This window comes from Fistularia commersonii, chromosome 9 (assembly GCF_037954325.1).
Source record: "Fistularia commersonii isolate RoL2024-O1a breed Wild chromosome 9, RoL_Fcom_v1.0, whole genome shotgun sequence".
NCBI classification, from domain to species: domain Eukaryota; kingdom Metazoa; phylum Chordata; class Actinopteri; order Syngnathiformes; family Fistulariidae; genus Fistularia; species Fistularia commersonii.
Window position 1 is genome coordinate 18230259 of NC_141292.1, and position 248195 is coordinate 18478453.

General features: G+C 48.0%; 20 protein-coding genes across 26 annotated transcripts; 11 read left to right on the forward strand and 9 right to left on the reverse strand.

Moving 5' to 3' along the window:
• The first annotated feature begins 1410 nt into the window (after positions 1 to 1410).
• On the forward strand, positions 1411 to 21808 carry arnt2 (aryl-hydrocarbon receptor nuclear translocator 2). 2 transcript variants are annotated; one of them, XM_086152953.1, is made up of 20 exons: positions 1453 to 1711; positions 6869 to 6980; positions 7851 to 7898; positions 8986 to 9033; positions 10640 to 10853; positions 10933 to 11146; positions 13126 to 13228; positions 14716 to 14781; positions 14876 to 14961; positions 15187 to 15263; positions 15816 to 15950; positions 16729 to 16803; positions 17019 to 17170; positions 18186 to 18261; positions 18336 to 18462; positions 18840 to 18942; positions 19037 to 19175; positions 19774 to 19921; positions 20130 to 20275; positions 20566 to 21808. In XM_086152953.1, the coding sequence occupies exons 1-20, from the start codon at positions 1681 to 1683 to the stop codon at positions 20662 to 20664; spliced, it is 2199 nt and encodes a 732-aa protein (XP_086009079.1). In that variant the 5' UTR covers positions 1453 to 1680; the 3' UTR covers positions 20665 to 21808. The 2 variants fall into 2 exon arrangements, with proteins under 2 accessions (XP_086009080.1, XP_086009079.1); XM_086152954.1 differs by lacking the exon at positions 8986 to 9033 and having other exon boundaries at positions 1411 to 1711.
• A 3674-nt stretch (positions 21809 to 25482) lies between these two features.
• abhd17c (abhydrolase domain containing 17C, depalmitoylase) lies at positions 25483 to 29820 on the forward strand. The gene is made up of 3 exons (XM_086152955.1): positions 25483 to 26392; positions 27567 to 27746; positions 28758 to 29820. The coding sequence occupies exons 1-3, from the start codon at positions 25908 to 25910 to the stop codon at positions 28975 to 28977; spliced, it is 885 nt and encodes a 294-aa protein (XP_086009081.1). The 5' UTR covers positions 25483 to 25907; the 3' UTR covers positions 28978 to 29820.
• Positions 29821 to 44169: 14349 nt separating this feature from the next.
• On the forward strand, positions 44170 to 66993 carry cemip (cell migration inducing hyaluronidase 1). The gene is made up of 27 exons (XM_086152957.1): positions 44170 to 44289; positions 44506 to 44643; positions 45365 to 45503; positions 45577 to 45813; positions 46346 to 46525; positions 47230 to 47300; positions 47395 to 47490; positions 48272 to 48393; positions 49678 to 49825; positions 49964 to 50155; positions 50754 to 50923; positions 51014 to 51429; positions 51650 to 51719; positions 51911 to 52039; positions 53437 to 53522; positions 53620 to 53751; positions 53947 to 53982; positions 54287 to 54442; positions 54525 to 54705; positions 60875 to 61090; positions 61168 to 61379; positions 62595 to 62780; positions 63875 to 64079; positions 64295 to 64381; positions 65002 to 65159; positions 65228 to 65328; positions 66658 to 66993. Exons 1-27 carry the CDS (start codon positions 44238 to 44240, stop codon positions 66783 to 66785), a joined length of 4044 nt encoding a protein of 1347 aa, XP_086009083.1. The 5' UTR covers positions 44170 to 44237; the 3' UTR covers positions 66786 to 66993.
• Positions 66994 to 71698: 4705 nt separating this feature from the next.
• tlnrd1 (talin rod domain containing 1) lies at positions 71699 to 73669 on the reverse strand. The gene has a single exon (XM_086152958.1). The coding sequence runs from the start codon at positions 73563 to 73565 to the stop codon at positions 72495 to 72497; it is 1071 nt and encodes a 356-aa protein (XP_086009084.1). The 5' UTR covers positions 73566 to 73669; the 3' UTR covers positions 71699 to 72494.
• Positions 73670 to 78797: 5128 nt separating this feature from the next.
• mesd (mesoderm development LRP chaperone) lies at positions 78798 to 80564 on the forward strand. The gene is made up of 3 exons (XM_086153143.1): positions 78798 to 78987; positions 79293 to 79525; positions 80067 to 80564. The coding sequence occupies exons 1-3, from the start codon at positions 78829 to 78831 to the stop codon at positions 80329 to 80331; spliced, it is 657 nt and encodes a 218-aa protein (XP_086009269.1). The 5' UTR covers positions 78798 to 78828; the 3' UTR covers positions 80332 to 80564.
• Positions 80565 to 81996: 1432 nt separating this feature from the next.
• On the forward strand, positions 81997 to 113665 carry il16 (interleukin 16). Of its 2 annotated transcripts, XM_086152959.1 has the most exons (26): positions 81997 to 82115; positions 83286 to 83472; positions 84352 to 84469; positions 87444 to 87559; positions 88310 to 88406; positions 92271 to 92369; positions 92483 to 92573; positions 95635 to 95780; positions 95871 to 95981; positions 96076 to 96190; positions 96529 to 96602; positions 98479 to 98692; positions 98783 to 98900; positions 98987 to 99119; positions 101397 to 101517; positions 102555 to 102727; positions 102833 to 102970; positions 103072 to 103218; positions 106142 to 106202; positions 106516 to 107306; positions 107433 to 107554; positions 107669 to 107795; positions 110592 to 110693; positions 112087 to 112294; positions 113014 to 113139; positions 113415 to 113665. In XM_086152959.1, exons 1-26 carry the CDS (start codon positions 82109 to 82111, stop codon positions 113579 to 113581), a joined length of 3909 nt encoding a protein of 1302 aa, XP_086009085.1. In that variant the 5' UTR covers positions 81997 to 82108; the 3' UTR covers positions 113582 to 113665. The 2 variants fall into 2 exon arrangements, with proteins under 2 accessions (XP_086009085.1, XP_086009086.1); XM_086152960.1 differs by lacking the exons at positions 81997 to 82115; positions 83286 to 83472; positions 84352 to 84469 and adding an exon at positions 86539 to 86598.
• Positions 113666 to 114403: 738 nt separating this feature from the next.
• On the reverse strand, positions 114404 to 121020 carry stard5 (StAR related lipid transfer domain containing 5). The gene is made up of 6 exons (XM_086152961.1): positions 120646 to 121020; positions 119819 to 119868; positions 119084 to 119216; positions 115498 to 115615; positions 115269 to 115362; positions 114404 to 115040 (listed from the first exon to the last, which is right to left on the reverse strand). The coding sequence occupies exons 1-6, from the start codon at positions 120733 to 120735 to the stop codon at positions 114890 to 114892; spliced, it is 636 nt and encodes a 211-aa protein (XP_086009087.1). The 5' UTR covers positions 120736 to 121020; the 3' UTR covers positions 114404 to 114889.
• A 462-nt stretch (positions 121021 to 121482) lies between these two features.
• On the reverse strand, positions 121483 to 134963 carry tmc3 (transmembrane channel like 3). Its single transcript, XM_086153144.1, has 22 exons — positions 134831 to 134963; positions 133857 to 134000; positions 131381 to 131456; positions 130740 to 130821; positions 130357 to 130463; positions 130158 to 130256; positions 129927 to 130069; positions 128211 to 128358; positions 128040 to 128083; positions 127766 to 127913; positions 127374 to 127483; positions 127181 to 127259; positions 126663 to 126905; positions 126429 to 126557; positions 125711 to 125778; positions 124255 to 124383; positions 124062 to 124172; positions 123628 to 123753; positions 123266 to 123344; positions 123037 to 123079; positions 122705 to 122948; positions 121483 to 122632 (listed from the first exon to the last, which is right to left on the reverse strand). The coding sequence occupies exons 1-22, from the start codon at positions 134950 to 134952 to the stop codon at positions 121699 to 121701; spliced, it is 3408 nt and encodes a 1135-aa protein (XP_086009270.1). The 5' UTR covers positions 134953 to 134963; the 3' UTR covers positions 121483 to 121698.
• A 3917-nt stretch (positions 134964 to 138880) lies between these two features.
• Positions 138881 to 147004, reverse strand: plekho2 (pleckstrin homology domain containing O2). Of its 3 annotated transcripts, none has more exons than XM_086152964.1 (8): positions 146858 to 147004; positions 143153 to 143257; positions 142932 to 143054; positions 142756 to 142860; positions 142591 to 142689; positions 142245 to 142517; positions 142061 to 142150; positions 138881 to 141730 (listed from the first exon to the last, which is right to left on the reverse strand). In XM_086152964.1, the coding sequence occupies exons 1-8, from the start codon at positions 146864 to 146866 to the stop codon at positions 140996 to 140998; spliced, it is 1539 nt and encodes a 512-aa protein (XP_086009090.1). In that variant the 5' UTR covers positions 146867 to 147004; the 3' UTR covers positions 138881 to 140995. The 3 variants fall into 3 exon arrangements, with proteins under 3 accessions (XP_086009090.1, XP_086009089.1, XP_086009088.1); XM_086152963.1 differs by having other exon boundaries at positions 141821 to 142150; XM_086152962.1 differs by having other exon boundaries at positions 138881 to 142150.
• A 2820-nt stretch (positions 147005 to 149824) lies between these two features.
• Positions 149825 to 151724, forward strand: rwdd3 (RWD domain containing 3). Of its 2 annotated transcripts, none has more exons than XM_086152967.1 (5): positions 149825 to 150016; positions 150094 to 150329; positions 151010 to 151219; positions 151286 to 151404; positions 151478 to 151724. In XM_086152967.1, the coding sequence occupies exons 1-5, from the start codon at positions 149887 to 149889 to the stop codon at positions 151488 to 151490; spliced, it is 708 nt and encodes a 235-aa protein (XP_086009093.1). In that variant the 5' UTR covers positions 149825 to 149886; the 3' UTR covers positions 151491 to 151724. The 2 variants fall into 2 exon arrangements, with proteins under 2 accessions (XP_086009093.1, XP_086009092.1); XM_086152966.1 differs by having other exon boundaries at positions 149826 to 150016; positions 151471 to 151724.
• A 1567-nt stretch (positions 151725 to 153291) lies between these two features.
• LOC147231533 (zinc finger protein 414-like) lies at positions 153292 to 155282 on the forward strand. Of its 2 annotated transcripts, none has more exons than XM_086152969.1 (5): positions 153292 to 153378; positions 154284 to 154397; positions 154465 to 154570; positions 154641 to 154996; positions 155062 to 155282. In XM_086152969.1, exons 1-5 carry the CDS (start codon positions 153330 to 153332, stop codon positions 155226 to 155228), a joined length of 792 nt encoding a protein of 263 aa, XP_086009095.1. In that variant the 5' UTR covers positions 153292 to 153329; the 3' UTR covers positions 155229 to 155282. The 2 variants fall into 2 exon arrangements, with proteins under 2 accessions (XP_086009095.1, XP_086009096.1); XM_086152970.1 differs by having other exon boundaries at positions 153313 to 153378; positions 154287 to 154397.
• Positions 155283 to 155790: 508 nt separating this feature from the next.
• On the reverse strand, positions 155791 to 160346 carry mtch2 (mitochondrial carrier homolog 2). The gene is made up of 13 exons (XM_086152965.1): positions 160215 to 160346; positions 159275 to 159359; positions 158253 to 158359; positions 158069 to 158095; positions 157932 to 157988; positions 157595 to 157652; positions 157163 to 157214; positions 157034 to 157093; positions 156866 to 156959; positions 156706 to 156753; positions 156566 to 156633; positions 156410 to 156485; positions 155791 to 156322 (listed from the first exon to the last, which is right to left on the reverse strand). The coding sequence occupies exons 1-13, from the start codon at positions 160299 to 160301 to the stop codon at positions 156236 to 156238; spliced, it is 906 nt and encodes a 301-aa protein (XP_086009091.1). The 5' UTR covers positions 160302 to 160346; the 3' UTR covers positions 155791 to 156235.
• Positions 160347 to 164441: 4095 nt separating this feature from the next.
• On the reverse strand, positions 164442 to 166943 carry LOC147231535 (hatching enzyme 1.2-like). Its single transcript, XM_086153019.1, has 7 exons — positions 166684 to 166943; positions 165803 to 165868; positions 165559 to 165714; positions 165330 to 165450; positions 164813 to 164991; positions 164656 to 164737; positions 164442 to 164568 (listed from the first exon to the last, which is right to left on the reverse strand). Exons 1-7 carry the CDS (start codon positions 166796 to 166798, stop codon positions 164442 to 164444), a joined length of 846 nt encoding a protein of 281 aa, XP_086009145.1. The 5' UTR covers positions 166799 to 166943.
• A 4499-nt stretch (positions 166944 to 171442) lies between these two features.
• On the reverse strand, positions 171443 to 180108 carry LOC147231536 (low choriolytic enzyme-like). The gene is made up of 10 exons (XM_086152971.1): positions 180008 to 180108; positions 175356 to 175496; positions 175243 to 175270; positions 175097 to 175162; positions 174871 to 175023; positions 173487 to 173604; positions 172210 to 172388; positions 172046 to 172127; positions 171848 to 171972; positions 171443 to 171657 (listed from the first exon to the last, which is right to left on the reverse strand). Exons 1-10 carry the CDS (start codon positions 180071 to 180073, stop codon positions 171596 to 171598), a joined length of 1020 nt encoding a protein of 339 aa, XP_086009097.1. The 5' UTR covers positions 180074 to 180108; the 3' UTR covers positions 171443 to 171595.
• Positions 180109 to 180125: 17 nt separating this feature from the next.
• On the forward strand, positions 180126 to 183141 carry LOC147231537 (hatching enzyme 1.2-like; the record flags this gene model as incomplete). Its single annotated transcript, XM_086153020.1, has 6 exons — positions 180126 to 180198; positions 180468 to 180623; positions 180720 to 180840; positions 180934 to 181112; positions 181186 to 181267; positions 183000 to 183141. Coding segments are annotated over 6 exons (753 nt in total), but the record flags the coding sequence as incomplete, so codon positions are not given.
• A 1189-nt stretch (positions 183142 to 184330) lies between these two features.
• On the reverse strand, positions 184331 to 186038 carry fadd (Fas (tnfrsf6)-associated via death domain). Its single transcript, XM_086152972.1, has 2 exons — positions 185621 to 186038; positions 184331 to 184684 (listed from the first exon to the last, which is right to left on the reverse strand). Exons 1-2 carry the CDS (start codon positions 185925 to 185927, stop codon positions 184404 to 184406), a joined length of 588 nt encoding a protein of 195 aa, XP_086009098.1. The 5' UTR covers positions 185928 to 186038; the 3' UTR covers positions 184331 to 184403.
• Positions 186039 to 205849: 19811 nt separating this feature from the next.
• fgf3 (fibroblast growth factor 3) lies at positions 205850 to 214531 on the forward strand. Its single transcript, XM_086153022.1, has 8 exons — positions 205850 to 206084; positions 206962 to 207065; positions 208976 to 209270; positions 209771 to 209894; positions 210046 to 210099; positions 212710 to 212758; positions 213036 to 213167; positions 214481 to 214531. The coding sequence occupies exons 1-8, from the start codon at positions 205856 to 205858 to the stop codon at positions 214529 to 214531; spliced, it is 1038 nt and encodes a 345-aa protein (XP_086009148.1). The 5' UTR covers positions 205850 to 205855.
• Positions 214532 to 214754: 223 nt separating this feature from the next.
• Positions 214755 to 218865, forward strand: fgf4 (fibroblast growth factor 4). Its single transcript, XM_086151650.1, has 3 exons — positions 214755 to 215090; positions 216819 to 216922; positions 218689 to 218865. The coding sequence occupies exons 1-3, from the start codon at positions 214835 to 214837 to the stop codon at positions 218863 to 218865; spliced, it is 537 nt and encodes a 178-aa protein (XP_086007776.1). The 5' UTR covers positions 214755 to 214834.
• A 6010-nt stretch (positions 218866 to 224875) lies between these two features.
• fgf19 (fibroblast growth factor 19) lies at positions 224876 to 227543 on the forward strand. Its single transcript, XM_086152973.1, has 3 exons — positions 224876 to 225065; positions 225144 to 225247; positions 226010 to 227543. Exons 1-3 carry the CDS (start codon positions 224876 to 224878, stop codon positions 226322 to 226324), a joined length of 609 nt encoding a protein of 202 aa, XP_086009099.1. The 3' UTR covers positions 226325 to 227543.
• Positions 227544 to 229219: 1676 nt separating this feature from the next.
• On the reverse strand, positions 229220 to 236325 carry LOC147231542 (apoptosis regulator BAX). Its single transcript, XM_086152974.1, has 6 exons — positions 236106 to 236325; positions 235487 to 235535; positions 235123 to 235284; positions 231091 to 231223; positions 230899 to 231003; positions 229220 to 230819 (listed from the first exon to the last, which is right to left on the reverse strand). Exons 1-6 carry the CDS (start codon positions 236173 to 236175, stop codon positions 230721 to 230723), a joined length of 618 nt encoding a protein of 205 aa, XP_086009100.1. The 5' UTR covers positions 236176 to 236325; the 3' UTR covers positions 229220 to 230720.
• Between the last annotated feature and the right edge of the window lie 11870 nt (positions 236326 to 248195).

The following is a 248195-nucleotide window of genomic DNA, read 5'->3' on the forward strand; positions in this document are numbered from 1 at the left end:
TCTTCTCAAAGGAGAACATCTCGGTTGTCCATCCAGCTGCTCGGACTCTACTGGAGAACCCCACAATGCTAAGCTAACTGTAGGTAGTTCTAAGCAGGAATGCTAATACCCACAGAGCAACTGCAAGAGTTAGCAGCGCGACTCTCCGTTGGAGTCCGGCATGGTGGCGATGTGTTGTTTGCCCGCGCCAGTTTTTTCAAAAGAAAAGCAACAATTACACTAAATATTTGAGATCAATTTCCTTTAAACGCTTTTCAAAATAAAAAAAGCATAATTAACACTTGTGATCACTTCCATTCAAAGCCCTTTCACAAAAAATATCACACAAAAATTGAGAGCTTTCCCCAAAAAGCTTTTCAAAATAAAAGACCCAGTTACCCATAGCTTTTTTGATCATTTTACTACAATATCGTGTATTTTCAAAATAAAAGCACTAATTACATTTTAATATTTGCAATCATGCTCATCCAGGTCCTTCCAAAATAAAAGAGCCAATTACGATCAAAATTTGATTTTCATTTCCCATTAAACGCTTTTCAAAATAAAAGAACCGAATCAAAACAACTATTAGCCAAAAGTTCTTTCAAAATAAAAGCTCACTTTTTAAGCACTTGTTTTGAGATGAGATGAGATGAGAACAACTTTATTAATCCCGAAAGGAAATTGTTGTGCCAGAGTTTCAAGTAAAAACATAACAGTAATAGATAATAGTGGAAAGGAGGAAGAATAAAAGAGGTCCTCTGGCGTTCCTGTCATTTCCTCCCATTCATCTGCCGGGATGAGAGGATGGAGAACCAGGAACATCAGGCAGGACCTCCATGTCACGTGACCTGCCCTCCATGGATACTCTCAAAGGTCAAAGGTCAGTCAGCCTGCTGACCTCCTCCGTATCCAACCTGCCACCTGTCAACAGGTAGTAGATGTTCTGGACCTCCTTTGTGTTTAGGATGAACAGATGGTCCAGGTTTAGGCTCTGGATACACAAAACCTCAAGGAGGAGCTGTGTCCCCTCCACATTCTCCTGCCTGGATTCCCTCCATGTTCTCCCCACGTTCTCCCAGGTTCTCCCCATGTTCTCCCAGATTCCCTCCACGTTCTCCCCACGTTCTCCCAGCTTCCCCCCATGTTCCCTCCACGTTCTCCTGGATTCTCTCCATGTTCCCCCCATGTCCTCCCCACTTTGTCCTGGGTTCTCCTCACGTTCTGCCGGGTTCCCCCGGGTTCCCCCGATGGTCGGTGCGGTCGAAGCCCCGCCCCCTCCCGGCTCGCACCAGCCGTTCCTCCCCATAACGGTCCCGTTCAGAGGAACCGAAGATTCGTGGATTCGAAGATCCGAACCGCCAGTCTCGCCCCCCCCGCCCCCCGCCCCCGGTCCCGTTAATGTATTCGAGCGCCGGGAAGTCTCGCGGTGCTTCCGTTCGGACATCTTGGCTCCGAGGTCCGCCGTCTAACGGGGGCCGTTCTTCCTCCCTCCTGTGTAAACAACCGACACGGGCGGCAGTGCCGTCCTCCTCCTCCCCCCCCCGCCGGACCCCCAGCGCTGTTTGGCCCCCGTGGCCGTGAGGCGGCGACCCCCGTCCTCCCCCCCCCGGAGCCCCCGCGGTGTTCGCTCGCTGCTCCGGCCGCCTTGTGCGTCACCGCCGCCGCTGTTTTTGTTGTCCTGCCCGCCGAGGAAGCGACATGGCGACTCCCGCCGCGGTCAACCCGTCCGGTAAGTGCTCCGCGGCCGCTGCGATGGCGGATGCTGGACGGAGGGGGCGGGGGGGGGTTAGGGTTTTTTTTCACCCCGAGAGTATGAAAGGAAAAGGGGGTCGAAGAGGCACCGCCAGGCCAGAGATCCGGCCCCTTCCCCCCGCCGGTCCCCGCCGGTCCCCGCCGGCCTCCGCGCCGCGGCTCATCCGTGTTCGAGCCCCGGACCCCGGTGGCTAACGGGCCCCGTTACGGGCTAGCCAGAGGGCTAGCTCACGCTGCTAGCTTAACCCGCGTCCGCGTCCCCCCATCCCCCATCGAGACCGTACAAAGGCTCCGGAGATTCTCTGCGGTTGACTGGGGCCACCGTGCCGGGATGCGTCCCCACTCGGGCGGGGCGCAGCGCCGCGGACACCCGCTTCTGTGGAACCGGAGACACCTGGATGTCCTGCTGGGGGAGGGGGTGCGCTACCGAAGCCCGTTGAAAAAGAGCGGGATTTTGCTAACCTCCAGGTTAAAATACAATAAAATTTCAAAAAAACACGGGTTAAGCGGTTTTTCTGCGCATATCCCGGGCCGTCCGGAGTCCCTCTGCGGTTCGACAATTGGAAACCCGGTCGACGACGGCTTTTCCTCATTAAATAACAAAAAAACATCCGAAACTCTTCTTGCCGGGGTCCAACCCGGAGACGCCGTGGAGCGACGACAAAAGTTAGGATGAATGGGCTGGAGGGGGTCGCCGGTGTCCATTCCCTGCGCCGATGTGTCGGGCTCGGGTGAGAATATGGACCAGGACCTGCTGAGAAGCTCCTGGTCAACTCCCCGGACAAGAAGGGACTCTAACCCAGAACCGTGACAATTCTCGAGGGAGTCTGGTATGAGTGGAGCCCTGGTGGAGGACTCTCCTCTGGTGTGGTGGACACTCTGAGAGAACCCTGAGGAGACTGAGGTTTTTGGGTTCTTCTGAGGTGGACATCCTCACCTGTGGAACCCAACATATGAATATTGATGGGCAGACTCCTTGCTGCTGCCGATCGATCAGACTTTTATCATTGCGACAGGAAGTGGGTGGAGGCAGAACAGGAAGTGGATGGAGGCCGGTCATTGCTGTGTTAATCAAAAGGGGCAACAACCGTGGAACCAGAGGGTTCTATTAGCGCCCTGACTGCGTGCAGGATGGAACGCCACTCTGAATAACAATTAGCTAACCAGAGGGGAATGTCCAATCAGAGGGCGGGACGGAGGAGAGACATCACCCTGCGAGAACGTCCTCCATCGAGGGCGCTAGGGTCTCCTGTTGGGGTTCTCCCTGGGTTCTCCTGTCAGGGTTCTCCATCTACAGTCCCAAAATACGCATCGAGTTCATTGACCATTGAATGAGAGGGTGCACGGTTTGACAGCTGACGCATGCAGGTTAAGCCCCGCCCCTTGGTTGTGTTTTGCTCCGCCTCTCTTGTCCCAGTGAACCGGAAAATGAATGAATAGATGATCCTCAGGAAGTGTCTAATCAACGCGGCGAATCATCGATCAGTATTGATCTCCGTCTATGCCGATCGATCGGGTTTTGGTTTCAACATGTAGCCTCATTGGAAACTCATTTTGTGTACTTCTACGACAAAGCAAAGGATGGGAGTACCTATAATTCTAGGAGCTCTGGTGGTTCTTTAATGCTAGTATTTCAGAGGGACTGCAGTCATCTGGAGGCACTTTACAGATAAATATATATATCCCATGACGATAATGGTTGGACTGGGGGTATTTATCACATCAGACTGGTAGAAGTGGAGATTCTATTGGTAATCAGTAACATTCTACTGATTATGGTACTTGTACTTGTGATAGTTGTAGTACTTGTGGTACTACCAGTACTTGTCCTGCTGGTATTAACCCTAGTTGCAGTACTACTAGTAACAGTTATTGTTCTGGTATTGTGGTAATTGCTGCTGGTTTCAGTCTTAGTTTTGGTACTGTTTTGGCAGTGTTAGTAGTTTTGATACCAGTTATAGTCGTGGTACTAGTGGTAACAGCTGTAGCCCTCGAACCGGTGGTAGTTGTAATACTTGTGATATCAGCTCCAGTCACAGCGGTATCAGTTGTAGTTTTGGTACTTGTGGTAGTCTCGGTAGTGTAGGTAATTGGAGTCCAGGTACCAATTGTAGTCCTGGCATCAGTGGATGCTCTGATACTGGTAGTAGTTGTAGTCCTAGAACCATTTGCAGCTCAGGTGGTACCAGTTGTTGTCCGGACACTGGTGGTCGTCGCAGTCCTGCTACCAATTGAAGTCCTCGGCGCTCTCGGTAGTTGTAGTCCCTTAACAGGGTGGTGCGACCCATGAGCTACGTGCAGCTCCTCCATCAGCTCATGACTCCTGGTGAGAGTTCAGGCGGGTCAGCTGACCCCCCCCCCCCCCACAGGATTAAGTCCAGCTGGCCGGCACCCAGATCCAGATCCAGATCCAATTGGTGTAAGAGGTTGAGACATGACGTGTGAATGATCTGATGAGGGTTTCGTGTTGTGACACACAAACCTGTCAGGCCCACGTGACCTCAACCCTCCCCCCCCTTAGGGGGAGAAGGTTTTTTTGGAGTTTGTTCTCCCTCTGAAAAGGCGGCATAATTAGCCCCCACCACCACCGCTGTGATGTCACGGTCCGGCGGCGCCGGCGGCGGCGGGCCTCACCTCACGCTCCGCTGCCCGCTGGAAAATGTCCCCGGGCCGGAGGTCCTGGATGGATGCCGGCAGGGTCCCAAACACCTCCGCCTTCCACCCGCCTGCTCACCAGCAATACATTTGGCAGCTGTTCCATTCCAGGTGTGTGCTGATCACCTCCTGCAGCATTTTTAAGGTGATATCAGTTCCTTCACAGTGGAACGGGTTATCCCACTTTTATCACATTCAGCTAGTTATGACATGTAACCAGTTCATTACATGTTTATTACATGGAAGCAGTATTACATGTTTATTACTTCCATTCATTTCTTAGCTTATTACATTTAAGTAGTTTATACATTTACTGTGATAGGTTCCTTACATGTGCATTACATTAATTGGTTCATAACATGTTTATTACATTTAAGTTATTATTACATGTATCACTTTAAAATGTTTATTAGTTTTTTGACCTTAAGTTTATTACATGTGAATTACACTTAGTTTATATGACCTGAATTAATTTCTTAGTTTATTACATTTAAGTAGTTAATTAGTTGACCATAATTATTTTATTGCATGTTTATTACATCAACTTGGTTTCGTCACTGTTTTTTTTTACAATTTGCTTAATTTCTTATCTCTTCTTAGTTGCAGTTTATGACATTTCATTTCCGCTTATTACAGTTGAATATAATTTATTACACATTTATTACCGTTTTGCTAACATTACATCCATGTATTTCATATTTATTGTAGTTAGTTAGTTTTATTGTTGCATTATTTATTGATTATTACACTTCATGAGATGTTTCATCACGTATTTGTTAATTACATGAAATAAGTCTATAACGTGTGTTACGTTTAATTAGTTTATCATTAGTGTTTTACATTTATTACATTTATTATCGTTAACTGCATTCAATTGGAAAATTACCTTTAATCAGTTTGTTACATAGTCGTTACATTTGTATTTGTTTACAATGTTTTTCTTAATTCATTTTATTTTGTGACATTTTTATTCATGTATTACGCATTAGTTATCTCATGTAGTCAGTCCATTCCATATGTTTTATCGTAAATTATATTCAAATACTGATTAAATATTTGTATCCATTTCTTTCCTGTGATGAGTTATGGCCACGCTCTTTTTCCGAGGACCACGGGAACCTCCCTCAGGTCCGCAATGTGTTCTCCATGGGTTCTCCACGCGGCAGGAAACCCGGAAATTGTCCACATCCCGGTGTAGAAACAGGAAACGGGGCTCTGCATTTTCATGTGTGTGTGCATGTGTGCGTCCGTCCGTACGTGCGTGCGTGTGTGTGTGTGTGTGTGTGTCTAGTGAGAACGTCCTGGACCACACCTTCGGACCTCCAGACCTCATTCTGGAATCCAATGAGGGGATGAATCTTTAATGCTGGAGGTTTCCGTGTGTGTGTGTGCATTTGCACAAGTGTGACACCACGTGACCAAGAAGCGGGTGTCCTGGCGTCTTTAACGTCGGACGGACTTGGGCTGTCGCCTCGGAAACCAACACGGAAGACGGAACCAATCGGAACCAATGAGAAGTGATTGATCGGCAATGTATTGATCAGTGATCGGGTATAGGGATGTCACCGATCCACGGAGAGCCGCGTTGTGGACTACATTATTCATTTACTGTGCAGCACGTGTGTGTGCATGTGTGTGTCAGAATGAATGACTGCACTGATTGCTAGATGGTCGTCTCATCCTCACCTCATCAATGAATGATGGTGTGTGTGAGAGTGTGTGTGTATAGAGGAGGCGATAATGGAAGAGAACAGGGGCTTCATTGAGCTCATTACGAAGGAAACATGTCCTCCATCCTGCTGCAGCTCCATCAGAGAGAGGGTGGAGGAACATGCAACGGGCTAAGGCCTGAACTGGAGGTCTGCAGGTCCACCTGCTTGTCTGAGGGTCCACCAATAGGGCCGAAGGTCTACATGTCCCCTAGTTAGTCTAAAGGTCTGCAGGTCCACTTTCAGGCCTGGTGGACCACTAGGTGGCATAGAAGTCTGCAGGTCCACCTGCTGGTCTGAAGGTCCATCTTCAAGCCTGGAGGTCTGAAGGTCCATTTGCTGGCCTGGTGGTCCACCAGCAGGGCTTAAGGTTTGGAGGTCCACCATCTTGTTTAAAGGTCTGCAGGGACCACCTGCAGGCCTGAAGGTCTCCATGCGGGCCTTGCTGATCACCATCTGGTCTGGTTACTTCTGCTGACCTGGTGGTCCACTAACAAGCCTGTTAGTGGACCCCTAGACCTCTATCTTTAAAAGACCACTAACAAGCCTGTTAGTGGACCCCTAGACCTCTATCTTTAAAAGACCACTAACAAGCCTGTTAGTGGACCCCTAGACCTCTATCTTTAAAAGAAGACACTTCATCACCGCCTCTTTTGGTCTAGACAGCAGCTCCTGAACCCGTCAGGGGCTCAGTGGGGTCTGCTCCACCCGAGGTGCAAATGTTCCCAGTCTTAACCAGGAGGTTAACCTCGGACCCTTTTGTCTTCCAGAGATGGGCAGCGAGCTCCCGGGGACGGTGGCGATGGCGGGGGCCGTGGGCCCCGGCCCTGTCAGGATGGGAGGGACTGTCCAGGGCCGCGGCGGCAAGAGGCGGTCCGGAGGGTGAGTGGGTCCAACATCACCCTCAGTAGGTCCTGCAGGATCTCCTGCTGGATCTCAAGGTCAAAGTTCCATCCGGTGTTTGTCCGGGCTTTCATTCTGAAAATACCGCCTCCCCTTCGGTCGGAGGTCCGAAGTTTGCCTGATGCTGTCTGGTGGGAAGGTCCTGGACCAGACATTCAGACCTCCAGATCTCATTTTGCTGCCCATTGAGGGCCTGCATTGTTCCTGCTGGAGGCTTCCTTGTTTATGTGTATCCTCCAGTTGTAGAACCCAAGAACCTCTGTGTCAATTCTACGTTCTAAAGAGGCTGGGAACCAACGTCAGATACGGATTTTAACGTCACACTTCGGTTTAAATCACTAAAAGCACATCCGGCGTCTGTTTGACGTTTAATCGCATCCGACTTTAATTCCATGTTTAGTCCATGTCCGTTTAGTCCATTTAAATTGTCCAACGTTCAAGCGACAACTGATTTCAGATCGGTGTTAAACCTTTAATGTTAGTCTGATGTTGGTCTTTGATTTTTAAATCAAAGTCCAACTCTAACTTAGCATCCGACATTATGTTGGCATCTGACAATATGTCGACGTCTACTTGACGCACTTGACGTTTAACTGACCACTAACATTTACTGGCCATCCAACTTTAAATCAAAGTCCAACTTAACTGAGACGTTAAATCGACGTTCGACTTCAAATCCAAGTCAGTTTAGACATTGTACTGCTCGGCTTGTGTTCTTCCTTCGAGAACCCCGACTGGCCGATCACTGGTTCCCCTCCTCCCTTGGAGAACCCCCCCCCTCCGGGTTCCCCTAGCCCTCACGCTAACAGTGCCGCTTACGTTCTCCTCTCTCCCATGGTCCCCCTCCAGAATGGACTTTGACGATGAGGACGGCGAGGGACCAAGCAAGTTCTCAAGGTGAGAACCTGAGGGAGCCCAGGGCCTTGAAGGGTGGCTGTAAAGGGTACCGTCAAGGGGGCCATTCCATGCTCACTTCTATTCTCCATCCGACTCTTCATCACTGCATCTGACAGCCCTCCTCCTCCTCCACCTCGACGAACTGCTGCCTCCTGCTGGCTGCAGGAGGAGCTGCATCTCCAGCACCAACGCCTCCACCACCTGCTGCTCCTCCACCTCCTGTGTACTCTGAGCCCAGGGGGTAGTACTCGTCTGCTGGGATACTGAGTCCAGGGTAGTACTTGTCTGCTTGGATACTGCTCTGAGCCCACAGTAGTACTCTGAGTCCAGGGCAGTACTCGTCTGCTGGGAGCACTATTCTGAGCCCAGCAGTACTCTGAGCCCAGGGTGGTACTACACCGCTGGGAGTACTGTTTGAGCCTAGGATAGTACCCCTCTGGCGGGAGTACAACTCTGAGCCCAGAGTGGATCTCTGAGTCTAGGGTAGTACTCCTCTGTCTGGAGTACTTGCAATACTCTGGATACCCCTGCCTGTGGTGTGACGTGGTGATTCCAGGTGGAGTCCACGCAGACATAGGTTCCACCACAGAAGAAGAGACCACGCGGTTCTTTGGGTTCTGTCTGTCAGGATCCTGGGTAGGGGTTCTACCTGTAGGTAGATCCACTCTGGGCTCAGAGTTGTACTCCCGCCAGAGGGGTACTACCCTGGGCTCAAACAGTACTCCCAGCGGTGTAGTACCACCCTGGGCTCAGAGTACTGCTCTGAGGATCCTGGGTAGGAGTTCTACCTGTAGGTAGAACCCCCCCCCCCCCCCCCCCCCCCCCCGCATTCATGTCAGGAGGGGGGCGGGTTCTAGGTTAGTGGTGGGAACAGGGATCTGTGCGCTAGCATAGGGAGCAGGTTGGGAGGGGGATTCGGCAGGGTTCCCCAGGAGTTGCTGCCCGATGTGGATGCTGGACGTTCACCACCCTGGGTACCCCCGCCCACGCCATCAGTTTTCCACCATCTTGTCCATCACACGCCATCTCACCTCTCCGTGTGTGTATGTGTGTGTGTGAAACTCACTGCTGCTTCCTGTGTGTGCAGGTATGATGATGATCAGACCCCTGGTGGAGATAAGGAGAGATATGCCAGGTAGGCGGAGTCTCCTGGCCCCCCGCTGCCGCTGAAGACCAGGAGGGTTGGCCCTCTAATCCAGACCGTCCTCATGGATTATAATCTGGGGGAGGCTTGGCGCATGCTCAGATTCAATTTCAAAGCATTACTGTCACATTAATTACACTGTGATTACACTATTATATACATCAATGTACAAATCAGTACTTTTACACTGTTAGTACATATTTATCTGTTATTTTATACATATATATGTATGTGTGTGTGTGTATATGTATATTGTTGTAATTACACTTATTGTATACATTCATATTTAAATACACATATTGCAATTACACTCATTATATACATTTATAAACACATATCAATGTATGGCACTGTTATTTTAGGCAAACACACACACACACAAACACAAAAATATATGCAGTGGACCCTCGCTTACTTCTCAGATTTTTTTGGTAGTCAGCGTTGTCGTTCTTTCGCGTTTTTTTGCAGTATTTGAGTTTTTTTCCTCAATGAAATAGCCATATTCTAGCCTAAGAAAAAAAATTTGTATAATTAAACTAAATTAATTTTATAAAATAAATAATTTTCGAGATCTCATTTGCTGGCACCGCATTCACTGAGGAGACGGCTTCTCCTTCATGTCGCAAGATTGGAACAACACTATGGTTTAGTTGGTCCACTTTTGTAACTTGATCACGGGGACATGAGATTTTGAAAAACTATTTTCAACCAGCAAAAAAACAGGCAGCAACTGCCTATCATGATGTTTCTGAAGAAAAAATCGCCAGCGGGGAGATTTGTAAAAGGTTGAGTGAGGTTCGGTCAGGTTAGTATATTGGCATAAACCACCAAAATGATCACTTCTATGTTTGCAGAAATTCACTTTTTGTGTGGTCTTGGAACGTAACCCCCGCGAAAAGTGAGGGTTCTCTGTGTATCTATATATACATGTCGCTGTAATTACATTGCTGTGCTCATTCACATACATATATGCATATCAGTGTAATTACACTATCATACATACACTTAATACATGACAGTGTAATTACACTATTATATTCATGTATATACATATTTTTGTAGTTACATTGTTATTAATGTGATGGTTGTTACGTTACACTTAATAATGTAATAACAGTGTAATTACACCATTAGTAGTCTTAGTGGTGTAATTATACTATTAACATTATCAGGTTATTACACTGTTATAACAGTGTATTGACATTGTTATTACATGAATCAAACAGTACATAAACAGCGTACGTATTTTGTTATCACATTTGTTAGTGTATCACACGATTGCATTCATTACAGTGTTATTACATTAATGTCATTGTAATTACAGCGTTATTACATAATCACCCTATTACTTCAGAGCAATGTTACTCCAGTGCTATTACATTAATTACTGTAATTACACATTTATAACAGTGTAATTACACAGTTATTACCGTTATCTGCTCACAATGCAGCGTTGTTTGTCGTGAAAGCGACCAGAATAGAACGAATTATTGGCCAATGTTTCATCCCCCCCGTCTCGGGCGTCACTGTAGTAACGCCTCCAGCCGGGGCAGGGGGCCGGGGCCTAACGCTTCCTGTTGTCGTGTGCGGCGTCCAGAGAGAACCACAGCGAGATCGAGCGCCGACGGCGCAACAAGATGACGCAGTATATCACGGAGCTGTCAGATATGGTGCCCACCTGCAGCGCCCTGGCGCGCAAACCCGACAAGCTGACCATCCTGCGCATGGCCGTGTCCCACATGAAGTCCATGAGGGGGACGGGAAACACCTCCACCGACGGGGCCTATAAACCCTCCTTCCTTACCGAGCAGGTGCGTGCGGCCGCCCGTCCGACGCCGCCCCCCTCAAAGCCCCGCCCCCTCATTACCTCGCCCCTCTCTTACCGCGCAGGAGCTGAAGCACCTGATCCTGGAGGCGGCGGACGGCTTTCTGTTCGTGGTGGCGGCCGAGTCGGGCCGGGTCATCTACGTGTCGGACTCTGTAACGCCGGTGCTCAACCAGCCGCAGGCCGAGTGGTTCGGCAGCACGCTGTATGAGCAGGTGCACCCCGATGATGTGGACAAGCTGCGGGAGCAGCTCAGCACCTCCGAGAACTCCATGACAGGTGAGGAGCGCCGGGAAGCCGCAGTTCCTGCAGCAGCCACTAGGGGGCAGTCACTCAGCGAGTGTCTTGTTTGTGTATGTGTGAGTATGCGTATATGTGTGTGTGCGTGTTTATGTGTCTGTGATTATGGATATATATGAGTGTGTTTGAGTATCAATGTGGGTTTTATGTATGTGTGAGAAGGGTTATCTATGTGTGTTTATGCCTGTCTATGTGCATGAGTGTGTGTGAGGATTCGTGTTGTTTGCGTGAAATCAGAGTGTGTGTTAGGGGGATAAAGTGAATTGTTTTTACCAGTGTGTGTGTGCCTGTACCCATGTGCTTCATGGCTTGTATCTCTGTTGTTTATGCCAGTCTGTGTGTGTGTGTGTGTGTGTGTGTGTGTGTGTGTGTGGGGAATTCAGATGTTGAGGTCAGAGAGTGTGTGTGTGTGTGTGTGTGTGTGTGGAGATGCTCGACATTCCTGCTGCATCTGGATAGAATCAGTGTGTTTTCATGAGCTGCCTGCTGAGACACACACACACACACACACACACACACAGAGGGTCGGTGTGTGTGTGTGTGTGTGTGGGAGTGTTTGTGTGAAGGCCTCGTGACTTCCTTGAAGGTTCTGAACAGACTGGAAACCAATGATCACATTGGAGCACCTGAAGTGATGGCAGGTCATTGAACGCACCGCACACACACACACACACACCTGCAGAGCAGTGAGAGGGAGAACATGGGAGGAGAACCGAAGGTTCCGTGGCTCAGCAGTAGTTTGTTGTCAGGCATATTCTGCTCCTCACTGTCCCATCGGAGAACCTCGGCGGGTTCGCTCACTGGCCACCAGGCGGCGCCGACCTCGTGTCCAACCGGAGGAACGGAACCTGTATGAACTCCAGCAGAAGGTTTACTTTGGTTCCGCATGAAGTTGTTCTTTCTCCTCTCCCCGCTGATGGAGTTGAAGGTCACCAAGAAGCGATGGGGGTTCCTCTGATGTTCTCCTTCTGTATTATTCTACTCCCGAGCTCCGGTTCATCCGCCCTTTACTTTGGTGCCGGTCCATTCGTCCTCTCTGACTGCCTGCGACCAAATCTTTCTTCCTCCTCGGACTGCAGCCCTTTCAAACTTGACACAGGAGTTAGCCTGGATTAGGTAATCCCAGATTAGCAACCCGATGGGGGAGAGAAGTTCCTCCCCATTGGAAGAAGGTCAGTTTAGACCTTTCTACTTCAAAACTTCAGGTGTAGGCCTCATTACTGCACTGTTATTACACTGTTTCTACACTGTTCCTACATGTATATGGCACTAGTTCACACTTCTACTGTGTTATTACACTATTATTACATGCTAGTATTGTTTTATTGCTCTAATAGTGCACATTAGTTCTGTGTTATTGCACCGTTGTTACACTATTACGACATGCCTACACTATTCATACACACTTGTAGTGTGTTATTACAGTATTATTAAACATGAATACTGCATTATTACACTTGTTACACACTAGTAATAACAAATTCCCCCACAAGGGATTGATAAAGTGTACATTTTTATTATTAATGTGTACGTACACCGTTGTTATGCTATTACTACATGTATACGCAATTATTTCACACCACCACTGTGTCATTACATTGTTGTTACACATTACTACTGTGTTATTCCACTGTTACTACATTATTACAGTGTTATTATACTCATTAAACACTGCTTCTCCTATTAGTGTTGACACAGTACTCTTACAGTCTTACTAAAGTGTTATCACACAGGTGTTAACGTTATCACATCAAAATCAAATGCGTCATTAAACACTGAGGTGTCTTATTACAGTGTTATCACATTGTCACTAGTACCGTGACAGTGCTATTACACTGTAATAACACATTATCAGTGTTGATACATGTCATTACATGCTGTAAATTTTATAACAGTGTTGTTACAGTGTTATTACACTGTTATTACCCCCTTACTGAGCTGTTGTGGTTGTGTCCCAGGCCGGATCCTGGACCTGAAAACAGGGACTGTGAAGAAGGAGGGCCAGCAGTCGTCAATGAGGATGTGCATGGGCTCCCGCCGCTCCTTCATTTGCCGCATGAGGTGAGATAACTTCCTGTCGACGCAGGAAGCACACGTGACAAGATAAATGAGGGTATGTGCAGATGACGTGTTAGCGGCTCCTTCTGCAGCAGAACCTCGGGTACGTGGTTCTCCAAACATATTTATCAGAGAACTTTTAGTGTGCCAACTACCTTCAAATGTGCTATTTCTTCCCTGGTGTGCTAACTAGCCTTAGATGTCCCAATTTGCCACTGGTGCACAAACTGTCCTCGGGTGTGCAAACTAGCCTGAAGTGTGGTATCCACCCTCGGGTGTGCTAATTGGGCTCAGGTATGGTAACTAGCCACCGATGAGCAAACCAGCCATTGGTGTGCAAATGGGTTTCAGATGTGCAAACTAGTCTTATATGTGCTATCTTACTACACATGTGCCAACTAGCCATAGCTGTGGTAGCTCGACTCAAAAAATGCAAAGTAGCCGTTGGTGTGCTAACTAGCCACAGATGTTCTAACCTGGTTCAAGTGTACAAACAAGCTTCAAGTGTGCTTACTGGCCTTAGCTTTGCAAACTAGCCTCAATTGTGCCAATTTACTTCAAATGTGCTCGTTCGCTAACTAGCCTCAGATATGCAAATTCTGATAACTAATCAGACTTGAGGGTAATTTGCATATCTGAGGCGAGTTAGCGAAAAGTGGTCAAAAGTGGTGACTTGTCTCTGGTTTTCTAACTAGCAGCAGGTGTGCGAACTAGCTTTTAAATTGCTGACTTGTCTCTTTTGTGCTAACTAGCATCAGTTGTGTAAACTAGCCTCAAGTGTGCTACCTAGCTTTTAAAGTGCTGACTTGTCACCGGTATGCTAACTAGCTGCATGAGTTCCAACTTACTACTGGTGTGTCAATAAGGCTCAAGTGTGATATCGAGCCTCAACTGTGCTATCCAGCTTCAGGTGTGCTAACTAGCCTCAGGAAGTCTCCAGTGATCAATCCAAAGGGAAACTGACCAGACCATTAGGAATAGATATTGATCTATATTTATTGACCTGAGATCATTAATGGGATTGAAGTTACCACACATGTTCTAGTGCTCCTGTTCTGGCAAAGTTTGGTTCCTGGGCATGGAGTCCTGAGGTTCTTCCCTGCATTCTGGTCAAATCTTCCTCTGGTTCCGGCCCATTCCAAAGGAACACATGTTTGGTGGACCTGCTCTGGGCTGTTCTCCCAAAGAACCCAGCCGGAGACTGAACCCTGTGTTCTGATCCTCTGCTGAACCCTCAAGAACAAACCCGGAGATTCGGCGTCCAGGAGAACCCAAACAAAGCCTGAGCCTGTTCGGCTCCCGGGAAGAACATGAAAGGAACGTCTGGGAAAACAGAGACCCAGCAGGAGAACCCGCCATCTGGAGTCCTTCCACGCCTCAGAACCCAAGGAACCCGCCCACCAGGAACCCTGCCAGAACCTGAGGCCCACACATTCTGACCACTATGTTTGTGTGTGTGTGTGTGTGTGTGTGTGTGTGTGTGTGTCCAGGTGTGGCAGTGCACCTCTGGATCACATCTCCCTGAACCGTCTGTCCAACATGAGGAAGAGATACAGGTACATCTGTGGAACATCTCGTCACCCTGCTCTACAAACACACCACTGCTCATCAGTGTGTGTGTGTGTGCGTGTGTGTGTGTGTGTGTGACAGGAATGGACTGGGACCATCCAAAGAAGGCGAGGCCCAATACTCTGTGGTCCACTGCACCGGATACATCAAGGCCTGGCCTCCTGCAGGTACAGACACCTACACACACACACAAACACACACACACACACACGCAGACGCCCTGAAGTGACCTGCCCTTCATCAAGGACCAAAGACCAGGAGTCCGAGGACAGGTCATCCTTGGACAGGAACAAAAACTGAAGAACCCTAGCATTATAACCAGACCCCCTGTAGAGGAGTTCTGGCTCCACCGTGGTGATCCTAGCGTCACCCCATTTTTCTTCTGTCCTCAGGAATGACCGTCCCTGATGAAGACTCTGAGGCAGGGCAGACCGGGAAGTACTGCCTGGTGGCCATCGGACGCCTGCAGGTACCAGAACCCCACCCCTTCTCTGAGAGTTCCAGGTGGACCAGAAGTACACCTTCTTAGGAAGGTAGTGCCTGAGGGTTTTACATAGACCAGAACCACATTTCCTTTGGAGGGTTCTGTCTGAGGGTTCCAGGCGGAGCAAAATCCTGGAAATATTCAACCAATCAAGGCACCTGTGGTCTGGAGGTCCTCAATTAGGGAAGATATGAGGGGGATATAAGGATATAAGTAGGTAACTGGGTGTCGGATACCTTGGAATCAGGTGGAGTTGATGGAACCACCGCCAAATTCTACCGAGAAATAAACTTTATCTGAACTTCTCGGGTTTGTTCTGTGTGTGTGTGTGTGTGTGTGTGTGTGTGTGTGTGTGTGTGTGTGTGTCTGCTTGCGTGTTTGGCTGAGATTTTATTAATGTTTAATAACAGCAGATCCTGAGTCCAGGAGGCCCCCCAAACATGTACACTCAACCCTCCTTAGTTGTGAAAGCACTGGAGTTGGAGTACTCCGAGTAACGAGTACCCTGACTGAAGTACTGAAGTACTCCCCCCTCAGGTGACCAGCTCCCCCGTGTCCATGGACATGAACGGCCTGTCCGTCCCCACCGAGTTCCTGTCGCGCCACAACTCCGATGGCGTGGTGACCTTCGTGGATCCACGCTGCATCAACGTCATTGGCTACCAGCCCCAGGTGCGCTAACCCCACATTCCCTACCAGTGTTCCACCACTGTAGTCCCCTCTGTTTATGTGATAACTTGTTCTTACCGTATACCAAACATGGGAGGTCTCCAGATTCCTGTAAGTTCTAGAGTTTCTTAGATAGCCTTTCAATCCCTGAGGACCCTCCTCCCTCTTCACACACACGCTCACACACATACTCCGACCCCCCGAGGACAGATTCCGAGCTCTTGACGTCCAGCGGCTGGTTCTCATCAGATGGTGGACAGACTCCAGTCAGGGTCACATGGCCGGACCATTATGAAAGAATTTGTGTATGTGTGTGGGGAGGTGTCATCCTGCCACAGCAGGGATCGATGGTTAGATTAGACACGGTACTCTAATTAAACTCCTCCAACCGCTGCACTTTAACACATTCAAATATTCACATGTTAACCCGGATGAGGTAATCCCAGATTATCAAATAGATTAGGGTTTGGGGAAAAAGATTGTCTTCTTCAAGTTCCTCTTCATCATCATCAGAAGGCCAGGATAGACCTTTCTTCTCAACATCAGATCAGACTTAGACCATTCAAATGTCCATAAAAATAAAGATAGATTAGATCATCCCAGATTAGCAACTAATGGTTCAGGTTTGGGGAAAAAGATCAACATAAACACCCCACCAAGCTGCCAACATCTTTTCTGAATGAGTGGGTGGAGCTTCGGCGCTGTCTGTTCTCCAGACACTTTTATTTTGGAACTTTCTGCTTGTCTCAGCCTTCCTTCCTGTCTGGGTTGTGTCCTGTAGGACCTTCTGGGGAAGGACATCCTGGAGTTCTGCCACCCTGAGGACCAGAGCCACCTGAGGGAGAGCTTCCAGCAGGTGAGGCTCAGAGCACCTCTTCCCTTTAGAACGGGAGCACGAACATCTCGAACCAAAGCAAGGGGAGACACCAGGAAGTTCAGCCCCAGGAGAGGGTCCCTCAGAATACTTGGAAAGTCAGCAAAGACCCTGAGAAGGAACTGCTCTCTTCCCCTCCTGAGGAACCACCTTGGGATGTGATGTTTGAAGGCCCTACCCTGTCTGTGTGTCTGCAGGTGGTGAAGTTGAAGGGGCAGGTCCTCTCTGTTATGTACCGCTTTCGCATGAAAAACCGCGAGTGGATGCTGATCAGAACCAGCAGCTTTACCTTCCAGAACCCTTACTCCGATGAGATCGAGTACATCATCTGCACCAACACCAACGTCAAGTAGGTTCCAACCGGGGTGTGCGTAGAAGATGGTAGGCCCGCAGCTAATGCTAACAGTGAATCAGCCAGCATTTGGATTGTGCAAGCCAAAATAAATGCTAGCATATGTGAAGACTGATGAGGAGGTCAAACTCCAAGGGAGGAAGTGCATGTTCTGGATTAAAAACTGTGGCAACAGCAAATAGCTAAATTAGCATTACTTGCTAGCAAGCAAGCAGATCAGGCAGAAATGATGTACAAGTCAGAAACCCAGTGAGTGTTGACTTGGTGAGGAGTTCCAGGAGGAACCTGGATGGAACGCGCTTAATAACACCTTTAGCAATGGTTATTTGGCTGTCTTGCATCTAAAAAGCACAGCTGTGCTCAGGAATGTTCTCCGTCTGGTGTTTGTTTCTTCATCCGGAGCAAGGACCCCAGAGGTCCTAACTCTTTAAGTAAAGGTCCTGTCATTTGAGCTGCGATTGGCTACCAGCGAGAGATGCCCCGCCTCCTTGCAGGGGGCACCAGCCTCATCGTTTGTTCGGATCTTTTGTTGTTTCCTCAGTTTCAGAAGAATGACCTTCTCGGGCCAGCATGTTACTGGACTGGTGTTCCACCTGAGGGGGAACCTGTTAGGAACCGGCGCCGTCTTGACGGTTTGACCTCGTTCCAGGGGGAGGATTCTGCCTGGCGAGGTCGCAGGGACCAGTCTGGTGTCCGAATGAAGACTGAAATGAGCTGGTGTTGGTTGATGTCACCTTATGGTCCTAAAGACCCAAGATGTTAGTTGGGTGTTGTGTAGATATTGCCAGGTAGTCAGGGGTTTTATAGTCTTCAAGCTGATGGTCAGGTGTTTTGTAGTCCTCAGCCGATAGACGGGCGTTTTATCGTTGTCACCTGATGTTTTAGATGTTTTGTCGTCGTGACGGACGGATCAGTTAAAGACAAAGAGCTAGTCTTCCTGTGGAGTGAAGGTTTCCTGGTGGGACAGCGCAGTATATTGCACATATATTCAAACGTACACTCTCTGTTCCAGGCAGCTGCAGCAGCAGCAGCAGGCCGAGCTGGAGGTGCACCAGAGGGACGGACTCACCGCCTATGACCTTTCCCAGGTAGAACCACAAGGAACCTGGTGGAACCCATTGGGCCTCCGAACCATCTCTGACCCCTGACCTCTGACCCCTAGGTCCCCGTGGCCAGCGTCAGCGGGGGTGGAGTCCACGAGGCCTCCAAGAACATCGACAAGAACGAGGCCCTGTTTTCCCAGGAGAGAGACCCTCGCTTCGCTGAGATGTACACCAACATCTCCGGATGTATGGCACACACACACACACAGTCATACACAAGCAGAGAAACACACACACACATAGAGTACACATATACAGAGACGTACGCACATTTGTGGAAAATATATGCCCACACACACACATACATACATACATATATAGAGAAAACACCCACACATACGAAATAGAAACAAACACAGAGACACACACATCCATATACAGAGAAAACGCACACACACTCACACAGACATACACACACGCATACACACTCAGACAGAAACACACACACCAACACATTAATAATTGAAAAAAATTGTAAGGGAGGAGGAAGCAGCAGCTTGTCTGTGTGTGTGTGTGTGTGTGTGTGTGTGTGTGTGTGTGTGTGTGTGTGTGTGTGTGTTTAGCGGGCGAAAAGAAGATGATGGTTCCTTCCTCCACCTCTGGGGGGCAGCAGCTCTATTCCCAGAGCTCCCCCTTCCAGCAGGGACACTCCGGGAAGACCTTCAGGTGAAGGAGCCTCCTTATCTTCACTCTGCTCTCTGGAGGACCACAACCAACCTCCTGTGTGTGTGTGTGTGTGTGTGTGTGTGTGTGTCCCCAGCTCCTCAGTGATCCACGTGCCCAGTGTGAACGACATCCAGCCCTCTAACTCGTCCAATCAGAACCTGGCTCAGATCTCTAGGCAGATCAACCCGGGACAGGTGGGCTGGACCGGGACACGCCCCCCCTTCTCTGGACAGGTGACGCACACACACATGCAATTCCAAACACACACACACTAGCAGACACAAATACCCAAACATACACTCATATATTCCTACACAAATACACACAAACGCACAAAAAAGTCACCTACATACACTAACTGCAGCTATCACACACACACTCAGTCTCAGTGGTTTCTTTTGTTCCCAGTGTCTCCTCAATGTTTTCTGCTAACAGATGGCGTGTGGTTGCCGTGTGTGTGTGTGTGTGTGTGTGTGTGTGTGTGTTTTATTGTTGTTCCTGTTGTTGGGCAGAAATGCATTTACAGAGTCCACAATGAGGACTCATCATGTAGTGATTAGATGTCCTGGTGAGGATGGTGAAGGTGAAGGTGAGGTCAGGGAGATGTGTGTGTGTGTGTGTGTGTGTGTGTGTGTGTGTGGACCATGTGTTTTGTAGCAGGCTCATCTGTCTCTGATTCCACCAGCAGAAATGGTGGATGTGGAACCCAAGGAGAAGGGGTTCTCCAGGACCCATCCCCCTGTTTGCCTGTGTGTGTGTGTGTGTGTGTGTGTGTGTGTGTGTGTGTCCTGGTAGAATCGAGTTTCTGAGCAGATGTTCTCCCTTCTCCAGCCCAGCAAAGCCCAGTCCAGCCCGTTCTCCATCGGAAGCGGTCACAGCTACCAGAACGATCCTCCGTCCTACAGCCCGCTGGCCTCGCCTGCCACCTCGTCTCCTAGCAACGCCTACTCTGGACTGGCCAATCGCAGCGCAGCCTTCGGTCAGTGACCCTGCATCTGCTGAACACTTATCCATGTTCTCCTACACGGTTCTCCTGCTTGGTTCTCCATGTGTGTTCCCTCCATGGTCTACTGCATATGTTCTCCATGTTCTCCTGTCTGGTTCTCCATGTTCTCCCTTGAGTTCCCTCCATGTTCTCCTGTACGGTTCTCCATGTTTTCCTGCCTGTGTTCAACCTCCGTGTCCAGATGTTTCCACGGACAGCGGCCAGAGTGGCGCCCAGTTCCAGGGCCGGCCAGGAGAGGTGTGGACCCAGTGGCAGAACCAGCACCACTCCCAGCAGGGGGGGGAGCAGCACACACACCCCAACCCGGGCCAGAGCGAGGTCTTCCAGGTAAACACGCACACACACACACATCTGTGACTCAACCACTAGCCTGCTGAACATGACTGACCAGGTGACATCACCATAACCTGTGTGACCTCATTATGACCTCTGTGATTTCATTATGACCTCTATGTGACCTCTGTATGACCTCAATATGACCCCTATGACCCCATTTCAACCCATGTGTGACCTCTGTGTGAACTTGGTGACCTGAATATGACCTCATTATGACCCATATATGAACTGTGTGACCTCGTTATGATCTTTGTGACCTCTGAATGACCTCTGTTCCCCAGGACATGCTTCCCATGGGTGGAGATCCCACCCAGGGGACGGCCAACTACAACATCGAGGACTTTGCCGACCTGGGCATGTTCCCGCCGTTCTCCGAGTAGAACCCTGGAGGAGGAGGTTGACCGGCATCATCTCATCATCTCCTGCAGCTCAAACTGAATGTCTGGTTGAACACACACACACACACACTCACACACTCATACCTCATCCCAGGGAGGTTGGATGGAGGTTGTCTGTCGCCACGGTGACAGGACGGACAGGCGCGAAGGTGGATTTCGACGAAGGCCGATCAATATATCGGCCGCCGATTGGGCGGGTCGCTAATGCGCTATTACACTCTATAACAGTGTAATTACACTTTTTATTTAAGTATTTAAATGTTTGTTCTGGAAGCCAATCAGCAGCGTCCCCTTCACCTTGCCGCCGCCCACTTCCTGTTCCCCGTTTCCTGGTCAGCCGCCCTACTTCCTGGACTTTTATTCCTTTTTAATTTCTAGCTTTTTCTTTGATTTTTTTTTTTTTTCATTGTTTTGTTTTTGTCTCTTGAGCTAATTAAAAAAAAGAAGATAAAAAAGGGATAAATTATTAATTTCCTCGTGATGTTCTCATGATTTTCAAAATAAAGTGAATTTGTTTAAAAAAAACAAAAAATAAAAATAAAAAAATACTTAGTGTTGAGCAGGATTTTCAAAACAAGAGCACGTCAGCAGTTGACGTTCACGATATCGGATCTATTACGACGTTTTTTCCGAACGACCCTCCCCCGCGGGCGCAGCAGAGCAACCCTATCAGGATAAGGCCTCTCTGCGTGAAAATTAGCGCGGTCGCTAAAGCTACGCAAAAGTGCACTTGACCGAGCTAATGGGCTAACGGCTAACGTGCCGGCCTGCTCTCATAAAGGGAAGGCGCCGCCGCTCCGTCCGACAAACGCCGCGTTGCTCTCGCCTTGTGACCATTCACCCCTTCACTCCCCATCTTTTTGGGTGGGGTGACAGGGGTGGGGTTGGGGGGCTTTTGCTAATCCTGGGTTTGTTCTGTACATACTGATGTTCTCTGTGGACCAGTGTTCTACCCCCTCCCCACCCCCCCCCCACCCCAACCTGACACGGTACGTGTTCTTGTGTAGGTCCTAGCGGTGTCGTGCGACGTGTGCTAACTGTTAGCCTCCGGCTCTAGGATTGTGAACAACGTGACGCTTTATTTTTGTGTAACAGACTGTGCTCGTGACAATAAACTCCTACTGGTCGAAGCGCCTCGGCTCACTCCTTCGTCACCCTGGCTTCCGCCTGCTTGCTAGAACGCAAGCATTTACCCCTTCATTCAAGGGTTGCAACGGCTAAGCTACTTTTTTTCCACTCCAGTGTCAGTTGCTCACGATGGTGTTATTAGTGTTAGCAGCTAGCCAACGCTAATGTGCTCACCAGTGTGACAGCATGAGGGATTTTAGAAACAAGAGGTCTATCCAAGAAGTATAACAGTTAAGCTGTAGGTATCTGTTGCAGGACAGTTTCTTCGACCTGGCCATGGATGGTGTTCTCCTACAATAAATAATCATTTCCTTTCTTTTCTAAATGTTAGTTTCCAGTGCGTAAAGTTCTTTCCCAACGCAGTCACAGTCATCTGTAAACTTGATCATTTGCCTGGAAGGTAGAGGCACACCTGAAACCCTATTTTCCCTTTTTATTTATTTGCCATGAGAGATCATCAAGTGTGCTGTGGAGAAATGCCCACTTTCACCTGGTTGGTCCAAAATGATTTATTATTTATGAAAACTTTTAATTTGTTTTTGTACATCTATCTATGTGGTCGGTATGCATTGACAGGCAGATGGCAAAAGTTAGCGAATTAACCTGTGTAACTACCCGCTGTTGCTCAAACAGCAGAGTAATTAGCGATGCTTCTAGTGAGATGCCGGCAGGATACATGATGGATAAATATTTAAAAAGTGAGTACTCAATCGGGACCCTCTGGTCCTGAAGAACATTCTGACCCAGATGAAGACCCACGTATGAGTAGTGGTCAGAAGAAAGTAAAGAAGATGAGCTCAAGACAATACCATAAAAGTTATATTGTGTTTCCTCCGTTCCTGTAAGAATGTCAGTAAGTAAGTAAATTCAAACTACAGTTTCATTCTATTTCATTTTTGAGATTTATTTAGTGGTGTGCCGTGTGATTTTTTCTCATGTGAAATATGTGCCGTGGCTCAAAAAATGTTCTGGTCTATTAGTCGATGCCCACTAGCCAGTGCTCAAGACCCTGGTTAAATGTGCTAAAATCTCCTTTTGGCTGTTCCCTCCAGGGGCTCCTCAGCAAGCCCACCTCCTCCATCTAACCCTCTATATACTCTCCTCATACACCAACTACATGTCCTCTTTCTCTACATCCATTAATCTCTGGTTTTCCTCTACACCCTCACCTGGCAGCTCCAACCCCTCGTATCCCTCTACCAATATGTTCACTAATTCACTATCCCCCTCTCTTTACATGACCCCATACACAACATACAAGTCAGGTGTACAAGTCACTGACTTGTACACCTTGATACTCTTTTATCACCCTGACACTTCTCCAGCCATTCCAACCTGCTTGAACCCATTCCTCCACCTCTGCTCCACCCTCTTCGCACCTCCGGACTGTTGACAACAAGTAGTTCAAATTGGATTTGCCAGAATTACTGGATTTGAGCACTACCTCAAGGTGCCCCAGAACCAAGGAAATCGGGTGTTGAATGCATGACAGGCACCTTCTGCTTCTCTGCTGGCAAGAAGGACTGGGTCCAAGCTACTTTGGGTTGTACCCGAGATGAAGGTGAGCGCGATGGGCCCAAAGTCCTTTGGGGACTCGGGTGTAATGATGGAGTGCCTCCTGTGAGAGGTACCCTTAGGAGCTGGAGAGGACCACTGGAAGGAGGAAGGACGATACCAGCCACCTGCTCCACCTGGACTGTCAGGGTGAATGTGATGTTTGGATGAGAGGGTGAATGCTTGTATGTCTCTAAACGTGGTGATTGGTACAGGGTGATCCATGCCTCTCGGCCAATCACAGCTGGAATATTCTGCAGGATAGAGAATGAATGAATGAACGCTTGAATTTCCTGGTAGTCTGCAGAAGAAGGCCTGGATGGACCTTCTACCCCCCGCAGTCAGAGGTACACAGCCAATGGAGCCAAAGGTCTTCCCAAAGCACCTGGAGAAGCTGGTGGGAGGCATCAAAATTTGGAACCTTGGAGAATGTTCAACCACCATATTAGTAGTTTCATTGTTGACACCAGCTTCTCCACTGAAGTGGAGGATGGAACGTACCGAAGAACATAGATCCAGACCAGAATGGTGCTCCGGAAGTTCCAGGAGGGCAATGTTCTCTCCATGTGCTGGTGTGAGGCTGCGCAGAAGATGGCAAACATCTGGAGGAGAAAAGAGAGCGGCTTGGATCTCCAGCTGAGGAGCCTGGACCATCAGCAAGAGGAGGGTGAAGCTCCTGAGATGTGGACACCAGGGACTGGTGCTGAAAGATGGACCAAAATCTGACCCTCTGGAGCCCCCTGTGAGTGTGTGTCTGTGTGTGTGTGTGTGTTTGTGACGGTAAGTACGTCTGTGGTGTGTGTATGTTACAGCACGTGTATATGTGAAAGTGTGTGTGTCTTTGATAGTGTGTAGAGTTGTGAGTCTGGTATGTGCGTGAGGGAGTGTTTGTGTGTGTATGAGTCTGTGTGACAGTGTGTGTATATGTGAAAGTGTGTGTCTTGGTGTGAGTGGGTGACAATATATGTGTGAGTCTGTGCCAGTGTGTGTATGCCACACTCACACACTCATACATGTATGCATGTGTGTGTGTCTGTGTCTATGTTGTGTATGGTGTGTTTGACAGTTTGTGTGTGTCTGTTTGTGTCCGAGTGTGTATATATGTGTTTGTGTGAAAGTGCGAGTGTGTGCCTTTGTGTGCTGTGCGTGTTTCAGAATGTCCGTGTGCGTGTGGGAGTGTGCGTGTGTGTCCCGGTCCTTCCAACTGCACGTTTGCCGTTGACACGAGCGAGGAGAAACTCGCACCTGCATGATGGGATGTGGCGGCGGGTATCACAACCGTGCGCGCGGACGCGTGTGCGTGCACGCTGGACGGGCTCAGTCGGTAGTGTTTTGAAGCGGCGTGATTTAAGATCAGACCTGTCAGCGCCACACACACACACACACATGCGCGCGCTGAGTGGAGATAAGCACGCATCAACGCGCACACGTACGCACCCAAACACGCACGCCAACCCCGCGGCTTATGCAAATTGCGCGCTATCTGAAGCGCACACGCTCTTAATACACGGAGAGCGTGACGGCGGGTCTCCGTGATGCGTTCAGGGCCCGGGGCGAGGCTCAGGAGACACACACACACACACACGCACGCACACATGCACACGCGTGCGCATCAGCCGACGAGGAACGCGATGTTCCCGCGTCTCTTGCGACGTGTCGAGTCAGTGGAGGAATGCGGCGTGTGCGTGTGCATGTGTGATATCTCCATGGAAGGTTCTGGCAGGTCGTCGAGGATCCACGTCACACCTGCCGCTGTGCGTTTAACCCGCAGCCTTCAGAAGAAAAAGAGGAGGAGGAGTGGAGATGAGCCCCGACAAAATAAGAGCTGCAGATCAGGTTCTGTCCTTCAGGCTCTGGGAGAAGGTCCATGAGTCTGCAGGAGATATCTGATACACATAGATGGATGACTGAATAAACTGACTGATGAATGAATGGGTGCATAAAAGAAAGAATGAGATTTTTTTTTTCGCTTTCACCGTCTCCTCCTCTGCTGTCCACTTTTCTCCGTCCTTCCTCCTGCCCTGTCCACGTTCAAGAATCCATAATCATATTACATTTGAAACCCCCTGCACAGTACTTGACCGAAGACAAACCGGATATCCGGTCTGACCGGAAGCTCGGTTGATTTCCCGGATGGAGAAATGGCTCCCTGCGTGCCCGCTCGGCTCCGCTAGCAGCGAACCTTCCGGGCCGGGAGTCTCACGTTCTGAGCCCGGGGTTCCTTCACCGCGACACCGCTGTAACGACGCGGGGAGCGGCTGCGTGTCCGCCCGGAGCCTCCGCGGGTCCCGGTTCGATTGGCGTCTGGTTGTTAGCCATTCGCTAGCCGGCCACTCGTTAGCCATATCTTTAGCCGGGCATTACTTCGCGGGTACTTGTTAGCTCGTTAGCCGGCCATTCGTTTTGCCGGCTACTTGCTTGTTAGCAGGCTTGCTAGTGAGCCAGCAGCCGGGACACCTGCCGCCGCCGCCTTCTCTCCATGGGCCGCCGGTAGGGGCTCCACGCAGACACACCGAGGGGAACCAGCGAGCGGAGCTGGGCCGATGCCCGAGTCGGGCCCGAGGATGAACGGCTTCTCCCTGGGCGAGCTGTGCTGGCTCTTTTGCTGCCCGCCATGCCCAGGCCGCATCGCTGCGAAGCTAGCCTTCCTCCCGCCGGAGCCCACCTACTCGGTCCGCACCGACGCCAGCGGCCGCGGCCGGCTGCAGCTAAGCGAGCGGGCCGATTGGCAGTACTCGCAGCGGGAGCTGGACGCCGTGGAGGTGTTCAGCACCCGGAGTCGCCGCGGCAATCGAGTGGGCTGCATGTTCGTCCGCTGCGCCCCCGGTGGCCGCTACACGCTGCTCTTCTCCCACGGCAACGCCGTGGACCTCGGCCAGATGTGCAGCTTCTACATCGGCCTCGGCTCCCGCGTCAACTGCAACGTTTTCTCCTACGACTACTCCGGTTACGGCGTGAGCTCCGGTCGGCCCTCCGAGAAGAACCTCTACGCTGACATCGATGCCGCCTGGCAGGCGCTAAGGAGCAGGTGAGCGCCCCCACACATACAAACACGGGTGTAGCTCCGGTGGGGGCCGCCGGGAACAGCCTACCGGAAGTAGCAGGGGAAGTGCTTCCCGGAAGTGAAAGGAGTGGCGGGGAGGCCTACCGGAAGTAGAGGGGGCATTGGGAGCCTATATGAAGTAAGTGGGAGGGGGGGGCTCCAAAAAGGGGAAGTACCCATTAATCCATTAATCCCCAATAGAATCCTAACTAAACTCAGTACTGCACCTGTGTACAAGTACTTGTTAAAAAGCACACAGGTCATCATGGTACTGCTCAGGGTTCTACCAGTTGTTCCCTTTAGAACCGAGAGCTGCTATGTGGGCCTGATTGGAGGAGGCCGCCGTGGTTACCATGGTTGTCAGCAGACGGTGGCCGTGACTGTCAGCCGGTCGGCGCCCCATAAAGGACCAGTGTTCAGAGAGGGGTTGGCGGAGTCTGGAAGGGGTTGGGCCTCCTGGGGGGAGGGGGGGCACAATGATGGTCATGTTCTCATGATTGGGGGAGAACCTCCATCTTCTGTTCCGTCTTGGTGCTGCTTCTCCTCTCCTGGATCTCCTCTTCCTCTACTTGGCTGTCTTCTCGTCAAAGGTCAATCTATCATCTTCATCCTCCACCTCCATCCTCTCGATTAAATGTCATCCCGCCTGAAAGAAGCCATTAGAGCTAATGGCTCTCCGGCTGACTCATCCTCCTCCTCACCTTCATCCTCCTCATTTTGGTCTTCCTCTGTAATTTTATCCTCCTCATCCTCCTCCTGCTGGTTCATATCTGCCCCCCCCATCTCACCTGTCCTCCACTTTCAGTAAATGGTGGTGATATTGTGCAAAAAAATAGCCGTTGAGAATCTGGAGTTGATCCTGGTCTCCTAGATAGATCCCAGTCGTCCGGATGGATCCAGGTCTCCTTGGAGGATCCTGATCATCTGGGTGATAGACTATGATCTGATCATAGTCTACCCAACAAATTGCAATCCACCCAGGACATTGGGATCTATCCAGGAGATCATGGTCTACCCAGGTTGACCCTGGTCTCCTTGGAAGATCCTGGTTACCTTGGCGGACCCTTGTCTCCTGGGTGGACCTTGGCCTCCTTTGAAGACCCCACACCCCCACCCAATGGCCCCTTGTCGGTCCCCCTGACCCCCTGGTGTCCTCCAGGTACGGCGTGGGCCCGGAGAGCGTGATCCTGTACGGCCAGAGCATCGGCACCGTCCCCACCGTGGACCTGGCCTCCCGCTACGAGGTGGCCGCCGTCATCCTGCATTCACCGCTCATGTCCGGCCTGCGGGTGGCGTTCCCCGACACCCGCAAGACCTACTGCTTCGATGCCTTCCCCAGGTGAGGTCCCGCCCCTCTGACCATGGTTGCCCCGATGACCCGAGCTTGCTTATTACATTGGTATTACACTATCATGACGATGTAGTGACCGCACTGACCAGTGGCTCCGGAATACACGTACCGATCGGCAAATACTTAATCAATACTCTCCTCATTGATTGTTGCTGTCGGTGGAAAAGCATCGCGTAGCAAACACCCGTACGATTAGTAATCAATTGGTGATAAATGGAGTTGAAGGAAATTACCTGACCTGAACCCAGAGGAGGTGTGAGAGTGAGACTGAGGGAGAGTTATGAGATTAGTCAGCGCCTCAGTGTTTATCTGTGGTCGCAGTCAGTCGGCGTGTGTGTGTGTGTGCGTGTGTGTGTGTGTGTGTGTGTGTGCGCGCGCGTGGGTGCATGTGTGTTTGTGTGTATGTCAACAGGCAGCTGAACACTGGAGGAAATTAATGTGACGATATTGTAGATCCAGGGCTTTAATGAAATCTGTGTGTGTGTGGGTGGTTGTATGTGTGTGTGTGTGTGTGTGTGTGTGTGCGACAGACTTATCGACTCCAGATGCAATTATTTTCCCGGAATTTCTGAAGAAATGTGAACTTTAGCGAATTGTGGACGAGGGGAGTTAATCCCAGATTAACTTCGGGATTAATCTGGGGTTAAATCTGGAGAAGCGACTGTCTACTTCCTGTTGTCGTCTTTATCCATCTCCTGTCATCTACCGCTTGTCATGTACTTCCTTTGGTGGTCGACTGTTTCTGTGTCCTATCATCTACTTCCTGTTGTAGTCTGACTGTCATGACTTTCCCACGGTGTTCTGACCGTGTATTTCTATTGTAGTTTGTCTGCTTCCTGTCATCTGACAGTCTACTTCCTGTCCTCTACTTCCTGGTTGGGTCTGACTCTCCACTAAGTGTACTTACAGTAGTTGTCCAATGGTTCACATAGTGCAGGTGTACTTCTTCAGGTGTGTTCTGACTGTACTTTACTGATCATCCCCACTTCCTGTATGCAGCATTGACAAGGTGTCCAAGGTGGCGTCCCCGGTGCTGGTAATCCACGGCACGGAGGATGAGGTCATCGACTTTTCCCACGGCTTGGCTATGTACGAGCGCTGCCCGCGGCCTGTGGAGCCGCTGTGGGTGGAGGGTGCCGGCCACAACGACATCGAGCTCTACGCCCAGTACCTGGAGCGCCTCAAGCACTTCATCTCCTACGAGCTGCCCTCGTCCTGAGGGACAGCCGTGACCTCACATCCTGTCCCGCCCCCTCCCCCCGCGTTTACATACCGCCTCGGCGGTCATCTTGGTTCCTTGTTTGGACATTCCACCCCCCTTTAGCCTTGACCCCCATTGGTCAGCACCACCGTCTACCTAGGGTCTGATCAAATGGCGGCTCGAGCGGCGAACCCATTCTGTTTCTGAAGGGGACCTCTGGTACTCTGGAGTACTCAGTATTAAGTACTCAGTATGCAGTACTCACTAGTATGCAGTGCTCACGAGTATGCTGTACGCAGTGCTCACTTGTATGCTGTACTCACTACTCAGTATGCAGTACTCTGTACTGTTTTCTGTATTTTCTAGACCCCACCCCTCCAGGGGTCATGTGAACTCTGACCCCCATGACTTTACTTACTGTAATGGGTGGGTGGGGCTTCTTTGTCAGGCTCCGCCCCCATCGCCCAACCCCCGAACGAAGCCCTACGGCCAAAGGGCTGATCGCTGCTGTTGCTACTGTGAGCCTCTCCGAAGGGGCGAGCCGCCACCCCGCTGTCACGGCGACCCCATATGCGGACGACGCCGTTGGCCCGGCGGCCCGAACATTTGCAAAGATGAGCCACGGAATGGGGGCGGGGCTTCTGGAGAGGGGGCGTGGCCTCTTTTAAAAAAAAACTTTTTTTTTTTTTTTTTTTTTTATACCAACTTTTCTACTGTTTTCAACTTGAAGCCGTTTGCCCCCACCCACCTACGACTGAACACTGGAACCACTGAAGAACCACTGGAGGAACCTCAGGAGAAGCCCAAGGTGTTTGTAGATGTTTTTAACTCTGATGGAATAAAGACTGCATGAAAACCCCAGACCGTCGTCCTCACTGACCCCACATCCCAGGTGACATCTTGGGGAACGGATGGGGATAATCAGTTAGCTGGTTGTTGTGAGCGACCACTATATGTATATATATATATATATATATATACACACTGCTCAAAAAAATAAAGGGAACACTTAAAAAACACATCCTAGACCGAAATGAATGAAATATTCTTATGAAATACTTTGCTCTTTACACAGTTGAATGTGCTGACAACAAAATCACACCAAAATGATCAATGGAAATCAATTGTATCAACCCATGGAGGTCTGGATTAGGAATCACACTCCAAATTAAAGTGTAAAAACAAACTCCAGGCTGATCCAACTTTGATGTAATGTCCTTAAAACAAGTCAAAATGAATCTGTGTTGCTTCCTGAGTGGACACTATGATTTCACACAAGTGTGATTAACTTGGAGTTACATTGTGTTGTTCAAGTGTTCCCTTTATTTTTTTGAGCAGTTTCTATATTGATGAGAGACTCAATATTAGAACATGCAAAAGCTCTGTGTGAGTGTGTGAAGGATCAGTGTGTTCCTGTGGAGATACAGAGGGTTTAGTGAAGGATCCTGGTCCACATCTCAGGCTTTTATTTTGACGGGGAACATCTAGAGGTCCTTTTGAGGGACCTCACGAACAGGAAATGGAACCTGAAGAATGAAGAAGCAGCCTTGAAAAAGTGATGCTGTTATTGTGAAAGGGAGACATGACACGTCCTGTCTGGAGTAATCAGACTACTGGTTACTGGATTACAGGTGGTCCACACTGAGGAGGAGGCAGGGATGCACACACACACACACACACACACACACACACACACACACACAAACAATACACGCATAGTAAGACATAAACACAAGCACATACACAAAGACAGAATGTACAGATACACACACAATGAGACAGACACAAAAGACACACACATATAGATACACACACACATACATAGAAAGAAACAAAGGCACGGGGATACACACACAAAGACACACGGAATGACACGTAAAAAGACGCACAATCATGGACACACAAACATGCAAACACATATGAAAACAGTCGGATATAAAAATGAATTGAGACACAAAGACACACACACACACAGTGACATACATAGATAAAGAAGCACACACACACACACAGATGTAGAGACACGCACGGACAGTTAGACACACTTGATAAAGACACACACACAAACTGATACACACACAAACACGAATAGAGGATACACATTAATATGGATACAAACACACACTAAGAGACGAACGCGCAGACACACACACACACACGAACACGAACAGATACAAATACGTTGAGACATAAAGGCGCACACGCACACACACACACGGACACGGACACTAGCAAACGCTAGAGTGACGCACGCACGGACAGGCACGCATAGATAAAGACACGCAAACGCGGACCTGGTGGAACTGACGCGCAGACACACACACGAACACGGAGACATACAGACGAACACGCGCACGCAGAGCCACGCACGCACGCCTCTGTGGGCGTGTCCTGCGCGCGGCGGGAGTAAATAGAGGCGGCGCGCGCCCCGGACGCCAGGATGGCATCCGGTCTGCTCTCCGGTACCGGCCGACACTCACGGAGCCGCCCGCCGTCGCTGCCCGGTAGGTCCGCTCCTCATCCGGCGCATGTGCATGTGCGTGTGCGTGTGTGCACGGCGTCCGCCGGGAGCCGCAGGTGCGCCGGGAGCCATGGACGCGCGCCGGGAACCGGGGCACCGGCGAGAGGCGCCGCCGGTCCCGGCGGCTGGGGTTGGGGGACGCGCGTCTGCAGAGGGGAGAACCGGTGGCGCACCGGGAACTGTTTGTGACGTCACAAACGGTCCGGACGGGGAAAGTTTCCAGACACCGGAGGGGGACCGGAAGTTGCTCCGGTAAACGCCGGCGGGTGGATGGAGGCTCCTATGGGGGACGAAACCGGGGACTTCGGCTGGAGAGTCTCTCGGAACCTGTGGAACACAAACACACACGCACACGCACGCGCGCGCCCACGGATTTACACACACACACACACACACGTACACACTAACACAGATGATTCCTCCGGTTCGAACCGATGTTATTCACCTGGATGTCATTCTAAGTTCGGCCACGAGAGGGCACGCGGCCGATCCAGACGGTGTGTTTGTGTGCGTGCGCGTTTGCGTGCGTGCGTGTGATAGTCGGGGATACTGGTGCCTCAGGTTACGTTCAATAGGATTAATAAGATGATCCGGTGTGTGTATGTGTGTGTGTTTTGCAGCTCACCAAAACTTTCATCCAGTCACGCAGTCACGTCACTTCTTCAGGCATCAACAGACACACACACACACACACACACACACACACACACACACATTCATGCACATACACATACACACATCCACAGACACTGATACACACACATGCAGACAGAAACAGGCAGACAGACAGACAGACACACACACACACACAAACACACACACATATATATAAACACACATACACAGATATGCATTCACACACTGATGCACACGTCCATGTGTACACACAAATATGGACACACATCCATGCATACACATAAACAGATACACACATGCACAGAAACAGATATACACTCACCCACAGATTCACATTAATACACACACACAGATACATGCACAAAATATATGCACAGACAGACACATGAACAGATACACACTCAAAGACACTGATGCACACATGCACACACACAGACATAGAAAAGACACACACACACACACACAGATTCAAATTTGACCACTTTCACTTTCACTTTGAAGAACCTCAGGGTTCCTGAACTTCACAAATGTATTCATCATTTCCTTTTGTTTTTTTGATATTTATTGTTAATTTCTAAAGGTTTGCAATTTGTTTATATTCAAGGTAGTTTTTCCTGATATTTACAGTATTTATTTTTTTAAATAACTGGAATTTTTTTAAAATATTTACAGTAATTTCCTAAATGTTTCCTAAATGCTCATTTTTTCTGATACATATGGTAATCTGTGAATATGTGGGTCATTTTTCTGATCTTTACAATATATTTATGATATTTACAATATATATTTTTAAAATGGCTCATTATTATATTTGTGGTATTTTTTAAATATTTGTGGTGTCTTTTGAAAGGTTGCTCTTTTTTACATTCGATGTAATTTTTTGAAGGTTGCTTATTTTTTTGGGAAGTTTACAGTTTTTTTCTCAAAGTTAAGTTAATTTTCTTGGGGTTGCTCATTTTTTGATAATATTTACAATCATTTTTATAAGTCGGTAACAAAGATTTATGCTGTTTTTTTAAAGATCGCTCGTTTTTTGATTCGTTATCTAATCTTTGCTTTTTTCTGTATTTTTTGTGATTACGTCTCGATAGTTACGGAATTATTTTGAAATATTGCCGTCTTAGTCTTTTCAGGTTGCTCACTTTCAAACATTAATGATACATTTTTTAACGGTTGCCATATTTAGTGACACTTACGGTGATTTTTGTCAAAAATGGGCCAGTCTTTTCTCATATTTACGGTGATTTTAAAAAGTTTCTTTTTTTTTTGATACTTACGGTAACATTTTAAGCATGTGCTCATTTTCTTTCCTGTTTACGGTAATTTGAACTCGGTTCCTTTTCCGATGCCATTCTGACATCTGTATTTGGGCGCTTTGGCCCCGCCCACTCACCACGCTGACTCCGCCCACCCATCGTGTTGACCACGCCCCTTCCTGGCCTGGGATCGGGGTCAAACCCTGGTCGATGGAGGCTCTGCTTCTGTGTGTATGTGTGTGTGTGTGTGTGTGTGTGTCTATGTGTCTGTGTTATTATAAATGAGTGTGTCTGTATGTGTGCTTTTGCCTATGTGTCTGTTTTTCCTGTGTGTTACTGTGTCTATGTGTGTGTATGTTTGTCTATTAGTATGTGCATGTGTATATGTATGCCTGTGTGCATTTTATGTACATTTTATGAGTGTGTGTGTTTTATTTTGTGCATGTGTGACTGTGTGTGTGTGGCTACACAATTACAGTTTTTGTGTGTGTATATGTGTGTCTGCATATATCTCTGTGTGTGAGTCACTGTATCTGTGTGTGCATTAGTGTGTTTTTTCAGCTTTTGCCTATGTGTGTGTGTCTGTGTTAGTTTAAATGTATGTGTTTTCCTCTTTGCATGTGTGGCGATGTGTGCATGTGTTTCTTTCTGTGTGTGTTTCTCTACGTGGCTGTGTGTTATTACAGTTTGTGTGTGTATTTTGTGCATGTATATTATTCTTGTTGACTTCTGGCTTCCTGGACGTTGATGTCCAGGTTTCCAGTTGTTGTGGTTCCTCCTCCCCCCTCTTGGACCTTCTCCCCTTCCTCTCATGGTTCTGGAATCTGTGGGTTCTGGTGAGGAACATTCCGGACTGAGGAGTCAGATGTTTTTCCAGATCGGGTGGAAGGAGCTGCTCTTCTGTCTCCGGCTCTTATTTTGGAGGGGGAGGTGCCACTTCCTGCCCATCCTCCTGACCTTCCTCTTGGTTCCTGGAGAATCAAAGTAAAAGCCCAGAGGCCTTTTCTGGTTTCCTGCTCTGTACATATCCATGGCGATGGGAACCAAGGGGGAAAAGTGTGTGTGTGTGTGGGTGTGTGTGCAGACATTGTTTTGAAAGATGAAACAGGAATCAAATGAAACATGTTAGCCTCTGTTAGCATCTATTCTCCTTTATGATCCCCTGTTAGCCTTCGTTAGCATCGGTTAGCCTGTGTTAGCCTTTATGAACTTCTATCAGCCTGTGCTAGTCTCCTTTATCTTCTTTAGCCTCGCTGAGATAATTTTGGCCTCTGGTTGCCTGTGTTAGCCTTCATTAGCTAGTGTTAGCCTTTATGAGCGTTTTTTTTATAAAAAAAAAATGCCTGTATTAGCCTCCATCCCCCTCTTTTAGCCTTCATTAGCTTCTCTGAGACTGTTTTGGCCTCTTGTAGCACACGCTCCCTGTTTAGGCTCTGTTAGCCTTTATTAGCTTCTATCAGCCTCTATGAGCTTCTATTAGCCTATGTTAGCCTATGGAGCTTATTCAGAAAGCAGCAGCCCGCCTGGTGGTCAACCGTCCCAAATTCTCCCACACAACCCCCCTTCTTATGTCCCTACTCGGGCTCCCGGTAGCCGCCGCCATCAAGTTCGAGACCCTGGTGCTCACCTACCGGGCAGTGAATGGAACTTATCTCCAGGATATGGTCAAGCCACATGTCCCTACCCATCCCCTCCTATCTACCACCTCTCGGCGACCGTCCACCCCATCAACTCAGTGCCCCCGGCTGCCGATCGAACCGGTCTTAGCTCTTCTCGGTATTGGCTCCTCAGTGGCAAACTCCCGAAAAACATCAGAACAGTGGCGTCGCTGCCCATTTTTCGCTGTGAGCCGAAACCATACCTCTTCGCCAAGCACTACCCCACTAATCGCATTTAGCCCCCAGTCCCCCCCGAAGAGAAAAAAACAACAAAAAAAAAAACCGTAGAAGAAAGGAATGTATGTATGTATATGGTATTGAGATGGCTATTTGGAAGTGGTCACTTCTGATTTTCGACTACTGGTACTTCGGATCTTCAATGACTGAATTGCACTTTTTGTAAGTCCCTTTGGATACAAGCGTCTGCCAAATGACTGTAATGTAATGTAATGTAATGTAATTAGCCTCTATGAGACTGTTTTGGTCCATGGTAGCCTGTGTAGCCCTGTCATTAGCCTCTGTTAGCTGTTTTAGCCTTCATTAGCCCGTGTTAGCATTTATGAGCTTCTATTAGCCTGTGTTAGCCTCCCTTGAGCTTCTGTGAGCTTCCATCATGTTGGCCTCTGTTAGCCTGCAGTAACCTTCCTGTTGAATCCCCTTGATCATCTTGCCACCATGTTGGACCACCCACCCCCCAGGCCTGGAGCGCTCAACCCCAACCATCCCATAATTCACTGTGATGTCCAATCAATGGTGGTAACGGTGTGTTGGTTCTCCTGAAGCAATCACATGACCACATGCATCTGATCGCTGATCGATACGCCCTATCAGCATAACTGAGCCAGACCCCACCTGGAGATGAAACACCTGGATGGACATCAAATACCTGCACATCAAACACCTGGATGGACATCAAACATCTGGTTGGACATCAAACATCTGGTTGGACATCTAACACCTGGGTGTACATCAAACATCTGGATAGATATCAAACATCTGAATGGACGTCATAGACCTGGATGGACATCCAACACCTGGATGGACATCCAACACCTGGGTGAAAATCAAACATCTGGATGGACGGCATAGACCCAGATGGACATCCTACACCTGGGTGAACATCAAACACCTCGATGGACGTCAAACATCTGGATAGGCATCAAACATTTGGATGGACGTCATAGATCCAGATGGACATCCAACACCTGGATGGACATCAAGTACCAGGACATGAAACACCTGGATGGACCTTGAACACCTGGATGGACATCAGAGACCCAGGCATGAAAGATCTGGTTGGACATTAAACATCAGGAGATCGAACACCTGCACGGACACCATAGATGGACATCGTACATCTTGATATCACACACACCTGCGTGGACATCAGAGAGCTTCCCAGGTATTTGCATCAAACCCCTGCTGGAATCTCCTCAGACATCAGAGGCTTTCTGTTTCTTTGAAGAAACAATCAAATGAATCAAGTCCACACACACACACACACACCGGTGGAGAAGGACACGATGGCGCCTTGAAGAAATCGAGGTCTGAAATGGGAATGTTCTGTGATGGGGTTCCCGCAGAACGCCCAACCGAACGTTCCGGAAGAACGTTCAAGCGAACATTGAGTAAATGTCCTATCAGAATTTGCAGTCAAGCGTTCCTTCTCAAGTGTCCCTCAGCTGGGAGCAGATGTTCCCTCAGAACCCACGTTGAACAGAAACCAGGCTACAAGGAGATTCCAGAGCAGAGAAGGAACCTCCAGGTCATCAGCCTGGAGTTCCACTGTAATTACAGGCCTTGGACACTGTAGCTATTTAGAGACCTTTTTGAGAGGAGGAGGAGGATGTGTGGAGAAGAAGTAGAAGAAGGAGAAGAAGAAGGAGGAGGAAAAGGAAGAGGAGAAGAAGAAGGGGGAGAAGAAAAAGACCAAGAAGAGGTGAGGAGCTCCCAGTAGCAGACAGGAAGAGGAGACACTGGATGTAATGAGAAGCTGCAGCAGGGTGGAGCTCAGGAGGCTATTTGGGGCTGCAGATGGAGAGCAGCTGTGTGTGTGCGCACACACACACACACACACACACACACACACACACACACACACACACGCACACACAGACAGACACCTGAAGATATCCAGAAGTGCCAGCTTTCTCCTCAGAGTTCATCTGCTGTCATCACAGTGAGGTTTACCCCTCGCAGGTGATCGATAGGTGATTGATCAGGTGATCGATCAGGTGATCGCTGATCAATTGTCGGAGGAGAACAGCCGAAACCCTTTGATCCAAAGGACAGGTCAGCCTTTGATTTGAAATCTCAACTACTTGGATGTCTATGTGTGTGTGTGTGTGTGTGTGTGTGTGTGTGTGTGTGTGTGTGTGTGTGTGTGTGTGTGTGTGCATGCCGTGTGTTGCACAGTGGGGGGGGGGGGATTATTACATCCTCTGATCTTTACTGCGATTGGCTGATGTGATCGATCAGGTGTCAGAGAATCATTATCACATCAGCAATGAGGGATAGACCCGCCCCTCCCATCCCCTGTCAATCAGAATTAAGCCCCGCCCCCTCCAGCTGCAGACACCTGTCAGTCATCTTCTCTAGCCGGGTTAGGCTCCGCCCACTGCAAGTCTGGACAGGAACATGCGTGCCGGGGGAGGGGCGATTGTGTGTTTGTGCATTTGTGTGTGTGTGTGTGTGTGTTTGTTTGAATGTGTCTTTATGTTTGTGCATTTGAGTGTGAGTGTTCTTCCTATATGTTTTTCTATGTGTGTATTTGTGTATGTGCATTTGTGTGCGTGTGCTTGTATGTTTTACTATCTGTGTGTGTGTGTGTGTGTACTAGTATGTTTTACTGTATCTCTGTGTGTGTCTGTGTGCTTGTGTATGTTTGTATGTTTTACTGTCTTTGTCTGTGTGTGTGTGTGTGTGTGGGGGGGGGGGGGGGGTCTAGGAGAAGCTCCAGGTGTTTGCTGTGCAGCTGTGATTGCTCCCTCCAGGTCTTCCAGGACCAGGTTGTTCTGTGTGGATGTAGATCAGCAGATGTTCCTCCTGGTCCATTATCTCCCCCCTGGCCTGTGGTTCTCCATCAGACCTTTGGCTCTGAAGATACCAGGCCTGCAGGGCATTCTCCGTGGAGGTGCTCAGGAGGAACCATCAGCTTCCACTGTTGTCCATCGTCCTGAAACCTCTGGTTCCTCATTGTATCAGAGCTTCCAGGCAGGTTTTCCTGACAGGTTCTCAGGAGGGTTCTCTCACTGGAGGAACGGGAACCTGAACCTTGAAGTATCATGTTCTTGATGGGGGTGACGTTCTCACAGTTTGTTCTCCTGGTCTTCAGGAACCTCCTGGTCCAGGTTCCACCTTCTCTTAGAACATGTAACACCTGTTGAGCCTCCAGGGATTATCCACTGCCACCTTCAGCCCCTAGACACCTTCAAGGGCCTGTTTCAGGTTCTTGGGCGGGAACCCGTGTGCGTGTGTGTGTGTGTGTGTGTGTGTGTGTGAGACCTCCTGGAGTGACAGCGAACATAAATCAGAGCGGAGCTTCACCTAATGAGGGCGGTTTGTTTTCCTCTCCAGGATTTTATGTGGGTCAGTGAGAGCAGGGAAAACACACACACACGCTCTCACGCACACACACACACACACACACACACACACACACACACACACACACACCTGACATCATCTATGCGCTGGTATTTAATGGCTCATTGCTGAATTTGAAAAAAAGGAAATGAGCGTGTCATCAGCGTGTGTGTGTGTGTGTGTGTGCCTGAACCACTTGCCATATTTCTTTGCCCCTCATTGGCTGATGATGTCCATGTGACTCCATCAGAGCTCTGAGCTGCTTGAAGACGAAGGTTTCATTCAGGTACTGTTGGACATCCAGGCTGTTGTTGTTCCCCCTCAAACATGGAGGTGGATTGGTTCCCTTGGCTCAGACCCCCTCTGGTGCTGAGCTGCCCATCGCTTAGCAACCATGTGATTCATCCTCGGGTTCTCCAGATGGATGTTCTCCCCGGGTCCATATTTCCTCCTCAATGTTCTCACTGTTTCTTCCAGGTTCTGCTTGAAAGCTGAAGACAACTTCCTGTGCCTCCAGCCGCCGGACGGTGGAACATCAGGAATCCAGGTGAGTCTCTCACACACACACACACACACACACACACACACACATACACACAATGCTGCCCTCTGATTGGCTGGTCCTCGTCCTTCAGCCCTTCGAGGTTCCTCCTTCATGTGGAGGTGCAGGCTACTTTTCTTTTCTGGAGAGTCTGGATCTTCAGTCTCAGGTTTCTCCTCTGTCAGAGTTTATGCTCTGTAAACTATAATCTATCTTTCATATTTCCATTTTCAGTCATCTATAATGTAATTACATATAAGATTACAGATTACAGATAATGCATTATCTGTAATCTATCACTGATATTCTATTATCCGTAATCTGCAATATGAAATGTATCTTATATAATGTGCTATGTATAATTTATAATCTTTAATCTACAATTTGTAATATATAATCAATGATCTATATTCTGTCATCCAAAACCAGTAATCTATAATCAACAATAAAGATATGTAATCTAAATATAATATATAATCTATAGCCCATAATCTTCATTATTCTATACCATATAATCTGGAATCCATAATCTGTGAATCTATCATACATAATATGCAACTATTATTTTCCATCTATAATCTCAATTTAATATTCTATGTAATCTATGATCTGTTTTTAATGATCTGGATAATCAGTAATCCATATAATTTACAATCCGTGACTAATCTTTATCTATAATCTATAATCCATCTAATCCAGGATCTGTAAACCTATCAATCAATAATCTGCAATCATTTTATTTACAATTTTGAACCTGAAAAATTTAGTATGTCATCTTTGGTCAATATGATATCGAATCTGTAATTTGTAATCCATCATCAATATTCCGAATTTTCCGCTCCAAACCTGTGGTGTGTGCATCCGCGCGCGTGTGCGTGTGTGTGTGTCTGTGTGTGTGGGTGCACACAGGTCTAGTCGCCTTCCACAGAACCGCCCCCCCCCCTTACCCGCGTTGCCATGGCAACGGGACACTGGACGTGGCAAGGGTGGGATCGACGGACCGACCGTGGCCGCGCATGCGCACAATTACGTAACCGGGAGTCGAGTCGGAGGTAGAAGCCGCGAGTTTGGACGGCGACGGAGCTGAAGCCTAGGAAGGTGTAGGAAGGTGGTAGACTTATAATATAATATAACACAACACAACACAATATAATATAAAAGAGTTAATCACAACTTTAATCAATTAACTGATTTAAATGATTGGTTACTTATTCTAATACTTGATACAAAAATTTGACTGGAGCACTTTTATCATTTTTGGTTTTTATATTCAATTAAATTGATATCTGAGATGCCTTTTGTGTGTGTGTGTATGTGTGTGTGTGTGTGTGTGTGTGTGTGTGTGTCTGCGCACTAAAACATACACAGACGAAAAAGGTTTTCTCACTTCAGGGTTTGATCTTATCTGCTGGCGGGTCAGACAACCTTCATGTTCCAATAACACACACACACGCACACGCACACACACACACAACACACACATACGTGACGTTAATGGCAGGATGATGAGTGAGCGCTGACAGAGTGAAGGCTTCATAAAGATCCTTGTCGTTCCTGATTTTATCACAGCGATTTACGGCAGCAGACGAGTGGAGTCTGAACACGTCTGCATGACCCACGCATGAACACACACACACACACACACACACCTCTGCGGTACATGTCTGTAAAGGTAAAGACATGCTGCTTTTTACGGCTGGTGTTTCTATAAAAGTCCTGTGAACCGCCCTGCAGCTGCTGACACACACACACACACACACACACACATACAGAATCGCAGAGAATCCAAACACAACTGAATCAACATGTCTGTGATCTTAAAGCTGTGAAATAACACTATTGTAAGCGGCGTGGAGTGTTTGTTTGTGTATGTGAGCCATGTGCTGAATATTGTATTTGGAGTGTATTACACTTAATGCACTGTTGATAACAGTGTAACAACAATGTAACAATACTTCAGTACCATGCAGTAGCAGTGGAGTGACACCTCAACAGTCTAGTAACAAACAAACAAAAGTGTTATCGTGTATTTACGGTATAGAAACAGTGTAACTGTGCAACACTTTAGTAAACGTAGCATCACTGTAGTAACAAAAATGTGACAACAGTGCAGTAATAGTGTAACAACAGTATGGTAACAGTGCAGTAACAGTGTAAGAACAGCTTAACAACGTCATAATAGTGTAGTAACTTGTGGAGTTGTGTAACAACAGAATGCAAAATGTGTAGAAATAATGTAGTAAAGGTGGAACAACAGTGTAGTAATAGTGTAACAAACGTCTATGAGTGTGAACACAATATAGAAACTGTAGGAACAATGTAGTAAACTTCGTAGCATCAGTGTAGCAACAAAAATGTAACAATGTAACAACAGTGAAGTGTAATAGCTAGTGTAACACCAGTATGGTAAACGTGTAATAGCAGTGTAATAACAGCATTGTAACATTATAGTAACAAATGTGTAGCTGTGTAAACAGTATGCAAAATGTGTAGCAACAACGTGTTAAGAGTCTAGTAATGATGTAACAACAGTGTAGTAACAATGTCGTAATAGTGTCGTGATTGTGTAAAAAACAGTGTAGTAACACTTTAGTAACAATGTAATAACAGGTCAACAGTGTAGTAATAACAGGTCTCAGGCTGACTTTAGCCTTCTTCTGGACTCTGCTTCTTCTTCCATCGTGTCAAACATGGTGTTTCATCACACCCCCCAGCAGATCCTTCCCTCAACTGGGTTCTCAGGAAGAACCCAGGGGTTCCATTCTCCATCCATCCACTTCTCTCCATGGTTCTCCATGGTTCTCCTGCCTGCGTTCTCTCCATGTTCTCCACGTTCTTCACATTCTCCTGTCTGGGTTCTTCATCCATCAGTCCATCAAAGACTGTAGGTGTGAATGTCTGGATGATTGACAGCTGTGAAGCCCCGCCTCCCCGTACTCATCAATAATCCCAGGTGTCCTGCATCGTTATGGAGGAATCCAGAGGGTGGGGGTTCTAATCCCTGCAGTCAAAGCGTCAGTCATCACACACACACACACACACACACACACACACACACAGGTCCAATCAGGAGATGTTTTCTTAAATGTAATTATGTCAAAATAAATCACCAGGAGACACAAACACACATACACACATACACACACACATTCCTGCCTGACACCCCCAGGCGTGTGTGTGTGTCTGCATGCATGCATGCGTGCGTGCGTGTGTGTGTGCATGCATTCCTGGGTGACAGCGTCTCGGTGGCTGGAAGCCTGGTTCAGATGAAGGACGGCATGTTCTGATTCCTGCAACCAGATCCAGACTCTTCAGGAACACACACACACACACACACACACTGAGACATCCTGTGATTCATTCAGACCAGTAAACAATGTCATTGATCCTGGTTTCCATCAATTTCCTGATAACACTTAGAGTCAACCAGGGGTTGGAGGTTCCTGGGGTTCATTGGCTTGTCGTGTCCCAGCTCCGTCACCATGTCTGCTCCTGGAAATGTGCTTGGATGGCAGAACCTTGATCTTCATCTCCATCATCTTCATCTCCGGAGATGATGATGGTTGGATGGTTTCTCCATCTGGTTCAGAGTCTAGGTCAAAGGAACACAGATTCTCCAGGACCGGCTGTTTTGGAGAGAACCTGCCCCTGGTAGTCCTGGAGAACATTGGAACTACAAACACGGTGCCTTTTCAAAGGCGAAATGCTTTTTTTTCTCTGTCGGAGAACCCGAGGTCAGGAGGTTCTGGAGGTCTTGTTGTGTGCAACTGGAGAGCAGGTTCTGGTAGAACTGAGCCGTGGAACTTTCCTAAATGTCCTTTGGCTCTGTGATGGATGGGGTGTGTTTTCCTCCATGGACAGCCCCAGCTGGTACCCCTGGTCGTCCACCATGATAGATGGTGTAATGCGTCAGAACGCTGCGGGGGGGCTCTTTATCTCTGAAAAATACACAAGGACAGGGAAGTTCTCGGGTTCCCCACAGGCATAACCCTTTACTCCAATTGGTATGTGATAACACAGTAAAAAACAACATTAGACAGTTATTACACGGTAATATGTAACATCACAATGTACTCACACAGTAATTAACAACCCTTACATTGCGATAACACAGTAATAAACAACATTACACTGCTATTACTCAGTAATATGTAACAATAGCATGTAATTACACAGTAATTAACAGCGTTACTTCGCAATAACACAGTAATACACAACATACTCTCTTATTAGCGTAATAAACAAAATTATTGTGTAACAACACAGCAGTAAAAATGCATTGGATTGTTATTATACAATACAACATTGGTCTGTAACAACACAGGACTAAACATTACTTTGCAATATCACTGTAATACACAGCATGACTTGTTTTTACACAGTAATATGCAACAATATTATGTTATTACATAGTTATAAACATTACCATGTTGCACAGTAAAAGATTACTTTGCAATTACAGGGTAATAACAACATTACTATGTAATTACAAAGTAATAAACAGCATTACGGTGTAATTACACAGTAGTAGACAACATTACTTTGAGATAACACAGTAATACACAGTTTTACTATGTCTTTTACGCAGGAAAATACAACATCACTTTGTAAAAATGCACTAATATACAACATTATGTGTTATTACAAAAAAAAAATACAACATCACTTTGTAAAACTGGAGTGATATAACACATTGTTATGCTATTACACAGTAATAAACACCATTTCCTTTGTAATAACACAGTAATAACCTCAGAAATACACAGCAGGTTAGGATCTGCGGTGATGAGAGACATAATGGTTTCTCACTAACATCATTATCTGCTTAGGTCTCAACACACACACACACACAAACACACGCACGCACATACACATACAAATCCAAACACACACCGGCATGCGGAAGCACATGCATGTTATCTCCCACTCATCCCAAAGGTCACATGTCTTCTTCTTCTGCTTCTCTTCCTCCAGCCTCCGGAGGACACCCCGCCGAGAGGCCCCGCCCCCCTCGCAGAGACCCCGCCCCCCTACTCTGACACCTGACCCCTGCCAAGAGGCCCCGCCCCCCCAACTGCGAGATGACGGCGTGCTGGCTGCTGGTCGCGCTGCTGCTCCCCTCTGCACGAGCAGGTGGGCTCCTTCCCATTGGACCCCGTCAGATCAAAGGTTGCTTAGCCCCGCCCCCTTTGCGAGAACGCCCCCAGGACCTTAGCGGGACAATCCAGAGGACTTGGGGAGTATATCCATAAAAGGATCTCGAAATTAGGGACAGGAAGTGAAGTGTGGAGAACCTGAAAGAACCTTGGGTCTGACCCGTGTGTGTGTGTGTGTGTGTGTGTGTGTCAGTGTGTCCGGACCAGGAGGCGGGTCTCCGGCCTTGGATGCCAGGTCACCATGAGGACCACCGCGTGGTGATTGGACGTGGCCAGAAGGTGCTGCTGTCGTCATCGGCAACGGTCCACTCCATCCACATCTTGAATGGAGGTGACGTCCCTGTTTCCATGGGCAACCAGACACAACATTTTCTAGATTTTTCCAACATCTTGGGAAGAACTGATTGATTGATCTATAATTGTTTTTTTTCCGTAATACACTAAATATAGTGGGTTTGGTTTATTGTTTGTGTTTCTGTCTGTGTATCACTGTTATATGTGTGTGTGTGTGAATCTATTTGTGAGTGTATCTGTGAGTGTGAATGTATCAGTGTTTGTTTATGTGTGTGCGTGTGTGTGTTTGTGTGTATATCTGTGTTTTTTTGAGTGTGTGTGTAACACGGTGTGTTACAGTGTGTCGTGTCTGTATATATAAGTGTGTGTGTGTATGAATGTATATCAGTATGTGTGCGTGTTTGTGCGTACATCCGTATTTGTGTATCTGTGTGTGTGTTTATACCAGTGTGTGTGTATCTATTTGTGTGTGCATCAGTACGTTTGTGTATGTATGTAATTGTATATAAGTGTGTGCGTTTGCATCAATGTGTTTGTGTGTGTGTGAGTGTATATCAGTGTGTTTGTGTGTGTTTTGAGGGCTGTGTGTGTGTGAATCTATATGTGAGTGTAGCTGCCTGTGTGAGTGTATGTATCAGTGTTTGTGAATGTGTGTGTGTGTGTTTGTGTGTATATCTGTCTGTATGTATGTGTGTGTGTTGGTGTGTTTCTACTGAGCACGGTGAGGTGTGTGAAGGTCTTATGTCCTCCTGGTTCAGGGAAGCTGGTGGTAGCAGACAGTGGACGTTCCATCCTGCTGAGGACCAGGCACCTTTTGATCAGCAAAGGTGGTGAATTCCATGCCGGCAGCCCTGACTGCCCCTTCAGGGGGAACTTGACCATCTCGCTCTTTGGACGGTAGGAGGAGCTCCTCCACTGGGTTCTCCACCCGTTTCCCCGGCGTCCTGACCCGCCGACTCGGTGTCTCCAGGCTAGACGACGGTGAGCAGGATCACCCCTACTTCGGCAGGAAGTTCATCGGCGTGGGTAGCGGCGGCACGCTGGAGGTCCATGGGCGCAGGAAGCTCTCCTGGACGTTCCTCAACAAGACGCTGGTCCCCGGGGAGAACAACCAGAGCAGCTACCACTTCAGCAGGAGCTGGGGCAGCAGGGGCATCATCGTCCACCTGATCTGTCCCCGCACCGGGCAGGTCCTACAGGACCACAGGTAGGTCCAGGTCCATCTACAGGGGGCTTCCATCCTGGTGGACGTTAGATGTCCCAACCCAGGTCCATGGATCCTTGAAGAGACATCTACCAGGGCTTTGGTCATGATAAAGGTCCCAGTCCAGGCCTATCGAGGGCTTCAATGTAATGTTCTTATACATGGGCACTTACCAGGGCTTTGGTCATTGTAGAGGTCCCCGCCCAGGTCCATCTACCTGGGCCTTGGTCTGAGCAGATGTTCTTACCTTTGATCCTAGGAGATGTCCCAGTCCAGGGGCATCTAACAGGGCTTCTGTCCCGGTAGATGACTCTGCCCAGTTCCTTCCACAAAGGGTCTGGGATCTGACCATCTTTCCCAGATGGAGCAGGTGGTTTGGAATCTCAGATGCTCCCCTCAGTTCCTCAGCTCTCAGGGTGAAGGTTCCTTCGCCTATTCCTTCCTCACATCTCATCTTGTCTGGGGCACCGAGGAACATCAGAAGAACCTCCGACCCGGCATAGGCGCTCACTTCCCTGTGGCTCCGCCCCCTCAGGTTTGACACCTACCGCAGCAAAGAGGAGAGCCGGCGCCTAGCGGTCTACCTGGACGGCGTGGAGGCAGGGCTCATCCTGGCAATGATGGTCAACGACGAGGCCTCCAACAACCTGGAGCAGGACGCCAGGAGCAGGCTGGAGGAGCTGGGGGGCGGGGCCATCAACACCCTAGGCTTCAGGTGAGGTTGAGGGGGCGGAGCCATTGGCTACCAGGGTTTCAGGTGAGAGGGTGAGGGGGCAGAGCCATTGGCTACTTTGGCCTCAGGTGAGAGTGTGAGGGGGCGGAGCCATTGGGTACTTTGGCCTCAGGTGACAGTGTGAGGGGGCGGAGCCATTGGCTACTTTGGCCTCAGGTGAGAGTGTTAGGGGGCAGAGCCATTGGCTACTTTGGCCTCAGGTGAGAGGGTGAGGGGGCGGAGCCATTGGGTACTTTGGCCTCAGGTGACAGTGTGAGGGGGCGGAGCCATTGGCTACTTTGGCCTCAGATGAGAGTGTCAGGGGGCGGAGCCATTGGATACATTGGCCTCAGGTGAGAGGGTGAGGGGGTGGAGCCATTGGCTACTTTGGCCTCAGGTGAGAGGGTGAGGGGGTGGAACCATTGGCTACATTGGCCTCAGGTGAGAGGGTGAGGGGGCGGAGCCATTGGCTACATTGGCCTCAGGTGAGAGGGTGAGGGGGCGGAGCCATTGGGTACTTTGGCCTCAGGTGAGAGGGTGAGGGGGCAGAGCCATTGGGTACTTTGGCCTCAGGTGACAGTGTGAGGGGGCGGAGCCTACACTGTAGGCTGTTGGATCTTCAAAGTTCTGGATCAGAACTTCTGTTCTCTGTGTGAAGGTTCCCCATGGTCCATCTGATATTTTGCTCTTCTTTCCTGCCCCCTAAGACACCCGTGGACGTTGATCACAGTTAAAGGAGACCCTTCTTCTGCGGTGGAGGATCACGCCATCTACCAAGGTGGAACATTTGATTCTTACCTTCACACACACAACCTGTGGAGGAACCTCTCTGACACTGTGTGTGTGTTTTGTGTATGTGTGTGTGTTCCCAGGGACAAAAGCCTCCTCCGAAGCACAAAGTTCTCGCACCTTTCAGTCCAGCGATGGAGAAACGCTCACTGTCACCGTCAGCAGCCAATGGGTGCAAGGTAACACACACACACACACACACACACACACACACACACATTCCTCCTGATCTCCACTGTTATTGGATATGACGGTTCGACACCTGGAATGAGCTGGAGGCGGGGCTTCACCTGTCAGGTGAGCTGTCAATCAAAGATAGTCCTTTTCTTGGGAGGCAGGGCTTCATCTACCAAATATTACACTTTGTGTGCAAGTAATAACCGCGTACTTCTATCTGGTAATAAGTTGTAATAAGTACAAAAGAAGAAGATATTCCATTGACAGACAAAACAGAAATCGAGAATAGAAATAACCAACACAAGAGAAATAATGAAACAAAAATAAGAATTAATAATAGTGTTATAACAATATTATACTAATATCATATCAACATTTTACCAATATTGGATCAATATTATACAAATATAATACCAATATTGAATTGATATAGAGTATTAATCTCTTGAGGTTAATTTTTCTTTTTTTTATTGAAATCGAGAGGTACACTAATAACAATAAAAAGGCCCAGAGAACCACAACAAAAAATTTTAAACTCAATATTTTCATGGCTAAGGAAGCCTAACAAGGTAACCAAGAGATGAGAAAAAGAATTGGAATTTAAGTTTTTATTTTTAGTGTATTTTAAAGCTGATTTAAGACGCGGGTCGAAACCGACCCGTTAACACCTGGGATGCTACCAGAAAACTAACACAGGAGGAAGGTTAATAAAAGATTGTTATTATATTACACTAATCTAGTGTGTGTGTGTGTGTGTGTGTGTGTGTGTGTGTGTGTAATTAGAGTCGGAGTGGACTGAGTGGTTCAACAGAGACGATGAAAGAGGTTCGGGTGACTGGGAGAAGCTCTCAGACCTTCAGAAGGCCTATCCAGATCGTCTGTGTAGCAACCCTGTGGACATCCAGGTACACACACACACACACACACACACACACACACACACACACACACACACACACGATCAGAACCAGGCTGTGGATCAACGGCCGAGGGCTGTGGATAAGCGAGACGTGGACCTCTTGGTCTTGGACTTTGTCTCCGCCTGCTGGTCATGATGAACCAGCCAGTACTCGTAGAAGTCAGATGTTCAGGACAACTTGGCGAGGTCCTCCCCGAGGACCTCCAGACTGAAGCTCCATCTCTTCCAGGAGGCCAGGAACCTCCTTGAGGTCCTCCTCAGGTCGTTTTGAAAGGTTGATGTCGGCCATCTTTAATTCTGTTGCTGTAATTGACGTGTAATATACATGACATAATATACATATAATAAAGTTGTTCTCATCTCATCATCATCATCTCATGACATTTCAATGCAATCGATGAGTAAGAAAAAAATAATTACTGTTTATTATAATTTAATTCATGGGCACTTGAGATGCCAATTATTTAACTAATTGACAAATAATTAAAACATAATTAGAGGAAATCAACATTGGATTTATGAATAAGTAATATGCAATTACATGCCATTAGTAAATATGAAAACGTGAGTAAATATGTTGTAATATGTAAATATGTCCTTACATGTAATACTACTATACTTACTACAATAGAAATTTGATAAACAGGTAATACATATGTTATTATTTCAATCACTTGTTTTATATTTGTCAAAATGTAACTAATGGGCAATAACATGATGTAATCAGCACTCTACATGTAATTTGTGGACAATTACATTAACATGAAATTAATTAGCAATTTACATGTAACCAATTGGCAATTGCATATTTTTAATTGGTGATTAACAGGTAATCAATGGGTGATTAACATGTAATTAATGAGTGATGAATATAAAACCAATGGGCAATTACATGTTATTAGTTCACGATTAACATGTAATCATTGGGCAATTAAGTTATTGATGGGGAATTGACATTAGATTAAAAGACTTTTACATGTCACTAATGGTGAATAAACATGTTATTAATGAACCATTAAATAATTAACATGAAATGAATGGTACTAAACATTAATCGATGAGCTATTAAAATGTGATTAACTATTAATGGCCGATGAAGATGCGACTGGGGCGATTAAAACTTAATTAACGTGCAGACACATGTTCATTGATGAGACCCATTAATGGGTACTTAACATGTAACCAATGGGTGATTAACAGATAGTAACGTGTTATTAATGGGTAATTTATATGCTATTAATCATTCAATTTTGATTATTTGTTACTTTAGGCAGAGGCGGTGGACGGAACCCCATCCAGCCAGACGGGGGATGTTATCCGGCGCCTGGACCGGAGCTTCGGCCTGGTGTGCCTCAACCAGGACCAGCCCAGAGGAACCTGCTGCAACTACAGGGTCCGCTTCCGCTGCGGGAAGCTGGGTGGGTTCCTCCAGGAGGAACACCTGCCGGAGCAGATGTGGACCTGCGTCTGCTCCGGCAGGGCGGTACCTCCCGTCACCCTCAACGAGAGTTCCGCCACCTCCCTTCGGGCTTTGACGTTCTCCGCATGTCCTCCAGTGTTCCCCCGGGCCTGGATCACCGTCCGCCTGCTCTCCAACACCACTGTCCTGGACCTGGCTGACCCCCCTGAGGGCTGGGGGCCCGGGGACCACGTTGTGGTGGCCAGCACTGACTACTCCATGAACCAGGCCGAGGAACTCACCCTGCTACCCTGCCCCGCCTGCGGAACCCACCAGGTCAAAGTCCAAGGTGAGAACCTGGAGAACTGGAGAATCTCAAACAATCTCAGAGGAACATAAGAGAACCTCTGTGAACCTTGCAGAACCTAAGAGAAGCTCAGAGAACCAGAGGAAAGCTCCTCAGAGAGGCTCCTCAAACACACTGATCTTCAGCTTGAAGGGGGCTTTAAATCCTGTGTGTGTGTGTGTGTGTGTGTGTATTACAGGGAGAATGTGTGTGTCTGTGTGCACACTGTAAGAAGCTGTGTGTATGTGTATATATTAAGAAGGTAGATGTGTGTGTTTGTCTTGTGTGTGTGGGTCATATGTATGTGTGTATGTCTGTGTGTAAGCGGGTATACGTGTGTGTGTGTTTGTCTTGTGTGTGTGTGTGTTTGTTCCTGTGTGTGTGGGTCGTGTGTGTGCAGGTGTATGTATGAGTGTGTGTATGTGTTTGTGTGTGTGTGTGTGTGTTTGCACAGTCTCAAATGCAGGAGCAGGAAGTCTCAGGCTCCATCCTAGACCAGGGGTTTCTCAAAGGGCCCATTCAACCTCGACACCTTGAACACACACACACACACACGCACACACACACACACACACACGCTGGTGTTCTCTGGTGTCTTCAGGGCGTGTGCGGTTCCTCCATGTGGGGGAGAATGTTGACGGCGTGGACATGAGGGCGGAGGTGGGTCTGCTCACAAGAAACATCCTCATCCGCGGAGAGATGGAACCCCGTTGCTACGGCAACGAGGCCTGCAAGTTCTTTGACTTTGACACCTTCGGGGGACACCTGAAGGTCAGAGGTCAACTACCCCAAGCACTCTCCATGACCTTCTCCTCCGACCAACTTCTTCAACCCTCTCCTCCTCCCACACTTCTCCTCCAGGTGGGCCGTGGTTTCCACTCGGTGCACATGTCTGGCGTGGAGCTTCTCCACATGGGCCAGCAGAAGTTGGGCCACTACCCCGTCCATTTCCACTTGGCCGGAGACGTGGACGCGGCGGGCGGCTACCATCCCCCCACCTGGCTACGCGGCCTGTCGGTTCACGGCTCACGCTCGCGCTGCGTGACGGTGCACGGCACCAACGGGCTGCTGGTGCAGGACGTGGTGGGCTTCGACGTGGTTGGCCACTGCTTCTTCACCGAGGATGGCCCGGAGGAGAGGAACACCTTCAAGCACTGCCTGGGGCTGAAGGTCCGCGCCGGGACACTGCTCCCCTCCGACAGGGACACGCGCATGTGTGAGGCCATCACGGCCGGGGCTTGGCCTGGTTACCATGCCAACCCCCGCCAGGACTGCAGGTGAGCATGTTGGAAGGGTCTGCAGAACCTTCATGCTGGATCTAATGTACTATCCTATCTCTCCTCATCATGATCTTCATCCCCCGCCTTGTCGTCATCCTCCTCATCTTCTTCTTCATCCTCTTCTCCATCCCAATTGTCTTCATCTTCTTCATCCTCCTTCCCTCGACCCATCTGCATGGTTGTCTTCATCTCCATCCACCTCCTGTTCTTCCTGCAGTGCCACCTCCACGTTCTGGATTGCCAACCCCAATAACAATGTCATTGACTGTGCAGCTGCAGGGTCTGAGGTCAGTCAAACACACACACACACACACACACACACACATTACAAGTGAAGTCGTTTCATGGAATCATGTGACCCGGTGTGTGTGTGATTATCTATCTCCACATCTCTGTGTATCTATGTGTGTGTGTGTGTGTGTGTATCTATGGGTGTGTGTGTGTGTGTGTGTGTGTATCTATGGGTGTGTGTCTCCAGGAGACTGGGTTCTGGTTCCTTTTCCACCACGTTCCCACAGGTCCTTCAGAAGGTCTTTACTCTCCCGGACAGACAGAACACACTCCTCTGGGGATCTTTGTCAACAACAGGGCACACTCCAACTACAGGGTAACGCACAACTACTACACAACATCTACACACTCCACTCCATATATAGAGTGGTGCACAACTGCTACACAACATTGACACTCCAACTACAGGGTGATGTACAACATCTACACACACGCCACTCCAACTACAAGGTGCGCACACAGCTACTACCGTATTTTTCGGACTACACGTCGCTCCGGATTATACGTCGCACCAGCCAAAAATGCATAATAAAGAACGAAAAAAAACATACATAAGGCGCACTGGAGTATAAGTCGCATTTTTTTTTTTTTTTTGGGGGGGGGGGATTTATTTAATAAAATACAACAACAAGAACAGACATGTCATTTAAAATTTTAATGACGAACAATTTAAAATAAAAATAGAATAGAGGCAACAACAGGCTGAACGATATGCTTACGTTACATGACACAACTGAGAAAGTGCGTGGTATGTTAATATAACATACTAACAGTTATTCCGATAACTCTCGCATAAACAACATGATAAGAAGTTTACCAGAACCATCCGTGTCACCCCAAACACCCGGTAACTAAAATCCCATGAAATCTTCATCCTCGGTGTCACTTCTCATCAACTCCGCTAACTCCGGAGGTAGAAGATGCGGCGCTTCCTCTTCTACGTCACTTCCGTCAGACTATCGTCACTTCCGGTTCCAACTATTCCAGCCTTCCTGAATCCCGCCAGAACGGTTTCGGTCGTCACCGAAGCCCATGCTTTTTCCATCCATTTAATAACTTCCGCGAAAGTCGCACGGCGCATTCGTTCCTCTAGCTGTGGCCACCTAGCTTTTAGCCTGCGATTAGCTTTTAGCCTGCGATTAGCTTTTAGCCCGCGATTAGCTTTTAGCCTGCGATTAGCTTTTTTTGTTGTCTTCATTTCAGTTAGAGTTACCTCCGCTTTTCGCCAGTCTCTTACAAGCTTCTCGCTAACTCCAAACTTTCTCTCTGCAGCTCGATTACTGTTTTCGGCTGCATGTTTTACTACTTGCAGCTTCTAATCAGCAGAATACGATTTCCTTTTCGGTGCCGTTTTTGTTAAGTTCTTCGCTAATGTTGAAATTATTATCACATGCCTATAGCGCCCTCTTGCGGTTCAATGTGAAAATAACATGTGAAATGATACACCGGTACCGGTAATAATGTGTTAAAAATTTCACACGTAAGTCGCTCCAGAGTATAAGTCGCACCCCCCACTAAACTATGAAAAAAAACGCGACTTATAGTCCGGAAAATACGGTACACTGCAATTAATCTGTAGTTAATTTACAGTTAATCTGATGTTACGCAACAATTACACCCTAATTAACTTGACAGACCAATTATGACTGCCTACAAATGACGAACATTCTGTGAAGAGAGGGAGGAAGGGAATGATGTTCTCTGACATGTTAGGCAGGGGTGATCCTGGACAATGGTGTGAAGACCACACCGGCTAACGACAAGGACAAGAGGCCCTTCCTGTCCCTGGTGGGGGCCAGGTGAGAGAACATCACGGGATCTTCTGAGGAACACTGTGCCCATGCGCACATAGAAAGATACACACACACACACACTTATGGGTCATGTGACCTGCAGGTTCGGCCCCCATCAGGATGCTGACCCCTTCAAGCCCAGAGTCCCAGCCCTGATCCGTCACCTGGTGGTCTTCAAAAACCAGGACCACGGAGCCTGGCTGAGGGGAGGGGATGTCTGGCTGGACCACTGCCAGTGAGTTGACCTCTTCTCCTACATTCTCTTGTCTCCAAGGCTGATCTTGAGGTGCAGAACCTGGACCAGGACCTCCACCTCCACATCGGTATAGAGAGATGCAGATGTTTCAGAACTTGTTCTATAAGGCTCCTTTCATTTGAATGTGCCGGGATTTTGGAGAACCTTCTCATGGATCTTGTTCCTCCCACCCAGGTTTGCTGACAATGGGGTTGGACTCACACTGGCCAGGTAACACACACACACACACACTTTGCATATTGGGTAACACACAACTAAACTCACACACTCACATACTGTCACATCAGTGTAGTGATGTCCAGTAGATGACATCACTGTGGTAACGTTTGGATCATTGGCTGACGACACCATGACCTCCTCAGGTGACACCATAAGGTTCTAACCGATGACACCATGACTTCCTGATGGACGACATCATGACCTTCTAACCCATGACACTGTGACCTCTTGACTGATGACACCGTTACCTCCTCAGATGACACCATGAAACCTTAACCCCTGCTGTTCTCCCCAGCGGGGGAACGTTCCCCGACGACGACGGTTCCCGGCAGCAGGTGAAGAACTCCCTGTTCGTGGGCGAGAGCTCCAACCATGGAATGCCCCTCCCTGACCACACGGCCTGGGGGGTGGGAGGGGCCGACCTCGCCGCCAGGACGCTCCCCCGCGCTGTGTAAGCCCGCCCGCCTCTGTTCAGTTGGTGAGGAGCGTCATTTGGACGCCTGGGATTTACTTCTGACCTCCTGACCCCCAAGGGACTTCCCTATCCGGGGGGTCCAAATCTATGATGGGCCCATCAACGTCCACAACTGCACGTTCCGGAAGTTCTCGCCCCTGGGGGGGCGGCACAGCAGTGCCCTCGGCTTCCGCCTCAACAACTCCTGGCAGAGCTGCCCCAACAACAACGTCAGCGGGGTCACCTTCGACCGCGTACCCGTGAGTATGGAGCGACTCCTTGGGGGTGGGTCACCTGACTAGAGCAGGGCTAACTTGTAGGTCACCTGACTCAGGGGGACAGGGCCTGAAGGTTAGCTGACCAATGGAACAGGGCCTGGAGGTCACCTGATTGTGGCCGGGGCTTATGGGTAACCTGACTCTGACAGGGAGCTTGGAAGTTAACTAACTGATGGGGAAGGGCCTCCAAGGTCACCTGGTGAGGCTAAGAGGTCACCTGACTCTGACAGGAGTGGGACTTGGGGGCACCTGATGAGGGGGTGGGGCTCGTAGGTCAGCTGATCCCAACAAAAGGCGGGGCTTGGGGGGGGGTCACCTGAGTCTTGGTGGAGGCGGGGCTTGGAGGTCACCTGACAATGAAGGAGGCAGGGTCTGGAGGTTAGTTGACCAATGGAACAGGGCCTGGAGGTCACCTGATTGTGGCCGGGGCTTCTGGGTAACCTGACTCTGACAGGGAGCTTGGAAGTTAACCGACCGGGGTAGGGTGGGGCCTGGAGGTCACATGATTTCTGCCAGGCTGGGACTTGGAGGTCAACTAACTGATGGGGTGGGGCTTGTAGGTCAGCTGATCCCAACAAAGGCGGGGCTTGGGGGGGGGTCACCTGAGTCTTGATGGAGGCGGGGCTTGGAGGTCACCTGACAATGAAGGAGGCGGGGTCTGGAGGTCCCCTGACTTTTTTTTTTTTTTTGGAGCTGTCGCCAATCCCAGCAGACATTGGGGTGAGGGGCGGGGCTTAACTAGTCTGGGTCACCTGTCAATCACAGGGCCACGTACGTTAAACCATTTAACCATTCACCCTGTCATTCACACCTAGAGAGAGAGCGACTTTTTTTTTAATTTCATTTATTTATTTTTATTGAACATAAATAGTATAAACAGATATACATATGTACAAACAAACATGGCAAGGTAGAATCGGATGTCAATGAATCAACCGGGGATGAGGAAGCAGAGGACATAAGGACATTCGTTCTGTATGTAATCACTTAACTGTACAAGTTAACAGTATTAAAGGTTTGTGAGAAATGTTTGCTCAAAGAAAAAGAAAATAAAGGAAAACAGATAAATAAATAAATAAATAGGTAAATAAATTAAAAAAAAAAACATGAATAAATTGCAAGGGGAATACAATATGTATTTAACTTGGTGGTTCACAAGGAATCTCAGACATCAAACTATTTTTTGGTTTTGGGATTTTTCCATAAGTTTTAAGGCTTTTTTTGTGTAATTCAAAATCGTTTATAATGAACGTAAGATAGGGAGAACACTTTTGCATTCTATTTTTGTGAATGAAGAACTTGGCCAGGTCTAAAATAACATTGACACAGAGTTCCTCTCTTTTGTTGCTTAATAGTAAACCAAATGTTATATCATCTCTTGAGAAGGAAATTGGTGATGATGGAAATTTGTCTTTAACCCATTTTTGAGTTTTTGCCCAAAAGCCCTGTACTTTTTGGCATGAGAAAAATATATGGTCCGTGGTTTCAATGTTGTCCTCACAAAAGGTACAAATATTATCTTCAAAATTAAAGCGTACCCTCAATAATTCCCTAGATGGGTCGATGTCATTCATAATTTTGAAGTGAGTCAGATACATAGTTCATAGCCTGGCAATGGATTCCTTATCAACTTTATCTAAAATATTATTTTTGTTTTGACATCCAGGGAATAAGTTTTCTGTAAAACATTTCCTAAGAAAAGGAGTTGCTGAATTTTCTATTCAGAATTGAGATTCCCTGGAGTAACTGTGGTTGTATGGTTTGGTGCGTCTTTATATTTTTGGTCAGGAATACAAATTGTCGAGGTAGTGCGTTACGTAACTTTATGAACTTTAATACGGGAGGGTTAAAGCCGAATTGTTCATAGTCTAAAAGACCGCCATTGTCATCCATCAAGTCAATTATCGACCGTATACCTTTCTCAAACGATTCCTTGTAAAATAGAGATTTGTTGCGATGCAGCACATATATTATTGTATGTATTATGTATTATTGTACCATGTGGTGAGAAATTGTCTACATATATCATTTTCCAGTACAATAATATTTGTTTATGGAACTCTGAAAATTTGACAGGAATCTTGTTGATATCAAAGTCAGAGAAAAGCGACTCTGACTAGAGTCCTTTAAAAAGGAAAATACCCAAGTATTTTTTATTTCTGATTTAAAAGGAACATAGCAGATTTGTTTTAGTGGCGAGTCATGAAGTGCAAAAAATTCACATATCTTTAAGTTTAATGATAATCCTGAAGCCTCGGAGAATTTTTTTTATTTTTTCAACGCTTATTTGGGACTTGATATTCATTTTTGAAAAATAAAGTTGTGTCATCTGCCAGTTGGCAAGTAATAATTTCTGTACCCAACACGTCTAACTTTTGGATATTGTTGCAATTTTTAAAATAAATGGCTAATTAATATTCTCATAGAGCCCACGGATCACATTCCTAAATTTTAAACCAAATCCAAAATGCTCGAGCATTGCTAAGCATTGCTAAATAGATGTTCGACCGAGTCAGAGGCTTTATAAAAGTCCAAGAAGAGCATGAATGAGGTCTCTATATTCTATGATGTCCATGACAAGCCTTATATTATTGTGAATTGACCTTACTTTCAGAAAGCCAGATTGCGTCTCTGCAATAATGTCTGAGATTCTTGATTGGAGACGGGAAACTAGGATGTAGGTAAACAATTTACAGTACAGTCCAAATTTCTGAGAGTGATGGGTCTTCTGTTTTCAATAAGACGAGGATCTTTCGTGGGCTCTGGGATGGAAATGATAACTCTGTGTCTCGTTGTCATCGGAAGCGACCAAGTTTCAAAGATTTCCAAGAAAACCTGATAGAGAAGTTCCCTTATATCCACCCAGAAGTGTCTATAGACGTCTCCTGTGAGGCTTTGTTGGGAGATAGTCGACCTACTGCAGTGTCGAGTTCAGCAATAGTCAGATGCTTATCACAGGTTTGCTTGTAGTTGTTGTTTATTTTTGGGATATATTGAGCAATATCTGTTAGAAAGGAGTCACAATCACTTTTTGAGAATTTAGATGTGTATAGATGGCTATAGAATTTAAAGATTTCAGAGGATATTATAGCCTCATCTGTAATTTCCTTGTTGTTGATTAAATGAGTTTTTTTTCTCTTGTCTTCTTTCCGAGCAACATAAATATGCCGAGTTTTTCTCTGTTTCTTCGATCCATTTTACTCTGGATCTAACAAGTGCACCACGGGCTCTATGAGTAAATATGTTATCCAGACTTGATTGTAATTGAATTATTTTTTGTTTGTCACCCTCATCCAAGCTAGTTTTGTTGTCATAATGTCCAATTCTCTCTTGTCAAGACCTTTTTTAAGTTTTGCACTATAGAAAACAGAGTGTTGTCGAATTTTAAATTTCAGGAACTCCCATTCTTTGACCGGAGATGCAAGTTCCTCAGATGACTTAATTGCTTTAATTAAGGATCTAATTTTTTTGACAATACTCATCGTTCTTCAGCAAGTTAGAATTGAATTTCCGGTATTTGTTTGATGAATTCCTTCTTGGTTTTGGATGTAATACCTAGATATATAACGCGATAGTTCATAATTCATCCAGATCGAAATCCCCACCTATTATTATATTGTCAGTTGGGTGAGAACGTTGAAGTTTGTCTTTGAGTTCGAAGCACACAGCAAATATTTTGGCATCAGTGTTTATTAAGAATAATTGGTCGCCAATTCTTAATATTCAATTTATTTTTCATTTATCTTTTCATTTCATCTTTCATTTAGGAATCACTTTAATAAGGCCTTGACGAAGGGTTGGTAGTAAATCTTCTTTGCCTACGGCTTCTTCAAATACAGCGACCAGTGGCCCTTAAATTCTTCATAAAAGCTTTATAAAATTCATTTTTCAGACTGTCGTTACACTTTTCTATACACTTTTCAACTTTGTCTAAATCAATGTTTTGATCGCAAAATAATTAAGTCTATCGATACTTTCAATATCCTTTTCAATCACTTTCAAAAATATAACAATATTATCCCCATGATCACTATCAGTATATAACGCTAAAATAAAAGTCAGCCACGTGCTGGGAGACAAGTTCTGGGTTTTCGAGTATCTGTTCATTCGTTTAAGTTTACAAAGGGAGGTTAACTTATAGTTCCTTTTTTCTAAATGAAAATAACATTTAGAGCATTTTTCCCCATGTTCAAATTAATTTCCTTAAAAACCTTAAAGGCACCTCTGGCTTTTTATTTATACAGTATATTTTGTCCAATTTGAGTTGTAAAGCTCCCAATTCCAAGTCAGAAGGATATACATGTTCTGATAGTCTCATTATTTTTAAGAATTATTTGAGATTCATTTTCTCTCTTTGCTTGATATTCTCTTTCCATAAATTATAGCCAATTCCTAATTTTGAATTCCATTCATTCCTAGCAATTTCCAAAATTGTTTGTCAGGTTAGCTTGTCTCCAATATTTCTCAATAATATGTTTGGTTTCTTTTTGAAGTTGTTTATTTTGTAATAGAATTTTGTTTTATTTCCAATATTCTCTATTGGAGAAAACCATTTTGAGCTTAATCTTACCATCTTGGTGATCTGTAAACACCACAGGCTGGATTAGGACTGATTCTACTCTTTTGTTAATGTCTGAGGAGATCAACCACAATTCTAACCAAGATTGCTAAGATCTATTTGACCAGCTATATATTTTTTGGCTTGGCGTTTTATATCTCCAGATAGCGATGAGGTCCATTCTACTACAGATGTTATTTAATTAACTCACTACTTTGTTTTTTGTGAAAATACAGTTTTGTTGTTTTGTTTATTATTGGAGGCATATATGTTACTGAATTCCCACGAGAAGAATTATCCATCTACCAGTCTTGTCTGAGACATGTTTAATTATTTTCCCTTAAAATTTTCTTAGCGATATGTCTATTCCTGCTACACTTTGTTTTACACGTTGCCCTGGCATTTACAGAAAGAACAGAAATTGACATTAATCACTAACTATGAACTTTGGACCGTCTTAGGCATCCTTTATTGGCAAGAGTTACTGCACTAATCCATATCACTCCAGTGCATATTGTATAAACCTGTATTATCGCGGGTGGCTCGGTCCGATACTCATTACATTACATAACATTACATTACATTGCATTTGGCGGACGCTTTTATCCAAAGCGACTTACAATAGAGGACATAGGGACTGCAAATACACTTGCAAATACACGATGCATCTCTGATGGTTGTTCTTCAGATACATCCATTGCCTTTGCGCCTTTCCACAGAACATCTCTGGCTGTTCTAGATAAGAACCCGATGAATACCGGACCCTTGTTCTGCCGATTCTGTGAGCCGTATCGATCGCAGCTACGACCCGTGACGGGAAACGCAGCTCGATAGATACTCTGAACTCGTGCCTCGGTGTTGGGAACATCTTTTTCCGGAAGGCGGAGTTCACGCAGATCGCGTCGGCAGCTATCGGGATCACGTTCGATCACTTCTTGACGACAAAAGTCCGGTGAATTTTTCAGACCTTCAATCATCTGAGCCATGTTATACTTGAACTGCTTTGTCGGTTTCGTCCTCTCTTTCATTTATTTTTCCAATGACAGCGGAGATGACGGTGTTCTTCAGCTCATATGGAGTCGGCTGCTCTTGCTGTTTTGTCACGTAGCTTCTGCTTCTTTTAACCATCTGCTTCTTCGGTGAATTCAGAGAAGAACTACATTCCCTCCTATTGTCAGCCCAGCGGTATGTAAGAATCTTAGATGTTTCTTTTATCTTTGAAATAACTCCCTCCACACTTTCCATGCGGGACTCTTCCAACTCCTCCGAGATCTCCATTGCCAGTTTGGAGGTTGATTAGATATCATCTCCGACATGTCCACGGGCAGTCTTCTTATATAACTGATTCTTGATGGGGGCTGGACTTGGAGGTCAGCTGACTCGGGCGGGGGGCTTGGAGGTCACATAACTCTTGACAGGGTGGGACTCGGAGGTCATCTGAGTGAGGGGGGCGGTACTTGGAGGTCCCTGACTCAGCTTGGGGTGGGACTTGGACGTTCCCTTGACCCTGATGAAGGTGGGGCCTGGAAGTCACCTGGTTCCAATGGCTGTGCGGCCCGGAGTTCACCTGACGGAGGGCGGGGTCGTCCCCAGATCACGTCACGGGTGTTCTTCGGAGAGCCTGGGCCCTGGTTTAGCCGCATGCAGATGGATGGAGACAAGACCACCATCTTCCACGATGTGGACGGTTCCGTCAGCCAGTACCCTGGCTGCTTCCTGGTCAAGGAGGACAACTGGCTCTTGCGCCACCCCGCCTGCATCGACGTGCCCGACTGGAGGGCTGCCATCTGCAGTGGACGCTACGCCCAGGTGGGCAGAACCTCGCGCTCTACTACCCCCCTCCGTCGCTAACCTACTATCCCGCTAACCTGCCTCCTGCCGCTCAGATCTACATCCAGATCAGGAACCCGGCCAACCTGACCCTGCACATAGTCCGGGACGAGTACCCCGATCGGCCCCTCACCCTGGAGGGCGCCCTGGGCAAAAAGAAGCACTACCAGCAGTTCCAGCCGGTGGTGGCCCTCGCCAAGAGCTACACCCTCCACTGGGACCAGCCTGCACCTGCAGAGGTCACCATCTGGATCATCAACTTCAACAAGTGGGTCCCATTACAGCATATGCTTTTCAGATTTTCAGAATGAAACAGAAAACAGCGGAAGCGAATGATATAAGACAGGAAGTAGGCATACCCGTCTCAAAATTGAACACAGTGGCCCTGAATGAAAAACAAAGGCAGGAAGTGAAGTTGTCCTGTGTTTGCTTTGCAAAATAGAATAGAATTTAGTGGCATCAAATATACAAACGTCAGGACGTAGGCGTGTTCGGTTTTCAAAATAAAACACCGTGGAATCGAATGAGATATGAAGGCGGGAAGCGGATGTTCACCACGCTAGATTTTCAAAATTATGTAGAATAAAGTGGCATCAAATACACAAGTACAGGAAGTGGACATATCCTGCTTTTGACTTTTAAAATTAAATATAACTGAGTGGCAGGAAGTGGATGTGCCCTATGTTTCAATTCAAAAAACTTTCATTGCGCCCTGGGGGCAATTACAAAAATGTTTGATTTTGTCAGTCATCCAGGTCATGGTGAATCCTTTTAAAACATTTCTTGTATATACCGGTACATTTCAAACCCCACAACACCCTGAGGCGAAAACTGGTGCTCACCAAGGCCAAAACACAAGATCGAGAATGTGGTGGATGCTGTGACTTGCACTGAGGATTGTGAGAACTGAAGAAGCCTCTCGGATGAGAAAAGTGTTCAAGTGAAGAAGTTCAAGTCCGGTTGCCAATACATAGATTTTAACAAGACGGGCAGAGAATGTTAGATTTGATTTTTCAAAATAAAGCAGCATTTAGTGGCATCGAATACTCAAGGCAGTGAGCGGACATGCGCCGTGTTTTTATTAATGAACAAAATATCAATTTATTAATTAATTGATTGTGCTGGAATCATGTGAAACCTTAAAACAGGAATTGGATTGGGTTTGATTTTTAAAATAAAATGAAAAATAGGGCTCAAATGGATGACAAGCACAGGTAGCCGCAGATGACCCTGCACCGCCCTCTAGTGGCCAAACTTACACTGTCGCCTCATGAGCGCTCACCCATGGGGATCAATAACCATCAATCAATCGACAATCAATAATAGTGTTTATCACAATCCATACCCAATTCAAAGGTGGCTCGATTAGCAAGCCGATCTGATTGATCCAACCCATCAGATCTGTTGGTTTCAGATGCAGAAAACTGCTGTGTGTGTGTGTGTGTGTGTGTGTGTGTGTGTGTGTGTGTGTGTGTGTGTGCAGGGGGGACTGGATCAGTGTGGGCTTGTGTTACCCCTCGGGAACATCCCTGACAATCATCTCTGACGTTCACAACCGTCTGACCAAGAAGACGCACAAGACTGGGGTCTTCATGAGAACCTTCCAGAAGGACCAGGTGCAGCAGGAGGGGACCTCCAAGAGGTTCTACTACTGGGAAGAGGACACCGGGTACACACAAACACACACACACACACACACACACACACACACACACAGATAAAAACAAACAAACACGTAGATACAAACAGGCACACACACACACACACCGATATACTCACAAATATATATACAGTGCATACACACAGATAAAAACATTCAAACACCCACACACACACACACACAGTTAAAAGCACATACACAAACACACACACACACACACACACACACACACACACATGGATAAGAACATACAAACACTCAGATACAGAAACACACACACACACACACACACATATGAAAACATACAAACACTCAGATACAAAAACACACACACACACACACAGATAAAAACAAACAAGCACGTAGATACAAACAGGCACACACACACACGATATACTCACAAATATATATACAGTACATACACACTGATAAAAACATTCAAACACCCACACACACACACACACACACAGTTAAAAGCACATACACAGGCACACACACACACACACACACATAGATAAGAACATACAAACACTCAGATACAAAAACACACACACACACACACACACACATATGAAAACATACAAACACTCAGATACAAAAACACACACACACACACACACACACACACACACACACACATATGAAAACATACAAACACTCAGATACAAAAACACACACACACACACACACATATGAAAACATACAAACACTCAGATACAAAAACACACACACACACACACACACACACACACACACACACATATGAAAACATACAAACACTCAGATACAAACACATACATACTCAGATACAAACTAACACACACACAGATATACTCACAAATATACATACATACGCACAGATAAAAGCATAAAAACACTCAGATGTGCCCGTGCGCACACACACACACACACACACACACACACATAGATATACTCACAAATATATATACACACGTGGACACAAACGCACAGATTAACACATAAAGATACACAGCAACTTTCTATCAAACACCCCCACACTTGCGCAGATACCCACAGCCAGGAAAAATGTGATGTATTTGTGTGTGTGTGTGTGTGTGTGTGTGTGTGTGTGTTTGTGCCAGCCTCCTCTTCCTGAAGATCCAGGCCCAAACCCCCAGAGATGCCTTCTCCTTCTGCTCGCTCCAGGGCTGTGAGCGGGTGAAGATCTCGGCCTTGGTCCCCCCCGGGAGCCCCCCCAGCGACTGCAGAGGCTCCGCCTACCCGCGCCACGCACGCACACCCACCGTGCACGTGCCGATGCCCCCCAAGATACCCGACGCACAGCTGGTGTGTGTGTATGTGTGTGTGTGAAAGAGAGAGACAGCGAATCTGTGTTTGTGTGAGAAAGTGTGTGTATGTATATATGTATGGGTGTGTTATTCTGATTTCTTTGAGTGTGTGTGTGTGTGTGTGATGTCTCAGGTTCCTGTATGTAACGTTCAGATTGTTCACCTGGATTACATTAGTGTGTGTGTGTGTGTGTGTGTGTGTGTGTGGTCCAGCACTGGTCGGAGCACTTCCTGGAGGTTCGCCTGGAGTCATACAATGCCCGCTTCTTCCACATCAAGGAGGACTTCGCCTTCACTGAGGTCAGTGCTGTCCTCACCTGAACTCACCTTGGCTTCACACCAGGACATTTAGTCCAGGAACACCTGTCTGGTCCTCGTCCAGGGACGCTGCCCTGACCTGAGGACATAAGGGCCAGGGAAAGTCGTTCCTCATTTGAGGACATCCAATTCAGGGACACTTGGGGGAGTGTAAGTGAAGGGGCGCTGTGTCTTCGTACTCTGAGTCCAAGGACAATTAGAGGCCGGGACAGAAAATCACTGGACTGTGTTTTCTCACTTGAGAACATTCAAGACGACGTAGGAGGACACGCAGTTCAGAGACACCGGGCCGGTTGTTGTCCAGGGCCAAGACATCTGGGGGGTTGAAGTCCAAAGACATTGTGTCTTTAGAGGACATTCAGTCCTGTGACAGTGTCCTCATATGAGGACACTGTCAGGATACCCTGACCTTATACAAGGACAATCAGTTCAAGGACAACGCTGAGTCCAAGGAGACCTGAAGGGTGTAAGTCCAGGTATACTCTGTCCTCATAAGAGGATGGACCACAGTGAGACTCAGCCTGGTCCTCCAGAACCAGGTACAGGGGCCAATAGAAGGCGCCACTCTCAGAATCTCCTTCCTGCTGTATGATTGGCTGCAGGTGAATGGCAGGAAGTCGTACCAGGTGAGCGACGGCGTGCACCTAACAGTAATTGATGGCCAGGACGGGCGCCTGCTGGAGACCAAGAGCTTCAGGAGCTCCGTCCTGCAGGGCGTCCCCACCCAGATCAGCAGCTACGTGGGCGGCCTCGGAGACGGGTGGGGTCACCATTACTTCCTGTTTGCTAGTAGATCCACTTCCTGGTCTGACAGCGGGTTCTCCGCAGGTCTGTGGTCCTGCTGACGTCCAAGGGGCGCCTGCCCACAAGAGGGGGTTGGACAAAAGTCCTAGAGCTTCTGGGAACAGACGGGAGCATTAAGCTGAAAGGTAGGAACTGCCGGGCAACCTCCCTCCTGCAGCTAGTACCCCTCGAGGGAGGACTATCTTTGGCCTGCGGGATAATATTTGATTACTATTAGAGCTAGCCTGCAGGTACCATTAATACCACAAGTCCCATAATGCACTCTGATGCTGTGGCTCATCAATCCAGTGCTGGCAAATGCTGGCCTTGCTGAGTCACCTGGTGTCAACTCAGCTACCCCTCTCCCAAAAATGGCTAAATGAAAGGTAGACTCTGAATCAGGGGATTTCAAGAGGCAAGGGAGGCAGAGTATGTCTTCGTGGAGAGAGCGGTGACACTTCGCATTTCTCCACTGATGCAACATCCGACAAGAAAGTGGATGTGACGCATGGGGAATGTGTTGTCAAATCAGGAAAAAATTAAGACGCTTCTCCAGGTCCGTTGAAAAATGCCAAAAAATGGTATGTGACGTTGAGGGAAGCTAGACCATTCATCAGGTAGTTGACACCTCGGGATGAGAATGTTATTTATAGAACCGTAAGAAATAAATGAAACAGATTTTTCTTGTATTTTAAGTTTAATATTGTTTATAGGCAAGAACGTGTAAGCTTTGTCAGTTCAAGTTTCTGGATTAGACTAGAGAGCGTCAGAGAGCAGAAAACTTTCTTGCTACACATTTCTTGCATGTTGGATTTCCTTTTTCCACTGTGGAAAAATATTTTCAATAGAAATTACCCTGGAAATACTGCAAATTGTCGCAACTGATTTTTAATTTATTTAATGTTTGATATTGTTTTAATAGGCAATCATTTAAAAGCTTTGTTAGTTTCAGGGTCAATATGTACAACAAGTTCATCTCAATAAGTTTTTTGATAAACATTGAACCAAATCCGGCCCTGTACCGATTTCTAAATAGGGGTTAGGACAGAACCGTCCCCAAATGACTGACTGCATTCAGAACATTTGGATTTACTGGTTCCTTAGCAAAGTCAGGTGCTCTCTGAAAAACATCAACCAGTATGTTTACCTTTCAGCTCTGCTTTCCACCTGAACTTCCAGGTATTCTCATTTCGTGGAACCAATTAGTTCCCAAAGGTTCCTTGCTTGAAGTTTGTCGCAGAACCTGCTGAACAGTCCTTCAAAAATCAGGAACCAGATGGGCGCTTCTTTGGCCTCCACAAGCAGACCCGCTTGGACCTTCAGGTTCTCCAGGACCTCAGTGTCTCTTCTAAAAAGGACTCACTGAGGAGTCCTCAGGGTCTAGCATTGGGGCCTCTGAGGTTCCTGCAAGTGTTCTCGCGGTGCCCCCTGCTGTCCAGGAGTGTGACACTAGTCTGTGTTGTTCAACCCCTCAGACAAGGTGACCTTCGTGGGCTTCAAGGGTTCCTTCCGGCCCGACTGGATCCGCCTGGAGGTGGACTCGGAGCAGGCCCGCATCCACCAGGTCCTGCCCATCCCTGTGATCCACAAGATGGAGCTATAGGTTCTGGAGTGCCGGTGGGGAGGGGGATCCTACAGAACCCCCTCCTCAGGACTTTGCATCTCTGAGCTTCTGGTCCACCATCTTTTCTCTCTGAGACTTGGCAAGGAGAACCGACTATGACCTTCAGTGTGTTCTTGAGGGGGAACCACCCCTTCCATCCCATCTGTGAGCTGTATCTACCCCCCCCACTCCCACCATGCCCCCTTCAGTATCACATCTCACCTGGAAGTTCCTGGAGACCAAGGAGTTTCTTCCGCAGAACGTCCTGGATGAGAACCTTGAAAGTGGTCTCCACCCTCAGAACCAGAATGTTCTGGATAAAAAAAATGCACAACCTGTTTGCTTCTTCGGGACAGGACGGTTCCAGGATCTGATCCTTCAGGTTGCTGCAGAACCAGGAGTAGCATTCTGTGGACCACGCTTCCAGGACCATGTTCGAGTGTGTGGAATCCTCTTATCGGGTTTGAGATCTTCTCGTGAAGAACGTTGTGGGCACCACCCAGTGGCCGAGCCAAAGGTCCTGGAACCTTTGGGGCTCGACAACTACAAACCATAATATCCCGGATTTCAGCGGGAATCTTTTGCGAAACATGCTAAAAATGCTAATATACACAAATGTATGTAATTATATACATTTATATTTACAGATTGCATATACCTTGAAATATCTCCAGAGCAAGGGTCCCGGACACGTGGTCCTGAAGCTGCTCAAAAACAACAAACCCAAAACATGCGAGAAATGCTAAGATACAAAAATACGAATATATATATACTTGTGAAATGTCAAAAACAAGGGTCCTGGAATCGCCCTCCTGCCCTCAGCTGATTGGATGCCGGTGGCGACCTGGTGTGGTTGCCATGGGGATGGGGCTCCCGCAGGGAACCTAGGAGTTCCCCAGTTGGGAACCAGGTCGAGAAGAAACACCTCCATCAGACCCTCCTCGCCCCCCCACCCCTTCTTCTTGCCCCCCCCCCACTTACCCCCCGAATGAGCTGGTCCTTTTTCGGAGGCTGCGGTTTGTTCCAACCCGCAGATCAGATTTATATTTTATATCTATTTATTTAGTTATTACTCCCCCCGCTGCTCCCCCCTTCACCAGCAACACCTCAACCTGCCCCCCCCCCTCCACTCCTTCCCATCCTTCCTCCATCACTGTGCACCAACTCCCCCTGCTTTCCCTCCACCTGCTCCCCCTTCCATCTACTCCCCCCCCCTGCTCCCCTCTGTCCCAAAATGTCTTTTGTACTGATCAATAAACAAAGGTGTTGAAATCTGCCTCTTGTCTGACGACTTATTATTGATTGGTTATTGATTGATTACTGATTAATGATGGGTTTGGATCTCCGGGGCTAAAGGAAAGTACAGGACTCCAGGGGGAAGTAGAGGGCTCGAAGGGAAGCGAAGGGAAGCAGGGCTCCCAAGGGGAAACAGGGGTCTCGAGGGGGGAGAAGGGCTCCCCAGGGGGGAAAGCAGGGGTCCCCAGGGGGGGGAAAGCGGGGGTCTCCAGGGGGAAGCAGGGGTCTCCAGGGGGAGACAGGGGTCCCCAGGGGGGGAAGCAGGGGTCTCTGGGGGGAAGCCAGGGGAAACCAGGGGTCTCCGGGGGGGAAACAGGGGTCTCCAGGGGGAAGCAGGGGTCTCCAGGGGGAAGTAGGGCTCCCCGGGGGGAAACAGGGGTCTCCGGGGGAAGCAGGGTACCCAGAGTGGAAAAAAGGGGTCTCCGGGGGGAAGCAGGGCTCCCAAGGGGAAACAGGGGTCTCGAGGGGGAAGAAGGGCTCCCCAGGGGGAAAGCAGGGGTCTCCAGGGGGAAGCAGGGGTCTCCAGGTGGAGACAGGGGTCCCCAGGGGGGGGAGCATGGGTCTCCAGGGGGAAGCAGGGGTCTCCAGGGGGAAGTAGGGCTCCCCGGGGGGAAACAGGGGTCTCCGGGGGAAGCAGGGGTCTCCAGGGGGAAGTAGGGCTCCCCAGGGGGAAACAGGGGTCTCCGGGGGAAGCAGGGTACCCAGAGTGGAAAAAAGGGGTCTCCGGGGGGAAGCAGGGGTCTCCAGGGGGAGACAGGGGTCCCTAGGGGGGGAAGCATGGGTCTCTGGGGGGAAGCAGGGGTCCTCAGGGTGAACCAGGGGTCTCCGGGGGGGAAACAGGGGTCTCCAGGGGGAAGCAGGAGTCTCCAGGGGGAAGTAGGGCTTCCCAGGGGGAAGCAGGGGTCTCCGGGGGAAGCAGGGTACCCAGAGTGGAAAAAAGGGGTCTCTGGGGGGAAGCAGGGGTCCCCAGGGGGATGTAGGGGTCTCCTGGGGAAGCAGGTCTCCCTTGGGAGAAGCAGGGTCTCCTCCATGGCCTTGGTCTGGGTTATATTTGCAGGAGGGGGAAGCAGGGACACCAAGTGCTCATTATGGGATGTTGATGAGGTCACGCACACCTCCTGCCCTGTCGATGCTCTTATTCTGAAACTCAGTCTGACTTCCTGTTTCACTCTTTGTTTCTCTAGGAATTTACATAGTGTGTGGGTGTGTGTGTGTGTGTGTGTGTGTGTGTGTGTGTGTGTGTGTGTGTGTGTGTGTGCCCTCAGGGTGTGTCCTGGACCAGGATGTGATGTGTTTCCTCTGAGGTGAACAATGAGGAGGCAGGAAACGACAACCTGTGTTGTCAGAGGTCAGTATGTGTGTTTACGTGTGTGTGAGTGGGTCAGAGGGTGTGTGTTTGTGTGTGCACATGACACTATGTGTTGGTCTATGTGTATATGTGTGTATGAGTGTGTCTGTATAAATGTATGTTTTTCTGCTGTTTGCACGTGGGTATGCTTGTGAGCTAGTGTGCGTCTGTGTGCCTGTATTTGTGTGTGTGTGTGTGTGTGTGTGTGTGTGTGTGTGTATGTGTGTGTGACCAGTTAGTCAGGTCTCCAACCCCTCCAGAACCCTGAGCTGGACCAGATCTGCGGATGGATGGATGAAAGGATGAGTGTTAAAGTGGAGGAAACAAACAAACACACTCCTGATTAATAATCAAAGATCACCTGATCATCCTGTCAATTATTGAGAGGAGATCAGCTATCAGTGATCACATTACACACACACACACACACACATAAAGAGACACATACAGAAACAGGTACACACATACACACACTGACACACACACATGCAGGCATGCAAGCACACACACACAAACCCACATACCTACAGACACACACACACACACACACACGCAAACACATACAGACACACAAACACACACACACACACACACACACATAAAGAGACACATACAGAAACAGGTACACACACTGACACACACACATGCAGGCATGCAAGCACACACACAAACCCACATACCTACAGACACACACACACACACACACACACACACGCAAACACATACAGACACACAAACACACAGCTATAAACAAAGACAGACACACACACATACAGGCACACAAGCACACACACCCATAGAGACAAACACATAGACACAGATACACACACGCGCAAATACAGACACACAAACACGGAAACACACAATTAAGAGATAGACAGAAGTACACACACACATATACAGGCATGCAAGCGCAAACACACACACACAGACACACATACAAACATACAGAAAAACACACACACACAAACATGCACATATATACAAACACACACATGCACATACATACAGGCATTAATACACTTGCACACATACACAGAGACACACATATAAAAAGCAGCACGCGTACATAGACACACACATAGAGACAAACACACATAGACACAGATACACACACACATATAGACACACACACATACACATACACAAAAACCCACACACACACTCAGGAGTGTGACCTCATGAAGACGTGATCTCCTCGTGCAGGAAGTGGGCGGGTCCTCCTACAGCAGGAAGCCACGCCTGATAGCAGCCAAACTCACTTCCTGTTTGGGGGGCAGATACCCCCCCCCCCCACACACACACACACACACACACACACTACATAACTGATCGGGGTCAGCAGGACTGCCACACCTGGTCACCATGGCAACAAACACATCATATCCCTCAGTGTTTGTCAGCTATGTGTGATTTTCTTGGTGTGGAATTTTGTGTACATGTACCTGTGTGTATGTGTGTGTGTCCCTATGTGTGTGAATGTGCCCCACTGTATGTGTGTGTGTGTCCCTGTGTTTTAGTGTGTGTTACTGTGTCCCTCTGTGTGTTATCGTGTGACCCCTGTGCGTGTGTGTGTAATTGAACGTATGTATTTGTCTCCCTCTGTGTGTCCCTGTTTTAGTGTGTGTGTGTCCCTATGTGTGTTAATGTGTCTCTGTGTGTGTGTTATTGAGCAAGTCACTGTGTGAGTTTTGTCCATGCCCCCTCTGCGTACGTGTGTGTGTGTAATTTTGTGTATGCGTTCCTGTGTTTTATTATGCGTGTCCCCTGTGTGTGTGTGTGTGTGTGTGTGTGTGTTAGCGGATGTGGATTCATGTCTTTGTGTGTTGCGTTGTGCGAGTTGTGTGTCCCTCTATGTATATTAGTGAGCATGTCCCATGTATGTGTGTGTTTTGTCAATGCCCCCTCTATGTGTGTGTGTGTGTTTCCAGGTGCCCCCCATCAGGATGTCAGTGAGATCAGTCTGTTGCTAGGCAACACCCCAGGTCATTAACGAACAACGCACTACACACTAACTACTGTAAACTACATAGTACTGTGAGCTGTTGGTTGTATACTAGTACAGTAGTACTACCTCCACTACTACTACATCCTAATAAGTACAAATTGAAGCAATAAACTGTGTAAAGGGAGTGTAATAACAGCATAATAACACAATTATTACTCAAAGGAATCCTTTTGAAATCAAACTGTTATTAATGTTTGGACATTCCCCGTCACGTTTCCCATCGGGTTCCACGGCGGGACCCGGGAAGAAGCAGGCTGTGTGTGAGAAACATCCGTTTAATGGAGTAATAAATACTGCGTTTACATGCAGGTCCAACATGGAAATACTATGGAGGCACTAGATAGGAGTGCCGCGCACACACACACACACGCACACACACGCACACACACATTGGATACACAATAAGCCCCCCCACAAACACACCGTGACGGAGGCGTGAGGCTGAGGTAAACCTGAGCGGTCGCATCCAGCGCGACAGCCCTGCAGGATTCCCGCGATCAATAATCAGCCATGGATTCTCCAGCAGGGCTTTTATTTGGAAATGGAGATTCGGGCGATCAATGAGTGAGATTGATTTTCGCGTCCCCGGTCACGACGCTCGATCCCAACCTTTCATTAGGGGAGCGATCCATCAATTCGGACCCTGACCCTTGGGATCGATTGAGCGATCCCGACCCGTCTGTTCAGGAAGCGATCACTTGATTGGTCGGGACCCCTTCCCCCTGGGAAGCGATCGATCGATCTCGAAGTAATCGATCGTCCCCTCTCCTCAAGTAACGACCAATTGATCTGAACCCTCAGAAGCGATTGATCGCTCCCGACCCCTCAGGGCATGACCAATTGACATCAACCCCTCCCCTCAGGATCGATTGATTGATTTTAATACCTTAGGAAGTGACTGATTGATCCCGACCCCTCAGAACTGATCGATTGATCTCAACCCCTCAGAATTGATGGATCAATCCTTACACCCCTTCCCGGAGTGGCAACGGATCGATCCCACCCTCTCTCTCTTTTTGTGTCCGACCGCCATCCGCCACCCCCAAAAACGGCGTGGCTAATTCACAGGATGCGAGTTGACGGGCGGCAGCGTCCGCGGCGAGGAGCGCTGGCGGAGCGCCTGCGTGAGCAACGTGCAGCCGTCGGACACGGCGCACGCCGAGCTGCGCAGCCGCTCGCGGTAGTCGGCCATTTTGGCGCCGCCCTCAGGGTGCTGCGCCACATCGCGGAGCCCCTGCGTGAGCAGCACGCACGCCGACACCACGCTCATGGCGCCGCCCAGCACCGCCGTCTGCACGCTCTTGCCCTCGGGCGACACGCTGGCCGCGCGGCCCAAGAATTGTGGCTCGGTGGCAAACCCCACCAGCGCTGCCACGGCCTGCAGCAGGGCGGCGCCGAAGAGCACGCAGCGCGACCGCGTCAGCTCGCTGGGCGCCGTTTTCACCTCCTTGACGCACGCGAGAAACGCCGTGCCGCTGGTGCTCATGCTCTTCACGCTCAGCTTGAATTGCTCGCGGGCGAAGCGGTCACGTGAACGCTCGCTTGCGAGCGACGACGCCTCGGTGAGCGCGCGCAGGCTCGCCGAGATGTTCTGTGACAGCTCCAACAGAAGGGGCGGAGTCAGCTCGGCGAGCGGCGTCTGCCTCAGCACGCCGCAGCTCTGCTCCACCTCGTGCCGGCACCGCGTCACCTTGTAGCGGTCGACCAAACCCGGCTGGCATGGAGCTGAGCCCGCTGTCTCGACGGCCGCCAGGTAAGCGGCGTGGGCGGAGCACTCTGTGAGGGACACCACCAGACGCGCCATCTCTTGCAGACGATCGCCGACCTCGGCGAAGCGGCCCATATTGAGCTGGCTCTGGATGTCATGGGTGAGGATGTTCAGCTCCTTGGTGCGGCCGATGGCCGTGTCGCGACACTGCTCGAAGGTGTCGGCCACCGCCGCGCCGCCGCCGTCCGCTGCCATGACGGGCCGCGTCTCGCTGGACAGCAGCAGCAGGTCGGCCACCAGCTGCATCTTGCTCTTGCAGGCGTCACAAACGGACGACAGGCGCTTCCTCTGCTGCAGGCCGCCGCCGCCGGGGCTCCCCGAGCCGTCGCCGGACTTCCCGGAGCCGCCGCTCGCCATCATGACCTTCTCCGTGCTTACTTCCTGTCAGGTATCATGGCTCCTTCCGGGGAAACAGACAAAAAATATCCACCAAAAAAAAAAAACAAAAAAAAAAAAAAAAAAAAAACAATCCACTAGTAAAGTCTGGATTATAATACCAGTATCCAATCAGAGTCCTGCGCCGGTGGTGCGTTCATGGGTCGCCGGAAGTGGCGCCGCGAGGCCACGGCGGACCAGCCCCCCAACGCCGGCATCGCCCCCACCCCCGTCCCTCCACGTCGAGTGGAGGCCGCCGGAAGTGGCGGCGGCGGCGGCGGCGGTTTCCGGCGAGCGCGCGCCGCTGCTGGAGGTCTCCGGTCGCCGTCTCAGGACGCCGGAACCCAGCGAGTGCACGCCGGAAGGGGCATCCCGCGATCTCGGTGGGGGGTCGGAGGGAGAGGGGGGGCCGGGGCGCCTCGTCCAGGAGGGTGTGGCCGCCGACGGCGGCGAGACGAGCCGCCGGAAGACGCTCGGAGAACCGGAGAACCGAAGAGGTTGAGGAAGAGCGGCGGCTGAGGAGGGGGGGGGGTCCGCGGCGTGGGGTCCCGGGTCACGGGAAAAGTTCACGGCGGGATTTCGCGCTCCGAACGGGAAGCCGCTGCCATGAGACCCCCGGTGCGTCAAGTTGCGTGACGTGAGCCGGAGGCAAACCGGATGTGGGTCCTTTCACAATAAAACCAACCAATCGCGCGTTCTCTCCCGACCCAAACACGGACTTACATACAAATACATATTTTCGTGTATGTTAAACTTTTAAAACAACAAAATTGGTAAATTTTTCAATCGAATTTACAGGTTTGTTTAACGGACAAAAAAAAAGCACATTCTCAGATAATGAATCAAAATCACAGCAACGTAACGACCGGATGTGTAACCACGCGAGGATTTAAAACTTTACCCCCGTCTTGTCGTTTCCGCTTCGAAACGGAAATACGCAAATTCCGTCTGTTTCCTTTGGATTTCAAAATAAGAGCTGTAACCCGACACACCTGTAGAGGAAAATATATATGTTTATATATCTATATATGTTAATTCAAACAGATTTGTTGTGCACATTGTAGTGTTTTAGTTGATGTGTGTTTTGGTTGATGATAAGAATAAGAATAAGAATAAGAACAACTTTATTAATCCCGAAGGAAATTGCAGTGCCAGAGTTACAGAAAATATAACAGTAATAAATAATAAAAGAGAGGCAGAATTAGAAATAAAAATAAACTATAAACTATAAAGTGTTTCAGTGAAACTATAAAGTGTCTTAGTAAGCAGTGATAAAACTATAAGTGTCTTAGTAACAAGTGAGCAATAGCTGTTTTTGGCCACAGCCAGGCCACGTTACACGAACCTGTAATATAACTAACTGTTCCAATTCAATTACAGGTTAAAAAAAAAAAAAACAGAATTCATTGAACCCCAAACCACACCCACACCATTCCCAGCAACCCCAAAATCACACAGAAAACAAGCATCAACATCCATGACCTGCTACGACATATTTGTTAATAAAAACGGAAGACCAATTCCCTGGGGGTGACACGTCACTTCCCGTTATCGGAATCCAAGCAGAAAAAAACAGTTCAAATGACGCTGATGCCTTACCTTTTTTTCTTTTCAATGACTCAATGCATGTTGTTGAGTGGTCATCGCCTGATGACAGCTGGGATAGGCTCCAGCATCCCCCGTTAACTGAGGAGGCGCGTTCATACGCTCGCTTGGGGGGGAATGTTGCTCCTCTCCAACTACAACAAAGAAGGACACGAAGTGAGGTTAACGGGAACTAACAGATGAACAGCCAACCTTATATGAACTGCAGAACATGATCATCTTTGCTGTCAAAGGGAAGATAAATGAAAGAGTGGACAAGATGGACGGTGCGGTTCAGTAGAGCACAGCGGAGATTGAGAGTTTGAAAACGTCTCTAGACTTTTGTCGACTTGAAAAAAAAAAATGTTATTCTGAGGGACACTTGTGATAAGCTTCAAAAGAAGCTGAGTGCGATGGAGCTGCAGTTCAACGGGTTTGATCGCTGAGGCACAGGTTCAGGATGTCTGTTGAGCTGTGCTTCCTGCCACTGAAGCTGATCAGGTGGTGGTAACAGTTCAAGGTAACAGTCGAACGTACAGTAAGACTGTTATTAGTTAATATTTTTGGATTGTTTGGTTATTTCTATTCTCAATTTCTGTTTTGTCTGTCGATGCCAGGAGTATCGGGAATTTCTTTTTCTTTTTTTTCAGCTTTTCCCTTCAGGGGGCGCTACAGCAAATCAACCACCTCCATCTAACCCTATTCTCTGTATCATCCTCTCTCACGCAAACTACCTTCATGTCCTCTCTCACTACTTCCATAAATCTTCTTTTTGGTCTTCCTCGAGACTTCCTCCCTGGCAGCTCCAATTCCAGCATCCATCTACCAATATATTCGCTATCCCTCCTTTGTACATAACCCAACCATCTCAGTCTGGCTTCTCTGACCTTCTCTCCAAATTGTCTAACATGTGCTGTTCCTCTGATAGACTCATTCCTGATCCTATCCATCCTGGTCACTCCCAAAGAGAACCTTAGTATATTCACATTATTTCCATTTATTCCTGTTATTTCGTCATTGTAACAGTTTCTAGTCCATACAGCATCGCTGGTCTCACCACCTTTCCTTTCATTCTGGCTGATAGTCTTCTGTCACTTAGTACCCCTGACACTTTTCTGCACACATTCCAACCTGCTTGAACCCGTCTCTTCATCTCTTTTCCACACTCCATTGCTCTGGACTGTTGACCCCAAGTACCTGAAATCCTCCAACTTCTTGATCTCCACTTCCTGTAGCCTCACCGTTCCAGCTGAGTTCCTCTCATTTACACACATATACTCTGTCTTACTGCAACTAACCTTCATTCCTTTACTTTCCAGCGCATACCTCCACCTCTCGAGATTTTCCTCAACCTCTTCTCTGCTCTCATTACAGATCACAATGTCATCTGCAAACGTGGGCTATGGCGATTCCTGTCGAATCTCGTCTGTCTGCTTGTCCATCACCACAGCAAACAAGAGGGGACTCAGTGCTGATTCCTGATGGAGTCCCACCTCCACCTTGAACTTCTCTGTTACCCCTCCAGCACACCGCACCACCGTCTTACAGCTAGCATACATGTCCTGCACCAGTATAACATACTTCTCGGCCACTCCAGATTTCCTCATACAATACGAGAGTTCCTCTCTTGGCACCTTGTCACATGCCTTTTCTAGGTGTACAGAAACAAAAACCAGCTCCCTCTGGCCTTCTCTGTACTTCTCTATTTGTTCGTTCTTCACCTGGGCATCGACTGATCTGGTATGATCTGGTCATCACACCTATGCCTTCAGTAGTGCTCCATTTATCAACACACCTTTCAATAACTCTTTTATGCCTATAAAAAACATAATGCAGAAATGCAGTACAGAGAGCTGTTACAGTGCAGAGATAACTCGTGTAGCCACAATAATTGCTAGGGAAACAAACCCAGAGTGCACATGTGCTACAACTGCAACACACAAACCAGCAACAATTATTTCAGAAAAAAAAACACTTTACTTACCAAAATTGTGGATTATATGTGCACAAATTCCATCCTCCTTTCTTTCCCCAAAAAGAGTTTGATTACCCTGTGGTAAAGATTATCCGTGCGCTTCAGCTCCATCAAGAAGACTTTTTCTATCGCCATCAAAGCTAATGCTGAAAGTCAAACCTGCCCTGTTGTATTTCTGGCATAAGCTTTAATTTGCTTCAGGGCTGTAAATGTTCGCTTGACAGAAGTAGCGGAGACGGGGAAGGTCAGTGCAAATGGGTCCAGTTGCTGTCTCTTTAATTTTAGCTTGCGCTCCGTTTAATCCAGAGGACATGACCACTGTGCCGTCAAAATACCGCCTCAGCTTTGCCAAGACGTTCATTTTCCACCAAAATTTGGATAACAAGACCTGCAATGTCATCGGCTCGTTTCCCACTGGTAATATCTTCCGATCCGATAAACCGCTCCTTGACACCTGTGCCCGTTACATAACGCAGGGCCAGCGCGAGCTGTGCTGCGTTGCTTGCTCAGCTGTAGTTTCACTCTGGTTTCCCCCAAAGTTTTGGATTGCACCGTTGCTTTTAAGTGTCCGGCGGTGCTCTGGTGTCTCCTTGCTGTCTTCGTTAGGCAAGTTAAACCCAGTTTGGCTCCAAACACCATGTTGATCAGTGGCAAATAACAAGCACTCCCAGCAATACAATTTGCAGTGTACCTCGAAGCCTGTGAGCCGGGGGTACCGCTCGTAGTTCGTGGCTTGAAAATATAGGACAGATCCTTTTCCTGGTTGTGACAGGTTTGCTAGTTTAGGAGTTAACTGACCTTTCTTTACTATGTCCAGCTTTTCTTCAAAACTTTCTTCAAAACAGAAATCCAAAAAATAGCTTTAACAATGTATTAGCAACTAAATCCGTTTCTTCTCCTCCTGCAGCCATTGTGGGTTGACAAAACCGATATTGAACAAACATAACTATATTTCTCTTCGCAGCTCGCTAGTACGCTTCTCCTCATTAGTACACTATTCCACTCTCTGACTATCCAATCAGAGGGTGTGAATACACTGAAGTTGCTGCAGCCAGCCAGAAGGCTTTGGATGTCGCCAACTCAAAATCTGATTGGTTGAAGCAACAGTGTCATCAACACTAATTTTTTGCGTTAAGGGCTAGCAGAACTGATTGTGCAGCCCCCCCAGGCAGAAATCTTTGATTTTGACCCTGCCTGGCAACAGATGATGGCTGAAATGTGATTGGTTTAAATGTTTCAATATGAAAATGTCTGGAAGCGGCACAACCAGGGTAAAAGCTATGAAAGGAAGTGAACAGACCATTTGGAATTAATTAATAACTATTCATGGACAAAATATAATTAACATCTGTGATTCAAATATTTTCTTAGGCCAGCAGAGAAGGCCTTGCAGGCCCTGACGGCCCACCACTGCTGGTTATTAGGTTTGATTCGCATGTTTGTTTTACGCTGAATGCCCTTCCTGATGCAACCCTCTGCGTTTATCTGTGCTTAGGATCGGCTCAGGGAGACACTGGCCCGTGAGGCTGCATTAAATCATACACTTGATAATAGATAATTCTGAGGAGACGCCTTCGACGTGAGTTTTCTTGCGAAAGTCTCTTGCGACTTGCGTCACTTCCGCTCCGTCTCGCTGGATCTCGTGACCGGTAGGCGTCATCAGCCAATCGGAACGCGGCACCTACGAAGATGGCGCCCGGCAGCGGCTGGAAGTGTGCGGCTTTACTCCTCTGCGTCCTCCTGCTCCGTTCGGCGGCGGCGGAGGGCAAAGACAAGCCGCAGAAGAAGAAAAAGGATATCCGGGACTACAACGACGCGGACATGGCGCGGCTCCTGGAGCAGTGGGAGGTTCGTTTCCGGCCCACGGACAGCTGTGTTTAGCTAGCTGCTAGCTGCTAGTTGCTAGCTTCGCCGCTAGACCTACCTTTACCCACATCAATGGTTCAACCACAAGTTTAATGACCGGAAATCCGCGTTTTAAACATTTGTCAGTTCAACCGAAACCGAGTGTTTTTGTTTTCTATTATTTGAGCGGTAGGTTTCTGGTAGAAAATGATTGCACAAATATAAAGACGAGGTCCTGTAGATTAGCAGTGAAGGAGAACCCTGGAAAGAACCTTAATGCTGACCTTTGACCCCCCCCCACCCTGCAGGAGGATGACGACATTGAGGAGGGTGACCTCCCCGAGCACCGGCGCCCTCCCCCGCCCATCGACATGTCCAAAGTGGATACGACTCGGCCTGAGGAGCTGCTGAAGATGTCCAAGAAGGGCCGCACCCTCATGGTGTTCGCCACGGTGTCGGGGTCCCCTGACGAAAAGGAGACGGAAGAAATCACCGGACTCTGGCAGGGCAGCCTCTTCAACGCCAACTATGACATCCAGAGGTACCATCCTGTGACCCCTGACCTCCTGGGCTACCTGAGCGGGACCCTGAAGGAGCAGGAATGCTAAGAGAACCTGACTCATCCTTGAAGGCATGGTTAAAACCCGACAGTTGGACGATAGGCCGTCTGCTGTCACACTGTCAGCTGTCAATTAAATGGTTAGCCGTGAAATCATCAGCTTTCAACTAAATGATAGTCTGTCACTCATCGTCAGCTCTCAATTATATGGTCAGTCGTCAATCAAAAACCTGCCGGTCAAACCGTCATTTATCAATCAGATGGTAGACTGTCAATCGAACCATCAGCTTTAACTCCAAATGTCAGCTGTCTCTCAAAAAGTTAGATGGTTGTCAATCAGGCGGTCAGCTGTCAGTCACTGTCAGTTGTCAATTAGTCAGCTGTTATTCAGATGTAGACGGTAAGATACCGATCAAACCATCAGCTTTCAGGCCAGCCAATCAGATGGCCAATTGTCAATCACATAAACAGTTGTCAGTTAGATGGTCAGCTGTCAATCAAACCCATGCCCCATCCCCCACAGGTTCGTGGTGGGCTCCAACCGGGTCATCTTCATGCTGAGGGACGGCAGCATGGCCTGGGAGGTGAAGGACTTCCTGGTGAGCCAGGAGCGTTGCCTGGATGTAACCGTGGAGGGGCAGGTGTTCCCCGGGAAGGCCGCCCCCGCCAAGGACCAGGAGCAGGCCCAGAAGAAGAAGACGACGACGACAAAGAAGAAGAAGACGACGGAGGACAGGAAGCCTGACCTGGAAGGGAACCGGGCAGCACCCCTGAAGCAGGAGCTTTGAAGGTCACCTGACAGTCATGTGACCTTTTGAGAACGAATGACCCGCTGGGTCGTGCCCCCGTCCACCGACCACCAATCAGCACTTTGTCCGTCAGGGCTAGGATTGGACTCGGGCCCGGAGGAGCCCCGAATGGTGCGGGGTCAGAAATGGGACCCGGGTTTCTGGGACCAGGTCCCACTATGGATCTGCCTTGTCTTTGTTTTTCAATAAAGCTGTGTGATTTTCTAGATCAAGATGGTTCTGGGGCTTCGATTGGTCCTCATGTATTCACCTGAAGGGTTACCCGGGGGACTCCCATGAGAAGTCTTCCGTAAGGGTCTTGTAAGGGTCAACCGGGGAGTCTCCTTAGGTGTCGCTTGAGGAGTGTCCTAAGGAGTCATCTGAAGGTCCTTCAGAACTGAAGGTCTCCTGAGGCGTAACTGGAAGGGTCTTCTGTTCAGTCATTCAAAAGGTGTCCTGAAGAGTCACCTCAAGTCACCAGAGGAGTCACCTGTACAGTCTTCTTGAGTGAGACTTCAGGTGACAAAGACAAGCTGGAGGCCAAACTGTCTACTCTGTAACCCTGAGTGACAGCCAGCGGGGTGAGGCTTCCCCCCGCTGATGTCATCACAGATGGCAGCTGGTGATTGGAACTCAGAAATTTTCTCAGAAATCAAATGAGGAAGAGCAGAGGCTGTGTTGTAATCTCAGCTATATTTGGTTCTGACAAACTGCTCCCTGGAGAACCAGGGTTAAGTCGCTTTTTGACCCTTGTGGAACCAGGGTCCACCAGCCTAGTGTTCCTTGGAGAACCAGGGTACAGTTCTCTTGAGGAACCAGCATCTGAATCCTGGTCTTTACAAAACCACAAGACTTGAGTAGATCATCGCTTTCAGCACTTCCACCCCCACTGGCCGACACCTCACCACCGGGAGGAAGACATTTGCTAGATATCAAGAGACACCAGACCAGGATGGGGTGTCACCCTCCTGTCTGACTAGCTGCCCCCCCTGTCTTCACACGGATCTTCAACAGTTCACAGGACCTGCATGGAGTTCTTTCCTGTGTCACAATAATCCTGTCCCGAAGAAGTCCTCCATCTTTGGGAAGACATCTGAGCAGCTGGTGTTGTCCCACCTGAAGACATCTGGTCCTGCCCCCAGACTGTGTGGAGATGTTGGCGGATTTCAGGAGGAGCTCACTGACTACTGTAGAATCTTCTCGGATCCATCATCTTCCAGGACCTGAAGGGGTCATCCAAAGCAGATCGTGTCCTTTAAAAGTTCTAACATAGGATGTATATTTTGCGCCAGCTCAGGAGATTCAACCTGCCCCAAAGGCTGTTGGTCCAATTCTACGCATCCACCATCCAGTCTGTTGGTCTCCTTGGTCATTCTGCAGTTCTGCTGATGGCCACCAGGGGCAGCACCCTCAAAGTCAGGTCCAGCTCCTGTGTGTGTGTGTGTGTGTGTGTGTGTGTGTGTATGTGTGAGAACTCATTCATACCTTATTTGCTGTTCTTCCATGAGCTGATGTTTCTCCTCAGACACACACACAGGGGGAGGGGGGGGGGGGGGGCACAGTGAGGTTATTCACACACACACACAAGAGCAGCACAGAGGAGTGTGTGTCTGCTGTCTCCTCCCACTGGAAAGGGGGCAGAGCTTCAGGCCTTACTGGAGCCCAGTGTTCCTCCATGAAGAAGAGGAGAAGAAGGAGGCGAAGAAGAGGAGGAGCTCGGGTTAAGTCCTCGTGGTGGATCTCAGTGAGGACGAAGATCTGACGGTTGAAGGAGCTTATGATCGGTGAGTGATCACTGCTGGGGGGGAACCTCCAGGACAGACCTCATTGGATGATTTCAGCTCTTCATCATGTTCATCCTCCTCTTCAAGTTCTTCATGTTCATCTTCGTCATGGTCCTCTTCTCCATCTTCTCCCCCCGCTTCATCTTAATCTGTATATTCCTCTCATATTCTTATCTTCATCATGTTTCTCTTCCTGTGTTGTTGTTGCCATGAATGAGATGTTTTGATTGGCTGTTGCTCCAGGGTGCCCCCTGGTGTCAGAGGGAGAAGCAGTAGAGTTTGTGTGTGTGTGTGTGTGTGTGTGTGTGTAAACACAGGTTCTGTGACCATAGAACCAGAGACAACCTGCAGAACCTTTACCAACACATACTTACATATACATGGATAGATACACACATACAGACACACACACATGCATAAACAGACTCATATACACACACAGAAACGCAAAATGACACATACAAATATCCACTTATGCATGCATAGAAACACACTCACAGACACACACACAGGGAAACACATACACGACCACAACCACATACACTCATGAATACACACACCCACAGATGCAAATAAACACAGACACATAGACACACACAAACACACACACGGAGTTGTTCCACAGAGTCCCTTTGTGTGTCTGTCACTTTCACCTTCCCGCCCACATCGCCGCTGCCCAAAATAGAGTGCTCTGTGTGTGTGTGTGTATATGTTTGTGTCTGTGTGTGTGTCCGCGCATCAGCTTCCCGGGGGGTGTGTCAGCACCCCCCTCAGGCTGTCCCAGCAGCTGCAGCTGGACTTCAACCTTCCACCCCTGGACATGGTTGTCGTGGAAACCAGTTTCCCAAGTCCCGCTGGTGTTGGACGCGGGTCAGGTGCCGTGTTGCTGCAGAGACACCCGGTGCCATGACATCATTCGGGGAGTTGTTTTCCCCCTGTGCGGCCCGTAATGCCTTAGCTGGCCACGCTAACGCTATTAGCCCAGCGGGTGGTGGGGCGGGCTAAGATGACCTTCGGCGAACTGGAGCAGCGGCACGAACACCGTCTGAACAACGGCATGATTTAACTGCAGTCATGAGGTGGGAGGGTGGGGTGGAGGGGGGAGCGACGGAGGAAGAGTGCTTTTATCAGCTCGCCGTCGACTAACTGGATCTTCTAATTGGCCTCCAGAGCCAACGCCTCCATTAGGCCCAGGGCCCGGTGGGGAGGGGGCAGACGCTACCGCCGCCACGCCCCGCCGCCGCCGCTACCGTTGCTCCCAACGTAGAAGAAGAGCTGGGATGGAGAGGAGACACCGTGACCAGAGGAGCGGCGGCCGGCAGGACCGCCGTCCTAGGAAGATATCCACCCTCTCCAGGTACCAAAATGCCGGCGTGATGTAATCAACTGCCGGAGCTCGCTCGGGGTTACGTGACCCACCAGCATCGCTCTGGAGCCTGGGATCATTTGACTGTCACATGACCAGAGAGGAACACCAGAGAAGATAAGCCCCCCAATCTTGGTTTAGCCTTGTCATGCTGTGTTAAAGTTGTATTCCAGGATAATGCTTCTAAACCAGGATTTCCTTTCTAATCCTGGATTAACCCTCTGATTCTGTCTTCACATTGTACACCCGGGTTATGCTTGTAAAACATGGATTTTCCTTCTCATCCTGGATTAATGATCTGATCCTGGATTTCCCTTCTAATCCTGTATTAAAGTCTTCAGTGTTCCGACTAGTCCTGGATTAACCCTCTGATTCAGGATTGGTCGTCTGATCCTGGATTTCCCTTCTAATCCTGTATTAAAGTCTTCAGTGTTCCGACTAGTCCTGGATTAACCCTCTGATTCAGGATTGGTCGTCTGATCCTGGATTTACCTTCTAAACCTGGATTAACTCCCTGATCATGGAATAACCTTCTTGTCCTGAATTAAATTACTGATCCTGGATTTTCATCTGAATCTGAGGTTTTTCTTCTAATCTTGGATTAAATCCTGGATTCAACTTCTGAACTCAGATTAACATTCTACACTCATATTAATTTTCTATCTTGGATTTTCCTTCTAGTCCTGGATCTTCCTTTTAAACCTGGATTAACCCTCTAATTCCAATGAATCCCCTGAAAATCATTTAATTATCTCATAGAATAAAACCTGCTTCTCTTAGAACATCTGAGATGAACCTCTGAGGGCCACCTCCTAGCTTCTCGCCCAGTCAATATCTGAGGAGGTCTGATGTCACCTGTGATGTCACCAGGTCACTGATCTTCTGCCGCTCGAAGACTGCCGATGACTGTCCCGGTCCGGAGGAGGGGGCGGGGCCAGAGGCTGGGGATGCCAGGGGGAGGAACAGCAGGAGAACCTTCAGCCTCAAGGTGAGGACTTCCGGGACCTGCATGCTGCTGCATACCGTGAGGCGTGATGGTCCGCATCCAAAGCAAGTTCCGGGTGTGATCCAGATCCAGAATCAGTTCTCATTCGAGACCTGGTACATTTCTGGAACCGTCAGAACCAGGGTTCTCATCTGTGGCCTCCACATCCTTGTCCTGGTCCTGTTTCTAGCCCTGGTGCTTGTCCAGCACTAATGTTCACACCTGTCGCTCATGAGGCTCTGTCTGATCTGGGCCTTGGTCCACTTCTACTGGTCTGGAGCAGGTTCGGAACAGAGTGAAGTTGTCAAATGTGTCTTTCTGACCCAAAGCTGAACCAGAACGGTTTTGAGCCATGAAATTCCTCTCCGGGTGGTTTCTCCTGCTTCTAGAACAGTCAGAACGGTCTGGATATCTTGTCCTGGAGTCCATATTTGCAAAGAAGACCTGGTTTGGTTCAGTTCTCTGGCCCAGCCTCCATCTGGAGAACATTCAGGGATCCAAATCTGTGACCTTACCCAATAAACTCAGAACCGTGCTGCTGCTTGAATATGAACCAGAACCTGTCCTCCTACCTACAGTTGCCACTGTGGACCACATTGGATCAGTGAAGGTTCTGTCCTGATCCATGATGTTCTACCAGTGATTTCTAAATGTGACATGAGAACGTGCGGAGGTCATCAGTGTGACCCCGGATCTATGGTTGGAGAACCTAAGTGGTCTGCAGGTTCTAGAGCCTTCTTAGCCGAGACCTTCTCCTGGTCACGTCTGTTTTTCGTCCACCTTAATTGGATTTCCTTGGTTCTCCACTGGCGGTGTTCCAAGCTTGTTGAGGCTCCACGTGAATCTGTCCTAATCAGGTTACCTTCCTCACACCCACCTCCCGTGGTCCTCTGAAGGGGAAGCAGTTCTAAGCTGGTTCACCATCTCCTGAACCCAGATGAAGCCCTTGCGCTAGGCTGAACGGAGCTTCTCTGAACCATAGAACCTCCTTTAGCTGAGAGTTCCGTCACATGCTGGCCGTCGCAGGTCCCAGCTGGGTGGAACGTCAGAAGCCCAGACAAGGACAGGATTGTTCTGCAGCGCAAGCCCGTGGGGTTGACATCTCAGGAACGTTGCACCGCCTACCTACCGCCTCCTGCTCAGAGGTTACACAGCTGGTTCTCCAACGTTCTGTTCAGAGCACAAGTTAGCTTTTACACGGAACATGCCCGGGCACCCTTTGAAGGCTAACAAGGCTCGCACGCCTTCTAGTTAGCACTCCAACAACAAGCTAGTGCACTTTCTAGTTAACACACTGGAATAACAAACCAGTAGACCTTCTAGTCAGTACTCTTACAACAAGCCAGTGCACCTTCTACTTAACAACAAATTAGTAGACCTTCTAGTTAGCACACTGTAGCACGCTGCAACAACAAACACAAAACAACAAAGTGGACCACTAGTTAGCAAATGACTAACTAAAGGCTTGCACCCTTTTATGTTAGCATTTCAACAACAAGTTACAATTATTTATACTTCACTGATCCCTCATGGGATTCGTTCTCTACAATTAACCCATGATGGATGAACCATGAGCAGTTTGTCTGCTGACCATTAGCGCTAGGAGAGCAGTTAGGGGTTCAGTGTCTTGCTCAACAACACTTTGACACACTTGGAGGACCAGGAATGCTCGGTTCCGAAGATGATTGCTCTACCTCTTGCGCCACGCCGCCACTTGTGCCACTGGTTAGCTCACTTTGACAACAAATTAATGGACCTTCTCCTTCGCACACCATAACATCAAGTCAGTGCAGCTTCTAGTTAGCACACTGTAGCAGCAAGCGAGTGCACCTTCTAGATAGCGCATGTCAAACTAAATGATAGCACATCTACTAGTTAGCACATTCAAACTACAAGCTAGCGCAAATTCGATGCCTATTTAGGTTGCTATGGGCTAAGGTGTTTTTTCCTCATCCAAAACTGTCCCCCCCTGTAGGAGCCTAGTATAAGAGCGTCTGTTTTCCTACTCCTTTCCCTTTGTTCTTCTTTATTTCCTCTAAGATGGTGCAGGAAGACGGGCAGCCTGTTGCAGCAGCTCAACTGCTCCTGTGACACAAGAATTTCCCCTTGGGGATCAATAAAGTATTCATTCAGTCAGTCAAGCTTATGTACCTTTTAGTAGGCACACTAAGGACTAGCGTGTGTACCTTCTCCTTATCACACTGACAAAAAGCTTTTTTTGCACCTTCTAATTAGCACACTAACAACAAGCTTGTGTACCTTTTAGTAGGCACACTAACAACAAGCATGTGTCCCTTCTAGTTAGTACACTCTTACAACAAACTTTTGCACCTTTTAATTAGCAAACTATAACAACAAGCTTGTGTATCTTTCAGTGAGCACTCTAACTACAAGTTATGTACCTTCTAGTTAGCACACAATAACAACAAGCAAGTGTACCTTCCAGTTAGCACACTGAAACAAGCGCATCTTCTAGTTTGCACACATAAAACTAATTAACGCACTTCTAATTAACACACTCATAACAACAACCCAGTGAACCTTCTTGTCACAACAATCAACTTCTAGTTACAATGCTGTTACAACATAGTGCACCTTCTAGTTAGCACACCGTTACAACAAGCTAACTCATCTTCTACCAAGCATACTTAAACAACAACCAAGCTCACCTTCTAGTAAGCACTCTCTTAACTACAAGGTACCTCAAGAGGCTTGAGTCTGGGTTTCTAAAACCTGCTGAAGGGCTCTAACACCAGCTAGCACCACCACTTTTTACCCAAAGTGTTCCCATGCACGCAGAAAAAGATGGAAGATTTAAGATGGTTGTGGGCGGGGCCCACCGGCTCCTGGTCCAATAGGCCGAGAGCAGAGACAACATTTGTTGTGCTCTGGTAGTTTGCTGGTTATGGTGAATGTCTGGTAACCTGGTGTGTGTGTGTGTGTGTGTGTGTGTGTGTGTGTGTCTGTGTTGTAACAGGAGAGCAGCATCTGGAGGATGTGTGTGACCACAGGGCCTGTGGATGAGGGGATGGGGCCACAGATGTCCGACCACTGTGTCCAGACAGACGAGGACACCGGCATTGACCCCAACAGGTAGAACCTCCAGGACATGCCGGACCTTCTGGAAGGTTCTGGACCATCCTGACGGATATTCAGGCCTTTTTCAAAAGAAATCCAGGTGAACCTTCTAATGTCTAATTACCACATTCCAACAACTAGCTAGCAGGTCCTTTATTTAGCACATCTCTAACTGAAGGCCAGCATATCGTCGAGTTAGCACACTCCAACAATAAGCTAGTGCAGTCTTTAGGTAGCAAACTGTGACAACAAGCTAGCACACTTCAAGTTAGCACATGTCCAACTGAAAGCTAGCACAAGTTCTAGTTTACACGTCTAACTGAAGGCCAGCATCCCTTCTTGTTAGCACACTCCAACAGTAAGCTAGTGCAGCCTATTGGTAGCACACCCTGACATCAAGCGAGCACACTTTCTAGTCAGCATGGGATTCAAACAAGCTATGACACCTTCTTATTTGCAGACTCCAACAAGAAAGCACACCTAGTTAGCACGTCTCATTTAAGGTCAGCACATCTTCTTGTTAGCAAAGTACAACAGCAACCTAGTACCCCCTCTAGGTAACACCGGCTAAAATCAAGCTAGCCCACCTTGTTGTTCGCAGTCTGGCTGGATTCTAACATTCTCATGTGTTAACTCTCACAACTGATGTGGGGCTCTAAAACTTGAGGGAACTTCCAGAGCCTTCCAGACAATCAGACCATAAAAATGTGGTGCATGTTTTCACTTGATTTTATTTTGATGGTCTTGCTGCATTTTCCTGTCCAGAGGCTGCAGTTTCCTGCATCCAGTGCCACCATCAACAACCTCCTTCAACAGCGGCGTGTGGCTGGAGGGGGATGAGAGACGGAGTCTGTATGGCCAGGTGACTGCAGCTTGTTCCAGCTTCATGATCACAGGTCCTGTCTGACTGCAGACCCCAGACCTGTCAACCCTGACCTCTAGACCTTGACCTCTGACTCAAGGTTTATGACCGTTGATGCTTGACTCCAGACCTCTGGACACTGATATCTGACACCTGAGCTCTGACTCCAAACCTTTAGACCAGGGGTCATCAACCTTTTTGAGACTGAGGGCTACTTCCTGGGAACTGATTAAGGCAAAGAGCTACCGGTTTTATACACACTTCCAAACAGCCAATTTGCTCAATTTAGCTTTAATTATATGTTATTATGTTATTACTAATCTTCTTCTTCTTCTTCTTCTTCTTCCTCTTCTTCTTCCTCTTCTTCTTCCTCTTCTTCTTCCTCTTCTTCTTCTTCTTCTTCTACTTCTTCTTTCAGCTTTTCCCTTCAGGGGTCACCAGAGCGAATCAACCTTCTCCATCTAACCCTATTCTTTGTATCCTCCTCTCTCACACCAGCTATCTTCATATGCTCTCCCACTACGTCCATAAATCTTCTCTTTGGTCTTCCCTGAGACCTTCTACCTGTCAGCTCCAATTCCAGCATCCGTCTACCAATATATTCACTATCCCTCTGTACATGAACGAACCATCTCAGTCTGGCTTCTCTGACCTTCTCTCCTAAATATCTAACATGTGGTGTTCCTCTGATAGACTAATTTCTGATCCTATCCATCCTGGTCACTCCCAAAGAGAACCGTAGCATCTTCATCTCTACAACCTCTAGTTCTGCCTCCTGTCTTTTCGTCATTATAACAGTTTCTAAGCCATTCAGCATCGCTAGTCCACCACTGTCTTGTACACCTTTCCTTTCATTCTGGCTGATAGTATTCTATCGCATAGTACCCCTGACACTTTTCTCCACCCATTCCAGTCTGCTTGAACCCGTCTCTTCATCTTTTTTCCGCACTCTCTGGACGGTTGACCCCAAGTACCTGAAATCCTCCAACTTCTGAATCTCCACTCCCTGGAGCCTCACCGTTCCAGCCGAGTTCCTCTCATTCACACCCATATTCTCTGTCTTACTGCGACTAACCTTCATTCCTTTCCTTTCCAGTGCATATCTCCACCTCTCTAGATTTTCCTCAACCTGTTCTCTGCTCTCACTGCAGATCACAATGTCATGTGCAAACATCATGGTCCATGGCGATTCCTGTCTAATCTCATCTGTCAGCCTGTCCATCACCATTACAAACAAAAAGGGGCTCAGAGCTGATCCCTGATGGAGTCCCACCTCCACCTTGAACTCCTCTGTTACCCCTACAGCACACCGCACCACTGTCTCATAGCTAGTCTACATGTCCTGCACCAGTCAAACATACATCTTGGCCACTCCAGATTTCCTCATACAATACCAGAGTTCCTCTCTTGGCACCCTGTCATATGCTTTTTCTAGGTCTACAAAAACACAAAGCAGCTTCTTCTGGCTTTCTTAGTACTTCTCTATTTGTTCGTTCTTCACCTGGGCCTCGACTGATCTGGTATGATCTGGTTATTAGTGGCGGGCTGTTCATTTCACACCTATGCCGTCAGTAGTGCTCCATTTATCAATACACCGTTCAATAACTCTTTTATGCCTATAAAAAACATAATGCAGAAATGACTTCTGCGCTCAGTCTAGTTTCCACTACTCTTGCCCATAACTTCATTGTATGGCTCATCAACTTTATCCCTCTATAGTTGCTGCAATTCCTCACAACCCCCCTTGTTCTTAAAAATGGGCACCATCATAATTTATGTCCATTCTTCAGGCATCTTCTTACTCTCCAAGATCCTGCTGAACAATTTAGTCAGAACTCTACCACTACGTCTCCTAGACACTTCCACACCTCCACAAGTATATCATTAGGACCAACTGCTTTTCCACTCTTCATCCTCTTCAATGCCTTCCTCACCTCACTTTTACTGTATTAATGATGATAACAAGATAGGAAATAAATTAATATCAACATGCAACACTTTATTTCTATGTTTTCATGTTTCAGTGTTTTTCAAATTGAACATTTTCAAATGACTTCTACAACAGCACTAGGAAATCATGTTGTATCTCTGCAGCATTGTTAACATTTATAACACTATACAAGGCTAAGAAAAAATGTATTTAACAGTTGTGCTATTAAATGTTACATTTTACAAACATTTAACAAATCACGAATTACACATTTTGAACAGGACACCAAATACGGTATCTGTTTCTTTGTCAGTTAGTGGGCAGCCTTACATTGCATGCTCTCCACCAGTGTATTGTTCTCTGGTGTGTAACTTGACACTGCAACTCTGAGTGAGTCTTGCAGATGTGCATCAGTGAGGCGTGTTCTGTGTTCGTTCCTGATGGAATTCATGTCAGAAAAGGCTGATTCACAAAGATAGGTTGAACCAAATCGGCTTGCAACCTTCCGAGCTGCTGTGCACACACCACTGTATTTTTCTGTGTCAACAAGGGCCCAAAAGCTTTGTGTACCCTGGTAGGCTTTGAGGTGGAGGTCATTTTGCAATGTTACAATTTCAAGCTCCATCTGCCCAGCATCAAGAGTGAACGTTGCACTTAAATTCTCACCCACGTTTGATACGGCCACGTTCAGTAAAGGATTAGAAATGAAGGACACACATGGTTCAGCTGGACTCCAGCTGGTCAGCCAAGTTCACCGACTTGGCCGACATTATTCTTACCATTGTAAATGTGGAGTGGAGATAACATCGGTTCCATACTTCTCATCTTCAAGCACAGTTTTTGCAGTTATCATCATTGCTTCTTTGATAACCGGCCCATCTGAAAATGCTTTCTTTTGCCTAATCAAGAATTGCGTAGCTCTTAATGAACCTTCGCTTGCTTTTTTGGAGCTTTCCATGGGTCATATGAAATAAGATAGTTAGCATGTCGGGTAGTTAGCATGGTAGCATTTGTGACAAGTTGTAAAATCTCTCTCCACATTGTGTCGTTTTCCGTCGCGACAGAGGCCCTGCAAATGACACACGCAGGCTCCTTTCACAGTCGTAAAAAAAAAACTCTACCTCCCATTCATCGTAAAAATGATAGGTTTTCTGTCTTTTTTCTGCCATCTTTTTGCCATCATTGTTTTTTTGCTGCTCCATAAACGCTACATTTTGAGCATATGCACAATTCTGAACTTTGAACTATTGTAGGTCAGAGTTCATATATTATAAATGAACTCTGACCTACTATAAGGACAGTTTTTTTTCGATTTTTTTTTTTTTTAATAAATGCGTTTTTTTTTTTTTCACTTGTTTTAACAAGCAAGACAAAAAAAATAAAAATTAAATGAATAGATGCAGCTCACTGATAAGTGCAGTTATTTAAAATGATTTTAGAACAGGCCTGCGGGCAACTCACATGGCCCTTATGGACGACCTGGTGCCCACAGGCATTATGTTGGCGACCCCTGCTCTAGACCTTGACCTTTGGTCTCTCTACCCTCTGACCCCTGACCAGGGCCACCTTGATGAAATGACTACATATGACCCAGACCAAGCACTAACACATGAGGCTGGATGAACCTGTGAGCATCTGATTTTCAGGAGAACCTTCCTGTGGTTCTAAACATGTTCTGTGTGGCTTAAGTGTGGTTCTCAGGCTCCGTCAGTCCCATATGTTCAGTAGAGCCTAAAGGTTTGGTTGGTTCTACAGGTCCTGCAGGCACTTTTAGCAGATTTAGCAGATTTAACAGCACTTTTCCTTAGATCCTGAAGTATTTATTGGTTCTTACTTGATCTGTGGGTTCTCTTGGTCCTTGTAAGTTCTTTAGGGCTCAGTAGCCCTCCTCGTCCAGAGGTCAAAGGTCACAGCTCTGGCTCCTTATGGTGCAGGTTCCTTCATGTGAAGACCCTCCTCATCCTCACAGTGTGTGGTCCTCTGGTGCTGCACCGCCTGATCAGGACCTTCTGACCAACAACAACCACATCAAGGTCCGAGTACACACTGTACTGCGTTACTCATTACCCCACTGTACTACCAGAACTGCAATCTCCCAGTACTTCCCTTTTCATATGTGTGTATGTGTATGTGTGTGTGTGTGTAGCTGCCCGTCCCAGAGGTAAATACAGACGGGTGTTTGGACTCAGAGAAGACCGACCCAACGTCCTGCAGCAGAAGCAGATCAAACTCCACCAGTGAGTGTGTGTGTGTGTGTGTCTGTGTGTATAAACACACAGACACATGTACACACAAAAATACATACGCAACATTTATATATAAACACATAGAGGACATTTATATATATTTTTACAGAGCATTTATATATTATTTAATACATTTATAAATACTATATATTCCATACTACATGTAAATTTGCATGTACTCATATTCATCCATCCATCCATCCATCCATCCATCCATCCATCCATCCATCTTCTCTTGCTTATCTGGAGTCGGGTCGCAGAAGCAGCAGCCAAAGCAGTGAGGCCCAGACTTCCCTCTCCCCAGCCACATGGTCCAGCTCATCTGGGGGGACCCCAAGGCGTTCCCAAGCCAGCCTAGGGAGATTGTCTCTCCAGCGTGTCCTGGGCCATCCCCGATCATACCGGATCGGTCAAGGCCCGGGTCGACAATGACCGCCATTGGTACAGATGACCGACAGGGAACCAATGGAAACTGGGTTACTGAAGGTCAAAGAAGGAGAAGGGGAGGGCATGTTCGGAAGCAGAGAGAGAAGAGAAAAGGCAAGGATCCGGGACTGAGAGTAGGGACTTTGAATATTGGGACGATGACAGGAAAAGGTAGAGTTGGTCGACATGATGCAGAGTAGGAAAGTGGATATACTGTGTGTCCAGGAGACCAGGTGGAAAGGTAATAAGGTTAGAAGCTTAGGAGCAGGCTTTATGTTGTACTATCATGGTACTGACAGGAAGATAAATGGAGTAGGAGTTATCTTGAAGTAGGAGTTTGTTAGAAATGTTCTGGAGGTGAAAATAATGTCAAATAGACTATGAGTCTGAAACTGGAAATTGAAGGTGTGATGCTCAATGTTGTTAGTGGCTATGCCCCACAGGTGGGATAAAAGTTTGAGGAGAAGGAGAAGTTCTGGAAGGAGTTTGATGAATTGATACAGAATATCCCAAGAGGTGAGAGAGTGGCAATTGGTACAGACTTAGAAGGGTACAGACAATAGAGGGGATGGAGAAGTGATGGGCAGATTTGGTATACAGGACAAGAACACAGAGACACCGATGGTGGTAGACTTTGCAAAAAGGATGATAATGGCTATAGTGAACACTTTTTTCCAGAAAAGACAGGAACATAGGGTAACAACTAAGAGCGGAGGTAGGAGCACGCAGGTAGACTACATCTTGTATAGACAAGGTAACCTGAAAGAGATCAGTGACTGCAAAGTAGTTGTCGGTGAGAGCGTAGCCAGAAAGCATAGGATGCTGGTTTGAAGAATTACTCTGGTGACGAGAAAGATCAGAAGGACAAAGGCAGAGCAGAAGACAAAGTGTTTGAAGCTGAAAAGGGAGGAGTGTTGTATGGTTTTCAGAGAGGAGTTGAGAAAGGCTCTGGGTGGTCATGGAGAGCTTCCAGATGATTGGACAACAACAGCTAGTGTTATCAGGGCTGCAGTGTGGGGTAGGGGTAACAGAGAAGTTAAAGGTGGAGGTGGGACTCCACCAGGGATCAGCTCTGAGCCCCTTCTTGTTGGCAATGGTGACGGACAGGCTGACAGATGAGGTTAGACAGGAATCTCCATGGACCATGATGTTTGCAGATGACATTGTGATCTGTAGAGAGAGCAGACAACAGGTTGAGGAAAATCTAGAGAGATGGAGGTATGAGGAATGAAAGTTAGTCACAGCAAGACAGAGTAAATGTGTGTAAATAAGAGGAACTCAACTGGAACGGTGAGGCTACAGGGAGTGGAGATTAAGAAGTTGGAGGATCTCAGGTACTTGGGGTCAGCCGTTCAGAGCAACGGAGAGCGTGAAAAAGAGGTGAAGAGACGGGTCCAAGCAGGTTGGAATGGGTGGAGAAAAGTGTCAGGGGTACTATATGATAGAAGACTGTCAGCCAGAATGAAAGGAAAGGTGTACAAGACAGTGGTGAGACTAGCGATGCTCTATGGCCTAGAAACGGTTACAATGACAAAATGACAGGAGGCAGAGCTAGTGGTTGCAGAGATGAAGATGTTGAGGTGTTCTTTGGGAGTGACCTGGAAGGATAGGATCAGGAATGAGTCCATCAGAGGAACAGCACATGTTAGATGTTTTGCAGAGAAGGTAAGAGAAGCCAGACGGAGATGGTTGGGTCATGTACAGAGGAGGGATATTGAACATATTGGTAGATGGATGCTGGAATTGGAGCTGCAAGGCAAGAGGTCTCGAGGAAGACCAAAGAGAAGATTTATGGACGTAGTGAGAGAGGATATGAAGGTAGTTGGTGTGAGAGAGGAGGATACAGAGAATAGGGTTAGATGGAGAAGGTTGATTCGCTCTGGCGACCCCTGAAGGGAAAAGCCGAAAGGAGAAGAAGAATAAGAGGAAGAAGATACTGAACATTTATATCCTGGTCAAAAAATAAAGGGAACACTTGAACAACACAACATAACTCCAAGTTAATCACACTTCGGTGAAATCAAACTGTCCACTCAGACAGCAACGATGATTCCTTTTGACTTGTTTTAAGGACATTACATAGAAGTTGGATCAGCCCTTCTTGTGTTTTTCCACTTTCATTTTGAGTGTGACTCCAAATCCAGACCTCCATGGGTTCATACATTTGATTTCCATTGATAATTTTTGTTGTCAGCACTTTCAACTATGTAAAGAACAAGGTATTTAATAAGAATATTTCATTCATACGGATCTAGGATGTGTTATTTTAGTATTCCCTTTATTTATTTTTTGAGAAGTGTATCTGGATAAACACAGTGCACATATATATATATATGTCTAAAACATTTCAATACAAAACGAGACCATTTTTAGATTTAATATATATCCGCACAACATTTATAAATATGCATACATCACATACATATATACTGAACACTTATATGTAGACTGAACATTTACATGTATGTGCAGAACAGTTGTATACACATATATTATATCATACTATATATGTACTGATCATTTATATGCAAGTATGTCATGTGTGTGTGTGTGTGTATGTTTGTATATGTGTATGTGTACCTGTATTCTTGAGTGTTTATGTACACGTGTGTATTTGTGTGTGCAGGTGTGCACCCGTACTGGATCGGGGACTTGGACAGCATCATCCTGAAGACACCCGACCTGTTTGCAGGCCACCCCCCCTCCAGTGGGGGTTTCTATGGCAACAGGAAGTCCCTCTCCCAGCAGCTGGAGTGGACCAACACCACGCAGGTCCTGGATCCACCAGGGGGCCCCGTTTTCCTGGGGCCGGAGCACTTACCTCTGTTCGTTGTGTGTGTGTGTGTGTGTGTGTTTATACAGGCAGTGCAGCGTCCATCACGCTCACTAAGCTCCGCCCACCTCCTGCGCTCCTGCAGTAGCACCCAGGCCTTCCTCATCTGCAACATTGTCCTCATGAAGGGACACGGGAAGGTGCGGCTCCTAACCTGACCTTCCCGTGACCATCACGTGAGCTTCGCGTGACTTTTCTTTAGCCTTCACGTGTTCCCTGCGACTCTGCCTCCAGGGTCTGGGCTTCAGCATTGTGGGTGGCGGCGACAGCATTTACGGTCCAATGGGAATCTACGTCAAGACCATCTTCCCTGGGGGGGCAGCTGCTGCCGACGGGAGACTACAGGAAGGTCCGAGGGCTTCATCTTCATCAGGAGCATCGTTTTTTTAATTTTTGTTTATATTATCATCATCATCATCATCGTCAGCATCATTATTATTGTCATCAGCGTTATTATTATTAGCATTATTAACATAATCATTATCATTATTAGTCATATTATTATTATTACATCATTATCATCATCATTGTTACTATTTTTACCATAATAATTATTATTATTTGTAGTTGTAGTGGTAGGAGCAGGAATAATAGTAGTAGTATTTTCGGCATCTGCAGTTCCAGGTGCAGCCAGCAGGGTGTCCCGCTGAGCTGATCCGTGGTTGTGGTTCTGCTGGTTGTCTATAGGAGACGAGATCCTGGAGCTAAACGGGGAGTCTCTGCATGGCCTAAGCCACAGCCAGGCCCTGCACAAGTTCAAGGTGAGGTTGCCATGGCAATATGGGGGGTGGGGGATGAGGGGGGACTGTGGATTCCTGTCACAGGAACCCAGAGGAACCCAATCGAAACCAATGTGGTGCTTCAAGAAGCCAAACTGGACCTGGAATCCAACCCAGAACTGGACCCAAAGAATGGAACCCCTCGCCCCAAACGAACCAGGAGACAGGAAACAGGACGACCAGAGGCAAACCCTCAGAACCACAAACCTGAATTGAGGGATCCTGACGTGAGATCAAGAGTCATGGGATCAGAGAAGGATTTGGAACCAGGAACCCAAAGGAAAAGCAGCCAACGCAGAGGCAGAACCCAACCTTTGTGAGAACCTAGGGGGACTGCTATGAAACTCAATGCGCAAGAAGCAAAAACCATTGTTCTGAAAGACCTGCAGAGAACAGGTTCCAAAGGACCTGCTGGGAAACCTGCATCCTGTGGGTTTCAAACCACTTCCCCGTGGGACCTATAGAACCCGTTCCCTTTAGGTCCTTTATAGCCCATACCCTGCGGATCCTTTAGAAGCTGTGCTCTACGGGTCCTCTATGACCCTGATCCCTGCAGATCCTTTAGAATCCCTTCCCTGCTGGTCCATTAGAACCAGTTCCCTGTGGGTCATTCAGAAACCCTTCCTTGTGGATCCTTAAAGCACCACTACCTTGCAGGACCTTCCACACCTTTACCCTGCGGTTCCTTCAGAGCAGGGGTGTCAAACTCATTTGGAAGTTTTGCGGGCTACATATGGCCGAGGTAGATGTCAAATGGGCCGTACCATTAAAATGATAGCGCACGCAGCTTTTAAATAACCAAAATATCATGTCTTTCCTTTCTTTTGGTGTGAAGAAGTACAAGAACATTAGGAAAATCTCGAAACTTAATGAACAATCCTTTTACAAAACATTTCATGAAACACCTCATATTTCCTTAGGCAAACGTACAATTAACTTTTATCATTCACATGTATGCAACGACACAGCTGAAAATGTCCTCGGCCATTGTGGTGTCCATCATAGGCACCTCATAGTTTATAGGTTATCATAGGTCAAGAAAATCTTCAGTAACAGTCAGTGTCTCATCAACTCCACGAATAAATATGGCTATTGAGCCACGTCTGTGATATCAGCGCTATTATCAATTGCAATTGAAAATACAATAAATGACTCTACTCTCGGTTTCAATTGGCTGTCTAAATCAGTTGTCCTTGGAAGCTGTCATATTTTTCATTGTAATGAGTCTCGTGGTGGCGCCGAATATTATATTCCTTAAATACCAAAACTTGTTCCAAACACACCAAGCGCAAAGGTTTTCAGTTGGTCTCTGTAAATAAATTGGTAAATAAATAGTCCATTTTTTTTTTTTTTAAATTCTACACTTTTTCGGTTTTGATAATGACATTTTGGCTCATGGGGCTGTAGCGGGGTGGTAGAGAACAGGGTAGAAACAACGTCGTAACAAACAAGCTGCTGTTTGGTCGGTCTCAGCGATGCGGCTTGTCTTCTACTCTGACCAAAACAGTGCGCCCCGAGCGGATAATTTTTGAATTCCATTTAATAAAAAAAATTAAATCAATGTCTTTTATACATTTTTTCACTTTCAAATTATTCTGCGGGCCTGATCGAACTTCCTTGCAGGCGGGTTCCAGCCCGCGGGCCGTACGTTTGACAACCCCGGTTTAGAGCCTGTTCCCTGCTGATCCTTTAGAACACCTTTCATGTGGGACCTTTAGCACCGCTACTCTGCAGGCTCTTTTAGAATCCATTCTTTGTGGGTCCACTGCAACCCAGTCCCTGCTGGTCCATTAGAACTTGTACCCCGCTGCTTCATTAGAAACACATTGTTGACCCCCTCCGTTCTACCTGTCTGCAGCAAATCCGAAAGGGTCTCCTGACACTGGTGGTCCGGACCATCTTGCGTGGGGGTTCCACACCAGGTTTCACGCCCACGCCCCCCCCCCTCTGTAGGTCCCGCTCCCTCAGCTCCGCCGCCATCAGCGCCCCCCAACCAGACCTGGGGGACTACGGGTACCCAGCCCCTGCCCGGCCCCAGGACCGGGTCATGATAGAGATGGTTCTCCTCAAAGGTGAGCAAGTTTCCCCTGCAGAGGACGTCCCAAGAGTTAGGTCATCACACGTCTGTGTGTGTGTTTGTGTGTGTGTGTGTGTCTGACCAGAGTTAGGAGTGGGCCTGGGCATCGGGCTCTGCTGCATTCCCTCTGCTGACGGATCTCCTGGGATCTTCATCCACACCCTGTCTCCTGGCTCTGTAGCCCAAATGGACGGCAGGCTACGGTGAGACCACACAGGACCTCCGGGCGGACCTTTAAGAGGTTCCTCCGGATGGTGCTGTAGAGGAACATCTTCTGTGTGTATGCCAGGTGTGGAGATGAGATTGTGGAGATCAACGACACGGTGGTCTACAACATGACGCTAAATGACGTCTACGCCGTCCTGAGCCAGTGTCCTCCTGGTCCCGTTCACATCATCGTCAGCCGACACCCCGATCCCAAGGTCTGGCCCCCACCCTGGTGTCACTGACATGCTAGCTTGCTAATGTGCTAACATGCTTGCAAGATGGAAGTGCACCTGAGCCTAGCTCGGATCTCTCTCCTTTGGAAAACATGCTAACATACTACCACAGTTACATAGTGTGATGCTAACATGCAAATAAACTAAAATTGATAGATCTCAACATGCTATCACACTAATACAGCGGCATTGTGAGATGCTAACATTATAACACACTAATAGGTGCATAGTAAGATGCTGATACAGAGTAAGATGTTAATATATTAATTCATTGACAGAGCAACATGGTGATGAGCTAACACGCTAATATGTAGTAAATATAAAATGTATAATGTAGTAAGATGCTAACATGCTGACACACTATATAACATATAACAACATACTGTCATGCTAACATGATAAACCAGTTACATAGTCACATAGTTAGGTGCAAATATGCTAATATACGAGCACAGTCATATAGTAAAATGCTAACATTCTAACTCATTCACACGGTTATGTCCTAAGATGATAGTATACCGACACTCTCAGACTGTCACATATTAAGACGCTAACAAGCCAACTCATTAATTCAGTGAAATTGTAAGACGTTAACACTAAAATACAATTACATAGTTAGATCAATGAAAATAACTGAAAAGGAAATATCAATATGCTAATAAGCTGACACACTAAGACAGTTTCATAGCAAGATGCTAATACACTAGTTCACTAACATGGTGATATAGTAAGATAACATTAAGCTGCTAACACGTTAACACGGTCATGTTACAGTCGAGTGACATGCTAACATTCAAACTCACTAAGACAGGTACATTGTAAGAGGCAATCATGCTAAAATACTTACACTGTTGCATAGTAAGATGAACGGAAATAAATAAAAACGGAATATTAAGATGTTAACCTGCTGGCAAACTAAGACAGGTGCGTATTAAAATACTAGCATGCTAAAATATCAAGACATTCACTTATCAGAATGCCAACATACTAACACAGAATCATAGTAAGATGCTACCTTACAAACATATATCTTCTTCTTCTTCTCCATTCGGCTTTTCCCTCAATCAACCTTCTCCATCTAACCCTATTCTTGGTATCCTCCTCTCTCACACCAACTACCTTCATATCCTCTCTCACTACGTCCATAAATCTTCTCTTTGGTCTTCCCCGAGACCTTCTGCCTGTCAGCTCCTACCTCCGCTCTAATAGGTTACCCTATGTTACCTTTCCACCTGGTCTCCTTGACACTCGGTATATCCACATTCTCTACATCGTGGCGACCAACTCTTACCTTTTCTGGTCATAGTCCCACTCTTCAAAGTTCCTACTCTCAGTCCCAGACTCTTGCTTTTCCTCTTCTCTTTCTGCTTCCGAACACCCCTTCCAACTCTCCTTCTTCGACCAACAGTAGCCCAATTTTTACTGGTACCCTGCAGGTTATTGGCACCAATGGCGATTGTTGTTAACCCAGGCCTCGACTGATCCGGTATTAGATTATTATGTTTGATACTTATGTTTGGTTCTAACAAAAATTTTACATGGATGCCATTCCTGACGCAGCCCTCTCCATTTATTCGGGCGTGGGACCGGCTCAGGGAGACACCGGCCCGTGCTGCCCTGAGGCTGCATTAACATGGAAACATACATTAACTGTTAAATAGAAAAATGAATGAAAATTTATGGAAAGGAAATGTTAAGATGCTACTGATAGTAGTGTCATAAGACGCTAACATACTAACACGGTAACGCAGTTAGATGCTAACCTGTGAGCACACAATACAGTTAACATCCTGACTGTATTATGGTTACATGGTTAGAACTTAACACGCTGACACACATATAGAGCTACCTAGTGAAATGCTAACATGCTAATGCATTAACTTATCAGGTTACTAACAAACAAACACAGTAATAGTGTAAGATGCTACCATGCTAAAAGACATAAACAGTTAAATAGTAAGATGAATGAAAATAACTGAAAATTAAATGTTAAAATGCTACAAATAGTAATGTAGTAAGATGCTAGCATGCTAACACATCAACACAGTTACTTATTAAGATGCCAACACAATAAGACAGTGGGATATACCAACATGCAAGCACACCTGTACAGTTAAAATACTGACTGTAACACAGTTATATAGTGAAAACTTAACATGCTGACACAGAGTTACATAGTAAATGTTAACATGCTAACACTCCGACCTGCAACTGTGGCGTTGGGGGATGGCCTCAGTCACTTGACCTCTGGGCTCACAGGTCTCAGAGCAGCAGCTGAAGGAGGCCATCAGCCGAGCTGTTGGAAACAGCAAGCTGAAGAGGGACAGGAGCCAGTGGAGCTTCGTCGGCGAGCGTCCTCTTCACCGCACAGAGTCGCCAGGTAGGGGCTCAGAGGGTGGAGTTGATTGCCAGGGTAACCAATGCAAGGGAGCCTGCCAGCAACGTGCTATAGCAATTGATGCTATCTATGTAATGGGGATGAGTCCCCATACTAACTGATGGTATGGATCTTGCAAGGTTCATGCAGCCATAGCAAATGATGCTGTGGGCCATGCAAGGGACATGATACCATAGTAACCGATGACGGGGACCATAAAAAGGGACGTTACTGTGGTAACTAATAGTGGGCACCATGCCAGGGATAACAGATACTATGGATCTAACAGGGATGTGTTGCCATGGTAATTTATACTGTAGACCCAGCCAGGGATATGCTTCCATAGTAACTGATTCTGTAAACTCAGTGAGGTGTGTGCTGGCATGACAACTGAACGGCGACATGTCACTATGGTCGCTGATGCTCTGGATATAAAAGGGATGCGTTGTCATAGCAGCTGATGCTGTGGCTCTAACAGGAATGTATTTCCATGGTAACTGATGCTATGGACCATGCCAGAGTCATGTTACCAAAGTAACTGATAGTGTGGATCTAGAGGGAATGTGTTGCTTGGGTGACACATGCTGTGAGCCAAGCCAGGAACACATTACCATAGTAACTGATGCTGTAACCCAGTGAGGGGCCTACTGGCATGATGACTGATTGGGGGAAATGTCACCATGCTAACAGATGCTGTGGTCCATGCGTTTACACGTTACCATAGAAACTGATGCTGTGGATCTAACAGTATTGTGTTGCCATGGACAACTTATGCTGCAGACCTTGTGGGGGATATGCTGGCGTGGAGACTGATAGGGAAGATGTGTTGCCATGGTAGCCAATGTTGTGGATAGTAACTGATGATGTGGCTGTAACAGTGAGGCATTGCCATGGTAACAGACGGTCCAGATTAGCTACCGTAGACTCTGTGAGGGTCATGGCTCTGCTGCCAGGGTAGTACTGTGTGTACTGTGTCATGTCACCATGGTAACTGATGCTCTTACTGTGTGTGTGTGTGTGTGTGTGTGTGTGTGCGTCAGGGCACAGGCTGGACCCCCTGAGGCGGTATGAGTGTGTGGGCAGCAAGGTGGCGGCGCTGCCGGGCCCGAGGGTCATGGGCCGCCCGGGCCACGCCCACTTCCTCACCCTGCACAACCTCAGCAACACACACCACCACCCGCCCTCCCGTGTACACAGCCTGGACACGCCCAAGGTGATCACACCACCACACACACACACACACACACAAAGACTCCAACATTACACATCTCCAGTGTGTGTGTGTGCGTGTGTGTGTTTGTGTGCGTGCGGTCCACAGGCGCCAACAGAATCTTGGTCCGAAAACAGGCTCTCCGTTCCTGTTTACCCCGACGACGACTACAATGTTCCCTACAACTGCCCCGCCCCTCCCTGCTGTGCTCAGCAGGCCCGGGATCGTCACCTCAGGGTTGCCATGGTAACCCAAACGCGCCCCCCCCCCTGCAGATTTCAATATTAAAGAAAAAATGTTGAAGTTCATCTGAGGGGGAGGAGGTCACTCCTGTTGTGTTTTTGCAGTCCTCCAGGGTGTCAGTGGTTCCTCGCTGGTACCGCTGGCCGGAGGGTGTCCCCAGTGAGGAGGGCTATAATGGGGGCTCCAGCGGTTCCAGCAGAGGATCCCCTGTGAGGGACAGGGACGCGGACCCCGCCTCACCCAACTGCCAGGTACGAAGGGGGTACGGCGTCTCTGCGGACCAGTCGGATAACGCTTTCCTCCCATGTCCCGCCTCTGATCAGCTACTGTTGGCTTCTCATTTTCTCTACTATCTGTTTCCTGTTAGCTGACAACTGCTAGTCTTTAACTACCAGCCATCAGCCGCAACCATTATCTGTTGCCTTTTAGCCCACAGCTAATGGTCATTAGCTGCTAACTGTTATCTGTTACCTAGAAGCCAATAGCTGCTAACCTCTCGTTACTAGCCGTTATCTACAAGCACTTTTGCTGTTATCAGCTAGCTACCAGCCATTAGCTGCCAACTATTATGTGCTTCATGTCAGCCCAGAGCTACTAGCCTTTACCTGTTACCAAGAAGTCAATAGCTGCTAACTTTTAGCCACTAGCTGTTATCTGTGAACACTTTTACTTTTATCGGCTAGCTGCCAGCCATTCGCTACTAACCATTATCTGTTTCATATTAGCCTAGAACTATGAGCCATTATATGTAGCCTAGAAGCCAATAGCTGCAAACCCCTAGCTATTAGGCGTTATTTGCAAGCACTTTTGCTGTTATTGGCTAGCTACCAGCCATTAGCTGTTACATTATCTGTTTCATGTAAGTCCAGAGCTACTACCTATTTCCTCTTACCTATATGCCACTGGTAATAACCTTTTACTACTTGCCATCATATGCTCGCCACTTTTGCTGTCAATGGCTAGCCATTAACTCTGAGCCACTCCCAAGCCTGGACAGATGCAGAGAGTTGCGTCAGGAAGGGCATCTTGTGTCAAACTTTTGCCAAAACCATATATGGTTGTCGAACACACAAACTTCATACAGGATAAATGAATGCCCGGGTTACCGATGACGTCATCGGTGCCAGTAACCTAACGGGTACTTGCGGAAATTGGCCAACTGTGGATGGAAGGAGAGAATGAAGGCGTATTTAGAAGCAGATGGACAAGAGGAAAGGCAAGAGTCTGGGACTGAGAGGGCGGGACTTTTACTGTTGGGATGATGACAAGAAAAGATTTGGTTGACATGATGCAGAAAAGGAACATGGAGATACTGTGGGTCCAGGAGACCAGGTGGAAAGGTAGCAAGGTTAGAAGCAGGTCTTAGGTTGTACTATCATGGTACTGACAGAGGAAAAATGGAGAGGGAGTCATATCTTGTTTAGGCGATGTAATCTGAAGGAGATCCTTGACTGCAGTGACTCTGACAGAAGAAGATGCAGAGGAGAGGGTTAGATGGAGGAGGTGGATTAACTGTGGAGAAGCCTGGAGGGAGCAGCCCAAAGGAGAAGAGGGTAACCTTTAGCTACTAGCTGTTAGCTTTTAACCAGCTGCACTTTTGCAGTTAACTGCTTGCCACCAGCAATTATCTGCTGACAATCATCAGTCACCTGCTAGCCAGCAGCTGCTAACCGTTCGCTACTAGGTATTAGCTCCTAAACATTACTTGTTACCTGTTAGCCATTAGCTAGTAACCTTTAGCGAAATTCCATTAGCTGCCTAACATTACCTATTACATTTTATCTAACATCTGTTAACATTTAACTACAAGCTGTTAGCTGCTTGTACTTTTGCTGTTAATCGCATGCTACCAGCCATTATCTACTAACCATTATCTCTTAACTATTAGCAAACAATTTCTAACCTTTTAGCTACTAGCCATTAGCTTCTACCCATTATCTGTAACCCGTTAGCCAATACCTGCTAAGGTAGCCAATACCTGCTAAGGTATTGGCTAATGGGCTATGGGCTAATGGGTTCTTAGTGCTTGTGCTTCAAGCCAGTGGATTATAACCACGAGCAGCCAGATGTGTTCTGTCGGTGATTGTCTGCTAACCTTTAGGTACTATCCATTATCTGCTCACCATTATATGTTACCCATGGATAGTATCAGCTCATTTTTTACTACCAGCCATTAGCTGCCAACTATCTTATGTTACCTATAAGCCAATACCTGCTAACCTTTATCTATTAGCCATTACCTGCTAACTGTTAGCATCTAGGTTTTTGCTCTCTGTGCTCAGCTACTAACAGTAGCATGCTAATCCCCGTAGATCTTCAGCAGGATCCACAAGGTCCTGTCTAAGATCCCAAGGTTCCTCTTCAGGAACATAGGTGCTGCTGCCTGTTCTGCTTGGGTTCCACGCCTGTGCTCTCAGGGTTCTCCTTGGCTCCTTAGTATCTGTTAGCGTTTAGCTTTTAGTCGCTTTGCCTCAGGAAGCGTGTGCTTTATTTTGAAAATCAGCTTTTCCTGCCAAATTGAGAAGGAAACAGAAGCCCTTCATTTGCACTGCAGTTGAATTACGTTTGCACGACACACACACATGCAAACTCACAAACACACCACAACTTCCTGTTTGAAAGCACAATCAGTGCATCCTGCTTCAGTGCTGAATTCTGTGTGTGTTCATATCATGATCAGTTTCTTGGACTTGTGTTCCTGTTGTGTTCACTTTGTTCATACGTTGTGTTCACACAGGTTATGTTGTATTCACGTTACTTCCGCATAATGTCCAGTTGTTTGTGTTGTATCTACATTGTGTTAATATTGTGTCTATGTTGTGTTCATATTGCTCGCACATTACGTTCATTTTGTATCAAAGATGTGCTGATATTTTCATGTTGTGTCTGTGTTGTGTTCACTTTGTTTGAATGTTGTGCTGATTTCATGCTGTTTCATGTTGTTCATAAGTTATGCTCACGTTGTATCTGAATTGTGTTAATGTTGTGTCCACATTGTATCTGGTTTGTGTCCACGTCATATCTATGGTGTGTTGTCGTGGTTTACACGTCGTTTGAACGTCGTGTCGGTGTTGTGTTCAGTAGTCGACCTGTTGTGCGTCACGTTGTGCGTCTCTGTGAGCGCGCCGTGCAGCCGTGGCTGCTTATTGAATCTACTTCCTGTTGTTCATCCAGGAAGGCGGTGAAGCGACACGGTGCGCAGACGACCCGACCTCGTCCAGCTGTGAGGACTCAGGTAGGACACACCTTGGGACACAGTTGTGCGCTTGCACACACACACACACACACATCGATTACCTTAGACACACAGGGAGTGTGTTTGAACAGCAGGAGTCCATTTCCTGTTTCTCTGTGTGTGTGTGTGTGTATGTGTGAGAGTCTGCAAGTTTTATGTGTGTGTCTGTATGGATCATGTGTGAGTCTGTGTGGCTCTAGGGTGGTCATGTGTGTTTGTGTGTATGTCCTCATCGCTGTCTCTGATTGGCTGCCTGTGTTGCGGAGCAGGAAGTGGGTTTGAGCTGGTTCCTCCATGTTGTCCCCGTTTTCAGGTGTTCTGTTGTGGAGGAGGCCCTGTCTGAGGAGGCAGACCCCTGTGAACCCCTCGGATCTCCTGTCAGATTCTTCCTGCAGCCCACACCCCACCATGAGTCTCGACCAGGACCGGGACAAGGACCAGGACCAGAAGGTCCCGGATCCCGAGTGCTCCCGTGTTCCTCCGGTTCCTCAGATAAACCCTGCTAGTGGAGGTGGGCCCACGGGTTCTAAGCAGGGCCCTGCTGTGGCTCCTAAGCCCACCTGGTTCCGCCAGAGCCTGAGGAGGATTCAGCAGGAGCAGAAGAAGACCTGGAGGCCTCTGGCCCGCTCAGCCTCCTCCTCCACCAACATCTCCATCAAGCAGAAGATAAACTCTTTTGAGATCTTCTCCAGTCCAGAAGGTCCAGAGAAGGGGGACGGGCGCAGACCGGCAGCCCCCAGCACCTCTCTGCCCCTGGTGGAGTCCAGGAGGCCTCCACCCCTGAAGGTCCAGCAGGACCAGGACCTGCAGCCCCACCAGGTCAGTCCACACCAGGAGGTCCAGCATGACCAGGACCTCCAGCTCCATCAGGTCGGTCCACCTCTGGCTCAAAATGAGGCTCAGCCCCTAGAAGAACCCGAGACACCAGCGAGAAGAAGCTCTGTTGGGTCTAATGGTCCATCTGGAACCCGGCTGGCCGGAGAGGACATTCCTGCAGAGGAGGTACCTAGACCGGCCCCAGGTTCAGAACCAACCTCAGATCCAGGGTCCTGGAGAACCCTGGAGGACCAGGCTTTGCTGGCCGTCCTGAACTTCAGCAACCAGGTAACCTAGTAACCAGTTCCTCAGCTCTGAAGGAGTGCGAAGGACCAAGATGTTCTCCTGGTTCCTTCTGGTAAAGACCTGGTTTCTGACATGGACCTTCATCTTCTGTGACCTGTTTTGCTCCAGGTGTCTCAGGCAATGATGTGCTCCCTGTCCGGTTGCCACAGCGACCCCACCCCTCCTGACCTGCCACCCCCCCAGGAGGTCTCCCCCGGCGCCGAAACCCCAGGGGGAAGCTTCTGTGTCAGGTGGGTCATCCGTCGTCGCGGATATGACAGAATATTGGTTACTGGTGGAAACCATGCTGCTTCCAGTCTCGCATGCGTCGCTGATGACATCCCTTCCTGTCTCCTCCCCCGCAGCCTGGCCGGCCTGAGAGAGGGGGGTGCGGAGGGGGCGGAGGCCCAGGCCATCCTGGCTGCTGTCCCGCCACAAGAAGTGGACAGGATGAGGCAGGCTGTCAGCGCGCTCAAACAGGAAAGTCCTCAGGTACTGAGAACAACCAGATGTATCTTCTTCTTCTGCGTCTTCTTCTTCTACCTGGTGGCACCTGAAAGATCAAAGCAAATGAAAAGGACACATGTAACAAATGTACAGTGTAATTACACAGTTATTACACTGTTATTACACTATTATTACACAGTTATTACAATTGTTAAGGATAGTTGCACAGTTGTCCATCCATCCATCCATCCATCCATCCATCTACCCATTGTCCACCTCTTATCCCGGATGGGGTCTTGGGGGCAGCAGCCAGACCTTCCACTCCAAAGACACCTGGTCCAGCTCTTCTGGGGGATCCCCAGGCATTCCCACATAGTCCCTCCAGCGTGTCCTGGTCTTTGCGGGGGCTCCCTCTGGTTGGACATGCCCTGAACATCTTACCAGGGAGATGTTTAGGAGGCATCCTAACCAGGTGGCACCTCATCTGACTTGTCTCCACGTAGAGGAGCAATGACCCTACTCAGAGCCCCTCCCCGATGGCTGGGCTGAGCTTTTCACTCCATCCACCCCATCCGGTCACCTTGAGGAGAAAACTCGTCTCAACTGCTTGGGTCCACGCACTTGTTCTTTTGGTCCACATGCAGGGTTGGCGGTGATGAGCCCAAGGGACAACACGGTTATTACACTGTTATTACACCATTGTTAACAATTGTTGCTGTTATTACAAATTTATTCACTGTTTCTACAAAGGTATTACACGGTACTACATTAATTACACAGTTTACTCACAGTTATTACAATATTATCTCACACTTTTTTACACTATTAGTACTTACACCAGGGGTGTCAAACTCATTTCTCATGACGGGCGACATTCGGCCCAGGTAGATGTCAAGTGGGCTGGACCATTAAAATAATAGCATACTCAGCAATAAATAACCAAAATATCATGTCTTTCCTCTGTTTTGGTGTAAAGAAGTACAAGGACATAAGGAAAATCTTGGAATTTAATGAACAATCCTTTTACTAAACATTTCATGAAACACCTCATATTTCCTCAGACAAAAGTGCAGTTTACTTCTATCATTCACATGTTTACATTGCAATCATGTGATCATGCGATCCCACTGATCGTACAAAGACACAAAACTTTAACAAGTAATTGGTATTGAAAAATATAGAAATGCACTTTAAGATTAAATGAGACTTATAAAGAAAGGGATTTTTAAACCACTTCCACATGTGCATATAAAATCTAAATTGAATCCCTACACCTTACAAACTAAAGAGAGTGCTATGAAATGTGTAAGGATGAGAGTATTTACCTGTCCTGTAAATGTGTAAACTTCATCCATGAAACATGCAAACACATAGAGTACATACTGAAATGTATGGAGTTGCATGAACAGTAGAATTCCGCCATACTAGTTTGTAGTGAAGCTGTTGACTAACATTAAATAGGACGTAGTCCATTTTCCTTTGAAATTCTACACTCTTGATCTACTTTTCTCTGTTTTGATAACGACATTTTGGCTAATGAAGGAGTAGCAGGGAGGTAGAGAACAGGGTGGAATCAATGTCATAACAAGCAGCAGGTGGCGCATTGATAACGTCTGCTGATTGGTCCGTCTCAGAGATGCGGATTGTCTTCTACTCTGACCAAAATAGTGCGCCCCCTAGCGGAAAATTCTTGAATTGCATTTAATTTAAAAAAATAAATCCTTGTCTTTTATGCATTTTTTCACTTTCAAATTATCCTGCGGGCTTGGTCGAACCCCTTTGCGGGCCGTATGTTTGACACCCCTGACTTACACAGTCACATTGACAAAACACACCTTACTACACTATTATTACACTGTTACTACACTGTAACCATGTAGCCATTCCCCCGGCCTGTTGAGCTGTCGAATTGGAGAACAGCTGCAGAACGTGGAACCTCCTTCACCCAACAGGAAGTGAGGCGGTGTGTCGCCACAGTGTCTGTTACCGCGGCGACCGCCTTCACGGATGGAAGGGCTTGTCGTGTGATGAGGGTCACTAATTACTTCCAGACTTCATCTGTGTGTGTTTGTGTTGTCACATCTGGTGTGTGTTTTAAGTGCATGTTACAGTATGTGTGTGTGTGTGAGTGTGTGTGTGTGTGTGTATGATTGCATAAACCCATATCCTTGTGTGTGATGGAGCATTTGGTGTGTCTGTTAGAGATTGTGTTCAACTATGTGTGTGTGGTCCAGATTGTGTGCTTCGGCACGTGTGTGTATTTTACGTATGTTGTTGCATCTAGTGTGTGTGTTTCAACATTTAGTTAGAGTCTTAGAGTGAATGTGTATGTGTGTGTTTGGGTGTGTGTTATAGCATCTGATGTGTGTGTATGTGCGTGTGTAAGATTGTGTGTGTGTGTTTTGTATCATCTAGTGTGTTTCCAGGGATCCATATGTTTTCTCCTCCTGTTTGTCAGTCAAGTTGGGGATCTCTGACCCTGAGGTTGGCAGGTGTCATTGATCAGATATTGATTATCGATTATTGGCCCTTGAATATCACAGGGGTTTAATCTGAAAGTGTTTCTTGTTTCCCCCCACTGGCATGAAGCAGGACTGGGAGGTCATCCTCATCTTCATCATCCCCATCATCTTCATCCTCCTCTTCACACAGACACCTCAAGGGTGATGGAGGGCAAGGCAGGTCTGAGGAGGAGGATGATGAAGATGATGACGATCCGTGACGTCTTCTGGTTCACCGTGTTTCTGATCACCTCTGTATTTTTTCTGTAAACACCTTGAGAACCTCCCGATGTTCCTTACAGTCCAACGGGAACCCCTAAACCCTGCTGTTCTCCTGCAGAACCTGCTAGACATCCACCTGCTGGTTCTTCACAAAGACCCTGGAGCTGGTCTGGGCTTCAGCCTCGCCGGGGGTTCTGACCTGGAGAACAAAGTTCTGACCGTGAGTCCGCATGCCATTCCATCAGTGGAGGGATCAAAATGACAGAAACCGGCAGGTCCATATTAACTCAGTCCACCTTAATCCTGAGACTGCATTAAATTTCAGTCCACCTTAAATTTCTGTCCACCTTAAATTTCAGTCAAGTTAACCTTAGTCCACCTTAAATCTCAGTACCCCTTTAACATCAGTCCACCTTAAATCTGAGGACACCATTAACCTCGCTCCACCTTAAATTTCAGTCCACCTTAAATTTCAGTCCGCCTTATATTTCAGTCCGCCTTATATTTCAGTCCTCTTTAAACCTCAGTCCTCCTTAAATTTATGTCCACCTTAAATTTCAGCCCAGCTTAAACCTCAGTCCACCTGACATCTCAGTCCACCTTAAATTTCAGTCAGGTTAACCTTAGTCCACCTTAAATCTCAGTACCCCTTTAACATCAGTCCACCTTAAATCTGAGGACACCATTAACCTCACTCCACCTTAAATTTCAGTCCGCCTTATATTTCAGTCCTCTTTAAACCTCAGTCCACCTTAAATTTATGTCCACCTTAAATTTCAGTCAAGTTAACCTTAGTCCACCTTAAATCTCAGTACCCCTTTAACATCAGTCCACCTTAAATCTGAGGACACCACTAACCTCACTCCACCTTAAATTTCAGTCCACCTTAAATTTCAGTCCGCCTTAAATTTCAGTCCTCTTTAAACCTTAGCCCACCTTACATTTCTGTCCACCTTAAATTTCAACCCACCTTAAACATCAGTCCACCCTAAATTTCAGCCAACTTAAACCTCAGTCCACCTTAAAACTCAGTACACCTTTAACATCAGTCCACCCTAAATCTGAGGACACCTTCTTACCACATTCCACCTTAAATCTCTAAGTCAGTTTCATTCCATCTTAAATCTCAGTCCCCTTAAACATCAGTCCCACCCTAAATTTCAGTCCAATTTCTGTCTGCCTTAATTCTATGTCAACTTCATCCCCCTTAAACAGCAGTCATAAGCCTCAGTCCACTTTTGACATCATTCCACTTAACATCAGTCCACTTTAAATCCTAGACAGCTTGAAGTTCATTCCAACTTATATTTGAGTAAACACGCTGCGAACATTAGTCACCCTAAACATGAATCCACCTTAAACCTCAGTCACATTTGACCTCAGTCCAACTTAACCCTCTGACAACTTGAACCTCAATCCATCTTAAATGCCATTGCCCTTAAATCTCATTCCACCTTAAATCTCAGGCATCTTGAACTCTCTTCCACCTTGTGAGTCCCCTGAAATATCAGTCCACCTTTAAAAGTAAATCCACATTAAATCTCGGGACAATATGAGCCTTTACATGTCAGTCGCCTAACATGTGATTCCACCTTAAATGTGTGTGTCCCCAGGTCCACAGGGTGTTCCCTGGGGGTCTGGTGTCCCGGGAGGGAACTCTCCAGAAGGGAGACGAGATTCTGTCTGTCAACGGTTGCTCTCTGCTCCAGGTTCCCCACAGTGATGCCACCTCCACCCTTCGCGGGCCTCGTCCCCTCAGGACCGCTGTCATCCTCCTCAGGAGGGGAGGGCACGGGAGGGGACACACACACACAAGTGAATGTATGTGTGTGTGTATGTGTTTGACTGAGTGTGTGTTTCTGTGTCTGTAAATGTAAGTATGTCAGTGTACAGTGGGGTAAAAAAGTATTTTGTCAGCAACCAATTGTGCCAGTTGTCCCACTTACAAAAAAATGATAGAGGCCTGTAATTTTTATCATAGGGATGCTTCAACTATGAGACAGAATATGAAAAAAAAAATCCAGAAAATCACATTATCTGATTTTTAATGAATTTATTTGCAAATTATGGTGGAAAGCAAGTATTTGGTCACCTACAAACAAGCAAGATTTTTCCGGCTCTCAAAGACCTGTTACTTCTTTTGTAAAAGGCGCCTTAGCCCTCCAGATGTTACCTGTGTTTATAACACCTGTTTGAACTGGTTATTAGAATAAAAGACACCTGTCCACAACCTCAAACAGTCACACTCCAAACTCCACTATGGCCAAGACCAACGGGCGGTCAAAGGACACCAGACCTGAACTTTAGACACCAGATAGAACTTTTTGGTAAAAACTCAACTTGTTTGGAGGAGAAAGAATGCTGGGTTGCATCCATGTAACACCATACCTACTGTGAAGCACGGCGGTGGAAACTAAATTCTTTAAAAAAATTTTTTACACATTCTGTCTGTCATAGTTTCAAGTGTACCTATGATGAAAAAAAACAGGCCTCTATTATCTCTGACCTCACAACTCCACAATGTGTGTGTCCATTCCCAGCCCAGCAGGAGGGTCTCCTTTCAGTCGTTTTGGTCAAAGGACCTTCAGGCGTGGGCTTCAGCTTGGAGGGAGGAAGAGGCTCCGCCCATGGAGATCGGCCTCTCCTCATTGGCTGGGTCTCCACAGGTGGGTGCTGATGTCATTCATCGATCATCATTGAGCACTGATCAGTTCCTACCTGGAGGCTCCACATCTGCTGGGAAGAAGCCTTAACTTGACCTTGGAGAATCATTAAAGAACCCTCAAAGAGCGCTGGGCCTCTCAGTGGAGACCTGAGACCTTCCCACATCCTGGGCGAGAACCCTTAACAGACCTTTGAAAGACCCTTCGAGGAACTTTGAAAAAACCCTGATGGAACCTCTGTGTGTGTGTGTGTGTGTGTGTGTGTGTGTGTGTCGCAGGTGGGGCTGCAGCTGCGTTGGGTCTCCAACGGGGGGACGAGGTCCTCCAGGTGCAGGACTCAAACCTTCAGGGTTGGAGCCGCTTCGAGGCCTGGAACCTGATCAAAGCTTTGCCTGAGGGACCCGTTGCCATGGTGATCCGACGGCCTCCAGGAAACCCCGAGTGACACGCTCTTATTCTGAAGGCACACCTTAGAACTTCCTGTGCCCCGACCCTCTGGAGATGAAAGGAATAAAGTCTTTGATGTCCACGCCGGGTCGTTCTTGTCCTCCATATCAAGCAAGATATCAAAGGATGGGGTCATTAGACGGTCTTTCATCTTCTCGAACCTCAGGTTCCTGAACGTAGCTCGTCTGTTTCAACATTGGACAGTCGAGCTGTCAGTCAATCAATGTGACAGCCTTTGATCTCTTAAATGAATGATTTTCAAAATATATTCAATTTAATCCGTTGCTTTCTTACATTCAATTATTTACTTTTTATTCAAACCTAATTCAGCAAAATTAATTTCTATTATCTAATAGATTTATTCCTAATTTTATTACATTTTTAGATTATTTTTTTGATTGAACATTTTAACGATTTAAATATCAGTAAATTAATTTTTATTTAAAAACATTTCTAGTATTTTTGACTTGATACTATTTTTAAATTTCATATTTTTATAGCTCACTGAGGTTGATCTTCATCGCTCTCCTCCTCGTAGTCCCATCCAAAGGCAGAAGAACGTCACCATGCAGAAACAGGAAGCGACTGCTGCCAATACACGAAGTAGAAATCACCTTGTGTCGTTTCGCGGGTCCCACGTTCCAACCAATGAGACACGAGGGCATAGCCACAGCGACCAATGGGGGGGTTCCAAGGTTATTCAAAGGCCTTTGACTGGAGCACCTCCACCCAATGGAAGGTTATTGTATCAAAGGCTAATTTGGACCAACAGTGAAGGCATTGTCCAGTCAGGCTGGAGAGTGACATATGACATCACTGGTTAAAGATGAAAGGGCTTCGGTTCCTTTATTTGCCTAGTCTACGATGTGCGGTTGGGTGTTATTACAACATTATTACCATGTAATTACAATGTTAATACCGTGTTATTACAACGTTAGTACACCGTTACCACTGTGCCCTAGACAGACAAAACCACAGAGAGGGAAAGTGTAACCAAGTACAAGTACAAGTAGGAGTACTGGGTACTTTAACCACGCTCTTGGAGTAACTGAGGTGAGAAGGTTGACTGGAAACTTCTCGCTTCCCTTAAAATACGAGTACACCGGATATCCCGGGTACTCAGGAGTACTCGGTAATGAGATTACTCCGGCTTCAGGTCCAGGCTGGCCGACCCTGGGGTCAAAGGTCAAACCGAGATCCACATAAGACATGCATGGGGCCGTGCACGTGAAGGTGTGCACGTGAGTCAGGGAGGAGGTTGGGTTGGCCCGGGTTGCCAGTTCCAGAGGGAAGGTATCTCCTCCGGTCAGAGGTCCTTCAGGGACCTCACCGCCTTAGACAGGTTGACGTAGAAGTCGCTCATGCTGGACGGAAAGAAGGAGTCCACCACCGATCGAGGCAGAAGGCCGCCCAGGTCTGTCTGGAAGAAGCTCACCACCTGGGTGCGGTTGGGGTCCCTGGACAGGAGGACAGGAGAACGGGTTCTGAGGGTTGGAGGAACCCAGATAACATGGAGAAACCCCTAACCTGCGAGTTACCATTCATGACCAAGGGTCTCCAGGGAACCTCCATGAGTTTGGACAGTTAGGACTGACCAAGAGAACATGGAGACTCCACTTCTCCTGTGAGAAGGAAGCATGTGTCTGGTGTCTGTGTGTGTGTGTGTGTGTGTGTGTGTGTCTCACCCAGCCACTGGGATGCAGATGCAGCCACACGGGTGGTTGAAACCCCTCACATATCCAGGCTGGGGGGGGCAGGAGGGATGGAGCACGTTGGTGGCTGCAGATACACACACACACAGTTCTCTATCTGTTAATCTGTGACACACACTAATCAATAATCTATATCAATTGAACAACTGGTGACTTCTGAAATAACATGTCTACACACACACACACACACACACAGACCCACCATTGGAGGACACGGCTCCGTCCTCATGTCTCTGCACCAGGATGACGTCCACGAAGTCCCGTGGTGAGATGATGCCCATGGCTGCAGACGGGGTCACCGTCCTGCACACTGACACGTCCTGGGGTGCATTTGCGCACAAACACACACACACAAACACACACACCTAAACACACAAGGCCAAGAGGGGGCAGAGTACACCTGAGCCTGTCACTGAGGGGGCTGTGGCTCTATTAGTTGTAAGTTAGGGGGCGTGGCTTATTAGTTGTCCCTGGGGATTTGGAGCCAATCATCTGTCACTCAGGGCGGAGCCTGCCAGCTCTCACTGAGGGGGTGGAGCCTAACCCCATTCACAGAGGGGGAGGAGCCAATCAGCTGACACTAGGGGGTGGCGCATACCAGATGTCACTGAGGAGCGGGGGTTGATCTGACAGGACAGCTGTCAATCGTCCAACTATCCACCGCTACCGAGTCATCGGTGGGCTGTGGGAGGAGAACGGACACCCTCGAGAACACAGGCAAGAGAACATGCAGAGAAATAAAAATTAAAATAATTAAAAAATTTTAAGTGCAGCGTCCGGGCGAAACGGGCTAGTGTCTCCCTGATGACTGGTACCGATGACCTACAGGGTACCAATGGAAACTGGGCTCCTGTAGGTCAAAGAAGGAGAGGAGGAAAGTGGGTTAGGAAGCAGAGAAAGAAGAGGATAGACAAGAGTATGGGACTGAGAGTCGTCTTCTTCTTCTTCTTCTTCTTCTTTTTTCGGCTTTTCCTGTCAGGGGTCGCCACCGCGAGTCAACTTTCTCCATCTAACCCTATTCTCTGTATCCTCCTCTCTCACACCAACTACCTTCATATCCTCTCTCACTACGTCCATAAATCTTCTCTTTGGCCTTCCTCGAGACCTCTTGCCTGGCAGCTCCAATTCCAGCATCCGTCTACCAATATATTCCCTATCCCTCCTCTGTACATGACCAACCATCTCAGTCTGGCTTCTCTTACCTTCTCTGCAAAACATCTAACATGTGCTGTTCCTCTGATGGACTCATTCCTGATCCTCTCCATCCTGGTCACTCCCAAAGAGAACCTCAACATCTTCATCTCTGCAACCTCTAGTTCTGCCTGCTGTCTTTTGGTCATTGTAACAGTTTCTAGTCCATACATCATCGCTGGTCTCACCACTGTCTTGTACACCTTTCCTTTTATTCTGGCTGAAAGTCCTCTATCACATAGTACCCCTGACACTTTTCTCCACCCATTCCAACCTGCTTGGACCCGTCTCTTCACCTCTTTTCCACAGTCTCCGTTGCTCTGGACTGTTGACCCTAAGTACCTGAAATCCTTGCTCCACACCCTGTAGCCTCACCGTTCCACCTGAGTTCCCCTCAATCACACGCATATATTCTGTCTTGCTGAGACTAACTTTCATTCCTCTCCTTTCCATAGCATACCTCCACCTCTCTAGATTTTCCTCCACCTGTTGTCTGCTCTCACTACAGATCACAATGTCATCCGCAAACATCATGGTCCATGGGGATTCCTGTCTAACCTCATCTGTCAGCTTGTCCATCACCATTGTGAACAAGAAGGGGCTCAGAGCTGATCCCAGATGGAGTCCCACCTCCACCTTGAACTTCTCTGTTACCCCTACAGCACACCGTACCAGTGTCTCACAGCTAGCATACATGTCCTGCACCAGTCTAACATACTTTTCTGCCACTCCAGACTTCCTCATACAACACCAGAGCTCCTCTCTTGGCACCCTGTCATATGCTTTTTCTAGGTCTACAAAAACACAATGCAGCTCCCTCTGGCCTTCTCTGTACTTTTCTATTAGCATTCTCAACGCAAATACTGCATTTGTAGTACTCTTCCTAGGCATGAAGCCATACTGCTGTTCACAAATGCTGACTTCTGCTCTCAGTCTAGTTTCCACTACTCTTTCCCATAACTTCATTGTATGGCTCATCAACTTTATTCCTCTATAGTCGCCACAATTCTGCACATCCCCTTTATTCTTGAAAGTAGGCACCATCACACTTTGTCTCGATTCTTCAGGCATCTTCTCACTCTCTAAGATCCTGTTGAATAATCTAGTCAGTAAATCTACCGCTGCCTCTCCTAGACACTTCCACACCTCCACAGGTATATCATCAGGACCAACTGCTTTTCCACTCTTCATCCTCTTCAATGCCTTCCTCACTTCACTTTTACTAATTTGTGCTACTTTGTGGTCTACAATAGTCCCCTCTTCTACCCTTGCCTCTCTTTCATTTTCCACATTCATCAGCTCTTCAAAGTACTCTTTCCATCTTCCCATCACTCTTCTAGCATCTGTCAATACATTTCCCTCTCTGTCCTTAATCACCCGGACCTGTTGTACATCCTGTCCATCTTTATCTCTCTGTTTCGCCAACCTGTATAGATCATTCTCACCCTCCTTACTATCCAACCGAGCATACAAGTCATCGTACGCCCTTTGTTTTGCCTTTGCTACCTCAATCTTTACCTTATGTTGTATCTCCCTGTACTCCTGGCTGTTCAGTCCTTTCAGTATCCCACTTCTTCTTTGCTAACCGTTTTCTCTGTATAAACTCTATTCACTTCCTCATTCCACCACCAAGTCTCCTTATCTACTTTCCTTCCAGATGATACACCAAGTACTCCCCTACCTGTCACCCTGATAACATTAGCTTTTGTAGTCCAATCATCTGGAAGCTGTTCCTGACCACCCAGAGCCTTTGTCAACTCCCTCTTGAAAACCATACAACACTCCTCCCTTTTCAGCTTCCACCACTTTGTCGAGGCAGAGCTAGAGGTTGCAGAGATGAAGATGTTGAGGTTCTCTTCGGGAGTGATGAAGATGGATAGGATCAGGAATGAGTCTATCAGAGGAAACAGCACATGTTAGATGTTTTGGAGAGAAGGTCAGAGAAGCCAGACTGAGATGGTTTGTTCATATTGGTAGATGGATGCTGCAATTGGAGCTGACAGGGAGGAGGTCTCGAGGAAGACCAAAAAGAAGATTTATGGGCGTAGTGAGAGAGGATATGATGTTGTTGGTATGACAGAGGAGGATACAGAGAATAGGGTTAGATGGAGAAGGTTGATGCGCAACCCCTGAAGGGAAAACCCAAAAGGAAAGGAAGAAGAAATAAAAAAAGTTTTAAAGATTAACTAAAACAAACAAAAAAAAAAAACGAAAATACATAAATATAAAAAAGAGAGGGGAAAAAGAAAAAGATGGGTTGGTTTGGCTCTGGGGTCGGAACGGTTGTCCTTGGGACCAAACATTCCTGGTCGGATTCCCGGCCTCCCAAAGCCTGTTGTTGAGCAAGACAATGAACCCCTCGCTGCTCCCCTGAAGTTGCTCAGCAGCTACCTTCTGCTCAGGTGATGGTTCAGTGCGGCAAACATAAGCTGCTGCATAGAGAACTGACCGTGGTCTACGTTCTCCAGCCAGAGTTCTCATTTAAGGGTTTATGTCACGGAGAGAACCCGATTGGGACGGCCCCAAAAAAAACCTTCCTACTGAAGAGGTTTTCTGCCCCTCCCCCAGTGGCAGTGGAGAGGCATAGGCGGTCTCACCTGGGTGATCTGCTCCAGCAGCTGGAACTTCCTGACGTTGTTGTCCCACCGGACCCTTAGGCCGTCGGGCACTGGGCTCAAACACTCCCACACCCGTGCTGGGCTGCCAGTCACCACGCCCTCACCACGGTACCTGAGGGGGCGGAACCACAGTCAGGGGGCGGGGCCTCAAAGGACGGGGGCTCACCAAGGACGACCACACATGGACAAGAACCGCACAAACACACACAACCTGGTCCGGCCCTGTCAGAGGTCGGTAATCTCTGCCGTTTGTGTGTGTGTGTGTGTATATAAGTGCATGAGTTTCAGTGGGTGTTTGCATGTCAAAGTGTGTGTGTATATGTCTTAGTACATGTTAGTACATGTTTGAAGGTGTGTGTATGTGCATGAGGGTCTGTATAAGTGTGTCTTAGTATGTTTGAGACAAACACACACACACACACACACACACACACACACACGGGTTAGCACGTGAGACCCTGACGTACACACACAAATACTGTACATATACACACTGTGTCTAAGTATGAGTGTGAGCCTGAATATGTGTGTGTGCATGTCTGTCTTAGTATGTGTCTGTATCAGTGTGTGTGTGTGTGTGTGTGTATCAGTGTGAGTGTGTCTCAGTCTGGAATAGTGAGTCTAGGTGTCCGTATGTGTGAGTGTGTGTTTCTTGGTTGAGGGATCTGTGTGTGTGTGTGCGACTGCAAGCAGAAGACAGCAGCGGTTCCTCACACGTTCCCAGGAAACTCTGAAGATGGACGCCAGGACACAACCACGTCCCCCTGGAGACGACAAGCATCCGCCATGACATTATCCACCTGCTAGTTGGTACAACCCACTTTTACAAGTTAGGTAAATATTCTATACCTGTGGAAGAGTTCATTTTACCCTGATATATTGCCACAGTTACAGTAAATACTCTACAACAGTAACTTCTAAAAATATAATAACTTATACTTTAATTAATACCTCATGGGGATATTCGTTCTCTGCAATTAACCCATCATGGAAGAACCATGAGCAGTAGGCTGCCATCCATCAGCGCCAGGGGAGCAGTTAGGGGTTCAGTGTCTTGCTCAGCAACACTTCGACACACTAGGAGGAGCTGGGAACCAAACCCGGAATGTTCCGTTTCCGAAGATGACTGCTCTACCTCCTGCCCCACACCGCCACCAACTTATGGAAGAGGCCATTTTACACAATGTATTTCTAGAGTAACTGTATTTTACCGGGTGTATTACAAGAGTTATGGTAAAGTCAAGTTTCTCAATTCGACTCGAGATTTACAGGAGTTACGGTAAATCCAGTTCCCTCCAAACCATCATGTGTATTACAAGCGTTACGGTAAATTCGTCCATCCCCTCTTTCGATGTGGTGTTTTATTTTATAGCAGTTACGGTAAACGCGGTTATACCCAATAAATACCCGATAATCGATTGGATTTATGGCAATCACGTCCGGACTTGTGCCACGTCACATGATCCCGTGGCCCCGCGTGAGGGGGTTCCCCGGGGAACGGCGTGTTCCCGGTTCTCCCTCCACCCCCACCTCCGCCTTACCGACTTCTTGCAGACCCTCCAGCCGGACTCGTCCCTCCGGTAGCTCTGCATCCGCTCCGCCGCTGCCTCTGCCCGCCGCTCGTACTCCATCGTCCGTGGTGACGTAGTGGCCGGACCGGACCGGGACGGGAAGATGGGGTTTACCGGGACTCAGGTGCGGAGTTAGCGGCTAGCAGCTAACGGCTAGGTACAATGAATGGGCTGCAAGCATCGTCGTACAAGCTAACAAGACGGTGAGGAGCGGAGTAGGGGGGGGGGCACCGGTCAGCCAGAAACCGGGAACCGACTTCTGTCGTTACACATCTGTCCGGTGCGGGAGGGGGGACACCGGGGAAACGGGGCGCATCTGTCAAAGGAGCCGGTGGGGAGGCTACTTCCGGGGACAGCCTTTTCACAGTGGGAACCGGAAGCACGGGGGGCTCGTGGATGGGGGCGTCAGACTCAGCGGCTTCACGTAGTGGCATGTCGCGCGCTCTCCACCGCCGCACTTGGGTTTTATTCTGAAGGCGTCCCCGCCGGCGGCGCCAATTGGCTTCCTTGCGCCGCCAATCACCGCCCCTGTGATGACGTCACGTCGACCCACATTTTGATCAATCAGTGCCGAGTCAAACGTACGCCCTCCCTCGAAGCTGATTGGCTCGTTGGACTTCCGGTATGTCAGCTGATAATTGGTTTGTTTACAGTCCTATGGTTACATACAGCTGTAATCAGCTGGATTTCCTTCAAGACATTCATGAGAAAAATTAAAAGTCATCATACAAGGAAGAGAGTCTATGAAATGGAAATTCATGAAAGAATGAACAGTGAAAACAAAGTGTCATGCAAGGCTTTTATTGTGAAGGAATGGTGCAACTGGGGGATCTGGCTGGAGGGATTTTATTTAAATGAGGACTTGGGTCACAGGAACAAAAGGAAGGCGCATGAGTGTGTGTGTGTATGAGTGTGGGGGGCTGATATGGTATGACATCTCACGGCACTGATGATGTCACATGGCGCTGCTGATGTCACAAGTTCCAATAACATCACCAGCTGCTTATGACATCACTGCAGAGGTCACACATTGGAGCAGAAGAGGTCACCTCCCCCTGGGGGCCCGGGGGTTCTGGCCTTCCTGCGGGTCTGTCGGGCCGGGGTCTTCAGGTAGCGCTCCTTGTGCTGGATCACCTGGATGTACTGGTCGGTGCTGCTGTTCTGCTGGTCACTGCTGGATGCCAGTGAGGCAGAGTCAGACTCGGTGGGCGGCGGCTCCGCCCTGTTCCTGGTCTTTGGCCCACCCCGGCCTGGGGAGCCAGCATGGCGCCTGGTCCGTACCAGGAACTGGTCTGGCAACTTGGCGACACCGTGCCAGCGGGGATGGGGCTTCGGCTCCTTCCAAACTCCATTGCCCCCGTCCTCGTCTTCTTCGTCGTCTTCGTCGTCGTCGTCCTCCTCCTCGTCCTCCTCGTCCTCGTCCTCCTCGGGCGGGCCATAGCGCCCCCGGGCCAGAATGCTGTCTTTGTCGGCACGGTCGCCGATGTAGAAGTGTGGAGGGCGGTGGAGGTCAGACAGCGAGTGTGGGCGGTGTGCCGGCGTCCTACGGCAGGACCTCCTCTCCTCCTCCTCATTGAGAAGCGGGCGGGTGGTGTGGGCCAGGCTGCGGGCGGCGGCATGAGCGGGGCCACGGGTGGCGGCGTAGCGCTTGACGTTGCAGGGGTACAGCTCCAGGATCTGGGCGGGCTCCTCCATCAGGAAGTGGCGAGGAACCCGCGTGGCTGAGCGCAGCAGCTTCTTGTGCTGCTCGTGCTCGTTGACAATGACGTAACGGGCGGGGCGTCCACGGCGCCCGCCGACGAGCCCCGCCTCCACCGGGTGGACGGAGCACACTGTCTTCCTGTACAGCGGGTCTGAGTGGATGCTGTCCAAGTGGCGGGCAGGGGGGTTGCACGCCACATGGTGGTAAGACCTGGACCTGCACGGCCCGCTGGGACCCCCAAGGAAAGGCGGTGGCCTGGTGGAGAACATTGAAACATCAGCAGAACATCAACAGAACCAGAGTCATGCGGCCAATGAGAATGTCGACCTGCTGTGTTTGGGCACGGCGGGGCTCCGAGAGGTAGAGGCTCCGCCCCCTCGACTCAGGTCCACCCTGGAAGCTGATTGGCTGATGGTGCGGATGCTGTTGCCGCGGCGAGCCAGAGATTGGAAGGTAGCAATGCTACCGTTCCTCTGAGGGGATGGGGTGCAGAGCGAGGCTTCCTGGCTTGTGGCCTCATCCTCCTGGTGGAATGTCTTCTTCTCTGCCACCTCAGGGGCCTGCAACCTCGCTGGCAGGGGTGAGAGGTGGTCAAAGGTCAGGATGAGGATGGGAGGGGGGGCAGACAGACAGACAGGTGGACAGATAGACAGATGTACCTGCTGCCATCTGGATCACCTTCTTCTTGTCTTCTGTTCTTTCCTTCATAGACAGAAAATGAAAGAAGTGAAGTTTTTCCTCCCTCTCTCCTCAGGAGCGTCCTGCAGCAGGTTTTCTTCCTCAACCCCCCCTCCCCATGAATCCCCTCTAGATCCCCGTGGACCCTCTCCTTAGCCCCAGTCCCACCCCTCTCGGCCAATCAGAGAACTAACTGGTCAGCTGACCCACCGTTTGTAGCTGCATCCTGAGCTGGTTGTTGGTGAACTTCAGGGAGCGGGCGATAGCCTGCAGGTAGTAGATCAGCATGCTGACACACACACACACACACACACACACACACACACACACACACACACACACACACACACACACACAGTGTTCATGTGCACTTCTGTCTGCAGCCACAAGGGGAAGGGAGTGAGTGACTCATTCATAGACACAGGGGGTTTGTTTGTGTGTTTGTCAGTGTGTATATGTGTGCATGTGTGTCTCTATATATATGCATATGTTTGTGTGTCTCTTTGGTGTGTAATACATGTGTGTGATGTGTGCCCCTCTCCCTCTCTACTGTCTGTGTGTGTGTGTCTTACAAAAGTAGCAGCAGAGCAGGCAGCACTACCACAGGGCTGCTGATGTATCCCATGACATTGCTGAACCAGCGCGGGAACTCGGAGGACACCGTCTCTGAGATGATGTCATAGATCTTCTCCTGGCCACTGCAAGCACACGCACACACACACACACACACACTGATGAGTGCAAAGTGGACCCTCAGCCGTGGACACCAAAGCAAACATCTCCAGAGGGTAGGGGCCGGAGCCTAGCACTGCTGACAGTGGGGCGAGGGGCAGGACTTGGCTAAAATGTCAGTCATCCCAGCAGTTACCCTCTCACCCACACACATGCACAGTTGTAAGTCTTTAATTGGAGGACATGGAGAGGTCTCTGAGCCTATGAGAGGAGCCAGATTATGCCTTTCCCTCCCTCAGCCAATGAGAGAGGCTGGATTAGGTCCCTCCCCCACCTGAAGGGCCCACAGTGCTGCGAGGGCCGGTATCTGACGATGGCAAAGATGGTGGGCAGCATGCAGAGGAAGAGCATGAAGAGCAGCATGGCCAGGTAGAAGTTGTTGGACCTGCAGGGACAACAGGAGGAACATCTCAGCACAAACTCTCTGGAGAACAGCTGTGTGTGTGTGTGTGTGTGTGTGTGTCCACCTGGAAGCCCTGAAGACCTGCTGGTGGGGCACGTTGCAGGTGAGCACTGCCCAGCTCCTCAGGTACATCAGACCTATGAGCTTCAGCACGTTGAAGGCCGGAAGGCACGGGGAGAAGAATGCTCCCATCCTGGCGACACACATTCAGAGAGAAACATACACACACACACACACATTCAGAGAGAAACATACACACACACACAACCCTAACCCTAACACACACATAGGCATAGGCATATACACACAAGTATGGATACATACACACATTCAGCGAGGCACACGCACACACATAGACACACGGGAAGACACACACATGCAGACACATACACACAGAGATACACACACAGACACACTCGGGTTGATGGTGATTGGTTGCCGTGGTGACAGGGTGAAATGAAGCAGCAGCAGACTGAGACTCCGGTGGAACAGAGATGTTCCACAAGGTCAGAGGTCACGGAGGCCTGGCATGCCATTATCTATGAATCATTGGCGCGCACATACACACACACACACACACAGACACACACGCAGAGAAGGACATTCCTGGATCCAACCAGCGGTCAGGAGAAAGCTACAGCGTCAATAGGTGTTACATTAAACATCAATCAATTATCAACTAATAATACATTAATAGGTAATCGTTGTAGTAATAATAATATTAATGATCAATACTTTATATAATTGATTTTAATAATTGGATTTTTTTTACATGTTCCACAAGGTAAGAGGTCACGGAGGCCTGGCATGCCATTATCTATGAATCATTTGCACGCACACACACACACACACACACACACACACACACACACACACACACACACACACACACACACACAGACACACACGCGGAGAAGGACATTCCTGGATCCAACCAGCGGTCAGGAGCAAGCTACAGCGTCAATAGGTGTTACATTAAACATCAATCAATTATCAACTAATAATACATTAATAGGTAATCGTTGTAGTAATAATAATAATAATGATCAATACTTTATATAATTGATTTTAATAATTGGATTTTTTTTACATGTTCCACAAGGTAAGAGGTCACGGAGGCCTGGCATGCCATTATCTATGAATCATTTGCACGCACACACACACACACACACACACACACACACATGGAGAAGGACATTCCTGGATCCAACCAGCGGTCAGGAGCAAGCTACAGCGTCAATAGGTGTTACATTAAACATCAATCAATTATCAATTAATAATACATTAATAGGTAATCGCTGTAGTAATAATAATAATAATGATCAATACTTTATATAATTGATTTTAATAATTGGAATTTTTTTACCAGGATAGAATACGATCAGTCCTCCCTGTAAATGGAGAACCCCATTAGTATCCCCCCCCTTCCCAGCAGAATGGTTCCACCCATGGACATGAAGATGGACTACAGGAAGTGTTGGGGAAAACTACAGGAAATGTGGAAGAGGGAGGCGTCTCACCAGATCATCCCCTGGTTGTAGATCAGATGCAGGACGTTCTCTGCTATCTTGAACTCTCCATATTCAGGCTGCAGGAGAAGGAGGAGGAGGTAGAATGTTTTATTTCCTGTTAACTCCCAACTTCCTTCACTTAAATAAACCCAATGGAGGTGAAGAAGGGATGAAAGAGGTCTAAAGAAGAGGGAGGTGTGGGAAGCGGAGAAGGAGGCTCCTCCAGTGAAAACATCCAGGCAAAGAGAAGGAGGGATGATGGAGATGGAGAAGGACTTGGAAGTTCCTATGGTGCCCAGATCCTCTGAATGAGAAGAAGGAGGAGAAGGAGATGAAGTAGGTTCCTATAGTAACAAAATCCGTGGAAGGAGAAGGAGGAGGAGAAGAGGATTCCTACAAGGGCCAGATCTTCTGAAGGAGAAAAGGTAGGAGGAGGAGAAGGAGGTGGATTAGGAGGTTACTATAGTGCCCAAATCCTGGGAAGGAAACGGTGGAATAAAGAAGGAGTGGGAGGTTCCAACAGTGATCACATCCCTTGAAGGAGAAGGAGAAGGAGAAGGAGAACGAGGTTCCTGCAGTGCCAGATCCTCTGAAGGAGAAAGAGAAGTGAAGGGGTGTCAGAAGGAGGAGTTGGAGGTTCCTAAATTGGCCACACAATCTGCTTGTTTATCATCATGTGGGTTCTTTAAGGTTGTCTGGGGAACTGGGATTTCACATGGGGACATACAAACTTGCTCTCCAGGTCCCAGCAGCAGCAGTCGCTGAGGTAGCGGACCACCAGGCCGCGGATGAAGTCAATGAGGAGGATACTGGCCACGGTGAAGATCATGTCTATGATGGACAGCTTAAGCATCTCCTGGAGACACACACACACACACACACACACACACAATGATTATTAGAAGCTCCATGGCCAGTCAGTCTTCCCAGAAGGTTCCAGTGTGTTTCTGGTGGATCGAACCTGGCCCACGTAGGTCTCCCAGCACTGGTCCTGCTGGTTCCTTGTGTTCTTCTCAAACAGCGCCGTCTGGTTGAAGGCAGCCCTCACACCAAGCTCCAGCACAGTGGTGAAGGTTGCCGTGGTGACGTTGCGCTGGGATACAGAGGTGTCTGACACCAGGGTGGATGGACCGTCGGCGCCAGGCTGCGAGATGGTGGCCAGGAAAGAACTGGACTCGGACCAGTTACCTGGACTGGATGGAACCTGCGGGGACCGGGACCTGGATCAAGGCTTCTCTTGGAGAACCTCTGACACCCAAGGGTTCCTCAGAGAACCTGTGAGGAACCTCTAGAAAAGAACCCCCTTTCATCCTGTCACCAGGATGTACATCTAATCCCTGCCCCAAAGGTATGCTTAGGGACTAAATACCCATTAATAAGCTATTATGAATGGTTGAATGTATTAATGAATCATTAATAAATCCCAATGACAGAGCGAATAGATGATTAATAAATGAACGATGGATAAATTGTTCTCACCGCAGAACTCATACTGTTGACTTTGTCCAGCAGGGCGATGATGAGGCTGTAGAGGTTCCCCAGATACAGAACCAGAACCCTAAGGGGAAACATGCAGAAAAGCACACACCATCATATATTTGGGAATATGAAGTATTGAGGCAGAGTTCAAGTGTACTGCAAGGTAGTACTCCGGGGTACTATGAGGCAGTACCTGGCCAGCTGGAACCTGAGCGAGGTGCGGGGGTGGTACATCTCCAGCTGAGCCACGAGCTCGAAGGCTGATGGAGCGATCATCGTGATCAGTGACACCACCACGCTCACCTGCAGGGGGCAGCAAGACAAGGGTCAGTCAGAGTACTGCAGCATGAAGGTACTGCAGCATCCAGGTACTATAGTATCTGGATACTACAACACCCAGGTACTGCAGCATCCAGGTACTGCAGCATCCAGGTACTACAGTATCTGGGTACTACAGCACCCAGCTTCTGTGGCATACAGGTATTGCAGCACTCAGGTACTGCATCAACCAATCTACATTCTAGGTGGTAGATCTAAGTTCTCAGAGCAGCTCCTGCTTGAATGGTGGAACCAGAGGAGGAGAACCTCGTTCTTCTCCCACAGCGTCAGCTCAGGCTTCTCCTGCTCCAGCCTCTGGGAGCGGTCAACCACGAAGTAGATGATGTAGATGCTGCCGGCCAGAGACATGAGGACCAGGAGGTTGGCCAGGAGACGCAGGCTGACCAGCACCGCCCTGACACACACACACACACACACACATTCTATTAACTTATTATTGCAGCATCATTAATGTTGTAACTGAGTTATTAACGAGTTATTAACACGTTATGCACGCATTAACATGCAAAGACAGACTCACAGACTGGTGTCCTTTTTCTTCTCCTGCTCCTCCACAATGGCCTCCTGCACACACACACACACACACACACACACATCTTCAGTATGAAATACATGCTGATCTTTCTGAAAGGTCAGCCATAAATGATGGGCGTGGTCCTGGTCCAGGTCCCCCCCCTCCCCGGTTTCTGACCCGGATGTTGTTGACGATGGCGGCTCCCTTGCTCTCGGCGGCCTCGGGGTTCCCAATGAGGTAGTCCCAGGCGCAGAAGACCCTCCAGCAGAAGGTAAAGTTCTCGTCCGAAGCACTGGCCAGACTCAGACGGGAGTTCTTGGCCATTCTGACGGAACACGGAAGCGTTCTTCAGCTGGACCAGAATCTGGCGGGTTCCACCCCTGCAGTACCTCAGCCACACCACTGGATGGTGGGACACCAAGGAGGAACTGGCAGGAAGTCACTTTGAGAATCAACAATCAATGGGTAGTGCTCATCTAGCGCTCATCTGTTACTCATCTATAACTGATCTATAACTCATCTGTCATTCGTCTATGAATCATCTATAATTCATCTATTACTCATCTTTTACTCATTGATAGGTCATGTTACTCATCATGTTACTATAGCTCATCTGTTCATATATTACTCATGAGCTATGCCGTGTATTACTCATGTATTACTCAAGTGTCATCTATTACTCATCTGTTACTCATTGAAAAACTGATGTATTACTCAGATATTCAATGAATGACTCATCCATTACTCATGTACTATTCTGTGCATGTATTACTCTTGTGTTACCGTTGTGTAACTTATCTATACCTCATCTGGTACTCATGGATTACGCGTCTATTACTCATACGGTACTTTTCTATTACTCAAATATTCTATGACTAAAGTGTTACTCATCTATAACTCGTGTATTATTATAAATGTATTATCTGTTTCTCCCATAGTACTCGTGTTACATATTATTCTATGTAATACTCATGTGTTACTCATGTATTACTCATCTTTTACTCACATGTATTATTCGTGTTGCTCAAATATTACTGTGTGTATTACTCTTTGTAACGGGTGTATTACTCATGTATTACTCCAACTTTTAATCGTGTATCACTCATGGGTTTATACATGTATTTCTTGTGTACTACGATGTAGTCCAGGGGTCCCAGACCTTCGGAAAAGTATTTTGTGCCCCCCCCCCCGCCTGAAATCAAATCTTTGTGTTAGTGCGGTTCGGTCATTTTTTTCTCACATGCATCTGGGGTTTTATACAGTGGTTTTAGAAAAAAAAACCTGCAAGGAAAAAATGACAAGGTAACATGCAATGTGTTTTTTGCTTCAAAATTTGAAAACAAAATGATTTTTTTGATGAAAAAATGTCAAGTGACATTGTTGAAACTATCTTTTCTTTTCTTATTTTGATTAAAAAAAACACAAAAAAAAAAACAAAAAAACTTGCAAAATTTAAAAGATTGATTTAATAACCAGAATAGCCACCATTAGCCTTTTAAACAATATATCTCCTCTTGTGCAATTTCTCTGTGCCAAATTTTCCCACAGTGACAAGATCTCTTCTTTTAACTCGACAATATTTTTAGGGTGTAATTTCATGATTTTTTTTTTTTTTTTTTACTGTTCATTTTTAATATTAATTCATCATGCATTTTTTTGAGGAAAAGTTCATTACATATAAAGATTTTTATAATATACCTGTTTACCTCCTTTACACTAAAACCAAGGGAAATTTGGACTTGGTGTTACTTCTAGGTAATGATTTTACTGGTCCGGCCCTCTTGACATCAAATTAGGCTGTATGTATCCCTTGGACTAAAATGAGTTTGAAACCCCTGATCTAGTCTGTCTGGGGTCGAGTGAAGGGTTGAGGAGGTGAAGTTGTGAGCCTACTTGCGCAGCAGGATGATGAAGCTATAGGCAAAGACAGCCATCCCGACCAGGAAGTAGGCCAAAGGGAGGCGATACCCGGCACTGCCGATCTTCCTGACCCGACCATAGTACCCGTAGAACAACACTGAGTATTGCAGATAGCCCTGCACACACACACATATACACACACAAATAAACATATACACACAAAATGGCGTCATCTGTGTGTGTGTGTGTGTAGGGCCTCCTCACCCCCAGAGACCAGATGGTGTCCAGGTCCTGGGCTGAGGACAGGTGCTCTTTGGGGATGGTCTTGCTCCTGGTGGTCCCGAATGGAGCTCCTGCCAGCAGCTGGACACACACACACACATGCACACACACACACACACACATGCACACAATCAGAAAATCACAATGGCGGAGGCCGGTTGCCATGGGAAGATGCCGGGACCTCGGGCAGGACGATGAAGGCCCCTGTCATTATGGTGAGGACGATGTTGATCCCAAAAAGCCAGCGGAGGAAGATGAAGTAGGAGGCCACACCTGACCCGAAGTGACCTTCAGTACACACACACACACACACACACACACACACACATACACCATCAGACTGGAGCTCCTCCCATCTTTGCCATCAAACCATCTAGATCGCAGACTGATCAGCTGTCCAGGTGACCTGGGACAGCTGAAGGTTCTCCTGTGTTCTCCTCATCCGGATCCACCCGCTGAAGGAGGTCTGAGCGGGGGGGGGGGGACCAGGAGAACATCAGAGGAGATCCAGGGACAGGAGATCCTTAGCCCACTGATCTAGCAGACCTTCAGAGACCAGCTCACTCTCGATCTTCTTGATTCGGACTTCCCAGGGGATGAAGACCACCAGCATATTGTAGAGCAAGCGAGACAGCTTCTTCAGCAGCTGCAGGACACACACACACATACACACAGATTAAAACTATTGACATAGATTGACAACCACCGACAGCGGATGTATTTGTGTGCGTGTCTGAAAAATGTGTGTGTGTGTGTGTGTGTGTGACACACTGAATCCATGGATGTTTTCCCTGCATTTTGGTTCTGGAGCTGCTCCCAAAAGAAAAAGGGGAGAAGATTCTTCTCTAGAATAGTATGTACACACATACTATTTAGATACACACCTAAACGTTTTTCTCTCTCACACACATATACACACTTCCACAACCATTTCCATAAAAACACACACACACACACATATATATCAGCCGTGGACTGAGGCTATTGCTAGATTAATAATTCATGTTGATCACTGACACTCCATTTATTCTAATGGGACCAAGCAGTAATTAAACCGGGCCAACACACACACACACACAAACACACACACACACACAGATAAGGAGATCTGCTCCACGTTCCAGTTGCTGATCCTTCATCTGCCCGCCTCCTCCAGCATCATCCTCATCTTCACCTCATCTGAACATGTGAGCAGATGAACTCACGTCTGCTCCAGCCGTCTGGTAGCCCCTGGTCCTGGTCAGTCGGCCTTCGTACTTCAGGACGATCTCCCGTGCCTGCCTGGAGACAAGCACACACACACACACACACACACGTACACACACATACACCGTAAATAAAGCCGTGGTGTAGCACGGCAGCTGATACACGTTTATTACTATGTAGTAATGAAGTGGCACAAGGTGCCTTCAGGGACATCGGGACATCTGAGGCTCGGGGGGCCGGCAGGTGGAGATAAAAGATGTGGAGGAAATAAAAAGAGCACATTCAAAGACCGATCATCAATCAATACTGATCAATAGAGGAGGAGGAGGAGGACAACGACGACGAGCTCCTCTGTTGCTGTTAAACGGATCGACGTGAGTGTGTGTGTGTGTCAGGTGTGTGTATGTGTTAAACACAGACTCTTTAGGGCCGTCGCTGTGGTTTATGGACCCCCCTTGCCATAAAACCAACCACATCTGACTGGACCCATTAAGATAAACCAGCTGGGCTGAGGCGGGGGTGGAGGGGGAAGGAGGGTTAAAGGGCGGGAGGGGAGCTGGAATACCAAAGGAACCCAAATTGAACAATAATCCCTGATAATCCCCGATGATCCCCAATAACATCCAATTATCCCTGATCATTCCCCCCAAAAAATCAATAATCCCTGATAAAACCCCAATAAACCCCAAATATTTCAAATTACCCACCATAAACCCCCCAAAACGCCCGGTAATCCCTGATAATACCCCCAAATCCCAGGTAATTCTCCAATAATCACAGGTAATCTCTGATAAACCCTGATCAGGGATATTCTAGAAACATGGGCCTGAGAGGAGCGAGCTGCAGATAAGGAGGAGCTGAGGAGAAGGTGGAGGAGGAAGAAAGGATTCAAAATGGGCCCCAGGATTAATACATAGTTATTACACTCGGTGATTATAACACACTTATTACACATTTATTACACCAGGTGTTTGGCAAGTACTCATTACATAGCTATTCCACTTGGTGATTGTAAAATGCTTATTACACAGTTATTAAGCCAGGTAATTATAAGACAGGTAATTATCTTGGTATTTGTGAAGTACACACCGGTTGCTTATTACATAGTTATTACCGTAGTAAATGTTTACATTGGGTGCTTATTGGGTGCCTAGTTATCCCACACTTTAAACACAGGAAGTTGCAGAGGAAACAGGCGCGGGTGTAAATGAAGCATGGTATTGATTAATGAGCTCCACCTGATGACACGTGTCTAATCAGCAGTGGTAGGGGGGTGGCGGGGAGCTTTTTGGGGGGGGGGTGGGGGGGTAATGGTGCGAGTCTAGGCGCAGATGAAGGGCAGTAAAGCGTGGAGCTGCATCTCGCGCCTGTTGAAGGCAGTAAAACGCGAGCACCGATAACAAACGGGCCGTAAAGACGCGACTCAGCACTTCCACCTCTTCGTCTTCATCTTCGCCGGCAACCCATTATTACCGTGTTATTACAACAACCCCCCCACACACACACACACACACACACGGGCCCCCTCGCTCGCCTGCAGGGACAGGGGAAGCTCTCTGAATCCACAGAGAAGATCCTCAACTCCTGAACCCCCAAAAGAACCAGAGGCTTTCTGTTTGGAGTTTGTAACCTATTTATTACACACTTACTGTTTTTAACACACTGGGTTTTTATTACACAGTTATTACAATAGGTATTTGTAATTATCAATGTAATTATTATATTGTTACTAATTATGTGTTTGTATAGTACTTATCGGATGGTTATCAGCCAGAATTTGTATTATTATATGGTAACTACACCAGGTATTTTTAATGCACTTATTACATGGAATTTGCACTAATTATACAAGGGGTATTTATTACATACTTAATACACTACATATTTGTGAAGTACCTTGTATATAGTTATTACACCAGGAATTTATACTTATTTATTTACATGTATACTTAAGTACTTATTTTGAAATTATGACACAAGGTATTTGTGAAGTTTTTATTAGTTTGTTATCACACCAGTTAATTATACAGTAGGTATTTGAAAAGGACTCAATTTGAAATAATCACAGCAGGTATTTGTAAAGTACTTATAATGTAGTTATTACACTTGGTATTTGAAGAGTACGTATTACAATGTTATGACACCAGAATATAATATGTAAAGTGCTTATTACATGGTTATAATATTTGTAAAGAATCCATTTTATAATTATTAGACTCACACAATAATTACTGAACTTAATTTTACACTACATATTTATAACATTGCATTTCATGAGGAAATTTGTAAAGTACTTATTACAGAGTTATTACACTAGGAAATAATTACCAGGTACTTATTACCAGGTTATTACAACAGGTTATTCCAAAATAGTTAGAACACTGAGTATTTCTCAACTTGGGCTTTGTTAAGGGCTTATTACATAGCTATTATCACCCCACCTCCCTCCCCAGCCCAGACAGGAAGTGGACCTACTTGAGGACCTTAAGCTTGCGTCTCATTGGCCAGGGCCGGGTGCGGATGTTGGCGATGATCTCCTTCTGATACTGGATGTTCTGGAACATCTCCTCAGGGTCGTTACTGTCCACGCGCTCTTCATCCTTGTCCTCATCGTCCGAGCTGCTGCGTGATATCCCACACACACACACACACACACACATCGTCACAGGGGTCTTCGGGGGGGGGGGTGCCTGGGTCCCTGGAGCCCCTTCCAGAACCCCCCTCAAACGCGTGTGTGCGTGTGTGTGTGTGTGTGTGCGTGTGTGTGTGTGTGTGTGGTGCCAGTGCAGAGTGTGTTAGTGGATGGTGTGTATGTGACGGTGTCGGGTGTGTGTGTGAATGTGTGTGAGAAAGAGAGAATAGGGTGTGTGAGTGCAGGTTGTGACGATGTGTTTCATTGCGGTATGTGTGCGTGTAGGGTGTGTGTCGATGGATGATGTGTGGTGTGTGTGTGAAACTGGATGGTGTGTGTGAGTGCATGGTGTGTGTTTCAATGTAGGGTTTGTCTCAGTACAGGTTATGTCAGTTGAAGGTGTGAGTGGGTGTCAAGTGTGTATGTCTGTACAGTGTGTGTGAGCATAGGTGGTGAGTGGATTGTGTGTGTATCATAGCAGTTTGTGTGTCGGTGTGAATGTCATGTGGGTGTGTGTCACTGCAGTGTGTGTGAGTGTTGTGTCGCGGCCCCACACACACACACACACACACCCTATACTCAAACATACAACTTATGCTCACACGCACTGCACTAACACACACACACACACACACACACACACACACACAGAAACACACTTCCTTCTACTTCAACATAAACTCCAACGGATTATTTCCCAGCTGTAAATCAAACACTGACTGATTACCAATCACTGATTGGTAATCAGTGATTGATTGATCAGTGATCAATCAATGATTGAATCAGTGACCCCCCCCCCCCCCCCCAGGTGACCCACCTGTGCCGGGGGTCCTGGAAGGATGAGAAGATTCTCCTGGAGTTCTTGCGGACACTCTTGTGCCTCTTGGCCGCCGAGCGGCTGCTGCCCTCCGCCGCCACCGCCGCCACCTCCGCACTCATCCTTGCACGGAGTGTGTGTGCCCGTGTGTGTGTGTTTGAGAGAGAGTGTGTGAGAGACAGAGAGAGAGAGAGAGAGGGAGAGGGTGGTCCAGACCCTCACACACACACACACACACACACATATACATACACACACACACACACCAGGCCAATCAGACAAACCCAGCTCTTAAAGGGCCGGCGTCGCCTGTGACCCCCCCCCAGGCTGCACACCCTCTCATTCATGGATTCACTCACTCATCGGGGGTGTGGTATCATCATCAGCATCAATAATATAAACAACATTATAATGATAATAATAATAATAGTAATAATAATAATTATAGTAATAATGATAATAATTGTTTGTGAGGGTGAATGGCTGAGTATCTGTTCGAGATGTGAATGAACGAATGAATAGTTGTGTTACTTCCTGTGCTGTGTGTGTGTGTGTGTGTTGTATGTTGTGTGTGTCTGTGTCTGTGTATCTGTGTGTGTGTGTCCAGAGGTGGACCCTCCCCCAGCCGATGGAGTCCAAGGCAGCAGAAGGAGGAGCTCAGGAGGTCGGGAAAAGACCGGGCCTCGGCGCCATTATTGCGGTCATGTGACTCCAGGAGCTTCCAACCTGGCCACTGCTGACAGATGGACTCCAACCACCAATGTTTAGGGTTCCACAGGGAACTTTGTGAAGTTCTACCAGGAAGGAACTGTCTCCTTTTAGCAGATGAAGGACAAATCATCCAGATTAAAGATTCAATCATCTAAATCTACATGGCATTATCTAGATTTTTTCAGATGATGCTGACATCTTTCAGATTAAAGTTGGTTAAAAGCTCAATCATGTAGATGAATGTGACATCATCCAGATCAAATCCAGATTAAGGGGATGTCATCCAGGTTAAAGTGGCGCCATCAACATTGTCATAAAATCATCCAGATTAAATCCAGATTACACCAACATCAATGACAGATGAGAGTGGCGCTGTCCAGGTGATGGAGACCCCATACAGACTCATAAATCATCCAGATTAAAGGGATATCATATCCAGATTATGCCCAGATGATGGTAACATGATCCTGATTACAGGTTAACGCATCAGTGTGACATGACTCACATTCAATCTAGATTATCGTGACTGTGATCGTGAATGCTCCCCATGGTGGTCATGGTTGGAACCACAGGTGGAGGTCAGATTACCAGGAAGGTCTGGACCAATTAGAGCCATGGACTGTTGACGAGATCGGGGATCAGGAATACGACATATCGTAGCATGAGTCCCTCTGAGTACTAGGGACGAGAAAAGACGCTGTGACATCACTTCCTGTCAGGAAGAAGTTTCTGTTTCAAAAATAAAAGTCTCTGGCCGCTGGTCCCGTGGGAGGGTTCTCCAGGAACCGTTCCCTCAGGGGAGAACCTGATGACGGAGAGGACGCACACACGCACACACACACACACACACACACACAGACATGGGGTGTGTTTGTCTGTCTTATTTATATCTGTGTGTGTGTGTGTTTGTGCGTTTGTGTCTGTGTCCTCAAGCACTCAGAAGCTAAAATGAATCCATAAATCACAGATTTAATCAAATAAATTTAATCAGATCAATAAACTTTAACCTCAGCAGTCACATGTTTGTCTGCGCCTGCGAGTGTGTGTGTTTGTGGCCGAGGCTACGTGTGTTCATAACCTACCATAAGAAGGTAGCTGCGTGTGCACACAGTACATGCATTTGTTCGTTTACTTGTGTGTGTGTTTGTGTGTCAGACCATGGGTGTGTGTGTATACATTAAGATGATAGAAGTCTGCATGTATGTTTATATACATATAACATGAAATGTAATATCATATATAATTCAATATAATACAATATAATAAAAGATAATATGATAATATTATATAATTTGATAAGATGTTATGTTATTGCATGGTGGCGCTGTTGTTAGCGCTTCGGCCTCACAGCTCGGGAGACCTTGATTTTAATTCCGACAAGGGGACATTTCTGTGTGGAGTTTGCATGTTCTCCCTGTGTCTGCTTGGGTTTTTCCCCCCACAGTAGGTTAATTGGAAAAAAAATTGGGAAAAAGTGCCCCAATTGAGTGAGTGAATGTCGTCTGTCTTTGTATGTTGCGGCTGGGATTAGCGGCTGCGGATAATATAGGGCAGGGGCGTCAAACTCATTTTGGTCCGAGGGGCACATACGTCTTAATTTCAATGTCCAGTAAAATCCTTACCTAGAAGCAACATTAAGTCCCAATTTTTCCTTGTTTTTGTGTAAAGGAGGTAAACTGATTATTATAAAAATCTTTATATGTAATGAACTGTTCCTCTATAAAATAAATGATGAATTAACATAAAAAATGAATATTAAACAAGAATTGATGAAATTACACCCTATTTTTGAGTTAAAAGAGAAAATCTTGTTACTGTGGGAAAATTTGCTACTAGAATTGCTACTAGATTTAGAAAATTGATTGGTAGCATGTACTGTATGAGAGGAGGTATAATGTTTACAAGGCTATTGGTGGGCTATTCTGGTTATTAAATAAATCTTTTTAATTTTGCCCATGTTTTTGCGATCATTTTTGTGTTTTTTATAGAACTAAGAAAAGAAAAGATCCTTTTAACAATGCCAATAGATGTCATCAAAAAGGTCATTTAGTTTTCAAATTTTGATGCAAATAATACATTGCAAAGTTACTTTTTCATTCTTTCCACCCCCAGATGCATGTGAGAAAAAAATGCACGGGCCGCACTAACCCAAAGATTTGATTTCAGGCAGAGGGCCACAAAAAATTGTTCCGAGAGCCGCAATCGGTCCGCGGACTGCGAGTCTGAGACCCCTGAGGGCTCATGGTGGAGGAGGGCGGAGCTCTTTGTAGAAAGGGGCGGGGCTTCAGTTGGGAGGAGGGGCTTCACTCCCTGCACCTGACGACATTTCTGTCAATCAAATCTAACCAGTCAGTTACACACTGGGGTCAGGCTCAGTGGGCCGGGCTCGGACTCAGCCAGACAGACACATTAATGATACTGTTAAATGTGTGTATTTGTGTGTGTGTGTGTGTGTGTGTGTATCCAGTTACCCAAGAGGGTTTTATTGATTCTGTGCAGGAAAAATAAACTTAATGTAATTTTTAGAAACAGAAGCAGCAGCAATGACCACATGCACGTGGACATGTTTGTCGTGCACATGTGCAGGTATAACATGCATACAAACAGGTGTGTCGTGCATGTTTTTTTTGGGGTGCAGGTAGGTCGTGCAAGTCTAGGGGGGCTGTGCACGTGTCCAGGTGTTTAGTGTACATGTCTAGGTGAGCCATACATGGTGGTCATGTGTCTAGGTGAGCTGAGCGAGAGTCCAGGTGTTTAGTGCACCTGTCTAGGTGACCCGTGCACGTAGCCAATTGTTAGTCCACATGTCTAAGTGAGCTGTGCACGTGTGCAGATATTTAGCGTATGTGTCTAGGTGAGCCATGTAGGGTTTGCATGTGTCTAGGTGAGCCATGCACTTATCCAGATGTTTAGTGCATATGTCTAGATGAGCCATGCAAGGTGTGTACGTGGCTAGGTGAGCTGTGGATGTGTCCAGGTGTTTAGTGCACGTGTCTTGGTGAGCCGTGCACATGTCTAGGTGAGCCATGCATATGTCGAGGTGACGTGCAAATGTCCGGGTACAACACGCATGTGCCCAGGTGCGTGGACACGCGTGTAGTGCATGTGTCCAGTGAAATGTGCATGTGGAGAGGTGTCCTGGTTTCCTCAGGGCGCCACAAACCAGTGATATACTCACACAAGTAGTCATCTGCACCTTCTTCTTCTTCTTCTCTACCTCCTCTTACTCAGCAGCCCTCGTGTCTCTCCGTGGACGGGCGATGGAAGCGTGTGAAGGTCCTGATACTTCCTGTAGGTCCTCTCAGAATAACACCGGCTAACAATGAAGAACCACGTCAGAAGCAGTTTCCCTTTTTATTCAGGCAGAAGCTCACAGGACACCATCAGCCGCACAACTCCATCTTCCTCGTCCACACCTCCAAACCTTCATCCAGGAGATGAGAACCTGACACTGTCATCATAAAATAACCCAAGTATAACTTCCCAGAGATCTTCCTTTGCTGGGTGTGGATTCATTCATTCACTCGTTCATCCAAAGATTCTCCCCATCATCCATCCATCCATCATTCATCCATCTATACATCTACCCAGCCATCCATCTATTCATTCACTCACTCTCAGCATCCACTGATACATCTGTACATTCACCCATCCATCCATTTATTCAATCATTTACTTGTTCACTCATCCATTCATTTATTCACTTTCATTCATCCATCCATCAACTTGTTCATCTATCTATCCATTTATTTACATTTGTCCATTGTTCACTTGTTCATTCATTTACTCACTGCACGACTCATCCCGCTGTCATTGGGTTAAGGAGCAGGGTTTAACCTGGACTGGTTACCTGTCAATCACAGGTAGCTCATTTTCTACCAGATCTTCTACAGGGGGACGTGGCAATATCAGTGTCTTTGTTGAAAGCCACCGGGTTCTCCTACCAGTGTTCTACATGGTCTCCCTGTTCCTCCTGCAGTTCATTGGAGACTAAATAGTCCGTGGGTGTTAATGAGAGGGTGAATGCTTTGGTGATAGACAGCTGACTGTCCGGGTTAAGCCTCAACCTTGTCACGATTGGCTTCAGTATACGCAAAGCAGGGAATAAATGGAAGTGCGAACCTTGCAAGAGGGAACATTCACTGTAGTCAACTGTCAGTGACAAACCTTGAGGAGAAGAAGAAGAAGAGGAGGGGGAGGTGGGGAACCGCGTGGAACCTTAGCACTACATGTCACCCGGGTCTCCTAGGGTCCTCAGATCACTACTGGCATTGAATAGGAACATAGCAGAACATAGAACCCAACAGAAGGTCTGAACGTTCCAATGTCCATTGGACGTTCACCTGGAGAACATCTGATGGGTTCCCTAACCTATGTGAGTAAGTACAGTGTGATAGCAATGGCTTGTTGACTGAGATTGTGAACTACATGGGGGAGCCATAACAGCAGAGTTGTCCTTCTGGACCTCTGGGAGCAGGTCAAGCCAGTTCTCCTCAGACATTCTGCACGTCAGACACCGTAGGCATCATGGAGTCAAACGGATCATGTACCTTGGTCCCAAAGTGGAGAACCCAGCTTGCTTGGGAGGACAGTTCTGTCTACACAAAAAGGTACCTTCATGAATCTTTGTTTCTAGATCTGCGTCTCAACCGTCGGTTCTCCATCTGGGAGCTCCTGTCACTCATCGGACCTCCACCCCCTTCTTCATTCCCATCTGGAGAACCCTTCGCTTTACCCCGTCTAGGTTTTTTTGCTCACACAAAACATACAAAGAGTACCAACTAGGTGACATCTCCTGGGCGACTCCTCAGAGGAGGAGAGGAGAAGGGTGGAGAACATCGTGGCTGAGGGATGCTTCCAGGTGATCATTATGAAGATACAGGGCAACATCAAAAAGGGTAATAAAGGGGTAATTATATGTTTGTTCGCTCTGGCGGCAGGAGGAGTCCAAAGTGTATCGGGTACTTCTCGACCACAGGAAACTTACCAGGAACCTTGAGAAAAACTCCAGTGTAACTACAGTTCTGGGTTCAGCGGCAGTTCTTTCCAAAGGGGGCTTAAGGGGTGGGGCCTAAAGTGCTGGAGGAGGACCTGCAACCAGGACCTGTTCTTAATTGTCCTCGTCGCTGGGGGGCGGAGACAGATGCAGCAGAGGGAGGGGCTTGTCTGGGACGGTTGCTGAGGAGGAGACCCGGCAAGATCTCCGCAAAACACAGATTAGAAAATACGGACAGACTTGTGAGATCTTCCTGGGTCTTCAGGCTGCGGTGAAAACCACTGGACAGGAACCCTTGAAGACCCTCAAGACAAATTCTTTGAAGTCCTGGGTTGCTGTTGGTCAAAATGCACCTTCTACTTGTCACAGCATCCTGCTGTCCGGACGCCGCCAAAGATGGACAGTTAGTAAGAGGCCATAAGCCCAAGACCTAAATCCTGCCAACTCCAGCTAGACCCTCACAAGCTGTTCCTGGTGGTGTTCTTCAACAAGCTCAGCTTCTTCACCTCCCTGAGGACACAGTCTGCCTTCTTCAGCTTCTCCATGGCCTCAGCTAGCAGGTCCTCTGGCGAGTCGTCTGCGCCCTGAGGTCTGGACGCTCTGCTCAGGAGGTAGTTGGTCTTCTCCATCTCCAGGCACACCTCGGTCTCCAGCTTCATCACATCCTTGGTCAAGGTGCTGGTGTGGCGCCTCTGAATGCCATGCGAAGAACTGGATAGTAGGTTGTCAGAGGAGGCCGACCGGATCTTGGTCCACTGTCTGAGATTCAAACTCAACCGCTGGGCCTTGGACCTGTCAGTGACACCTTCTGCTCCTGACCTTCTGCTGCCCTGAGCGTCGTCGTCGCTGTTGTCCAGCACGTCCAGCAGGGCGTTGCTCCCTCTCAGCGCGGCGGTGGATGCCGCCAGCGTGTCTTCAGCCGTCGACACTTCGCTGTCTGAGTCGGAGTGCTGGCCGCTGTCGAGCGACTTCTCTTCCACCCCGGTGCTCTCCTCGCCCAGCTGGTTGCTCAGCAGCTGACTGTCGGGATCCTCTGGAGAGATCACCACCTCCGGAACGTCACAGTCCGGTCGGGTCTGGTCTGCCTTGAGGGGGGCGTCCAAGGAGGACTCAACGTCTGGACCGGGATCATTGTGCTCAGTTGTGTCCTCCTCCATGTCCCGCATCTTGGGCTCAGGTATTCCTGAAGACTCCTGTTCAGGACGCAGAGGACATGGACTCTTTCTGACTGGCTCTGGCACATGTGGTTGAAGGCAGGGTTCTTCATCTGCGTCTTTGTGCACCTTTACTTCTTCTTCTTCATCACCCCTATGTGGACCTTCGTGTTCTTCTGCAGAGGTCCCCCCCTCCCCCTCCTCCTCCTCCTCCTCCTCCTCCTCCAGGGTGTCCTGGACTTGGTGCTTGGTTTCGGCAGGAGGACTGGTGGGCTTCTTCTCCTTGGACGGAGGGGTGGGAGGGTGACCGCTGGAGCTGGTGGCGGGTCTGCTCAGGGGCACTGGGGGCGGACGAGTCTTTTTACTCACATCGGGACTCTTTTCTGGTTTGTCCCCTGTAGATTCCTCAAGTACGGAGAGCTTTGGTTCTTCGGACACGGCCACCGGGGGCTTCTGGGCCTGGAGAACATAAGAAGACACGTAACGGCTTACATTGCTGCTTCATTATCTGCTCGGGTAGAAAGACCTTTGCAGTCCAAGTTTTCCCACTGACCTCCTCTCCTCTGTCCTCCACCTCCACTGCCTTCTCTGGCACGGCCATGGGTTTGACCTTGTTTGGTGGCATAGGGGGTTTGAGAACCTTCTTCTTCTGAGGAGCGCCCCCCTCCTCGTCACCGGGCTGCAGCTGCTTCTGCCCATTGTATGGAATTCCTGCGGGGTTTCTGGCGACTTCGACGTTAATGTACTCCCGGCTCCCGTTGGGCATCATGGCGTCAACCAAATCCAGGTCAAGGCGCAGGATCCCGTCGGATGACAGGTTGGCCACCTAGAGAGAGGACAGAAATTAGGGGATCGGGTCGGGTTTAAATGGCGACAATGGGACACACACACACACCAACCTCCTTCATGTGGATCCGGGTCGGTGGCCGGCGGTTCCGATTCCCCTTGGGCCGGGTCCTGGTGATGTGCTCCAGGTTGCTGCTGCTGTCTACGGTCACCTGGGGAGACAGCCAGCTCAGCGAGTACTTCCGGGGAAGAGCCTGAGGCGCCAGAAGGTTCCTTACCTGGTCCAGGACTTTGTTCTTGGCCCGGTTGATGGCCTCGCTCAGGGCCTGGATCCAGGCCTCCTTCTCCTCGCTGCTCCCCACCTGGAGCTTCACGTCCTGGACCTGCAACACCGCAGCATTTGAGCTCAGTCGGGCGCCTTCCAGAAAAGGACCTTGATCCGTGGGTCCCTCACCTTCTGACTGGCCTTGGGGCAGTGGACCAGAATCAGACGTTGCTTCTTGGTGAACTGGCTCCTGAGCTCCTGGCATCGGTCGAAGTTCTCTAGATCCAGCTTCTCCAGGCAGGTCCTAAGCTCCTGGAGGACGGGGGGGGGGGGGGTCACCGGGCGTCTTTGTGAGTGAGTGATAGAGTGAAAGAGAGAGTGTGTGAGAGAGAGAGTGTGTGTGTCCCTACCTGGCTGTCGTAGAGCAGCAGGTGTGTACTCTCCAGGAGAATGTATCTGTCCTTGTAGGAGGCCAGAAGGCGTCCAGGAGCCTTCTTCACCCAGCCCGCCTTCCCCTGCAGGAGACACCTTATCAATAACATTGAGCGCACCGAGAAGATCGATCGGCAACCAGAGAACCGGACGGAAGGCGGATCAATAATCAATGAAACAGACAGACAGGTAGAGAGACAGACAGCTCCGGGTGTCTGCCTGCTTCCTCTATACTAGCAGTGGTTGACTCCTGGAGTCATGTGATCTCTGACATCATACAATACACACACTTCTGCTTCTGTTCCCCAGCAAGCGCTCACTTCCTGTTGCACATTTACATGTGTGTGTTTCACTTCCTGACTCACACAGGTCCACTTCACACCTCCGGGAGGGGGTGGGGGGGCTCTCTGAGGGACACACACAAGCACATACACAACATGACACACACACACAGACTGACACAAACACACACGCCGAAACACACACACACACACACTCCCTAACACACACACAAACACACGCAAGCATTAAAACACTCAGTGACAAATATTGACAGACATGATGACAAACCAAAACACAGTGATCTCATGATAAGAGGTCCTGCATGGGAAATATAGAGGTTTTATAAATGTCCTCTGGAGGCCCTCTAAAGGTTGTTTAGAGGTTCTATTGAGGTTCTATAGAAGCTCTGAAGATGTTCTCCAGATGTTCTCTGGCCTCGGTGCTCCAGAGGTTCTCCCTGTGATCCTCCGCCATTCCATTTTCCCTGCAGCTGCAGCCGCTGGACACACTCCACCCACCCTGGAAAACAACCTCCACCCCCCAACTGACACGGACGCACTTTCCATGAGTCAGGGCTCAGCTGACGGTCCGCACACACACACACACACACACACACACACACACACACACAGACAAAAGTTATGACTGAAAAGTGGTGATGACTGTTCTTAATCACGAAGGTCTGCTTCACACTCTGGCCTCTGAGCTCTCTGCCCCCCCCACCCCCCCCACCCCACCCCACACACACACACACACGCAAACACACACACAAATGTCTGGACTTTCAAATGACAAGAAGTGAATTCATGTTGATGAGAGTCACTGTCACGTCCACGAACCCCAGTGAGGTCACTGGGCATGCACGATGATGTCTCACGCCCAGACCGGCCAATCAACTGTGACATCTGGTCAACTACAATAATGGAGGATGTGTGTGTGGAGCCTCAGGACAACGTACCCTGCTGGAGGAATGTTCTGAAAACATTGGGACAACGCCATATGTGACTTAGACGGAATGAGGAGACACACCTTCATCCTTGCATCTGGAATGAACATCTGGCCAAACTAACCCCCCCCCCCCCGAGGAAGAGGGGGAGGCATGAAAGTCCAGGCAGTGATATAACACACACACGCACACAAAATCACCAGTGTTGTAAGAAAAAGGCATGTTAGCATCAGGGACAGATGCACTTGCTAGCATCAGTGAGAGATCCATGCTGACGTCAACGTAGGATGCACTCATTAGCATAAGTGATATACATTAACGTCAGTGAAAGAGTAACATGTTAGCGACAGTGACAGGTTCACTCTTTGCATCAGTGACACAAGATGCATGTTAACATCAAGGACAGATGCACTCGTTAGCATCAGTTAGAGATCCATGTTAGCATCAATCACAGATGCACTCACTAGCATCAGTGATAAACATGTTAGCGTCACTGGCATATGCACTTGATAGCATCTGTGATAGAGATGTGTTGAGCGTCAATAATAGAGATATATGCTGGAATCACGTACAAATGCATGTTAGCATCAGTAATAAAGAGGCGCATGAGCATCGATGATAGAGATGCAGGTTAGCATAAGGGACAGATGCACTTGATAGCATCAGTGAGAGACCCATGTTAGCATCAATAACGGATGCACTTATTAGCATCAGTGAGAGACCCATGTTAGCATCAATAACGGATGCACTTATTAGCATCAGTGGGTTTCAGGGAGCCAGTAATAAAGAGGCGCATGAGCATCAATGATAGAGATGCAGGTTAGCATAAGGGACAGATGCACTTGTTAGCATCAGTGAGAGACCCATGTTAGCATCGATAACGGATGCACTTATTAGCATCAGTGAAAGAGAAACATGTTAGCGACAGTAGCCAAGCATAAATGCATTTTAGCATTTCTGTGAGATACATGTTCGCATCAGTGATTGACATTTGACTTTGACTTTCTACATCATTGACAGATGAACCCACACACACACACACACACACACACACACACATACTTTGAGAACACACATTTTCTGATGACAAGCTTGAATCCACCCTGTGATCACACACTCAAACACACACACTGAGAACAGAAACAGATTGAAGACACACTCACACACACACACACACACACACACACACACACACACAGATATTCTCTGAAGACAATGAGGACCCGCACACACACTGACGACACACACATACTGACGATGGCATACGATGAAGGGCTCGGTTGTGTTCTGATGCTGGTAGAATGTAGGGGTCTGGAGGGTCTATCTCTCTCTCTCTCGCTCTCTCTCTCTCTCACACACACACACACACACACACACACACACACACACAGTGCAGACATTGGGGTCTCTGACTGAATGAGTCATGGGTCATCTGACCTGGACACCAGTGACGTTTTGTGTGTGTGTGTGTGTGTGTGTGTGTTTGCGCGCGCGTGCGTGCGTGTGTGTGTGTGTGTGTGTGTGTGAATAGGAGTCAGAGTATGTGTCTGTTTTGGTATGAGTGTGTCTGGTAGTCAGGGTGTGTTGTGGTGTGTGTGTGTGTGTGTTTGTGTGAGAGAGAGATGGGTTTCAGGGAGCCTGTTGTAGTGTGTGCCGAAGTTGAAGTCAGGGTGTGTGTCATAGTGTGTGTAGCAGTGTGTGTTGTGTTGTTTGTGTGGGTGGGGGGGTCAGCGGGCGCGGCTGGGCCTCTCCTCACTTCCTCTTGTCTCAAAGAGCGCCCGTCTCTCTCTCTCTCTCTCCCTCACACACACACACACACACACACACACACACACACACACACACACACACACACACACACACACACACACGTAAACTTTACTTCCGGGTCCGGTTCGTGATCCCGCTGTCACACCGGAGTCGAACCCTCAGCGGCCTCACGTAGATCCCCGTTCACGTACCGGCGGTTTTGCCCGCCGCCCTGTCAGAGACGGATCGGGCCTTCCTCACCGGGGTTCCACTGGGGCTTTCGGTGCTGTGACGGAATCCGGTTCGGCACCGAAATAACCGGAAACGGACTTTCATCGACCCCATGATCCCAGTGACACCGGAAAAGTCCGTGCCCTCACGTTTAACGGTCTACCCGTTACATGCAAGGATGTGGCCCGGTGATGGAGCCGAACGAAACCGGGGGCTCCGGTGTTTCCGGGGGAGGGGTTCTGGCCCGCAGCACCAGCCCTAGGCGGCAACAAGTAGATGCTGCTGATAGACAGGTGAACAGGTGCTCGGATCCGGTACCGGGAACCGAAACGACACCGGGCGACCCTCCGCCACCGCACCGGAGTTCACCGGGGGAACTTCCAGGGGGGAAGGCGCACCCGGTTCCCTCTGTGTCTGTCCCGTTACTTTTTCCATCACACACACACACACACACGCACACACACTCACGGCTCACCTCTTCCATGATGAAGCACCGGCAGCCGCTCCGTTCCCGCCGTGATCGTCCGCGGACACCGGGCGGAGGCGGAACTATCGTATAACGGAACCGAGACTGGGCCTTCCTCCTCCTCCTCCTCCTCCCCCTCCCCCTTCTGCTTCCGCCTTCAGCGAAGTGGAAAAAAAAGTTCGACGTGAAAAAAGTTTTGGTTTCCGGTTTGAAGGCGCGCTGCAAGGAGGAGACTGCGCAGGCGCGCAGTCGCCGTGTCACGACGATGGAGATTGATCTTCATCTTCATCTTTGACTCAGTCGGACCCCAGGAGGACGCGTGGGTCCCCGCGCAGGGCCATTGCGGCACGGGGGGAGGACCGGGGGGCCTCCGCCCGCCCCGTCTGGAAGAGAAGGAGGTCCTCTGGAGATGGAGATGGAAACCAGGAGGAGGAGGAGGAACCCTGGAAAAGGAGATGATCCTCCCAGATGTGCAACCCTGGAGGGGGAGGTGGTAACCTGAAGGTGGTCCTGTAGAGGTGGAAGTGGTCGCTTGGAGGAGTAAGATGTCCTCTGGAGGTGGTCCATTGGGAGTGGAGGTGACCCCTTAGAGGTGGAGATGGTCCCCTGGAGGTGGGGGTGGTCCACTGGAGGTGGAAACCAGGTGGGGGAGATGGCCCCCTAGAGGTTGAGATGGTCTCCTGGAGGTGAAGGTGACAACCTAGAGGTGGAGGTGGGCCCTTGGAGGTGGAAGTAGTCCCTTGGAGGAGAAAGAGTTGGAGATGGTCCCCTGGAGGTTGAGGTGGTCCATTGGTGATGGAGATGGTGCCCTGGAGGTTGAAGTGGTCCATTGGATGTGGAGGTGGTACCCTGGAGGTAGAGGTGGAAACCAGGAGGAGAAGGAACCCTGGGAGAGGAGATGCCCCCCTAGAGGTGCCACCCTAGAGGTGGGGGTGGTAACCTGGAAGTAGCAGTAGTCCTTTAGAGGTGGAAGTGGTCCCTTGGAGGATAAAAATGACCTCTGGAGGTGGTCCACTGGAAGTGAAGATGACTCCCTAGAGGTGAAGATGGTCCCCTGGAGATTGTGCCCTAGATGTGGAGGTGGTACCCTAGAGGTAGAGGTGGAAACCAGGAGGAGAAGGAACCCTGGGAGAGGAGATGCCCCCCTAGAGGTGCCACCCTAGAGGTGGGGGTGGTAACCTGGAAGTAGCGGTAGTCCTTTAGAGGTGGAAGTGGTCCCTTGGAGGTGGAAGTGGTCCCTTGGAGGTGGAAGTGGTCCCTTGGAGGATAAAAATGTCCTCTGGAGGTGGTCCACTGGAAGTGAAGATGACTCCCTAGAGGTGAAGATGGTCCCCTGGAGATCGTGCCCTGGATGTGGAGGTGGTACCCTAGAGGTAGAGGTGGAAACCAGGAGGAGAAGGAACCCTGGGAGAGGAGATGCCCCCCTAGAGGTGCCACTCTAGAGGTGGGGGTGGTAACCTGGAAGTAGCGGTAGTCCTTTAGAGGTGGAAGTGGTCCCTTGGAGGTGGAAGTGGTCCCTTGGAGGATAAAAATGTCCTCTGGAGGTGGTCCACTGGAAGTGAAGATGACTCCCTAGAGGTGGAGATGGTCCCCTGGAGATTGTCCACTGGAGGTGGAGGTGGAAACCAGGAGGAGGAGAGGGAATCCTGGAGTATGAGATGGCCCCCTAGAGGTGCCACCCTAGAGGTGGAGATGGTCCCCTGGAGGTAGGCGTGGTCCATTGGAGGTGGAGATGGTTTCCTGGATGTGGAGGTGGTTGCCTGTTTGACTTTTTGAATACTTTAAAAGAGCTTTGAAAACATTTTTAAAACTTTCCAAAAACTTGTATACACTTTTCAACAGATTTAAAAAAAACATTCACATACTTACAAAGACTTTTCAACGTTTTTAACAAGTTTGTGAAAGATTTGGGATTTTTTTTTTTAAGTTTGCGAATGTTTTCCTAAATATTTTTTTTATTTTGATACTTGATTTTTTACATTTTATTTTAACGTCTTAAGGCCTTTTTTTTAGAGTTTTCAAAAGGTGTTGAAAGTTTGTGAACATTGTTTAATTCCCATGACCAACTTTCAAAAACCATTCCATAAGGTTTCAAACACTGGAATATGTTCACAAACTTTTGATAACGTTCAAATCCTTTTTTTTAAACAAATTTTTATTGAAAACAAATAGTATAAACAGATAATACATATGTACAAACAAACATGGCCTAATAGAATCAAATGTCAATGATACGGACAATGAGGAAACAAAAGGACTTCAATTTTGTATGCAATTAACTACTGTATTTGCAAATAGTGAACAAGATTTAAAGATTGTGAGAAATGTTTAATTCTAGAAAAATAAATAAATAAATCTAATTAAAATAAAAAAAAAGAAAATATGTAGATAAATTAAAAAAAATGTAATGATAAAAAATGGCAAGGGGAATACAATATGTATTGTACTTTCAAATACTTACACAACCTTCCAGCCCCCGGACTTTTTTTTTTTCCTTTACAAATTTTCATTGAACATAAATAGTATAAACAGATTTACATATGTACAAACAAACATAGCAAAATAGAATTGAATGATATAAATGGAAATGAGGAACTATAAGGACGAAAGGACTTTCGTTTTGTATGCAATCACTTAACCATACGAGTTAACGGGATTAAAGGTGTGTAAGAAATGTTTAATTCTATAAGAAAAAAATAAAATAAAAACAAATAAAACAAAATAAAATAAAACAAATAAATAAAAATAAATAAAATAATAATTATTAAAAATAAATAAATGGCAAGGGGACTATAGTATGTATTTAACTCGGTGGTTCAAAAGGACGTTCAGTCATAAAACTGTATTTTTTTTCTGGTTTTTGTATTTTTCCATAAGTTTTAAGGATTTTTATATAATATAAATACTTAAACAACCTTCCAGGCTCCTCCCACCAGTATGTAGGCGTCCGCGAGGGGGGCGGAACCAAACATTCACTCGTGTTTCCACACGGACGGGGAGGAGGAGGACCGCAATGCCGGACAGATGGAGAGCCTGTCATGGCGGCGGCGGCGGCGGAGGAGGATGAGGAGATGGAGGCCGTCATGACGGAGGCCGCCCTGGAGGAAGTGTCCGCCATGGCGGCCATCTACTGCAGGGACGGAGAGTTCCAGGTCCTCCGCCGCTCAAGTGAGTCTGTGTGTGTGTGAGCGTGTGCGTAATCTGTGATTATGTGCTTCTACAAAAGTGTGTGTTGTGTGTTATAGAGGAGGGTCTCCTGCTGGAGGTGCTGTCCAGGCTTGGGGGGGCCGGGGGCTCTGAGGTGACCCTGCTGCTGCAGCTGCCCCCATCGTACCCCTCGGAACCCCCGGGGGTGTGTGTGCGCTCAGGGTGTGTGTCCAGGACGCGTTGCGTTGGCATCAGGCAGCGGCTGCAGCAGCTGGCCGCCGAGGCTGCAGAGGCCGACGAGCCCGGCTTGCTCCGCCTGATGCACTGGCTGGAGGTCAGACCTTCACAGTAAAAGCACACTTCCGTTGTAAAGGTGCAATTTCAAAATTAAGGCCTGTATTTCATTTAAAAATGAAGAGGCCCTTTCACGAAAGGGCGATGTCTGCAGTTGAGCTCCTTCACCAATTTTCAAAATCTTTCAAATACCTTAAGATGCCTTCACCGACTTCCAAAACCCTCTAAAAATGTTCAAAAACGTTTAAGATTGTTTTAATACTTCCCAAATGTTTCAAGAATTTTCTTGAAAAATTTATCATAAACTCTTGAAAGTTTGTGAACGCTTTTATCAAGTTCTTTATTGAAGTTCACAAACATTTTCCAAAAAAATCATTTTTTTTTAACTTAAGTTTTTGAAATTTCCTTCAAATATTTTTCAAATGCATTGGTACGTGTTTTAACGTTCTTACGTTTTTTTTTTTTAGCATTTTTAAAAGGTGTTGAAAGTTTGTGAACACACGCAAACAATTGTTTGTGAACAATTGCTTTAAAATTACTTCAAATACTTATTTCAAAAATGTCCACAAACTTTCAAAACCTTCTATAAACTTTAAAAACGCCTGAAAACTTTAAAACTTTAAAAGAATCTTGTCTGTAGGTGAGCACTTTCACGGTGACGACGACCTTTTAAAATGTGATGTCATGTTGAAAACAGCCTTTATTTCCTAACATGTGCAGCAACAGCCTTTGGAGGAGCCTGAGGGGGTTCTGGAGGACAAGAAGGAGGAGGAGCGGTGTGTGGCGGTGCTGCAGCTGGACCACATGCGCTCTCCGGCACGCTACCAGGGCCTGTTGAGGCGCTGGGCGCTGCAGCAGGGCCTGGAGGTCCACCTACTCCAGGGCCCCTTGATCTTGCTAGTCCTGCTGGGACCACGGACCTCCATCAAGGTGCATGCAGGATCTGACCTAGGCACTGACCTGATGATGATGTCATTGACTATGTCATTTCCTTAGGAGTTCCGCCGCCTGTTGAAGACAGCCAAAGTGGATATTGACTCCTCTGGCAGAAAGTGCAAAGAGAGGATGATGAAGGTGCTGATCGAAGAGCCTGTTACTTCTTCACCTGAGCAAAGGTACACACACACACACACACACATGCACACACGCATGCCCAGGTTGCCGCTCATCGTGTCTGTCAGTCTGCAGGGCCTGCACCTGAGCAGCTACCAGTCTCCAGCACAGCTGACCCAACTTTTCCAGGACCTGGGCTTGGAGCGGGTCTACCAGCAGATCCTGCCCACCCTGGGCCACTGACCATGTTGCCATAGCGACAAAGGAGGCATCAGTGTAAAAACTTCAAAACCAACCAGGCTCTTTGTGCCCCTGGGAAATTAAACGTTGAATGTTAATGTACATCAAATGCCAATTAAAAGTTTACATGTATTAAATCTCTCATCCAATGTTATCTTTTTAATTCCAGTTTATTTAAAATAAATAGAGAGCACCACTTTTTGTGTTGCCATCTTGCAATGGATTTTGGGATAGTCATGGCACCTCATGGGATTATAGTGCTCTGTGTTCGCGTTCAAATATACGACATTGCTCATAAAGTGCCCCTTGCCAGCTATAAACCTATTATATTTAGTTAATTAAACCTTGGAAGGGTTGTTTGTGTGCAGTGGCTTCTGTTTGGGCGCTGATTTTTTTTTTCCCTCTAAAAAGGTTTTTTTTTAATACAAATTTTAATTGAAAACATGTATAGTTTTAAAAATATGTGCAAACAAACATGGCAAAGTAGAATCGAATGTCAATGATACAAACAGGGATGAGGAAGCATAAGGACATACGGGCATGCGTTTTGTATGCAATCACTTAACTGTACGAGTTAACTGTATTACATTTTTATGATAAATGTTTAATTGTAGAAGAAAAAGAAAATAAATAAAAATAAATAAAAACAAATACAATGAATAAATCATGGGTGTCTTGCCTTGGGGGGTATGGGTAGAGTCAGATAAATAGTTTGCAGCTTGACAATCGATTCCTTATCAAATTTATTCAAAATATTATTTTTTCTTTGACGTCCAGGGAATAAGTTTTCGGTAAAACATTTCCTAATAAAGGAGTTGCTGAATTTTCTTTCCTGATTAGAGATTTCCTGGAGTGATAGTGGGAGTAACTGTGGTTGTATGGTTTGGTGCGTCATGATATTTTTGGTCAGGAATAAAAATTGCCGAGATAGTGCGTTACTTAACTTTGTGAACTCTAATATGGAAGGGTTAATGCTGATTTTGGTGCAGAATTCTTCATAGTCTAAAAGACCGCCATTGTCATCCATCAAGTCAATTATTGACCATTTACCTTTCTCAAACCATTCCTTGTAAAGTAGAGATTTGTTGCGATGCAGTAGATATCTATTATTCCATATTATTGTACCATGTGGTGACAAATTGTGTACATATATCATTTTCCAGTACAATAATATTTGCTTATGGAACTCTGAAAATTTGACAGGAATCTTGTTGATATCAAAGTCAGAGATAAACAGAAGACTTATGCCACCGACTTTGTTGAATAAGTAGTTTGGAATACAATACCAAAAAGAATGCTAATGCTTGATCCAGGATTTCAACTAGTTCACCTTCAATGTCCCATTCAGGCAGTCCAAATCAATCACTTTCAGCCCTCCTTCACTTGTTTCTTCCACCATATGTGATTTTTTTTTTAAATAATGTGGTCTGTTCCTCCAGATAAAGTTGAAATTTATTTGGTTAATAGATTTTATGAGTTGATTTGGAATAGCATTGGAATACGTTGGGTATATACATCTAGATAAACATTCCATTTTGGTCAAGTACATCCGGCCTAATATTGCTAAATCTCTTTGGAGCTATATATTCAATTTAGCTTTACTTTTATTGAGTTTAGATTTCTCCTCTAAAAAGGTATTAAGAGGTAAATATCAAGCGGAACGTCATTTCCGGGTTACTTCCGGTATTGTTCGCCGGTGCGTCGTCGATATGTGTCCGCGGTGTGTGACAGCTTCACTCCCGCCGCCATGTCTTCCGCTGGCACCGCGATGCAGGCTCCCGAAAACACAAGCGAAGGTTCGTGTTTCACCCCGGCATCTTTCATCCTTTCGGCCTAGCCAGTCGGGTAAGGTGAGGCAGCTCGCGGCTAAATTAACTAGCCGGTTAAGCTGAGGCGGCCATTGACTAAGCTAGGTAGATGGATAACCTGCGACTTCTAGCTCGCTGGATGAGTGATGCGGCAAAGCTAGTTAGCCGGCTAGCATGCTCTGCCGCTAGCCTTCCCAGTGCTAAGATTTTGGAGGGCGTGGCAGAAGCATATGTCTGTAACGGTTTAATTCAATTATTTAGAATTAATCATAATGAAGCCAGGTACTTATTAACACCCGAAAAAACAGGATCATTTTAAAAGGGTTTATTAATAATGCCTTCCTCTGAGGAAATAAAGACGCCACATCCAATTTCTTCTTTCCCTTCAGGGGTCACCACAGCGAATCAACCTTCTCCATCTAACCCCATTCTCAGTATCCTCCTCTCTCACACAAACTACCTTCATATTCTCTCTCACTACGTCCATAAATCATCTCCTTGGTCTTCCTCAAGACTTCCTGCGTGGCAGCTCAGATTCCAGCGTCTGTCCACCAATGTATTCACCATCCCTCCTCTGCAGATGATCCAACCACCTCAGTCTGGCCTTTCTGACCTTCTCTCCAAAACATCAAACATGAGCCATCCCTCTGATAGACTCATTCCTGATTCTATAGATCCAATAACGAACATCAATTCTTATATAGTCAAATAAAAATAGTAAAACTGGTTAAACACATGAAATGATCCAACCTGTTGTAATGGAACTTGGAGAACCCTGGATCCTGTATGGTAGACCCCCTGATCGCAGTTTGATGCATCATGATTGACAGCAGAGAAAACCCTCCATGTTTGTAGTCCCTTTCCCGGGATAGTTATGTAGTTTGACTCCCCAGCAGGGAGCAAGAGGCTACCGTGTCCCCTGTACGGTTGCAAGAGGGTCTACACAGACGCCGCCGCCCTGAAGGGCCACATCCAGGACCACGACATCCCTGCGCAGTCTGTCCCTGGTGAGCGCCGGCTGCTGACACAAAATTGTGTGTAGCTGCGCTGGTAACTGACCTTTGACCCCCACAGGGAAGGTCCTAATGTGTTCCTCCATAGGCTGCAGTGGCTCCTTCCCAGACATGCAGAGGCTGATGGAGCATATGAGACACCACCACAAACCTAACATCTACTTCCTGTGAGTCTTTCACACCTGTTGCAGGTTCTGGTCCTGGTACAGGTCCTTAAAGGTGTGTCTGTGTATCTAGATGTGAGAACTGCCGCACCAAGCTGCGGTCCTACCGCGGCCTCCTCACCCATCTCCACACCTGCTCCAAAGTGCCCCGGGGTAAAGTGAAGCCCGTGGAGATTCCCCCGCTGTCCCTCACCCCCCCGCAACAGGAAGTGGAGCCCCCTCCACCGGTGACCTCTGACGCACCCCTAGCGGCCCCTCCCCTGCCTGCAGCACCTCGCCCCCTCATTGCCCCTCCTCGCTTCATCCCCCCGGCGCCGTCTGCGCCCCCTCCCGTGGCAGAGGCGGGCCCCCCGGAGGAGGACGTCCCCGAGGCCCCTGGCAGCCCCGGCTCCCCCCAGCCGTCTGCTGCCATCTGGAGGAAGAACCAAGGTGAGCAGCTTCCCCTCCGTCATAGGGGTCTCTTGGAATCTCGTGCTGACCTTTGACCTCCCCAGGGACAGCCTGCAGGAGGATCCTGTGGGAGCACACCAAGGGCCGCTACTGCTGCGTGCAGTGTGGACACTCCGTCACCAACCGCAAGGACATGAACCTGCACATCTCCACCTACCATAGCGCCGGACAACCCCCTGAGGATGGCAAGGCCCCAGGTTCCTCCTCGTGAGGCTCTGCCCCCTCATGTTGCATCTGCTTCAAATAAAAGCTCAAGTCTCCATACGATGGAACCGCCGTGTCCAGTTCTCTCCGTGCTCCTCTGCAGGTTACACCTTAGAAGACCTCTGTTCACACAAATGTGGGAAGGCAGGAGACACTTGCTGTAGGTCCACGTTCTCAACCACCCAATCCCAAGTGGATGAGTGATTGATGGCTGACCCGTCCATGTTAAGCCCCGCCTCTCACCTCTGGGGCGGCTCCAAGTCACACCCCGGGCGTTTGTAGAGCAGGGGGATGGAGAGGCAAATATGACGGCGGAAGTAGAGACGGCAGATGGTGTCAGGTCACCTCCATCTCCACTTCCAGCTGAGGAAACATCTGGGGGAAGTGGCATGGTCCTCAAACAGAGCCCTGAGGTACTCCACCTGTTCTTAGACAAGCTACAGGTAGGGAAAGCCGAGTGACTGGAGTGGATTTGTCCAACACCGTGACGGTGTCGTCACATACACAAGAGCGCGCGCCAGTCACGTTTCCACGGTGACCTGGCAGAAACCACACCCTCACCAGCGAGGCACAGTCGAAAAAGACAAAGCAGTTTTTATTGATTCGTTCAAAAGGGGGCGGTTACAAGCAGGTGGCTAGTCTGGGCGGGGAGGGAGGGGGGGGGGGCACCTTCACGTGCACACTGGCACTTGTGCAAGTGCTCACTGGCGCTCGTGCACGAGCAAACACTAGTTACACAGACGGTCCCACTCGGTCAGTAAAGTTAGACGGCACCACATGCAGACTGGGGGGGTTGGAGGGTCAGAATTGAAAGGTCACGGGGGGGTCATATACAGACATGGGGATGGGAGGGGCACTGACATGATCCCCCCCACCCGACACTTGTTCAGACTGTCATGGAAATTGATTTTATCCACGAGGAACCTGATGTGTCGAACCCCGGAGGTCAAAGGTCAAGAAGTAAACAAGTGCATACAAAAAAAGGGTGGGGGTGTGGTCATCAACGGGCACCTCCTAGAAAAACCTCTTCTGCTCGATGGCGTACGTCTTCCCCGCTGGAAGCTTCCGGAAAAACAGGCTGTTTCCCCGGCTCATGTTTCCCTAGAAACCAAAGACATACGGTCAGCCAGAAAGGGGGCAGGGCCTGCAGCCGCCACTTCCTGTGGGGGGGGGGTTCCTTTCTCTTACCTCTCTGCTTAGGTGTCTCCAGCAGTCCACCCAGGTGGGGTACACTGCGGCATATGGTGGCAGGCCGCCCGCCAGCCTGGAACGCAGGAAGTCACGAGACGCTGTCCATCTAAGCCCTGCCCCCTAACCCGAATTGATTGACAGACAGCCACTCACCCACAGTTGTTGACGGCCATCAGGTTGGACACGAGGACAAAAGGGTAGGTGACCATGCTGGCGAAGAACTGGAGAGAAGAAGAGGAAGGTGAGGACAGCTGAAGATGATGGAGGTGAATATGGTTGAGATGAGGACTCACCCCTGTCACGGCTTGCGAGCAATTCCTAATCTCAGACGTGTGACTCATCTGTCGAGACCGAGAGACACACACACACACACACACAGGTGTTTTCCTCATGGAGTGCTATGATTGGATGACTCACCCCTCCCCTCAACCCGTTTGTCCAATCGACTCGTACCGTGTCGTCGATGGCGTATGTGTTGATGAAGTGGGCCAGAAGGTTGCAGATCCATAGGGACAGGACGTCGCCAAGGAGACGAGGAATCAGACCCCTGCACATACACACAGGTGAGCGGACTTTCACAATAAGAGCTTGCAGAGGTGCGAGGAGGAGGAGGAGGCTTACACGAAGAAGCCCAGCATGCCTTCTTCTCTGTAGACCGTCAGGATGGAGTCCAGCACGCCGCTACAGAAGAAACAGTGTCAGCCTCATGACATCACTTCCTGTCTGCTACCAGCCCCGCAGGAAGCCTACCTGTACTTCACCTCCCGCCCAATGAACTGGACCATACAACGCAGGGTGATCACTGCAACACAACATTAGCATAGCGTTAGCGGGATTTCAAGGTGATCATTGCAAGACAATGTTAGCATAACGTTACCATGACCGCTAGATGTTAGTATGATCTCAACTAAATGATAGCATGATCTCATGGTGATCCCAATCAGATGCAAGCATGAACTGACAGTGATCACTGCAAGACAACGTTTGGATGACCTCAGTGTTAGCCTCACGAAACTTTAGCATGACCTCACAGTGATCACCGTTAGACATTAGCAAAATGCTACACTAGACGTAGCCTAATATCAGGGTGATCCCAGCAAGACATTAGCGCGTTAGCACACCCCTTTCCAGACACAGCGTGCGAAGCAGACATAAGTTTTGCCGTGGAAACGGTGGGCATACCATGGAAGGGGTGTGTGACGATGGTGGCGCAGGAGCGGGCAAACATCTCCTTGGTTGTCTGCAGACACCAAGAACAACGAGAATGTTCACAACACCAAGCTGTTACTCTGAAAGGTTACACTCAAACTTCCTGTTTGGCTTCCAAGGGCAAAAGAAGAGAGATCACACACACACACACTACAGGCAACATCAAGTATGTATGTCAATTAAAACAGGGTTTGTGTGTGTGTGTGTCGCAGTTACATGACCCCCCACAGATGTAACTGGCAATAATAATGTATCAGCAGATCAAGAGCGATTGACAGCAAACAGCTTCTCACACACACACACACACTACCTCATTTATAACACACTGTAGTGACCCTTCGGCAGTCTTCTCCTGCCCCCCCAGCACCTGAAACACAGCAAACACCCCCCTGTCAGCTGACCATGGCCTCCCGCTGCATAACAGGCGGCCATCTTTGATCAGCTGACCTTCAGTGGATGTTGCTCCTGACATTTCTGTGGAAGAGACATGAAAAGACAGGAAGCTGAGGGGATTTCAAAATAAAACCAGGCATCATCCTACCTTGCAGCAATGTGCTCTTACTATCGCGTTACTACATTACTGTTTGTTATTGCATTATCGCTGTTTCTATGGCGACGCATACACACACACCTGTGCCACCCGACTGTGGACAACCGTGCCGATAGTGCCAGCACACAGCCGGGGTCCGAGGCCCTTAAACAGACCCGCCTTCCCGTCGATCTTGATGATGTGTTTTGCTAAAAATAAAATAAATAAGTCAATTGATCGATCAATCATCAACAGAACTGAAACCTCCACCCTGACTTTAACCCTGTGAGTCACATGACCTGCAAGTACACTGTACTTCGGAGGCGAAGGGTGCACGCACGCACGCACGCACAAACATTGAATCATCCAAACATCTTCTTACGCTAGAATGTAGATCGACCGGCAAATTGAGAGCTACACCTTTTGGCTCAGCTCCCTCTTCACCACGACAGACCAGTACGGAGTCCGCATCCCTGCAGACGCCACACCAATCCGATTGTTGATCGACCGCTCCATCCTGCCCTCACTCATGAACAAGACCCTGAAATACTTGAACTCCTTCACTTGGGGAAGAACCGCTCCCCCAACCCGGAGTGGGCATTCCATCCGTTTCCGGTTGAGCACTTTGGTCTCGGATTTGGAGGTGCCGATCCTCATCCCGCCCACTTCACAATTGGCTGCGAACCATTCCAGTGAGAGCTGGAGATAACAGCCTGATGAAGCCAACAGAACCACATCATCTGCATAAAGCAGAGACTTGATCCCGCGGCCACCAAACCGGATCTCCTCGACGCCCTGGCTGCATCTAAAAATTCTGTCCATAAAAGTTAGGAACAGAATCAGTGACATAGGGCTGCCCTGGCAAAGTCCACCACTCACCGCAAACGGGTCGAATTTACAACCGACAATGCGGATCAAGCTCCAACACCGATCACACAGGTTCGGTAACCCACACTCCCAGAGAACCCCCGAGAGGATTTTTCGCAGGACACGGTCGAATGCCTTCTCCAGGTCTACAAAACCCATATAAACTGTTTGGGCAAACTCCCATGCCCCCCTGAGGACCCTGCCAAGGCTATCAATGTATCAATAACCTTCGGAAATCAATACTGATTGGGACTCACCGTAAGCAAACAGGCCCGGCAGCTGGTACACCTGCCTGCCGAACAGGTTCCTTCCCAGGGTGGGGGGCAGCGGCTCGTGACCCACCTGGGGGGGCATGGCAAATGATTACATGCACACACACGCAAGCTTGTGTGCTCTGATGCAGATTTCTTCCTGCTAATTAAAATGCTCGATGGTGCAAAAATAAAAATAAAAATCAATGAAGACGTGAAGACACCCCCTTGGATGTTAGCCAGTTAGCCAGACATGGTGGCCTAAGCTAGGTGTCACCCGTCCCACCGGACTACAAATCCAACCGGGCAGGACTACAAATCCAGCCGGAAGGGACTACCACTGCAACCGGACGCAGCGGACGCGGTTGAAAGCCGGTTCCCGCTGACGTGACCTTTCGACACGTCGGCCCGGTCCACCGCGACCTGGCACACGCTCACAGACGACGGTTTGCAGGGGGGGTGTCAAGTGCGTGCCCACCTGCTCGCTGTCGGCTCAATAAAGTTTACTTCAAACAAACTAAACACAGATCTCGAGGTCGCGCACGGGTGGAACCGCACTGGGAAAAGTCCGGTTTTCAACGGAGTCGGGAGCCGCAGCCTCCACTGTCCCGGCCAAGGAAGGTCACCGGGACGCCGGCGGAATCGACAACCTCCGTGCGTGTTGACGCCGGAACGCCGGCGCTGAGATTCACGTCGTGCGCGCCGTAATGAAGCGTCCGCGTCAGGGATTCGAACCGGCTGTCAGGTCGCGTCCTAACATGCACGAGCATCCGGTTCTACCGCCAGGCAACACAAAAGTAAAGGTTTTCCAGAGGGAGTTTGGTGACAGTCCGAGCCACCGGACTCCGCTGCCAGCGGACCGGCTAAGCCGCAGCTTCCGGTGTGTGCGGGACAGGCGGAGGACGCCTTCGCCTGGCGTGAGCCCGACGGGTCCGCCGCTCCTCACCTGAACCAGGACCTTGATGTACATGAGCGGGTGGGAGAGGACGGTGAGCCCGGAGCCCAGCAGCACCTGCCCACACGTGTCCGCCATTTTTACAGACAGCGGAGACCGGAAGTCCCCCGGCGTTGTTCTTTGGTGCCGACCAGACGCCTTTGTCTGGCCGCAGCTGCAGCGCCATCTGGCGTCCGGAGGTGCACTTCAAACTACGTTCGACGTTAAAAGATAAGTAGCGTCATCTCTTGGCCGCAATGCAGCCACAGGGCGGCACTGGCCTGTCTCTCTCCAAGCCTGCCTTGGGAGGGCACGGAGCAGTGTCTCCCTGTGCCGGTCCCAAGCCCGGATAAATGCAGAGGGTCGCGTCAGGAAGGGCATCCGGCGTAAAACTTTTGCCAAAACCAAACATGCGAGTCAACCATAACTATACCATACCGGATCGGTCGCGGACCGGGTTAACAACGACCGCCATTGGTACTGATGACATACAGGGTACTAATGGAAATTGGGCTACTGTGGGTCGAAGAACAAGAAGAAGAGGAGGAGTGCGTGTTCGGAAGCAGAGAGAGAGGAGGAAAGGAAAGAGTCTGGGACTGAGAGTAGGGACTTTGAATATTGGGACTATGACAGGAAAAGGTAGAGAGTTGGTGGAAATGATGCAGAGAAGGAAGGTGGATATACTGTGTGTCCAGGAGACCAGGTGGAAAGGTAGTAAGGCTAGAAGCTTAGGAGCAGGCTTTAAGTTGTACTATTATGGTACTGACAAGAAGAGAAATGGAGTAGGAGTTATCTTGAAGGAGGAGTTTGTTAGGAACGTCCTAGAGGTGAAAAGAATGTCAGATAGACTTATGAGTCTGAAACTGGAAATTGAAGGTGTGATGCTCAATGTTGTTGGTGGCTATGCCCCACAGGTGGGATGTGAATCTGAAGAGAAGGAGAAGTTCTGGAATGAGTTAGATGAAGTGATGCAGAATATTCCCAGAAATGAGAGAGTGATAATTGGTGCAGACGTCAATGGACATGCTGGTGAAGGCAATAGAGGGGATGAAGAAGTGATGGGCAGATTTGATATCCAGGATAGGAATGCAGAGGGACAGATGGTGGTAGATTTTGCAAAAAGGATGCAAATGGCTGTAGTGAATACCTTTTTCCAGAAAAAACAGGAAAATAGGGTAACTTATAAGAGCGGAAGTAGGAGCACGCAGGTAGACTACATCTTGTATAGACGAGGTAACCTGAAAGAGATCAGTGACTGCAAAGTAGTTGTAGGTGAGAGTGTAGGCAGACAGCATAGGATGGTGGTTTGTAGGATGACTCTGGTGACAAGGAAGATGAAGAGGACAAAGGCAGAGCAGAGGACAAAATGGTGGAAGCTGAAAAGGGAGGAGTGTTGCATGGTTTTCTGGGAGGAATTGAGAAAGGGTCTGGGTGGTCAGGGTGAGCTTCCAGATGATTGGACAACTACAGCTAGTGTTATCAGGGAGACAGGTAGGGGAGTACTTGGTGTGTCATCTGGAAGGAAAGTAGATAGGGAGACTTGGTGGTGGAATGAGGAAGTGCAGGAGTGTATACAGAGAAAGCGGTTAGCGAAGAAGAACTGGGAAACTGAGAGGACTGAAGAGAACAGACAGGAGTTCAGGGAGATGCTGCGAAAGGTAAAGATAGAGGTAGCAAAGGCAAAACAAAGGGCATACGATGACTTGTATGCTCGGTTGGATAGTAAGGAGGGTGAGAATGATCTATACAGGTTGGCGAAACAGAGATAAAGATGGAAAGGATGTACAACAGGTCCGAGTGATTAAGGACAGAGAGGGAAATGTATTGACAGATGCTAGAAGAGTGATGGGAAGATGGAAAGAGTACTTTGAAGAGCTGATGAATGTGGAAAATGAGAGAGAGGCAAGGGTAGAAGACGTGACTATTGTAGACCACAAAGTAGCACAAATTAGTAAAAGTGAAGTAAGGAAGGCATTGAAGAGGATGAAGAGTGGAAAAGCAGTTGGTCCTGATGATATACCTGTGGAGGTGTGGAAGTGTCTAGGAGAGGCAGCGGTAGATGTTCTGACTAGATTATTCAACAGGATCTTAGAGAGTGAGAAGATACCTGAAGAATGGAGACCAAGTGTGATAGTGCCTATTTTTAAGAATAAAGGGGATGTGCAGAATTGTGGCGACTATAGAGGAATAAAGTTGATGAGCCATACAATGAAGTTATGGGAAAGAGTAGTGGAAACTAGACTGAGAGCAGAAGTCAGCATTTGTGAACAGCAGTATGGCTTCATGCCCAGGAAGAGTACTACAGATGCAGTGTTTGCGTTGAGAATGCTAATAGAGAAGTACAGAGAAGGCCAGAGGGAGCTGCATTGTGTTTTTGTAGACCTAGAAAAAGCATATGACAGGGTGCCAAGTGAGGAGCTCTGGTATTGTATTAGGAAGTCTGGAGTGGCAGAGAAGTACACTGCTCAAAAAAATAAAGGGAACACTTAAAAAACACATCCTAGATCGAAATGAATGAAATATTCTTATGAAATACTTTGCTCTTTACACAGTTGAATGTGCTGACAACAAAATCACACAAAAATGATCAATGGAAATCAATTGTATCAAGCCATGGAGGTCTGGATAAGAATCCCACTCAAAATTAAAGTGTATAAACAAACTCCAGGCTGATCCAACTTTGATGTAATGTCCTTAAAACAAGTCAAAATGAATCTGTGTTGCTTCCTGAGTGGACACTATGATTTCACAGAAGTGTGATTGACTTGGAGTTACATTGTGTTGTTCAAGTGTTCCCTTTATTTTTTTGAGCAGTATATGTTAGACTGGTGCAGGACATGTACGCTAGCTGTGAGACACTGGTACGGTGTGCTGTAGGGGTAACAGAGAAGTTCAAGGTGGAGGTGGGACTCCATCAGGGATCAGCTCTGAGCCCCTTCTTGTTCGCAATGGTGATGGACAGGCTGACAGATGAGGTTAGACAGGAATTTGCAGATGACATATTCACTAATCCCCATGGACCATGATGTTTGCGGATGACATTGTGATCTGTAGTGAGAGCAGACAACAGGTAGAGGAAAATCTAGAGAGGTGGAGGTATGCTCTGGAAAGGAGAGGAATGAAAGTTAGTCGCAGCAAGACAGAATATATGTGTGTGAATGAGAGGAACTCGGGTGGAGCGGTGAGGCTACAGGGAGTGGAGATCAAGAAGCTGGAGGATTTCAGGTACTTGTGGTCAACAGTCCTGAGCAACGGAGAGTGTGGAAAAGAGGTGAAGAGACGGGTCCAAGCAGGTTGGAATGGGTGGAGAAAAGTGTCAGGGGTACTATGTGATAGAAGACTTTCAGCCAGAATAGAAGGAAAGGTGTACAAGACAGTGGTGAGACCAGCGATGATGTATGGACTAGAAACTGTTACAATGACCAAAAGACAGCAAGCAGAACGAGAGGTTGCAGGGATGAAGATGTTGAGGTTCTCTTTGACAGTGACCAGGATGGATAGGATCAGGAATGAGGCTATCAGAGGGACGGCACATGTTAGATGTTTTGGAGAGAAGGTCAGAGAAGCCAGACTGAGATGGTTCGGTCATGGACAGAGGAGGGATAGAGAATATATTGGTAGACGAATGCTGGAATTGGAGCTGCCAGACAAGAGGTCTCGAGGAAGACCAAAGAGAAGATTTATGGACGTGGTGAGAGAGGATGTGAAGGTGGTTGGTGTGAGAGAGGAGGATACAGAGAATAGGGTTAGATGGAGAAAGTTGACTCGCTGTGGCGACCCCTGAAGGGAAAAGCCGAAAGAGGAAGAAGAAGAAGAAGAGCGTCATCTCTTGGCCGCAGTCAGACTTGTTAGGGTTCGGGCGCAGGGCCGGTTCCAGTTTGCTCTGGGGCCCCGGTTGGCTTGTTTGCCCCCCCCCGATTTTAGCAAGGTAATTTTGCTACAGATCTCACCAGATATGTAATAATCTATAATCCACAATCCAGAACAGGTCTAGGAGTCGGTGAATGGTCGTATATCTGTGTGCAGTCCAGGTGAAACACGCATATCGACCAACAATGGCTTGGCAGGATTAGCGGTGTGGATGATAGACGGACAACAAACACAGCAAACAAGAGTAAAGCTCTGGGTTCCACAAAAAGAGGAGCCAGGAGACATCATGGATGATGAGATCATTTATTGAGGAAGCTCTGCAGCCTTTCCCTCGATGCTCCGCCCACCGGGCCCCTTGTCCCCCCCCCCTCAGCACTTGTACAGGGTGTTGAGCCTGGTAATGTCGTTGCGGCTCATCTGCTTGGCCTGGCCGAAGGACACATTGGCGTTGGGGATGGGAACCATGGTGGGCTGGTTGTTCTTGGAGAAGGCGTACCTGTCACACACACACACACACACACACAGAGTAGGTTAAAGATGAACACGAACACACACACACACACACACTTTAACACGCACACACCTGTGGTACTGCATGACAGAGTTGTAGTCGTAGGATGTCCCCTGGTTGAGGGTTGCGATCTTCCTGAAATTGTGCTCCATGCCTGCAGGTGATGGGGAACCCATCAGGAGAACGCCCTGCAGTGCCCCCCTCCCCCTTCCCAGTGCCGGAACCTCACCTGACTGCACGTTCTGCAGGACAACCCGGATGTGTTTGTCCCGGTCAGAGCGGGTTTGCTCATGGTTGAAGCCCAAGGCGTGGAGGAGTTCATGCTGGACGGTGCCGTGGTACAGGCACCCCCTGCGGGACAGGGACACCACCTGCTTCCCACCCCGCCGGCCTACGAAGGACCAGCACCTGGACGGGGGGAGTACACAACCTGAGGGTGTGAGGTGACAGGTGGCAGGGGAGCAGGGGAAAGTGGAGGAAGGGAAAGAGGGTGGAGAAAGGAGAGTAGATGGCAGGGGAGCAGCAGAGGAAGGTTGCGGGGGGAGCAGGTGAAAGGAAGGAAGAGGAAGAATATGGCAGGGGTAGCAAGTTAAAGGGAGGGAATGAGAGAAGGGGAAGTAGGGGGAGAAAGTCGAGCAGGTGGCAAGGGGAGCAAGGGGAAGCAGAGGAGAAAGGTTGCAGGGGTAGCAGGGGAAAGTGGAGGAAGGGGGAACAGGTGACGTGAGATGCAGGGAAACTTTTCCTACCCGTCCTGGGACTCGATGCTCAGCCAGTCGCGGTCGTTGCTCCTGCTGGGCCTGAAACGGATGCAGGACATGGAGGAGAAGGACTCTAAACCTCTGGTGATGATGGACTTCTCACGGGATGCTGGACAAGCACACACACACACACACACACACAGGTGTTGTTACACTCATATCGGATTTGTTGTGATTAGATATCCTGTGTGTGTGTGTCAAAGAGAGAAAGACCCACAGAAACTGTTGGAGATGTAGTATGGGATGTAGACCTTCCCGTCGGTCCACTTCCCCCACATGCAGCCCCTCGAGGTGCAGGGGTCAGCGTTCCTCTCCGCCTCAGTTTCCACAGCGATGTCCCCCTCCATCAGGGTGGGGCCATCCAGGGAGCGAGCTGTAGCGAAAACACACTTCTTGTTGGCATGGAGGAGGAAGAGGAGAAGCAGGAGGAGGAGGAAGAAGAGGAGGAGGGGGAGACTCACGTAGGTTACGATTGGCTCTCTCTAGAAGTTCCGACACAGAGAGGTCGTCATCCTGGACATCCTGGTCTGAGGACACACACACACACACACACACACACACACACACACATAGGGACATAGGGGATAGGGGCATGTCACACACACACATACACATACATGACGATAGAACTGTGATGTCACACACTTACCTACCACCTGCTGTGACACCATGTTCACACACACACACACACACACACACACAGACGCACACACATATTAATAGCTGATCAATAAAAGCCAATCACTCATCAATAAACCCTCAACTACAAATGACAAACTATGAGCTACAAGCTTAAAACTATGAAATACAAGTTACAAACCCCATGCTAAGAACTACAAAGTAAAGATTACACACTAAAACCAACCAAGCTACAAACGGGAAATGACCTGCCGCAGGATTTCGAAGTAAAAGCTTTCACCTTGGAGAGTAACCCAAAAAAATGCTTCTAATGCTTCTATTACTACTTCTACTACTGCTTTGACTAGAACCACGACTACTACTGCTACTACTTCCACTACCTCTACTGCTCTTTCTTCTAGTACCTCTATCACTATTTCTTATGCTACTTCTTCTACACTTCCTCTTCTCCTACTTCTGCTACTACCAAAACAGCTACTACTACAAAACTCCTACGACCACGAAAACTACTGCTATGTCTGTCTACAATTTCTATGACTTCTTCTGCTATGTCTACTACCACTTCTACTGTAACTACTACAACTACTGCCACTGTTCTACCGCTACCACTACAGCAACTACAAGCAGTCCTTCTCCAATCACTGCGACTGCTGCAACTGCTCCTTCTTCTGCTACTCATACTACTACTACTACTAACTCTTCTACCACTTCCAAAAGAGTAAAGGTGCATAAGGTCTCTGGGTTCTGACCTCCTGTTGTGCCCAGCAAGAGGCGCACAGCAGCAGGACCACGGCGGAGAACCTGAACAGACGAGTCATGGTGGAGACGCTGCAGGAGAGGAACCAGGATTAGACAGGAGTACCAGGGGCAGGAGCAGGAGCAGGAGCTGGACCTACCTTGGTCTTTGCTGCAGAAGCTCTGCTAGCCCCGGGTTTTAAAGGGTCTCTGTCGGCTGAAACGCCCAAATATGGAGGGGAACATGGAGAACCATCAGCAGGTTCTTATCGGTCCTCTATGGATCATAGATACTGCTGGGAAGAGCACAGCTGGGAGGACCTGGAGGGTCTGGGGGTGAAAAGACTCCAAATATTGCACTTTCTCCTTCAATAGTTGATGGAGATGGAGATGGAGATGGAGATGGAGATGGAGGAGGTGAACCAAGACATCTGTCTCAGTACTGTGAACCAGTGGAGGAATGCAGTACTTTGTGCTTCATAGGGCTGAAAGTGCTGAATACTGTAGTATTTCTAATGGAGTACTTTTGAAGGGATCAACCGGAAACAGAGGAGCTGGAAACTGTGACCTTTAACAAAATAATCACTTCCTGTTCAAATGTGTTGAAAACCAACTTTCACATTAAAGAGAATATAACGGTTTTATATTTGTCTGACAATCTCATGTTTTAATCTAATTATCTTCAGTAATCATACCTTGTACCATGTCCACCCTCCAACGTATCTCCATTGAGCAGAGAAGGAAAAGTGATGGAGTCACCTGGTGGCAACACCGCACAGTGGGAAAAAAATGAATGTAGTTGTTTTCTGTAAATTTCTTCTTCTTTCGGCTTTTCCCTTCAGGGGTCGCCACAGCAAATCAACTGTCTTCATCTAACCCTATTCTCTGTATCCTCCTCTCTCACACCATAAATCTTCTCTTTGGTCGTCCTCAAGACCGCTTGCCTTGCAGCTCTGATGCCGGCATCCGTCTACCAATATATTCACTATTCCTCCTTTGCACATGACCGAATCTTCTCAGTCTGGCTTCTCTGACCTTCTCTCCGAAACATCTAACATGTGCTGTTCCTCTGATAGACTCATTCCTGATCCTATCCATCCTGGTCACTCCCAAAGAGAACCTCAACATCTTAATCTCTGCAAGCTCTAGCTCTGCTTCCTGTCTTTTTGTCATTGTAACAGTTTCTAGGCCAGGGGTCGGCAACCCTCAACACCCAAAAAGCCATTTGGACCCGGTTTCCATGGAAAAGAAAATACTGGGAGCCGCAGTTACTATTTGACGTCTAAAATAATAAGTAACGCTGTATATATTGCTTTTTCGTATTTTGCCTACCTGTGGTTGAAAATCTCGACAAATTGACGGTGTCCTGGCTGGTGTACCGGCTTCCGCGAGTATGACGCATATTTTGAGCGTAGAAAAATATATAAATATAATTTGATTTTGATATTTCAAGATCACAACAATCTTCTAATTTAGATCTAGAATTAAAAAAAGTAACTAACACAAATAATTAAATATGATTAATCTATTTTCCCAAGCCACTCGGAGCCGCAGTGTAAGGATGAAAGAGCCGCATACGGCTCCGGAGCCGCGGGTTGCCGACCCTTGTTCACGTGCCAACAACATTGCTGGTCTCACCACTGTCTTGTACACCTTTCCTTTCATTCTGGCTGATAGTCGTCTATCACATAGTACCCCTGACACTTTTCTCCACCCATTCCAACCAGCTTGGACCCGTCTCTTCACCTCTTTTGCACACTCTTTGTTGCTCTGGACTGTTGACCCTAAGTACCTGAAATCCTCCAGCTTCTGGATCTCCACAACCTGAAGCCTCACCGTTCTGGCCGACTTCCTCTCATTCACACACATATATTCTGTCTTGGTGCAACTAACTTTTATTCCTCTCCTTTCCAGCGCATACCTCCACCTCTCTAGATGTTCCTCTACCTTTTTTCTGCTCTCAGAACAGATGACAATGACATCTGCAAATTCCTGTTTAACCTCATCTGTCCGCCTGTCCATCACCGTTGCGAACAAGAAGGGGATCAGAGCTGATCCCGGATGGAGTACCACCTCCACCTTCAACTTCTCTGTTACCACTACAGCACACCAGTGTCTCACAGCTAGCATACATGTCCTGCACCAGTCTAACATACTTCTCCAGACATGCCACTCCAGACATGCCACTCCAGACTTCCTCATATGATACCAGAGCTCCTCTCTTGGCACCCTGTCATATGCTTTTTCTAGGTCTACAAAAACACAATGCAGCTCCCTCTGGCCTTCTCTGTACTTCTCTATTAGCATTCTCAACGCAAACACTGCATCTGTAGTACTCTTCCAGGGCATGAAGCCATACTGCTGTTCACAAATGCTGACTTCTGCTCTCAGTCTAGTTTCCACTACTCTTTCCCATAACTTCATTGTATGGCTCATCAACTTTATTCCTCTATAGTCGCCACAATTCTGCACATCCCCTTTGTTCTTAAAAATAGGCACCATCACACTTGGTCTCCATTCTTCAGGCATCTTCTCACTCTCTAAGATCCTGTTGAATAATCTAGTCAGAACATCTACCGCTGCCTCTCCTAGACGCTTCCACACCTCCACAGGTATATCATCAGGACCAACTGCTTTTCCACTCTTCATCCTCTTCAATGCCTTCCTTACTTCACTTTTACTAATTTGTGCTACTTTGTTGTCTACAATAGTCACGTCTTCTACCCTTGCCTCTCTCTCATTTTCCACATTCATCAGCTCTTCAAAGTACTCTTTCCATCTTCCCATCACTCTTCTAGCATCTGTCAATACATTTCCCTCTCTGTCCTTAATCACTCGGACCTGTTGTACATCCTTTCCATCTTTATCTCTGTTTCGCCAACCTGTATAGATCATTCTCACCCTCCTTACTATCCAACCGAGCATACAAGTCATCGTATGCCCTTTGTTTTGCCTTTGCTACTTCTATCTTTACCTTTCGCAGCATCTCCCTGAACTCCTGTCTGTTCTCTTCAGTCCTCTCAGTTTCCCAGTTCTTCTTCGCTAACCGCTTTCTCTGTATACACTCCTGCACTTCCTCATTCCACCACCAAGTCTCCCTATCTACTTTCCTTCCAGATGACACACCAAGTACTCCCCTACCTGTCTCCCTGATAACACTAGCTGTAGTTGTCCAATCATCTGGAAGCTCACCCTGACCACTCAGATCCTTTCTCAACTCCTCCCAGAAAACCATGCAACACTCCTCCCTTTTCCACTTCCACCACTTTGTCCTCTGCTCTGCCTGTGTCCTCTTCATCTTCCTTGTCACCAGAGTCATCCTACAAACCACCATCCTATGCTGTCTGGCTACACTCTCACCTACAACTACTTTGCAGTCACTGATCTCTTTCAGGTTACCTCTTCCATACAAGATGTAGTCTACCCGTGCTCCTACTTCCGTTCTTAATTGTTACTCTATGTTCCTGTTTTTTCTGGAAAAAGGTATTCACTACAGCCATTTGCATCCTTTTTGCAAAATCTACCACCATCTGTCCCTCTGCATTCCTATCCTGTATACTTAATCTGCCCATCACTTCTTCATCCCCTCTATTGCCTTCACCAACATGTCCATTGAAGTCTGCACCAGTTACCACTCTCATTTCTGGGAATATTCTGCATTACTTCACCTAACTCACAATACACTGCTCCGTGCCCCCCCCCCTTTTACTGGGGAACCAACCGAGTCGGCTCCATTCTGCCTTGTGTGTAGGGAGACGCTGTCCAACAGTGACCTGGTTCCAAGCAAACTTAAATGCCATCTCCAAATTAAACACTCTTCACTTCAAGATAACAACATGGACTATTTTGTTCATTTGTGTAAACAGACTGAGAAACAGCTGAATAGAACCACGAGTGAGAAAGCTCTGAAACCCAGCAACAAAGTTGCGCAGCTCATGGCTAAATCCAAACAGCCACACACCAGTGGCAGGGACAAAAGTACTACTTGGCTGCTGAGTCTTTGTAGAAAAACTGTTCAGCTGTGGCACTGTTAAAGAACTATCCCCACGCTGAGTACGTGAATTGAACCTGTAGTTTCTCAGTATTTCACAATAACTGTTATGGCAAAGTAATTGGATGAGATGTCGTGTGATATTTCCAACATAAATGTGTGCTGTGGCTCAAAAAAGTTTGGGGAACACTGTGGTGGAGTGAGAGAAAATGTGTGATGGTGCTCATTTTGAAGAATAAGGGGGATGTACAGACTTGTGGAAACTACAGAGGGATGTTATGGGAAAGAGTGGTGGAAACTAGACTGAGAGCAGAAGTCAGCATTTATGAGCAGCAGTATGGCCTCATGCCAAATAAGAATACTAAAAATGCAGTATTTGCTTTGAAAGAGTACTGAAATTGCCGTATTTGCTTTGAGAATGCTGGTAGAGAAGTATAGAGAAGGTCAGAGGGAGCTGAATTGTACCTTTGTAGACCTAGATAAAGCGTATGACAGGTGCAGGACATGTATGCCAGCTGTGAGACAGTGGTGAGGTGTGCTGTAGGTGTGACAGAAGTTCAAAGTGGAGGTGGGGTTACATCAGGGGTCAGCTCTGAGCCCCTTCTGGTTTCCAGTGGTGATGGACAGGCTGACAGATGAGGTTAGACAGGAACCTCCATGGACCATGATGCTTGCAGATGAGCAGCCCAAAGGGAAAGAAGAGGGTAATTGAATCAATCAATCAAGAAGCCATGTTGGTTAAGATATGTTTATTTATTATTGATTGTTGATCACATTGATTCTGGAGACATCAGCAGTGACACACACACACGCACACACACACACACACACAGTAGTGGCCTTCAGAAATGTGTCTTTTTATCGATTAACGATTGGGAATCCATGCTGCTCATATTTCCCCGATTCTGTCCTCCAGCTGCTCTACTCCAGATGGGGGGCGGTCTGCCGTGCCTGCAGGGGGCAGCACACATTAGCAGGGTTCCATCTCTTAATGATCCATTACTGATAGCTTTCAGGCGATTTGCTGCTTAACTATGGACAATTGGACGATTTATAGATGATCCAGTTACCGGTTTAAACATGTTAATAACCACTCCTTAACATTTTATTAACCGGTTAAGGATGGGTCACTATGACTCACGGCAGCTGTAGAGTATGTTGACCCTCTGGATGTCCACAGGGCTCATCTCCCTGGCCCGTCCGATGTTCACGTTGCTGTCGGGGATGGGGACAATGGTGGGCTCCCTGTTCCTGGAGAAGGCGAACCTGTGGGATGCCATTGAGTCAGCTGATGTTGGGGAGGCTAACGAGGTAACTTGTTAGCTTAGCATGACCTTACCTTCCATAGTGCATGACGGAGGCGTAGTCGTACGGCGTGTTCAGGTTCCTGGTGTTGATCTTCCTGAAGTTGTGCTCCATCCCTGGAGAGGTGGTGGTCGAAGAGGTCAAACCCGGACGCTATGATATCATGCTTGGTAGCTAGATTACGTTGACAAGTCTCACCTGGGATGACGTTCTGCAGCAGGATGCGGACGTGCTGGTCACGGTCGGAGCGCGTCTGCTCATGGTTGAATCCTAGCGCGTGGAGCATCTCGTGCTGTATCACACTTCTGAACACGCAGCCATTGCGGCTTAACGAAACAGTCTGACCGTTGCCGCGGCGACCAACAAAGGAGTAGCATCTGGAGGCAGTGCAAGGGGGTTGGGGGGCGTGATGTTGATAGGACGTGGGTCTCAGGAAAGAACATTGGACCAGGGGGTCAGGGACAAGATGACATCTCCGAGCACAGATCCACTTGTTTTCTGGAACTAGCCTAATGAAGCTAGCCTTTAGCACCTGACTTAAGGAGCTAACCCTTAGCTTCTTGAATAGTGGGGCGATGCCAGGAGGGCATGTGTGGCCCTGTGGAACGTGCTTTTTGCTGTACTAGAACAAAGTGTAATAGCACATCCATAGTAGGTGGTAGTGGCGCCCACATTGTCAGAGTGTGCGCAGAGTATCAGTTCTATGGTCTATCAGTTCTAGGGCTTTTTTTTTGCACCAAGCATGAGTGCACACACAGCACAAAGCAGGAGATATGCAGTGTAATAAACAAACCCTCAAGCGACGCCACGGAAAAATATTTATCTGGGATGATAAGAAAGACGGTGAGAGACGGAGATAATGAAACAAATGACAGTCACCTGAAAGCTAAGACAAGGAAATATGACGAAGCATATGCAGCGCTTAGCTTCAGTATGGCTACGATGGGAGACGAGGAAAGACCGGTGTGTTTAATTTCATTTTTCAGTATCAAATGGTTCAGTCAGTATAAAAAATATTTAGTTTAAATTCGGATGTCATTTTTTTAAATTTCAGGCAAACTAATGCACTTAAAATACTTCCTGTTACAGACTATAGAATAATCTTCATGAAGTTATTCTTTGTTGCAAGTTGATCTATAATTCTTTCTCTTTTCTTTTCGTTAACATTAATAAGGATGCAATGTTATGCAGAGTTGTACATACATAAATGTTATGGACAAATTATACTATTTATAGTTGTGGCTGAGAGTGGGGGGGGGGCGGGAAACGTTTTCTTCTTCCAAAGGGACGTGCGTGACAGAATATTATTGAGAAGCCCTTAGCTAACCTTATGGAGCTAGTCTTCTGGAGCTAGCCCTCTGGACCTTGCCTTATGGAGCTTAGCCTTGTTCAACAGTCATACAACCATCTGACTCTTTACGTGTGTGTGCACGCGTGTGTGTGTGTGTGTGTGTGTGTGTAGGGGGGGTTCTCACCCGGAGCGAGAAACAATGTTCACGAAGTCCCTCTGTCCATTGTGGGGGGTGAAGCGGACACAGGTCGACTCGGCAAACGACCCCAGGGTCTGGATGATGGTCTCCCTCTCCTGGCGCGCTGGAAGCAGGAAATTACACACAAGCCACAGAATTACACTTCCTGTTTCACCTGGTGACATCCTGATCACAGAGAGTCGTTATAAAACCCAAATCATCTGACCAGGAAGCATGTATTCAGTGTATATGCTGTAATGTATACATTGTCTTCTATAATGTGAATATGATTGGGATGTTACGCCATGAGCCATCTTGAAGGATAGTAGATAAGGATACCTGGTGGTAGAATGAAGAAATGCAGGGGTATATACAGAGAAAATGGTTAGCAAAGAAGAAATGAGACACTGAGGGGACTGAAGAGAACAGACAGGAGGACAGGTGAAGGTAGAGGTAGCAAAGGACAAACAAAGGGTAATGAGGACTTGTATGCTCAGTTGGACAGTAAGGAGCGAGAGAATGATTTATACTGGTTGGCAAAACAGAGAGATAGAGATGGAAAGCATGTAAAGCAAGTTTGAGTGATTAAGGATAGAGAGAGAAATGTATTGGCAGATGCTACAAGAGTTATGGGAAGATGGAAAGAGTAGTATGAAGAGCTGATGAATGAGCAGAATTCTGGAGTGGCAAAGAAGTATGTTAGACTGCTGCAGGACATGTATGCTAGCTGTGAGACAGTGGTGTGGTGTGTAATAGGTGTAGAATAAGAATAAGAATAAGAATAAGAATAAGAATAAGGATAAGGATAAGAATAAGAACAACTTTATTTATCCCAAAGGAAATTGTTGTGTAACAGAGAAGTTCAAGGTGGAGGCTGACAGATAAGGTAAGACAGGACTCTCCGTTGACCATGATGTTTGCAGATGCCATTGTGATTTGTAGTGAGAGGAATGAAGGTGAACAGCAGCAAGATAATGCATATGTGTAAATGAGAGGGACCCAAGTGGAACAGTGAGGGTACAGGGAGTGGAGATAAAGAAGGTGGAGAAGTTTACTGACATTGGGTCAGGAGTCCAGAGTGATGGATAGTGTGGAGAAGAGGTGAAGAAACATGTGTAAGAAGGTTGTAAAGGTTGGAGAAAAGAATATTAGCCAGCATGAAAGAAAAGGTGTGCAGGACAGCGGTGAGACTAGCGATCCTGTGTCGGTTGGAGACACTGGCATTTACACATTACAAGTGTAATAAGTGTGTAATAACTGTACCATAATCTTGTAAAGTGTAATAAGCATGTAACGACAGTGTAATACTGCCATTATGGTGTGATCACACATATATAACAGTGTTGTCAATGTTCTCTGCTGTGTAATGGCGGTCCATTCAGGGACTCACAGTAAACGGGGGATATGCGATACGGCACATAGATGTTCCCATCACTGTATCTGGGCCAGAGGCAGCCGCGAGCCGTGCACGGGTCGGCGTTCTGCAGGCCAGTTGGCACGGCAATGTCCCCGAAGATCACCTTGGGGTCGTCAAGGTTCTTCCCTGTGGGAGGGGGGGGTTAGTGGGTTCTCAGGCTGGCGTGTGTGTGTGAGGTCGATGCTTTGATTGGACATACCCAGATTGGCGTTGGCCTTTTCTATCAGCGTCGACACACTGAACTCGTCATCCTCCACTGTGTTTCCTGGGCATAAGAGGGACAACGAGTAATTAGCATGTAACTGACAAGTAATTAAGAAGTAATTGACAGGTTTGGTGTCTTACCTGATGACTCCTCACTCTTCTCTGGTGCCTGCAAAAGGAAACAAGCATGCTGTCAAGTGTCTTGCAGTCAATTAAGTGTGTGCATGTGTGTGTGTGTGTGTGTCTGTGCACACCTGCAGGCTGGCAGCCCCAGCTGAGCAGAGCAGGAAGCTGATGACGGCGACCTGGAGCATTATGGCGGTGTGTAGCTGTCCGCTGGTCATCCGGCCTTTATGGACAGCTTCTTGCCAAATAAGGAGCGCCCTGTCACAACGCTGAAGGGGAAGGAAAGCCTAAGGGGAAGCTACTGGGTCTTTGCCCCCCTCCACCCCCCCTTTGGACACAACTCTTGGTTTGCAAGTCGATGGGTTGTGTAACCGCAGTCATAACATGATAACATAGTATAACAGCACTCGTAATACCTCGGTAAAAACTCAGTAATAACATGTTATAAAACACAGTATTACCACAGTAATAACACAGGAACAGCATGTAAAAGCCGCCGTAATACCACAGATATGTAACAACCACAGTAATACCACAGAACTAACATGTAAAAACCACAGTAATAATACAGGAGTAATAACATGTAAAACCACAGTTATAACACACTAATCCCATTGTAATACCACAGCACAAATGCAGTAACAACAGTAATAACACAGTAGAAATGGAGTAATAACATGACTAACAAGTACTTAAGCATAATACCACAGTAATATCACAGTAATAATATGGTGATAACCATGATGGACCTGATGGCATCCCATCTGTACTCACTTGGTACTTTGGCCCTGGTCTTGTGTAGCATTTTTGAAATGTTTCCAATTTTAATTTTGTTTTATATTATTCCTATGAAATATTTATTTAATGTCTGTCCTTTTAATGTCTGCTGATTACTGTTCTCTTGCCTTGGGCGGCTACCGCACTCCGATTTCTCCAATGGGGATAATTAAGTATTATCTTAGCTTAGTTTAGCTTATCTCATCTTATCTTATATTATCTCATCTTACCTGCTGATACAAAGAGAATCATATCAATTCATGTTTGAGTTGTGGTCTGAAGCACTGATTGACTGCTGATCAGCTAATGTAACTATCAATTGATCAAGAGAATCAATGGAAAGGGGAAGCTCTGACATGATGGAACGATCAGAACACACTGAAACTGATTGGCCAATCAGGTCGTTGCTGCCGCAAACGTTTTTTTGTGACACACACACACACACACACACACACATACTCGTTGCTCAAGCTGCCCGTTACCAGTGACAGTTACCATTGCATGCAGCTTCTCAAAATGCTGCCACACACAGACGCACACACACACACACACACAAATAGAAACTCATTCTTCATCATCTCCATCTCCATCCTGTCGAATCGATCAGCTGCCCAGTGACCTCTTTCTTCTTAGAGATCAAACAGTTTCTGTCAGGTTTAGATCAAAGAGCGAACAGCTGTCAATTAAATACTTCAGAGGATGCATCAAAGACTTCAACCCTTCAATTGCACACACACTAATGCACACACAGACACACACACACACATCATGTTGTCACCTCAGCCTTCTTTCAACACTGCCTGCTGAGGTGAAATAACATGAACAAACCACCTGACGGTCTGTGTGTGTGTGTTTGTGTGTGTGTGTGTGTGCGTTTGGCAGCATTTCAACAAGCAGCACGTAATGGTGTGAAAGTGTGTCCGTGTGTGTCTGACACTGACAGACAAACACACACATGCACACACTTACCAACACACACTTACCAACACACACACTGAAAGACAAACATACATGCACACACATACACACACAAATGTTGACAAGAAGACACACTGACACACACACACTTACATACACACACACACTGCCAGACACATAAACACAAACATACACACACACAAACACACACACACACACATACACACACACATTGACAAGCAGACAAACTGCCACGCACACACTGAGATAAACAAATATATAAATTCACACACACACACACAAACACACACACAGACACACACACACACATTGACAAGCAGACAAACTGCCACGCACACACTGAGATAAACAAATACATAAATTCACACACACACACAAACTTACAAACACACACTGACAGACACATAAACATACACGCCCAAATATACAAGCATTGAAACACACACACCGTGAGACAAAAAAACACACACACAAGCGAACACTCACACGCATTCACACACACTGACACACTTATCAACACACACACTGACAGACATACATGCACAAATAGACACACATACAAACCCACACACTGTGAGAGACACACACACACATTGACAAGCAGACACACCAACACACACACTGAGACACACACATACACACACTCATATACACAATGACACTCACATACTGAGAGGCACACAAACATACATGCACACATATACACACAGACAAACTCTTGCAGACAGACACATACACACTGACAGACACACGTACAAACACACACACACACACACACACACACACACACACACATTCACAAAGACACCACACGTTGACAGGTAGACACACACACTCGCACTGACACACACCGGTTTGAAGTCGTAAGTTTGATTGGTATGAATCATTGATCTAGATTATTGATTGATGATCAGCCCTTGTTATCAGGCTGAGGGTAAACACATTCAGGTGTGTGTGTTCACACACCTTCCGGGATGACATGAGGTCACATGAGTGGAGGGGTTCTGGTCCCAGGTTTGTTGGTGTCTATTTGATGTGTGTGTGTGTCTGCATGTTTATGTTTGTCTCTTGATGGGTGTGTATATATGTATTTATGTGTGTGTGTGTGTATGTGTTAGTGTGTGGGTGTGTCTCTGTCTGGCAGTGTGGACCTGTGTTTGTGTGTCTGTCTATATGTGTATGCGTACCTAAATGGGTGTATGTGACTTTGTGTGTGCATCTATGCTTGTGTCTGTGTTTTAGTGTATCTATGTGTGACTGTGTGTGTGTGTATGTGCGAGTTCGTGTTTGTGTGTATGTGTATGTGTTTCTGAATCTGTGTGTCTATGTGTGTGTCTGTGTGTGTGAGGGAGAGAGAGAGAAAGAGAGCGTGTGTGTGTGTGTATGTGTGTGCTTGTGTTTGTGTGTCTGTGTGTATGTGTGTGTGTGTGTGTGTGTGTGTGTGTGTGTGTGTGTATGTGTGTGTGCTTGTGTGTGTGTGTGTAACAAACATAAACAGCCATCATCCATCGGAAACATCTGTCAGCCAATTGTTATCAGTGTGAGACATGAACACACGGCTGGAAACACACACACACACCCACACACCCACCCACCCACCCATCCACACACACACACACACACACACACACACACACACACACAAGCAAAATCAGAACCACACACAGTCTCTCCCACACACCTACCCAAGCACCAACACACACACATAAACACACACTTGCACAGGTGTGTGTATCTCACAGATAAAGGCCCAGTTAATCTTTTCCTCACAAACGTATAAAAACTAAAAACCCAGAACAAAAACCTGTTTAGTTTCACCTGCACAACTTCAGGTAGGAACACACACACACACACACACACACACAGATCTACAAACACACAGATGGACAAACATACACCGACACACAGTGTGATACACAAACACTTACACAGACACAAACGGACACATGCACGCACACACACACACACACACTGACATACACTCACACTGAAGCCCACTTACACACACATACACACACGCACTCACTCATTAATTAACAGACACACAATTACACACATACATCAACAGATAGACAGTCAGATAGACAGAAACACATACACAGACATACAAACTGACAAACACAAACATACACCGAAAGACAACTCACACTCACGCTGACACACAAACACTCGCAAAGACGTATGCACACATACTCACACGCACGAACACACACACACGGAATATTCCTGAATATTCCTGCTGGTAGTTTTTGTAGCTTTATAACTTGATTGATTTGGAGGCTCTGAGAAAGTGGAGGTGGAGAAAGATAAGGAAGGGGTTGAGGTGAGGGCAGCCACGGCAAACGTCTCAAGACACTGAGGAGAATGCAGGAGGCAGAGCTGAAGATGTGGAGGCTCTTCTTTGGCGGTGAGGAGGATGGAGAAGATCAGGAAAGCATGTGTTAGATGTTCTGGAGATAAGGTCACACTGAGATGGTTCAGACATGGGGTAGAAGGAAGAAACCTGGGTCGAAGGAAGCTGAGGCTGGAGGAGGTCTGGAGGAAGACCAGAAAAGAAGTTTACGGATGAAGAGAAGGAGGACAGGAAGTCAGATGTGAAGGAGGTGGTTAGATGGAGGCGGGTGAATGGCTGACTGTCACATGAGGGCAGCTGGTTGACTGAAGGTAATTTTTTTTTGTCCCCGACCTCAAGGTGCTGCCATCATGTTGGTCGCAGCCTTGGTTCTGATGCTGCTGGCTTCCTGCTGGGGGGCTGAGGTCCACACACACACACACACACACACACACACACACACACACACAAAGGTAGAAGTGTCTCCCCTGTAACAATCATATTACAATGGCATCTTAATCTCTGGGGTTAGTCTAAGGATTATTAGATTAACCTCTGCGGTTATTCTACAACAGGGGTCCACTTTTTCGTCATGCAAGCTACTTCTAAAATGTCCAAGTCAAAATGATCTACCTACAATAAAATTTATTTATACATTTATCGAGAACCCCAAGGGGTTAGTCCTTGGGTTTTTCTAAGGGATTACCCTCTGGGATCATCTGTAATACTCGCCTCTCCTCCACCCTGCTCCTGCTCTCCACCCTCAGGAAGGTGAGCCTTACTCCTCCTCCTCCTCATGTTCTCGAGGCAGTTCCTCTTGTAATCCAATGCTCCTCTGTCCATTCCAGTATTGTCCACCCATGATGAGCCGTCGGGGGAGCTCTCCGTCAGTGAACTGCTGGAGCGAGCCAATCGGGACCGCCGTGAGTCACTTCCTATTTCATGTCCCACCCAAAGCTCTGGTCTTCCCTTTGAAGAAGTTGGGTCATTTATACCATGGTGCCCCAGATCTGGGGGTGGGGGGTCAATTCCTACCAAGCTCCGCCATCACAAAACGTACATGAAATTCAAAGCCCAGAAGAAAAAGCTGCCGGACATATGCAGATTAGTGCTCGGGATTTTCTCCTTCATGAAGATGAGTCTCGGTCCATCTGGGACCAAGACGCTCTGATTTGTTGCTTGCCATCTACAGATCCAGAGCCTGATGAGCCGGCTCTGATTGGGGGCGACATAGCGGTCTGGGAGGGATCCGACAGGAACGCCGACCCCTGCACAGCCAGAGGCTGCCTGTGGAGGAAGTGGAGTGACGGAAAGGTCTACATCCCATACTACATTGCCAACCACTACAGTGAGTGCCACTTGCTGCTCCACTGGGAGTTGAGCTCCTCCATCACTGGGGGGGGCAAACTCCTCCTCCAACAGAATCCTGTGATCTGGTGCTCAGGTTCCAGAGAGAGGGCCATCATCACTCGAGGTCTAGAGTCCTTCTCCTCCCTCTCCTGCATCCGGTTCAGACCCTACCAGAGTGGAGACAACGAGTGGCTCAGCATTGAGTCCCGGGACGGGTAGGAAGCCACATTAGCCTGATGGGGGTGGGGTTGAGGGGTAGGGTTAGAGGTTCCACCTGAGATGTGACCATGTCCCTCACCACTCACCAGTTGCTACTCCTATGTGGGGCGGCAAGGTGGAGGCCAGGTGGTGTCACTGGCCCGTCAGGGGTGCCTGTACCATGGCACTGTCCAGCATGAGCTTCTCCATGCCCTGGGCTTCAACCACGAGCAGACCCGCTCTGACCGTGACAACTACATCCGTGTCCACTGGGAGAACATCATTGACGGTCGGCCCCATCCCTCACAGGAAGTGACCCCAACCGAGCAGGAAGTGACATAATGCCGCTTCCACCCCCACAGGTATGGAGTACAACTTCTACAAGATCGACACACTGAACCAGGAGACGCCTTATGACTACAACTCTGTGATGCAGTATGAGAAGTACGTACATCTACACAAACACACACAGCTTTATTTCCCGTTTCCCTAAACTCCCCTTTAATCTAAATAAATTAATCTCCAGGTACCTTAGGGTAGCTTCAAGTAAGTCCTCAGCTAGTCTCCAGGTAATTTCCAGCTAATCTACAGGTAGTCTTCAGGTTACCTCCAGTTAGTTTCTGCTTAATCTTCAAGTAACGTACAGGTAGTCTCTCGGTAGACTTGAAGTGACCTCCAGATAGTCTCAGGCTGATATCCAGGTGCCCAAAGTTCCCCTATGGGGATCAATAAGGTATGATCTTATCTCTTAACTTCCAGGTGGTCTCCCGGTCAGGGGTGTCCAAACTTTTTTCACTGAGGGCCACATACAGAAAAATATAAAATGGACTGGGCCACTCACTCGTGGTCAGCTATATAACTTCACTTCCATAGTATTAGAATTATCAAAATCAATAAAATGTTAGTTAACTATGCTTTTTAATTGAATATGGTTAAAGTAAAAATAACAGCATACATCACAGCTTTCTATTGATGGATTTTCATTTATTTTGTTACCAAAAGGGGAAATGTAATCTGCAGTGAAATAACGGTTGCCGTATTTTCCGCACCATAAGGCGCACTGGATTGTAAGGCGCATATAATAGAAGCTACAGTAGTGGCTGCGGTTGCGTTATGCATCCACTAAATGGAGCTGTGGTAAAGGGAATGTCAACAAAACAGTCAGATAAGTCAGTCAGAAATTATAAATAGAATACAAACCAACGTTTCTGGGTTCACCCCCAAAAAAAAAGTTTGTGCATTCACAATGCAGTACCGTACCTACCGGTAGGTCCACCTACCAGAATTTGAGCCGCCTTCGTTGAAAACAATGTATTACCAACTCCATTTGTCACACTTCAAAGCGTTTCATAAAACGAAAGCACCAAGAAGGATCGTCTCTAAATTGATTGGTGTTCATGTTGCTAGGTAGCGCTGTTGCCTTCATTCGAATAGTGACTGTAGGGACGCTTCTACTTGCCGCTCTCTGTTCGACAACCCACTGTTCAAGTTTGTCCTTTAACTGTAGCCATCTTGCTGTTATCTCAGAGAGGACCTGCACCTTTACTTGATGCAGGTCATCTTGTTGCTTTCTCTAACATTGATTCGTTAATATTGAATTCTCTCGCTGCTGCTCTATTCCCGTGTTCTACTGCATGACTGGTCGCCTTTAGTTTAACCTCTGCGTTGTAAGCGTAGTGTTTTGTAAGTGTCGCAGCTGTTTGCTATAAAGGCATTTATTGTGTCTTCTGTCCGTTTTTGTGGCTCCCGCCACGGGACCGGACTTTGTCTCTGTGTGTTCAGATTTCATTCAGGGAAAAACGTCATAATGGTCAGGAACTGATCAAGCAAGAATAGTTTATTCAAAGTCAGAATTGGGGGGTGGATTGATTCGGAGCACTACTGAAGGCCTAGGCGTAAAATGCACAGCCCGCCACTGGGATTCTCTTGGCGGGGAACTGCCAGTGTTGAAACTAAGAAGTGCAATGCCGTCAAGCGCAAGTTTCATGGGTGGGACATATTAAATGATATTTTTAGAATTTGCTGCGGGCAAATTAAAAATGGACCATCCGCCGCTGTTGGCCCGCAGGCCGTAGTTTGGACACACCCGCTCCAGGTAGTCCTCAAACTTCACACCCACACATGCTGACCAATACAAAACTGATGGGTGCCACCTAACCTGCATTCCTGACCGCAGGTGGGCTTTTTCCAAGAACAACCGTCCCACCATGATGCCCTACCCTGACCCTAATGTGAGCTTCGGACGGGCCACGCAGATGAGCAGCAACGACATCACCAGGATCAACAGGCTGTACCAGTGCTGTGGGTGTATCTCTCTCTCACACACACACACACACACACAAATACACATTAAGACAGATATACACACAAAAAACACACAGATAGACAGGAAAAGATAAACACACACTCACAAAATGACAGAGGCGCACACACACACACACACACACACAGATAGACACAATGACACATATACAGATACACACACAAACACACGGGCAGAGACACAATAAAACCCATATTGATACACTCACTCACAAAAAGACGGAGACACACAGATAAGCACAAAAACATACACATATGCATATAAATGCACATGTAGACAGATACACACACACACAGACAATATATTTGGACAAAAACACAGCCACAAAACTACACATAGACACACACACTACAGACAGATATATACTCACACACAGTTAAGACACACAAAATGAAAGACAAACACAAACACCTAGATATACACACACACAGAGGCATAGAGACAAACATACACACACTAAACTACACGAGACAAACTCACACACACCACACAAACACACCTGACCTCTTCCATCACGCATCCCCCGCAGAGCTCGCCCCCGACCTTTGACCTGATGACATTGTCCCCCGCCGGCAGCAGGACGGAGCTTCTAAAGGATTTTTATGAATTCAGAAATAAACCTTTGGCAAACAGCATCCGCTCGTGTGTTTGAGTCACACACAAACACACTATAACAATTCACATTGTGAATGGCAAGGGGTACATATTTGAGCTGCACAAATCCATTTTACCTCAAGATGCTACATGCTAAAGCTGCTTGTTACCACAAACTGCAACCTTGCACACTGCAAACACACATCCCTAACTAGCCTACCACATGCTAACATTACACTCCATAAGGCATAGGTATATAGTCGGGATGCATGCTACATGCTATCACTATATGCTAAGGCTATACTACACATGGCATAGGTACATATTAAGAGTTGCCAGGATAGATGTTACATGCTAAATACTAAAGCTGAATGTAGCAATGATTGTCTGTGACTCATCGGTAAATAAATAGCTTCCGACGTGACTGATTGAATTGGAATGTCCAATTCTGTGGAAAGAACATGAGGAAGACCCAAAGGCAAACCTTCTACTGACAAAGTACAAGTCCCAGCAGATGTCTGGGGTCCCAGTCAGGACGGAGCTCCACCCCCTCCTTCGCTGGGACCAAGAAAACCTCCCAAACAGCGGAGAAGAATGAGAGGTATTTTATTACAAGGGAACCAGCTTTCAGCAGAACATTCAGTCTTAGACCTGGAGGAACGGTCATCTGGTCCCAGACTGCTCCAGGCGCTCCCGCAGCTTGTCGGCTGTCAAGTTGAGTTCACAGGCACGGAGGGCGAGAACCACCTCTTCGGCCCGAGCTGCCGGACCCCGGCTCTTTCTCCACTCCTTCATCAGCTCCCGCACCGTCTCCTCCAGGTCCGTGGGCCACCTCCTCCCCACAGAGTCCAGCTTCACCTCCGACAGGCCCAGCTTGCGGCCCAGCTTGCGCCAGTATCGGCCTAGCGTCTCCGCGATGAACTCCTCTGTCAGGTCCAGTTTGGCTGCGGAACCACAGAGAACCACGATCAGTAAGGCCCTTGGTCACTTGTGGGGGGCATGGCCTGTTCTGCACCTTCTTTCTGAATATAAGCTCATCTTGTTTTCATAGCAAGGGCCTTGACCATTTTCCAGGAACACAAACTGATGTAGGGGAGGAACAAGGAGCCCTGGCTATTGTTGTTGTGCTTTTAATGCTACTCAGATCAAACATTCACGTCTTCATTCAGAGCTGCCACTGTGCACTAACTCATCATTCCTGCATCATTCACACATACTGAATCAATTTTCACAAACCTCTGTAGTACTCCAGACTCCGAGGGGGTCACGGACCCCCTGCAATACCACTGTGGACCCCTGGAGGTCGCAGACACCTAGAAGTTCCTCTGTGGACCCCTTATATTACCTCCCCAGAAGTGCTGGACTTTTAGACGTGTCAGAGCACCTGGAGTACCTCCATGGATCCCTAGGAGTCTTGGACCACCTGCACTGGACCATGCTTTACTCAGTGAAACCCCTGCAGTAGCTCCAACACCACCTGCTGTAACTCTGAGGACCCTCTACAATACCTCTGCGTCCTTGTAGTACCTCCTCAGACCCCATGCTACAACTCCTCAGACAATGTGCGGTACCTCCATGGCTCCCTAGGAGTTGTTGCTCCCGTGGTACCTCCACAGAACCCCTAAAGTACCCCCCTGGACCCCCTGCAGTACCGGCACAGCTCCCTAGAGATCGTGGAACCTTGGGGTACTTCCTTGGACTGGTTTCAGCTCTAACTAGTCGCGGTTCTTCAAACGCTGGACGCTGAAAAGATCTTTAGAACCACCGACTTGTTCCTCTCTCTGCTTGACCAAGGATTCCTCCTTGGCTGGGTGGGGGCGGGAGAGGAGGAACTTCTTCTCGAACTTAAACCAAGCTGGAAACACGCGCGTGCACGATACCTGTTTCCGCCTCGTCCGGCCGCCTCCCCGCGGCTTCCGCACCCGCTCCCCTCTGGAAGGTGTCCAGCCGCTCGGCCAGATCGGGTCTTTTAATCTGACGGAGCAGCTCCACCAGCTCGTCGGGGTTCTCCTCCGAGAAGACCAGGCGCTCACTGAGAACCCGGAAGAGTTGTAGGCCGGAGCGGATCTGCTCCAGCTCGCGCTTTCCGACCCGGCCTTGGACCAGATACTTGATCCGTTCCAGATCATCGGGACTCAGACTGTCCGAGATCCCCAGCAGAAGGCCCAGGAAGCTCATCTGCGCCATGGGAACGGGTCCGGCGCCGCGCCCGCGACGCCTCGGAACACTTCGATTTCTCGGCTCGGAGTTTCTCCTGGCGCGGGAGCCGGGATCGAAAACAGGAAGTGAGGTCACAGGGGAGCATTTCCGGATAAAAAAAAAAAAACAAACGAACGAGTCCTCATGCGAAAAAGTACAGGGCTTTTGGGCTAAAACTCAAAAATGGGTTAAAGACAATTTTCCATCGTCACCAGTTTCCTTCGCAAGAGATGACATAACATTTGGTTTACTTTTAAGCAACAAAAGAGATGAACAATGTGTCAATGTTATTTTAGGCCTTGCCAAGTTCTTCATTCACAAAAACAGAATGCAAAAGTCTTCCCCCAATTTTCGTTCCTTATAAACGATTTTGAATTATGTAAAGATCCTTAGAACTTATGGAAAAATCCCCAAACCAAAAAAAAAAAAATACAGTTTAATTTCTGAGATTTCTTGTGAACCACCAAGTTAAATACACGTTATATTCCCCTTGCAAGTTTTATTTATTTATTTTATTTTATTTTATTTATTTATTTAGTTATTTATTTTATTTTATTTTATTTTACTTTCTTTTATGTCTAGCATTAAACATTTCTCACAAACCTTTAACACTGTTAAACTTCTGATTACATACAGAACAAATGTCCTTATGTCCTTTGCTCCCTCATCCCTGGTTGCTTCATTGACATTTAATTCAACATTGCGATGTATTTTTACATATGTATATTTGTTTATATTGTTTATGTTCAATAAAAAAAAATGAATAAACAATGAACGAGTCCTGTTGAAACTCAATAAAAAAAAACAAAATAACAACAATACTAAAGTCTTATGAGCTCAAATAAAAGAAAGTAATAACACATAGAAACCAAACAAAATAAAAGATAGCAAAATAAAACTTGTAGGAGAAAAACTAAAAAAACAAAACGAGATAAAATAAAACTCAAATAGATTAAATAAAAACAAAATAAACACAATGCAACCGAAATAAAAAAACTCAAATGGAACAAAATTAAACTGAATAAATAAATAAAAACAAAATGAATACAGATAAAAACGAAAGAGCCAAAGTAAAACATTATCACACTCATATGAAAGTCAAATCAAAGAAAATAATAACAAAATAACTCGCAAGAGATAAAATAAAAAACAAAATAAGATAAAATTAAACTCAAATTGATTAAATAAAACCAAAATAAAACACAATTCAATCGAAATTAAATAACACAAAAACCCGAATAAATAAAGATAAAACAAACAAACAAACAAACAGATAAATAAATAAATGCATACAGGAAAACTAAACAAAAGGACAAAATAAAAACAAAATGAAATGAGACAACATATGACAAACAAAATAAGTAAAAGCATTCTAAAATATAATAAAACGACCAATCAAGATCAATAAGAAGAAAAATAGGAAGAATACAAAATCGGAATAAAACAAAATAAAAGCATCATAATATTAAAATAAATCTCGATTAAATTAAAACAAAACAAAACAAAAACTCAAATGAAACAAAAATGAATCATGATAAACCGAAACAAATTAGTAAAGACAGTAAATGAACACATTAATGAGAGGCAGAAGTACGTCTACCTGAATATTATGTATTAGTACACGTTCCTGTATTTGTACTTTGTACTCAGAGTAATCCTGCATGTACTTCTGTGTCCAGCCATTGGGAACAGTGGGGAGTCCGGTTGTCCAGCCCTTCAGGAGGATTTGCCTGGGCACTTGGACCTTCCCCTGGAAGAGAACCAGGAGAAGCACCAGAGGAGAACCAGGGGGAAGAACCAAGAGCAGAACCTGGGGAGAACCAGGGGAGAACCAAGGGGAGAACCAGGAGAAGAACCTGGGGAGAACTAGGGGGAGAACCAGGGGGAGAACCAGGATGTCTGAGATGCTGATTTAAACAGACAAAAAAAAAAAAAAGCAACATTTTTCTTGAAAAGAAAGTTCATCTTCATCTTCATCTTCATCTTCATCTCCTTCATTCTCATCTTCATCTTTGACTCACTGAAGGATTCCAGGTGTTCCAAGAAAACACGCTTCCCAAAACAATGACGGTCTTGGCTCTCCATGGTGAAGCAGATAGGAGTCAAGGTGTCTTGCCTGGCTTCTCTCTGTGGGTTCTCTCTGGGTTCTCCTGCCTGGGTTCTATCCATGACTCCATCCTCCCACAGTTCACTTAAATTGTCTGTAGGTGTTTATCGACAGTTGATTGTCCATGTTAAGCTAACCCCATGTGGCTCACATCTGATTTTTTTGGTTCCTTTTTTAGAAGAAAATCACATCCCGTCAGTGAGAGGAAGAAACAAGACCTCTTGCAGGAGAGGGTGATGCAAATGGTCCCAAAAGCTGCATTTTTTTTTTTCCTGCAGGAGATACTCCAAGCTGTCTTGCAGTGGTACCCCTCTGGCAACGGAGGGGGCAGGGTACTGTCCTACAGCAGCACCTCTTTGCCAAAGAAGATGCTGCAAGTTCTCCTGCAATGGTGTCTCTCTTCAGCAGAAGATACTGCCCAGTGTCTTGCAGAGGCACCTCTCTGGCAGCAGTAGGCACTGCCAGATGTCCTGCAGTGGTGCTTCTCTCCAGCAGAAGGCTCTGCAAACTGTCCCACAGTAACGCTCCCCTATAGCCAAAGGCGCTGCCAGATGTCCTGCAGAGATCCCTCTCTGGCAGCAGAAAGCATTGCAAACTGTCAAGCAGTGATGCCTCTGACTGCAGAAGGCACTTTAAGCTTTTTTGTAGTTGCACCTCTTCAGCAGTAGGCGCAACCAAATGTCTTGCAGTGGCACCTCTCTGGCAGCAGAAGGCGCTGCCTGTGGTCCTGTGGTGGTGCCTCCTTCCAGGAGAGGCTCCGCGAACTATACAGTGGCCCTTCTCTCCAGGAGAAGGCGCTGCCAACCATCTACCGTAGTCAAAATCTGCTTCTTCTGGTATTTCCAAGAAATTCAAGTTCAGCTGCCATGACAAGAAGATTTTGACAAGAATTCACCATGACCTGGATGAGAGTCCCCACAGACAGCACCTCTCTGCCAATAGAAGATGCTGCAAGTTCTCCTGCAGTGGTGCCTCTCTTCAGCAGAAGGCCCTGGTCGATGGCGCCTCTGGCAGCAGTAGGCACTGCCAATTGTCCTGCAGTGGTACCTGTCTGGCAACAGAGGGCTCTGCAAACTGTCCTGCAGTGGCGCCCCTCTCAAGTACAAGGACTGCCAGATGCCCTGCAGTGGTAGCTCTCTGGCAGCAGAGGTCGCCGGCGACTTCTCCCAATAAGTCCTGGTCTGAGGAAGGTGCGACCCTGTGTCACTGAACCTTCCCGCCAGCTGTGGAAACACAGCGGAGACGTGGCCGCTGGGCAAACACGGTGTTGAGGACAGGACGAACCCCGCCCTCTGGGGGCACTGTGGCCCCTCACGTGGAGATGACAACAACACACCCACTCACGTTCGGTGGGAAAACACCAGCTGCTGGGTGACATCACCGGAGAACTCCTCCAGTAGCAGACAGGGGTATCTGTCCGTGTACTCCGGATTTACGTTGAAGTACTGCTGCACCAGTGTGAGGACACCTGGTTTCTTCATCCATTCTTCCGTGGACAATGGTGAGGCTCTGCACGCCAGATGACCTCTGACCTCTGAAGGTCTTCATCAGCAGGAGCAGGGTGCTCACCCCACTGAAGGATGAAGGCTTTAGCATGTACTCTACTACTGTCAAAGAAGTCAGTAATGTGGTAATCTAGTATAGTGGTATTGGTTGGTTGCATTGGTGGTGGTAGTGGTAGTAGTATAGAAGTAGTGTCAGTAATAGTCATAATATTATAGTAGTGGTAGTAATGGTGTCAGTATTTGTAATAATAGTATAGTCGTAGGAGTAGTAGTTGTTGTCGTAAAGTACTTCAAAGTTGTATAAGTACAGTAGCAGTTGTCTTATTAGTAGTGGTGACAGCAGCAGTATAGTGGATTTGTAATATTAGTCAAAGTAGAAGTAGAAGTACTTGTAGCAGTAACATAGTAGTAGTATAGAAGTAGTGGTAGAAGTTGTAGTAGTAGTAGTAGTATAGAAGTATTACAGCGGTTGTAGTTGTAGTATATTACAAGTGGTATTAATAGTAGTAGCATGTAGCAGTATAGTAGTAGTACTATTATCAATATCATTATTAGTTGGTTAGCAGTTGTAGCTGGACTATAGTAGTAGTATAATTGTGATGGTAAAAGTAGTATAAAATAATAGTACAGTAGCACCAGTATAGGAGTTGTAATAGTACATTATTATTATTATTGTCAATAGTGGCAGAAACAATGCCTTGCCTGGTCATCAGTAATGCTAGTACTACTTTTAGTACTACTGCTACTCGTCCTTCCATTTGCACAGCTGCTGTGCTGGAGAGCAGCCAGGGGTCCCAGAGGTGCAGGAGGCAGCCAAACACATCCACGTGCACATGCTCGCACACACACACACAGGAGAGAGTGTCCAGGACCTGCTGGAGGTTTAGGATGCAGGACTACAACAGGTCAGCCTGAACATCTGACTCTAGGGGCCTCCTTCTTCAGGAAGGAGTTGCACCACAACATGGACATGGTCAGCAGACCAGCAGATCTTCTGGATCTGACCATGTCATGTCTACATGTTAAGGAAATGGGTCAGCTGGGAACAGGTGGAGCAGGTGGAACAGATGAGCGAGTGAATCTGAGTTCCACATGTCTCCTCAATCGTTCATCACGGTATCTGCAGCACTTTGATGGAAAGAACTTTGTAAAGACATAGTTATCATTAGTATTATTGCCACGTGTGTGTGTGTGTGTGTGTGTGTGTGTGTGTGTGTGTGTGTGTGTGGATGCACGTGAGTGTGTGTGTTCGGCCCCCTCCTGCACGTTAGTGACCCTGGCAAAGCACCTGTGCAAATGGCAGATGTTCCCTGGATGTTTGTCTACCCGGTCCTGTTGCAGGTCCAGGAAGTCCAGGGGAGGTGGGGGCAGGAGGACCAGGACATTCTGGAGACCCAGACTAGGGGAGCCCAGGGTGTCCAGGGGCTCCAGGAGATCTATGAGGTTCAGGAGGTCCAGCGGGCACAGGAGATCCAAGAGGTGCAGGAAGTCCAGTATATTTGGGGAGACCAGGGAGTCCAGGAGCTCCAGAAGATTTAGGTAGACCAGGGGGTCTGTAAGGTTCAGGAGGTCTAGGGGGCCTAGGAGGTCCAGGAGATTCGAGAAGACAGGGGCTCCAGGGGCTCCAGGGGCTCTGTAGAGTTTCAGGAGCTCCAGGGGGTACAGGGAGACCAGGGAGACCAGGGAGACCAGGGAGACCAGGGGGTCTGTGATATTAAGAAAGTCCAGGGCTCCAGGACTTGCAGGAGGTCCCAGAGATTTGGGGAGACCAAGGAGTCCAGGGGCTACAGGAGGTCTATGAGATTCAGGAGATCTAGGAGATTCAGGGAGACGAGGGTATTTGCGAGGTTCAGGAGGTACCGGGGCTCAAGGGGGGGTCTTTGAGGGTCAGGAGGTTCAGGGGTACAGGAGATTCAGGAGGTCCAGTCAACCTCAGACAATCCCGGCTCCAGAACATGGGGGCTCTTGTCTCGACCGATCAGACAGGCTCTCTCTGAAGGGTGGCAAGCGGTGACATTGTTGCCACTTCCTGTCACCTGCCTGATGGAGACCCTTGGTGATGTCATCAGAGTTAGAGGTCAAACCCGCTTGCTTTGGAGGATCAAACACTCAGCTGAGGAGCCCTGGTCACCACGGTGACAGCCTGTCAGACAGCAGGAGCACTGTCTGAGCTGCAGACACTAGGTGGCAGCACCTGATTGGAGGAGAAAAGGTTCACGGCAGACATTCTCCAGACCAACGTGAAGGTTCTCAACTTCTGGTCAACGTCTGAGGAGAACGTCCAGGTCCTCAGACCAGCTGAGGAATGTCAGAGACCCTGCTCCAGAACTCTAGACTTGGGGGTCTGCAAATGCAATGTCCAGCTGGAAGTACCTGGAGATAGTACTACAGTATGGAAGGTGAGTACAAATGTACTCTGGTCCGACAGCAATGCAGTACTGCGGTACCCCTGTCCCACAGTACTCTGTTCAATAGATCTGCAGTCTTGCAGTACTCCTGTCCTGCAGTCCTACATCACTCCTGTCCTATATTACTAAGGTATTACTGTCCTACAATCCTCCTGTCCCAGAGTACTCCTGACCTACAGATCTGCAGTCCTACAATACACCTGTCCTATACTACTGGAGTGCTCCTGTCCCGCAGTACTGCAATTCCGTAGTACTCCTGTCCTCCAGTGCTACAGTGCTCCTACGGAAGAACTCCTGCGGTACTGCGGTTGTAGTACCCCCCCCCCCGCTGTGACCCCCGGGGGCAGCAGGGTCTCAGGGTGGGGGGGCTCCTGGGAGGTCTCTTCAGATTCCAGGCTGACAGCGAGGGTCCTCAAGGGTCTGGAGGGCCCTCGCACCCCCGTCCCCCCAGGCCCTCCGACCCCCCCTACTGACTGCAGACAAATTACTGCCAGTTGGGGGGGGGGGGGGGGGGTCCAGCCTCCATGAGGTCTGAGCGGGGGGAGGGGGGGTATTTAACTCATTGTTACCCCTTAATCCCCATCCCCACCTTTCCTGTGACCCCACTGCCCCCCCAAATATGAGGCCATATTTACACACACGCACACACACACACACACATAGACTGTGTTGGCCTGCGGGGGTCAAAGGTCGTCCCCCAGCCGCTCATTAGATCGTCCTCCTGGCTGTTGGTGGCGGCGGCGAGGGGGCGGGGCCTGACCCCGGCGTGCGCTCAGACGGGACGGCGCACCGCTGTCTCCCCATGTCTCCATTGCTGCAGTGACCGGCAGGATGGAGCCCGCTTGATGCTTGATTGACAGGTGACAGGTTAAGCCCCGCCCCTCGGCCGTGATTGCCGGAGGAGACGTCAATGAGGCCTCAAGTTCCGAGGAGCGATGGTTCTCCATCTCCGCCACTGGAACCTTGCGTGGCTGGAGGAGGTGGAGTGGGTCCTCCAGGGGCAGGCCAGCAGGAACTTCTGAGTGGATGGATGGATCCATCCACAACAAAGTAACAGCAGTGCGTTAGCATAGTAACAACAACTTAACAACAGAGTAACAACAATCACAACAATGTAACATCAGTATGTAAACAAAGTAACAACAGAGTAACAACAATCTGTGGAGGTTCTCAGTCATCCAGGTCATGGTGAATTCTTGTCTAAATTGTGTTTTGGCAACTCCAGTGGCCAGACAAGAGTCTTGACAACAGTCACAATAAAGTAACAGCAGTGTGTTAACAGAGTAGCAACAGTATTACATCAGACAACAGAGAAACAACAGTCATGATCGAGTAACAGTGTGATAACATCGAATAACAACTTCATAACAGAGTAATAACACTAATAGCAGCGTGACAACAGTGCAAGAACAGCGTAGTAATGGTGTAATGACAGACCTATATCAGGGTAAATAAAGTGTGACTGTCGTAGCAATGGTGTCGTAACGGTGTTCTTACATAGTGATAACAGTAATAATGCTGTAATGTCATTGTAATAACAGTATAATGAACATGGATGGCCACACAAATGTATGCAACATCAAAAGTTTTGAATTTGGTGTAGACTTTTCTTTGCTAATTCAACATTTGACATCCTGGGGATCAAAGTGGCAAGAGGTCATGTGACCCTGCCTCCTACCTCAGTCACCTGAGAGTGCTGTTGCCGCCACAGTTGGCTGCTACGGTGTAAAGGCGGCCATGATGGATGGGGTGTGCGTTTGCCCCCCAAAGCTCAGATCAAGACGTGAGCTCGGGTCCCAGCTCGCCCAAAACCCCGGCGGGTTGTGACCCCTGACGGAGAGATCCGCCACGGTGGGGCGACCCGACACGGCGAGGCGGCACACATCAGTACACTCTTTGAAATGCACAAAGGGACGCTGTGACAAAAAGACAACGCAACAGGAATGCGTGACTTGAGAACAAGAAGACGGTGGGGGGGGCAATGGAGGGAAAGGATGGGGGGGGGGGTCTTGGACAGGGGTAGTACAGGGGGGGCCACGGGGGGGGGGGGGGGCAGATGCTCACAGAACCACAACTAATCAGGGGAGGGTTCTGGGAGTTCTCCTGTCCTCTCAGACCCAGATGGCTCCAAATGATTGCACCTTCATCCACCCTTCTGCTGCTCTGAGAGGGCTGGTGGAAACCTGGACCAGCCAACACCCCCCACCGCCTTCAGCGCCCAAGAAGACGGACCTTCCGGTTTCGGGGGTTCCCATTCCGACAGTCTCCATGGAAACATGAAGATGCTGCTGGGATGCAGGTTCCCCCCGTGCAAAACCTTGAGAACCCGCTCTTCCTGTTGCGTGAACACAAGCAGGGCACTGGCGACTAGCATTAGCTTGTTAGTCAGAAGCTAATACTGACCTGACGTGTCCCCTGGTGACTAGTGCTAGTTAGGCTTCCTCCCTCTGTCACTGCTTGAGACAAGCGTGCACAAATGTGAACATCACAGACAACAGATGAGCTCGGATTACATGCACGCACACACACACACACACATACAGCTGAGCTGCCGATTGTGTGTCAATGAACTGGATAACAGTTCAGGTGTTTCTGGTGCAGCTTGTTTGTGTGTGTGTGTGTGTGTGTGTGTGTGAGAGAGAGAGAGTGTATGGGGGGGCTCCTAGTCTGTCCAGCTGAAAGGAGAGAAGGATGTGGATCAAACGTTCCGCCTCTTTATTGGACCTGAAGGAGGAGGTGTGAGTTTTCCCATGAGAACCTCCAGTGTGTGTGTGTGTTGGGTGGGGGGTTACTGAAGCAGAACCTCCCTCTTGCTCTCCTTGCTGTTTTTTACCCTCCCATTTCACTTTGTTCCAGATATTTGGATTTCTGGGGGGTTCTCCAGGTTCTCCTGAGCAGGCTACGGTTCTCCAGAAGTGAGGAGAACCACCCCCTCACTTCTTGTCTGAGATGGTTCAGGAGAACAGACACAGACATGGGAAGGTTTTCTGCAGAAGAAGCAGATCTAGTTGCCCCACCTTCTTCTTCTAAAGAGGAGAAGGTCCAACCAGGAGAAAAGTCCTTCAAACAGCTGGGGGGAAGTTGCAGTATGTACATGGGAGCCACTACTGGTCTCCAATTGGCAGGGGTCCCACTGTGTGTGTGTGTGTGTGTGTGTGTGGACACACTGAAAGGCTGGAGACACCATGATGGAGAAGCATCCCCTCCCCACCGAGGAGCCAGGAGCAGGTTCTTCTTCTGTGGTGTTCATGTGTTCACTCTCCCACGTTATCGGTGTGTGTTGACAAAGGGGGGGCACTGTGTCCGAGCTATTCATCATTTGTTCTCCCGATCAATTAGGGAGGAACAAGAGGCACGGTGACCACACACACACAAAAACATACACACACACACACACAGACCCAGACATACACACACAGATAGACACACACACACACACAAACACACACACACACACAGACACACTGAAACTTACACACAAGCATAGAGCATAGAATTCCACACAGTCAGATACACACAGAAACAGACATACACACATGCATCCAAACATGCACACACACACACGCACACATTGATAATAATCATTAAATAATACCAGGATAATTCAAGGACCTGGACCTGGACCTGGTCTTGTTGCGCTTCAGCCTAAAAATACACCTCGGGGAGACAACGGCTGTGTGTGTGTGTGTGTGTATGTGTGTTCATCATCAAAGTTCTCCTGTGGTTTGGCATCAGGCCTCCTTGTTTCCAACAGCAGGTGAACCTCTGAGGGACCTGCAGGTGTGCCACCTGCTGCACCACAACATCTACACAATGTTAGCTCAAAATCTACACGATCTCTGCACAATTCTGCACAATATCTGCAAAACATCTGGATAATATATATACAATTTCCAAACCAAATCTGCACAATGTCTACACTAAATCCAAACAACATCTGTGCAACATCTACTCAACATCTACACTAAATCCACACAATATCTTCACATCTACTGAACATCTACACAATGTCTGCATAATTTCTATACATTCTCTGGACAGCTTCTGTAAAACATCTACGCGACATCTCATAAAATCTACACCGACAGGAATGTGCGGAGGAGCATCCTGTCCTGTAGCATGGCTGGCACTTTCACCCAGCCAGCTAAGCCCCGCCCACATGCTGGCCCCGCCCACATGCTGGCCCCGCCCACAGGTGTAATTAAACAGTGTTAAAGAGTATAACATGTGTCATTACAATATCTCCCTCTGATGTTGATGGTTCAATTCCCAGATAGAAGAATAGTTTGAGTGCGTGTGTGTGTCTGTGTGTGTGAGACCGCAGGCTGTTATCACACAGTAATGACTTGCAGCAGGCAGGTAGCTCTGATTGGCCGATGGGCAAGCGCGGCGGCAAGGAGGTGGACCATCACACACACATCAGGGGCGACGTCTCTCCTCAGCAGATGAAAGGACATCTAGGACATCCTTTCTTCTTCTCACCAAAACAGGAATCATCTGGAGGTGAAGAGCGAGGGGCTTCTGCTGCTGCTGCTGCTCAAAGACGCACCTGCTGTTTAGACGCCACCACTAAACGTCTCACCGCCCAGACCAAACAAGACCACTTCAAACGGACACCACGCCCGCTCAGCACACACACACACACACACACACACACACACACACAAAGACACACCTGAGGCAAGCGCCCCCCTCAGGGCCTTGGCAGACTTCGTACTTTGCAAGTACGAAGTTGGACACAAAAAGTTCCCCTGATTCTATTCTCTTCTAATAACACAATAGCTAATTAAATGACGCCGGCTCAATTTTTTATGCTAAGGCTAACCTACTTCTTTACATGTTTGCTATTAAGATAAGATAAGATAAGATAAGATAAGATAAGATAAGATAAGATAAGATAAGATAAGATAAGATAAGACAGGAAAAGGTAGAGTTGGTCAACATGATGCAGAGAAGGGAAGTGGATATACTTTGTCTCCACGAGACCAGGTGGAAAGGTAGTAAGGCTAGAAGCTTAGAAGCAGCCTTTAAGTTGTACTATCATGGTACTGATGAGAAGATAATTTGAGCAGGAGTTATCTTGAAGGAGGAGTTTGTTAAGAATGTTCTGGAGGTGAAAAGAAAGTTGGATAGACTTATGCGTCTGAAACTGGAAAATGAAGGTGTGCTCAATGTTGTTAGTGGCTATTCCCCGCAGGTGGGATGTGTGTTTGAGGAGAAGTTCTGGAATGAGTTAGATGAAATGATGCAGAATATCCCAAGAGATGAGAGAGTGGTAATTGGTGCAGACTTCAAAGGGCATGTTGGTGCAGATAATAGAGGGGGTGAAGAAGTGATGGTCAGATTTGGTATACAGGATAGGAACGCGGAGGGACAGATGGTGGTAGATTTTGCAAAAAGGATGTTGATGCTGTAATGAACAATCTTTTCCAGAGAAGATTGGAACATAGGGTAACTTATAGGACGGGAGGTAGGAGCACGCAGGAAGACTACATCTTGTATAGATGAGGTAACGTGAAAGTAAAATGCAAAGTAGTTGTAGGTAAGAGTGTAGCCAGACAGCATCGGATGGTGGTTTGTAGGATGACTCTGGTGACAATGAAGATCAAAAGGACAAAGGCAGAGCAGAGGACAAAGTGGTGGAAGCTGAAAAGGGAGGAGTGTTGTATGGTTTTCGGGGAGGAGTTGAGAAAGGCTCTGGGTGGTCAGGGTGAGCTTCCAGATGATTGGACAACTATAGCTAGTGTTATCAGGGAGACAGGTAATAGAGTACTTGGTGTGTCATCAGGAAGGAAAGTAGATAAGGAGACTCGGTGGTTGAATGAGGAAGTACAGGAGTATATACAGAGAAAGTGGTTAGCCAAGAAGAAGTGGGATACTGAGAGGACTGAAGAGAACAGACAGGAGTGCAGGGAGATACAATGTAAGGTAAAGATAGAGGTAGCAAAGGCAAAAAATAAAAAAAGGGCATACGATGACCTGTTTGCTCGGTTGGACAGAAAAAAGGGAGAGAATGATCTATACAGTTTGGCAAAACAGAGAGATAAAGATGGAAAGGACGTACAACAGGTCCATGGGATCAAGGATGGAGTGGGAAATGTATTGACAGATGCTAGAGGAGTGACGGGAAGATGGAAAGAGTACTTTGAGGTGCTGATGAATGTGGAAAATGAAAGAGAGGCAAGGGTAGAAGAGGTTACTCGCAGAGATTAGTAAAAGTGAAGTGAGGAAGGCTTTGAAGAGGATGAAGAGTGGAAAGGCAGTTGGTCCTGATGAAATACCTGTGGAGGTGTGGAAGTGTCTAGGAGAGGCAACGGTAGATTTTCTGACTAGATTATTCAACAGGATCTTAGTGAGAGAGAGGATGCCTGAAGAGTGGAGACGAAGTGTGATGGTGCCCATTTGTAAGAATTAGGGTTATGTGCAAAATTACGGCAGCTATAGAGGGATAAAGTTGATGAGCCATACAATGAAGTAATGGCAAAGAGTAGTGGAAACTAGACTGAGAGCAGAAGTTAGCATTTGTAAACAGCAGTATGACTTCATGCCTAGAAAGAGTACTACAGATGCAGTATTTGCTCTGAGAATGCTAATAGAGAAGTACAGAGAAGGCCAGAGGGAGCTGCATTGTGTTTTTGTAGACCTAGAAAAAGCATATGAGAGGGTGCCAAGCGAGGAACTCTGGTATTGTATGAGGAAATCTGGAGTGGCCGAGAAGTATGTTAGACTGGTGCAGGACATGTATGCTAGCTGTGAGACAGAGGTACGGTGTGCTGTAGGGGTAACAGAGAAGTTCAAGGAGGAGGTGGAACTTCATAGGGGATCAGCTCTGAGCCCTTTCATGTTTGCACAGGTGATGGACAGGCTGACAGGTGAGGTGAGACAGGAATCTCCATGGACCATGATGCTTGCAGATGACATTGTGATCCGAAGTGAGAGTAGAGTACAGGTTGAGAAAAATCTAGAGCGGTGGAGGTATGCACTGGAAAGGAGAGGAATGAACAGTCCAGAGCAACGGAAATTGTGAAAAGAGGTGAAGAAACGGGTTCAAGAAGGTCGGAATTGGTGGAGAAATGTGTCAGGGGTACTATGCAATAGAAGACTATCAGCCAGAATTATTGGTGTTTTGGAGAAAAGGTCAGCGAAGCCAGACTGTGATGGTTTGGTCATGTACAGAAGAGGTATAATGAATATATTGGTAAACGGATGCTGGAATTGGAGCTGCCAGGCAGGAGGTCTCGAGGAAGACCAAAGAGAAGATTTATGGGTATAGTGAGAGAGGATGTGAAATTATTTGTTGTGAGAGAGGAGGATACAGACAATAGGGTTAGATGGAGAAGGTTGATTCACTGTGGGAACGCCTGAAGGGAATAGCCGAAAGTAGGCGAAGAAGAAGAAGAAGAAGAAGAACAACAACAACAACAACAACAACAACGACAACAACAACAACAACAAGTCAAGTGACAATGGAATATAGTCATCACGGAATGAAAACAACCATAAGGATGAAAATAAGAATAAGGATAAATATAGGATGTTAATGGATGTTATGCTATTGCTATAATATGCTATTGGATGTAAGTGTATGTGTGTGTAGGTGGAGAAGTAGGTTAGCCGTCAGCACTAGCATCATGTAATGTTAGAATTATTGTCACACACACACACACACACACACACACATGTGCGCACGCACGCGCACACACGTCTATATAGCCAAGTTGTACCCTCTGATTGATAACTGACCTGTCCAGGTTTATCCCCGCCTCCACTGTAGGAGGGGGAGATCCTCTGGAGATGTTGGGCTGAGGGAAGACCTCAGGTCTTTGCTGACTCCCAACACAGTAGCTCTGATGTGGCCTGACTTCCAGCAGGAAGTTGAGAGGAAGGAGGCGCACACACACACCCACACACGCAAGCACGCACACACTCACACACCCACACATACACAGCTGTGCAGGGCTGCGGAGGGAGGTCATGTTGCAGGCTTCTAATAAAGCAGTGGTAACCACATCACAGGGTTCACACACACACACACACACACACACACACACACACACACAAAGCCAGGATTAATCGTGAACACGACTTTGATGCAGGTTCCTCCTTTGCTCCTCTGTGGATCCTCAGGAACCAGTTCTTTGGGGTTTTAGAACTTGAGGCATCTACAGAGCACATGCACACACACACCCACACACACACACACACGCACTCTTCTTCTTCCTCCCTTCTCCAGGGTTCTTCTCGAGAGAAAGAGGTGTAGAATGTTCCCAGAAGGAGTGCTGTAGAAGTGCTGTGGTGATGGTGGTTGGGGAGCTGTCAATCATCTGTCTCCATGAGGCCCACCCTGACATTCTGCTCTTCTTCTGCTTCTCTATCATGCGGGTCCCTTCCTTGTTCTCCAGCATCCAGCATGTTGCAGATGATTTATTTCATCTGAACAGAACCCACCCACAACCAGGAAGTGTGTGTGGTGTGGTGTGGTGTGTGTGTGTGTGTGTGTGACTGTGTTTCTGAACGTAATGCAAACACACACACACACACACAGACACACACGGCTTGCAGTTTAAACTAATGTCATCCTGCGCCACTGCTGTGAGTAGCCTCAGGTGACACACACACACACAAACTCACACACACAAACATGCCTAATCACCCACACACACAGTGCAGTTTGACCTATGTGTGCTCAGACTAATCACTCGTAGAGGAAGTAGGCAAGTAGGCAGGATGACCCTGATGTATGTGCATATCCACACATACACACACACACACACACACACACACACACACACTCCCGGCGGTGCCTTTGACCTGGTTCCCTGCATTGGTCGCCTTTGATTTCCTGACTCCACCTTTTGTTCTGCCCCCCCACTTGGGTGGGAATGAATGACAAGGTGTGTGTGTGTGTGTGTGTGTGTGTGTGTGTGTGTGTGTGTGTGTGTAATGTTTCTCAGCTTTCAGACATCTCATTGAGCACTGCTGCTTTGATATTCCCGCCGCCATGACAACAAAAGGTTCAACAAATGGCGATGGCGGTGGAGCGCCTCGGATGCTAATGGCAGCGGCGGCGCTCCGACACCCCCCTGAGATGGGTAGGGTTACCTGGGGAAAGACACACACACACACACACACACACACACAGGAAGTATAGCCTGATGTTCCTGGTGGACAGTAGGTGCAGTACTAACACAAACCGACCGAAACTTAGCACAGTAGCTGGTGACTAAGTAGGAATATGCTATTTCCTGGTTATCAAGTTCTTCTTCACCTTTCGGCTTTTCCCCTCAGGGATCGCCACGGCAAATCAACATTCACCATCAAAACTATTCTCTGTATCCTCCTCTCTCACACCAGCTACTTTCATATCCTCTCTCACAACAGTTTACCAGGATATAACGATTGTTAACTGTTATTAAGTGGTTATTACCAGTTAACTACTGTTAACAGATACAACCAGATTATTACCCGCAAATAACATTATTAACTGTTTTCTAACTGGTAATTAACTGGTGATGTACGTCATGAAATGATTAGTCAGGGGTATTAACTGGTTATTCACTGGTTATAGATTGTAATTCACAGGTTATTAGTAGGTTATTGCCTGATTGTCATCAGCTGGTCATTAGCTGGTCATTAGATGGTCATTAGCTGGTTATGGCTGGTTACCACCCATATCGCTGACAGGTGACAGGATGAAGAAAGAGCCGAGGAGACGACCAACCAGTTTGGACAAAGACACTGCAGACAGTAAGTGATGACGAGGAAACATCATCACGAACTGACGAACCCAGCGTCGATCTCACAGAGGAATCAGAGCTCCGCCCCTTTCCTGCCAATCATCAGAAAAATCTGAAGCTCCGCCCCCTTCCTGCCCATCATCAGTCGAACCGAAGCGTCGTCCCGATCCTGTCAATCATCCGAGCGGCCTCAAGGCCCCGCCCCCCAGCTCCCCACAGGCACCGCCCACAAACAGGAGGTTCTCCGCTTTATTGGGGAAAAGATTCATACTGTCACGCCACCTGTGCGAGGTATGCAGCACACACACACACACACACACACACACACACACACACCTGCTGTCCATTAAGCGGCCCACCGGGCATGTAGATCTCGTTAACATGTGTGGGTTCTGTCTCCCAAACAAATCACTGCCATTATGCCATAACACACACACACACACACACAGGTTCAAATACACACAGACACACACATGCACACGCTTGTGCAGGGAGCTCGCTCCCATGAAATAGCCAGAAGCTCTGAGGGTCCAGGTTCCGGAGGCAGTTGTTGGTTAGTTAAAGTTATAGGTGGCCCGTCCCGGTTTACTCACTGGTCAAACAGGAAGTGGAACATTAAGCTCTGCCCTCGCCGTCTGATGCCCCGCTGATTGACAGCTCATTTGAGGTGACCATCCTCTTCCTCAGCAGCTTCATCCATCACTTTCTCCTGCCCAGATGACTGACGGTAGTGTGTGTACATGAGTGCGCATGTGTGTGTGTGTGTGTGTGTGTGTTTCACCTCCACAAACGTCTGCCTGTGAGAAGGAGAGGTGGGGCTTAACCTAGATGGGCCATCTGTCAGTCACAGCTGACAGGGAGGATAGAGGCGGGGCTTAACTTGGATGTGCCAACTGTCAATCATCCAATCTGTTGTGAGACGTGTGTGTGTGTGTGTGTGTGTGTGTGTTTTTATGTAAGTCTGCATATGGGTGTGAACGTGAGTATGTTCATGTGTATATGCATGTGCATACGTGTAGCTGTGTGTGTATTTGCATGTGCATGTGTGCATATGTGTGTGTGTGTGTGTGTGTGTGTGTGTGTGTGTCTGATTGGCCCCAGAGGTGGGAGGTCTTTTGATGTGTGATGATTGACAGCTCCTCCAAGTGAGTTCTCTTCATGTATCTTCAGGTTGTATTTTTTAATCCGCCCTTAGAATGTCCTGTAGAACAGCCCCCCCCCCCCCCCCCAGCCCATTCAAGGTAAATCCCCCTGAAGTGTGGGTATCGGGGGGTTGGGGGAGGGTTCTGTGGGAGTCCGGGCCCGAACCCAGCTCAGGGAATGTCCAATTTGTTGTGGGCGGTGGAACGGTTTGGGTTCCTCCAGGGTTCCCCCAGGAGCTCCTGACAGGCAGGTAAGATCAAAGTCCTCCGGACAAAAGGGGCTCTGCGGCCATTTGTCGGGGGGGGCAGGCCCCCCCGAGGGAACCAGGCCCTGAGAAAAAGTACAGCAGAAAGGGTTCAAAGGTCATTTTGATGTGCGGTGGATTACCGGACCTCCTCTAGGGGGTCACCTTTGTGTTCCTGCACAAAGGGACCCTTTGGTGGTGGTGGGGGGGGGGGGGGGTTCTCCTGCGGGGGGGTCAATTAAAAAAGCTGCTCTGAAGTTCTTGCACCCATTCAGGGCCACAAAGCAACGATGCTCCGGGTTTCGGTCTGGCTCGGCGAGTTGGTGGGTGGGGGGGGTAGGTGTATCGCCGTGATGCATTCAAAGACCAATTAGTGGGTCGGAGCGCGGGCACAGGGGAGCATTCCCCGCCAGGTGGGAGGAGGAGGCGGAGGTGCTGTGACGTCAAATTGATGTGGAAACAATGTCAATGTGAACACACACACACAGCAGCGTGCTGTGGCTGTGTGGTGCCAGTGAACCGTCATCAGTTTGTCACCTGAATGTCACAGACCATCGGTCACATGACCTGCGGCAGCCATTAACGTCATGTTCTCAAGGGTTCCCAGTCTCTGCTGACACAGGTGTCAATAACATGATTTTGTGGTGACGGGTACTTGCAGTGTCCAGATGCTAATCCAGATGCTAATGAAGAGGCAAATCTGCATGCTCATCCAGATGCTTATCTAGATGCTAATCCAGATGTTAAACAGGATGCTACTCCAGATGTCAAACAGGATGCTAATCCAGATGCTAATTCAGATGGTTATTCAGATAATAGTTAGAATGCTAATTGAGACACTAGTTAGGATACTAATTCAGGTAGTGGTTTGGATGCTAATCCAGGTACTAATCCAGATGCTAATCCAGATGCTAATTCAGATGATTATTCAGATAATAGTTAGAATGCTAATCGAGACACTAGTTAGGATACTAATTCAAGTAGTGGTTTGGATGCTAATCCAGGTACTAATCCAGATGCTAATCCAGATGCTAATTCAGATGATTATTCAGATAATAGTTAGAATGCTAATCGAGACACTAGTTAGGATACTAATTCAGGTAGTGGTTTGGATGCTAATCCAGGTACTAATCCAGATGCTAATCCAGGAGTTAAACACGCTGTGCCACCCCCCACCCCCCAACATGGCCACATGGTCACATGGTATTCGTAAAGTGGTCGTCACCTGAACACCACGCTAGGGAGAAAAACTACAGCACCTCTTAGATGACTCACAGCAGCCAATACAGCTGGACCAGGTGTCAGTCAGATGTTTCCGTAACGACCAGTCCTCATAGAGTCACAATGCTAATCCAGAAGCTAACACAGATGCTATTCCAGATAATAACAGGGCTGTGGGATGTTGCGCCCTTCCAACATGGCTGCTGAGCTCGCACCGTGGCCCGGAAGCAACGTCAGGAGGCAGTGGTCGGATTCCGGCTGGGAGCCTGGTGGGCGGCATGGAACGGGAGCATAATTAAAATAGTTCCAAGGAGAAGCAGCACGCCACATCTGAGGCTCCGCCCCCGCCCAGCTCCCGCCACATCAAGGGCGACGCTACGGCTCGGGTAGGGACGCCACTGCCGCTGCAAATAACTGCACTTCCTGTGTCCGTCAGCAGGACGAACCAAGTGATGGAGGCCGGAGGGGAGAAATGGGGGGGGGGGGGGCAAATGATGAGGCGTAACGTTCTCGGGGGGGATAACAGTGGGCTTGGGGGGGGGGGGGGGGGTCACCCCGGAGATGGCAGCGCTAATTACCAGAACGCCAACCATAATGGCATCGGTATGGAAGCAATTAGGGAGGCGGCCAATTAGACGGCTCGGCTTCCGCCCACTGCTGGGCCTCTGAGGGAACCTGGGAACGTCTGGGAACGTGGAGGAGAACCCAACGAAACATCTGTCTGAGGAACCCATGACCAGGAAGGTACAATCCTTCTCCCAGAGGTTCCATCCCTAGCTGGAGAACCCACCTCCTCTAAGCACCTGCTCTAGAACTCCAGACAAATCTGCATTTCCCTGGAAGTACAGGAGTAAACCTCCCCACCTCCCACACACCAACCTTTCTGTGTTACACACACCCAGCTTCCCTCCGTTACACACCAAACTTCCCCTGTTACACACACAGTTACCCCATCAAACAAACCAACTGTTCCCATTACACACACAGCTTCCCTCATCACACACCAAATCATCTATCACACACACCAACCATTCCCCATCACACACACCGACCTTCCCCTTCACACACACAGCTTCCCCCATCACACCCACCGAACTTCCCCCATTACACACACACCAATCTTCCACATCACACACACACCGACCTTCCCCTTCACACACACACAGCTTCCCTCCTCACGCACACTCACCTCCCCCCATCACACGCCTATTTTCCCCCGTTCCACAACAACCTTCCCCATCACATACTCCCTGTCGGGAGACAGTTGTATGCAGACAGACAGGTCGGTGTAATAGTATCCTCTCCAGGTCTCTCCCTTCACACATGGCTGATAACCCCCGCCCCCACGCCCCCTCCTTTGTATCCTGGCCCGGGCCGCCCCCCTCTCGTATTCAACGCCCCGCTCGGAGCCGCTCGGTCGGATCCTCCGGACGCAGCGGGTCCCGGCGGTGGAGCGGAGCGGAGGACCGGCGGGACCCCGGAGCTGGGGGGGAGGGGGGGAGGGGGCGGGGTCGGGCGACCCAGCGCCTGCCCGACTTTGGGAGCCACAGGATGCGGCCGCTCCCGCTGCTGCTGCCGGTGCTCCCGGTGCTCTTAGCGCTCAGCATGCCGGAGCCCGTCCAGAGCCGTGGCCGGAGGGACGCCGGGGGCCGCGGGGGGGTCTACGAGCACCTCGGGGGGGCCCCGCGGAGGAGGAAGCTCTACTGCGCCACCCGGTACCACCTGCAGATCCACCCCGACGGGACGGTGGACGGGTCCCCGGAGGACGGCAACCAGTACAGTGAGTCAGGACCAACCGGATAAGGGGGGTTCAGACCCAGGGAACTGTAAGAAGGGAAACCGGACCCGGGGAGCCAGACGCGGGGAACCGGGTACCCGTTACCGGGGGGCGGGGGGGGGACGCGGGGAAGTTGGACCGAGGGAAGCGGAGGCGCGGGCCGGATCTGTGGAGCCATACCCGGGGAGCCACCCGGAAATAGAACCGAACCGGGATTTGATGCCGTTTGTCTTGGCTCGGAACCAGAGGACTTATGTTCTTATTCAGTATTTGGATCAGATCCTCTATTTCTATTACGATATTAATTCTATTACTTTTGTAATTAATGTTAGTATACTATAAGAGTATAATAGAATACTGTTACTATTATCATAATTACCATTACTATTCCTCTTAAAAATACTGTTACTATTACTATACTATCACTATTATTATTATTGCCATTACGTAAAATTTCTGCTACTATTGAAATGCCTGTTACTCTTACCATTTCTATTAATGTTACTATTACTATTACTATTAATATTAATGTACTATTACTGTTAAATTTATTACTATGACTATTAAGATTACTGTTACAATTATAATTTCTATAACTTACTATTACTATTATTCTTACTATACATTATTAGTACCATGACGATTACTTTTACTTTACTACTTTATTACTACTGTACTACATTGTACATAGTAGAGGGTTTCACTGCGCTAAGCGTGTACGCGTGTGTTTGTGCCGGTGTACGTGTGCGCGAGCGTGGGTCCCCCCCCCCCCCCCCCCCCCACGCGTTCCGGTGATTGGCTCTAATGATGCGGATGTTTAAATTAACAGGTATGCGCGCGCATGTGTGTGTGTGTGTGTGTGTGTGTGTGTGTGTGTCAGGCATCATGGAGATCACGGCCGTGGACGTGGGCGTGGTGGCCATCAAGGGTCTGGTGTCTGGAAGGTTCCTGGCCATGAACGACAAGGGACGGCTCTATGCCTCGGTTGGTGCTGTGTGTGTGTGTACGCGTGTGCGCGCGCAACTGTGTTTCTATTTGTTCCAGTACGTGTGTGTCTGTGTTTCATTGTTTCTTTGTGTCTGTGGTCTGTGACTGTGTTTTTGTGCATATCTGTGTGTGTTCCTGTGTGCGGCCCTGTGTGTGTTCGTGTTTATTCGTGTGTGTGTGTGTGTTCGTGTGTGAGTTCCTGTGTATCCTTGTAAGTGTATGTGTGTATTTGTGTTTGTGTCACTCTGTATGTGTGTGTGTGTGACTGTGTTCGTTTTTTGCGTGTGTTTCCATTTGTGTGTGTTTTGTACCTTTCTGAACGTGTCTGTGTTTGTGTGTGTGAGTGTGTGTGTGTTTCTATGTGTGTCTGTGTTTTTGTGTCTCCATTTGTTTCGGAGTATGTGTCTGTGTTGGTGCTTCTGTGTGTGTGTCTGCATAAGTTTCAATTTTTGTATGTGTCTGTGACAACGAATTTGTTGCGAGTATGATTGTGTGTAGGTGTGTGTAAGAATGAGTGCATGTTGATGTGTGAGTATCTAACTGTGTGTGTATTTCTGCGGGGTTGCATTTGCATGCAGGTGTGTGTTTTTATTGTATATCGTGTGTATATATCCATGTGTCTGTGTGAGAGTGTCTCCGCGAGTGTGTATGGCAACGTGTATGTTTCTATATGTGTCTGTGTGTGTTTCTAAGTATTTGTGTTTCGATTTCTTTCTGTGTGTGTGTGTGTGTGTGTGTGATTGTGTCTGTGTCCCTTTCTCCCTATGTTACTGTCTGTATGAGTGGTGTGTGGCTCTATGTGTGTGCATATGTTATGTATATATATATATACACAAACACAAACACACACACACATATATACAGTGTGTAATGTGTTAATATACAACTTTGTGTACATGTGGGTGTCTTGTATATATTTATATATGAGTGTGTGTGGTTTTTATATAGATGTTTATATGTTCCTGTGTGTGTGTATCTATATATATATATGCATGTCTTCTTTCCGCTTTTCCCTTCAGGGGTCGCCAGAGCAAATCAACCTCCATCTAACCCTATTCTCTGTATCCTCCTCTCTCACACCAACTACCTTCATAACTTACCTCACTACGTCCATAAATCTTCTCTTTGGTCTTCTTCTGGACCTCCTGCCTGGCAGCTCCAATTCCAGTATCTGTCTACCAATTATCATTATCCCTCTTCTGTACATGACCCAACCATCTCAGTCTGGCTTCTCTGACCTTCTCTCCAAAACATCTACCATGTGCTGTTCCTCTGATAGACTCATTCCTGATCCTATCCATCCAGGCACTCCTAAAGAGAACCTTAGCATCTTCATCTCTGATCTATATATGTATACATGTATGTATATGTGAGTGTATATATATACATATACACTGCTCAAAAAAATAAAGGGAACACTTAAAAAACACATCCTAGATCTAAATGAATGAAATATTCTTATGAAATACTTTGCTCTTTACACAGTTGAATGTGCTGACAACAAAATCACACCAAAATGATCAATGGAAATCAATTGTATCAACCCATGGAGGTCTGGATTAGGAATCCCACTCAAAATTAAAGTGTAAAAACAAACTCCAGGCTGATCCAACTTTGATGTAATGTCCTTAAAACAAGTCAAAATGAATCTGTGTTGCTTCCTGAGTGGACATTATGATTTCACACAAGTGTGATTGACTTGGAGTTACATTGTGTTGTTCAAGTGTTCCCTTTATTTTTTTGAGCAGTATATATACATATATATGTGTGTGTGTGTGTGCGCGCGTGTGTGTGTATATATATATATATATGTATAAATATATATATATGTATAAATATGTGTGTATGTGTGTTTGTGTGTGTAGCCCCCCCTTCCCCAGCCTGAGGTCCATTTCCTGTCCCCACAGGAAGTGTTTGGTGCTGACAGTGAGTTTGAGGAGCGGATCCACGAGCTTGGCTACAACACCTACTCCTCCCGGAGGCACTGCACGCCACGGGGGGGCGGGGCCGGAAGGGGTGGTGGCAGAGGGGGCCGGGCAGGAATGGGCGGGGCCAGCGCCCGCCGGCCGTGGTTCGTGTCCATCAACGGGAAGGGAAGGCCCCGCCGCGGGTTCAAGACCCGCAGCACAGACCGGGCCTCACTCTTCCTACCCCGGGTCCTGGGCCACCGGGACCACCTGCTGCTACGAGCTCTGAGGGGGGGTCTGGAGGCAGGGCGGGGCCCGGGGGGGCGCCGTCGACGACACCGGCACCAACCGGACCACTGAACCCACCTCTGGGGAGCACCGGACTGTCCACGCAGCACCTGGGGGAGTGGGAAGCATGTCACTTCCTGCCAGCATCCGGGTCAGAACCTGGATCAACCAGACCCAGAACCAGGAGCTGTCCAGACTAAGACAAGAATTGCATTTTGGAGGGGACACATCACTCACTGTCGGCTTCCCATTCAGAACAGGAGGTGAGTCATGTCACTTCCTGCACCAGCCCACTTAAGAACCCGCAACCAGAACCAGGAGTCTGGACTCACACCACAGCTTTCTTTTGGCGGGGCACTTTCTGTTGGAACCTGGACTGACCGGACCCAGAACCAGGAGCCTGTCCAGACTGAGACGTTGTATTTTGGAGGGGGGACACGTCTTTTCTTGTCGGGATCCCGTTCAGAACCCAGAACAACCGGACCCCTAACTGGTGGCCCCCTATAGAACTGGTCCAAGACACAGAACCAGAAGCCAGGAACTTTATTTTGGAGGAGAAATTGTCTCACTTCCTGTCCGCATCCGTGTCAGAACCCAGTCCGACCGGACCCAGAACCGGTCCCGGTCTGGGGTAAGGGGTCCAAACTAAGACCTTTTACTTTGGAGGGAGACACGTGTCACTTCCTATTGCCGCCCACTGCTGGACCCAGACCATGGTCTGAACTTGCAGCAGTCTTATTTTTGTGGGGAGGGGCCCTATGTCACTTCCTGTCACCTCACAGAACCAACATCCAGAACCTGAACCACACAAACCAGAACTGGACCGGAACTGTGAGGTGGGCTCCTGGAACCCCTCCGAAACCTCCACAAGGAGAATTCTACGGGACGGCGGGCTGCTGCAGGTGGTGTCAGCGGACAAACGTCTTGTGGTTTTACACCAGCTGGAGGCACAACCCGGCCCCGACCCGGAACCGGGGACAGGAAATCCCACACAGAACTCGGGCTCCACCTCCTGGATGAGAAGAGAACCAGCCTGGCGTGGGGGAACCGTACGTTCTAAGGACAAGGAGTATTTATGGTGTTCTAAGTTATTTGAGGGGAACCGTTTCTGCACATTCCTGGCCGGTTCCTCACATCCCAGATGTTCTTCTCCAGATCCAACCCTGAGGTGTTTGGAGGCAGGACAGTTCTTGGGATTGTGGTTCTCCTGGACGGGCAGAACCAGGGGAACAAAGAAAACCATGTTTGTATGAACCAATAAACACCATTCATAGAATTTGTACCACCAACCAAGAATGATGTGGTCTTTGACGTTGTAGGACCTCAGTACAAACCGCAAACTCCACTCTCACTCAGTGTGTGGAACCCTCAGCAGAACAATGGTTCCAATGTCATATGAATATCATCACAATCCCCCATGGAGAATCTTCTAATTGGGTCCTGCGGTTGCTACCTTGCTTTTTGCAGAAGGTTCACATCCAGTGGGGTGGTTCTCCTTGGGTGAAGTCCGTCAGCAGGTGGGTGGGTTCCAGATTATTTCACCCCTGAAAACCTCCATGACTTGACAGGTTCCTTGTGAAGCCCGTGAACAAGCAGAAGGTTCCTTAGTGACTTGGTGGACAGCACCCTCTTGAGGCCACCAGGGCTTCCTGCATGCCCAGGCCTTAGAGAAACATCCCATAATAACAACACACACTGACAGAGATTTGAATCCAAGACCTCACCTGAGCAGCAGCTGGAAGCAGAAGACACTGTGTGTGTGTGTGTGTGTGTGTGTGTGTGTGTGGTGGAGGTTGGTGGTTCAATCCACTGAGAAGGTTCCCCTGGTTCTCAGATCCTCCAAAGTATGTCACAAAGTCACATGACTGCTCCATCATTCCTGCAGCCTCATCAATCACAACCATCATCTCCATCACCTCTTTTAACCCCATCATCTCCATCACCTTATCACTTCCATCACCTCATCATCTCCATCACCCAATCACCCTTAACCTCCATCACATCGATCAGACAAATCCCTCCATCTTGTGTAGTTGTATGTTGACCCTGTGCTTCTTTGAAGAATGACAGTAGATAAAAACATCTCAAGGAAAACTAGGATCTTCAAAATAAACATACATTTGCTTACTCCTTTACGTTGGTTTGCTTCTCCTTTGGGCCTCTGAGAGAATCTTCTCCTCCATTCAACTTCAGCATCCTATGCCCAGATTTTCACCATCCCTCCACCACACCATCTAGATCTGACTTTATCCCCAGAACATCTGAAATGTACTTTCCCTATGATGGACTCCTTCCTGCTCCTCCAGATGTTCCTCCACCAAAGATCATCAGCAAACATCATAGTTGTGAATGACCACCTGGTTCTTCTGTGCTCCTCATCGGTCCAGGATGTTACACGACTGGTCCAGGAGCAGTTCTGGCTCTGACCACTGGGTGGCCTCTGATTGGTTGAGCTCCTCCATCTGCTGAAGATTGATGGACAACCAGAACCTGCGTCTGGTCATAATGTCCAAAGCATCTGAACATATCATTTGGTCTGACACAGAAGAACATCTTCAGCTCCCACCTGAACATCCAGACCCCAATAGTCCTCCTCAAAGGCTTTGAGACCTTTGCTCATGACCATCCTGGAGGTCTGGCAATGGACATGCTGGACCCCACACTGGCTCCAGAGGGTTGGGTTTATTCTTGAGGTTCTGAAGGACCATCCAGTCAACAGGCAGAGCTCCTCAGAGGTTCTGAAGGTCTCCAGGCCAAGTGAGCTGACCGCCCTGGACTCCGAGAAGGTCTTGGGATTCACAGATCCCCTTGCTCTTTTGTTGTTCCTTCATGGGTTCTGGAGTCAGCGTGGGAGTTCATCCCCACGCCTGTCTTTGGGTTGATGTTTGAAGGATGGTCCTGAATGAGGAACCCCAAATGGAGACGTTCCTCTGGGACCTAGGAACAATGGTTGGACTCAATGGAACGTGAAGGTGAGAAAGCATTCTTGATTGACTCGTGAGGGGGACGGACACCCAGGAGATCAAGACCGTTGAGGACAGAACCAGGGAAAACAGAACTGGAGAACTGGAGAACATGAGATGTTCTTCTATTTCTCCAGTTCTGATCTCTGGCTAGAGAACCAGAGATCAGTGCAGGTCAACCGTGGTCATTTCCATTTGCTTCTGAAGAAATCACGAGCAACACACGCACACACACACACACACACACACACACAAGGAGGTCTGACATCATGCTGAGGTCACGTGACCACTTCCCCCTCCATTGCCCATCAGTGCTGCTCCAGGTTTGCAGGTCAGTAACCACAGAGATGTTTCCATGGAGACCGGCCAACTAGCTGAGAGACTGGTGGACTCTACCTGGTGTCTCACAGGTGTCTCCTCCTGGTGTCTCTACTGGTGTCTCCACCTGTGTCTCTGCCACTGTCTCTCCCTGATGTCTCCCAGGTGTCTCCACCAGGTGTCTCCCTGGTGTCTGCTCGAGGTGTCTCAACTGGTGTGTCCACCAGTGTCTCCACTGCTGTCTCTTCTGGTGTCTCCACCAGTGTCTCCATCACTGTCTTCTCCTGGTGCCTCTACTGGTGTCTTGACCACTGTATCCACTGGTGTTTCTACTGGTGTCTCCACCAGTGTCTCCACTGGTGTTTCTACTAGTGTCTCAACCAGTGTCTCCATCACCGTCTCGTCCAGTTGTCTCCCAGGTCTCCCTGGTTTCTGCTCCAGGTGTCTTCCCTGGTGTCTCAACTGGTGTCTCCACCACTGTGTCTCCCTAGTGTCTCTACGGGCGTCTTCACCTGTGTCTCCACTGGTGCGTCTTCTGGTGTCTCCACCAGTGTCTCTGCCACATTTTCTTCCTGGTGTCTCCCAGGTGTCTCCTCCTGGTGTCTCTACTGGTGTTTCCACTGGTATCTCCACCAGTTTCTCCACCGTTGTTTCTTCCTAATGTCTCTTTCTGGTGTCTCCACCAGCGTCTCCTTGGTGTCTATACCAGTGTCGTCACTGGCGTCTGTACTGGCGTTTCCACTAGTGTCTCCGCCGTGGTCTCTTTCTGGTGTATCCTAGGTGTCTCCTGCTGCTGTCTCTACTGGTGTCTCCACTGGTGTGTCCACTGTTGTCTCCCTGGTGTCTCTACCAGTGTCTCCGCCGTGGTCTTTTCCTGGTGTATCCGAGGTGTCTCCTGCTGCTGTCTCTACTGGTGTCTCCACTGGTGTGTCCACTTTTGACTCCCTGGTGTCTGCACCAGTGTCTCCGTCACGGTCTCTTCCTGGTGTCTCCCAGGTGTCTGTTCTGGTGTCTCCACTGGTGTCTCCACCAGTGTCTCCCTGGTGTCTGCTCCAGGTGTCTCCATTGATGTCTCTACTGGTGTCTCCACCAGTGTCTGCTCCAGGTGTCTCCATTGATGTCTCTACTGGTGTCTCCACTGGTGTCTCCACCAGTGTCTCCCTGGTGTCTGCTCCAGGTGTCTCCATTGATGTCTCTACTGGTGTCTCCACTGGTGTCTCCACCAGTGTCTCCCTGGTGTCTGCTCCAGGTGTCTCCATCGATGTCTCTACTGGTGTCTCCACTGGTGTCTCCACCAGTGTCTCCCTGGTGTCTGCTCCAGGTGTCTCCGTTGATGTCTCTACTGGTGTCTCCACTGGTGTCTCCACTGGTGTCTCCACCAGTGTCTCCCTGGTGTCTGCTCCAGGTGTCTCCATTGATGTCTCTACTGGTGTCTCCACTTGTGTCTCCACCAGTGTCTCCCTGGTGTCTGCTCCAGGTGTCTCCATTGATGTCTCTACTGGTGTCTCCACCAGTGTCTCCCTGGTGTCTGCTCCAGGTGTCTCCATCGATGTCTCCACTGGTGTCTCCACTGGTGTCTCCACCAGTGTCTCCCTGGTGTCTGCTCCAGGTGTCTCCGTTGATGTCTCTACTGGTGTCTCCACTGGTGTCTCCACTGGTGTCTCCACCAGTGTCTCCCTGGTGTCTGCTCCAGGTGTCTCCATTGATGTCTCTACTGGTGTCTCCACTCGTGTCTCCACCAGTGTCTCCCTGGTGTCTGCTCCAGGTGTCTCCATTGATGTCTCTACTGGTGTCTCCACTGGTGTCTCCACCAGTGTCTCCCTGGTGTCTGCTCCAGGTGTCTCCACTGATGTCTCTACTGGTGTATCCACCAGTTTCTCCACTACTGTCTCTTCCTGATGTCTCCTCATGGTGCCTCTACTGATCTCTCCACCAGTATCTCCGCCACAGTCTCTTCCTGGTGTCTCTTCTGGTGTGCATTTGCTAGAGGTGTCTCCACTGGTGTCTCCACTACTGTCTCCTCTGGGTGTCTCCCAGGTGTCTCCTACAGGTGTCTCCACTGGTATCTCCAGGTGTCTCCTCCTGGTGTCTCTATTAGTGCCCCAACTCTCTTCCTGCCCCGGTGACGTCATCCCCGGGGTATAAGAATAGCCACATGTCCGTTCCCACCTCAGACGCCGCCTCGGGTCTCCAGCCAGGGTTATTTTTTCTCGAGCGCGCACACGCGCGCACACGCACACGCCCGGGCTCTTCGAGGTCGGGCGCGGGGGCGGGGGGGCGGGGGGACGCCATGGGGTCGCTGGCGGCTTTACTGGTGCTGGTCCTGGTCCCGGTGCCGGTCCTGCCCCGGTCCCCGGTCCTGCCCCGGACCTCAGTGTTGCCCCGGTCCCCGGTACTGCCCCGGTCTCAGGAGTTGCCCCGGGACGGTGGCTTCCTGCGGGGCATCCGGCGGCTGCGGCGGCTTTACTGCAACGTGGGGATCGGCTTCCACATCCAGGTGCTGCCCGACGGGTCGGTCACCGGCGTACACGCGGAAAGCCGGCACAGTGAGTACCACCGGCCCTAGTTCTCCGGTTCGGAACCGGGGATACTTTCTCTCCGTTTTTCCCACACCGAACTCCAGAATAGGTCAGTGTCGCCAGCGCACTCGCGCCGCACCTGCGGACTGGAACTGGCAGCGGGAGGTTCCGGTCCGTCCGACAAACACACACGCAATATCAGACACACTCATAACAGTAACACACACATACCAACGCACATACATTAACATGCACGCACACACTCGCTCTTTCATAGTAACAATCATGCAGAAAAACATGTTATTTGTTAGTTTGAAAGTAAAAAAAAAGACTAATTTGCTGAACAGCGAGGGAGGAATTAAAGTGGTCACATATGCCTTGAAAAATAACCGATCCATTTACACAGGGTTTCAAAGGTACATGTGAAAGTTGGAGCACTTAACTTAGACCTATTGAAGCTTTTTTGTTTCTCCTGCCCCGAAGGTGAGGTGTTTAAATACAAGGCTTGCCAGGTTGTGTTTGCGTGTCGTGAATGTGCGCATGTGTTGGTGGGTGCATGTGTAGCCAGAAAATCAAATTGTTAAGCAAGATGGAAGAACAGCTGTAGAGTAAAGCGGTGAGAGGAAAGTGTCGATTTAGGCTGAGAAGAAAGACAGAAATGAGAGAAAGTAAAAAAAATGGAAATGGGAAAAATGGATCAAACACACACACACACACACGCACACCACACACACTTTAACACACACGTACATTAACACACACACACCTAACAGTAGCACACACAACAGTAACACAGACACACACCTATAACGGTTACACACACATATTAACACACACACAGACATACATATAATAGTAACACACACACACATTAAGACACACATTCCAGTAACACACACACACACACACACACACACACACACACACACACACACACACACTTTAAGACACACATACATTAACACACACACCTAACAGTAGCACACACAACAGTAACACAGACACACCTATAACGGTTACACACACATATTAACACACACACAGACATACATATAATAGTAACACACAAACATTAAGACACACATTCCAGTAACACACACACACACACACACACACACACACCACACACACTTTAACACACACATACATTAACACACACACCTAACAGTAGCACACACAACAGTAACACAGACACACACCTATAACGGTTACACACACATATTAACACACACACAGACATACATATAATAGTAACACACAAACATTAAGACACACATTCCAGTAACACACACACACACACACACACACACACACACACACACACACACCACACACACTTTAACACACACATACATTAACACACACACCTAACAGTAGCACACACAACAGTAACACAGACACACACCTATAACGGTTACACACACATATTAACACACACACAGACATACATATAATAGTAACACACACACATTAAGACACACATTCCAGTAACACACACACACACACACACACAGATACATTAACACACGTTCACCTTACAATTACACACACATATTAACACAAACAGACACATAGCAGTAACACACACACTTTTCGGAAGAGTGACACTCACATGAATGTTCTTCTGAACCTGGTTCCGTGTGGAATGTCTGGAAGAACTGCTGCTGGAAGCGGGTTTGATGGTGAACTCCTGGAGAGGTTCTCAGGTGGAACCCCTTCCCCTGTGTGTAAAGGTGTGTGTGGTCCTGTGTGCAGGTCTGTTGCAGATCTCCCCGGTGGAGCGGGGAGTGGTGACCCTGCTCGGCGTCCACAGTGGACTGTTTGTGGCCATGGACCGGCAGGGGAAGCTCTATGGATCGGTGAGTGCCTCCTTAAAGAACCTAAGGAAGCCAGAGAACACGGCCCAAGGAGAGGCTCACATTTTTTAGGGTCCCGATTGAAAGCGTTGTAGTGGTTTGTGGTTGTCAGAGCAGGTTCTATAGCTCCCGCTGGACAACCCTACCAGAGAACCTCCTCAATAATTCGGGCGGTGGAGAAAATACCTTCCAATATTCAAAGCTGATGACCTGTTGTTCAGAGCTTCTCCTGCAGGTCACCTGGCCTGGATGGGAGTTCACAGATTAAAAGGATCAATAATAAAGATCAATATGTCAGAAGGTACTTTTATCAATATGTCAATATATCAATGGATCAATATATTAATGGATCAATATATTGATATGTCGGTAAATCATTGGATCAATAAATCAACAGATCAGTATGTCATTACAGGTGCATCAATATATCAGTGCATCAATGGATCAATATGTCAGTATATTAATATATCAATGGATCAATATTCAAATATATGAATACATCAGTGTATCAATGGATCAATGTGTTGATATATGAATGGAGCAACAGTTCAGCAGATCAGGACGTTGGACATTCTTAATGTTCATGATTGACGAGGACCATGAAGCTCTCTATATGGACAGCATGCTTGATAATCAATGTTCTAGTTGTTCCACGTTCTACATGATCCATGTTCTAAATGACACACGCTCCAGATCAGTGGTCCCCAAACCCCGGGCCGTGGATCAATTGGACCCCCAAGAAATAATTCTTTCTGTTGGATTTATTATCTGAGTCTTTTGAAAAATCGATCACATCTCGATCACTTGAGCGCCAAAAGTTTAACTCACAAGCTAGCAAAATTAGTCAAAAAAAACAGACCTTTTTGGAAAGTTTCTTTTCGAAGGGGAAAAGGACCAGTGAAGACACAGAAGAAGAATCTACAACCTTCAAATAAAAGAAAGCTTTTAACAGACAACACCAGTTAACAGAGACTTTGATGTTATACTCATGCTACTGTATGTTGTTGACGTAATGTTACGAGGAAGCTGCTAATAAAGTTGCATACGAGTACACAGTGTATTCACATTTATTATTATATTCGCAATATAAACAATCTACGTGTATCCCCCGGTGCTTGGTAAAATTGTCAAGCGTTGACCGGTCCGTCGTGATAAAACGGTTGGGGACCACTGCTCTAGATGACCCGTGTTCTTGATGATCCATGTTCTAGACAAGCAGTGTTCTAGAAGTTGCAAGTCCCAGATGACATGCTCTAAATGACCCATGATCTAGGTGATCCATTCTAGATGGCTGGTGTTCTACACAATCCATTTTCCAGTTCTCCGTTGGTGACATGGAGCTGGGGGTTGGTGAGGCAGAGCTGGTGTCTCCCAGCCCACTTGGGTTCTACGGGGTTCTTTGGGGCTCTGTCTGTCCTGAGGTCTTTTGGTGCCCTCTGGTAGTAGTAGGTCACCAGATCAGAGATCTGCTCCCATCATTCATCCCCTCACAATTGTCCCTGTATTATTGTCTGTGGTTCTGAAGTTCCGCTTCTCCGTCTGGGACCCTGTAGATGGTCAGATACCCACCAGGGAACAATGGCTGACGCAACACCATCTTTGTTTGAGCTCCTGCTGTCAGAACAATCAGACATTTTTCCCAATAAATCCTTATTCTTCTTCACCCTCCTCCTTCTCTTCCTCCTCCCTCGTTCTTCTTCACCTCCTGCCCTTCTTCTCCTCCTCCACCCCCCCCTTCTCCTCCCTTCTTCTCTCTCCCTTCTTCCCAGGCATCCCTCAGCCCAGAGTGTGAGTTTCGGGAGAAGTTGCTGTCCAACAACTACAACGCCTACGAGTCATTGTCTTACCCTCAGATGTTCATTGGGCTGGGTCGTGGCGGGCGCAGCAAGAGGGGGGGGCGCGTGACGGCAGCCATGACGGTGGCCCACTTCCTGCCCAGGATGTGAGGGGGGGGGGGGGGGGGGGGCTGGCGGCTCTACACCAATCAGGCGGGTGGCAGAGGGCATCATTTCCACTGGTAATCTGAGTCAAAGCACTGCCCCCCAAAACCCTGCTTAGACCCCTGCCCTGCCCCCCAGACCATCCAGGGATCCCTCAAAACCCCCCCAGACCTCCACCAATAGACCCCCCGACACCCCCTCAGATCCCACCCAGACCCCTTGTACTCCACCCTCAGACCCCCGCAGACTCCATCCCACAGGTGGTGCATTCAGGGGTCCACTGGAGGGAGGGTCAGAATTTTGAGATTCCGTGTGGAGCTGTATCATCGCCTGGTTATTTCAGACCGCTGAAAAGCCGGAACCTTGGAGCTCGGAACTGCAACATGGAAGTTGGGAACTCTCTTTAAGAACCCTGCTCTTCATCACGTTCTTCAGAGGAGAATGTTGACACATCCAGACCAGAAGAACTGAGGATCCTCGGGCCCTTGGGCTGCAGGACTCTCCGTGTTCCCACTGGTTCCTTTGGCTCCAACCAAGATAAAGCAAAGAGGAGACGGAGGACCAGAACCTCCCTGGTTCTAGTTCCTAACCCTTGATGATGGAACCTCCTCTCAGTTGGTTGAAGAACGTCACATAACCATGGTGGTTTCTGATCCAAGAACCTCTAGGTGGATACGTTTTTTTCAAAGCACATTCTTGAAGAATTTCAGATTCAGTCTGGTTCTGCACCGATTCTTGTCCTCGCCAGGATTGGATTCAAAGGAGAACCGGCAGGTTCTCGCTTCTCTCCAGATCGGCCCATTGTCTCTGTTTCTGTCCTCCTTTTGGTTGGAATTCTTCTGAGGTTCTCCTGTCATATTTCTGTCCAGAGCATCTGCTCGTCAGACCATCTCTGTCCAGAACATCTCCTCCTCTGAGGGTCTCTGTCCATAACTTCTCTGGGCCCACGGTGTTCTGTCCCTCCCTCTTCCCCCTTGACAATATCTGCCATCAGAACAAATCCCACTCAGGTCTCTGTCCAGGACATCTTCCCCTCCTCCTAAGAAGATCTCTGCCCCCCCCCCGCGCCCCCAACCCTATCCAGTCTATCTTTAGGTTCTAGCAGGAGAACCCTGGGAGAAGAATCCTCGGCCTGCAGTGTAATTGGAGATCTCCTCCAGATATTTTGTGGGTGGAACCTCTGAGGAACCCGAGGAGTAGCTATTCCTTTCTGGTGGGGGGCCGGAATGTGGTTAGGGTTAGCAGGTCCACGCGCCGCTTGTCAATCCAGGGTCTCCAAGGAGACCGCGTCCCCATCAGCTGGGTTTTGCTTTCCTTTGAATCAGCTCGGGGCAGATCCTGGTGGACTACTGGTCCAGCATTGATCTGGAACCGATCTAATCACCTGATCCCATACAGAGGGCACCAGGTCCACGACTGGTCTGGTGCTGGTGGTTCCAGATCCAGAACCGGACCAGTCCTGGTCATGCTCTGGTGGTTCCACCTCCAGCACTGGTCTGGTTCAAAAGGATCCAGGTCTAGTACTGGCCTGGTTCTGAGGGATCTAGGTCAGGAGCAGGCCGGTTCTTCTTCTGCTCAGTCGGATTCTGTTTGAAAGGGGGGATGATGGGGTTCTTGGAGAACGTCCCTGCCAGAACCAAAAGCACCTTTGGACACATGGAACACCAGAAGGAGAACCCATCAGATCCATTGGATCCAGAAGCCGACTGTGGAACCCAATGAGCCCAGAGCCCCAAAGTTCCACGCCTTCACTCTAACACAAGAACCGCAGAGCTCTACGCTTACATTCAGGGTTCCACAGACACCACAAGGGTTCCTCACCTTCAGTCTCAGCTAGGGTTCCACACTGGAGTGCACAGCCCTCAGGGTTCCACATTGAGACATACCGACATGTTCTCTGGGGGCCTCACCCAGGTAGTGCCCTTGTCTCACTTCCTGTATTTCCAGCTACTTCCTATACTAATCGATGCAGTATAATTCAGCTATACTTCTAAAGTGTACTTCATGTGCTTCATGTACTTCATGTACTTCCTGTACTTCATGTACTCCATGCAGTCCTTGTACTCCACATATTCCATGTACTCATGTCAACACTGCAAGGGTTCTGTTGCAGAACCACTCCTGTGAGTGTGTACCAATACTGTAGTACTACAGAACCACCCGTACTGCAGTAAATGTACAAGATAGTTACTTCAACTCCATGTATTTGATGTATTTATATTTGTTGAACTGTGAATGTTTGTGTTTTTTAAATAAAGATATATTATTGTCTTTCATTTGGCTTAAAAGGTATTCATGCTATTATTTTGTAGAACGCAGAGAAACAGGAAGTGTGTGTGTGTGTGTGGGGGGGGGTAGAGACCACTGACAACCCCAAGCTTACCTGGAACTTATCAGGTAAGCTTGGAGTCAGCCTGTGGAGTACTAGTATGTACTTTCATGACCCACCTGTGTACTGTGGGAGCAGACGATCCACTTGAGTCCAGGACAGTTGAGTTATGGACGGACAGTGTCAAAACCGGGAGTTCCAGCAGGAGCAACGCTGGAACGTATGGTATCACAGCCTCTTGGAGGCTGGAGTTCCTGGTGGACCTGGTCTGCTGGGAATCAACTTCAAGTGATCCTTCTCAGGTGAGCCATGAAGATGGAGTAGTGGAAAAGGACAGAGTCCAGTTAGGACAATCAGCAGACTGACAGATAATGGAGTCATTCGGTGCATTGAACCTGTCTATTTGCTGGAGTGCATCATGCTCCTGGTCAGTACCAAGGGGATAAGGTCTATTTGCTGCAGTATGTCCTGCTCCTGCTCAGGGAAGATGGGACATGTCTATTTACCAGTGACGTACAGTCAGTAAAGGCAGGGGAGGCCGGGCCTCACCTGTCATCATGGGAAGAAAAAAATGCAAAGTGAAAAACTAAATTAAATGGTTATATCTATTCGGTGATTTGTACTATAAAGAAATTTTCCACGTAGCTTCATCATTTTTGGTTGTTTTTTTTTCAAAATCGCTAAGAAAAATTCACAGTTACTGTTCAAATATGAAGAAGAGACATGCGGTGACGCGGCAACCAGCGGAGCCCACTGTGAATTGCGCAATGATTCTGCTCGCTGTGCTGGCATACTACGGACTGAGACCGTATTGCTGTCTCTGTGGATGTCACTATTAAAAAAGCCCTTTTATATATGAACTAAATTTCCATAGTTTAGCTGATGTGTTGAATGTTTTTCGTCAACAACTCTAACGTGTTTCTCGTGTTTCTCGTAATGATAAAACGACTGCGAAAAGACATTAAGTGAGGCACGCAGTGACGGTGCCTCATGGTAGGGGGCACTGCTGATCACAGGGATCCTTCTTACCACTCACTGACTGTGATGACGTCAGCGCCTCACCAGCCATGAACCTCACCGCACGTCACTGCTATTTACTGCAGTGAATCCTGGTCCTGATGAGAATAGATGGGACCTGTCTATTTGCTGCACTGAATCTTTTCAGGAAACATGGGACCTGTCTATTTGCTCAAGTACATCCTGGTCAGGACAGATAGAGCCTGTGCATTTCCTTCAGTATGTCCTGATCCTGCTCAGGAAAAATGGGATGTGTCTATTTTCTGCAGTGAATCCTGGTCCTGGTAAGCACAGATGTGTCGTGTTTATATGCTGATGATGTCTGTGGAGGTTCTCAGCCATCCAGGTCATGGTTAATGTTTGAGAGATGGATTGTCTACAAGGGAAAAACATTCAAGTCTTGTCGCCACAAAAAGATCTCAACAAGAATGACATGCTGAAGAGTGTCCTACCAGGAAACATGCGATGTGTCTGTTTGCTGCAAAGTGACCTAGTCCTGGTCAATGTAGACGGGACATGTCTATTTGCTGCAGTATGCCTTGGTCCAGATAAAGTAAGATGGGAGATGTCTATTTTCTGCAGTGTGTCCTCGAGCCTCAGGGCCCACAAGGGTGTCCTGTGAAGTAAAATTAGCACCCCATCTCGTTGACTCCCTCACCTCCACCTACACACTCCTGCCGGATGAAACAGTGACACTGGGCATTGAACCACTGAAAACTGCCGTGTTAAAAGGAGCCTGCAGAACTCACAAACACACGTATACACACATGCTCACGGTTTCATAATATTGTTTTAGATGGTGTGTGTGTGTCTGTGTGTGAGACATCCTGACAGCTCCAAAGCAGGCGCACTGCTGATGAATGTTCACGTTCAAATTACCATTTACATGTTCTCACCACACCTGTTAAACACACACACACACACTTACACACACTCCTATGACAACATCATAGGAACCAGAGCCTGGTGTTCTGGTCCAGGCTGATGGAAGGTTCCATTGTTGTCACTTCAAACCCCTACAGCGGCGCTAGCGCCCTCTGGTGCTTCCACAGCAACATCTGGTGACAGGGGGGGTGAAGGTGGAGGTGGAAGTGGAGGTGGATGTATTGCTGCAGATGTGGAGGTCAGCAGGAGAACTTTGGTAAGCAGGAGTCCCCAGGCCCAAGTTCTGCTGCATGGCCATGTTTGTTCTCCGTTACACTTTAACGTCCGAGGTGACAGCATCGGAAGCAGTGGCCAGAAGGCGATAAGAGCGGAAGGGAGTGTGTTGGAGTGTGTGTGTGTGTGTGTGTGTGTATTTGTGTGTTGGAGTGTGTGAAGTGACCCGGACCCACAGCCGGGCTGCACCGGGCCCAGACTTTACCCCATCCACAAACACTGAGCCTGAAGAGGACAGGGAACCACCCCGGTTCTTTATGTAACACTTACATAATGGGGAGTTGGGGGGCTCGAAAGGCTCCAGGGGGCGGAGAACACCTCAACAGCAACAACAACAACAGGACCACCAGAAGAGCAACAACGAGACCACTACAACAAATACGAGGAACAACAGGTGGAAGAATTCCACCACCAACATGAACAAGAACAGCAATGAGACCACTACTACAACAATGACAACAGCATCAACAAGAACACAACAAAATGATGACAATAACAACAGGACCACCATGATACAAGACAGAACTCCAACAACAAGACCTCACTACCGTAACATCAGCACTGAGCATTGGCCCACTGCGGCAACAACTACAAGAACAATGAGAACAAGTACAAATAGGAAGACAACAGGTGGAAGAAAAACACCAACAACAGAAGCAATGATGACAGGAACTAGACCACCACAACGAGAACAACTACAAAAACAGCAATGAGAAAAAGAAGACCAGCAATAATGAGAATGGGAGCAATGTGAAAAAGAAGAAGAAGAACAGGAAAAAGAACAATGACAACAATAGCCACAGCCAGAACAATAACAACAAGAGAAGAAGGAGAACAATGACTACAATAACAACAACAAGGAGAAGAAGAAGAAGAATCACTGCAATCACAATGACCTTGAAAAACAATGACGAAAGGAAGAAGAACATGAGAACAATGAAAAGAATAACAATGACAGCAACAACTGCAACCAGAAGAGCAAAGATAGTGAATTGAACAGCCAAGAGGACAAGAAGAGGGGATAGGGAAACAAGAACAACAGAAACAACACTCCGTGTCTGTACATGCAGCCGTAGTAATAATGCATTGTATAAGTACATGTACTGGTACTGGCTGATATTCCACCTGAGCCTTGCTGAAGGGCTGCAGGTCAGAACCAGGTTTGGACCAGAGGGGCTCATTGATCACGAACATCTCAGGAAGCTCTTAGTCTGCAAAGGTACCACAAGCAGTACTTGAAAACACTGATTGGTGTAAGACCAGTTCGTCTCTCCAGGCCCTGGAGATGTGGCTCTCGTGTCCAATGGAGGCCCACGGGCCCCCCCTGCTGGCGGTGGTAGGCAACTGGGGAGGGGAATGTAGGCCGGAGGGGGGAGCAGAGCTGGGCGGACGTCACGGGAGGTGTTGTGGTCCACTTCTGGGAAGTGGTCTGGGGAGAGGAGGTTATCAGCAGCTGATAAGGTGGGGTTTAAAAGGCGGACAGCAAGGAGGCCCCCCTTCAGAGCAGCAACCATGACGCTGCCGGCTGCCACTGTGTCCCTCATCGCCCTGCTGCTGGTAGGGGGAGTTGTATGCTCGGCAGAGCCGCAGGGCTGGGACCAGGTGGTCCGGCTCCGCCACCTGTATGCCGTCAGACCTGGACTGCACCTTTTGATTGGGGGGGACGGGCAGATTGGGGGCTCGGCGGATCAGACCTCTCACAGTAAGTAAGCCCTGGGTGGGAGGGGCCAGACAGCGGCAACGCTACAAAGCAACTAACCCAAATCTCGAACACCCCCAGGCCTGCTGGAGATCCGGCCCGTGGACCGGGGCTGTGTTGTCATCCGAGGTGCTGCCACTGACCGTTTCCTGTGCTTGGAGGAGAACGGGAGGATCTTCTCATCGGTAGGGTCCTTGGGGAGAACGTCCCCGTGGCATTTTGTTACTGTATAACTACTCTGTTACAATGTTATTACCGTGTTATTACAGTTTACATGATAGTGAGGAAAAAGCAATACGTTCTGACACGATCAAATGAGTTCCTCCGACAGTCTCAATGGGGTTGGGATTCTAGTTGTAGCACCAAGACTTGAGGAAGGAATAGAAGGACAAGCAGCTAATGACAAACTACAGTTGCACCTGTAGAAGTCAGACATTTGAGAACTGAAGGTTGACTGGGGCAAGTTGGGGGGGGGGGTATTATAGCAAAATCTATAAGGTGCACCGTGTACGTTGAGCTATGCATGGCATACTGGCAGGTTTCGAACCCCCACCTTAAAAAAACAAAGGTGCACGGTGTGAGTGGTATACGTCAGTCCACCTGCAGGATCTGAGGCTGGTTTGGTCTTTGTCGTGTTGTGAATGAGCCTGGACTGGCCCTTGCCCCTCCACCCCCGTCCACCCTTGCCCCCCACCCCCATCTCCCCACAGGCCTCCATTCACACAGTTCATCAACCTTTGTCCGCGGCAGCAGAGGATGTTTGCTCAGCAAAAAGCTGAATGAAGAGGCTCCACCAGCCTTGGCCTCCTGCATAAGGTCTGCCAGGATAAACAGCTGTTGAAGAAGAGGACCATTTCCTTTGTTGGAAAAACAGAGGGGGTGGGGGGGGCCTTGCTTCTCAGTCACTCGTGTCCAGGTGAAGTTAACCGACGATCCTTGTGTTCCAGCTGACCTTCAGAGGAGACCTCTGCACCTTCAGGGAGCACCTCCGCCCCGATGGCTATAGTGTGTATGCTTCAGCGGCCCACGGTGCTCTGCTCAGCCTGGGAAACCAGCGCCAGCGGCTGCAAGGCCGGGACCGCGCCGTCCCTGCCCTGGCCCGCTTCCTGCCCAGAATCAGCACCCTCGACCCGAGCTGGCCCCCCCAGGACCAGGACCGGCCAGGCCACGGCGGTGTGCAGACAGAGGAGCCCGCCGACCACATGGACTCCTTCGGGAAGCTCTCGCAGATCATCCACAGCCCGAGCTTCCACAAGAGATGAGACGATGCCGGATCCAGATGGGCCCAGTCCAGAGGTGGTCCGAACACCAGGTCCAGACCAGAAGCTAGCCTATTCTGTTGCAGCGAGGGAACATCTGTCCCTCAGAGGACGACCCACAGAACCTCATCAGGCAACAGTCAGCAAACAGGGAGTTCTGCTTCTTCTCTATGTAACTGGGACCTCTTTGATCCAGAAGCAGAGATGTAACACCACTTGGGCAAGATTGGTTCTGTCTACGGAAGAAAGGTGTTGGGCCATTTCCAAACCCCAGAACCCAACCCATGGATTCTTCGGTTGGTTCCAAAACAAACACCACTGGAGGAACAATTGCTGACTGGTTGGTTTGTCTTCTAGACTCACCAAGTTCCACCTGCCAGTGTTTGCTGTTCACAAGAACATTGGCTGTTGCTGCTCCTGCTGGAGAGCCTTCAGTCCAGCTGGACCAAAGCCCCCCGAAGCTCATTCACTTAGTCACTATCTGTACCAAGGGGGGCAGAGCTAATCACAGGAAGCAGGGCTTAATTGGACAGGCAGTTGTTGATGATTCAGCCATTAACCTCTAATTCACTCCTGCAGACCATTTTTGAGTTTTCGGTGACCTGTGTGATGTTGACGATGAGCCTGGAGAGAACCCAGGCAGGAGAACACGGAGACAACAAACAGGGAGAACCCAGGCTGTAAAAACGGGAGAGAATGCATAGAGAGAGCCCAGGCAGGACAACATGGAGAGAACATACAGAGAAAAGGCAGGAAAAGGTGAAGAGAAAACCTAGAGAACCCAGTCAATCACTCGATCAGAATCCGGAACCTCGGGGCTGTGAGGCTCCTTAAGTCACTAGGTTCTCGGTCGCAGAGGAACAGCACCAGAGTAGGTTCTTCACCCAGCTGATGTTGCGCCACTAAGGTTGAAGCCCAGATGACCCACAGAGAGTAGGGGAACCATCATGGTGGTAGGGCATCCTGATAATCCTCCTCCACAGCCTTAGTTCTTGCTCGGTTCTGTGACTTGGTTCTGTGTTCTGTGCTTAATTGAGTGAAAGAACATGGCAGCAAATCGCTTCTCAGGGACTCTCAAGTCCAGTCTGGACAAGAACCCAGACCAGAGGTCCCCTGCCCCCCATGGACACACTGCTCTAGATTATCGATTATGTGACGTATTTCCTGTGATCCGATGTGTACTTGCACTTCTTGATTCCCATTAAAAGCATGTTTAACTAAATATTGGACTCAGAAAAAAAAACTTCACCATTCTCTTGGGTTTTGGCCCGTGACTTCCGACTCCAGGGGGCTTGTACATCTTGTACTTCTGCCTTCTACACAAACCAAGTCCTGGTTCCCAGGTCCATCATCACAACGCGGCGTACAAAATAAAAATGCTTGATGCTTGATGTTCTTGTATTGAACGGGTCAGAACATAAGAGAGAACCAAACAGGAACCCTGTAGATCGGCTGCAGGTGTTAAGGATTGCTTCGGGAATTTAAACCTTTCTGATGAAGCTCAAGCACCACCTAGTGTTTGGACTTGTTTGCTGCCTGTGCCCCACCTTCCATAGGGCAAGAGGTTTTGCAGCTCCTGTTTACACAGAAATAGTTTGAGGTTCCATGTCAGAAGTTTTTTTGAGAACTGCTTCTGAAGCGCCATAATGTTGAGCTGTACAATAGCTCCCTGCATCTTAGATAATCAGGTACAACTCATATGTACCTCCAGTATTCCAGGTGAAACATTTCATGTTCTTTTATTTGGACTCGCCAAAGTCCATGGTTTTCACAGTCCTAGCAGGTGATGAGGGTCAGCTTTGTCGTTTCCTCTTAATTATTAAAGTACTGTCCAGAACCTGGAGTTGGACCTTGCCGAAGTGCCTTCTAGTCCCTTGAGGAGTACTCCATTGAATTACTATCCAGAACCTGGATTTAGACCTGATTGAAGTACTCAATAACACAGTATCCTCTGGAACCTTTGAAGAGGACTTTATTTAAGTACCCTCTAGAACCTGGAGATGGACTTTGTCAAAGTCCCTCCAGAACTTGGAGGCGGACTTTGTTAAATAAGAGGTGGATGTTGTCACTAAAGTATCCTCTAGAATTTGTGGGACAACTTAATTGAAATACCTTCCTGAATCTGGAAGTGGACCTTCCTGAAGTACCCTCTAAAGCCTGGGGTTGTACTTGGTTGAAATACCCCCCAGTACTAGGAGGTGGACCTCATCGAAGTTCCCCCCAGAATGATGAGGTCCACTTAATTTACTGTGTGTAACCTCCAGAGCCTGGAGGTGGGCTTCACGAAAATATCCTCTAGAACAGTGGTGCCCAATATGTCGATTGTAATTAACTGGCCAGTTCACTCCAAAAAGCGAACTGAGAAGGTGAGCGTGGGAAGGAACGCGGTTGTCCTAACAGCATTTTTCTCAGGGGCCAGTTTTAAAAGCTTGAGAGCGTCTGCGAGTACCAACTGTTTAGACTCTGCTGTTCTGGCTGAATCCATGTAGTGCAAGTCATCAGAGTGAGGTAACAACCAAAAATGTACTCTGCTGTAGTGTGCCTGAAGGGTGCATGCAGCTTGGCAAGATGCACAGACATATTGTTTCAAGTATGCTCAGTAGATATCTCAATAACTATACATCAAGCATTTTAAGCATTGGTAGATCATTTTAACAAGGTCATTTGAAAAGTAGCTCACAAGGCGAAAAAGTGTGGGCACCGTGATTTAGAGGTAGACTCTGTTGAAGTACCCTCTTAAACACTCCTCCCACAGTATGTTGACATGGGGTCTTGACTGACATCTTTAAAACTCCTCAGGAAGGATCTCCTCTTGCTCCTCCTGAGGAGATGTGAGGAGGATGATGAACAGAAGAGCCCAGGATGGAGCTCCTGGTTAAATCAGACCCATAGACAGAGTGAAATTGTACATACAATTTTAATCCATGACAGTCAGGTGGCTCCCCAGGTCACCTTAGAACCAGACAACCCTTCAGAGATCCCTCTAAATGGAGTGAGAGAAGGCTATGGTCCTTGAACGAGTCCCTCCAGAGACCAGAACCTCAGCAACATCTTACAGTGATTCCAATAGTCCCCTTAAAAACCCAAGCTAGCCTACCTCTTGGACGTGCTACCAGGAGAACGTAAACAGATGTTTGCAGATGTGGAACCGTGTTGACACACAGGATGTAGATAACGCTGGCATTTTGCAAGACGCTGCGCGCCAAGCGCCGCTTCTGGGGCCCGGGCCAATCAGGGCTCCCCACACGGAACACCTCGCTCTGCTTCCCAAAGGCAAACAAGCCATGAGCAAACAGCCTCTTGGGCGGTCAGCTGATCTAGGCAGGGGGTGGAGCCTAAGACCGCCACGGCTTCCACTGCAATGCCGCCAAAAGAAATGCGTCACACACCTGCTGTCGTAGAAAAACCCCAGGAGAACCCAGAGCTGCCCACTGATGCTGCATTTCCATGGTGACAGGGGCAGCAAGGGGGGGGGTTCTCAGGTCAGAACCCAGAAAGTCCACAACCCAGAAGGTTCTCCAGTGCAAGAAGGAGACACACACTGCAGATTCAACCATCTCCAGTCCACACTTGTGTGTTTATGACCGTGTGTGTGTTCACCTAATATGTATATGTTCTACCATTGTGTTAGTATCTGTGTGTTTATGATTGCGTGTCTGTTTATGTGTGTGTCTCTATGTGTGTGTTCTATCGTTCTGTTGGTATATGTGTGTGTACTCCTTCTTGTTCAAGGATGGACTTGTGGGGATGTGATCCTGCGTGATGGTTCTCTTTGAAATCTTGGAGGAGAACCAGGAGGCCTAAGGAGGAACCCTTCTGAAGGTTCTGATCTGGGTCTGAGTAACATCTGGGAACTTTTGGTCTTCCATGACATTGTTGTCAATTCTCATTGCTGGTGTTGATCACACACACACACCCACACACACACACACAAAGCTATAGTGTTTGAGGAAGTGGAACCGAGAGCAAGAACCCAGGAGACCCTGGAAAACCAAGGAACAGGAGGATCAGCTGAAAGCATGTTCTGGGTCCCTGAGGGAGGAGCCACGTTGAGGTTCCCATATGAGTTCTTAGAGTTTGTTCTCACACATAGAAGAAGGTTCATGCAGAACCTTTCCATGTCTGGACCTTCAAAGGAGGGACCTGGAGAACTATGGTCCTCACGTGTGGCCGAGGAGGAAATACTAAGCAGAACCTTCCTCGTACCTCCACGTCAGCTCAAGGGTCTGGAAGAGAGCTGGGAGGAGGTTGGAGTGCCAGAAGAACATCATACTTAGACACCCGAGAAATTTCTGAGATGTTCCGGTCCAGAGTACGGATTCCAAGGAGCAAATTAAAAAAAAAAAAAAAAAAAAAAAAGGAGAAAAGGAGGTTCCAACGGAGGAGAAATGGGGAGGTTCTACCGGGTTCTCCGGTAGAACACCACGGCCACCACAAAAGCCATGGACGCCAGCAGAGCAACGGTTCTCCAGCGGGAGATTCCTTGGATCACACCCTCCTACAAGGACAGAAAGTCAAGATGAGAGCGAAGAACCCAAAGGAACCAGGTGGAACAAGGCAGGAACCTTCAGACGCACCCAGCCCCCTTGTTGGACCAGCCAGGTGTGCAGTTGTTCCCGGATGACCTGCAGAAACCAGCCGGTGATGATCCGGACGTTCTCCAGATGGTTGCTGGTCAGAGCCTTTCCACAGGGAGACATTCATACATTCATGAAGATATCTGTGTGTGTGTGTGTGTGTGTGTGTGTGTGTGTGTGTGTGTGTGTCACCTTGTGTATGAGCTTGTAGGCCAAGTGGAAGAGGGCCACCACACGTCCCCAGTTGATACCATCCACAAAGATGCTCCTGGCCACCTTCATGAAGATGTCCTGGGCACAGTTCCCCTGGACCTGGCTGATGAGCCTGTCAGAGGAAAGGACTTCAGGGGAGACCCAGGATTCCCACACTCTCAGGCTGCCCCTGAACACACCCTCCCTCTCTACACCCCTAACACCTATCTGAGAAGCTTCTACACTGAGTGTGTGTGTCTGTGTCTGTGTTTGTGTGTCTGTGTTGCAACCCCTTGCTGACAGCAGACCTGGTCGATTAGGGCGGTTGGGAAACATCTGCATGTTTGTATGCTTGAAGGGGGACGTGGACAACCACACACACACACACGCAACATGGAGACAGACGTACATGTGAAGAAATACTCACACACGTGGTGGGCATAAACACACACATACAGTGAGAAGTATATGAAGTGCATATTTTTCAGCTTTTCCTACTTGCAAAGTATGTAGAGGTCTGTAATTTTTTATCATCGGTACTCTTCAACTGTGAGTGACGGAATCTCAAAAAAAAAAATCCAGAAACCACATTGCATTGATTTTTAAGCAATTAATTTGCTTTTTATTGCATGACATAAGTATTTGATAGATCAGAAAAACAGAACCTAACTTGGTTGGCAATTAGAGAGATCAGATGTTTCCTGTAGTTATTGACCCGGTTAGCACACACTGCAGCAGGAATTTTTGTCCCATTCCTCCATACAGATCTTCTCCAGACCTTCAGGTTTCGGGGAAGTCGCTGGGCAATACGGACTTTCAGCTCCCTCCAAAGATTTTCTATTGGGTTCAGGTCTTGAGACTGGCTATGCCACTCCAGCACCTTGAAATGCTCCTTAGTTGCCCTGGCTATGTGTTTCAGGTCGCTGTCATGCTGGAAGATTCAGCCACGGCCCATCATCAAGGCTTACCGAGAGAAGGAGGTTGTTAGCTAAGATTTTCTAATACATGGCCCCGTACATCCTCCCTTCAATAGGGTGCAGTCGTCCTGTCCCCGTTGCAGAAAAGCATTCCCAAAGAATGATGTTTCTACCTCCATGCTACACGGTTGGGATGGGGTTCTTGGGGTTGTAATTATCCTTCTTCTTCCTCCGAACACGGCGAGTGGAGTTTAATAATAATAATAATACATGGGATTTTTATAGCGCTTTTCATGACACTCAAAGACGCTTCACAAGTAAAAAACAGAAGGAACAGAACATACACAGAATTATTGGGAAGAAGTCCATGATTGCAGAGTGTGGCGATGAGCGCCAGTCCAGGGACAAGCTGGAGGCAAGTGTTGGAGCTGGATGTCGGAGATGGATTTTTGGTGGAGGGAGAGATGGCGGAGCAGGAGGAGCAAGAAGATTTCGGACGATGGAAATGCCGTCTTGCTAGGCGCCATCGGGATCCGGAGTTTCGAGAGGCTAGCCGGCTTGCTAGCCAGCAAGCCAGCCTGCTCAGGTCGGCAAGCTAGGTTGGTAGCCTGCTGGAGATTGTCCAGGTGAGCCTTTGTCTTTGGTTTGGTTGATTGGTTGGAGAGCGGGAAACGGCAGCCAAACGCGCCAGTGTCCTCCCGCCCGCCATCTTGCCCCAAAAAAAAAAAAAAAAAGTTTAGACCAAAAAGCTCTATTTTTGTCTCATCAGGCCATATGATCTTCTTCCATTCCTCCTCTGGATCATCCAATGGTCATTGGCAAACTTCAGACGGGCCTGGACATGTGCTTGCTTGAGCAGGGGGACTTTGTGTGCGGTACAGGATTTTAATCCATGACAGCATAGTGTTACTAATAGTTTTCTTTGAGACTGTGATCCCAGCTCGCTTCAGATCATTGACCAGGTCCAGCCATGTAGTTCTGGGCTAATCACTCACCTTCCTCATGATCATTGATGCCCTGCAACGTGAGATCTTGCATGGAGCCCCAGGCCAAGGGAGACTGACCATCATCTTGAACTTCTTCCATTTTCTAATAATTGTGCCGACAGTTGTTACCTTCATGTAGCCCATCCCATCATCGTGCGAGTGTACAATTTTATCCCTGAAGTTCTCTGGTCTTGGCCATTTTGGAGAGGTTGGAGTTTGTTTGATTGAGTCTGTGGACAGGTGTCTTTTATACAGTTACCAAGTTAAAAGTGGTGCAGTTAATACAGGTAAAGAGTGGAGAAGAGGGGGGCTTCAAAAAGAAGAACTAATAGTGAGAGCCGTGATTCTTACTGGTTGGCGGGTGATCAAATACTTATGTCATTCAATCAAATGCTAATTAATTACTTAAAAATTATACAATGTGTTTCTATGGATTTTTGTTTTAGTTTCTGTCACTCACAGTTGAAGAGTACCTATGAAAAAAAATTACAGACCTCTACATGCTTTCCAAGTGGGAAAATCTGAAAAATCAACAGTGTATCAAACTGTACACACTATACACAAAAACTTTACTTCAAAACTATACTTCAAAAACTTTAAATAAACACACAAATGCACATTAACATATACATAAACAGACAGACAGACACACACCATATATATATATATATATATATATATATATATATGAAGACACACACGTTAACACATTCACATACAGAACACACACACACACACACACACACACACACACACACACACACACACACACACACACACACACACACACACACACACCATCATACATTAACACATACATGTCAATTAAAAGCACATACATACTGGACATAAACCGGAAGGACAAACTGTAAAAAAAAAAATCAAACACACTATTTTTTACATAAACACACACAAACACACATACATTCATGAACACACACAAATTAACACACCATGGAGTCAGACAAAAATGCACACAGATGCAGATATGTAAAGACGTACACATATACACATACTGTACATACCTTCATACATTGACACACGCTTCAATTAAAAAATACACACACATACTTGACATAAACGGTCACAGGTACACAGGACAGGGTGACACACACATAAAACAACACGGAGACCTTCTCTCCAAAACATCTAACATGTGCTGTTCCTCTGATAGACTCATTCCTGATCCTATACATCCTGGTCACTCCCAAAGAGAACCTCAACATCTTCATCTCTGCAACCTCTAGTTCTGCCTGCTGTCTTTTGGTCATTGTAACAGTTTCTAGTCCATACAGCATCGCTGGTCTCACCACCTTTCCTTTCAGTCTGGCCGATAGTCTTCTATCACATAGTACCCCTGACACTTTTCTTCACCCATTCCAACCTGCTTGGACCCGTCTCTTCACCTTTTTTCCACAATCTCCGTTGCTCTGGACTATTGACCCCAAGTACCTGAAATCCTTTAGCTTCTTGATCTCCACTCCCTGAAGCCTCACCGTTCCACCCGAGTTCCTCTCATTCACACACATATATTCTGTCTTGCTGCGACTAACTTTCATTCCTCTCCTTTCCAGAGCATACCTCCACCTCTCTAGATTTTCCTCTACCTGTTTTCTGCTCTCACTACAGATCACAATGTCATGTGCAAACATCATGGTCCATGAGGATTCCTGTCTAACCTCATCTGTCAGCCTGTCCATCACCATTGCGAACAAGAAAGGGCTCAGAGCTGATCCCTGATGGAGTCCCACCTCCACCTTGAACTTCTCTGTTACCCCCACAGCGCACCGTACCAATGTCTCACAGCTAGCATACATGTCCTGCACCAGTTTAAAATACTTCTCTGCCACTCCAGACTTCCTCATACAATACCAGAGCTCCTATCTTGGCACCCTGTCATATGCTTTTTCTCGGTCTGACATACATTCAGATATACCTTCATAAATTAACACACAAATCACAATTAAAAAATCCACACTAATACTGTACATAAAAGCTAACACACACATATACATACATAAATACATACATAAACAGACACACACGAATATATGTGTAAATACACACACACACACTGCACATAAATACAAACATACATACACACACTGTAGATAAACCCACAAACATACCTCTGCAGCTCTGCATTCCTGTTGAGCTCCTCGGCAATCTTCAGCAGCTGCTCCACCACCTCTTTCACCTGGGGGTCCTGCTGCTCGTTCCTCTGGCCCCCCAGGTCCTCCGTGGAGACGTGGACGTTGGGATCTTCTGCATTGATCCTCTCAATCACATACCTGCAGCACACGCACCTGCGTCAGAGGGGAAAGAGCCTCCACGGAAACTGATGGATCCTCAGGCATGGACCAGGAGGAACGTGGCCGTGGAACAATGGCTCCGGACCTTCATCTTCACCGGATCGGACGGGAACAATGCAGCTGTCTCTCAGGAACCCACAGCAGTTCCACGGCCGTCCACCATGTGAATGTCTGGACTCACCCTCTGAGAACCACGGCACCCTGCTCCAGGATGGGGTCATCTACCACATCTGGAAGGAGAACAGAGACGTCAGACGATGTGGACGATGTGGTCTAGGAGAACCATTAAGGTGTAATTAAGGACCCGAGGGTCTCCGGGCAATGAGAGGAGGAGGACCAAAGGGTCTTAGCTCCATGTCCCATGTGCACCCCCAACCATGTCTGTGGGACCGGCCCCAACAGCCAATTAGGTGCAAGCAGGAAGTGACACGAAATAAAACCAAAACAAAAGTCAGAGGGCCGGTGGACGTCACATCCGGTGTGAGGCCACACCGATGGCGTCACACCGCCTTCTTTTTTCGAGTCTCCCACAGGAACGAACTTCCGACCCCTGTCCCCGGAAGTGACGCATCCGCCGGACCCGCGGGGGTCACTCAGTGTTGTGCCAGAAATTCCCGCCAGCTCTGGTTCGCGCTGAGTGAACCGAATCGAAAAGTTCGTACGCTGTTTCCGTCAACGCACCTCCCCGGATCTGGACCCGGAGCGCGCAACAACTCCGGACCCGGACCCGGACCCGGACCCCTAGAGCCGGAGCCTCGCTTTTCGAGAGTGGGCCGCCGGCCGGCCGCGGCCCGACCTACCGTCCCCTCCCTCGGCGCCCCGCGGCTGCTGCTCTCCGTCCGGCTCCGGTTCTCCTCGGGGGTCCGACATGATCCGGCGGGTTCGGGGTGACGCGTCCGGGTCAGCTCGCGGGGCCGGCACCGAGAGCAGGACCGGGGAAGGCGGAACCGGCGGGCTGTGACGGATCGCCGTGTCGAAGACTAACTTTTTCTGCTACTCACGAACAAGGAAGTGTGACGGGAGCGCGCTGCGCGGGTACGCGCGCCGTGACGCAACGACCGGCTCCGCAGGGCTCCCACGGCCCGGGACCGGACCGATGATCGGTGGTTCGTTGAAATCTCAGACTGAGAAAGTAGTTAAAATTTCCTAGAGTTGAAGAAAATCGGAAATACAACCCGAAGCTTCAGATGTGATTAATGTAGACCGGGTTCCGTTTCGGGGCTTGGTTCATCTTACTGTGCGTGCGTGTGTGAGTATGTGTGTTTTGTCGGAGTGTATGTAATGTATGTATGTATGTATGCGTGTGTGTGTGTCTATCATCATGTATATGTGTGTATGCGTCTGTCATCAAGTATGTGTGTGTGCATATATGTATATGTCTATCATTATGTGTGTATGTGTCATCAGGTTTGTGCATATGTCTATCATGTATGTATGTATGTGTGTGTGTGTGTGTGTCTATCATCATACATGTGTGCGTGTGTAGTGTTGTACAGTGTTTCTCGATGCCCCTCCTTGCTGCCCTCAGACTCCACCGCCCCGCCTGCAAAACCCAGAGGAGAAGGGCAACCCTTATCCCCAGCGCTGTCTAACTCCTCAATTAACCCTGCAAACCTCTCATCACCCTGAGGAGAGCTGGTGGAGATGCGACGGGGGTCAGAGAAGATGTTGGTTTCGCTGTGCTCCTCTTGGGGATGCCGGGGGATCACTATGGAGTGTCTCCTCAGCTGGGAAATTATTCTGCCGTCTGTATATCTCTGGAACAGGATCTGACATACAACTCCAGCTGCTCAGCACTGTGTCAGGGACACAACCACTAATGTTATCTGGGCCCCGAGAACTCTTGCTCTGGTTTCACACCACGTCATCTGTGTTGGTGGTGATTGTGGAGTCACCAGGTAGGAGTGGGGTCTTGATCCCTTCTAGCTGGGTGGTGGTGTCCTCAAATCCGGTGTAGAAGGAGTTGAGTCATTAGGGAGTGATGCCTGACTACTGCTTTACTGCTTTTTGGATGGTGTTTTGAAGGCCTTGCCAGACAAAGCAGAGCCCCCCCACCCTGTCTGAATTATTCTTACGCTTTGTCCATTTATTACTGCTTCACTTCCTCTTTTCCATATTGGAAACAGTGAAAACACCCTTTTCTAGCTCTGTGGAGCTAAGATGGGTCCTGTGGAAAATCTTGGGAGCAAGGGAGATACTGAAGGGCATCACCTGAAAGGTGACAGCCAAAAAGTGTGTTGAATGTACGGTATCTGATGCTGTTCTCATGCAGCTTTATCTGACAAACTCCTTAGGATGCATCAAGCTGACCGAAGAGCTGTTTACCTTTCATTTCACATACGATTTCACCTCTTGTGGGAATCTGGTAATGCTTTCTTTTCACGTTGGCTTCGAGATCTTTGGGATCCATTCACAAGCTCAGATCATCGGTATGTTTTTTGACCCATTCCGTGGGCTCCTCCACTTTCTTGTTAACTCCCAGTGACGTCATGCAGTTGAGTTCCTGTCTTGACTTGTCACTCAGTGGTGCTTGGAACGCGCCAGGATGCATGAACAACAGGCTATTGCATCCTCTTAAGGCCGTATCTTGTAGGTGAATGGTAAAGCAGCAAGGCCTTTAAAGATGTCTGGGTACTCGCTCACAATCAACCCCACACTGTTTGGTTCATACCTGCGGATTTGGTGCACTATTTCACGAGATCTAGTCTCATATGTGCTTTGTCACCAAGCAGCAACTTGTGTCCCATTGGTATGACAACAAACATGAGGCTGTGTGCTTTACCTTTGACTTTTTCCTGAAGTCTGCATATGCCTGTGGTGTGAATGGGCTGTCCATTGTAGGCTTTGAGCAATGTATTGTTTGGCTGAGCATGTGGTTGTACCTTCATAGCCTGGATGTCAAGCTTATTCACTATGTCAGCCTTCGCGCCTGTGTCCAGTTTGAGCATAATGACAGTGCCCTTCACGTGTAGTGGCTCTATCCATTGGTCCAGTCCACAAACTTTTTCTGCTTGACTTCTCCATCCTTGTAGACAAGGAGTGCTCCTGTATCACCAAGCCCGCAAAGAATGAATCACTGTGAGTTTCTTCGACTGTCTGTGTGTGTTCACGTAGGCCCATTTTACCTTTAGAGAGGCAGTGTTTTGCAAAAAGATGCTGTCCTCTGCACTTGTTGCAGACTTTTCTATACACTTGGCACTGTTTTGGTGCATGTCTGGTGCCACACCTTTTACAAACCAACATCTCTGTGCTTTTATGCCATTTAGTATACGCTGTTCATGGTCTCTTTGTCCAGGTAGTAATCACGTCTACTGCTGCGTCCCTTGATGCTTCACCAAATGTATTAGCCTTCTGCAGAGCTTATTCACAAGCATGTCAACAGCTAAAGTTAGAATCAGAATTAGCCGCACCATGTTCCAGAGGGCAGAAGGGTGAAGTGGTCTTCCCTGGGTGCGATGAGGGTTTTATTATGTTGTTGGCACGTTGCATATTGCAGATTGGGACCTGTAGATGTCTTCAAGAGAGGGGAGATGTGTGTTGGTGACTTAGTAATGGCCTCTGCTCTGCCTTCGGGCAGGTCACAAACCACACCGGGATGCCGTGGCAGAGGATGTCTCCTACAGAGTATCTGGAGAAAGACAGCAGCAGCTCTGGGAGAGGTTGACTTTCCTTAGTGAATGCAGGAAATTGAGCTCCTGGTGTTCCTTCTTTATGAGGGCGATGGTGTTTGAGGTTCATGAGAAGTCCTGGGAGATGAGTCTGCCCAGAAACCTCAGTTCCTTTACCTTGTCAACCGCCACTCTTTTGATATACAGATGACGGGGAACCATGCGCCCCCTCATGAAATCCACTATCAGTTCTTTTGATTTGTTGTGCTCAGTGCCAGGTTGTTTTTAGAGCACCAAAGTGTGAGATCGTGGACTTCGTTCTGGTATGCTGACTCAGTCATGGAGCAGTCTCACTGCTATTGTATCATCCGCAAACTTGATTATGTTGTTAGTGTCGCATGTTGGTGTGCTGTCAAAAGTGTAGAGTGTGTGCAGGACTGGAGACAGCATTCACCCCTGGGGGTCTCCAGTGCTGGGAATCAGCCTGACAGTCTGGAGGTGGTCTGTTAAGAAGTCCTTCTGATTCTTCTTCAGCATTTCCTAGTTCCAGTAGCTTGTTTACTAGTCTGGTAGTCATGATTGTATTAAATGCAGAGCTGAAGTCTACAAACAGAATCCTTGAACAGGAGCATGGATGTTCCAGATGTGTCAATACTGAGTAAAGTTTGGTCTTAATGGCATCCTCTGTTGACCTTTTGGCTTGATGTACTTATTGGTGTTGGTCAAGGGAATGTGGGAGTGCTGCTTGAACATGTAATAAAACCAGCCTCACAAAACACTTCATTACAGTTGATGTAAGTGCTACTGGTCTGTAGTCATGTAGGCTACTGATGTGTGTTGTCTTTGGTACGGGTACGACAGTGGTGATTTTCGACATTTTGGTACAGTGCATCTTGCCACAGATGGGTTGAAAATGTTTGTGAATATGTCAGTCAGCTGATGTGCACAGTCTTGGAGCACTCTTCCAGGGATGTTATCCGTTGACTCCCCAGAGGACGCCCTTGACATCCTTAACATTCACAGAAAATGCTGGTTTGTCAGTTGTAGATGGTAGTGCAATCGTGAAGATGCAGGGTCAGCTACCTCAAAGCGGGCATAAAAGTGATGAGCTCCGTAGCCAGTGAGTGGCTGCTGCCACCAGTGGGGGCCAGGTCCTGGCTGCCGGGTCCTGGTTGCCCTTGTAACTCGTGAGGTGTTGGTTGCCTTCCCAGATGCGCTGGGGGTCTCTTTTATTGAAGTATCCTTCGATATTCGTCCTGAAAGCAGATTTTGGCCCTCTGTTGGCACCCTTTAATTCATTTCTGGCAGCAATACGGAGCTCCATGTTGCCCTACCTGAAAGCAAAGTTAGCTCAGTCTCTCCAAGCAACCTTCCCACTGCTTGATCAGGAATCATCAAATCCAGAAGCATCCAAAGTTGCGTGTCCTGACTTTTAGCTTTAAGTCCGTAACAGAAGTATCAATGCTCTTTGTAGGCTGTTGAACACATACTGTTCTAAAATCTCATTCTTGTAAGGCTCGTTAAAAGTCTCATAGTCAACATTTTTGGTCTGCTTACCTTACATGACTCCTGTTGCTGGTCCACTCCTGGTGCCATGCTATGTTTTCAATAAAATATTCAGAAAACCTGGGTCTGGCACAGTCAGCCATTTAATGTCTTCATACAATCTTCAGGTAACTCTTCTTCCTGATATGCTTGACATTGACAGGCCTCTCTAAAGAAAGAGAGATGTGGTGATATGTGTTAGTGATCCTTCCATTCACCGTTTCCCCCTTTCTTCAGAAGTGAACTCTTTATCAAAATGATCACAATCACCATGGTGTCTGTAGATCAGGGAGGGAGCTTCTCAGGTGAGGAGGATCCTAGACCAGACATGGTCCACCTCTGGCTCCTCACCTGATGGCCCAGGGGTAGAAAATCTGAGCACTCATGGGTAGAAGCTCTTTTTTATACCTTTTTAATCTGTTTTTGGAGTGCAGTATCTCCTTCCAGATGGTAAGAGAAGGATCAGCCAGTGGCCTTGATGTTGTTATTATGTCCGTCTTGAAGCTTCTGTGAGCTTGAAATGTTCCCTCAGGGAGGCAAGAGTGCAGTCACTTTCCTTCTCTGCTGTCCTGATCACTCTCTGCAGAGGAGCCGCTGAGCCACGTGGAGATGTTGTTCCCCAGTATGCTCTCCATGGTCCACAGATAAAAGATCAACAGTTGCTGATTCAGACTAAACCTTCAGAGCACACTCTGAAGTGCAGCTGCTGCTGGGCCTTGTTTGACCACTGAGGTGTTCACTGACCAGGAGATGTCTCCAGACATCTGCACCCCTGAGAAATATGAAGTTGGTGACCTTCTCCATCCTGCCCCCAACTATGACCATGCAGTGGAAGATGCATGACAGAGTAACCCCTTTGTGTGCGAGTCCTCTCCATGATCTGGGGCCACTGGATCTAGAGATCTGGAGTGTCTCCCCAGACCCGGCTGCCAAGGACCTGGACTGTTTGCTCCTCCTCCTTCTAAGAACAGGTCAAGTACTACCAGGTATGGTCATTCTGGGAACGTTCTGTCCTTCAGTTCTTTTTCAAAAACTTAGAATGAGGAATGTGCCCTATTCTTAGGTGTCTGTTCCTTATTCTAAGGCAGGGGTGTCAAACATACGGCCTGCGGGCCAGAACCGGCCATAAAAGACAAGGATTTTTTTTTCTAATTAAATGCAATTCAAGAATTTTCCGCTAGGGGTGCACTATTTTGGTTAGAGTAGAAGACAAGCTGCATCACTGAGACAGAGCAATCAGTAGACGTTATCAATGCGCCACCGCTGCTTGTTACGATGTTGTTTCTACCCTGTTCTCTACCTCCCCGCTACTCCCTCATTAGCCAAAATGTCGTTATCAAAAGGAGATAAGTAGATAAAGAGTGTAAAATTTTCAAAGAAAAATGGACTATGTCCTATTTATTGACGGAGAAGCACGGGAAACCTTTGTGCTTGGTTTGTTTGCAACAAGTTTCGGTATTTAAGGAATATAATATTCGGCGCCACGACGAGACTCATCACAGCGAAAAACATGACTGCTTGCAAGGACAACTGAGAAGGGATAAGAACAACGAATTGCTGGCGGGTCTGAGGAAAAAACAGTCCACTTTCACTGCTAGCCCAGAAATCAATGAAGCAGCAGTAAAAGCCAGCTACCTAATTGCTAGTGACAATGTGCAATTTAATGTTAGTCACCAGCTTCACTACAAAAGAGTATGGTGGATTTCTACTGTTCATGCAACTTACATTTCCAGTATGTATTGTATGTGTATGCATGTTTCATGTATGAAGTTGACACATTTACAGGACAGGTTAATACTTTCTTCCTTACACATTTAATAGCACTCTCTTTAATTTGTAAGGTGTAGGAAGGGATTCAATTTAGATTTCGTATGCACATGTGTAAATGGAAGGAAAAGGAAATATGAGGTGTTTCATGAAATGTTTTATAGAAGTATTCTTCATTAAATTCCAAGATTTTCCTAATGTCCTGTTATTTCTTTACACCAAAATAGAGGAAAGACATGATATTTTGGTTATTTATTGTGGAGTATGCTGTGGCGGACACAAAGGGGTGTGGTCTCTCACCCCCACGGGACTGAGGGTCGAGGGGCGTGGTTAAGCCAGGTATATATAGACGGTCCCGGATGTTCAAGTTTCAGTGTTATTTGTTGGTGTTTCAATAAAGATTCAAACTCCTCTAACGCCTCCGCCATCATTCATTGCCTGAAACACCACATTGGTGACCCCGAACTGGACATGTCGGACTCGGATGAAGCACGCGATGCTGTATCATCTCCGGCGCCCCATCCTGCTCAGTCGGACCATCACGGTCATCCGGCTGCCGGAGTTTTGGCAGAGCGCCCCGGCCGCTTGGTTCCAACACGCAGAGGAGATTTTTGAACTGCGTGGAATTTTGTCAGGGGATGCCAGATATTTTTTGGTTGTCGCGGCGCTGGACCAGCAGACCATGAATCGGGCCATGGAGCTGTTGTGCGACCTGGCAGGTATGCTGCGTTAAAGGTGTTCCTGCTTCGGAGGTACGGGCTGTCCGCTACGGAACGGGCGGACAGGCTACTTTCCATGCCCGGCTTGGGAGACGGGTCTGCCGTGGATCTTATGGAGAACTTGTTGTCGCTGCTGGGATCCGAAGACGGGTTGCTTTTTCCACATGTTTTTCTGCGTCAACTGCCGGCTCCTGTGCGCGCGATCCTGGCAAACTCCCGATGTTTAGCGTCCGGCGACTACCGTGGCTTGGCGGAGGAGGCTGACCGGATCTTGCTAACTTCCAGAGCACTCGTTGTCCAGAGTGCGACTCCGGAGCCCTGAGGACTGCGCTGGATGACAAGGACGCAGACGTCGTAGCTGAAGTTTCCGCGCCGAGGACACGTAGGACGGGCCTCTGTTTTTTCCACCAGCGATTTGGTAACAGGGCACAGTGGTGTGTTCCGACCTGCTTGTTCGCCAGGCCGGGAAATGGCGGGGCCAGCGCTCAGTAGCAGCTGTGGGCACTGGCAGTGGCACATAGCTGTTGTTCGTCAAGGACTCGAGGTCCGGGCTCAGGTTCCTGGTTGACTCTGGATCGCAGAAGAGCCTGCTTCCACCGACAAGGGAGGACATGCGGGCCGGAGGCAGCGGACCACTGTTGAGCGCGGCGAACGGGTCCGCCATTGACACCTTCGGTTCACGGTCGTTGTCCGTTTGCTTCGATGGCCGCCAGTTGAGTGGGAGTTTGTGATCGCCGCCATTACGACCTCAATTATCGGCACAGACTTTCTGTGCACCAACGGCCTGTTGGTAAACGTCGCAAACCGCCGTCTTATCGATGCAGTGTCTTTTGCCACCTATCGCTGTGAGACAGAGGGGTTTGGGCTAAATTCACACGCCAATTTTTTTGGTTTCAGGGGATGTTTATCATCGGTTGTTGGCGGATTTTCCGTCGCTGATGACGCCCACATTTTCCACCGGTTCATTGAGACGCGGAGTGGAGCATTTTATCCCCACAGCAGGGCCGCCGGTTTTTGCGAGGGCAAGGCGCCTGGACGCTGCCAAACAAGCGACTGCTCGGGAGGAGTTCGCTACCATGGAGCGTTTGGGGATCGTGAGGCGGTCTAACAGTCTGTGGGCCTCCCCACTTCACATGGTGCCCAAGGCCGACGGATCTTGGCGCCCGTGTGGCGACTATCGCCACATTCCCCACATCCAGGACTTCTCCGTGCGACTGTCAGGCGCTACCATCTTTTCCAAGGTCGACCTGGTGCGTGGTTATCACCAGGTACCCGTTCACGCGGAGGATGTGCCCAAGACCGCGGTGATCACCCCCTTTGGTCTGTTCGAATTTCTTCGTATGCCTTTCGGGTTGAAGGGGGCCGCCCGGACCTTTCAGCGGCTCATGGACTTGGTGCTGCGTGACCTCCCGTTCGTTTTCGTTTACCTCGACGACATTCTGGTGGCCAGTCCATCGGCCGATGCGCACTTGGAGCACCTAACTCAGGTTTTCCGTCGCCTAGCCGAGCATGGCCTCATTATCAACCCGGCTAAGTGTCAGTTTGGTCTTTCGGCTATTGATTTCTTAGGGCACCGCATTTCACCGCAAGGCGCAGATCTGTTGCCATCGAAGGTGCAGGCAGTGACTGATTTCCTGCGCCCGGGGTCGGTCAAAGCGCTGCAGGAGTCCTTAGGCATGGTCAATTTTTACAACTGTTTCCTCCCTCATGCTGCTCACCTCCTTCGGCCGCTGTACGAAGCTTTGCGCCCCTCTGGTGCACGCAAAGATGGGGTTGACTGGACTCCGGAACGGGTTCAGGCTTTTGACGGGGCTAAGCGCGCCCTGGCGAAGGCGTCCCTCCTCGCCCATCCTGCACCCATGGCGCCGATAGCATTGACGACTGATGCGTTTGATGTGGCAGTGGGGGCTGTGGTCGAACAGTGGGTGGCGGATACCTGGCAGCCGCTTGCCTTCTTTAACCACAAACTGAGGGACAGCGAACGGAAATACGGTGTTTTCGACAGGGAGTTGTTGGCCCTGCATCTGGCTACGCGGCACTTCCGTTTTCTTCTGGAGGGTCGTTCGTTCACGGCGTATGTGGATCACAAGCCGTTGACTTTCGCCATGGCGAGGGTTGCCAAGCCGTGGTCTGCCCGCCAGCAGCGACACCTTGCAGCTGTTTCAGAGTTCACTACGGACATTAGGGATGTGGCGAGGAAGTGCAACCCTGTAGCTGATTGCTTGTCGTGGGTTCTCGTCTGTCCTGTGCATGTCGGGATCGATTTTGCGGCTATGGCCGCGGACCAGCCCGGTGACACAGATGTCCTTGCACTGCAGTCGTCAAGTACGGGTCTCGTGCTGGAGGATGTGGCTATTCAGGACGGTAGCCCTGCACTTCTCTGCGATGTCTTCACTGGCCGGCCCCGACCAGTGGTCCCCTAGGTTTGGCGGCGCCGGGTTTTCGACTCTGTGCACTCGCCCTCACACCCGGGAGTCCGCGCATCGGTGAAACTTGTGTGCGCCAAGTTTGTCTGTCTCGGCATTCGTAGGGATGTGAAGGAGTGGGCTGCCGCGTGTGTGGCATGCCAACGTGCCAAGGTTCATCGGCACGTAAGAGCACCCCTTGCACCGTTCCCGGTTCCGGCCAGGCATTTTGACCATGTCCATGTCAACCTGGTGGGCCGTCTACCCCCTTCGCAGGGTTTTACCCACCTACTCACCATCGTGGATAGGACTACTAGGTGGCCTGAGGTGGTCCCGTTGTCCTCCACGGCTGCCACGGACGTGGCTCGAGCATTTCTGTCTTCTTGGGTTGCCCGTTTTGATACCCCATCAGATATTACTTCGGACAGGGGTCCACAGTTCGTGTCGTCGCTCTGGTCGGCGTTGGCTGGGTCTTTGGGGACGACGGTGCACTGTACGATGGCGTACCACCCTCAGGCTAATGTGCTTGTGCAAACGGTTTCACCGGTTCAAGAAGGTGGCGTTGCGGGCTGCGCTCTCCGGCGACAATTGGGTGGACCGTTTACCCTGGGTCTTGCTGGGGTTACACTCCGCTCCTAAGGATGACCTTGATGCCTCCCCCGCTGAGCTGGTGCTTGGTCAACCACTGCGTGTGCCAGGGGAGTTTTTGCCTTAGAGGTCTGCTCCACCTGTCCGGCCGTTTGCACTCCTGGGTTCGCGTTTTCTGGACCCGGCCCACCACGGTCTTTTGTGCCTGTGGAGCTCATGTCTGCTTGTTTCGTGTTCGTTAGGCATGACGCTCACCGCTCACCACTGCAACCCCCGTATGATGGGCCGTTCCTGGTGCTGGAGGCAGGCACCAAGAGTTTTGTTTAGACATGGGCGGGCGTAGGGAGCGCATCACGCTGGATAGGTCGAAACCGGCACACAGAGTGCCAGGTGAAGATGTGTCCCCTTTCCAGGTACCCCGCCGTCCAAGCCTGCGGTGCCGCCCATGCAAACCCAGCGTCCGGCCCCTCTTGTTGTCGTACCCGAGGGATGTCGGAGCCGTTTCGGCAGACTCATCAGAACTCCCCTACGGGGCTAGTGATGTTTCCTGAGTCCCTTCTGGGTGTTCGGGGGGGGGTTGTGTGGCGGACACAAAGGGGTGTGGTCTCTCACCCCACGAGACTAAGGGTCGTGGGGCGTGGTTAAGCCAGGTATATATAGACGGTCCCGGATGTTCAAGTTTCAGTGTTATTTGTTGGTGTTTCAATGACGCCTCCGCCATCAGTCATCGCCTGAAACACCACAATACTATCATTTTAATGGCCCGGCCCACTTGACATCTACCTAGGCCGTATGTGGCCCGCGATGAGAAATGAGTTTGACACCCCTGTTCTAAGGTGTCTAATTCTGTGTTTGTGTCTCATTCTCAGGTGTTTGTTCCTCATTCTAAGGTACATACCTTATTCTCTGTGTCTGTGTCTCAGTCACAGGAGTCTGTGCCTCATTCTAAGGTACATGCATCACATCTTCCGTTGCACCCTGGAGAGTTGAGGAGATTCTCTTGCCACTGAAATCCAGAGGTCAGTGGCATCTTTGGATGGAACTGTTCTAAGGTCTATGCCTTGTTCTGAAGGGTCTGTACATTGCTCTGATGTGCCTGTACCATATTCTGAAGGGTTTGTACATTGTTCTAAAAGGGTTGATGATTCAAGTAATGAAGGATTATTCACATCAGTGTTTCTTACAGCTATTCTTCTTTCAAACTGAAATCCAAGCACTTCAACACATCCGCCACATGGGAGCGACAAAGAGCAAAGTACTGACTGACTATTGTGTTGTGTGTGTGTTGTGTGCTTGTGTTTGTGTGTGTGTGCGCGCCTGCCTGCCCATCAGGTCCCTGACCGGTTGCCACGGTATCCATTGAGACCAAAGCGAATAGAAAGCCGAGATGTGACAGACTGACAGATCTTCGGGTGCACACAGACCCATGTGGAAAGCATCATTATTATTTTACTACTGTTTTTTTGATTGATGCTGTTTATTAGTATATCATTGTTCGGATTCTTTATCATTATTATTTAGTTATTGTTGTTGTTATTTTTGTTATTGTTGTCTTTGAAGGCTGTTTGAAACCAGAGACCTGCAAAATGAAACTATTATTATTATCATTGTTTGATTGTACTTTTAGTGTATTCACTATGTGTGTGTGTGTTCATGCCCCATGAAGGTGTGCAACAGTAGAAATTGTGAATTAGTTGGTTGCTCCTGGAGGTCATGGCGTGCCTCCAAACCAAAAACCCATTGAGAAATGGAGATAACTTATCTCCACACTAGAGGAGGTCAGTCAAGGAAGTAGTGGGACGGTGTTAACGAGCCAAGGATCTTCAGGTTGAAACCATCTAGATCAGGGATCAGGAACCTTTTTGACTGGGAAAGCCATAAAAGCCAAATATTTCTAAATGTATTTCATTGAGAACCATATAGTATTTTTGACGTATAAAAAATTAAAATGTCTTGCTTTTAATGCGACCATTGGTGCTGCATGGATTTGTTTGAAGTGCCGCTTAATATTTGACCATTTCATCAATGCAATTTTATCATCGCATATTAGACGTACCGCAGATCCTGCTCTCTCCACAAATGCAAACTCCTCTGTTCACGCAGCCTGGAATTGGTTTCCGACCCGACCAACAGGTGACCCATGAAATTTATCTTCAGAACTAATTTCTGTTTACTTTAAAATGACACTGTATTATGAAGAAATATCACAAGTACCATATTTTCACGACTATAAGGCGCACATAAAAGTCTTAGATTTT

What these genes read in the sequence shown, in the direction of transcription:
- arnt2 (XM_086152953.1), top strand. Translation starts at nt 1,681, where the DNA reads ATGGCGACTCCCGCCGCGGTCAACCCGTCCG. An exon ending in GATAAGGAGAGATATGCCAG is followed by an intron (nt 9,034 to 10,639) that starts GTAGGCGGAGTC and finishes TGCGGCGTCCAG; the next exon opens with AGAGAACCACAGCGAGATCG. An exon ending in TCATTGGCTACCAGCCCCAG is followed by an intron (nt 15,951 to 16,728) that starts GTGCGCTAACCC and finishes TGTGTCCTGTAG; the next exon opens with GACCTTCTGGGGAAGGACAT.
- abhd17c (XM_086152955.1), top strand. Translation starts at nt 25,908, where the DNA reads ATGCCCGAGTCGGGCCCGAGGATGAACGGCTTCTCCCTGGGCGAGCTG. An exon ending in TGGCAGGCGCTAAGGAGCAG is followed by an intron (nt 26,393 to 27,566) that starts GTGAGCGCCCCC and finishes GGTGTCCTCCAG; the next exon opens with GTACGGCGTGGGCCCGGAGA. An exon ending in TGCTTCGATGCCTTCCCCAG is followed by an intron (nt 27,747 to 28,757) that starts GTGAGGTCCCGC and finishes TCCTGTATGCAG; the next exon opens with CATTGACAAGGTGTCCAAGG.
- cemip (XM_086152957.1), top strand. Translation starts at nt 44,238, where the DNA reads ATGACGGCGTGCTGGCTGCTGGTCGCGCTGCTGCTCCCCTCTGCACGA. An exon ending in ACCATCTCGCTCTTTGGACG is followed by an intron (nt 45,504 to 45,576) that starts GTAGGAGGAGCT and finishes CGGTGTCTCCAG; the next exon opens with GCTAGACGACGGTGAGCAGG. An exon ending in GTCTGGCTGGACCACTGCCA is followed by an intron (nt 53,752 to 53,946) that starts GTGAGTTGACCT and finishes CCTCCCACCCAG; the next exon opens with GTTTGCTGACAATGGGGTTG.
- tlnrd1 (XM_086152958.1), bottom strand. Translation starts at nt 73,565, where the DNA reads ATGATGGCGAGCGGCGGCTCCGGGAAGTCCGGCGACGGCTCGGGGAGC.
- mesd (XM_086153143.1), top strand. Translation starts at nt 78,829, where the DNA reads ATGGCGCCCGGCAGCGGCTGGAAGTGTGCGGCTTTACTCCTCTGCGTC. An exon ending in GGCTCCTGGAGCAGTGGGAG is followed by an intron (nt 78,988 to 79,292) that starts GTTCGTTTCCGG and finishes CCCACCCTGCAG; the next exon opens with GAGGATGACGACATTGAGGA. An exon ending in GCCAACTATGACATCCAGAG is followed by an intron (nt 79,526 to 80,066) that starts GTACCATCCTGT and finishes CATCCCCCACAG; the next exon opens with GTTCGTGGTGGGCTCCAACC.
- il16 (XM_086152959.1), top strand. An exon ending in TCATGAAGGGACACGGGAAG is followed by an intron (nt 95,982 to 96,075) that starts GTGCGGCTCCTA and finishes CTCTGCCTCCAG; the next exon opens with GGTCTGGGCTTCAGCATTGT. An exon ending in ACAGCCTGGACACGCCCAAG is followed by an intron (nt 102,728 to 102,832) that starts GTGATCACACCA and finishes TGCGGTCCACAG; the next exon opens with GCGCCAACAGAATCTTGGTC.
- stard5 (XM_086152961.1), bottom strand. Translation starts at nt 120,735, where the DNA reads ATGGAGTACGAGCGGCGGGCAGAGGCAGCGGCGGAGCGGATGCAGAGC. An exon ending in TCAGAGTTTCCTGGGAACGT is followed by an intron (nt 119,217 to 119,818) that starts GTGAGGAACCGC and finishes CCGCCCCCTCAG; the next exon opens with GTACCGTGGTGAGGGCGTGG. An exon ending in ATCTGCATCCCAGTGGCTGG is followed by an intron (nt 115,041 to 115,268) that starts GTGAGACACACA and finishes CCTCCTGTCCAG; the next exon opens with GGACCCCAACCGCACCCAGG.
- tmc3 (XM_086153144.1), bottom strand. Translation starts at nt 134,952, where the DNA reads ATGAGTGCGGAGGTGGCGGCGGTGGCGGCGGAGGGCAGCAGCCGCTCG. An exon ending in CAGGTCTTCAGGGCTTCCAG is followed by an intron (nt 124,173 to 124,254) that starts GTGGACACACAC and finishes TTGTCCCTGCAG; the next exon opens with GTCCAACAACTTCTACCTGG. An exon ending in TCAGGATGCAGCTACAAACG is followed by an intron (nt 123,080 to 123,265) that starts GTGGGTCAGCTG and finishes CTGTCTATGAAG; the next exon opens with GAAAGAACAGAAGACAAGAA.
- plekho2 (XM_086152962.1), bottom strand. An exon ending in TGCTGCTCTACGACAGCCAG is followed by an intron (nt 143,055 to 143,152) that starts GTAGGGACACAC and finishes CCCGTCCTCCAG; the next exon opens with GAGCTTAGGACCTGCCTGGA. An exon ending in TGGAGGACAGAGGAGAGGAG is followed by an intron (nt 142,151 to 142,244) that starts GTCAGTGGGAAA and finishes TATGTTCTCCAG; the next exon opens with GCCCAGAAGCCCCCGGTGGC.
- rwdd3 (XM_086152966.1), top strand. Translation starts at nt 149,887, where the DNA reads ATGGCGGCGGCGGCGGCGGAGGAGGATGAGGAGATGGAGGCCGTCATG. An exon ending in GCCTGATGCACTGGCTGGAG is followed by an intron (nt 150,330 to 151,009) that starts GTCAGACCTTCA and finishes TAACATGTGCAG; the next exon opens with CAACAGCCTTTGGAGGAGCC. An exon ending in ACTTCTTCACCTGAGCAAAG is followed by an intron (nt 151,405 to 151,470) that starts GTACACACACAC and finishes CGTGTCTGTCAG; the next exon opens with TCTGCAGGGCCTGCACCTGA.
- LOC147231533 (XM_086152969.1), top strand. Translation starts at nt 153,330, where the DNA reads ATGTCTTCCGCTGGCACCGCGATGCAGGCTCCCGAAAACACAAGCGAA. An exon ending in AAACCTAACATCTACTTCCT is followed by an intron (nt 154,571 to 154,640) that starts GTGAGTCTTTCA and finishes CTGTGTATCTAG; the next exon opens with ATGTGAGAACTGCCGCACCA. An exon ending in CATCTGGAGGAAGAACCAAG is followed by an intron (nt 154,997 to 155,061) that starts GTGAGCAGCTTC and finishes TGACCTCCCCAG; the next exon opens with GGACAGCCTGCAGGAGGATC.
- mtch2 (XM_086152965.1), bottom strand. Translation starts at nt 160,301, where the DNA reads ATGGCGGACACGTGTGGGCAGGTGCTGCTGGGCTCCGGGCTCACCGTC. An exon ending in CGTCACACACCCCTTCCATG is followed by an intron (nt 157,215 to 157,594) that starts GTATGCCCACCG and finishes GTTGTGTTGCAG; the next exon opens with TGATCACCCTGCGTTGTATG. An exon ending in ATGGCCGTCAACAACTGTGG is followed by an intron (nt 156,486 to 156,565) that starts GTGAGTGGCTGT and finishes CCTGCGTTCCAG; the next exon opens with GCTGGCGGGCGGCCTGCCAC.
- LOC147231535 (XM_086153019.1), bottom strand. Translation starts at nt 166,798, where the DNA reads ATGACTCGTCTGTTCAGGTTCTCCGCCGTGGTCCTGCTGCTGTGCGCC. An exon ending in GAGAGCCAATCGTAACCTAC is followed by an intron (nt 165,715 to 165,802) that starts GTGAGTCTCCCC and finishes TTTTCGCTACAG; the next exon opens with CTCGCTCCCTGGATGGCCCC. An exon ending in CTACATCTCCAACAGTTTCT is followed by an intron (nt 165,451 to 165,558) that starts GTGGGTCTTTCT and finishes GTGCTTGTCCAG; the next exon opens with CATCCCGTGAGAAGTCCATC.
- LOC147231536 (XM_086152971.1), bottom strand. Translation starts at nt 180,073, where the DNA reads ATGAGGAGGAGGAGGAGTAAGGCTCACCTTCCTGAGGGTGGAGAGCAG. An exon ending in GAAGAGTGAGGAGTCATCAG is followed by an intron (nt 175,163 to 175,242) that starts GTAAGACACCAA and finishes TCTTATGCCCAG; the next exon opens with GAAACACAGTGGAGGATGAC. An exon ending in CAACATACTCTACAGCTGCC is followed by an intron (nt 171,658 to 171,847) that starts GTGAGTCATAGT and finishes TGCCCCCTGCAG; the next exon opens with GCACGGCAGACCGCCCCCCA.
- fadd (XM_086152972.1), bottom strand. Translation starts at nt 185,927, where the DNA reads ATGGCGCAGATGAGCTTCCTGGGCCTTCTGCTGGGGATCTCGGACAGT. An exon ending in GCCGGACGAGGCGGAAACAG is followed by an intron (nt 184,685 to 185,620) that starts GTATCGTGCACG and finishes GTGGTTCCGCAG; the next exon opens with CCAAACTGGACCTGACAGAG.
- fgf3 (XM_086153022.1), top strand. Translation starts at nt 205,856, where the DNA reads ATGCGGCCGCTCCCGCTGCTGCTGCCGGTGCTCCCGGTGCTCTTAGCG. An exon ending in GCTACGAGCTCTGAGGGGGG is followed by an intron (nt 209,271 to 209,770) that starts GTCTGGAGGCAG and finishes GGCCCCCTATAG; the next exon opens with AACTGGTCCAAGACACAGAA. An exon ending in TGCTCGAGGTGTCTCAACTG is followed by an intron (nt 212,759 to 213,035) that starts GTGTGTCCACCA and finishes GTGTCTCCCTAG; the next exon opens with TGTCTCTACGGGCGTCTTCA.
- fgf4 (XM_086151650.1), top strand. Translation starts at nt 214,835, where the DNA reads ATGGGGTCGCTGGCGGCTTTACTGGTGCTGGTCCTGGTCCCGGTGCCG. An exon ending in ACACGCGGAAAGCCGGCACA is followed by an intron (nt 215,091 to 216,818) that starts GTGAGTACCACC and finishes TCCTGTGTGCAG; the next exon opens with GTCTGTTGCAGATCTCCCCG. An exon ending in AGGGGAAGCTCTATGGATCG is followed by an intron (nt 216,923 to 218,688) that starts GTGAGTGCCTCC and finishes CCTTCTTCCCAG; the next exon opens with GCATCCCTCAGCCCAGAGTG.
- fgf19 (XM_086152973.1), top strand. Translation starts at nt 224,876, where the DNA reads ATGACGCTGCCGGCTGCCACTGTGTCCCTCATCGCCCTGCTGCTGGTA. An exon ending in GGCGGATCAGACCTCTCACA is followed by an intron (nt 225,066 to 225,143) that starts GTAAGTAAGCCC and finishes GAACACCCCCAG; the next exon opens with GCCTGCTGGAGATCCGGCCC. An exon ending in ACGGGAGGATCTTCTCATCG is followed by an intron (nt 225,248 to 226,009) that starts GTAGGGTCCTTG and finishes CTTGTGTTCCAG; the next exon opens with CTGACCTTCAGAGGAGACCT.
- LOC147231542 (XM_086152974.1), bottom strand. Translation starts at nt 236,175, where the DNA reads ATGTCGGACCCCCGAGGAGAACCGGAGCCGGACGGAGAGCAGCAGCCG. An exon ending in GGGCGCCGAGGGAGGGGACG is followed by an intron (nt 235,536 to 236,105) that starts GTAGGTCGGGCC and finishes TTCTCCTTCCAG; the next exon opens with ATGTGGTAGATGACCCCATC. An exon ending in AGGAATGCAGAGCTGCAGAG is followed by an intron (nt 231,224 to 235,122) that starts GTATGTTTGTGG and finishes TTCCTCTGACAG; the next exon opens with GCTCATCAGCCAGGTCCAGG.